The sequence below is a fragment of the Gorilla gorilla genome, chromosome 16, assembly GCF_029281585.2.
Source record: "Gorilla gorilla gorilla isolate KB3781 chromosome 16, NHGRI_mGorGor1-v2.1_pri, whole genome shotgun sequence".
Taxonomy (NCBI): Eukaryota; Metazoa; Chordata; class Mammalia; order Primates; family Hominidae; genus Gorilla; species Gorilla gorilla.
The window spans coordinates 50,953,507-51,163,318 of record NC_073240.2 but is presented as its reverse complement, the minus strand read 5'-3'; the positions used below and the strand labels follow the sequence as shown (position 1 = coordinate 51,163,318).

General features: G+C 41.6%; 3 protein-coding genes, 1 long non-coding RNA gene and 1 other non-coding gene across 15 annotated transcripts; 3 read left to right on the top strand and 2 right to left on the bottom strand.

Moving 5' to 3' along the window:
- Positions 1-6,552: 6,552 nt before the first annotated feature.
- LOC129526963 (uncharacterized) lies at positions 6,553-22,450 on the bottom strand. 3 transcript variants are annotated; one of them, XR_010130985.1, is made up of 2 exons: positions 22,316-22,450; positions 6,553-21,762 (listed from the first exon to the last, which is right to left on the bottom strand). It is a non-coding gene; the product is annotated as an uncharacterized lncRNA (long non-coding RNA). The 3 variants fall into 3 exon arrangements; XR_010130984.1 differs by having other exon boundaries at positions 22,025-22,366; XR_010130986.1 differs by having other exon boundaries at positions 22,097-22,366.
- A 212-nt stretch (positions 22,451-22,662) lies between these two features.
- Positions 22,663-102,495, top strand: GABPB1 (GA binding protein transcription factor subunit beta 1). Of its 7 annotated transcripts, none has more exons than XM_031002203.3 (10): positions 22,705-22,876; positions 31,492-31,515; positions 67,801-67,908; positions 73,471-73,638; positions 76,609-76,803; positions 78,355-78,502; positions 78,821-78,934; positions 90,068-90,253; positions 93,553-93,668; positions 100,970-102,495. In XM_031002203.3, exons 3-10 carry the CDS (start codon positions 67,801-67,803, stop codon positions 101,120-101,122), a joined length of 1,188 nt encoding a protein of 395 aa, XP_030858063.1. In that variant the 5' UTR covers positions 22,705-22,876; positions 31,492-31,515; the 3' UTR covers positions 101,123-102,495. The 7 variants fall into 7 exon arrangements, with proteins under 7 accessions (XP_030858066.1, XP_018866513.1, XP_030858063.1 ...); XM_055362990.2 differs by having other exon boundaries at positions 22,744-22,876; positions 78,355-78,466; XM_055362991.1 differs by lacking the exon at positions 22,705-22,876 and adding an exon at positions 29,855-30,093 and having other exon boundaries at positions 78,355-78,466.
- On the top strand, positions 30,357-30,463 carry LOC115930992 (U6 spliceosomal RNA). Its single transcript, XR_004067567.1, has one exon. It is a non-coding gene; the product is annotated as a U6 spliceosomal RNA (small nuclear RNA).
- An 11,534-nt stretch (positions 102,496-114,029) lies between the features above and the next one.
- HDC (histidine decarboxylase) lies at positions 114,030-137,834 on the top strand. Of its 2 annotated transcripts, XM_019010494.4 has the most exons (12): positions 114,030-114,163; positions 116,371-116,543; positions 121,271-121,384; positions 122,242-122,364; positions 125,115-125,249; positions 125,507-125,650; positions 126,113-126,179; positions 127,005-127,167; positions 127,259-127,349; positions 131,441-131,539; positions 136,536-136,637; positions 136,775-137,834. In XM_019010494.4, exons 1-12 carry the CDS (start codon positions 114,133-114,135, stop codon positions 137,519-137,521), a joined length of 1,989 nt encoding a protein of 662 aa, XP_018866039.1. In that variant the 5' UTR covers positions 114,030-114,132; the 3' UTR covers positions 137,522-137,834. The 2 variants fall into 2 exon arrangements, with proteins under 2 accessions (XP_018866039.1, XP_018866040.1); XM_019010495.4 differs by lacking the exon at positions 131,441-131,539.
- Positions 137,835-143,353: 5,519 nt separating this feature from the next.
- On the bottom strand, positions 143,354-197,437 carry SLC27A2 (solute carrier family 27 member 2). 2 transcript variants are annotated; one of them, XM_004056173.5, is made up of 10 exons: positions 196,706-197,437; positions 181,960-182,169; positions 177,041-177,199; positions 174,321-174,445; positions 156,549-156,743; positions 153,636-153,726; positions 152,536-152,734; positions 150,682-150,779; positions 145,737-145,867; positions 143,354-143,826 (listed from the first exon to the last, which is right to left on the bottom strand). In XM_004056173.5, exons 1-10 carry the CDS (start codon positions 197,181-197,183, stop codon positions 143,650-143,652), a joined length of 1,863 nt encoding a protein of 620 aa, XP_004056221.4. In that variant the 5' UTR covers positions 197,184-197,437; the 3' UTR covers positions 143,354-143,649. The 2 variants fall into 2 exon arrangements, with proteins under 2 accessions (XP_004056221.4, XP_055218962.2); XM_055362987.2 differs by lacking the exon at positions 177,041-177,199 and having other exon boundaries at positions 196,706-197,414.
- Between the last annotated feature and the right edge of the window lie 12,375 nt (positions 197,438-209,812).

Sequence of the window (209,812 nt, the reverse complement as noted above, 5' to 3'; positions counted from 1 at the left end):
TGGCCCTTCCCTTCCATTCCTCCTGCCATATTCTGTATCATCTCATTACCTCTTACTTAGTAGCTATTTTAATGATCTCTTAATTGCCCTTCTTGTTCCTGGTGTGTCCTAATCCAATCTATCGTGAACAAGACTACAAACTTAATCTTCTAAATTCAAAGTTCTAATCTTATCATGTCCTATTATGAACATCTTTAATTTTTTTTTTCCCATTGTCTTTAGTCCCAACACAAACTGGACCCAATTCATGAATTCTTTTTACTTACACATACTGGAGTAAGAACCACTTCACTTCATGCTTTATCATAATTTCCCCACCTTTATTATGCAGTTCCCTCTTCATAGATACCCCCGCCACTTGCGAATATCTAAATCCTTCCGAATTTTCAAGATAAAAGGCTGACTACAAAGGCTGACTACTTAATACCTTTTCCTGTCTTCTCTATCTGGTAGACTCCTCTTTATCCTGCAAGACTCAAACATAATTTCTTCTCTACAATGTTTGTAAACTTAATCACTCTTGATTTCTGCTTCCAAAGCACATTGAACATACTATTATAAAAACAATTCCTACCATGTTATACTGTAATTATTTTTTTCTGTAACTGTCTCCCTACTAATCTCTCAGCTTCTCAAAAGAGTAAAAACCGGGCATGGTGGCTCATGGCTGTAGTCCCAGTTACTCAGAAGGCTCAGGCAGGAGGATCACCTGAACCCAGGAGTTTGAATCCAGCCTAAGCAACATGTCAAGACCTCATCTTTAAAAAAAAAAAAAAAAAAAAGAGGCTGGGCGAGGTGGCTCATGCCTGTAATCCCAGCACTTTGGGAGGCCAAGGCAGGTGGATCACTTGAGGTCAGGAATTCAACACCAGCCTGACCAACACGGTGAAACCCCATCTCTACTAAAAATACTAAATTAGCTGGACATGGTGGCAGATGCCTGTAATCCCAGCTACTCAGGAGGCTGAGGCAGGGGAATCGCTTGAACCTGGAAGGCAGAGGTTGCAGTGAGCCGAGATTGCGCCATTGCACTCCAGCCTAGGTGACAGAGTGACAGTCCATCTCAATAAATAAATAAATAAATAAATAAAAATAATAATAAAAAAAAAGCAAAAGAGGCCGGACGTGGTGGCTCAGGCCTGTAATCCCAGCACTTTGGGAGGCCAAGGCGGGAGGATCAGTTGAGCCCACGAGTTCGAGACTAGCCTGGGCAATACAGTAAGACTCCATCCCTACAAAAAATTAAAAAATTAGCTGGGTGTGGTGGCACACACCTGTAGTCCCAGCTACTTAGGAGGCTGAGGCAGGAGGATCACTTGAGCCTGGGAGATTGAGGCTTCAGTGAGCTGTGATTGCACCACTGTAATCAGGCCTGAGCAACACGGTGAGACTCGTTTCAAACAACAACAACAACAAAACAAACAAAACAAGCACAAAAGTAAGTGGAAGATAGCTTTTTTTTTTTTGAGGCGGAGTTTCACTCTTGTTGGCCAGGCTGGACTGCAATGACACGATCTCAGCTCACTGCAACCTCCGCCTCCCAGATTCAAGCGATTCTCCTGCCTCAGCCTCCTGAGTAGCTGGGATTACAGGCATGCGCCACTATGCCCGGCTAATTTTGTATTTTTGGTAGAGATGGGGTTTCTCCATGTTGGTCAGGCTGGTCTCCAGCTCCTAACCTCAGGTGATCCGCCCACCTCGGCCTCCCAAAGTGTTGGATTACAGGCGTGAGCCACAGTGCCTGGCCCAGAAGATAATTTTAATCTGTGCATCCCTAATGTCCAGCATAACACCTTGCCCAGAAACATCCATGATAGACTGGGCACGGTGGCTCACGCCTTAATCCCAGCACTTTGGGAGGCCAAGGAAGGTGGATCACCTGAGGTCGGGAGTTTGAGACCAGCGTGGCCAACATGGTGAAACTCCGTCTCTACTAAAAATACAAAAAATTAGCCAGGCGTGGTGGTGGGTGCCTGTAATCCCAGCTACTCAGGAGACTGAGGCAGGAGAATCACTTGAACCTGTGAGGCAGACGTTGCAGTGAGCCGAGATTGCACCATTGCACTCCAGCCTGGAAGACAAGAGCAAGATTCCGTCTCAAGACAAAAAAAAAAAAAAGAAACATCTATGATAAATCTTTATTGACTGAAATGAGTGAATCCATTTTTGATCTTCTCTAGCTAAAAGTAAATTGTCGGCTGGGCATGGTGACTCATGCCTGTAATCCCAGCACTTTGGGAGGCTAAGGCAGGTGGATCACCTGAGGTCAGGAGTTTAAGACCAGTCTGGCCGACATGGCAAAACCCTTTCTCTACTAAAAATACAAAAATTAGCCAAGCGCGGTGGCACGTGCCTGTTATCCCAACTACTTGGGATGCTGAGGCAGGAGTTTCGCTTGAACCTGGGAGGCGGAGGTTGCAGTGAGCCGAGATCACACCATTGTACTCCAGCCTGGGCAACAGAGTGAGACTCCATCTCAAAGACAAAAAAAAAAAGTAAATTGTCTTTATTAAACTGCCATAGCGTTTTCTCTGTACATCTCATGTCATATCATTTTCTGCCATATGTAATTGTTATTTATGTACCCTGATGGATGGCTATCCCCTAAAGGCCAGAGACTTTGCCTTACCATCTGACAGCCTCAAGGAGGCTAGTAAGAGGGCCCTTACTATATAGGCTCCCTACATCATTGTCACACCTAGATTTGACTTTGATCAGGACATACGGACATACCTCAAGAACACAAAATTCAAAAACTAAAGTGATAGGGAGAGACCTATCACTTTAGTAGTATAGGCCAAGGCAAACTACTAAGAGACCTAGTTTGCCCCTGTATTCAGAAACTTTTAATACAGGTTTCTTTCTTTTTTTTTTCAGAGATGGAGTCTCACTCTGTCACCCAGGCTGGAGTGCAGTGGCGTGAATTTGGCTCACTGCAAGCTCTGCCTCCTGGGTTCACGCCATTCTCCTGCCTCAGCCGAGTAGCTGGGACTACAGGCGCCCGCCATCATGCCCAGCTAATTTTTTTGTATTTTTAGTAGAGACGGGGTTTCACCGTGTTAGCCAGGATGGTCTCGATCTCCTGACCTCGTGATCTGCCCGCCTTGGCCTCCCAAAGTTCTGGGATTACAGCTGTGGGCCACTGTGCCCAGCCAGAAACTTGTAATACAGGTTTCTACAAATAAGGTAAGCATTGTTGCCTGGGAAAGCTATTCATTTGTTTCTTCATCAATTCATAAATCACTTTGTGGAGAAGAAGGGGGATGCATTTAGAGCAGTTACTTTATGCCAGGGATTTTCACATACATTATCTCCAACTCCCCACAACAACATTATGAGATGAGCACTATTATCCTAAATTTATAGATAAGGAAAATGATGCTCAGAGTGCTTTAGTGACTTATTCAATATCATAGAGCTGACGAGTGACAGAATCAAACTTGAAAGCAATTATGTGTGAGTTTAAAACATAAGCTCTTTTCCACCTTGTCATGCAACACACTCAGAATGTTTCTGGAGAAAACACTGGAGAAACCTTGAATCATAACCTGCCAGAACAAAGGGTCAAGCTTGCACCAAATATGTATTGAGGAAATCCTTAAGGAACAAAAATCAACTTGCCAAGTTTTATCTTGAGCACCAGGGTAATGCCTGCTTCCCAAAAAAGCTAGGGTTAATGTACATTTCCAGAAGGGATGGAGAAAAGATAGCAGTTATGATTGTGGGGAAAGGGAATGGGAGCTACAGGATTTGTAGCTGGGTATCAGAAACTTTAAAACAGATTGGAAATCAACAGAAACTCACTCTAACGGAATACACATTGGAGGGGACACATTTGGATCTTAAGTATACTGGGCCCTAGATATGTTCTATTCAGTTCAGCTAAGTAACATGAAGTATTCTGGGGACTGTGGCAGGTGTGAGGAATGCAAAGAAACTAACGGCTGTTGCCTTTAAGACACTGAGTCTTGCATAGCAGTCTGTTGGTGGGAATAAGAGACACGGTGCCAGGGTCGAGTCTTTTCTAAAAGGCCCTGGAAAACCCAGAGTGATCTCATTGCAGAGGCAGGATAGAAGGGAATCCATGGGTTATTAACAGCAGGCAGACCAAAAGTTTCAGTGTACCTAACACTAGCCTTGATTATCAGTAATCTTCTTCTTTTATTCAAAGGTAGCACAATATATACACTTTCTGCACCTTCCTTTTTAAATTTAATCTATCATTAAGTTTATATTAAGCAGAAAATATTTCCCTATGAGTACTTATCAATGTTCCTTATATTTTTTCCTAGGTTGTTAATCTGTCCTTTGACTTGTCTATTTTTTTTTTGCGGGGGGGGGGGGGGTCATGCAGATTTTTTTTTTTTTGAAACCAAGTGTCACTCTGTCACCAGGCTGGAGTGCAGTAGTGTGATCTTGGCTCACTGCAACCTCTGCCTCCCAGGTTCAAGGGATTCTCCTGCCTCAGCCTCCTGAGCAGCTGGGACTACAGGCGCACACCACCACACCCCGCTAATTTTTTTTTTGTATTTTTAGTAGAGACAGGGTTTCACCGTGTTGGCCAGGATGGTCTCAATCTCTTGATCTCATGATCCGGCCCACCTCGGCCTCCCAAAGTGCTGGGATTACAGGCGTGAGCCACCGTGCCCTGCCTGTTTTTGATTTTTACTTAGTTGATTTAATCAATTTTTTCAATGACTTCTGATTTGAGTCAGAATCAATAATAGTATAGCTTCTTCAGTGATATATATTTTTCCTTTTTTTCTAGACGGAGTCTTGCTCTGTAGCCGAGGCTGGAGTGCAGTGGTGCGATCTCAGCTCACTGCAACCTTTGCCTCAAGGGTCCCAGTTCAATTCTCCTGCCTCAGCCTCCTGAGTAGCTGCGATTACAGGCACATGCCACCATGCCCAGCTAATTTTTGTATTTTTAGTAGAGACGGGGTTCCACCCCGTTGGCCAAGCTGGTCTTTAACTCCTGACCTCGTGATCCGCCTGCCTCAGCCTCCCAAAGTGCTGGGATTAAAGGCATGAGCCACCACTCCCGGCCGATCCTGTGTTTTTGTCTGGTCAAAGGGTATCTCTGTGGGTAAAACTGGAGTCTGTACTTTTGTTGTCATTAACTCTCTCTAGCCTGGAGATGCAGAAAGCTAGAGGCAGGGAAAGTGTACAATACAGCTGCAAGTCTATCTCATATAAGCAACTCTATGGGCTAGTCAGCAAAGGACTGCTTTAAGCATAGTTGGGTCTAGATTTGCCTAAGTATGGTGACTTTTTCTGAGGTGGGGGCAAGTTAGAAGGAATTAAGTGAGTATAAATACCTAGAACCCATGTTAAGACCTCAATAGGTGGATCCTTTCTTGGGTCTCTAACCACAAGTGCTTACAAAATCTGGTCTCTTCACACACTTCAGGGTGAGAATTTAGTTAACCTCTGCTATACTATACATAATTCATAAAGCTCCACTATTACAATCAGTTTGGGCATAGGGGTTGTCCCAAGCTTCCCTATATTGCAAACTTGGAATGTCCTTGAGAAGAATGAGAAAGCAATGACTGAATGGCTGGGGTGGCTGCTCAGTGTTGGGAATGTTTGTACCTTGCATTTACCCCTGAGCTGCTGAGCTGTACAGACATGCCTTCTAATTGAGAAGATGCATAACATGTAGACAGGAAGGAGGACAAAGACAAGTGTGTTGGGATTAAGCTCTTCGTTTATGTTCTCAAAGTGAGATGAGACCCAGTATATTGAACAGTAATCAACACAAATACAGGTAATAGCAGTCAAAGAAATTCTTGAAGAACCAAAATTTCATGAGTTGGGTCTAGAATTTTGCCAGTTCACTGTTCCATGGCTTCCTTATGGTGTAGTACACCTTAGGTCCTGCCTACTGACTCTAGCTGCTTTAACAGGAAAGAAGAGGACAAAGACCCCAAAAATCTTCCCTAAATTTTATTGTACATGTTGTGCCAGGCTTTCACTCCTAAAGGAAAACAGCACGGGAAGAAATAGTCAGGCATGTCTGAGAAGCAGCATGGTACAGTAGAAATAAAACATGAGTTTCCAGGTGGAAGACCAAATGGGGGAAAAGTTGTAATTTTGCTATTTTCATTTTTTTTAGATGGAGTCTCGCTCTGTCACCCAGGCTGGAGTGCAGTGACACAATCTCAGGCCAGTGCAACCTCCACCTCCCGGGTTCAAACGATTCTCCTCCCTCGACCCCCCGAGTAGTTGGTATTACAGGCACCTGCCATCATACCTGGCTAATTTTTGTATTTTTAGTAGAGATGGGGTTTCACTATATTGGCTAGGCTGGGCTTGAACTCCTGACCTCAGGTGATCCACCCACTTCGGCCTCTCAAAGTGTTGGGATTACAGGCGTGAGGTACCGCACCCGACCGATTTTGCTATTCTCGACCTGCATATTACTTATCTTGAATCTATATTTTCTCATTTGTAAAATCAGTGGTAACACCTACCTTGCAGAGATTAAATGAGAAATCTACATGAAAGCATTTAATAGTTGATGAATAAATGCATAAGTGGAGTCAAATGTGTAGTAACATCCAGTATTTTAATATTTATGCTTGATAAGTCATTTAAGTCGAAGACTCTTTATGTATTAATTTCAGCAAGTAACATAACCACACAGAATAGACAACGAAAGCATAATTAGTCATTATACACAATTACAATTTGATAAAAAATTTCAACATATACAGAAGTATAAAGAATGTGTATCTATCATGCAGTTTCTACAATTATCATTCCAACTCCTCGTTTCTTTGATATTGCCAACAATTTACACCCTGCCCCAATTCCAAATTTGGAAACAAGTCCCAGATATTAACATAATTTCCTCTTCAACATTTCAGTATGCCTGAGAGATTCTTGTTTAAAAAAACATTTTTTTGAGGGGAACAGGGTCTCTCTCTGTCACCCAGGCTGGAGTGTAACGGTGCGATCTTGGCTCATTGCAACCTCTGCCTCCCAGGCTCAAGCAATTCTCCTGGTTCAGCCTCCCAAGTAGCTAGAACTACAGGCGCACACCACTGCTGTAGGACTGTGTACTCTTTTAGAGACGGGGTTTCACCATGTTAGCCAGGCTGGACTCAAACTTCTGAGCTCAGGTGATCTGCCCACCTTGGCCTCACAAAGTGCTGGGATTACACGCATAAGCCAGGGTGCCAAGCCTTGTTTTAAAATTTAATCTTTATGCTCTGAATGGAAAGGCTATAAATGGAGTTCAACAAAAGGAAAAAACATTTAAAAAATAGAATTTCTTTCTTTCTTCTTTTTAAGATGGAGTCTTGCTCTGTTGCCCAAGCTGGAGTGCAGTGGCACGATCTCAGCTCACTGCAGCCTCCCCTGGGTTCAAGTGATCCTCCTGCCTTAGCCTCCCAAGTACCTGGGATTACAAGCGTGCACCACCAGGCCTGGCTAATTTTTTGTATTTTTAGTAGAGATGGGGTTTTGCCGTGTTGGCCAGGCTGGTCTGGAACTCCTGGCCTCAAGTGATCCATCTGCCTCGGCCTCCCAAAGCGCTGGGATTACAGGTGTGAGCCACTGTATCCAGACAAAAATAAAATTTAATCATAACATCATTATAATAATAAAACATCATAGCCAAACAAAATTAATGATTCCTTGGTATCATTAAATATCCAGTTAATCCCACATTTAATACCACTTACAGCCCATTATTACTTTTGTTATATTATCACAGCCAGTTCCAAAACCTTATAGCCCATTAAGTGTATGAGTTTACACCTGCATTTGTATTATCTCTGATTTCTTTTTTTTTTTTGAGACAGAGTCTCACTCTGTTGCCCCAGGTTGGAGTGCAGTGGCGTGATCTTGGCTCACTGCAACCTCCACCTCCCGTGTTCAAGCAATTCTCTTGTGCCTCAGCCTCTTGAGTAGCTGGGATTATAGGCACACACCATCACATCCAGCTAATCTTTTGTATCTTTAGTAGAGATAGGCTTTCGCCATGTTGCCCAGGCTGGTCTTGAACTCCTGGCCTCAAGTGATCCACCTGCCTTGGCCTCCCAAAGTGCTGGGACTATAGGCATGAGCCACTATGTCCAGCCTCTGATTTCTTTTTTCTTTTTTTTTGAGGCAGAGTCTTGCTCTGTTGCCCCGGCTGGAGTGCAGTGACACGATCTTGGCTCACTGCAACCTCCACCTCCCAGGTTCAAGCAATTCTCCTGACTCAGCACCCAAGCAGCTAGGATTACAGGCATGCACCAGCACGCCCGACTAATTTTTGTATTTTTAGTAGAGACGGGGTTTCGCCATGTTGGCCAGGCTGGTTTCTAACTCCCGACATCTGGTGATCTGTCTGCCTGGGCCTCCCAAAGTGCTGGGATTACAGGCGTGAGCCACCTTGCCCGGCAAGCAGCCTCTGATTTCAACTCAAGAGACAGAAGAGGATCCCAAATTCCAAGCAACTCCCAAGATGCAAATCAAAATATAGAAATGTTAAACAAATTGAAGGATTTCCCAATAGTTACCTGCAACACCTAAAGGTTACTGTTTCCAAATGGTGCAAGAACTATGCAAACAATATGTTGGTTGCTGTTAAATTCAAGGACAGGACACTATTAACAGTTATAACATTTTTGTATGGACCTTTATGAATCTGTGGGAAACTAGAGACACGTTGTCTTAGCTTAGGATGCCATAAAACTACCATGGGCTTAAATAATAGAAATTTATTTCTCACAGTTCTGGAGCATGGGAAGTCCAAGATCAAGGTGCCAGCCAATTTGGTTCCTGGTGGGGGCTCCCTTTCTGGTTTGCAAGTGGCCGTCTCACTGTATTCTTATATGGCTTTTCCTCTGCTCTTGAGGAGGAAGATTTCTCTCTTCTTCTTATAACACCACTAATCCCATAATGAGGGCCCTACCGTCATGACCTATCTAACCATATTACCTCCAAAGGCCCCATCTCCAGATACTATCACATTGGACTCCAAATATTTAATTTATTTATTATGGGACTCCAAATATTTATTTATTTTTTTGAGATGGAATCTCGCATTGTTGCCCAGGCTGGAGTGTACTGACGCGATCTCAGCTCACAACCTCTGCCTCCCGGGTTCAAAGCAATTCTCCTGCCTCAGCCTCCCCAGTAGCTGGGACTACAGGCGTGTGCCACCATGCCTGGCTAATTTTTGTATTTTTAGTAGAGACAGGGTTTCACTATGTTGGCCAGGCTGGTCTTGAACTCCTGACTTTGTGATCCACCCGCCTTGGCCTCCCAAAATGCTGGGATTACAGGTGTGAGCCACCGTGCCCAGCCCTCCACATTTTTTTTTTTGAGACAGAGTTTCCCTCTTGTTGCCCAGGTGAAGTACAATGGCATAATCTCGGCTCAGTGCAACCTCCACCCCCTGGGTTCAAGAGATTCTCTTGCCTCAGCCTCTCGAGTAGCAGGGATTACAGGTGCTCACCAACACATCCCGGTAATTTTTGCATTTTTAGTAGAGACGGGGTTTTGCCACGTTGGCCAGGCTGGTCTCAAAACTCCTGACCTCAGGTGATTCACCCACCTTGGCCTCCTAGTGCTGGGATTACAGGCGTGAGCCATCGCAATTGGCAATTTTTTTTTTTTTCTTGAGACAAGGTCTTGCTCTGTCACCCAGGCTGGCAAAATCATGGCTCACTGCAGTCTCAAACTTCTGGGCTCAGGCAAGCCTCCTGAGTAGCTGGGACTACAGGTGTATGACACCACACCTGGCTAATTAAAAAAATTTTTTTTTTGTAGAGACGGGGTCTCCCTATGTTGTCCAGGCTGGTCCTGAACTCCCGGACTCAAGCAATCCTCCCACCTAGGCCTCCCAAAGTGTTAGGTTTACAGGTGTGAGTTACCATGTCTGGCTTCCAAAATATGAAGTTTGGGAGGACATAAACATTTAGTCTATAACATATATTAAGTTGGTACACTACAAAGTGAGCAAAAGTATATACATACAAATAGCTGGGAAAAGGTGAGAGCATTAAGGACAAGCAAACATGTGACTGTTTCTAGCCATTTGCCAGATTTACCTATGAGCTTAACAATGAAGCTAGAGCTGAACCAAGCTACTGTTTTCTGACTAAAGAGATGTCTTCGTAAGCAGTAATGTGGGGTAACCCATAATGAGGAAAACTTAGTCATAAAGGAGAAAAGCAAGAGAAACAGAGAATTAGCAGGAGTTTTTTTTTTTTTAAAGAATGAATTCGTGAAACATGAAAAATGAATGAATTTGTGAAAATGGCAAAACATATTTTTACCATTTCTGATATGTACAGTGACAAGTTCTTTTGATACCATGCCCTAGACTGTGTATTACCCATCTATTCAGCAGTCATCTCAACAGGTATCATGACATTTTCAAAACCAAAAACTGAGTTTTTTTTTTTTTTTTTAGATGGAGTCTCGCTCTGTTGTCCAGGCTGGAGTGCGATGGCACTATCTTGGCTCACTGCAAACTCCGCCTCCCGGGTTCAAGCAATTCTCCTGCCTCAGCCTCCTGAGTAGCTGGGATTACAGGCGCCTGCCACCATGCTCGGCTAATTTTTGTATTTTTAGTAGAGACAGGGTTTCACCATGTTGGCCAGGCTGGTCTTGAACTCCTGACCTCAGGTGATCTGCCTGCCTTTGGCTTCCCAAAGTGCTGGGATCCAAAATAGTTTTAATTAACTTTGACTGAGGAATAGCTATCACCTAGTTGGTTTTTTTTTTTTTTTTGGAAGGAAAAAAGTGATACCAAAATATCTTAACGCTTATAAGGAGTCAAAAGTCCAAAACCATTTAGAAATTAATTGATTTTTTAAAAGCCTTAAGTGGCTGAGTGCGGTGGCTCATGCCTTTAATCCCAGCCCTTTGGGAGACTGAGGTGGGCAGATCACTGGAGGTCAGGTGTTCCAGACCAGCCTGTCTAACATGGCAAAACCCTGTCTCTACTAAAAAATACAAAAATTAGCCCGGTGTGGTAGAGCACAACTGTAGTCCCAGCTACTCAGGAGGTGCACACCAACATGTCCGGTGGAAGGATGGCTTGAGCCTAGGAATTTGATGCTGCAGCGAGCTGTGATACTGTACCACTGTACTCCAGCTGGGGTACAGAGAGACACTACCTCTAAATAAATAACCTTAAGTGTTTTTTCCAAAGATATTGCTTATGACTTTCAAAAGAGATATACAGAGTGGTGGCTGCAGTGGCTCAAGCCTATAATCCTAGCACTTTAGAAGGCTGAGGCAGGTGATCACTTGAAGTCCGGAGTTTGAGGCCAGCCTGGCCAACATGGTAAAACCCCGTCTCTACTAAAAATACAAAAATTAGCCAGGTGTGGTGGTAGGCGCCTGTAATCCCAGCTACTTGGGAGGCTGAGGCTGGAGAATCTCTTGAACCCAGGAGGCAGAGGCTGCACTGAGCAGAGATCGTACCACTGTACTCCAGCCTGGGTAACGTAGTGAGACTCTGACTCAAAAAAGGGGTATAGTCACTTAAATTTGTGTAGATGAGGCACTATTAGCACAGTTTTCCAGATAGTACTGATTACTTAAACATGTCAAAATAATTATTACTAGTATTTGAGTCCTTACTTTTCTAAGCACTTTATATTTATTTAGTCCTCTCAAATACAAGGTAGATTCTATCATATTCCCCACTTTATAGGGGGGAACTGAAGTATAGAGATTATGCAACTTCCAAGCAGCTGGGCCTCAAAGATTAAGATGCTCTAGAAATCATGATTTGTAAAATGAATAAAAAGTTGGGCAAGTCAGAGACCCACATGCCGTATCTCTTTTCCTCCTCCTGTTACTTTTACTCCAAGTAACTCAGATAATTATTCCTGAAAATCTTTCTTCACACCCTGATAAAAATCCCCAGTTTAGATGGAATTCATAGCCCAATATCCCTTTCTCCCTCCCCGTACCACCTCAGCACTGAAGCAAGATTAATTAAACATCTTTTTTTTTTTCTTGAGTCTTACTCCGTAGCCCAGGCTGGTGCAGTGGTGTGATCCTGGCTCACTGCAGCCTCAACCTCCTGGCCTCAAGCAATCCTCCCACCTCAGGATGAGTAGCCGTCACTACAGGCAGCACCACCATGCCCGACTAATTTTTGTATTTTTTTGTAGAGATGGGATTTTGCTCTATTGCCCAGGTTGGTCAAAAATCATTTTCAGTTCCTGTATCAAGGAACTTTTTAAAAAAATTAGTGATTTTTTCCTTCTTACCATGTTAATTTTCTGCAACTCAAACAAAGGCTGAAGGATCCTTTTAGATTCTACTAAGCTTGCACATTTGCCAAACAAAGTGTGGGTGGAGCTGTTTATAGTCATTCCAGGTTCCTCTCCAGGTTTGCTGGTCATTTGACAACCTAAGCAACCATGTTTTTACTAGTTGTAGGTGTGTAGCTGCAGGAGCAGCAGCAGAAAAATTCTATATCCTGAACAAATTCTGTCAACTGAACCCCATTTCTCTCAATTTAACCAAATGATATTGTTACTGTTCCTGAAAATATTAATTAAGACTTGAAATAATCTGCCCTTCAAAAGCTGGTAGGTAAAAATCCAAAAACTTGGCAGCACTCTAATCCATCAGCAATGCTGGGGTGAAAACACTTGGTACATAGAGGGCAAATTAAAAATACATATATGCCTTTTTGCAGAGCAATTCCACCTGTGGAAACTGAGATGAGACATATTTAAATATACAAGGAAAGATGTACATCCAAGGATAATCATTCAAGCACTAGAGTACAAAAGAAACTCAATGTCCCTAAACTGGGTCATAACTAAATAATGTGCAGTGGTTAAGAAAAAATGTCGCCTTTTTGCACTGAGATGGAAAAGCCATCTCAAGTCCAATGTGCAGAAGGGTTTGTACGGTATTTTCTCTTATATAAAAATGGGGGAGGGGGAATAAGAACATTTATTCTCACATATATATGTATGAAAAAATGTGTATGTGGAAAAATATACAAGAGGCTGGGCACTGTGATTCATGCCTGTAACTCCACTTTGGGAGGCCGAGGCAAGCGATCACCTGAGGTCAGGAGTTCAAGACCAGCCTGGCCAACATGGTGAAACCCTGTCTCTACTAAAAATATAAAAATTAGCCGGGCGTGGTAGCATGCGCCTGTAGTCCCAGCTACATGGGAGGCTGAGGCAGGAGAATTGCTTGAACTCGGGAGGCGGAGGTTGCAGTGACCCAGTATCATGCCACTGCACCTCAGCCTGGGCGACAGATCGAGACTATGTCTCAAAAAAAAAAAAAGAAAGAATATGCAAGAAACAAAAAGTAGAGGTTACTTCAGTAGTGATAACTGGATGGGTGGAAGTGATGATTAAAAAATTTTCTTTGAACCAATGAATGGCTTATCTATTCAAATAATTTTTAAAAATTGGCTAGAAGCTCTAATCAACCAACCAATAACTATTAAATGCCTGCTTGTCTTAAAATAGAGTCTACAGGCTAGGTAGCCCAAATGCAACCTTAACTCTGAGATACAAAATATAAGGTTGAATGAGTGGCTGTGCCTAAACAATTTCTGGAAATCAAAGTTCTTGGTGCCTCTGGGGAATTCTGATATCAGTGACTTGGCCAAAGAATTTCACTTGCTTATTGGTGGTCTTCTCTAGAACTCAGAGCAGGGAGACAAATGAAGATAGGGTGAGATGCTCACCCAACCAAGTGAAAAATTTTCAGCAGTGTGTCTGCCAAAAATCCACACATTATTCATCTGCAAACCTAAAAACAGGTAGGAAGGAACCAGTAATTGCTTTATGGTACAGAATTTTTAAAAAATTTTCTTTAATGTTATAATGCTATTTGTATGGTAAATGAGTTTAATAAATCTGATAGGAAAAAGTCTTCCTCCTTGATTACAGTAGTTTATACATTTTAAGGAGATACTGATGCTTTTCAAAAGGCATGTGTTCATCACCAGGAGAAGTTATCTTTCATTCCAAGTATTAATGACCTTTGATTGGCAAAACCATATTGATCTTTTCTCTTAGAATTTCAGGTGACTAAAACTGCACTGTAAACACAGTGAACAAAATAAAATAACACTGCAGTGTTTCCCAATGTGCAGGATCCATACCACTGGTGATAATCAACATAGGCAGTACATGAACAAAGCAGTAAATAACATTGAATCACACAGCAATAAAGTTATTCCTGTTTACAGGCCAGGCGTGGTGGCTAATGTCTGTAATCCCAACACTTTGGGAGGTCAAGGTGGGTGTCTCGCCTGAGCTCAGGAGTTCAAGACTAGCCTGGGCAACATGGCAAAACCCCAACTCTACCAGAAATACACAGAATTAGCCAGGCATGGTGGCTGCGCTTGTAGTTCTAGCTGCTAAGGAGGCTGAGGTGGGAGAATCACCTGAGCATGGGAAATCGAGGCTGCAGTGAGCTGAGATCTTGCCACTGCACGCCAGCTTGGGCAACAGAGTTAAGACTGTGTCTCAGAGAAAAAAAAACCTATTCTTCATTCAAGCCTTGAGATTCGAAGTGCTTGGTTGGCAAGAGTATCTAGATATAATTTAATAACTGGTTTGTTTTCATTATACTAATTTTTACATTTACTATCTTGACTTTTTTCCCCGTTATTGACAGGCGTTTACATTTGTCTGGATTACCCACATTCACAGAAGCATTAAGACAGGAGTGCAGGTGCTGCTATGTTATGGGAACCCCTTAGTCAAAAAACACAAAAATCCAATGGTCTTTTCCCAGGGCTTATCTTTACTTGAGCTAAATTCTCCCCATGGTCTTCTGTAACACACACTTAGCCTCTCCAGGAATGGTGTAGTACACAGAATAAACTGGAGTCAAGCTGGTTTTGAATGCTGGTTCTTTTTACTGCTTTTTGAGTCTACAAAGCCAGTCTATCAAATGAGGCTAAAATTGGCTACCTTGGAAATGGAAAGGAATAAATGAGATAGTAAATGTAGAGCAGCTGGCATACAGTTTAACAGATGCTCAATAAATGCTGATTTGCTTTCCTCCTTCGCTTCTCCTTCTCTGTCCTTCAGTACTTTTCTCAATATTCTCTCTCACTGGTTTCCTTCACTCTCATGGCTTTATCACCCTTCTATGGATGGGTAACTTCTAATTTTCTATCACCAATTCTGACCTTTTTTCAGAGTACCAAACCTTAGCTTTTGTGTGTTTAATAATTCTACCTTGATATTCTGGCATCATCTTAAACTCAATCCATACAAAATTTCTCTTTCTACAAAAAACTTGAAGGCAGTGGGGGTAAGGTGAGAGAGTCACAGGGGTTGGAGTGAGGAGCCACAAGTTCTTTTTTTTTTTTTGTCCACATCATGGGATTTTTTTTTATAAGTTCACTGGTTTTTAGTCTATGTTCTGTCTACTCTAATCACCTGAACATATTTCCTAGCTTAATTTCATGTTTTTCGTCTGTGATGGAGTGATAAAATGAACATTTTCTGTTTATAACTTTTTGCAAGCTTAAAAAATGCCATATAAAATTGCTATTGACATCTGATTCAACATGGTGGGATGAGGGAAGGAGTTAAGGATGAGATTTTGAGCCTGAGTTCTGCAGTGTCTTTTGCACCTGTCTTGCCTTTCCTTCACCATTGTCATTCCCTAGAATTCAGGCCTACCTTATCTTTCACATTTGTGATGCATTTACAGAAAAATTGGCTCAGTCAGGGAAGTAATAGTTGGTAGTGTGTATCCAGCATTGCTCACGAGTTTTAAAAATAACCATGAAATATATAATATACATACTGAAAGTACATTTTTCTCCAAAAAACCTACTTCTCATTAAGTCATAGAGTGAACACTCATGTAATCCCAGTGTCTTAGAATGTTAGGCTTATTTGGCTCACGGTTTTGCAGGCTGTACAAGAAGCATGGTAGCAGTATCTGCTTCCAGTGAGGGCTTCAGGCTGCTCATGGTGGAAGGCAGACAGGAGATGACATATGCAGAGATCACATGGCGAGAGAAAGGAGAGAGGAGGTGCCAGTCTCTTAATGAACTCATTCCTTACAGAATACGAAGCCACTCATGAGAAATCCACTCCCACAACCCTTCCCACCAGGCCTCACCTCCAACACTGGGGATCAAATTTTAACATGAGACTTGGTAGGGTCAGGCAAACCAAACTCAAGCCATAGCACCCTACTTAGGAACAGAACATCAACAGCACTCCAGAAGCACCTGTTACCTCCCAAGCACTACTCCCTGCAAAGCTAACTATTTCTTTTCTTTATACTTTTACTACCTAAACATATATCCCTAAATCTAGATTGGTTTGCCTGTTTGTTGAACTTCCCATTTTCCAAAGTGGTTATACCAATACCAATATACATTTCCAGCAGCCGTGTAGTTTCAGTTACTCCAACTCTTGACCAACATCTGGCATTTTCTGGGTTTTCCATTTTAGCCATTCTGTTGGGTGTGAGATTAAAATCTCATTTAGGTTTTAATTTACATTTCTCTAATGATTAAATTAGTTGAGTATCTTTTACATGTTTATCGGCCATCTACACGCCCCTTTTTTATTTTTTAAGAAACTAATATTTAGATACCTTTTTTTGTGAGGTGACTGTTTAAGTTTCTACCTTTTTTTTTTTTTTTGAGATGGAGCCTTGCTCTGTCGCCCAAGCTGGAGTGCAGTGGCACGATCTTGGCTCACTGCAACTTCTGCCTCCTGGTTTCAAGCAATTCTCCTGTCTCAGCCTCCTGAGTAGTTGGGATTACAGGTACTTGCCACTACGTCTGGCTAATTTTTATATTTTTAGTAGAGACAGGGTTTTGTCATGTTGGCCAGGCTGGTCTCGAACTTCTGACCTCAAGTGATCTGCCTGCCTGGGACTCCCAAAGTGCTTGGATTACAGGTGTTAGCCACTGCCTGGCCTCTACCCATTTTTTCATTGGATGTCTTCTTTTTTATTGATTTGTGGGAGTCTACAAATTCAAGATAGCAGCAAAGAGATGTATTTCTATTGTAGACATGAATGCATTTGGCTGGGTGTGGTGGATTACACCTGTAATCCCAGCACTTTGGGAGGCTGAAGTGGGAGGATCACTTGAGCTCAGGAGTTTGAGAATAGCCTGGGCAACGTGGCAAAACACAGTCTCTACAAAACATACAAAAATGAGCTGGGCGTGGTGGTGTGCACCTGTAGTCCCAGCTACTCAGGAGGCTGAGGCGGGAGGATCGCTTGAGCCCAGGTTGAGGCTGCAGTGAGCTGAGATCACATCACGGCCTTCCAGCCTGCATGGGCGACAAGGTGAGACCTTATTCCCTCCACCTCCCCAAAAGATGAAATGAACTCATTTGTTTGATGCTATTAGAATACCAGTAACTCCCCTTACTTTGGCCCCAAATTCACAAATGAACCCTCCAAAAGGTAATGCAGTTAACTTCATGCATTCTCTTTAAACAATGTACTGAGTCTTTATGCCAGGGAATTTGGAATTAACAGATACAGTACAGGTCTCTCATTTCAAAGTAGTATTCCTAATCATGAAGCAAATGAGAGACCTGTACTGGAATCCTGTCTTTAACACCTTTGAGGATGGTGAATTTAGGTAAGTTATTCAACCTATTTTAGCCTCAGTTTCTTCATTGGAAAAATGGGGCAAACAATACTTGTTTTACAGAGTTGTGAGGATTAAATGAGACAATATATATAATATGCTTTGCACAGTGGCTGGCATACAGGAAACATTTAATATATGGTAGCTACCATAAACTCAGTTATTTCCATGTAGCTTTCCATGTCTACATGGAGGGAGAAAATGAGCAGATGTCCATTATAACTTAGCTATTACAGTTTTCACTCTAAAGTAAAAAAGGCATTTAGATTTATATGTCTTCTGGGAGTTTGGTTCTTCTGACTCCCTTCATCTGTGAGACCATAGGTACTTTTATGTAATATGATAAAAATTATTAGAAAAAGAAAAAAACGGCCGGGTGCAGTGGCTCACACCTGTAATCCCAGCACTTTGGGAGGTCAAGGCAGGTAGATCACCTGAGGTTGGGAGTTCGAGACCAGCCTGACCAACATGGAGAAACCCGTCTCTACTAAAAATACAAAATTAGCAGGGTATGGTGGTGCATGCTTGTAATCCCAGCTACTTGGGAGGCTGGGGTAGGAGTATCGCTTCAACTTGGGAGACAGAGGTTGCGGTGAGCCAAGATCGCACCATTGCACTCCAGCCTGGGCAATAAAAGTGAAACTCTGTCTCAAAAAAGAAAAAAAATAAACTAAAAAGGAAAAAAGGGCCGGGCACGGTGGCTTACGCCTGTAATCCCAGCACTTTGGGAGGCTGAGGCAGGTGGATCACAAGGTCAGGCGATCAAGACCATCCTGGCCAACATGGTGAAACCCCGTCTCTACTGAAAATACAAAAATTAGCTGGATGTGGTGGCGCACACCTGTAATCCCAGCTATTCAGGAGGCTGAGGCAGGAGAATCGCTTGAACCCAGGAGGCAGAGGTTGCAGTGAGCCGAGACTGCACCACTGCACTCCAGCCTGGCGACAGAGCAAGACTCCCATCTCGAACACAAAAAACAAACAAAAAAAGGGAAATAAAGAATATGCAAAGTACAATCCCTCAAATTTTTATTAGACCCACAGAAATAAAATTAGTCTGTTAAATTGCTATAAGTTTCTAAATTCTTACTTTCTGTAAATGCCTTGACATGGATGTGTAACAAAGGGCTTACAGACTGGCACTGCCTTGTGGACCACACTTTTGGTGAGACTGCTCTAGAGCGCTGACAAAAATCAGACTTTGAATCCACAGGGCTGAAGTCAAAGCAACTGAAGGGTGTCCTGACTCACCAGCTGGCCACCTAGTGGCCTCTTTCTAGTCATAAGCACAACCTTGTGTCACTCCTTAGTTCAAAAACCATCCATTATTCTGCCTGACTCAAGGGTAAAATCTCAGTCCTTTAATCTGACATCCAAGGCCTTCCAGAGCTGGTTCTAAACAACTTTTTAAGTCTGACTTTCCACTATCCTCTATTTGACTAGACTGCATTGTCCAATATGGTAATAACTTGTCCCACTTGAAATGCAGAAGTGAAATGAGGCTAATTTAGGAACTGAATTCATAATCCTAACTTTAATTTAAAATAAAATTTAAAAATATACACGATTCGATTACCGTAAAACTTTTAAGTATGCTTGGAACGACTTGGGTATGTGAATCTATTTTTTCAGCTGGGAATTTTACGAAATCAAGTACTGAGATATGCTATAAGTATAAAATACACACCAGATTTCAAATGCTTAGTTATGAGAAAGATAATGTAAAATATTTTTAATATTTAGTAATTTTTTATGTTGATCACATGTGAAATAATATTTGGATATGCTAGGTTAAATAAAAGGCGTAATTAAAATTAATTCCACCTAGACAACATGCCCCAAACCTAGGCATCACTATTGATTCCTCCCTTTCCTCATTTAATTGGTAAGCAAGATAGGTCAGCTTTTTGGATTCATCCACTTTCCTCATCTCTACTGCTACTATCCTAGTCCATAATACTCCATTTCTTTTTTTTTTTTTGAGACGGAGTCTCGCTCTGTCGCCCAGGCTGGAGTACAGTGGCACGATCTCGGCTCACTGCAAGCCCTGCCTCCCGGGTTCACGCCATTATCCTGCCTCAGCCTCCCGAGTAGCTGGGACTACAGGCGCCAGCCACCACGCCTGGCTAATTTTCAAAAAAATTTTTTATTTTGAATAGAGACGAGGTTTCACCGTGTTAGCCAGGATGGTCTCCATCTCCTGACCTCTTGATCCTCCCACCTCGGCCTCCCAAAGTGCTGCGATTACAGGCGTGAGCCACTGCGCCCGGCCAGATACTCCATTTCTTAAATCCTTCAATGGCTTCCAGTGCACTTCACCTTCTTATTGAGGCTGAAGACTTCACCTCCTATCATTCCTTCTTTTGGTCACTAGATTTCGGATACACTGACCTTGCTATTCCCTAAACACAACAAACTTTTCACCTTAGGGCCTTTGCCCAGCTATTCCCTTTGGTCTCACACTGTTCTTGTCCTAATACCTTCTCAGTGAGGCCATCTCTGATCAACCAACCACCAAAAGTTTGCTCTCTTTTCCCCAGAGTAACACTTTATCCAATCAGCTTTTAACTTTCCTCACAAACTCTTTTTTTTTGAGACGGAGTCTCGTTCAGTCGCCCAGGCTGGAGTGCAGGGGCGCAATCTCGGCTCACTGCAGCCTCCGTGTCCTGGGTTCAAGCTATTCTCCTGCCTCAGCCTCCGGAGTAGCTGGAATTACAGGAGCGTGCCACCGTGCCCGGCTAATTTGTTTCAGTAGAGACGGGGTTTTGCCATGTTGGCCAGGCTGCTCTTTAACTCCTGAACTCAGGAGATCCACCCACCTCGGCCTCCCAAACTGCTGGGATTACTGGCATGAGCCACTGCACCCAGCCTTCTTCACGAATTTATGGGATATTCTCCTCTTTTTTTAAAAACTTGTTTATATGCTGTTTCCCTCTAAAAACAGGAATAGGAACCATTTGTTTTGCTGCTGCTTTACCTATTTCAGTGTGTAGAACAGTACCAGGCACAGAGTAGGTGCTCTTCCAACAGTGTTGAATGAATATCTAATTGCAGACTACACATATCTGACTGGTTGGCTCACATGCACTTCAAATTTTACATGGTCAAAACAGAGACTTCTTCCTTCCCTAACATATATTCTTATTTTGTTTCTAATCTCAGTGAAGACATTACTATCCTCCTAGCTGCTCCACCAACTCACTTGGGAGTCACCTCTGACATCTATCTCCCTCAGTCATTTTCAGTTAACCAAATCTCCCAATAACTACTTTATTTTCTTCACACCTACCTGCCACCAACTCTGTCCAAGTCATTACTGACTCACAGCCTACTGTTTACTCCAAACTCTTCTGTTTGCCTCAAATTTTTGTGTAACAGTGATCTGTCTAAAATGAATTCAATCCTATGATTCTTCTACTTAAAATCTTTCAATATCTTCCTCCTGGTTCTCAGAAGCTGACTTCTGCACATAGCATTCAAGGCCTTCACAAGTAGACCTCCAGCATTGTCTTCTTTACCCAACAATCTCTCTAGTGTTTGCCTCCAAACATCTGTACTTACTGCTTCTTATCTAGAAAGTCTTCCATAATACCCTTATTAAAGCTAATTGCTTCTCTAGTCCCATTCCATTTTATTCCTCCCTCTTGGTTTAGTAAGGGGTTCCTCCTTTATTTGATTCCACAGTATCAAGTAGCTTCACTCTCATCATACTGATGATGCCTATTTACTCGCCTACATTCTACAGCCTAAGATTAATGGGGGCAACGATTCTGTAACAATTAGCTGAATGTTCACTCAAATAAACAATGCTCATTCAAATAATGCTACAGAAAAACATCAGAATTTTGACAAATTTCTATTAACTGAAGAAATGAAAATATTAAATCAAAAGAAAACACAGCCTATGGTTCCTATGCTTTTTTTCTATTTTAAGCACAATGCTTTAATAAATTACGCAAAGACTACAAATCTTTATTACATCAATTGTTACAAAAGGCTAAGTGGAGAAAGATTACTTATCTGAAGCTGCACAAAATCAGTGGGCAATATGGATTTCATTTAAGCTTGTCAATTCTCCTGGATTAAATTCTTGGCGCTGTCTCACATATTCCCAAGTCCTACATGTAGGATGCTAGAAGTTGCAGTTACTAGGTTGGGAAAGCCATGCCCAGACGCCCCTGTGAAAAACATATCAATATATTAAGTTCCTTAGCAAATCACATCTAGATTAAGTTCATAAGGCTTTTTTTTTTTTTAACTTCGCAAATCTCCAAACTTTTGCTACTTTCTTAATAAAATACAACAAAATTTTTGACATTCCAGCCACGGAAAAACAGCTCTCTACCTCTGAGGTGGCAGTAATCCAAGCAGTTACTAGGATCTACGAAACATGAGGCATAATTAGAATGTTCGGGAAAAAATCTACAGAAATATGTATACCTTCGTCATGAACCTGACTGTTGAGTTTACGAAAAAGTGGAAAAGGAACTTCACTCGTTCCTTCCCTGGTACCTTCACAGCGTCTCCCGTCCCAGTCTGCCTAGTTTAATCTAGGGACACTTAAAGGTAAATCCTAGCCTCTTGGCTGTCCTTCCGTCTCCCAGGATTCTGCTAGGCCGCTCAGTTGGCAAGCTTAAACTCCAAAGATTCCGCACTCTCCGTCTTTCAACAGTCATGTCACAGAGACACGAAGCTTAGCACAAGAACATTAGTTTCCAAACTCCTACCCACCGCAGAACAGGCGGGAAGGTTCGGCGGCCACCCGGCCTCTCCGCCGCGCACATGGCCGTCGGCAGCTCCCACCCCCGCTGCCGCGCAGGCGCCGGGCGAGCCGGGACTTGCGGTCGCCGAGAGCGGATCATTCCGCCGCTTTCTTTGTGTGGTTGAAGCACTAGAAAGGGCATATTTTCTTTCCCTTCGTTAAAAAATCAGACCCTCTTTCCCCTCTCTCCCCGCGGGAACACAGCTAGGGAGTGGGTAGGAGCAGGATCTGCCGACGAGCGCAGAGGCGGAAAATCCTCGGGCGATGAGCTCAAGAGGGCCGGATCCGGGAGGGATGCTGGGAGCTTGACTCACTCGCACACCATGTGTCCCTCCGCGCGCAGCACGGGGGACTTTTCGGTGGGGATTTTGGGCGCCGACCAGACGCGGCATTTTCGGAAAATAGCGCCCTGTGCAGCTGAAGCGCTTTGTGTGTAGCGGGGCCGCGTCAGCCCGGCCGGGTACGAGGCGCCTCGGGTCCCCGCACCACCTCCTGCTGCCTTCCCGTCGCCGCTCCCGAAGCTTTTCCAGGTCAGTGCGGGTCTGTGTAGGGCCCTGTTACCACCGGATGTGGAAGTTGATCTCTTCGCTGGTAAAAAATAATTCCACTTCCCCCGGAACCCAGATCATCCCCGCGATTTCCTGTTTATTGCATTAAGGCGCCGGGTTTCCGGGGCTCCTGGCCCCGCTTATTCCGCGGGGGTCGGCGGGGTCGGCCTGGGCGCTCGCGCCGCCGCTGCGCTTTGTCCGCTGGGCACCCCGCTTCTGGGAGGGGCGGGCAGACATGGTGGCGGCCGCCGCCCCCTCCTCGGCCCTAGCGTGCCGCGGCCTCGCGGCTACCCGGCGGGCCGGTCCCGAGCGGCAGCCCCGGGGTGGCGATGGGGTCGCGCCGAGGCAGCGGAGGTTCTGCGGGCGACTGGAGGTTGGCAGTGGGCGGGAGAAGGAGGAAGGCGGGCGCGGCTGGGCCTCGGCCTCTGGCGCCGTGGTACCCTTTGTCTCGGCAGCCTGACGGCCCCGCCGGGCTCTCCGGAGAGGGGAACGGGCGGCGAGGGTGGCGGGTCCTGGGCGCCCTGTGCTGCGGGGCCGAGAGGCGCTCGGGTCGCGGCGGGATTGGCCGGACCAGACAGGGTTAATGGAAGAGCCTGGCCAGTCCCGCGCGGGGCCCTCGCAGCGACAGCCTTGGCCGCGGGGACTGGAGTCCTGTGGGGGAGAAGCCTGCCGTTCTGAAGGCTCGGGACTTCTGCCCCAAAGACTTCGCCGCCGAGAACTGCGGGTGCACTGCCTCAGGGAAGAAGTTGAGAATTTTGCCAGGTCATCTCTGCCAGTGCACAGTTCATCACTGTGTGTTTAGTGTGTTTCGGTGAAGCTCTCCAAGTGTGTTGAATCAGCGTGCCTAGCCTCAAGGGTGCATCGTGAAAACTGAAACCAAAGGAATGATACAGGCCTGCTTTGTGTGTGTCTTCCCACTTTAAACTTGTTTTCAGTACAAATACTCTTGCTTTAAACCTGATTGGACTGTGGCGAGCGGACATCTGTTCAAAGGAGGGGCCGAGACCACAGTACTTCTGAAGGGGGCTTGATAATGTGGAAACATTTTAAGTTTTCTCTCCGGACTGTTTTGCTCTCTCAATTCAGGCAAGTTACTGAAGTACGTTTTTTATCTAGAAAAAGGTTTGATGTAGTCTGTAAATGGTCCTTGTAAAGTACATTGCCATCTCAGAATTAAAAGATCCACTCATTTATTATGCAGAAGTTAGTGGTCATTCTTTCATGTAGATAGTTTATCTCATGTAAAGACCCACCCAGCTTGGTTTAAATTTTTTTCTCACGGACGTATAACCATCAGCTTTGATACTTCCATTTTCAGGCTCAGACTTTGAATTTAAGGAAACTAAAGATGACTTTATTTTCTTTTCTCTCGGTTTTTTTTTTTCCAAAAACAAAAAATAAATCCATTACATGTTAACATAGATGATAAGAGTGACATCTTGCATTTTTGCAAATCTTTTTAATGCCTGGTTTAATAGAAGATTCTCAGATCTACGTCAGACTGTTGTGGTTAGCACACCATGTAACCTCTGGAACACTCCACTGTACACTCATACTTTTTAAAAAAAAAACCCAAAAAACAGAAATGTGTCATTCTTACCGTGCTTTCACCATACAAGTCAAATCAAGATGTTATGCAAGACACATTTTAACAAGACTGAATAAGATTGATTCCCATACTTTTTTTACTGGGCTCTAACTTTTTTAAAAGTTGGAATTTAGGTGCCTAAACAAAATCACAGATGAAGACTGCATAATCTGCCTATGATCTCGGAGACTCAGGAACATTCGAAGATATTCTTAAGTGATTAAAACATTTAATTCTATTACATATTTATAATGATTTACACAAGTAACACGTGAATTCCACATATGCTATCAACACTTGTGTGTAAATGTTATCTTTAAAGATAGAACATGTTGAAAATTATAGGAGGTACAGATTTTACAGAAAATTAATTCTGCAGTGAATCCTTTGGTAAAACGAACAGTTTGCAGAGACATATCCTTAGAGTTCTTTGTCTCTCTGAATCATTCTGGGTTTTCTAGGTTGGGAGACAATTATACTTATTGGGAGACAATTATACTTAATTGATTAATGCATAAAAATTTAAGGCCATATTTTAATGGCTTTGAAAGGAAGGTAAGTTTGTTTCCAGTTGTTTCTGTGAACCGTAGTCTGAATCTGTCAGTCTATAGTTCTCTACTGTTCCATCAACAGGAAGCATCTGGTCATTCTTCGTGTAATTGTTAGAAAATACCAGGTGTACTTTTAATGTTTGCTGTTCAAACGAAAATAGATTGGATCTTGGTTAAGTTCACTTGGTTTGGCCAGGCACAGTGGCTCACGCCTGCAGTCCCAGCACTCGGGGAGGCGGAGGCGGGCCGATCACCTGAGGTCAAGAGTTTGAGACCAGCCTGGCTAACGCGGTGAAACCCCATTTCTACTAAAAATACAAAAAATTAGCTGGGCGTGGTGGTGCGCGCCTGTAATCCCAGCTACTCGGGAGGCTGAGGCAGGAGAATCGCTTGAGCCAGAGAGGCAAAGGTTGCAATAAGCCGAGATAGCACCATTGCATTCCAGCTTGGGCAACAGGAGCGAAACTGTCTCAAAAAAAAAAAAAGTATGCTTGGTTTTAGTGTGTTTTTTCCCCTAACGTTGTGTCATTGTAATGGACCACATCTCCTGTACCATGGATTTTTTTTTTCTTTTTTCTTTTGCCCCTCAGTACCAGAAATAGGTAACAGGTAAAGTGCACGTCATGAGGAATTCAGAAATTCAGAAATTACATGAAGTTTTGCATCATGAATTTATTTTTGAGGGTGCACGAGGCAGTTACCCAGTCTCTGTTTGCAAGTAGCCTGAGTTCAGATGAACTCACTGATGGCCTCCATCTCTTCTGACTTTGCAAACGTTGAAAAACAAACCCACACAAAATCTTGAAGTTGAGAGCAACTTAGTTTCCTTAGTGTCATCCCTCTGCTCCCCTCTCCTCCCCAGCAACTAGTATGGTTTCCAGCTAGTAATCACAATGTTTCTATAGCTCTGATGTGCCTACATTGGGATAGCTACAATTAGTATTATAGTTTTCTGGAGATGTTTGTCGCATCATGCTTTCTAGAAGGTAAATCTAGCACTAGATGAGATCAGTATTAGGGCCTGTGTTTTTTCTCAGTGTTGACATGACAGTGCTCTATACAGAGAAGATGCTTTGGTGCAATCAGCTGTAAGTTCAGTTGTTGGTGGGCTAGTGCACCTTTCTGTCTGTCTCTCTCTCTCCCTCCCTCCCTCCCTCCCTCCCTCTCTCTCTCTCTCCTCTCTCCTTCTCCCTCTGTCCCTCTCCCTCTCCTTCCCTCCCTGTTTTCCCCTTTGCACCTCTTCTTTCTTTGACAGGGTCTTGCTTTCTCTGTTACCCAGGCTTAGTGCAGTGGTGCGATTATACTTCACTGTAAGCTCCACCTTTCAGGCTCGAGCGATCCTGCCTCTGCCTCAGCCTCCTGAGTAGTTGGGACTACAGGTACCTGCCAACATGTCTGGCTAATTTTTTAATTTTTTGTAGAGACGAGATCTCACTATGTTGCCCAGGCTGGTCTCAAACTTCTGGACTCAAGTGATCCTCCCACCTTGGCCTCCCAAGTGTTGGGATTACAGGCGTCAGCCAACACACCCATCTGTGAATAATTCTGAAGTTGGTAGAACAGCTTATTGACAGAGCAAGGTGTTAGCCCCACTTTACTGTGTACTAGTTATATTATATTTGGGGTATTGTGTTGGCTTTTTGGGTAGCGTACTATCATAAGTGAGACCTTGTATTCATTCTCAGACTTTATCAGAATCATCTGGAGAGCTAATAAAAAACCACACGGAGGCCCAAACTTAAGTAGGGTAGGAACGGACCTTAATTTTTCTCATTTCCAAGGTGGTAGACACCTAAGTGTCAAAATCACTTATCTGTAGAGCATAAACGAGGACCTTGATCATGAGAGAAATGGAAATGAGAAAAAGTTGAAAAAATGGGATGTTTGACCTAAAGAAGAGGAGCTTCTTTTAAGAAGTAACAGCCACTTTTAAGGATTTGGAGTTCTGTCATGCAGAAGGATCGGATTTGACTTGACCAGAAGGAACTAGGGTCAGTGGGTGGAAGTTTAAAAGAAGCAGATTTCAATTCTCTTTCAAGATAAATTTCCTCAAAATTGTGAAAATAGAATGAGTTGTTTTGGGTGGTAGGCTGTTCCTGTTCACTGACAAGTTGGGGATTCTAGAGTAGAGGAATCGTACTGAAGGAGAATTTGAGCTAGGTGTCTTCAAGTTACCTATAAACTTTGAGGTTTTATTAAATATGCCGAGGTTTACAGGTGGAAGAACAAAAAGCTAATTGAGTGAAACAAGCTGGTTAACTTGATAATAGTTTTTGCCCTCCTGGATAAAGAGAAATGAGTATTAAGTGAGAAGGCTATTTAATGAAGGGCTTTAAACCACACTGTAATTTGGTAGATTCAGCAGCTTTAAAAATTGGCATACCTTCTGACATGGAAATTCCCTTTAAATAATTTTTTTTTTTGATGTAGTAAAGATGTGTGTGAATATTTAATTGTGAGCATACTAGTTGCAGTATCGTTGATTATAAAAGCTGTGTATAAATGCCTTTAAGCCCCACGGTAATCATATGAAGTGGGTAGTACTATTTCTGCTTTTCAGAAGAAAAAACAGGCATAGAGAAATGAGGTTGCTTGCTCAAGGTACCTGAGTTAGTTAAGTGTTAGGGCCAGGACTTGAATCCAACCAGTGTGACTCTAGAGCCAGTACTATATTGATCATTATATGGTAAAATTGTAAACAACCTAAATGTTTCACAGTGATTGTTAGGGTCCATCCCTACAGTGGGGTACTGCCTTCTCAGCCATGAAAATGATGATAGAATAATATAAAGACATGAAAGGATGTCTTGGTATATGTAAGTGAGAAAAAATAAATTTAAAAACATGATTCCATTTTGGTAAAAAAACCCAAAAATATATTGATGTCTGGAAGGATATGTGCCAAATTGTTAAATGGTTATTTCTGAGTGTAGTTTTACAGGTGATTATTTTCTTTTTGCTTATCCAAATTTTCTAACTTCTACAGTGAATATAAATTATCATGTGTTGTAATTAAGATATTAAGATGTAACTTTTCAATAAAAAATTAAATGTGTTAGCATAAGCTGAGAAATTTTGGTTTTATACTCTGCATTTTAAGCAAGTTTGTAGAAATTGTACATGAGAATTTGTAAATGCATGTAGTGTTTTGTAATTTTTTGTTTGATTCCTTATTCTAGAAGTAATATCAATTGAGTAGAGAAACATATCACTCCTACCACCCTACCATAATCAGTTATTTTGTTGTGTGTTGTTAATTTTATGTGTAATATTTTAAATATTCATCCCAGTGTCATCCCAGTTAGTCATACTCTAGCTGTGTGATTTTAGGCAGTTTACTTAATCTCTCCGTGGCTCAGTTTCCTTCTTTGTAAAATGCGGATTATTATGATACTTAGCTCATGATGATTGGAAAGATTAAATGTTATTTCATATAAAGTGAACAGAACAGTACCTGAAACATAACAGTTAATAGCTCAATAAATGTTAGCAATTATAGGATCACAGTCCACCATTCAAACTCTTACGGTCTAATAGGTTATGGAATTAGGAATTTTTTTTAATATGGGCAGGGTAGTAATGTGTAGCCTTCCAATAGAGTCCAGTGCAATATCCCCCTTCAAAAGTGTTACTGTTTCTGCAACAAAATGTATGAATGTTCACACTAAACAGGATAAAGACTGTAAATAGCTTCATATCAGTTTGGGTAAGGTTTACCACAAGATGAGTTATTTTGGGTTTCAGAAGTTTTTTGGATTTTTGGAATTGAAGATAAGGAACCTATAAAATATTAATTTTGAGTCCTATTTTATAATATTAAAACATCTTTTCATGGTATTGTATAGTTTTATAGTGCATGGTAAATTAAAGTCAATTAAAATGAAATAATGGAAAACGTCCACCTCTATCTCCTTTGATTAAAAAAATACTCAGCATACTGATACTATGATTAAAAAAAATTTTTTTTTTTGAGATGGAGTCTCACTCTGTCGCCAAACTGGAATGCAGTGGCACGATCTTAGCTCAGTGCAATCTGCGCCTTCTGGGTTCGAGCAATTCTCCTGCCTCAGCCTCCCGAGTAGCTGGGACTACAGGTGTGCGCCACGATGCCCAGCTAATTTTTGCATTTTTAGTAGAAACGTGGTTTCACCATGTTGGTCAGGATGGTCTTGATCTCTTGACCTTGTGATCTGCCTGCCTCGGCCTCCCAAAGTGCAGCAATTACAGGTGTGAGCCACTGTGCCCAGCCAAAAAGTTTCAAAGTTTAAAAAAAAAAATAAAGTGGCTGGGCTCAGTGTCTCATGCCTGTAATCCCAGCACTTTGGGAGGCCAAGGCGGGCGGATCACTTGAGGTCAAGAATTCGAGACCAGCCTGGCCAACATGGTGAAACGCTGTCCCTACTAAAAATACAAAAATTAGCCAGATGTGGTGTGTGCTTGTCTCGGCTACTCGGGAGGCCGAGGTGGGAGTATTCCTTTAGTCTGGGAGGCGGAGGTTGTAGTGAGCGGAGATTGTGCCACTGTACTGCAGCCTGGCTGACAGAGCAAGATTCTGTCTCCAAAAAAAAAAAAAAAAATTGAAACTTTAAAAAACTACTCCTGTTGGTCCTGACTGTGATTCTATTTTTAAGAATATCTTAAACCCACTAATGCTGTGATTATATTACATAATGTAGAATCTTCTTTTTCTGAAAGAGGCTTGAGCATTCCTATAACCCAATTAGCTTGTTTATGTCTCATTACACTTGAGGGATAAGATACTTTTACTATGGTGGTTTACTATAGTAGTGATTCTTTTTTTTTTTTTTTTTTTCAGATGGAGTTTCACTCTGTCACCCAGGCTGGAGTGCAGTGGTGTGATCTAGGCTCACTGTAACCTCTGCCTCCCGGGTTCAAGTGATTCTCCCAAGTAGCTGCAGTTACAGGTGCCCGCCACCATGCCCAGCTAATTTTTGTATATTTAGTAGAGACGGGGTTTAGCCATGTTGGCTAGGCTGGTCTCCAACTTCTGACTTCAAGTGATCTGCCTGCCTTGGCCTCCCAAAGTGCTGAGATTACAGGTATAAGCCACTGCGCCCAGCCTATAGTAGTGATTCTTTAAAGGAGATGGGTAGATGCCACTGTGATACCTGTCTTTAATGCACCCATTCTGTGCATGTAGAGACTGAGGTGGTTGTAAAATTACAGTACTGAACTTTGGAATTAGGTCAATTCTCATTATGATAACGGTTTTGGATGTATAGCCCCTTCTGACTCCTGGAATCCTTTATTTCCACTGCACTTCCCATGTATCCAAACAGAGGAAAAAATAATTAGTAGTATAGTGCTTGCTTCAGCAGCACATATACTAAAATTGGAACGATGCAGAGAAGATTAGCATGGTCCCTGCACAAGGATGACACATAAATTTATGATGTGTTCCATATTTATTATTCTTTTTAATAATAAAAAAAATTTGTATGGTGTATAAGTGAATGATCTAAAAAATTTCCTTTGTGCCCTAAATGACTTGTGTGAACTCTGTGATCTTTGCCCATGTGATTATTCTTCCTGTGTTCCTTTACTTGTTCCATTCATAGTGACCCTCAGTTTCTCGCCCTAAGTGCTATGGTCTAAAAGCTTGTGTCTCCCCATAATTCATGTTGAAATCTTAACCTCCAAGATGATGGCATTAGGAGATGGGGCCTTTGGGAGGTGATTAGCTCAGGTGGTAGAGCCCTCAGGAGTGGGATTAGTGCTCTTAAAAAAGAGACTCCAGACTGGGTGCAGTGGGTCATGCTTGTAATCCCAGCACTTTGGGAGGCTGAGGTGGGTGGATCAGGAGGTCAGGAGTACAAGACCAGTTTGGCCAAGATGGTGAAACCCCATCTCTACTAAAAATAAAAAAATTAGCCGGGCACAGTGGCAGGTGCCTGTAATCCCAGCTACTCAGGAGGTGGAGGCAGGAGAATCGCTTGAACCTGGGGGGGCGGAGGTTGCAGTGAGCTGAGATGGCGCCACTGCACTCCAGCCTGGGCGACAGAGTGAGACTCTGTCTCAAAAAAGAAAAAAAAAGACTCCAGACAGCTTGTTAGCTCTTTCTTCCACATGAGGTTACAGCAAAAAGACAGATGTCTAGAAGCTGGCCCTTACCAGATACTGAATCTGCCAGTGCCTTATCTTGGACTTCTCAGCCTCCTGGGCTGGGTGAGGTGGTTCACTACCAGCCTTGGCACCATAGTGAGACTCCCATCTCTACAAAAAAAAAAAAAAAAAAAAAAAAATCACTTTCTGTTGTTTGTAAGCTACCCAGTTCATGGTATTTTGTTACAGCAACCCAAACAGTCTGAGACGTTTAGCTTAACTCCTGTATGCACTAGATACAGTCTGCACTTTGACATCAATCACTTATTTTATATTTTACTGGACTCCTGTTGTCAGATTTTTCCACCATCGATTTCTTCTGTTTTCCCTCACAGGTCACAGCATATTTGTGGAGGAAGGTGAGTAATTATGAAGATTTCTTGGCCACTATAAATTTACGCTGAACAATTCCAAATAGGCCCCTCCTACTTCTTGGCAATCATCTTATTAATTGCGTTTTTCTGTTGTCTCATAGTCCTTCTTCCTCTTTAACTCTTAATAGATGCCATTTACTTCTATCTAAGTGAAAAAGGAAAACGGTACAAGCTTGCACATTTTTTTTCATTGTAACCCTGACAAATCACTGTTCTTTCATCTTATTTTGTAAATTGAACGGAAGAAGAATCCTGCTGCCACAGTTAACTTTACCTCTCTGGTCACTTTGATTGTTATTTGCAATGTTTTTTCTTCCCTACCTTAAAATATGTACAGACTTCTCACCGGGCGTGGTGGCTCATGCCTGTAAACCCAGCACTTTGGGAGGCCTAGGCGGGTGGATCACGAGGTCAGGAGATCGAGACGATCCTGGCTAACACAGTGAAACCCCGTCTCTACTAAAAATAAAAAAAATTAGCTGGGCGTGGTGGCGAGCGCCTGTAGTCCCAGCTACTCGGGAGGCTGAGGCAGGAGAATGGCGTGAACCCGGGAGGCGGAGCTTGCAGTGAGCCGAGATCGCACCACTGCACTCCAGACTACGCGACAGAGCGAGACTCCATCTCAAAAAAACAAAAAAAATGTACAGACATTTGTACTTTGGGAGGAAAAAAAATCAATTTTGATGAACTGCTGCTACTGTTCTTTCTAGCTATCTGCTGCATTTCTCTTCTTTATTTCAAAAATTTTAAGAATTGAATTACAATTGCTGCCGTGAGTTTTTACTTTTTTTTCGAAGACAGGGTCTCACTGTGTTGCCCAGGCTGGAGTACAATTGCAGCTCACTGCAGCCTTGACCTCCCCAGGCTCAGGTGATCCTCCTACCTCAGTTTCCCGAGTAGCTGGGACTACATGCGTGTGTCACCATGCCTGGCTAATTTTTATATTTTCCTGGTAGAGACAAGGTCTCACTGTGTTGTCCAGGCTAGTCAACTCCTGAGTTCTTTTACTACTACTTTCCTAACTTACGCAGTTTTGGAATAGCATAATTCAGATTGTCGCTTCAGAGGACATCTTTTTTGTCAATAATATTGGCTTCATCCTGACTCTTTTCAGCTAGTATATATGTGTTACTATTTCCACTGAGGCTTTTTAATGTTCTCTCCTTGCCGTTTGTGTTAGTTTGCCATCCTGGTTTTCCCTCTGACTATTCTGTTTTCTTTGTTGTTTCATGAGCCTCTTAGCACTGTTAGTCTCATCAGTACTTGATTATTCCCCTCTTAGATGTTTTATATGCTGATGACTCCCAAATGTGTGTCCCATCCATGTTTGTTGCTCCAGTAGTTTACTGGATATTTCTGTTGGAACGCTCAAGGAATTTCCATCACTTTTAGATTTATTATTATTCAGCCTCCCACCTGCTTTCACCATTTCTTTTAATTTTATCATACTTAAATCTTGAAGTAGTCTGCGATGCATACTTTTGCTTTATTTATTATTTTTTGTTTTTTTGAGACGGAGTTTCATTCTTGTTGTCCCAGCTGGAGTGCAATGGCGCAATCTCGGCTCACTGCAACCTCTGCCTCCTAGGTTCAAGCGATTGTCCTGCCTCAGCCTCCTGAGTAGCTGGGTTTTCAGGCGTGCACCACCACGCCTGGCTAATTTTGTATTTTTAGTAGAGATGGGTTTTCTCCATGTTGGTCAGGCGGGTCTCAAACTCCTAACCTCAGGTGCCGCCCTCCTCGGCCTCCCAAAGTGCAGGCGTTACAGGCGTGAGCACAGTTTTTTACCCTTTATTGGCTCTCAGTTTGTCTTGGAATTCTGCATTGCCTATTATTTGCTTCCTTTAAACTTTAGATTTTCCTTCCTTGCATCCTTTTTGCATATGGCTGCCAGAATGATTTTCCTGAAAATATTTTGAACCCATTGCTAAACATATAAGCCTGAGGAGAGAACATGTGCTGTTGACCTTTGCACTGTCTATTCTGTCAAACAAAGTGAATTGAACCTTGCTGAATAAATGTTTGAAAGGGTCACCATTTGCTCAAAAATTTGAATGACTCCCAGTTGTTTACAAGATAAAGTCCAAATTCTACTTTCTGACTTTCAAACCTTTTTATATTCTTCTTCAGCCTTATTCCTTACTGTTTAACATTATCAAGCTGGTGTTTACTCTGTAATATACCTTGCTTAAGCACAACTCCATGCATTCTTCCTTTCCTTGCCTGTCAGAGCCTACTCAGGGATGTTTGCCCTGCGGCCGGCACTGTTCTAATCTCTGATGTTATAGTAATGAACAAAAGAGAAGACAAAGTCCCGTTTTCTTGGAGCTGACGTTTGTGGGGAGGGACACATAGTAAACAAATATGTGATGTTAGGTGGTAATGAGTAAAATGAAAAGGAATAAAAGGTAATAAAAGATGATTGTTTATTCTGACTTCCAATAAAAAATATATCTTACATGGTAATTATATATGTTACTATGTGCATGTGTGATAACTACATTTGATTGGCCAGGTGTGGTGGCTCACGCCTGTAATCCCAGCACTTTGGGAGGCCGAGGCAGGCAGATCATGAGGTCAGGAGATCAAGACCATCCTGGCCAACATGGTGAAACCCCATCTCTACTAAAAATACAAAAACTAGCTAGGCGTGGTGGTGTGTGCCTGTAGTCCCAGCCACTCGGGAGGCTGAGGCAGGAGAATTGCTTGAACCTGGGAGGCGGAGGCTGCAGTGAGCCGAGATGGCGCCACTGCACCTCCAGCCTGGTGACAGAGCGAGACTCCATCTAAAAAAAAAAAAAAAAAGAGGTGAGGGGATAGATTAGTGGGATGTGGTAGCTATCTTAGGTGGTCTGGGAAAGCTGCTCCCTGGGTGTCCTAGAGTGCAGGAGCAAGCCATGCAGTATCTAAGTGAAGAGTTCTAGACAGCAGAACCAACTTGTGCTAGACCCTAAAGTGTGAACACATTTGCCTTGTTCAAAGAATTGCTGACTTTTGTGGCTAGAGCACAGTAACTAAGGGGGAGAATGATAGATGAGCTGAGAAGAGATGATGGGGAGATTGATAGATGAGCTGAGAAGAGATGATGGGGAGACAGATTATGCTTCACATGTTAAGTCCTGCGGGGCACGGTGGCTCACGCCTGTAATCCCAGCACTTTGGGAGGCCGAGGCGGGTGGATCACGAGGTCAGGAGATCGAGACCATCCTGGCTAACATGGTGAAACCCCGTCTCTACTAAAAATACAAAAAATTAGCCGGGTGTGGTGGTGGGCGCCTGTAGTCCCAGCTACTCGGGAGGCTGAGGCAGGAGAATGGCGTGTACCCAGGAGGCGGAGTTTGCAGTGAGCCAAGATCGTGCCACTGCACTCCAGCCTGGGCGACAGAGCGAGACTCCATCTCAAAACAAACAAACAAACAAACAAAAACAAATGTTAAGTCCTTCATTGAAGAGGCCTTCTTTGACTACTACAGCTTGTTAATATAAACCTTGAAACCTATCTAACAACTATGGAAGTAGCTCTCAGATGATTGTTTATTCTGACTCCCAATAAAAAATATATCTTACATGGTAATTATCTATATATGTTACTGTGTGCATGTGTGATAACTACATTTGATATATGCTGATATTTTCAAAAACATTGGCTTTAACCTACTAAAGTGATTTCACTGTCTGTTAATAGGTCATGACCAACAGTTTGAAGAGCACTGATCTATGGTGTCTATACCCACTTAAACAAAACACTGAACTGCAAACTACTTTTGTTATAATCTACACATTTTTTCAGTTTGTGAAATATTTTTGGTTAAAGATCCTGCCTTTAATTTTTGTGTGTAGGTTTACAGTGTTTATAATAATGCTGAATAGAAAGGACTTGTTTAATTTAGCAAACATCTGTTGAGTGGTATATTAGAAGCTGCTAGATACTAAAATACACATAAGAATAAGATAAACCATTAGCGTTTACTCCTATAAGGGTTTAAAAAAAAAAAAAGATCAATCCTTGTCTGAATTCCTAAGGCTTATGGGAGAGGAAAGCTTATAAATAAATCATTTGTAATGTGATGGAATCTATCTAATAATGGAAGTGTGTTAAGGCCACAATGAGAGAATAAAGAAGTGATTAATTCATTTTGCTGAGGTCAAGGGAAACTTATCGGAGGAGGTAATGTCTGAACTGCGTTTGGAGGGAGAATAGGACTACTTAGGTAAGTTCGGGAGGGGAAGACATCTTAGGCAGGATAACATATAAAGGAGTAGAATCATGAGACAGAATAGCACATGAGGGTATTGTAGATAACCCTGTATTAAAATATAAATCCAAGGGGGAAGTGGTGAGTGATGAGGCTGCAGTGAGGCACAGGTCATATCCTTAAAGGTCTGAGACGCGTTGGAGTTACCACTTATTTAATGGTTATGCATATTAGGGGAAAATACTGTATAGTCAGAATTAACTTGTAGGAAGTTGCCATATGGGAAGTAAGGTACCATCTCTCAATAATTCCAAAACAGTCAGTTTTTCCTCTAGTGATGAAATATATCACTGTTTCCTCAATTGTGCCCTAGAGGAAGACGGCTTACATTTGTGGGCTATGTTGTACAAAATAAAATCTTATAAAACGTTAACTTATCCATTGCAATGAGAAGTTCATTCCATAAGATGCATTTGAGAACTGAGACCTACTGAGGAAATAGATTCATATTTCAGGCTCATGCTGGGACTTATGTTTATTAAGTAGAATGGTGAATAGCCAACTGTTTAAATCATTTTCTTTTTTTTTTTTGAGACGGGGTTTCACTCTTGTTGCCCAGGCTGGAGTGCAATGGCGCAATCTCGGCTCACTGCAACCTTCACCTCCCAGGTTCAAGTGATTCTCCTGCCTCAGCCTTCCGGGGTAGCTGGAATTACAGGCATGCACCACCATGCCTGGCTAATTCTGTATTTTTAGTAGAGACGGGGTTTCTCCATGTTGGTCAGGCTGGTCTCGAACTCCGACCTCAGGTGATCCACCTGCCTCGGCCTCCCAAAGTGCTGGGATTACACGTGTGAGCCACCGTGCCTGGCCTAAATCATTTTCAAGTTAAATATACATATGGTCAGTGCCACTGTATTCTGTAGGTGATTGGAATGCATAATTATATCTATATTCATTTTGGAAAGATATTTTGATAAATTTGGCCAAACCACAATTTAAGACTTTATGACAACATTAACATTTAAAATATACAAATTTTAAAGAAAAAAATATATACAAATTTAAAACAGACTGAGAGGAGTATGCAACATATGTAATAAACCAGAAATATACATATTGCACTCCTACAAAGAGAATGAAATGGTAAAATAGGTAAAGAATATGAATAGGCAGTTTTGGAAGAGAAAACATAGTGGCCAACAAACATTTGATAAAGATGCATCGTCTCATTAGGAGTTTGAGAAATGCGTATTAAAACACAATAATAGCATACTATGTGGCTGTATAAAAAAACGAGGAAGTTCTTTCTGTGAACTAATAGGAAAAGATCTCATGTGTTAAGCAAGAAAAGCAAGTGGGGAACAGTGTTATGTGGTAATGTTATTTTTTTTTTTGGTGATTATAGAAATACTGGAAGGATACTCATGAAACTAGTAAAGGTAATAACTTGTTGGGGTTGTGGGTCCGGGGTGGGCCGAGGAGGAGCAGTGAGTAGTGTAAATACTTCCATTGAGGATTTTCAATGTATGCATTTCTGTGTTTGGGCTTTTGAGCTATATGAAAGTATTGCCTATTGAAAAAGGAAAAATATGTGAAGAAGACTTCATAGAACTTGACCAACTGTCTTAGTCCATTTGGGGTACTATAACAAAATATAAACTAGTGACTTAGAAACAATAGAAATTTATTTCTCAGAGTTCTGGAGGCTGGGAAGTTCAAGATCAAGGTGGTGGCAGATTCCATGGCTGGTGAGGGCCCATTTCCTGCTTTATAGATGGAGCCACCTTGCTGTGCCCTCATATGGTGAAGGGACAAAGCAGTTATCTGGCAATAATTCCATCCATGAAATTATGAATGGAATGATAAGGTTTGCCCTCATGACCTAATCATCACTCAAAGTCCCCATCTACTAATACCATCACCTTGGGGTTAGGATTTCAACATGTTACTTTTGTGGGGACACAAACATTGAGACCAGCTGTGTATAGAAGATGAGGGAGAGGGAAGAGTGGAAGATAACTCCCAGATTTCTAAATTGGGAAGTAAAGAGGGTGATAATATTATCAGGTAATGCAGAAGGAAGATTAGGTTTTGTCATGTGCCTGGGAAGTTCTGGACATGCTAACTGACAAATCCTTACTACTTCTTAGTTTAGTGTGTATGGGTATAATTTATGTACTTTAGATATGGAACTTTTGAGCTTATCTTAAACATGAATATTAAGTAGTCATCAATAAATATTTTTTATCTGTAGACATTTATATTCTGAGTTAATTTTTAGAAAATTATGACTAATTTTATAGTCATAATAGGGACACTGATAAGCACAGGTAGAATGTAGATAGAGAAATAGAGAATGTATATCTGATAAATATATAGCTTAGGTGGAAAGTAAGAATTTAATTTATTAACATGTTTCAAGAAGTTTTTTTTTTTTTCCAAGGTGGAGTCTTACTCTGTTGCCCAGGCTGGAGTGCAGTGGCACAGTCTTGACTCACTGCAACCTCTGCCTCCCAGGTTCAAGTGATTCTCCCGCCTCAGCCTACCAGATAGCTGGGATTACAGGTGCCTGCCACCATACCTGGTTAATTACTGGTTATTTATTTATTTATTTTTTGTTTTTTGAGATGGAGTCTCACTTTGTTGCCCAGACTGGAGTGCAGCAGTACGATCTTGGCTCACTGCAACCTCTGCCTACCAGGCTCAAGCAGTGCTCCCACCTCAGCCTCCTGAGTAACTGGGACTACAGGCATGCACCACCATGCCTGGCTAGTTTTGTATTTTTAGTACAGACAGGGTTTCACCATGTTGACCAGACTGGTTTCGAATTCCTGACCCTGAGGTCAGGGTCACCTGAGTGATCTGCCTGTCTTGGCCTCCCAAAGTGCTGGGATTACAGGTGGGAACCACCACACCCAGCTGCTGGTTAATTTTTGTGTTTTTAGTAGAGATGGGGTTTCACTATGTTGGCTAGGCTGGTCTTGAACTCCAGACCTCAGGTGATCTGCCCGCCTTGGCCTCCCAAAGTGAGAGGTGAGCCACTGTGTTTGGCCTGTGGTTCTAATTTAATGACATCTTTTGATGTCTGAAATTCAAAGAAACAAAAATAGATTTGAATAAGGAAGTGATCATGGTAGATAGCTTATACTGTAATATTTAAAACCGAGGTTTAGGCCGGGTGTGGTGGCTCACGCCTGTAATCCCGGCACTTTTCAAGGCCCGGGTGGATCACTTAAGCCCAGGAGTTCAAGACCAGCCTGTGTAACATGGTGAAGCCCTGTCTCTACAAAAAATAAAAAAATTAGTTGGGCATGGTGGTGTTTGCCTGTAGTCCCAGCTACTCGGGAGGCTGAGGTGGGAGGATCTCTTGAGCCCAGGAGGTGTAGGTTGCAGTGAGCTGACATTGCACCACTACACTCCAGCCTGGGAGACAGAGCTCTGAAACAAAAACAAATCTCTTTGAAGTTTAGGGAAGTTTATAACAGCACAGAAATATTTTTTTATGTAGTATGTTTGGGAGTAACTGTATATAAGACAAAGCAGTTTAACCTAATGGAGACAAGGAGTCATAACATGTTGGGTGCTACTTAAAACAAGCTCTTGGCCGGGTGTGGTGGCTCATGCCTGTAATCCCAGCACTTTGGGAGGTCGAGGCGGGCAGATCGCCTGAGGTCAGGAGTTCGAGACCAGCCTGACCAACATGGTGAAACCCCGTCTGTACTAAAAATACAAAAATTAGCTGGGTGTGGTGGCGCGTGCCTGTAATCCCAGCTACTCGGGAGGCTGAGGCAGGAGAATCACTTGAACCTGGGAGGCAGAGGTTGCAGTGAGCCAAGATCTCACCACTACATTACATCCTGGGCCACAGAGTGAGACTCTGTCTCAAAACACAAAAAACAAAAAAACCAAGCTTTTGCTATATAATTTAGAGATTAAATTTTTTTTTGAATGAATTATATTTCAGAATCTGATTTTTGAGGTTCTCATTTATCCATACTACTTTTACCTGAGTTTTATTTGGCCAGAGTCTAAAATTAAGTAAAAGAGGAGCACAGATATAGCACATACTTGCAAATAAACGTAGTAGTTTTTTTCTGGATTTAAGTTAGTAAGGATTTGGGTATGGAACAGTAATGAAAAAGAACTAAGTAATTCTTTTTTTTTCTTTTTTAGTTGAGACGGGGTCTGTCTCTGACACCCAGGCTGGAGTGCAGTGGGGCAATCTCAGCTCACTGCAGGCCTCTACTTCTTGGGCTCTGGTGATCCTCTCACTTCACCCTCCCAAGTAGCTGGGACCACATGATCGCACCACCACACCTGGCTAATTTTTTGTATTTTCTGGTGGAGTTGAAGTTTCTTCATGTTGTCTAGGCTGGTCTTGAACTCCTGAGCTCAAGTGATCTGCTTGCCTCAGCCTCCCAAAGTGCTGGGATTACTACAGGCGTGAACCACTGCACTCAGCCAGTACTTTTTGCTTGAGATTCAAAACTTTTAACCATTTATGTCTGAAGAGAAGAGAGTTTACTAGTAAAAGTTTACTTTTTAAGATTCTTTTATTGCTAGCTTAGTCTTTCAAAAAATGCTTTAAAAATTACAAATAATATTACAGAATCTCATAACAGTTGGAGGTGGTCTTGTTTATGTGAGAGTGAAAAGGGTCTGAAACTTGCTGTTCTGTCACCTCCAACGTGTGCTTACCTCTTTAGCCACTGTCCTTCTTGCTACTGAAGTCTGGAGCTTTGGGAAACACAAATTGAGAAATGCTGGATTGGGCTGGGCTAGAGTTTTGGGTGGGCTCTGACCTTTTCATATATATATATATGTAATTTTTTCTTTTTGAGGCAAGGTCTCACTCTTTTGTCCAGGCTGGAGTGCAGTGGTGCGATCATGGCCCACTGCAGCCTCAATCTCTTGGGCTCAAGTGATCCTCCCACTTCAGCTTCCTGAGTAGCTGGGACTACAGGCACACACCACCATGCGTGGCTGGCCTGAAGCTCCTGAGCTTAAGAGATCCGCCTGCCTCATCCTCTCAGTCATGTACCACCGTGCCTGGCTACATTTAACTTCTTATAATAGATTTGTGTATATTTAATGGTAGTAAACCATAAAATAGACCAATATCGATATATATTTTATGCATTCTTGACATACCTAACATTTTCTTAAGTTTTTAAATATGCAGTTTGTGAGTTTTGCTTTTGAGACAGTGTCTTGTTCTGTTGCCCAGGATGGAGTGCAGTGGCATGAACATGGCTCACTGCAACTTTGACCTCCTGGGCTCAAGTGATCCTCCTTCAGCCTCCTGAGTAGCTGGGACCACAGCTGTGTGCCACCATGCCTGGCTAATTAAAAAAATTGTTTTTAAATTTTTTGTAGAGATGGAGTCTTAAGCTCCTGGGCTTAAGCAATCCGCCTGCCTCAGCTTCCTGAAGTGCTGGGATTACAGGTGTGAGACACTGTACCTAGGCTTGTGAGTTTTTTTTTAATTGTCAAACATCTCAAAATAATTTTTTTTTTTTTTTTTTTTTTTGAGACAGAGTCTCGCTCTGTTGCCCACGCTGGAGTGCAGTGGTGTGATCTTGGCTTACTGCAACCTCCGCCTCCTGGGTTCAAGCAGTTCTCCCTGCCTCAGCCTCCCGAGTAGCTAGGATTACAGGCACCTGCCCCCATGCCTGGCTAATTTTGTATTATTTTAATAGAGATGGGTTTTCGCCATATTGGCCAGACTTGTTTTGAGCTCCTGACCTCAGGTGATCCACCTGCCTTGGCCTCCCAAAGTGCTGGGATTACAGGCGTGAGCCACCGTGCCCAGCCTCAAAATCATTTTCTAATATATTAAAAAAAGTCTGTGTGAGTGGACTGTGCAATTCAAATCTGGGTTGTTAAAGGGTCAGCTGTACATCAGGAAGGTCACTTCCAAATATATCTTGTTTCTGGATAATAGTGGCCTAGGTTAGACCAGTCTTCTTTTTTTTTTTGAGTCGGAGTCTTGCTCTATCACCCAGGCTGGAGTGCAGCAGCATGATCTCGGCTCACTGCAACCTCTGCTTCTTGGGTTCAAGTGATTCTCCTGCCTCAGCCTCCTGAGTAGCTGGGATTACAGGTGCACGCCACCACGCCTGGCTAATTTTGTATTTTTAATAGAGATGGGGTTTCACCATGTTGGCTAGGCTGATCTTGAACTCCTGACCTCATGATCCACCCGCCTTGGCCTCCCAAAGTGCTGGGATTACAGGTGTGAGCCACTGCGCCCGGCCGACCAGTCTTCTTTTTGAAGACAATTGAAAATGTTGGATAAAATATATAGAACATTACCTTAGTAGCTTTGAAGAACTGGGAAGAAAAGGGAATCTGTTAAGCCAAATTCTGGAAGAAAGCCTAAAGCAGGAAGTTAACAGACTATCTGGCGAACTGAAGCCACTTTTGCTTTCAGTATGTTTGCCAATATCAAGAAATTTAGGTTTCTGTTCATCAGTCTTATGGGGTGAGGTGGACAGAAATTAAGATGCAGAGCCCACCCAACATGTGGACGTGTAAAGTCTTATGAGATATTCTTACCTAATTAGGCTTGGGCTCCATATATCTACAGCTGAGAGGTAAGGATGAACCAGAACTAACCGCTTTTCATCACCTACCTCCCAATCAAATATCAAGGAATTTCAAGACAACTTGTGTTGGTACTGAGCAGAGCAGGAGGAAAAAAGAGAAAGGAAACAAGCAAACAAAAGTCTTTACAAAGCTGTGGCCGTAGCATAGGTGGGAAAGGGAACCGTAAGCCGTACTTAATTTAGGTCGGTTCCTGACTCCAGGTGCTTGTCAGAAGCAAATGCAAATGTTCTTCAAAGGAAGGCTCCTTCATCTTAGGCCTCCCCACCATTTTTTAAGGACAGTAATCAGCACATAGTCAAAGATAACTAGACGTACGAGGAGACAAGGAACCATAGGCATGAACCAGTAGAAACAACAGACAGCAGAAAAAGATTTTCATAGGCATCGTATAATAGAATTAAAAGATACATAATAAAACAACCAAGCTTACTGTGTTTACAGAAATAAGTGACAAATTTGAGAACAGGGAACAGGAAATGATTGTTTTTAAGTGGCATTATAGTTTTGAAAAAACCAAATCAAATTTTTGGAATAAAAACTGACTCAGGAGTTTGAGGCCAGCCTGGGCAACATGGTGAAACCTTGTCTGTACAGAAAATAGAAAAAAATTAGCTGGGTGTAGTGGCATGCACCTGTAGTCCCAGCTACTCGGGAGGCTGATGTGGGAGGATCACTTGAGTCCAGGAAGTCAAGGTTATAGTGAGCCAAGGTTGTACCACCATGCTGCAGCCTGGGTGACAGAATGAGACTCTGTCTCAAAAAAAAAAAGAAAGAAAAAGAAAAAGATAACTGAATTAAAAACTTAATGATGCAATTTGCAGCAGATTGGACACATCAGAAAAATTATCAAACTGGAATATAGATCAGATAAAATTATCCAGAATGTAGCATAGATGATGGCTAGAGGCAAAAAGTTGGGAAATATAGAAGACAGTGTAAGAGATATGGGGATAGAGTGAGAGAGTCTTAATTGGAATTCCAGAAGGAAAGGAAGAGAGAATGGGACATTTGAAGAGATGATGGCTGATATTTTCCAGAACCAAGGAAAGATACCAAACCAGAATTCAAGAATTTCACTGAATCCTAATTAGGATAATAGTAAGTCCACACCTAAACACATTGTAATAAAGTCACAGAAAACCAAAAGTAGCTGGAGAAAAAGAAAACCATCAAAGGAGCAAGAATTAGAGTAATAGATGACTTTTCTTTTCTTTTTTTCTTTTTCTTTCTTTTTTTTTTTTTTTGAGGTGGAGTTTCACTCTTGTTGCCCAGGCTGGAGTGCAATGGCGCAATCTGGACTCACTGCAACCTCCGCCTTCTGGGTTCAAGCAATTCTCCTGCCTCAGCCTCCCTAATAGCTGAGATTACAGGCGCACACTACCAAATGCAGCTAATTTTTTGTATTTTTAGTAGAGACGGGGTTTTACTATGTTGGCCAGGCTGGTCTCGAACTCCTGACCTCAGGTGATCCACATGCCTCAGCCTCCCAAAGTGTTGGGATTACAGGTGTGAGCCACCGCGCCTGGCTAGATGACTTTTCAGCAGCAACAGTGGAAATCAGCAGACAGTGAAATGTCTGCTATATGGAATGAAAACTACCTGTCAATCTAGAATTTTATGCCCAGTGAAAATATATTTAAAGAATGATGGTAAAATAAGGATATTTTCAGATAAAAACAACTTGTCACGAACATCTCACCTATGAAAGATCATTTAAAGCAGCAGTGTTCAATAGAAGTTTCTGTGGAATTGGGAATGTTATTTATTTTTTTCTTGAGACAGGTCTCACTCTGTCACCCAGGCTGGAGTGTGGTGCAATCATGGCTCACTGAGCTAAAAATAATATATTTATGGATTAAGTAATGTGATAATGTAATGATAATGTGATCACTCAGGCAATCCTCCCACCTCAGCCTCCTGAGTACCTGGGACCACAGATGCACACAACCTCGACCTGTCTAATTTTTAAAATTATTTGTAGAGACGAGGTCTCGCTGTGTTGCTCAGGCTCAAACTCCTGGGCTCAAGTGATTCTCCCACCTCAGTCCTACAGAGTGCTGGGATTGTAGGTGTGAGCCACCATGTTTGGCCTGGAAATGTTCTTTTTCTGTGCTGTCCAATATTGTAGTCATAAGCTACATAGGGCTATTGAGTACTTGAAAATTCAATAAGCTGAATTTTTAAGTTTATTGGCTTAATAAGTTATTAAGTTATTAAGCCAATAAACTTAATTTTTATTAAATAGCCACATGCACCATATTGGACAGTATGTTTTTAAAGGATATACTTAGGACAGAATGAAATTGATCTCAAATCACAAAATGAAATGTATGAAGAGTAAATTAAAGGTAAAGAAAATGATACATGTTTAGAGAATGAAAATGAATATGGATTGCATTAAACATAGTAAAAATGTCTAATGGATTAAAAACAAGGGTATAACAAGTAGGATAGGTAGAGTCTAGGATTTAAGGTCCTTGTCTTACCTAGAAGGATAGTAATTTAAAAAAACCCCTTTGTTATGGAAAATTTTAAATATGTAAAAGAGTATAATGAATCCTTATGTATTTATTACCCACCTTCAACAGTTATGAATTCATGACTAAAGTGTTTTTATATATATCCCAATATTTTAAAGTAAGTCCTAACAATCACATTATTTAACCCATAAATATATTGTTCTTATAAAATATATGGGCTTAAAGTATAATACCAGTATTATATACAGAAAAAAATCAATAATTTCTTAGCATTACATAGTTAGTATTCACACTTTCCCAATTATCTAAAAAAAGATTTAAAAAATTATATTTGGTTTCTTCAAACTGGAATCCAAACAGGGTCTACATATTGCATTTTGTTGATGTGTTGCTTATGTCTTTTAAAATCTATAGATTTTTTGGGAAAAGAGAGAATAAAGATTTTGATTAGACTTTACTGCATGGTATAATTTCTAGAAAACCAACAAAAGAACAGAAACAGAGGGTATAACTTCCAAATCAGTAGAGGAAATAAATAGAATGCTAAAAAGAATTGAGGTAAAAGAAGGCAGCAACAACAAAGGAGAGAAAAGAAACTGGACAGGGGGCTGGGCACGGTGGCTCACACTTATAATCCCAGCACTTTGGGAGGCCGAGGCAGGTGGATTGCTTGAGGTCAGGAGTTCGAGACCAGCATGATCAACATGGTGAAACCCCGTCTCTACTAAAAATACAAAAATTAGCAGAGTGTGATGGTGCATGCCTGTAATCCCAGCTGCTTGGGAGACTGAGACGGGAGAATTGCTTGAACCCAGGAGGTGGAGGTTGCAGTGAGCCGAGATCATGCGACTGCACTCCAGCCTGGGCGACAGAGCGAGACTCTATTTCAAAAAAAACAAAAAAAAAACTGAATGGGACAAATGGAAAGCATAAAATATGGTGTTAGATTTAACTTAAATATATAGCAATTAAAGGTAAATTGTCTAATAACCACACAGGTATCATCCAGGCCTGAGCTGCCAGCAGCTCTTGCCTGGAATAATTTTCTAACTAGTACGCTTGCTTCAGTTCTTGCTTTCCACTATGTATTAACCAAATGATAACAGGAGTAGCCTCTTAACAATGTAAATCACATCACAACACTCTCCTGTTTAAAACCTTCTGACAACTTGCTAGTAATCTCAATAAAATTCACTCTTTGCTAGTGCCTATAAGGCTCTATGTGATCCAGCCCATTTGTATTTCTATGATTGCATTTCCTGTTATACTTCTTCACTGTAGCTCAGGGCCCTTAACATATGCTGTTCCATTTCCCTGGATCACCAGGGTCAGCCAGAATTCTTAGTTCTAAGTAGTCAAATAATCTCTGGTTAATTTAACAGAAAAGGAATTTATCACAGGAGGAAGCTGCTACCACTACTGTTATTGGAATCTGCTGCAACGTTTGCCACTAAGGGTTCTACACACTTCGGCTTTTTAAATGCACTATCTTCTATATTAAGGTCCAGCACAGATGCTTCTCTTGTGGAGTGGAGGTCATATCACTGTACCCTTGCCTTATGGGAAGCAAGGAAAGCAAATATTCAGTAGTAGGCAGAGGTTTCTGCCTTCTTTCAAGGTGCATATGGAAGGGAATTCCCCAAGGACAAGAAGGTGTTTTGATGCTAAGCAACCAAGAGAATGACTTGTGCATCATGATGCTTCCTTTGGATCCTCCCTAGGTTTGCTTTCCCTTTCATTCCTGTTTCTACTCAGTTGTCACCTCCTCAGAGAGGCCTTTTGTAATCACTTTCTCCAAAATGGCAATTCCCTATCCCTAATCTAGTACTCTGTTTCTTACTCTGCCTTACTTTTTCTTCATACCATTTATCACTGCCACAACCACCACTACTACTACTACTACTTATTTACTTCTTTATTGTGAAGTTCTTATCCCAGAACATAAGCTCTTTGCTCTTCATTTACTCAGTAAACATTTGTTTGTTGAATGAAGAGAAACATAGAGATTATGCTATATATCGCTGAGGAAATTTAAGAGCTCATCTTAGAAAGTTTTGTTGGAGAAAAGATCTTTTAAAAATGGGCCTTGATTGAAGGTATAGCATTTGGAGAGAAAGGATGTAACCATTCTAAACTGGGAAAATAGCATGAGGGGAGACATTGGGTCTGGAATAAGGTAAGCGTGTATGGGATGAGGAAGGAGAATTGGGTCTGGAATAAGGTAAGTGTGTATGAGATGAGGAAGGAGAATTGTTTAAAATCGGATGACTGTCAGGGCCCTATATTCAGAGAAAAATGGATGAAGTAAATGTGTGAGGCAGTTGACAGAGGGACTCAAATTGCAAGGTGAGATCTTGTGATTGCTAGAGTAAGAGATAACTAGTTTTTTTTTAATTAAAAGTATACAATGGTATTTTCACATAGCCGAGTACTATGCAGCTGTAAAACAGAATGAGAAAAATCTCTATGCAGTATTTTCCAGGATATATATTAAATGGGAAAAAAAGCAAAGTACAGAACAATGTGTGTTTAGTATGTTCCTTTGGTGTGAGAAGTAGGGAATGGTGGCTGGGCATGGTGACTCATGCCTGTAATCCCTGCACTTTGGGAGGCTGAGGTGGGAGGATTGCTTGAGCCCCGGAGTTTGAGACCAGCCTGGGCAACATGTCAAAACCTCGTCTCTCCAAAAATTAGAATTAGTCGGGTGTGATGATGCGTGCCTGTAGTCCCAGCTACTTGGGAGGCTGAGGTGGGAGGATCACCTGAATCTGAGAGGTGGAGGCTGCAGTGAGCCATGATCACACCACTGCATTCCAGCCTGGGTGACAGAATGAGACCCTGCCTTCAGGGAAAAAAAAAAAAAGTAAGAGTGGAAGGGTGGAGAATAAGAATATGAATATATGCAAATTTGTTTATGTTGCAAAGAGAAACACTTAAAAGACAAATTAGAAACTAATAAAATTGTTACCCTATGGTAGAAGGTATGGGAAATACATGAAGTAGGGATGGAAATGTGATTTCTGAGTGTGTCTTTTTATTATTTAGCTCTGACTTTTGAATTATGTAAATACACATTCAAAAATTATAGTAAATTTTTTTAAATCCTTAAAATTGAAGACAAACTTGAACAGTTGTATCCATGTTTATATCAAAATAGTTATTTAAATACATGGAGAAAAACTATTTCAGGTGACTTTGGAGCTTAATACTAAATGGCATATACGCTAAGGATAAAAGAACTGCAAAAAAACCCCCACCTTTATTCATTTTATTGCTAGTTATAATATTGGTATTTTAATTTTGACACCATATGATATGTATTGTAGGATAAAGGCAGTAAGTCTTTATGTGAATGTATTACAAATCAATAGAGATACAAGTATAAAATCAAAGAAGCTAAGCACAAAACCTATAATTTTGAACCTGAATTATAAATGTCAATATGAATTCATCATTTATAATATACATTTCTTAATTCAATCCATATAAATTTGTTCCTTAGCTCTGTCCACTGAGAGGACCTAGAAACACTTTGTCATCTTGGTAGATGTGAGCTCTTCTAAAACCCTAATTTTGGTCTTTAAATACTTGTACTTGAAAGAATCCAGGACTCCTTGAAGAAATGGCTGATTCTGGGTCTGGAGCAGGGGACATGCGTAACCTGGAACATTCTTGTGCCAAAACCAAGAAAGCTTTCAAAGATGGAAAAGCCAAATCGAAAAGGCTCTCCTTGGCCAAAATTGGGACAATTTGAACATCAGAAGAAATAAGGAGAATAATTTCTTGAGAAAATGATTATATAACAATAAATAGAACAAATGGAGGTGGCTAGGTGGCTATTATTCTTTACTCTGAAAATTGGTAATGAAAAACAATAATATTTTTGAACTGCCTTTTGAGTGGGCACCATTTTATATTTAGTGAGGGATGCCAAGTAATGTAGAAGGAAATAAAGAATTTGAAAGTGACAGTTTGTTACAACCTGTTATGAATAATTGATTTGGGCCAGGATCATTAATGGGTGCTAAAACTGTCAGACAAAAATGTTTGGGAATTGGATATTCCCATGGAGCCAAAGTATGATTCCATAGATTACTAGTTGGCCTCAAGCTAAAAGAATATAACTTTACATTGGAAGGATTAGACTATCACTAACCTAGCTATTATTCTTAGTATCATTAAAAGTGATCCAAAAAAGATGTGCTTCCTTATGTGCTTCAATATCAAGCATGTTGCTATTGACATTTTTTGTCTAAAATATTAAATCTGAATTTTAATTAACTTCAGAGACTTAGTTTGTAAGACATATGGAAGATCAAGAAATTACATGCTATCTTGAGGAAGCAATAAAAAAAACTCAGTATGAGGTACAGATGAACCGACCATTCTTTTCAACAAATCAATGTCATGAGGGAGAAAAACAGGGGAGAGGTAGATGAGAGAAAGGGAAAGTGTCCTAGAATAAACTTGATTTAGAGATAGAGTAACCAAATACAACATGTGTAAGCTGTATTTTAGAAAGGAATAGGATGAAGCAAGATGACCAGCTTTTAATTTAGAATGTCAATGATGGGTATATAGGTATGTGTATAATCAAACACACAAACACACATATACAGTATATATTATATATATGTATGTATATTTTCTATATTTGAAAATTTGTATAATGAAAATTTAATTTTTTCGTTTATAGACACTTAGGTTATTTGGAATTTCTTTTTTTTTCCTGTTACAATAATGTTTTTATAAACATATTTCTTTCCTTGTTTATGTGTTTAAGAGTATACCAAGATAGGGTAGCTAGCAGTGGAATCCCTAGGTCAAAGAGTAGGCGCATCTTTTTTTTTTCTTTTGAGATGGAGTCTCGCTCTGTTGCCAGACTGGAGTATAATGCCACGATCTCGGCTCACTGCAACCTCCACCTCCCGGGTTCAAGCGATTCTCCTGCCTCAGCCTCCCGAGTAGCTGGGATTACAGGCATGCACCACCACGCCCAGATAATTTTGTATTTTTAGTAGAGATGGGGTTTCTCCATGTTGGTCAGGCTAGTCTCGAACTCCTGACCTCAGTCTGCCCACCTAGGCCTCCCAAAGTGCTGGGATTACAGGCATGAGCCACCACGCCCGGTCATCCCATCTTAAACTCTACTAGAAGTTGATAAATTGTTCTTCAGAATGATTGTATTGGTGGGGATTTTGGACAAGGGAATCATGAGACGTAGGTCTTCCCTACCAGATGGTGAATTCTTTAAGGGCAGGTACTGTGTAGAGGTTCAAATATAGAAATGTTTGATTGAATACAATTGTATTTTAGGGGGATTGCCTGGCAGCAGGATGGAGAAACTAGAGTTAAATCAGCTGAGAGACCATTGTGATGTGTAAGGTATGAGGCAATGAGTGTGTAAGACCAGAGGTAGTAGAGAGGAGGGGATGAGTATGAGAACTTCTGAGAAGAAAGGATCAGAATGTATGCATTCTTTTTTTGAGCAGAATATTGATGGTTCATTTTTGTGACTTACAAGAACCAGCAGTTTATTGGCTTCATTTTGTAGGAAGCAGGTAAGTTATACTTCCCTGATTAAATCAAAGGCATCTACTGGCTAATTCCAGTAGAGTTCTAAAAAGCCTTTTCTTTATCTTCTACTTGCACTCTTTTCAAGCCTCCGTTTTTTTCCTGGGATACATTCATGTGATTTAAAAACTACTGGTAGTTGAATTGGGCAAAGGCACAGTCAGTGGCAAAGATGAGGAGGATTTAGTAAAATCCATGGGCCCCCTTCATTGTCAAATGAATTTGTGAAATCTTACAAGGATAAAGGCTGTCTCCTCGTATGGTTTTTAGAAGGAAAGCATATTCAGCACCATAACAGGGGCAATTCATCATGTGCAGTTTTTCTTTCTTTTTTCTTTTTTTTTTTTTTAAAGACGGGGGTCTTGCTCTGTTGCCTAGGCTGGCGTGTAGGAGTGTGATCATGGCTCAGTGCAGCCTTGACCTCCCAGGCTCAAGCAGTCCTCCCACCTCAGCGTCCTGAGTAGCTGGACCGCAGGAGCATGCCACCAACCCTGGCTAATTTTTGTTTTTCATTTTTTTTTATTTTGAGATGGAGTCTCACTCTGTTGGCCAGGCTGGAGGGCAATGGCACCATCTCAGCTCACTGCAACCTCTGCCTTCCGGGTTCTAGCGATTCTCCTGCCTCAGCCTCCCCAGCAGCTGGGACTATAGGCGCATGCCACCATGCCCAGCTAATTGTTTTTTTATTGTTTAGTAGAGACGGGGTTTCACCATGTTGGCCAGGCTGGTCTCGAACTCCTGACCTCAGGTGATCCACCTACCTCAGCCTCCCAAAGTGCTGGGATTACAGGCGTGAACCACCATGCCTGGCTCTTGGCTAATTTTAAAAAATTTTTGGAGAGATTAGGGTTTCACCATGTTGTTCAGTCTGGTCTCAAACTCCTGGGCCTGAACGATCTTCCCACCTTGGCTTACCAGAATGCTGGGATTATGGGCATGAACCACCATGTCTGGCCTAGATGAAGTTTTTCTAAAAGAATCCACTTGGCTAGGCATGGTGGCTCATGCCTTTTGGCACTTTGGGAGGCCGAGGTGGGTGGATCACCTGATGTCAGGGGTTCGAGACTAGCCTGGCCAACATGGTGAAACCCTGTCTCTACTAAAAATACAAAAATTAGCTGGGTGTGGTGGTGGGCGCCTATATTCCCAGCTACTTGAGAGGCTGAGGCAGGAGAATCGCTTGAACCTGGGAGGCAGAGGTTGCAGTGAGCTGAGATCGTGCCGTTGTACTCCAGCCTGGGCGACAGAGCCAGACTCTGTCTTAAAAAAAAAAAAAAAAAAAACACAAAAAAAACCCTTATATCTTATTTTAAAATGTTATGACTTCTTGCATATTCTGAAGTTAGTGGCTTCAAGAAGTTTGACCAGACCGGGCGCGGTGGCTCACGCCTGTAATCCCAGCACTTTGGGAGGCCGAGGCAGGCAGATCATGAGGTTAGGATATCGAGACCATCCTGGCTAACAGGGTGATACCCCATCTCTACTAAAAATACAAAAAATTAGCTGGGCGTGCTGGTGTGCACCTGTAATCCCAGCTACTCAGGAGGCTGAGGCAGGAGAATGGTGTGAACCCCAGAGGAGGAGCTTGCAGTGAGCCAAGATCATGCCACTGCACTCCAGCTTGGGCGACAGAGCGAGACTCCATCTCAAGAAAAAAAAAAAAAAGTTTGACCAATGATTCTAGAACAGCTCTGTCCAGTAGAAATATAGTGAACCACAGATGATGATGATTTTTTTTTTTTTTTTTTTTTTGTCGTTGATTGCTCCATTCTACATCCGCAGAAACAGAACCAGACAGGGGGTGACGAGATTTGCACCTGGGTCACACAGCTGATCTGTGGCAGAGGTGGGGTCTCAACTTCTGGCTTTTAGCTGTACCTTTCTTTTTTTTTTTTTTTTTTTGGCATAACATCATATTGCCTTAGTGCCCTCAAAATATTATTTGTCCAGTTTGTAGTTACTGACTATTGGAGGCCAAGTCTTGATCGAGGCCCACTTACCATGGGGTACACTTGTCCCTCTTCCTCATGGAAACAATTTCATCCTGACACTCTCAAAGCACATTTCATCCTTTACTGACTTCACCTTTTTTAAATCACAAAATTTACTTAGAAAGGACCTGACATTTAGAGTCAGAAAGGAACACACATTACTGAACACCTTCCTTGGGCATGGTATTTTCAGGGAGCTACGCATGTCTGGTGGGGCCAGCCCTCTAAAAAGTGGAGACAAGAAACAACCTACTCAAAATCCCACAGTCTCCCCAAGGAGCCAGAGATTCTTGGGTCTAGCTAACCTCCTTTATTTTCTTAACAGCAAGTACTATAACCTTAACTTGTGCCCATAAAAAGAACCACAGAGGCCAGGCGGGGTGGCTCACACCTGTAATCCTAGCACTTTGGGAGGCCAAGGCGGGCGAATTGCCTGAGGTCAGGAGTTTGAGACCAGTCTAGCCAACATGGTGAAACCCCGTCTCTACTAAAAATACAAAAAAATTAGCTGGGCGTGGTGGCATGCGCCTGTAATCCGAGCTACTTGGGAGGCTGAGGCAGGGGAATTGCTTGAACTCGGGAGGCAGAGGTTGCAGTGAGCTGAGATTGCCCCACTGCACTCCAGTCTGGGCGACAGAGTGAGACTCTGTCTCAAAAAAAAAAAAAAAAAAAAAAGCCACGGAGACATTGGGAGCATTCAGGGCGGTGGATCACTGGAGGGGCTTCAAAGCCAGGGGAGCCCACCTTTGAGGCTGAATTTCTCACCTACTAGCTTTGGGACCTTGGTCAGGTAACTTTTCCAAACCTTGGTTTTCCCATCTGTAAAGTGAGTATAGGCAGTACAGCCCCTCTCTAGGACTGTGTGTAGGGAGATGGTGCTTGGGCACACAGCACTCAATGAATGCAGGTCGTTAACAGTGGGAGACAATAGTAACTCCGATTTATTGAGCACTTACTGTTGGCCTGGCGCTTGCCATCAATGAACTCATTAAAAAAATTTTTTTTTTTTTTGAGAAGAGGTCTCATTCGGTAGTCTAGACTGGAATGCAGTGGTGCAATCACAGCTCACTGCAGCCTTGACCTCCCTGGGCTCAGGTGATCCTCCCATCTCAGCCTTCTGAGTAGCTGGGACCACAGGTGTGTGCCACCTGCCCAGCTAATTTTTATGTATTTTTTGTAGAGATAGAGTTTGCCGTGTTGCCTAGGCAGGTCTCCAACTCCAGGGTTCGAGCAATCCACCCATCTTGGCTTCCCAAAGTGCTAGGATTACAGGCATGAGCACCACACCCAGCCATTTTTTTAAATTTAAATTTTATTTATTTATTTATGAATTAATTAATTAATGACAGGATCTGACTCTGTTGCCCAGGGTGGAGTGCAGTGGCACAGTCATGGCTCACTGAAGCCTCAAACTTCTGGGCTTAAGCGATCCTCCCACCCCAGCCTCCTGAGTAGCTGTAGCTGGGACTACAGGAAGACAGGACCATATACAGCTAATTTTTTATTTTATTTTAGGGAAAGGTGCTGTCTCTCTGTGTGTTGCCCAGGCTGGTCTTGAGCTCCTGGGCTCAAGGGATGCTCCTGCCTCAGCCTCCCCAAATACTGGGAGCAGCTGTGCCTGGCTAATTGCCTCTAATCCTCAGAACAACCCTGTGAGAGAGGTTGTGCTATTACTCTCATTTTACAGATGTGTAAACTGAGGCGTAGAAAGGCTGAGTGACCTCTCCCGGCCTCACTCTGGGTCCTCAGCCATTTCTTGCCTCTGCACGTGTTCTTTTTCTTTCCCTTAGGCAGGGATAAATAAAGGGCATCTATGTTGTCTTCTGGGGCCTGTAGTGAGAGTAGTGCATTCTATTAATTATGATTGGTTTTATTGTCATGGCTCCTAAAAATGATGGGCTAGCAGGAACTACTGCAGTACCAAGGTTTCCCATTTCCCCCATGGGCCTGATCCTAGGGTAGCAGCTTCCCATTCCTCTGCAGTGGTGCCTGCAGCCACAGATTTAATTTAAAAATTTCTAGTAGCCACTGTGCAGTACAGTCTCGAACTCCTAGGTTCAAGTGACCTCCCTGCCTTAGCCTCCCAAGTAGCTGGTACTGCAGGTGCACACCACTGTGCCCAGCAAAATTAATTTTCGTAATAGAGTTTAATCCCTTATATCCAAAATATTATGATTATTTTTGGAGACAGGGTCTCACTCCTGTTGCCCAGACAGGAGTGCAGTGGTGCGATCACGGCTCACTGTAGCCTTGACTTCCTAGGCTCAGGTTATTCTGTCATCTTAGCCTCCGAAGTAGTTGGGACTACAGGCATGTGCCACCATGCTTGGTTGATTTTTTTGTATTTTTTGTAGAGACCAGGTTTTGCCATGTTGCCCAGGCTGGTCTTGAACTCCTGGTCTCAAGCAATCCACCCGCCTCAGCCTCCCAAAGTGTTGGAATTACAGGCATGAGCCACCGTGCCTGGCCCTTCCAAAATATTGTTTCAACAGGTAATCAGTATAAAAGTTATTAATGAAATATTTTACATTCCTTCTTGATAGCAAGTCTTCAAAATCTGGTATATTTATAGCACATCTCAATTTGGACTAGCCACATTTCAATGCCCAGTATCCTTGTATAACTAGTGGTTACTGTATTGGACACCTCAGTTCTTTTTTTTTGAGATGGAGTCTTGCTCTGTCACCCAAGCTGGAGTGCAGTGGCGCAATCTTGGGTCACTGCAACCTCCATCTCATTGATTCAAGTGATTCTCCTGCCTCAGCCTCCTGAGTAGCTGGGACTACAGGCGTGCACCACCACGCCCGGCTAATTTTTTTTTTCTTTGTATTTTTCACCATGTTGGCCAGGGTGGTCTTAAACTCCTGACCTCAAGTTATCCTCTGGCATTGGCTTCCCAAAGGGCTGGGATTACAGGTATGAGTCACTGTGCCCAGCCTGGACAACTCAGTTTTAGAATATACCCATTTGAAACCTTTGAACTCAGTTTGGTGTACTGATTTGATCTACTGTCATTGAGGGTGGTCCTGAGCTGATTTTGCTTTGTAATATTATTGCTAGTTATTAGACAAGTTCTGGCTTCCTGCCTAGATTTTTCTATGCTAACTGGGCAGGTCCAAGAGTAATTCTGAGGGTCTCAGATGAAGCCAATATCTACATTTATTATGTTCACAATTTTTTCTTTTGACTAGAAAACCGAATTGACCTCAGATTTTTTTTTTTTTTTGGTCACATCTGTTAATTTGAGTTGCTGCCAATAAAAAGATAATATCCAGGCAAGTTCCAGCCTTGTTTAGTTATAAGAAATTTTGTTACAACAAGGCTGACTTAGGAATTCAGTAAGCATTCTATTATGATATTTCCTAGGGTTTGTGAAATTTAGATTACATTTAAAAAAGGCAAACATTATGACGATTTTGGTTCCAAGTATTTCTGGAGTTTCTACTGTGTGCCAAATATTGTTCATTCAATGGATTAATATTTATTGAGCTTTTTTTTTTTTTTTTTTTTTCCTGAGACGGAGTCTTGCTCTATTGCCCAGGCTGGAGTGCAGTGGCGGGATCTCGGCTCGCTGCAACCTCTGCCTCCTGAGTTCAAGTGATTCTCCTGCCTCAGCCTCCTGAGTAGCTGGGACTACAGGTGCCTGCCACCATGCCTGGCTAACAGAATGCCCTTTTAATGCAGACTTTAAAAGCGATAAAAGGGTTGCCGCATCTTTTACTTCCTAAGTCTTTCTCTCCTTATGTGGTGGGATGTCCTCAGGTTATGGTTACTGAAAGAAAGTTATCCTAGAAGGAAGTTTTTCATCAGCTTTGTGAGTATGATTTCACTGGAAGTGGTCTTGACTTTTGGAAGATCTAGCTCTGAGATCAAGGTTCTCTCTGTGGGGAGTGGAGACCTTGTGGAGAAGCAGTTATTCTTGTACACTGATAGTGGGAGTATAAGTTGCTACAGTCTTTTGGTAGATAATTTGGCAGTGTCTAATCACAACTAAAATGTGATTTTAAACAAGTCTAGCAATCCTGCTTCTCACCATAATTTGTAGAACAATGCTAACTCGTGTGTATTGCAGCACTATTTGTAAAGGTGAGAAAACAGGATCATATAATTAGTATACTGTGTGTATTTGTTTCCTATTCCTATCGTGTAATAATTTCCTATTTGCTATAACAAATTACTACAACCTTAGTGCCTTAAAACAACATAAATTTATTATTTTATAGTTCTGGAAGTCCGAAGACCTAAAATTAGGATTTCGGCAGGACTGTTTCTTCTGGAAGCTTTAGGAGATAATCTGTTTTCTTTCCTTTTCTAGCTTCTAAAGAAGGCATGCATTTCTTGACCTGTGACCCCTTCCTCCATCTTTAAGGCCAACAGCATAGTATCTTCAAATCTCTCTCATTCTCTCTCTGATCTCTGCTTCCTTCTCCCTGACTGTGACCTTCTGCTCCCAATGTCACATCTCCTATTCTGATCCTCCTGTCTCCCTCTTATAAGAAGTCTTGTGATTACATCATACTTGGATAATCCAGGATAACCACCCTAGTCAGGATGCTTAATTTGATCATTTCTGCAGAGTTCCTTTTGCCATGTAAGGTAGCATATTCACAGGATCTGAGAATTAGTATCTAGACATCTTTGGGGGAGCATTATTCAGCCTGTCACACTCCATAGTACTGTGCAGCCACTAAAAAGACTGTGTGTACAGACAAAGGAAGATTTCACTGAAAAAACAAGAGGATTGCCTGGGAGTGGTGGCTCACGCCTGTAATCCCAGCACTTTGGGAGGCCAAGGCAGGTGGATCACCTGAGGTCAGGAGTTTGAGACCAGCCTGACCAAAATGTTGAAACCCCATCTCTACTAAAAATGCAAAAATTAGCCGGGCCTGGTGGTGCATGCCTGTAATCCCAGCTACTTGGGAGGCTGAGGCAGAAGAATTGCTTGAACCAGGGAGGCGGAGGTTGCAGTGAGCCAAGGTTGCGCTATTGCACTCTAGCCTGGGCAACAAGAGCGAAACTCCATCTCAAAAAAGTAAAATGAAAAAAAGAGGATTGCTTGTGAATGGGGAAAAAGGCAAGTTGCCAAACAATTTAGTATGATCCCCTTTTTGTGTGTTTTTTAATTTTAATTTTTTATTTTTGCCCACCCACCTGACCCCTTTGTGTGTTTTTGTTTAAAAAGAAGTAAGCATTGTGTGTATGTGTTTCTAATATGCATAGAAAAGATCTGGAAGGATGCACACTAAACATTTAGATAGTGATTACTTCTGAGAACACAAGGATGTGTTGAGATGACTTTAAACTGTATAATTCTTATGTACAGTAAACGTGTTTGTTTATTGTGATTTTATTTATTTATTTATTTATTTTTGAGACGGAGTCTCACTCTGTTGCCTGGGCTGGAGTGCAGTGGTGTGATCTCGGCTCACTGCAACCTCTGCCTCCCGGGTTCAAAACAATTCTCCTGCCTCAGCTTCCCGAGTAGCTGGGATTACAGGCGCTTGCCACTATGCCTAGATAATTTTTTGTATTTTTAGTAGAGACGGGGTTTCATCATGTTGGCCAAGCTGGTCTCGAACTCCTGACCTCGTGATTTGCCCGCCTCAGCCTCCCAAAGTGCTGGGATTATAGGCGTGAGCCACTGTGCCCAGCCCTGTAATTTTTATGAAAGTATACATGCACAGTTCTGACATAAACGTGGGAGCTAAACAGTGGTTATACATGGACATACGGAGGGGGATAATAGACACTAGGGAGTCCAAAAGCGGGGAGGGTGGCAGAGGGGCAAGGGTTGAAAAATTCCCTGTTGGGTACAGTGTTCACTATTCAGGTGATGGACACATTGAAAGCCCAGACTTCACCACTATGCAATATATACGTGTAACAAACTGCACCTGTACCTGCTGAATCTATAAAAATAAAAACTTTTTTTAAGGAAGAAAAAAATTATATGTGCACATAGTTGAAAAAGTAAAAAATATAAGCCTTCTTATGAAAATCCTACACTCAGTTGTGTTATTTCTTCCCACCCCAGAACCCTCTTTCCCAGAGGTCTCCATTTTATGATTAGCTCTTCATATTTCTAAATAACAAATGTGTGCTATTTCTTGATTTTTTTCCACATTAGATACCTTTTGACTTTCTACTTAGGAAGATGAGGCTTCAGCTGTTTTAAGCTATTCCTATGCATATTTTCCCTCACCATTTATCTTTTCAATAGGATTACACTGAAAATTTTGCTTTACATTACAGCCCAGGAACTATTATTCTTAGCTAATCCATGCCTATACCACAAAGGAAATGCATGTGCATGTCTGTGTGTGTGTGTGTGTGTGTAAAGGAAAAACTGTACAAGAGACATGTATACCTTTATGGTATAGTTTTTTTCTCCCTTCTGAAAAATAGTCTAGTTTTTTCTTTTCTTAGTTTTCTTGTATCCGTCATTAACCCATCCCAAACTCTCCGCTGACATTCATTCTCTTCTTAGGAGACTTACCAGCCTGTCTTTTCCTTGGAGACCTCCTTCCTGGAACTCTGTTCTCTGGCTCCCATCTGGGTTTGCCTTCTAGGTCTGTGTCACAGCTGTTGTCTTGGGGTCTCCCTTCACCATCATTTTGGGTACTCTCTCCTATTCTATGTTGGATCTTTATTTCCTGAAGCACTTGATTATTCTTTCTAGTTTACTTCTGGTTTTGGTGGAACATGTCATCTAGTGGTTTTCTGAAAAAGGGGTATATGGGAGATACATATATGGATATAATATTTGAAAATATCATTTATTTTAAAAATAAAGGGGAAAAAAAACTCCATTAGGTAAAATGGGCATGGAGGAAAAATCCAAATATACCAGAGTTCATGTGATGATTTTTCTTTTCAAAAGAATTACACTGGGAGACACTAAACTTAAATCCTTGGAGGACATGCCCTGTATATCCCAGCAGATTCCTAGTGTTCTTCAACTTAGAACACAGGAAGAATTGAGAATAAGGGTCTGATTTTAAGATCAAAACTAGTGTTCTTTGGTAAATCTTTTTACTTTTTACTTGCTTCCTCTGCAAAGTGGAGACAATAATGATCTTATTAAGGCCCTTTAGATAAAACGAGACAACGTAGATAAAGAGCAAGATGCTAGGGACTGTTTTTATTATTGAAATTGTTTTCTTATGAGACTGTAGGCAACTAAATTTGGAATATTTTCATACACGTACACATGATTATAGTATGCTAAATTTTACTTGGAGTCATAGTTTACATACTTTTACTATGAAAAATGCTTTCAATAACTAACTTTTTTTTTTTGATACGGAGTCTTGCTCTGTCGCCCAGGCTGGAGTGCGGTGGCGCGATCTCGGCTCACTGCAAGCTCCGCCTCCCGGGTTCGCGCCATTCTCCTGCCTCAGCCTCCCGAGTAGCTGGGACCGCAGGCACCCACCACCACGCCCGGCTAATTTTTTGTATTTTCAGTAGAGATGGGGTTTCACCATGTTAGCCAGGATGGTCTCAATCTCCTGACCTCGTGATCCACCCGCCTCGGTCTCCCAAAGTGCTGGGATTACAGGCGTGAGCCACTGTGCCCAGCCTCAATATCTAATGTGGTGCATTAAAGGCTTTATTAAGCTTATCTGTAACCTAATTTTGAAAAACTTTTAAATAAAAGTTTTAATATTATATTAGTAATATATGCTTGCTATAAAAAAATTAAAACTTAGAAAAAAGTAGAAAAAAGGGAAAATTCATAGTTTTCATTACAATGGTGTATTGTTTCCAAGTGGTTTTTTTTTTTCTTTCTTTTTTTTTTTTCGAGACGGAGTTTTGCTCTTGTTGCCCAGGCTGGAGTGCAATGGCACAATCTCGGTTCACTGCAACCTCTGCCTCCCGGGTTCAAGCGATTCTCTGCCTCAGCCTCCGGAGTAGCTGGGATTACAGGCGTCAGCCACCACACCCAGCTAATTCTTTTATTTTTTTTATTTTTAGTAAAGGTGGGATTTCACTGTGTTGGCGAGGCTGGTCTTGAACTCCTGACCTCAGGTAATCCACCTGCCTCGGCCTCCCAAAGTGCTGGGATTACAGGCATGAGCCACCACACTCGGCTCCAAGTGTTTTTCTATTAAGATCATGGTATATATACAACTTAGAGTCCTTATTCTTAAACTGTTACATACTGTTTGTAAATATTTTCAAATGAATATATATAGTATTATTTTAAAAATATTTTTATCTTTTAGAGATCTGTACTGAATTATTAGTGATAATATTATATAATGTCTAACACTTGATTGAAAACAATGGGTGGAGTTGGGAAATGAGTCAGCCATTAATTGATAATATTAAACTAAATGGCTATGTGGGAGTTTATTATATGACTGTCTATATATACTACAAATTTTTCATAATGTAAAAGAAATAAATCACTACAGTATTCCATTATGAAATGTCTTAATTTCTTTAATCATTGTGGTTGTTTTTTTCCTTATTTTAAATAACATTAGTATTGATATATTTAGATTTTTCAATAGTTTCCTTATGATGGGTTTATATGAGTAGAATTTCTAGGTCAAAGAGTATGAACATTTTAAAGACTTTGGGTGTGTGTAGGGATGTGTGTGTAATACAAAATTGGAGTGGAGAAAATCTTTAGGAGATTTATATTGGATTTATAATTGTACTCATTGAGCATAAGAATTATATAGCAAATTTATTTTAAATTTTTAATGTGAGTAAAGGCTTTTTAAATATAATAGGTGTAAACATTTTTAAAATTCATATTCTTATTTAAGAGTGCTAGTAACCATTCACGTGGAACTAGTACTTTATGATTTTATAGAGTTTTTCTGTCCAGTACATGCCATAATCCTCACAACAACTCTATAAGCTTTAAATTATGGAAATTCAAAACAAAATAGACTAAGCTTTAACATGTAATTATTGGTAGTAATTCCTGTTACCACTAGATGGCCATCTTGGCATGTACTTTTGAGCAAAAGTAGCTAGTTTGTATAATAGATTTATTATTAACATACATTTTAATTGGAGTAAATAACTTATTTGCTGCAGCAGAAAAGCAATATATTTTTGTTGTTAAACTAAATGATTTTTAAAAAATCTAGCACTTTATGTCTGAGGATTTTTGTTTGTTTGTTTTTGAGACAGTCTTGCTCTGTTGCCCAGGCTGGAGTGCAGTGGCGCAATCTCGGCTCACTACAGCCTCTGCCTCCTGGGTTCAGGGATTCTCCTGCTTCAGCCACCTGAGTAGCTGGGACCACACCCAGCTAATTTTTGTATTTTTTAGCAGAGATGGGCGGGGTTTCACCATGTTGGCTAGGCTGGTCTCAAACTCCTGGCCTCAAGTGATCTTCCCTTCTCGGCCTCCCAAAGTGCTAGGATTACAGGCTTGAGTCACTGCACCCGTCCAGAATTTTAATATAAAGATATTGAACTGAGTAAATTAGTGACTTGACCTGGAGCTATGCTCCCCTTGGTCAATGTAGTTGTCTTATTACAAGTGAGTTCTTCTAAGGGTAAAAAACTACGATGAGTGTGTGTGGTCCCTGTCAGGTGAGAATCAGAAGTGAAAATGCTACGATTTTGTTTTCATTATTTAAAACTTTACTAATTATCTTGACAAGAAAATCAGAGGACCTTTGATTTTTGTCTTGCATGATCTCATGTGTATTTTCTTCCATTGATTTCAATCTTATTAGCCCCATTGCCACCTTTTTATGATAAATATTTTGCATTGCCCCTTCTGCTAACTTTAAATGAAAATCGTAGTTGCTGGGTGCAGTGGCTCATGCCTATAGTCCCAGCACTTTGGGAGGCTGCAGTAGACAGATTGCTTGAGCCCTGGAGTTCAAGACCAGCCTGGGCAGCATGGCAAAAACCCATTTCTACAAAAAATACAAAAATCAGCCAGGTTTAGTGGTGTACTCTTGTAGTTGCAGCTACTCGGGAGACTGAGGCAGGAGGATCGGTTGAGCCTGGGAGGTCGAGGCTATGGTGAACTATGATCTCACCGCTATACTCCAGCCTGGGCTACAGAGAGAGACTCTATCTCAAAAGAAAAGAAAGAAAATCATAGTTAATGTTACTGATCTGCATAATTTCAAAAAAATCATGTTTTGATTATAATATAAAGGATAATTTGAAAATAAGCAATTTATAATAAAATGTGTATTAAAATATGTAAATACTTGAGCACACTGCATTAGATGTCACAGTGAGGTAGTAAAATACTTATACCAGCACATAAAATCACTGTGAATGTGATAGCTGGACAGGCTGATTGATACGTGATATTGGTGATGCAGATGCCAAAGTGGCATTGACATGATTTCCAAAATGGTAAACAACTCTTAGTAAATTTCTGAACAAAACAAAATAGATTTATAGTATGGCTGCATTCTAGAATATTTGGAATACATTAACACTGTGAAAAAATACGTTTTGTTTACATGTTATATTCCAGCCGTAGATATATTTTCAATGGAATCTTTGAAAATTATCTAGAACATGTGACAATTCTTTGTCCTACAGGATTATTCCCTCCTTTGCTGGACCTCTAGTATCCATGGCACTTGCCCATTAAATGCTAGCAGAGCATCCTCACCTTCAGTCCCCAAAATGCCTCTATAAACATACAAAGGGCCCTCAAGGGGGCAGTGCTGCTACCAATGAGAACCACTGATTTCCAAGAATCCATCTACATTAATCTACCATGTGGCGGCCGGGCGCGGTGGCTCACGCCTGTAATCCCAGCACTATGGGAGGCCGAGGCGGGCAGATCACGAGGTGAGGAGATCGAGACCATCCTGGCTAACACGGTGAAACCCCGTCTCTACTAAAAATGCAAAAAATTAGCCAGGCGTGGTAGCTGGCGCCTGTACTCCCAGCTACTCGGGAGGCTGAGGCAGGAGAATGGTGTGAACCTGGGAGGTGGAGCTTGCAGTGAGCCGAGATCACGCCACTGCACTCCAGCCTGGGCAACAGAGCGAGACTCCATCTCAAAAAAAAAAAAAAAAAAAAAAAAAAAAAATCTACCATATGGCTGTATTGCTCATGGAATTTTAAAACCAGAGTAACTTAAGTATATTAGGTCCTAAACTGTGATATGTTTTGAATAATTAAGACAATTGAATAATTATGGTAAAAGTTGATTTGTTCAAATGCTTCATGATTTTATTATAATTCATGTAAGCAGATCTATGATTGATATTTTAAGTTCCCAACATTATACATTTTCTCTGGTTTTTCCGCTCATCCTCTCTAGTAAGTCAGGAACATAAAACTTTCCTTAATGTTATCATTGGCTTAGTTGACAGTCATACAATGTAATTTGTCCCTTTGAAAAAAAATTTTTAAAATTAGGTAATATAGTAACATTATAGAAACTTTGTAAAATGACAAAATTTCCCATAATCATACCATCCTAAACAATTGTTAATATTTTTCAGTATTTTATACTTTATATGCATATTTTGACGTTAAAAAGATTTATATCTTTTCATAATGTGGCATAAATTTTTTGTTGTTTATATAGCTTCAAAACTATTAGGTTAAATTACTGCATTTTGTTCCTTTAGATTCTACAATTCAATCATTTTCTTACCTTTAGATTGGTCACATTAGAAGAGTTATATGTAATATATATGTGTATGCATATATAATCTTTACTGATAAATCTGTTTCAATATATTTTTCCTTTAGAATAGATTCTTAGAAGTGGGATCACTTATTGGGTCAATGGACTTGGATATTTTTGTAACTTGTTAAATTTGCCCAGTTGACTAAAAAATAAAGCTGATCCACTTATATTACTATCAGCATGTCTGAGTTGTCAATATATCAAAGCATCAGTTTCACTTAATTCTTGGCTGCATCAGGAATTACTTTAAAATTATTTACTTTATGTTAACCTGATTAACAGTGACACTGAGCATTTTTTGCCCTTGTGAATTATTTCTATTTTCTTTTCTGTAAAACATATGGTCCTGTCTTTTAACTATTGATGTGTTGGGTCCTTGCTGTTTATTTTTCCCCACCGTTTCATTTTGAGTCAGACCTTTTAAATAAGTAAAACATGAATGTTTCTTCTAGTCATTTTTGTGGTAAATATATTTCTTTGCCATTTCTTATTTTGATTATTTTAATATGTAGAAGTTGCACATTTTTATGAGACTCAACAGTTATCTACCCACAGAAAATACTATGTGTTATCAAAGAAAGAACATAAGACAATCAAAAATCAGGGTTCTGGACAGAGATATTTATAATACTTGTTATATTTGACAAAGGACTCATATCCAGAACATATGTGAGAATGCTTACAAATCAATAAGAAAAAGACAGACAACCCAGTTTCAAAAGATGGGGAAAAGCCCTAAACTGGCACTTCACAAAAGATACTCAGATATCTAAACCATTTGGCAGTATGTATGCTGAATGAATGCAAACTGATTTTATATTACCTGTGTAAAACCTATTTAAAAATGTAGATTTTTGGAAAGATAAATTTCATCATAAAGCCAAATTTATATCATTCAGAGTATAAATGCTATATTTGTTAGTGTGACCAGTTTAGATTTTACCGTACTTCTGCAGGAGAGAGGTCAGTTTCTTTTTGCTTTATCCTGCCTTTAATAGGAAATTATTTTTGCAGGTTTCTTGCCTGTTGAATATGATGTTAATTTTTACTGTCCAGCAGTTACATATTATCTAGGAAAAAATGCCTCATTGGAGATCAGTAATCTCTATAGATCTTAGCGTCTTTAAGCAGGATTGAGGAGTATCTTGGCTTTCAGTGACTCCATCAAGGTATGAGAGAATAGGAGAAAAAAAGGAAAGGAAATCAGAAATTCAAGGATGAAAATGTTGCGAGTGTCACAGAGAAGTGTATTAAAAAAACCCATATAAACCCCACAAGTATGACATGTGGTTGTTTTTCCTATTGTTTACTACAGGATATAATATAGATTTTTTGTTTTTGAGATGGAGTCTCACTCTTGCCCAGGCTGGATTGAATTTTTAGTAGAGACAGGGTTTCACCCTGTTGGCCAGGCTGGTCTCGACCTCCTGACCTCAAGTGATTTGCCCACCTCGGCCTCCCAGAGTGGTGGGATTACAGGTGTAAGCTGCTGCGCCTGGCCATAATATAGATTATTTTTATCCTTACAAATGAAACAATTCTAAGAAATTCTTTCCTGCCTTGTGACGAAGGCCTGTTTGGGATATGTATATCTCACCTAATTATTGTGCAAGCCTCCAAGTGTTAGTATCTGTCCCTGGTTACCTCTTCTGTGCTTGGTTATTCCCATCTTAGCTAATCTACTAAAAATTATAGGCATAACTCTGTTTGTTTTCATGGACAGCTTTTCTTATAATTACCCCTTTTAGATTTCTTATCCCTTTTAATGATGTAGAACATTTTATTTCTTTCTGGCAGAAATAACTTTTTCAAGCCCCATTTGCCAACTTCCTTCTCACACATATGATCCTTTCTCTTCCTTATTGAGTGCAGGTTGAGTATCCGTTATCTGAAATACTTAGGTCCATAAGTGTTTCAGATTTTGATTTTTTTCAGATTTTGGAATATTTGCATTAATACTTACTGGTTCAGCATCCCTAATGCAAAAATGCAAAATCTGAAATGCTCTAATGAGTATTTCCTTTGATGCTTAAAAAGTTTCAGATTTCAGATTTTTGGATTAGGGATACTCAACCTGTAATAGTTGTTCATACCAGGTAGAGATACACTAATCAACCTGCCATTACTCTCTTTATAATTTATTTTCTCTTGACTACTTACCTAACCCTCAGGGTGTATACTTTTTTTGAGATAAATTTATACGCCAGGCACATTTTTTCATTGTAAATCTCAGGGATTCCATATATTCCCTTCCCCTTGGGCCTAAAATTCTGCTTTTCCTTACTTAGGATACTGTATGACATAATTGAGTAATCTTCCAGCTGGATAGTCTTTCTGGGTTTGGAAACTTTCTTCTCAGAACTGTCATCCCTTGAATTTGAATGTTTGTGATACATTCAAAGCTTAATTTACCTATATTCTACTGTCATAATCTTTTTTCTGACATGTATATCAATATTTCTTATTCAAGAAGACACAAATACATACACACTCATGCACACCTCACATCCCAGGCTGGGACATTAGCCTTTTCAGATATATTAAATTCAAGGCACAAGATATTCTTTCCTGGTTTTTTTTTTTTTTTTTTTTTTTTTTGAGACAGAGTTTACTTTGTTGCCCAGGCTAGAGTGCAGTGGCATGATCTCGGCTCACTGCAACCTCCGCCTCCTGGGTTCAAGTGATTCTTGTGCCTCAGCCTCCTGAGTAGCTGGGACCCTAGGTGTGAGCCCCCATGCCCAGCCAATTTTTTATTTTTAGTAGAGATAGGGTTTCACCATGTTGTTCAGGCTGGTCTCGAACTCCTGGCCTCAAGTGATCCACCTGCCTCAGCCTCCCAGACTGCTGGGATTACAGGGATGTGCCATCGCACCCGGCCTCTAGCCTCTAATGAGACAGTCTATTCGTAATACTATTACTGTTTTTAGTATTTTCATAGAATGTGAATTGTTTACTTTCTGCAAGAACTTAAATATACATTGCATGTAGGAGGGCAGAAAATTTGTATTTTAAAATTTTGAACACATTTACTATTGCAAAAAAATTTATGCTAAGTTTAGTTTAATTTGCACCAACAACAGATGACAATATCTTGCACTTTATTTACTTTTATGAAAAATTTTATTGCTGCAAACCCTCCAGTGAAAACAATTAGTTGCCAGTTTTAAATTTTAGACTAGCTTGGCTGGGTGGGGTGTCTCATGCCTGTAATCCCACCACTTTGGGAGGCCAAGGCGGGCAGATCATTTGAGGTCAGGAGTTTGAGACCAGCCTGGCTAACATGGTGAAACCCTGTCTCTACTGAAAATAGAAAAATTAGCTGGGTGTGGTGGTGCATGCCTGTAGTCCAAGCTACTTGGGAGGCTGAGGCAGGAGAATCACACGAACCCAGGAGGCAGAGGTTGCAGTGAGCCAACATCGTGCCACCGCACTCCAGCCTGGGTGACAGGCTGAGACTCTGTCTCAAGAAATAAATAAATAAATAAAAATTTAGGCCAGCTTTTCTCTGCTACTTACCTCTTCTATCTTTTACCAGATGTATTTGGAGAATTTAAACTACTTTTATTCCAAGTAAAAACTAAATGAGAAAGGAAAATGGATGCTAAAATCCAAATATAAATTGCTTTTGTATGATCTGTAATTTTAAATTAACCATAGCACACTCTTTTGAAGGGATAATTGAGAACTGACTTATTAATAAAGACAGGAAGGGAAAATGTCATGTCATAGTGTATAAATGGAGATTTTGATGTTCAGTTCATCTATGTTTTGTTTAGATGTCCCTGGTAGATTTGGGAAAGAAGCTTTTAGAAGCGGCACGAGCAGGTCAAGATGATGAAGTTCGTATTTTGATGGCAAATGGAGCTCCCTTTACTACAGACTGGGTAAAGAATGATTTTAATATTGTGTGTTCTTTTTCCTTCTCATTTTTGAGTTTTTGCAGAGAAAAATGTAGTCAGTATGGTGTTTATAAGTGGTAAAAAATTATTATTTTTCAAATGTGTTTATTATTTTAGAATTATAACTGTCCTAAAAGAAGTGGTTTATATTATTTTCTTTGATATTGGACAACCTTATCCAAATATTTCATCCACAAAGAGTTTTTCTTTCAAACTGTGGAGTGCATTAATGTGGCACGAATATAAAAATGTATCTGCTTGGGATTTAATTTAAAGGCCTTATAAATAGCACAGGTAGAATTTATAATTCAGAAAGATACTGATAAAGATTGGAGTTAGTGTTAATAGTCACTCCTAAAAGAAAAACAAGTTTATGTTTCAATTATTACTTGTAAAACTGTTGCAAACATGACCAAAGAGGAAGAAAGGAATGGGAATGAGATCTTGACAACTATAGAAAGAAGGTAGTTGTGGGGAAGGCAAAAAAAAACATAACTCTTTAATTCTGGGGGCAAATAAAAAAGTATTGTCTTGTGGATATGGAATGCTAGGAATCTGAATTAACCCACCCATTGGTAACAACTAAAAATTCCAGAGTTTTGATTTTGCTGTTTTTGCCTTTCTTTCTCTTATTTTTACATTTTTCATGAAAAAACAAAATTTTTTATTATAGAAAATTTCAAATATATATCAACGATATCCCTGTAATACCCTTTACCCACTTCAAAAATTATCAAATCATGATGAATATTGTTTCCTCTATAACTCTGTCTACTGTATTATTTTTTGTTCTGTATTATTTTAAAGCAAATTCCAGGGACCATATCATTTTATCCATAAATGTTTCTTTAAAGAATAAATAAATCTTTAAAGAATAAAGACTTTTTGATGAAATATTTTAAAGAAAGTCTTCTTAAGTATGCTGCTGAATTAGAAAGAAAGAGATTATCAACCTGAAAAACTAAGTGAAGGCTAGAACCCAGAGAAATTTTACCCGAAAGAACATTAGGTGAACTCACACTTGTCTGGTGGTTTTTCCACCTCACTGGCTTGGGGTACTAAAGCTAAAGACCTGAGAGTGTTCATGGAGAGAAGTCTGATAGGAGATCTTTTCTCATAATTCTGGAATCCCAAAGAGCTGCACCTTCAGTGTAGGAATAAAGCAGGAATACCCTGTCCCTCCTCCTGTCTGCTCCTGCCCTTGCCCCTGTTGCCGTGATGCTGCAAAGATAATAAGCTGATGTGAACCAAGACATCAAATGGAGAGAGGAAAACAATCTGATGGTGAAAATTTGGAATCACAAGGCATCCTTTGTACACACTTGCAGCCTGAACTCATAAATACCTGTGTAGTCTAAAAAACTGTAAACTGAGAAATGAATTTGAAGTGATCTTTGGACTAGGGATTACCCCAGGCTCTTGACAGAAGCAAATGAATATCCGCTCTGGAGGAACCTGCCTTCATCCCAGGCTTCATATCCACAAATGAAATTCAAAGGAAAGTGAGCAGTCAGAAATAACTAAACACATGAACACATGCCAATTTGGACAGTAACCTGCTAAAACAACTGTCAACAGAAGCAGACCTATAAGGACTTGAGATAAAATTTTAGTAACAGATTAGAAACAGCTAAAGAGAAAATTAGTAAACTGAAACGTATGAAAGAAAATGATCCAGACTATGTCACAGATAAAAATAGATAGAAAATGTAAAAGAGATGTTAGGAATCATGAAGCATCATGTGAGAAAGTCTAACATCTGATCATAGATCCACAAAAAGAGCAAAAATAGGGATGAAATAATTCAAAGAGGTAATTGCTGAGAATTTTCCAGAACTGATGAAAGATGGCAGCCCACAGATTTGAGTAGCCTAACAAATCTCCAGCAGGATCAATTTAAAAACTAATCTGTATCTAGATATATCATAGTGATGCTGTAGTACCTCAAGACAAAAAGATCTTTTTTTTTTTTTTTTTGAGATGGAGTCTCGCACTGTTGCCTGGGCTGGAGTGCAATGGTGCAGTCTCGGCTCACTGCAACCTCCACCTCCCGGGTTCAAGTGATTCTCCTGCCTCAGCCTCCCAAGTAGCTGAGATTACAGGCACCCACCACCAAGCCCAGCTAATGTTTTGTATTTTTAGTACAGATGGGGTTTCAATATGTTGGCCAGCTGGTCTTGAACTCCTGACCCCGTAATCAGCCTGCCTCGGCCTCCCAAAGACAGAAAGATCTTAAGAAGGATTAGTATCCATAATACATAAGGAATTCCCATGGGTTAGCAATAAAAAGACAAGGCAATAGAAGACTGACTGGATATGGTGCTTTACCAAGGAGAAAGTTTGATCAATAAACATGAAAAGATACTCAACTACATTAAAATTGGGGCAAATGCAAAGTAAAATCATGAAATACCATTGTATATCCACCAGATTAGCAAAAACAGTTGAGCAGTACCAAGGCTTGGTGAGGAGATGGTGGGAACTCTCAAATATTTTTGGTGGAAGTATGGAATTGGTATAATCATTATGGAAGACAGTTTGGCAGCACATAGTAAATTTGGAGATGTGCATAGTATATGATGTAGCAGTTGGGCTTCTAAGACTATTCCCGAGAGAAGACTTGTTCATGTGCCTGAAACATATACAAGACTACTGTATTTAGCAGCAACATTATTCATAATAACACAAAAACTGGAAACAATCTAAATGTTCATCAGTAGATTGGTTAAATTAATTGTGGTTTACTCATTCAATGGAATATTATAGAACACAGAAAATTAGTAAGCTATACTTACAGTTATTAACATGGTGAATCTCATGAATACAGTGTCAAGCAAAAGAAGGCAAGTCACAGAGCAATACATGCAGTATAATTCTGTTTAAATAAAACTCAAAACAGGCAAAACCAAAGTATATTTTTTAGGGATAAGTGATACAAAGAAAACTAAGTAATGCTTGTCACAAAATTCAAAATATTAGTTACCTCTGGGGCTGGGGGAGGGGCTTGTGATTAGGGAGTGGCATGTGGGAAGATTTTTTTTTTTTTTTGAGACAGAGTTTCGCTCTGTTGCCCAGGCTGGAGTGCAGTGGCATGATCTTGGCTCACTGAAGCCTCTGCCTCCCGGGTTCAAGTGATTCTCCTGCCTCAGGCACCGAAGTAGCTGGGATAACAGGCGCCCACCCTCACACCCAGCTAATTTTTTATTTTTAGTAGATGAGGCTTCACCATGTTGGCCAGGCTGGTCTCGAACTCCTGACCTCAGGCAATCCACCTGCCTTGGCCTCCCGAAGTGTTGGGATTACAGGTGTGAGCCACTGCGCCTGGCCAGATTTTAAATTACTGGCAGTGTTTTATTTCTACACTATGGTGTTGATTCACAGGTGTTTGCCTTAAACTACGTATATTGGCTGAGCACAGTGGCTTACGCTTGTAATCCCAGCACTTTGGGAGACTGAGGTGGCAGATTACTTGAGGCCAGAAGTTCAAGACCAGCATGGGCAACATAGACCCCATCTCAAACAAAAAGAAAAAAATTAGTCAGGCATGGTGGCTCAGCCTGTAGTCCTAGCTACTCTGGAGGCTGAGATGGGAGGATTGCTTGAGCCTAGGAGTTAGAGGTTACAGTGAGCTACGATAGCTCCACTGCATTCTAGCCTGGGCGACAGAGCAAGAAGCTGACTCTAAAAAAATGAATTTAAAAAAAAAACCCAAAAAGCTACAAAAACTACATGGCCAGGTGTGGTGGCTCATATCCATAATCCCAGCACTTTGGGAGGCTGAGGGAGGAGGATCACTTGAGCTCAGAAGTTTGAAGGTACAGTGAGCTGTGATCACCCCATTGTACTCCAGCCTGAGTGACAGAGTGAGACCCTGTCTCAGAAAAAACCAAAAAACCCTGCATATATGTATATATATTTTGTATCAATAACCAAGAAGGGAAAGTCTCAGAAGACAAAAATGAAAAAGTAGATCCTAATGTCAAACTGAGCAAAGCTCCTGGTTGCTAAATGGGCTGTTGAGATATTTTCATTAAATACTGAAATTTAAGAGTATAGAAAAGGCTAGTTAAAGAAAAATTGACAAAGCATGGAGAAAGAAAGGATTGTTTAAGGATCTTCTTTGATCTGCCGGGATGACCTTCTCTTAAAAATGTAAGGTTTAGCTGGGTTTGTTGGTGTGTGCCTGTAGTCCCAGCTACTCTGGAGGCTGAGGTGGACAGATTGCTTGAGCCCAGCAGTTCAAAGCTGTAGTGTGTGATAATTGTACCTATGAATATGCATTGCACCCCAGCCTGGGCAACACAGTGAGGCCCTGTCTCTAATTAAACAAACAACGGTCAAACAAACAAACAAAAAATATATATATCTATCTCTCTATATATAGAGAGATAGATAGAGAGATATGACTAAGGACCTTTATACATATATCTCACTTAATCTCTTCATAACATAGTGAACTGTTTATATGTGTAAATTTCCTTAGTCCAAATATCTTAGTTCTTTGGAATATCAAGTGATGTGGTAATCAGAGGATTGTAGGGATTTTCTGTGCCTTTAAATGCATGTGATAGAACTTAATCTTCCTTCCCTCACATTTTAGTACTCCCTCTGTGTATTGTGGATGTCAATTTAATGACTAGACCACATGGAACCAATTTCAGGAGAATTGGGCTCTGTTTTGGTTTTGTCCTGATTCAACTTTGGCAAGTGCACCTAAGATTTTTCCTTTGAAAAAAATCCCTTTAAAAAGATCACTGAGATGTTTCAATACATGAATTTTTTAAGACCTACAAAACAATTTTGATCCACTTAAAGTAAAAATGTACACTGTTGCATTTATTTGAGATGAATTTTACAGATGAAGTTAACTTAGCAAGTTTTGTGTGATTGGTATGAGGAATACATTCTAATATACAGAAAAATTTCTCAAACTCTATCTCTGATTTCTTTTTTTTTTTTTTTCTTTAGACCAAAATCTTGCTGTGTCGCCCAGGCTGGAGTGCAGTGGCGCGATCTCGGCTCACTGCAACCTCTGCCTCCTGGGTTCAAGCGATTCTCCTGCCTTAGCTTCCCAAGTAGCTGGGATTACAGGCACATGCCACCACGCCTGGCTAATTTCTGTATTTTTAGTAGAGACGGGGTTTCACCATGTTGGCCAGGGTGGTCTTGAATTCCTGACCTCAAGTGATCCACCCGCCTTGGCTTCCCAAAGTGCTGGGATTACAGGCGTGAGCCACCACGTCCGGCCTCTATATCTTAATTTCTAATAAAATTAATTGTGTTCAGGCAGTTTATCTGATAAAAAATAATGAAGAAAGAAAGTTTGAATTAAAGGAAATACTGGATTTTCTTCTTCATTGAGAGTGTTTGGGAATTCTTCAAGATGTCTATGAAGAGGATGTGATAAGCATGAATCTAGGCATTTCTTTTGAGTTTTGAGTTGCTGTGTAAACAGATAATGTAAAGAAAATCTGTTTACTATATAAACAGAAGTGTAGTAACAATAATGTAAATGTGGGTTTTTTTTTTTTTTTTTCTGTGGTACAGCTGGGAACTTCTCCACTTCATCTAGCAGCACAGTATGGTCATTATTCCACCACAGAGGTACTGCTGCGAGCTGGTGTGAGCAGAGATGCCAGAACCAAAGTGGACCGAACACCATTACATATGGCAGCTTCTGAGGGCCATGCCAGCATAGTAGAGGTTTTACTTAAGGTATGTGTTCTCTTTTTGCACTTTGCTTTTAAAAGACTTTACGGTTTTATAAGAAGGAGAGGGAACTAGTTTTTGTTAAATGCCTACTTAGTATTTTATCTATAGCATTTCATTTTTTGTGTGTATAAGCCCATTAGATGAAAATTGTCTTATAGCTTTCATTTCATGAGGGACAAAACTTCATTTAGGTATATTCTTAGTTAAGTCAGCTGATTGATTTCTTGGACCTTGGTCTATCTTATGATGAGGGACTACAGCGTTTTTTCTTTTTCTTTTTTCTTTTTTTTTTTTTTGAGACAGAATCTCTGTCACCCAGGCTGCAGTGCAGTGGCACGATCTCAGCTCACTGCAACCTCCACCTCCTGGGTTCAAGTGATTCTCCTGCCTCAGCCTCCCGAGTAGCTGGGACTACAGGCGCCCACCACCATGCCCAGCTAATTTTTGTATTTTTAGTAGAGACGGGGTTTCACCATATTGGCTTGATTGGTCTTGAACTCCTGACCTTGTGATCTGCCTGCCTTGGCCTCCCAAAGTGCTGGGATTACAGGCCCGAGCCACCACGCCCGGCTTACAGCTTTGTCTTATAGTCAGAATGGTCATGGAAGGGAACATTAGACTTGAATGATTAACAAACATATTAGCAAATAATATAAATGAGGATTTTTCTATAATCATCTAAATGCCAAAGAGTGATGTGGAAAATTCTGAACTGTAGAGTGATAGATGTTCTACTTGATCCTTCTTATCATGGCCTCTAGATCAGCCTATCAAAAAGAAATACAATGGAAGCCATAAATGCAAATCACATATACTGTAATTCTAAATATTCCAGTAGCTACATTTAAAAAGTAATTCTAATTTTATATTTTATTTAACCCAATATATACAAAGATTATCATTTCAACATGAAATCAGTATAAAAATTATTATTATTATTATTATTTTTCTGAGATGGAGTCTAGCTTTGTTGCCCAGGCTGGAGTGCAGTGGTACGATCTTGGCTCATACCAACCTCCGCCTCCCATGTTCAAGCAATTCTCCTGCTTCAGCCTCCTAAGTAGCTGGGATTACAGGTGCCCGCCAACCCGCCTGGCTAATTTTTGTATTTTTCTTAGAGATGGAGTTTCACCATGTTGGTCAGGCTGACCGTGTTGGTCAGTTTCACCATGTTGGTCTCTAACTCCTGACCTCAAGTGATGTGCCAGCCTCGGCCTCACAAAGTGCTAGGATTATAGGGGTGAGCCACCATGCTTGATCCAGTACAAAAATTATTAATGAGATGTATTACATTCTATTTTTTTGGTATAAATCTTTCAATTTCAATGTGTATTTTATTTATTTTTTTTTTTGAGACAGAGTTTCGCTCTTGTTGCCCAGGCTGGAGTGCAATGGTGTGATTTCAGCTCACCACAACCTCCGCCTCCCAGGTTCAAGTGATTCCCCTGCCTCAGCCTCCCGAGTAGCTGGGATTACAGGCGTGCACCACCAGGCCCGGCTAATTTTTTATATTGTTAGTAGAGACGGAGTTGCTCCATGTTGGTCAGGCTGGTCTTGAGCTCCTGACCTCAGGTGATCTTCCTGCCTTGGCCTCCCAAAGTGCTGAGATTATAGGCGTGAGCCATTGCACCTGGCCTCAGTGTGTATTTATATATACAGCACATCTCTATTCTGGCTAGCAGCATTTCAAATGCTCAAAAGCTACATGTGTCTATTGGCTATCATATTGGACAATATATCTCTAGACAGCTTACTTTTAGTTCTTTATGTTGCACTGGTTTTCTTTTTATAATTTTTTTATTTTTATTTTTAATTTTTCTGGGTTGTAGTGATTTTGAAAGCAAAAGATTTTATTTTGTAGAAATGAGGAACCAAGGGACCAGCTGCCATACAAACTTTAAAGGAGCATTTAGAGGAATGCTCATAGTTTCCTTCATTTCTTATGCCATTCTAGCTCTTTGTGCCCATAGCTGGGTGACTCAAAAAATAATTGCCTAATTTCTAAGAAATTAGAAGGAAAACCAGCATGAGAGAAAAATGATTAAGTGACAGATTAAGTGGTGATTGCTGGGATGTGTGTGTGTGTGTGTGTGTGTGTGTGTGTGTGTGGGTATATATATATAAAATATATATTATAATTTTATATATAATATATGTGTATATAATATATAATAATATATATAATTTATAAAATATATATATATAAATATATATATATATTTTTCTTTTTCTTTTTCTTTTTTCTGAGATGGACTCTCACTCTGTCACCCAGGTTGCGTGTAGTGGTGCAATCTTGGCTCATTGCAACCTTCACCTTCCAGGCTCGAGCTATCCCCCCAACTCAGCCTCCTGAGTAGCTGGGACCACAGGTGTGTGCCACCACACCCAGCTTATTTATTTATTTATTTTTTTTGAGATAGAGTCTTGCTCTGTTGCCCAGGCTGGAGTGCAGTGGCGTGATCTTGGCTCATTGCAACCTCTGCTTCCCGGGTTCCAGTGATTCTCCTGCCTCAGTCTCCCATGTAGCTGGGATTACAGGTGTGTGCCACCATGCCTGGCTAATTTTTGTATTTTTAGTAGAGATGGCGTTTCACCATGTTGGCCAGGCTGGTCTCAAACTCCTAACCTCAAGTGATCCGCCTGCCTTGGCCTCCCAAAGTGCTGGGATTACAGGTGTGAGCCACCATGTCCGGCCCTTAATTTTTTGTATTGTAGAGATGGGGTTTTGCCATATTGCCCAGGCTAGTTTCAAACCCCTGAGCTCAGCTGATCCAACCGCCTCGGCCTCCCAAAGTGCTGGGATTACAGGCGTGAGCCACTGCACCTGGCCTGGAACATCTATTTAACATATACAAATAAATAATTGACTACATTATTTGTTCTTGCTTTAAAGCACAGAACTAATAATTTCATATCAGGAATTTTTTATGTGATATTTCATATTTTAGTAATCTCTTTGAAATATTTTTGTAGCATGGTGCTGATGTCAATGCAAAGGACATGTTAAAGATGACAGCTCTCCATTGGGCCACAGAACACAATCATCAAGAGGTGGTGGAACTTTTAATCAAATATGGTGCTGATGTACACACGCAAAGTAAATTTTGTAAAACTGCATTTGATATTTCAATAGACAATGGAAATGAAGATTTAGCAGAGATATTACAGGTAACTTTTGGCTTTTAATTTAAGAAAATAAAGAAAAAGAAGCCTTATCAGTAGAGGGATCTCTTATATTGTGCATGATTTAAACTATTGTTTGTAGCCTTTCATTTTGGACTTAAGTTATTTTGGATAGGCCTTTTTCTCTTTCACTTCCTCTTTGTTTATTACTATTCATTTTCTTGATTATAAGGCCAGTCTCTTCATTAACGTTAGATAAGGTGATTACTTTCTGTTTTTTAAGTTTCTGAATTTCCCTTTAGACCTTTTTTTTTTTTTTTTGAGCCGGAGTCTTGATCTGTCCCGCAGGCTGGAGTGTAGTGGCACGATCTTGGCTCATGGCAACTTCTGCCTCCTGGGTTCAAGCAATTCTCCTGCCCCAGCCTCTCAAATAGCTGGGATTACAGGTGCATGCTGCCATGGCTGGCTAATTTTTTGTGTTTTTAGTAGAGATGGTGTTTCATCATGTTGCCCGGGCTGGTGTTGAACTCCTGAGCTCAGGCGATCTGCCTGCCTCGGCCTCCCAAAGTGCTGGGATTACAGGCGTGAGCCACTGCGCCTGGCCCTAGACATTTTATTCTATTATTTTTGTTGCATTTTGATACTATATGGTTTTTCCAAGTCTACTATAAATGACTTTATAAAAATTAAAAAACATATATATTAGCAACCATAATATCATTCCTTGAGTGAGTGATGCAGTTTGATTTGTTTCTTTTATCTTTCAGCATCCTCAAAAATATCTGTTGTTTTTGGCTTTTGGGAAGGTTTTTCTAGTAACCAATATTACTTCTCTTATTTTCAGCCAGATGACATAATGTAAATTATCTTCTTTAATTACTGCCTCTTCTTGCCTGTTTGTTCCCGATCCCAGCAGTAGAACTCTTCTTTTCTAAGACTATCTGACTCCTTTGAGCTTCCACTAGTTACTTAAAAGATGTTTTATGTTCAGGAAAATGAATTCTACCATGCCTCTTTTCATTCCTTTTACTCCTAAGAGTGCAGTTTGGGGGTTGGAGTTGAAGATGGGGAACAATTAATTGAGAAGGACATGCTTTATATATGTGGTATTATGTATTGCCAAACGTAGAAGAAATAATTAAATTCCTATAGCTACAGGGCAGAAATATTTTTTGTTTGTTTTGTTTTTGTTTTTGTTTTTTGAGATGGGGGTCTCACTATGTTGCCCATGCTGGTCTTGAACTCCTGGGCTTAAGCACTCCTTCTGCCTCAGCCCCCTGAATAGCTGGGATTACAGGCACCTGCCACCTCAGCCGGCTTAATGTCCAGTTGTTCTGTGTTCTATTAAAAACCTTTTAGATACTCATTTCTCCTCTCCCAGGATTTTGCTGCTTTACCTAAGAGGGGGACTTGGGATATAAATATATACCCATGATGTGCCCCTACACTGTCGGTGGACCTTAGACAAATATTTCCACTTGTACTATGTGGTTCTTCTTAGAGAATATTCCTTTATATGTGTTTGTATTATATGGAGAATTTGTGCTATATGTTCTGGTCATAATTCTGAAAACACTGTGGTCATTTTTTCCCTAGATTGCTATGCAGAACCAAATCAACACAAACCCAGAGAGTCCTGACACTGTGACAATACATGCTGCAACACCACAGTTTATCATTGGACCTGGAGGGGTGGTGAACCTAACAGGTCTGGTATCTTCAGAAAATTCATCCAAGGCAACAGGTATTGAGATGCATATAGGATAGGCTTTGGGATTTTATGCTTTAGTAGGTATTCATCCTTGTAAGAAAGGACGGTTGGAGAATGAGGGTAAGATTCTATCAGCCACCTTGGTTTTCTTTGGTATAACTGGCAAAAAGATTTTTATGAGACAAAACAATCTGAAGAAAGGTGATATTACAAAATTTACTTCAGTATTACCTTTCAAAAGCTAATGCTATCCAAGCTTTGTTTAAGAGTCAGTAAGATAAATAGAATATCAGAAATATGCATTGGATTAAGCTCCTTAGAAATTCAAATCTATTTTCTTTTTTCTTACAGATGAAACGGGTGTATCTGCTGTTCAGTTTGGAAACTCTTCTACATCAGTATTAGCTACATTAGCTGCCTTAGCTGAAGCATCTGCTCCATTGTCCAATTCTTCAGAAACTCCAGGTTAGAAAAACAAGTCTAATGTGTACATTAAAATTGCAGATTCAGGCTGGGTGCCGTGGCTCACACCTGTAATCCTAGCACTTTGGGAGGGCGAGGCGGGTGGATTGCCTGAGCTCAGGAGTTTGAGACCAGCCTGGGCAACATAGTGAAACCCTGTTTCTACTAAAAATACAGAAAATTAGCCAGGCGTGGTGGCACATGGCCTGTAATCCCAGCTACTCAGGAGGCTGAGGCAGGAGGATTGCTTGAACCCGGGAGGTGAAGGCTGCAGTGAGCTGAGTTTGCGCCACTGCACTCCAGCCTGGGTGACAGAGCAAGACTCTGTCTCAAAAAACAAACAAACAAACAAACAAACAAAAAAAAAACGGTTGCAGATTCAAATATTTACAAAGGCCAGGAAGACAATAAAAGGCTAAAGTGGGCAGGATTGAGATTACGCCCGGCTGAAGAATGGGGCAAGGGCAGGGAGGCATCTGTGACTCAACTCTAGCTGATTATAGTCATCAGTCCAGTATTCCCAAATTCTGTTTTTTAATAGGAAGCTGTGAATCTGGATTTTAAAAGAACATTAAATCTTGGTAACTAATTGAAAAACAAAACTTGTGTGGCTCACAGAAAAAAATGTCCCTGTCTCTAATTTGGCTCTTGATTTACTAGTTTGTGACTTTTTGTTTAAACAACTCACTTTGGCTGGGCATGGTAGCTCACACCTGTAATCCTAACACTTTGAGAGGCCAAGATAGGTGGATTGCTTGAGCCCAGAACCCTGGGCAACATGGTGAAACCCTATCTCTACCAAAAAATATAAAAATTAGTCAGGTGTGGTGGTCCACTCCTGTGGTCCCAGCTGCTCAGGAGGCTGAGGTCAGAGGATCGCTTGAACCTGGGAGGCAGAGGTTGCCGTGAGCCAAGATCATGCCACTGCATTCCAGCCTAGGCGACTGAATGAGACCTTGCCTCAAAAAAAAACCCAAAACCAAAAAACGCTTTTTTCATAAATTTTAATTTTTAGCAGCTCTACTAGAGTGTTATAAAATCTTAATGACTGATAGAACTAGGAAATAGTATACAGAAACCATTGTTAAAGGGTTACCTGGCTGGGCGCGGTGGCTTGCTCCTGTAAGCCCAGCACTTTGGGAGGCTGAGGCGAATGGATCACCTGAGGTCAGGAGTTCGAGACCAGCCTGACCAATATGGAGAAATCCTGTCTCTACTAAAAATACAAAATTAGCCGGGCGTAGTGGCCCATGCTTGTAATCCCAGCTACTCGGGAGGCTGAGGCAGGAGAATGGCTTGAACCGGGGAGGTGGAGGTTGCGGTGAGCCGAGATCACGCCATTGCACTCCAGCCTGGGCAACAAGAGCAAAACTCTATCTCAAAAAGAAATGAAAGGGTTACCTGTTGTTAAATGATGACAAGCAGTATTCATGAACATTTGGTTTATACAAGATTTACCTTTATACTTAACCAAAATACTTCTTGATGTAATTATTATGTCGGTAAAATTTAATTAGGAAATTTTTTAAATTCCAAGAAAATATTTTTCTGTAGCTTAAGCCGTTATATTTGGTTCAGTGCTTATAAAAGCAAAGAATAATTTGTCATTCATTTTTTAAATTAGTGTTTTTTCAAAATTTGATCAATAATAACAACATTTCATCAAATGCTTACTCTCTCTGCTAGGCACTGTGATAAATATTTTACTTATAATCTCATTTATTCCTCACCAGAAAGCTTTAAGGTGGATATTACTGTAATATTCTTGACTTGGAGGAGTTGGGGGAATGCTACCTTTTTCTTTTCTCTTTCTTTTTTTTCTTTTTTTTTTTTTTTTGACATGGAGTCTCATTTTGTCACCCAGGCTGGAGTACAGTGGTACAGTTTTGGCTCACTGCAGCCTCCATCTCCCAGGTTCAAGCAGGTCTCCTGCCTCAGCCTCCCCAGTAGCTGGGATTACAGGCATACACCACCACACCCAGCTATTTTTTGTATTTTTAGTAGGGACGGGGTTTCACCATGTTGGCCAGGCTGGTCTCGAACTCCTCACCTCAGTGATCTGCCTTCCTTGGCCTCCCAAGGTGCTAGGATTACAGGCATGCGCCACTGTGCCCAGCCTCTTTTTGAAAATAACATTTATCCATTCTTTAGCTTCTGTAGCATTATAATCTAAGTTTGAATCCAAGCCTTTATATTTGGGAGTCTTAAGATTTGTATGAATCACTTTTGGCCATTAGCAGTTATATGCATCATCATACTAACATGCTGCTTTTATAACCTATGGCTGGATCTATTTAATACTTATGTAATTGCAGAAGCATAGCAAAGAAAACTGATTTCATTGGTGGTTTCTATTTGGTTAAACTTGTAAATTTCTTTTCTTTAATTAAATAACTTACCTCTGGCCAGATGTGGTGGCTCATGCCTATAATTCTAGTACTTTGGGAGGCCAAGGGTGGCAGATCACTTGAGTTCGGAAGTTCAAAACCAGCCTGGACAACGTGGCAAAATCCTGTCTCTACAAAAAAAATTAGCTGGGCATGGTGGCAGGTGCCTGTGTTCACAGCTACTTGGGAGGCTGAGGTGGGAGGATCACTTGAGCCTTGGAAGCAGAGGTAGCAGTGAGCTGTGATCGCGCCACTATACTCCAGCGTGGGTGACAGACCAAGACCTTGTCTCAAAAACAAAAAAACAAAAACGAAAACAAAAACACATATATCTGAAAGTAAAATGGCTTTTCTTCTAAGTCAGCTGGAAATTTTGACATTTAAATGTGTGACTCCATGAAATGGCCACACCAATTTCTCTAACTTCTCTTAACCTTTGAAAATGTTTTGGTCTAGTCTGAGAGAATTAGTAATTTCAGTTAGTTTTTATTGCATGTGACTTAAAATCTTCTATGAGCACAATAATTTTTCATTTCGATATGACATCACAGTGGAATCTTTTTTTGGAGACAGGGTCTCACTCTGTCACCCCAGGCTGGAGTGCAGTGACGTGATCTTGGCTCACTGAAGCCTCCGCCTCCCGGGTTCAAGCAATTCTCCTGCCTCAGCCTCCTGAGTAGCTGGGATTACAGGCACACGCCACCACTCTCAGCCAATTTTTGTATTTTTAGTAGAGATGGGGTTTCGCCATGTTGGCCAGGTTGGCCTCGAACTTCTGATCTGTCCACCTCGGCCTCTCAGAGTGCTGAGGTTATAGGTGTGAGCCACTGCACCCGGCCCATAGTGGAATCTTTTTGAAGATATTTTAAAAGCTTACTTAAAAAGAAGTGCCGGGAGCGCAGGCTCACTCCTGTAATACCAGCACTTTGGGAGGCTGAGGTGGGCAGGTTACGAGGTCAGGAGTTCAAGACCAGCCTGGCCAACATGTTTCTGAAACCCCGTCTCTACTAAAAACACAAAAATTAGCTGGGTGTGGTGGTGTGCCCCCGTAATCCCAGCTACTGGGGAGGCTGAGGCAGGAGAATGGCTTGAACCTGGGAGGCAGAGGTTGCAGTGAGCCGAGATTGTGCCACTGCACCCCAGCCTGGGTGACAGAGCAAGACTGCATCTCAAAAAAAAAAAGAAGTAATGGGTGGGCTCAGTGGCTCACACCTGTAATCCCAGCACTTTGGGAGGCCGAGGTGGGTGGATCACTTGGGGTCAGGAGTTCAAGACAAGCCTGGCCAACATGGTGAAACTCCATCTCTACTAAAAATACAAACATTAGCCGGATGTGGTGCCGTGTGCCTGTAATCCCAGCTACTCGGGAGGCTGAGACAGGAGAATCGCTTGAACCTCGGAGGTGGAGGTTGCAGTGAGCCAAGATTGTGCCACTGTGCTCCAGCCTGGGCAACACAGGGAGACTCTGTCTCAAAAAAAAAAAAAAAAAAAAAGAATTAAGTTTAAGTATGTTACCACCAGAGTAAACAACTTAAAGCTCAATTTGCACATACTCAAGCAAAGCTAAATCTACCACAGATTATTTCTCTGATTTCTGGCTGTCCTTTCTTTAAAATCAATCGTCAGACTCATCCTGATTCTCGAAATGTTTATATATATCTTTTCAAGGGCCTGTTAGAATCTGGAAAATACATTAGTGGGACCTCCATTTTATATATAATGAAACAGGTTGAATTGGAGGTTGTGAGGTTGAATAATTTTATCAAAGGGCATATGGCTATTAAGTAGAGAAAGGAGGATTTGGTCAGTCTGACTGATTCCCAAGGTATGTGTCTGTGACCTCTATAATGTACCATCTCTCCTATGCAGTTTATTCACATGATCTGTGGGCTCTTTTAGAACGTTTATAATTTGGTTTGAGATATTTGAATTACACAATATTGAATTATTTGTGTAATTTTCATTTTATCTTATTTTAAGCAAGAGCGTCGCTATTACTTTTGGGATGTATCTGTTTCTATAGCTTTTTCTAGTAATAGGTAGTCTGTTGAAATAAGTGTTCTGCTGCTTTCTTGCCCTTTTTAAATGATGTTGACCAAAATATAGTGTAAGCTCCATCAGTACACTCATTGTTCCTGCTCATATTCTTTTCTTTTACTAGCTAAGTGGTACAATAAACATTTTTCCTGGTTACAAAACAGCCAGAATGTAGCAGCAGATGGACTATATTTTAAATGGAAACTAGCTGGTTGGCATGGTCCTATATATAAAGAGAAGGCAATTGTGATAGTCCAGGGTACCATGCCATTTCACTCAGGAATTATGGCTTTAAATAGCACCTTCATGTCTAATGGAATTGACTTTCCATTAGAAAATGGAAATGACGTTAGTACCATTTTAGACATATACCACACATTTTAATGGTAGTCCTATGAGAACCTTACAATGTCTATTATAATATTTTCATTGAGAAATCAAATGATACCTCTGTCTTTTCTTGATGTTATAAGCAAATATAACAGCAGGTTGTCAGTGCTTGATGATTAAAATAGCTCATTGAATTACTATTATTGTTCACTGGAAAGAGATTACTTTTAGCTGGAGTTGGGGGTGGGTGTGGTGGAGGGGAATGTGTTGAGTTGTGCCCTAAAGAATGGATAAGATTTAGATTTTTTGGAACTCATTCCAACTCATACCATTTTGTGTGATTTTCATTTTGAAAGTCATTCCAAAATGAATAGACAAAAAAGTGAAAGCTTTTTTTTTTTTGGGAATTGCAGATATGTATTTTCTTGTGAGGAAAACTACCACCATGTAGTACATTATTTATTAGTATACAGAAGCAATCACATTTTCCTGTCTTTCTTCTAAGGCTTACAGGCCACTCTAGTGGCATGGAATCTTCCTAGAGGAAGAAACATTTAAACTGAAAATTAAAGTAGGTATTAGTCAGGGAAAAGTTTGGGGAAGAACATTTTAGCAAGAGGGACATGTGAAGCTTTTGAGGCAGGAAAGAGCTTGACTTTTTAGGGGACCCAGAGGCCAGTGCATCTAAACCCAGTAAGTGGAAGAGTCACTCAAGGTGGTTGAAGGTGAGATTATATAGGACTTTAAAAATGATCACTTTGGCAGGTTTAGAAGAATGCTTTGGAAGGGAGTTTTGTTTGGAATTTAATGCAGTCAACCAGGGAAGAGTTATCATAATGATAGCATGAATGAAGATTTGACAGAGACAATAATTGAATAGATTCGAGGGTTATTTGGGATATAGAATTAGAAGCTGTGATTGGTTAAGATGTAGGCCTTACATCTGTAGTGTAGTTATCTGGCCCTTTAAAAATATTTTTTCATACGTCTCTTGTTTTGTAGCTCTAGCCTGTAGTCCTATAGCAACTTTCCTTTGCTTAGCTTTATTCTTCCTTGTGGTACAACTGTATAATACCTTGATTAAATACACATCAGTGATCACCCTTCTTTTTTGTCTTTAGAGCAACTTCTGGTAATTACTAATAAAGTGGTTTTTCCAAAGGTGTAATGCATCTGGTGGCTTTAAAAGTTCCCTCTTTTCTTATGTGTCAGAACAGGGGTTAAAAAAAGAAAAACAATAAAAATAAAAAAGTTCCTTCTTTTTCTCCCTAAAAGTGAAATTTGAACCAGGTCTGTTTTGCACATTGTTTTTTGGTCTATATCAAAAATAGGGTGATACAACTCAATTGGCTTTAAGGGGTATGTATGGGGCCTCATGAGGTTGTTTTGTTTTGTTTTTGCTTTTTTGTTTTTAATTTCAGGTTAAACTGCCACCATAATACCTTCGAAAAGTTTATTTTTTCTTCAATGAATATAGTTTCTATTTTATTTTATTTATTTATTTTTGAGGCGGAGTCTTGCTCTGTTGCCCAGGTTGGAGTGCAGTGGCGTGATCTCGGCTCACTGCAAGCTCCGCCTCCTCCCAGGTTCATACCATTCTCCTGCCTCAGCCTCCTGAGTAGCTGGGACTACAGGCACATGCCACCACGCCCAGCTAATTTTTGTATTTTTAGTAGAGACGGGGTTTCACCATCTTGGCCAGGATGGTCTCGATCTCTTGACCTTGTGATCCACCTGCCTTGGCCTCCTGAAGTGCTGAGATTACAGGCATGAGCACTGCGCCCGGCCCATAGTTTCTGTTTTATTATTTAAATGTTTCTATGTAGAATTTTCAATCTTTTAGGACATTTCAAAGACAGTTTTCTTCCCTTATTTCATTTGTATGGCATCTGAATTCAGAATTCTTATTGAACAAGAGATCTCAGATGTCGTCAAAGGTGCTGCAGATTATCTAGGTTTTCTTAAATATTACAACTTGACTTTTGAATCAGATCAATGAATATTTATGTTATAGTTATTTTTTATCCAGGGAGCTTTATGTTTTGGAATATAAATCTATTTTTTAAAATCAATAATCTTTTAAGAGTTTTTTAGGCTTTCTCTTTTATTCTTACGTGTTTCAACATTTTACTGTTAGATTGTTCTTAAGGCTTCTGGGGGGCACTTTGTCTTACGTAATTGGTTTCCTTTTAATTTTTTCTTAAATATCTTACCATAGCACAACTTAAAAAGAAAGCTTTTTAGATGAAAGGCAAGAACTCTATTATTTTAATAACAGTCATTGCAAATAGTGCAAAGATGAAAGTTCTTGAATTGTGCCTTGTGTGTGATCTTAGAAATTTCTTACATATGATTATGCTTTAAAATATTTACTATCTGTAGTTAGCATTCAAGTGAATATTTCTTTTTCATATGGATAGTTTTTTGAAAAAATCAAAGCAATACTTAATGTGTTTGAAAATCCTAGTAGTAGTTCTGTTGAATATATTACTATTTTATGTCCTACATTTCATTTTGTAATTATCTTCCTGAAATTTTCTTAAGTGCTTGGTGATAAAACCTAATTATAGTTTAAGGTAAACAAAAATTACAAGAGAGCTCAAAACAAAGGTTGTTTGCATTTTGAGTGTTCTGTGGTTTGTATTGTGATCCTTGATTACTAAGTAACACAGTAACAGAGTTGAAGCCAGGCCTGTTGAGTACATCTTGAAAACTAGTTTCCTAGTATTTTTCCTGCCTTAAAAAAAAAGCAGTTCCTATATTTATGGCCTTTCTGTCTTAGTAAATCCTGTGATCACTGATATCCATGATGCCGTACTGTGAGTTGATAGAAACTCAGCATGTTTCAGAGCAACTGTGTATATGGATGGTAGCTTGATTTTAGTAGAGAGTGGTTTTATTTAATTACACTTTTTGTAAAATTACACTTTTTGTAATTACACTTTTGTAATGTGTAAATAACACATTAAAAACCATGCCATTTAGAAATAATTTTTAATGTCACTCCTCTTTTTGAACTAGTTATAATTATTTTTTTTTTATGTAGACAGTTTTCAAACCCACAGAAAAATTGGAGGATGAACCTGTATAACTTTCACCTGTATTCACCAACTGTTAACATCTTGGCATGCCCATATGTTCTCTGACACATGTGTGCATGTACACACACACACACATATACACACTTTTATTTTGCTAAGTTATATGAAAGTAGGCTGGAGACATCATGATACTTCACCTTTACTTTGGCATGTATCTCTCAAGAATAAGGATGGCCTTCTACATATCCACAGCTCCATTTTATTTTCTAAAAACATCAACATTAATTAAAAAAAATTATCTGACATATGGTCCGTTTTCAAGTTGTCCTCCAAATGTCGTGTATAGTCAGATTTAGTTCAGACATTTCCAGGAAGAACACCAGTGAATTTTTGTAACCTCCCAGTGTATCACGTAAGGAGGCTCATAATATCAGCCCATCCTGATAATGACCACTTGGTAGAATGATGACTGCCGGGTCTTTTCAGGTAGATTTTCCCCTTTGCAACTAATAGTAATCTTTGGTGGGATACTTTGAGAACATTTGAATATCCTGTTTCCCCAAAAGATTTTACCAATGCTTTTAGCACCCACTACCGATCCTTGCTTGAATGAATTATTACATTAGGAGTTACAATGATTTATATATATATGTATATTTTTTTTTTGAGATGGAGTCTTACTCTGTTGCCCAGGCTGGAGTGCAATGGCGTGATCTCAGCTCACTGCAAGCTCTGCCTCCTGGGTTCACGCCGTTCTCCTGCCTCAGCCTCCCGAGTAGCTGGGACTACAGGCGCCCACCACCGCGCCCGGCTAATTTTTTGTATTTTCAGTAGAGACGGGGTTTCACTGTGGTCTCGATCTCCTGACCTCGTGATCCGCCCGCCTCGGCCTCCCAAAGTGCTGGGATTACAGGCATGAGCCACCACGCCCGGCCACAATGATTTATCTTAACTTGTCATTTTTTAAATGTTAACTAGATGTCTATCAGGAATATCTTTCCCATTTCCTCCTTTCTCTCCTTTTTATGAGGTATTATTATAGATAGAATTTTTTTTTTTTTTTTTTTTTTTTGAGACAGAGTCTCACTCTGTCACCCAGGCTGGAGTGCAGTGGTGTGATCACTGCTCACTGCAGCCTCAACCTCCCAGGCTCAAGGGATCTTCCCACCCCAGCCTCCCAAGTAGCTGAGACTACAGGTGTAAATCACCAAACCTGGCTAATTTTTAAATTTTTTGTAGACAGTTTTTCACTGTGTTACCCAGGCTGCTCTTGAACTCCTGGGCTCAAGTGATCATCCTGCCTCGGCCTCCTGGAGTGCTGGTATTATAGGCATGAGCCAGATAGAAAGATTTTTTAAAATTCAGGCTGGGCGTGGTGGCTCACGCCTGTAATCCTAGCACTTTGGGAGGCCAAGGCAGGTGGATCACAAGGTCAGGAGTTCAAGACCAGCCTGGCCAATATGGTGAAACCCCGTCTCTACTAAAAATACAAAAAAAAAAAAAAAAAATTACCAGGCGTGGTGGCACACACCTGTAGTCCCAGTTACTTGGGAGGCTGAGGCAGATGAATCGCTTGAACTCGGGAGGCGGATGTTCCAGTGAGCTGAGATCACGCCACTGCTCTCCAACCTGGGTGACAGAGCAAGATTTCATCTCAAAAAAAAAAAAAAAATTCAATGGATAGTAATCCATTACTATCATTCCTTTTGATGCTTTTTTATTGAAGTGAGGTTTAATGTACAGAAATGTTTATAGATTATAAGTGTACAGTTTGAGGAATTATCACAAAGGGTTTACATAGGATAATTGTAAACATTGTGTAAACATCGCTCAGTTCATAAATGGAAGGTAGACAGTACATATTCTTTTGTGTCTGGTTTACATCACTCAGTTTTGTTTTTTGTCAGGTTCATCCATGTTTTGCATATAGTCAAATTGCTGTTTGACTCTACCATTGTTAATTTATTATCAAAGAATATCTGCGTTGTTTGTAGTTTTTTACTAGTATGAATAAAGCTACCATGTATGTTCTTCTACATGTCTTTTGGGATCAGTAGTTGGGTGTAGGATTGCCTGTGAGAAAGGATTTTGGCAGTATTAACTTGCGATTTCTCTACCCAGACAAGGCCACAGGTGCTGCTTGAGCTGCCAGAATCCTCTCTAAGGCTTTCATAAATTATTAAGAGCATATTTGGGGATTTTATTTGTGGAAATGTTAACATACACTATTTACTATCACGTAGTACCACATCTGTATGCCACTTATTATCAAGGCAAATCCTTGCTCACTTAATCCAAAAAGAGAATACTCTTTATTCTGTATGTCAACTCACACATAAATGTAAATGGAGTATAATCATATTCAAATTCATCTTATGAATTGTGGATTTTTTTTTTTTTTTTTGAGACAGTGTCTTGTTTTGTTGCCCAGTCTAGAGGGCAGTGGCATGATCTCTTCTCATTGCAACCTCTGCCTCCTGGGTTCAAATAATTCTCCTGCCTCAGCCTCCTAAGTAGCTGGGATTATAGGCATGCACCACCAGTCCCAGCTAATTTTTGTATTTTTAGTAGAGACGGGGTTTTGCCATGTTGGCCAGGCTAGTCCCGAACTCCTGACCTCAAGCGATCCTCCCGCCTCAGCCTCTCAAAGTGCTGGGATTACAGGCCTGAGCCACCAGCACCCGACTGAATTGTGAGGTTTTACGAAACAGATATAACCTTTGTCATGATATTAGATCTTCTAAATTTTGTACCTCATACAACCAAATGAAGAGAAATTGTTTAACCACGCACATGTAAAGATAGTTGGAACTGATGTATTGTAAATTACGAGAGACTTGTAATCAACTGGTTACATAGATGTCTCCAACACCTCTGGCGACTGAGTTTTAAAACCATGTACAAGTTTTCCTGGGTAAGAAAGAAGCAGGGGACCAGGTGTGGTGGCTCATGTTTGTAATTCTCAGCACTTTGGGAGGTCAAGGCAGGAGGCTTGCTTGAGGCCAGGAGTTTGAGACCAGCCTGGCCAACATAGCAAGACCCCATCCCTAAAAAAAATAAAACTAGTCAGGTATGGTGGTACATACCTGTGGTCTCAGCTACTTGGGAGGCTGATTCAAGAGGATTACGTGAGTGCAGGAGTTAAGGATGCAGTGAGCCATGATTGTGCCACTACCCTCCAGCCTGGGCATCAGAGTAAGACCCTATCTCTATTAAAAAAAAAAAAAAAGAAAAAAGAAAAGAAAGAAGCATAGAAAGCAAAAGTAGGAGACAAAGCAAAAATAGGTTTCTATTCATACCGTTACATATGTTTGCTGAGTTTTCTTTTTTTTTTTTTTCAGTAGTGGCCACGGAGGAAGTAGTTACTGCAGAGTCTGTGGATGGTGCCATTCAGCAAGTAGTTAGTTCAGGGGGTCAGCAAGTCATCACAATAGTTACAGATGGAATTCAGCTTGGAAATTTGCACTCTATTCCAACCAGTGGAATTGGTCAGCCCATCATTGTGACCATGCCAGATGGACAACAAGGTTAGTAGTAGACATTTATATAAAGTTTGTGTGTTTTTTTTAATTTTTATTTTCTTTAAGTCTTCCCTGCAGTCCAAAAAGATTGTGTTTATTTTTAATTCTCAGGAAATTGTGATATGTGTTCCAAAGAATGTATTTTTGCCTTGAGTTATATTTGTATAACCCTTTGCAATAGACTTAATTACCTAATTTTATTTGCTTAGGCTAATTAAAATTCAAATTAGCTTGCTTTCTCTGAGTATATACTGGTGGAAAGAGAAATTGGCCCCAAAGTATTCTGGTTGAAAAATGAGCTTAAATGTCAACACAAATAATATCCAAAATAAATAATTCAAATCAGCATTGGACAGTAGTTTCCTAGATCATTTAATGCAATTCAAATACCATGTGAGCTTTTAAAAATACCATATAAGAAAAAGCTACTTAAAAAGAAGTTGGAGCCTGGGCAACATAGTGAGACCCCATGTCTAAAAAAATATTAAAAATTAGCTAGGCATGGTGACATTTGCTGATAGTCCCAGCTACTTGGGAGCCTGGAGTGGGAGAATTGCTAGAGCCCAGGAGGTTGAAGCTGCAGTGAGCCATTATCATGCCACTGCATTCCAGCCTGGGCAACAGAGAGAAACTCTTTCTCAGAAAAAGAAAAAGAAAAACAAAAAGGTGGACTTAGGACTTGTAGTAGGAATATGGTAGCACATTTTAGCAGCTTTATTGTGAATTCTAAAATTTTTTTCCTTTTGGAAACCACAAAGGCTAACAAGATGAAACAAAAGCCTCAGCTACATTTTCAGTGAAACTAAAAGGCTGAGAAAAACCTCAGAATTCCACATTTTTAAGTGCTGCCAAAAGCATCTGAAGCCATTACAGCCAGGGCAAGAGGACTCTCACGGAAATCCACACTGGTGCATCAAGGAAAGAAAAGGGGTTAAGCTCAGCAATAAACATGCTCTCTCAGAAGGATAGGGCCCCAGACTCAGTAGGAAGTGCTGCATGCAGGACTGAGATAGAATAGGGCATGAATACTGAGGCAGAGAGAAGCTGTAGAAAGTGCCTAAGTAAGCATTGCCCTGTACCTTGTCTCCCCCTAAAAGCAGTGTCCACACATAATCTTTGAGAAAATGACTAGGGCTAGTAGTATGGTGGCTCATGCCCATAATCCCAGCACTTTGGAATGCTAAGGTGGGATAATTGCTTGAGGCCAGAAGTTCAAGACCAGTCTTAGCAACACAATGATACTCGTCTCTACAAAAATAAAAATGACGAAATTAGCCAGGTATGATAGTGTGAGCCTGTAGTCCCAGCTACTTGGAAGGCTGAGGCAGGAAGATCGCTTGGACCCAGGAGTTTGAGGCTGCAGTGAACTATGATTGCACCATTGCACTCCAGTGTGGATGACAGAGCGAGACCCTGTCTCCATAAAAATAAAGAAAGAAAGAAAATGAGTAGGATTGTAGAGCGTGTGCCTTTCATGGCCAGTGAAGGGCAGGGCTTGAGGTAGAACTTCGCCTAAACCAGGTTTGGTTTTGAGTGACAGAGGAGGCATGGCATTGAACAGAGACCAGATTTCAAGAAAGGAGTTTGTTGCTGTAGCAGTAGGAGAGGAAACCCTTGACCTGTGAAGCCTGGAGGCCATTCTGTCCCACTCTGCTGAAATCTTCTGCTGATAGCTAGTCTAAAATTTGGATTAGGGTCAGATGCTTTCACAAAGCGTTAAAGAACTAATTCTAATTTTTAGAAAAGAAGAAAACTTTAAAAATATTTGTATCAAGCAGACATAACATTGTTTCCAAAACCCATATCATTATACAGACTAATGATTTCTCACAGCTCTGAAGGCTGAAAGTGTGAGATCAAGGTGTTGGGCAGGTTTGGTTTCTTCTGAGGCTGCTCTCCTTGGTTTGCAGATGGCCGTCTTGTGGCCTGTCCTCACATGGTCTGCCTCAGTATTTGTGTTATCTGTGTCCTAATCTCCTCTTCCTGTAAGGACACCAGTAGTACTGGATTAGGGCCTATCTCATTTTACCTTAATTATCTGTTTAAGGACCCTATCTCCAAATGGAGTCACACTTTGAGGTACTGGGGGTTAGGACTTCAACATGTGAATTTGGGGAGTGGGAGTGCCATTCAGCCCATAACAAATATCAAGTTTTTTTCTGTAATTAGCCAAATGGATTCTAAAGTTTATGTTGATGGGGCAGAGGGAAGAAGAATAAGGAAAACTCTGGAAAAGAATAGCAATGAGAAAGTTCTACTGAATATTAAAAAAAACTTCTAAAGCCTTCCTGAATTAAAAATATATAGTTTACATGTGAATTATATAGACTTTACAGACAGTCTAATAAACAGATATAAATTCTCATTTTTTCCTGAGTTAATTTATGTCATGAATAAAAAAGAAGTAAAACCCAAATTCTCAATATTTCTAATGTTTTAAATTACATTGTACTAAATAAATATTAGTTTTACTATTTTTAAATTTTTATTTACATTTATAACTGTCACTAAGAGAGTTTTTCATGTTTTGGCAAAAAATTTTAAAGACCATGGAACAATTATAATTTTCCCCATTGTGATTATTAAAATGGCTTCGCATGGTTTCAGCTTGCACAGTCATTTTTATGTTCCTGTAGTGCTGTGCAAAGCAAGGACAGCCTCTCTATATAATTGCATTTATAGAAAGAGCTACTAAAAATTGAGAAAAAGCCCAACAGTACAATACAACAACAAGCAATGTTTATGAACTATCAGTGCTCATAATGGAATATCCACTTAGTGGATATTATGCAGCTAAATAAACAGAAGCTCTCTATGCAGTGATGTAAGATATTATAAGTATTTGGAGTGAAAAAAGCAGATGCAGAACAATATATCTATCGTATATATGCTACCTTTTATGTAAGAAAGGAAAATGAGAATGTATACTAATTTTTAAACAAATTAATATAAGGATAATTCATAATAAATTAATAAAATGATCATCTGTTAGCAGGGGTGGGCATGAGGCCTCTCAAAATATGCTTGTTAAATATTTTGATGTTTTGAGTCATGAATGAATATATTATCTATATAATTTAAAAAATATTTGTAGGTACTTTAATAAGTAGATTTCAGTAAAAAAGCAACAAGGTAATAAAAAAGACAAATACGGATAGTCTCATAAAAAGCAAATCAATGATTTGGAATTATTGTTTTGGAATGTAGTTATTTTAGATGAGTAGCATCAACAATGTCAAGACTAGTTTTATTTCTAATAAATCTCTCTGAAAATGAAGTAATACATAATTTTTTTTTCATTTTAGTATTAACAGTACCAGCAACAGACATTGCTGAAGAAACTGTTATAAGTGAAGAACCACCAGCTAAGAGACAATGTATCGAAATAATTGAAAACCGGGTGGAATCTGCAGAAATAGAAGTAAGGAGTCTTTTACCCGGTGTGCTTTGCCGCAGTCATCCAAAATAAATTCAATTTTTTTTGTCTTTTATATTTATTACTGACAGTATTGTTTTGATACAGAATGAAAGTGCATAGTATTTTCATTTTGTTTATTTTTGCCTTATACATATAGCAAGCCCTCAATAAATAAATATTGAATGAATGAATGAGTGAGTGAAGAATTTGTTTATAACAGTCTGTCATCTTGATAACACTGGAATGTCTTTGGTTCTTCCACTTCATCCTTTATATTTTAAACTTACACACACCATTCTTACACGTCACTAAAGGAAAATACCAGTATATATTGGCTAAAATTTTTTTTTTTGTTCAAAACTGAAACTCAAATGCCTAATTGGGCTAGGGGTCCTCTTAAAGAAGGTTGATGTTTGTCAAATGGGTTATTTTTTAAAAGCAGTAGATAATTGCTTATTTCAAGGCAAGTAAATGAATTTAGACTAGCTGTTCATAGGATTCATCATTTTTTCCCCTCTCCCAAAGTAATTTGTAAGCGTAAACCAGTTTGTAGGTGTAACAAAACCATAGTTGCTTCACAGATTTTTTTCTTGACTGACTGTAAATAAATTTTGTTCCATGAACTTGATAATAAGTTATATCAAATGAAAACAAAGTTACACTTGAATAACTTTGAAAGAACAACTGCAGCCACTGAACTTGAAATCAAATGAACTGAGTTGGAATCCCACCTCTTGCTCTGTTAGCATTGAGGCAAGGAATCTTATCTTTCTGAGTTTCAGTTTTGTTGTGTCCCAAACTGGAATTTAGAATAATAATAATGTCTCCATTTTCGGCTTTTATGAGGATTGAAAAAGTCAGCATAGTCATACAATATTTATATCTGATATGTGTTTGTAGTAAACTTGGTGAATATTTAGTAATTTTTTGTAAAGGTTCTTGTTATAGAAAGGAGATTTTTAAAATAAGTCACTAAAAGGCAACATAAGTCAAACTAAAGACAATGAGAAAATACCCTTCCTAAATTCATGTAAATATAAGACTGGTACATCTTTCGCCACACCACAAATATATTATTGAGTTTAAAAGAATCTGGTTATTGGTTTAACCGGAATATTTGGTAAAATTATGACTTTAAATATTGATGTTGGGTTGCTTTATTTCTTCAAGATTTAAAGTGATGTGTAGGATGTTGAAGTTCTTATTCACAAACTAACAATTTTTCCATTGAATAGTATCAGTATACTTATTAATAATTTTTGTTGTTTTTCTGATATGTCAGATGATCTTTTTCAGACACATAAGGTAAAAAAATAGTTATGTACTTTGCTTTAACTATCTAATAAAGTATTATTTTAAAATTACTTGAATTTTTATTAAATGTAAGCTTATTTAATTCAACAGATTATATTTTTAAACAATGAATGTGCAGCCTATACCTTTATTTACCTAATGACCAGTGAGCATTGCTGTTTCCCTCAAAGTTCAGCCTGATTTCTTTCTTACAGTCTTTTGAGAGACCAGGGAAAATAATTGCAAATAACAGGGAAGTATGAACTGAGAGGTATATAAAGTAACTAGGGCCAAGGAGATGGAGCTTTAGGGAGATTCAGTTTTAGCTTGGTATGAAGAACAGTGATTTTTGTTTGCTTGCTTTGTTTTGATTTTAGTAATTAGAGCTTTCTGGTAATGGAAATCTTATTCTCCATCACTAGAAATGTTCAAGCCAAGGTTGCATGACCTCTTAGGGCTATTTCAGAGAAACCTGGAAGCATACAGTGAGTATACAGGTAGTGGTAGGCTGGAGATATAGAATGAAGAGATGACCTCCAATGTTTTCACCAAACCAGGTAATAATTTCCTTATAATATATGAAGTCGTTATTTTGCATTTATTTTCTTAGGTGGCCAATGGGGTTATCTTGGGGGGAGACTTTTATACTCCTAAGGGACAGCTTGGCCATTAACTTTCAAAGTTTCTCTAAAGCAGCGTCAGGAGATATATTTGGTTGTCATGACTAGTGGCATTCCACTGACATGTAATGGGTAGAGGCTGGGTAGACATCCTACAATGCACAAGACAGCCTCCCACAATAAAGAATTGTGTGGCCCAAAAATATCAGTGATGCTGAGATTGAGAAACTTAAAGAAATTTAAAAATTAACTCTATACAAAATCTAATGTTTGAGTTTTCTCCATGTATCTGTGACTGCAATGACCAGAGTGACTGTCCATAAAGAAAGTGCTAAGAGTTGGCTGGGTGTGGTGGCCTACACCTGTAATCCCAGCAGTTTGGGAGGCCAAGGTGGGTGGATCACCTGAGGTCAGGAGTTCGAGACCAGCCTGGCCAACATGGCAAAACCCCATCTCTACTAAAAAATACAAAAATTAGCCGGGTGTGGTGGCATGCACCTGTAGTCACAGCTACTCAGGAGGTTGAGGCAGGAGAGTTGCTTGAACCCGGGAGATGGAGGTTGCAGTGAGCCGAGATTATGCCATTGCACTCCAGCCTGGGTGACAGAGTGAGACAAAAGAAAAAAAAAAACAATAAGGTGCTAAAAATTTATGTTTACAGTTTCCCAACTAACAATGGAGAGATTTGCCAGGAGTCTCTGGAAAAATTACTTTAAATTGTAGAAAATGTATTGTAAATTTTGTGGGGCTTTACATCTGCATATGGCAATATAGGAAATAAAATAGGTTTTTTTTTTTTGGAGGGAAAGGTATGAATAAAATACCAAATTGCGATAATGTATATAATTTTATCTTCCATTTATTACCGCATTGAAGATATTTTTGGAGGAAGAGTGTTATTTACAGATTTCCAAAAATAAACGTTAGACTATTCTGAATTGAAATTAATCTTTGTACATGTGTAAGAAATGTATTTAGTGTATTAGGAGTAACAGATTTCTATTACTTACTTTATTGTGTGACTTCAGGAAATATCTTTATGTTTTCTTTGCCATGGAGGTTAGAGATAAATGTTTGTTAGTAAATTTTATTTTATTTTTTTAGATAGAGTCCCTGTTGCTCAGGCTGGAATGCAGTGCTGCGATCTCAGCTCACTGCAACCTCCGCCTCCTAGGTTCAAGTGATTCTTCTGCCTCAGTCTCCTAAGTAGCTGGGATTACAGGCATGCATCACCATGCCTGGGTAATTTTTGTATTTTTGGTAGAGATGGGGTTTTACCGGGTTGGCCAGGCTGATCTCGAACTCCTGACCTCAGGTGATCCATCCGCTTCAGCCCCCCAGAGTGCTGGGATTATAGGCATGAGCCACTGCTCACGGCTGTAAATTTTATTTTTATGAAATATTTGTGTCCTTAACTGGTGGTAGATTTGAGATCCTTAGTGCTCTCTTAAAAACTGATTTCTGTAAACTTTATAAAATGTTTTATTTGATGCAAAGTTTTTCAATCTGTTTTTTTTTATGGCTATCTTTCCTGATCTGCCACAATTTAAAAATGTTTATAGTCACATCCGTCTCTGTTTTTGTTTTTGTTTTTTTCTTTTTTAAGGCAGGGTCTCGCTTTGTCACCCAGGCAGAAGTGCAGTGGTGCAATCATGGCTCACTGCAACCTCAAACTCCTGGGCTCAAGCAAGCTTCCCACCTCAGCCTCCCAAGCAGCTGGGACCGCTATACCTGGCTAAGTTTATTTTTATTTTTATTTTCATAGAGAGGGTGTCTTGCTATGTTGCCCAGGCTGGTCTTGGACTCCTGGCCTCAAGTGATCCTCCCACCTCAGCCTCCTGAAGAGTTGAGATTACTGGCATAAGTCACCATATCCAGGTCATATCTCTTCTCTCTCTTTTTTTAAATTAGTGTTTTTATGAATGTATGTATGTTTGTATTTATTTATTTATTTATTTATTTTTTGAGACAGGGTCTCACTGTGTTGCCTAGGCTGAAGTGCAGTGGTGCAATCACAGTTCACTGCAGCCTTGACCTCCCTGGGCTCAAGCAATCCTCCCACCTCACAGCCTCTTGAGTAGCTGGGACTACAGGCTACACCACCATGCCCAGACAATTTTTGTATTTTTTTGTAGAGATAAGGTTTTGTGGCTGGGCATGGTAGTTCATGCCTGTAATCCCAGCACTTTGGGAGACTGAAGTGGGAGGATCACTTGAGGTCAGGATTTTGAGATGAGGTTTTGCCCTGTTGCCCAGGCTAGTCTCTCACTCCTAGGCTCAAGCAATCCACCCGCCTTGGCCTTCCAAAATACTAGGATTACAGTCATGAGCCACTGCATGCCCATTCCCAGCACCCAGTCTATATCTCTTTTTTCTAAGGCTGGAGAAGGCAAAGTTTTTTTTTATAAATGGCCAGGTACCAAATATTTTCGGCTTTGTGGGCCCTACAGCCTCTTTGTCAACTACTCAATTCTGCCATTGTAGTGAAAGCAGCCATAGACAATTTGAAAATGGGTGGGTATGGCTGTATTTCAATAAAACTTTATTTATAAAAACAAAATCATACTTGTCATATTTGGCCCAGGGCAGTTAGAAAATTGATGTTTACACACAAGCAAATAGCTCACATATCCTGCCCAATTTCTCTCTTTTAAAAAACATTTAGGCCGGGCACAGTGGCTCATGCCTGTAATCCCAGCACTTTGGGAGGCCAAGGCGGGCAGATCACGAAGTCAGGAGATCGAGACCATCCTGGCTAACATGGTGAAACCCGGTCTCTACTAAAAATGCAAAAAATTAGCTGAGCATGGTGGCATGCGCCTGTAGTCCCAGCTGCTCGGGAGGCTGATGCAGGAGAATTGCTTGAATCCAGGAGGTGGAGGTTGCAGTGAGCTGAGATAATGCCACTGCACTCCAGCCTGGGCAACAGAGCAAGACTCCGTCTCAAAAAGAAAAAAAAAATTATAGTGTTAATTATACTTTCAATCTTAAAGATTAAATGTATTCAGCACGCAGTGCTAATGATCTTTGTCTTCTAGGTTTTATAGAATTAGCCAAAAAATGCTGTGAAAATGAGTTTTTTATTTGACCTGGTAGGCAGAAGGAAACTATCTTTTCATTTTTATCAAGATAAATTGTACTTCTTGAAGTTAAAATATGCAATATGGAAAATAGGATTAGGTTATTTTCACTGTTAGACTACCTCACTCGGTTTGCTTTCATCTTCTGCAATAATTGTGAATCCTTTCCTGACTCTAAATGTTAATAAATAGGTAATACTAGAAGATGCTTTAGAGTTAACCTCTTCCAATATTTCCTGCTAAATCAAGGTAAATTTTTACCCGTATTCAAAACTTTGGCTACCAAAGGATTGGTCTTATTTTTCACATACATGTAAGTTTTTGTTTGTTTTCTCTTTTTTCTTTTTTTTTTTCTTTTGAGACAAGTTCTTGCTCTGTCACCCAGGCTGGAGTGCAGTGGAGTTGCTCACTGCAGCCTCAACCTCCTAGGCTCAAGTGATCCTCCTGCCTCAGCTTCCCAAGTAGCTGGGACTACAGGCACATACCACCATGCCCGTCTAAGTTTTGTATTTTTTGTAGGGGTTTTGCCATGTTGCCCAGGCTTGTCTCGAATTCCTGGGCTTAAGTGATCCGCCTGCCTTGGCCTCTCAAAGTGCTGGCATTAAGGTGTGAGTCACTGTGCCCAGCCACACGTAAAGTTTTAAAACACGTGCATGGCTGTGGACACTCCTGCCAGAGCTGTGGTCTAGCTCCTGGGAAGTAACATCCAACCTTCCACCCCTCACCCCTTCCATTGGTGTCCTTAAAGTCCTGCACAGTTTGTAGCCAGGGTACCGGCATTGATTGCTTACCTTGGACTCATCCTAGGTTGTCTTTTCTGACTTGTTCCTGTCTTGGCTGGATTTAGGATAAGAGGAGGGGAGAAGAAGTGTTGGGAGGCAGCAGGATAGGGCCTGGGCATTGCTTAAACTGGGAGTAAGGGGCATTCCTTTCTTCTACTTGTACATTTTGTGTAATTGGAAGATTTGGAGATCTTTTGTCTCCAAATGAATCACTCCCACATCTGGTGGGCCCATGAGAAAAAGAAATGTTGGATCTAGCTTCATTCCCATTGTGGGGAAGGAAGTGGAATCACAGAAAGGCAGGAGGATTATACATGCTCCTGCTTGTGGACCAACCATATGAATAGAGAAGGTGAGGAATCCTTTGGTGTTCGCAATGGGCAAGAGTCAAGGAGGCAGAGGATATACAGAATAGGATATATAGAAAGAGAACCTCATACTGTGCCTCCCCAGTGGTCGGCCAACCACTTACCTTTAGTTCTCTCTGGCCAAGTGTCTTGTCCACTGTGGACCTATCATTCTTGTGATAGTCCGACCCCTGGCCTTCACCCCACTCAGAGGTCCTGGGCATCTGTGATGAGGTTGCCTCATTCCTAAGACCTGGAAACTACCCTTGAGCTTTGGTCTGTGGAGGTTAAGCTTTTGTCCTTGTGCTCGCTTAGAGGTGTGGGAATGGGTTCGTTGAAATGTTTCTCCTTGTTTTTCCTGCAATAACTGAATAGGGGCAGAGTGAGGAGGAAGAGGAGAAACAATACCGTTTTCATTGGATTGGATTTGTGTTTCAGCTCTCAATTTGTTGAGGAATTTAATGCATATATTTTGTACCTATATAATTTAATCATTGATAATTTAGTATTTTATTGGTTTATGAAATAGTATAATTTAGGAAATGCTGATCTTGATCAGCACTCTTCATTTTAAAGGTGAATTATCTTGCTTGCTATTGTAAATGAAAATAGTTTTAAAAGCAGTAATGTTAGAACCCTATAAATCCAACTTCTTACTATGTGACCTTGGGAGAGCTACATCATCCCTGAGCATCATTTTTCTCATCTTTAACTTGTGCATAATATCTGTCTTAGATGCTTATTGTTGGAAATCACCCTGTTTACTCATATAGTGGGTGCTCAGTAAAATTGTTTCATAATTATTACCTTTAGGTAAGAGCACCACAAATGGAAATATAAAGAGGTGTGGTTGTATATTTCCCTCTTAAAAACTCTTCACTAGTTTTTGTAGTACATATAAAAGTACAGGTGCCCAGTTTGGAGTCTTTCTGTTAGTCTTATTTCTAAATAGGAAAATAATTTCCTTGCGGTCAGAAATTAATCCATATCTCATAATGTGGAGTACAAAATTAGGGACTTAAATGTTAGTGAATTGATTGAAAAGGCAAGATGTCTAGGAAATTTCAATAGGTGGCTGCTTTTAGCTACTACGGTTTTTTTTTTTAATTTGAAGGATGCATGCTTATATGTATTAATCATGTATTTTTGCAAAAATTAAAAAAAACCTCTTCTTTTAATTAGGAGAGAGAAGCTCTTCAGAAACAGCTGGATGAAGCAAATCGAGAAGCACAAAAATATCGACAGCAGCTCCTAAAGAAAGAACAGGAAGCAGAGGCCTACAGACAGAAGTTGGAAGCTATGACTCGTCTTCAGACTAATAAAGAAGCTGTTTAATTGAAATGAACATGTAGTTTGATTTTACTTTTGGTCAAGAAAGAATACAATCTTGAACTGTACACAACGAAGGTACAGCCATGGGAATACAGAATGATAGAAGAGACTACAGATGGATAATTGGACTTAAGCCATGAGCTCTGAGTTCTTGTAACATAAAACTTTACTTTAGAAGTTGTGAAATGTATTTAAAACTGAATTCTGTAAATAGTTTTTTTTTTTACAGTTCCAAATGAGTTGATAAAGATTGTTGAAGAGATCCAAAACCAGAATAAGCCACTGTTTTTGTGAATTCTTTTTGATTTTAGTACAAACCTTAATTTCTCAGAAACAGAACAGTTTTAAGGGTGATCGTTGTTGGTTAGACCAAATGTTGTGTAATAATTATGGTGGACTGATGCTGGAATTACTCCTGTAGGTATAAACCTCTATATGAAGAGAAGATTTCTCCCAGGAAATCTTTGTACAGCTTTAAGTTGTGTCAGATTCTCTGAAAACATTTTTTAGGAAGCAAAATTTTTATATTTGTTCAGTTTCAGCTATACCCAAGTAGATTTACATGTATATGAAGCAAATATTTTTTAAAATTTCTGTTTGTACATATTCTGCATGTTTTATAATTTCAAAATGCATCACTTACATAGGTATTTCTCCCACAGAAATGATGAAAGTGACCAGAAAAAAACAAAAACAAAACCCCTTTACTCTGTAGGTCATTGAAACGAAGTAAGCTGGCAGCTGGTTTTATTGGAATGACAGTGTTCTTGGAAGGAGCAGCCTACAAGATAACTTGAATTTGCCAATTCTGCAAAATCTGTGCTTTTTCGAAAATTTAAGAGTGGGGACGTGAAACTGTATTCTGTGCCTTCCATCATGATTTCCACATGAAAGCACTTTAAGGCACTGATTTTAAGATAATGTTTTTGGAAAACCCAACGCATATGGGTTTCTGAAATATTTTATGGACTTATTTCTCCCCAGGAAATTATTCTTACGGAAAAAAATTGCTTTTGTATGTAGAACAGGAACTTTTTGTAATACAGTGATGCAATAGACATGTCTAATGTAACTTCTACTTTTCCCTTTGAAAGCTCAGTGTCTGTGCTGTGACTTGCTCTCATCACAATATTGTTGAATTCCACAATGTATGGACATTAAACACTGGCAGACTGTTCACTTTTTCTTTTTTTTTTTTGGTAAAATATTACTTCAAACCCCTTTTTCTTGCTTTATTTTTCAGTGTTTTATTGCTTTATGAACTGTTTAACCCTGAAATCCCTCTAGGTTATCTATACTGTATAAAAAAGCAATTACCCTTAAAACTGTACTCTGGCCTACTTTTCTATTTTGCAATTAAATATCTTTTTCACATATGTTCATTGTAGACTTATGTTTTTATCACATCTTATTAACACATTAAAAATGTTATCCTACTGCATATTTGAGCCACCATATGAAAATATCTTATACTCTCCACAACATGACTTTAAAATTCCTGAGGTAACTCTTGAGATTTGTTAACTCTTTCACTGGAATTACCAGTATATTTGTTAATGTAATAAAGGGGTCTATGGTCTGTCAGCCTGATGGTTACTATTGGAAGCACTTAAAAAGGGTTTAGGGCAAATTGAAGAACTCTGTAAGGAAGAGGAAAAAGATCTTTTTCAATTTTCCGCTAAATTTGACATATTTTAAGTGATCCAAAAACTAGTTTTTAAAAATGCCAGGCCATATTTTCAATAGCATGAAGTGACTTTTTCTGCAGTCCTGAAAAGTCAATAGAGAATGTCGTTTCTGGTTACTTCGGTACATTAATTTGTCATGTTAGGCAGGGTGCTGGTACCACAGCCAGGTACCCTGACGTGTGGTGCTGGAGCAGAGAAGGGCCAGTGTCTTCACCCCAGAGTGCAGCCACTGTAGAGTTTTGCTTTCAGACCAGGCTGGCCCTGAAAAGACTCAAGACAGTGTTGGGAACAAGTCTGTGAAAGCTAACTTAATGTCGTCTTTGACTTCCAGTCTCCTCTCCTGCTGGAGACTTCACCTGGTGCAAGAAATAATTTTGATTCCTAATAACAACAGCTGGCATAGATGGGAGAAAATAATTGGTGCTTAAAAGGAGTAAGTCTATGATGGCATCAGGTACTCAGGTATCTGTGGAGGAAGCTCACCTTTTTCAGAGTCATTGTTACATAACATAATTTCTCAATCATTTACATCTGATTTACTGTTCTGTAAAATCACTACTTAGACAAGAATTTGTAATTAAAACTTAAAATGGGTTTCTTCTTCCCTTCACTTATTTCATGCTGTTTTCAGGTGGGCTGTAAAAGCTTTGCATTCTAGTCATTCTCAATAGTGCTCTGAACAGAGGATTTAAAGAACTGACAAAAATAAAAGTATATGAAGTAAAAGTTTTCAGAAATCCATATAATTGTTTCCACTACATAGTGATGGATTTGTAGTTAGCAGTCATCTGGTTGCCACATCACTGGTTAATTGTTTCCACATATGTGTGAACAAACACCTGGAGCAACCTTTCTCAACCAGGGTTCTGCAAGACAAGCCATTTAGTGTTATGGTGTAATGAATTATTTTCTTTCCTATGCACCTAGAATCGTTCTTGTTACGTACTATCCAGACACTGAGTTCGTTAGGCATCTTGACTGCCCAATTACTTGATTCAGATTTAACACTTCCCTCTGTATAGTCCCTGGACCTCTAGAATTATAAATTCTAGATTGAATCTGTGATGCTTTCAGAAAGCCTCATCTAAGAAGTAGTATCTGCAGGGACTGTGCTTCTCAACTAATTTTCATTTATTGTTATTTATTTTATTTATATCTTAATTACTTCACAAAAGGACTTGTGATGTCATTTGTTTTCGTTGGCTTTTAGGAATTATTTTCTTAACATCAATCTTTTGTGATATGAATGGCAGAATAGTTCTTTTACTCCGTCACTGGATTGCTCTATTTCTTTATGGTGGTGGAGGGTTGGGAAGACAATTAGAGAGAAAAGAGGATAAATGGGAAATCTTAAGTAATGAAAACTATACAGATGGTCCCCAATTTATGATGCTTTGATTTATGATTGTTTGACTTTACAATGGGTTTATCAGGGTATTAATTGCATTTTACATTTATGATATTCTTGACTTAGGATGGGTTTATCAGGACGTAACCCCATTGCAAGCCAGAGAGCATCTGTACTTGTTTGTAATAAAAAGATCTGCTTACAAATATCTTTGTCCAAAACGTGACTGATGAATATCTACACCAGTATATATGTCTTCAACGTGATCATTTATGATGTTATTGAAAATTAGAAGAAACCCTTGCTCATAACAGGAATTGATGAGTTGATAGAAATGTTTATGAGTACCTTATTCTGGTGTTACTGATTTTTTCCACATTACTCTATAACAAAGTTTTTCCTGATAAAGTCTATAAAGTTTATTTGTGCTTTAATACCTGAAAGACCTTGAGAACTGACTCAGAATAAAATAGAGCAAGAAGAAAAGCCTTTTCAGATAAAATCACAAAGGAACCTTAATGTCCATATGGATGGGTTCCCAAGGCATTAGCATTCAGGCTTATATAGCAAATAGAAAAAAATATTTTCCATTCACCTGGTTTCTATTGAATAAATAACTCCTCCATTATGTCAGATCAACTTAGGAATGGACTAACTAATAGATTTGTTATTTCATCAAATAATATTTACCGTGCTTGGATTTCATTATAGATAACTAGTCTGTTGTAGTTTTGAATGATGTCTGCTATTTGCTTCCTCTGTTAGTTGAGAAAACCTGATGCACATGGACTCAGTTTGACGTAAGCTCTCCATATTCATTCTCAGATTATTCTGTGTAACCTACAATGGAAAACATACTATCATCATTGGAAATACGCTTCTGGTTCCAAATCAAAATTTTGATGTCAATATTTTTGTGACTTATTAAAACTGTTTTCCAAATATATAGATACACAGATACATAGTCTTGATCCTCTTGATACACTGAGCTCTTTTAAATTTTTTCACTTCAATGACAGTCAAATTTTGAACATAATTTGGATACAATTTCTAGGGGCTCTTTATTTTCAGATAAATATTGTAACTACCCCACAAATGCCACCAGTTGCTTTTTGGAAAAATTTTGACCTGGTTTCTGAGATTCTGTTCATTATGCTTTATTAAGTGCTTCCTCAGTTTTGTGTGTGTGTGTGTGTGTGTGTGTTTTTGAGATGAAGCCTTGCTCTGTCGCCCAGGCTGGAGTGCAGTGGGGCAATCTCAGCTCACTGCAACCTCCACCTCCCGAGTTCAAGTGATTCTCGTGCCTCAGCCTCCTGAATAGCTGGGACTACAGGCACGCACCACCACACTCAGCTAATTTTTGTATTTTTATTAGAGCTGGGGTTCACCATGTTGGCAGGCTGGTCTCAAACTCCTGACCTCAAGTGATCTGCCCACTTCAGCCTCACAAAGTGCTGGGATTCCAGGCATGAGCCACCAGGCCTGGCCCTAGCTTCCTCAGTTTTTAATTTGGATAGTTTTGATCTCATGTGCACGGTTGACATGTAATGTTTTTTACATCTGTAAATATGTAATATTATCAAATACAGTTCCAATCTTACTACTGATTGATTACATGGTTTATAATTTTGAATTGTATGGATTATTTAAATGTCTTCCTGCTTTTTCTATAAGCAAACAATTTTCCTACATATTTTTGTGTGCCAGTTAACAGTCAGTAGAGCATTTGTTTTTGCGTTACTATTTTTCATTATTCTAGACTTACCGTCTTCATCATGACTCTTAAGAATTGTTTAAATTGCATTCATTTACTATGTTTTGAAGTTTTCGTGAAAGATCACAGGGAATAATATAACATCCATGTACCTACCACCCAAATTTAATACATCCTAAGTGGCCTTCTTTGCTTTAATTCTTTTAAGAAACAGAATGTTACAGATGTAGTTTAAGTTCTTTTGTTTTCTTCCCATAACCCATTCCCTTCCTCTCTCCTAAAAGGTAACCAATATCAACCACTATCCTAGGTGCGAGATGTTTCTGTCTACATTTTTACATTATGCTTTTATTATAGACTAGATTTCAGAAATATATGGTAGAGTTTTGTATGGTTCTTAAACTTTATTAAGGCTATTGTACTATTTAAGTAGCATTCTACATATTGATTTTTTCAGTTAAATAGCATATTAGATATTCATGTTTATACTTGAATAAGTCATTCATTTTGATTGTTATATAAAATTAAATAAGAATGTATTCTAATTTGTCATTTTTCTCTTATAGAAATATCACTTCCAATTTCTTGCTATTGTGAATAGTGCTATAATGAACATCCTTGTATATTATCTCCATATAGCATATGCTAAGTTTCCCAGAGGCATGTACCTAGTAATGAAATTGTTAGGTCTACAGTAGTCAACCTTTCTAGATATTGTCAAATTGCTTTCTAAAGTACAATGAGTGAATAATGATAATTTTCATCTCACCACATCTCACCAACACCTAATGTCACATTTTTAACATTTTTGTCGTTGGCCTGGCCCGGTGGTTCACGCCTGTAATCCTAGCACTTTGGGAGGCTGAGGCAGGTGGATCACCTGAGGTCAGGAGTTCGAGACCACCCTGACCAACATGGAGAAACCCCGTCTCTACTAAAAATACAAAATTAGTTGGGCATGGTCGTGCATGCCTGTAATCCCAGCTACTTGGGAGGCTGAGGCAGGAGTATCACTTGAACCCAGGAGATGGAGGTTGCGGTGAGCCAAGAACGCGCCATTGCACTCCAGCCTTGGCAACAAGAGCAAAACTCCGTCTCAAAGAAAAAAAAAAATTTTTTTTGTCAACCCATGTTGGTATGAAATTGTTTCTCATTATTTGCATTTCACTTATTACTAGTGAGGTCAAACATTTTTTCCCTTATTTCTTATCCATTAAAGTTTATTCTGTGAATTGCCAGTTCATGGCCATTTTGGGGGTGTAGTTTTTCTTACTGATTTATTGAAGTTTAATGTTTTTCTGGAAACTAATATTTTGCTAGTAGTGTGAATTGTAAATATCTTCTCCCACTGTATGTTTTTTTAAAACTTTGTATTGTCTAACTTAGCACATATTTAGTGAATGCCTCTATGTGCAATTCTTTTTTTTTTTTTTTTTTTTTTGAGATGGAGTTTCGCTCTTGTTTCCCAGACTGGAGTGCAGTGGCACGATCTAAGCTCACTGCAACCTTTGCCTCCCGGGTTCAAGTGATTCTCCTGCCTCAGGCCTCCTGAGTAGCTGGGATTACAGGTGCCCGCTACCATGACCAGCTAATTTTTTGTATTTTTAGTAGAGACGGGGTTTCATCATGTTGGCCAGGTTGGTCTCGAACTCCTGACCTCAGGTGATCCACCCGCCTCGGCCTCCCAAAGTGTAGGGATTACAGGCGTGAGCCAGTGAGCTCAGCCTCTATGTGCAATTCTTAATGTCAAGCTGAGGGAGAAGTCTAAGAAGTTTTATATAAGTCTGACACCCAGGGTGCCTGTAATTAAAGGTGGAATGAAATTTTAATTTGTGAGTTGATCCTTCTGTTTTTTAGTTCAGTACTTCCTCCTTTTTATAATATATGCTTTCCAGATAATTAGTGAGATAAAGATTTGATTTTCACTTTTAGCATTTCTAAAAGCTGTAATATGCTACCTAACTTGTTTTTAATTCTTGCTCTAACTTCTGATATTTTATAGTTGTGTATTTTGAATTATATTTTAAAGGATTAAGTGGATTATTGCACATGATATTTAGTAAAGTGTTCGGGAGCATTTAGCACAGCCTCCAAAAATTAGAATTCCACTAGCCCCCTGATCCTACATATCTGGCATCTTAAGAGTCAATAATAGCAAAGTTGAGAGAGGCAGCTTGGTGTGGTGGAAAGAACATGGGTATTGGATCCGATAGCCTTAGGTTCAAATCTTGGCTTCTTCAGTAATTATCTTCTGTAATTTTAGCCAAGTGTTTAATTTCCTTGAGACTCAGTTTCTCGAAGATGAAGTAGAAAATGGCTTTCACCAGGTTGTTGTAAAGACTGGATCAAATAGTGTGCATGAAAATTGCAAGGCATAGTGCTCAGGACATAGTTAACGTTCTTAAATATATGTTGAGGAATGGTGTGCACCTGAAAATTCCTATAAAAGCTGCAAATACACATGCCTTTTGATCCAGCTGTTCCACTTCAGGATATCCTTACTCATGTGTGCAAAGCAATTTTTTGTAGAAATGTTTGTAATAGCGAAAGACTGGAAACAACTGAAATGTACACTGCTAGGGAACTGATTACTCTCTGGTATGTCCATGCAATGCAGCTCTATGAAAAAAAGTACATGTCAAGGTATATTAACAAATAAAGTACAGAATATTGTACTGTACTTACCCCTTTTGTGTTTAACAAAAGAAAGAAAAGAAAGGAGAAAAATTAGAGTATAGTATATATTTGCTTTCATGTGCAAAAAAAAGAAATCACTTTTTTTTTTTTTTTTTTTTTTTTTTGAGACAGGGTCTCATTCTGTCACCCAGGCTGGGGTGCAGTGGCGCTATCACGGCTCACTGCAACCTCAACCTCCCGGGCTCAAGCAATCCTCCCGCCACAGCCTCCCAAGTAGCTGGGACTACAGGCACACGCCGCCATGCCCAGCTGATTTATTTATTTATTTTTGGTAGAGATGGGGTTTCGCGATGTTACCCAGGCTGGTCTCAAACTCCTGAGTTCAGGTGATCCACCTGTCTTGGCCTCCCAAAGTGCTCTGGGATTACAGGCATGAGCCACTGTGCCTGGCCTCTTTTCTTCTTGATGTGAAATTCTTCATAGATTAGACAAATTTGCCCATTGTGCAAATATGTTGCAAATATATTTTCTCAGTTTGTCGTTTATCTTGATTTTTCTTATGGTTTTAAAAAAATGTGATTGGATTTATGGTTTCTGGCATTGAACCATAGTTATAAATGTATTCTTTACTCTGAGGTTGTCCGGGGAATCTTCTAATTTTCTTAATTTTCATCTTTTAAAAACAGCTCTATTGATGCATAATTGATATACAAAAATAGCATATATTTACTACTATTTGATAAGTTTGGACGTGTGTACACACCCATGAAGCCATCAGTTAACCTGATGGTGGTGATGGTTTCGTGTAATTTTATGCTTCCATTTTTCACATTTAGATCTGACTTTTCTGGAATTTATCTAAGTGCACGGTGTGAAAGATAGATACAACTTATTTTTCTTTCCAGATGGCTACACCTTGTTCTAGGACAATTTATTAAATAGTCCGTCTTTTTCTTTCTGATCTGAGATGCTATCTTTATTATATGCTAAATTTCTGTACATGTTTAAATTTATTTGCTCCTTTTGTTTGTCTCTTTGTACACCAGTATCTACCTCATTGTTCTAATTATTCGAGCTTCAGGATACATTTTAATACTTCTGGGTAGGAACAGAACCTTCTCGTTACTCTTACAAAATTTTCTTCTTTATTCTGGTTTATTTTTCCTAAGAACTTTAAAAGTTGGCACTGAATTCCAAAATAGAACACCCAAAAACCTGTTGATTTTTCCACTGGGATTATGTTAAATTTTCGGGTTAACTTAGGGGAAAAGCATTATCTTCATGAGGTTAAATCTTACTCCATGAGAGCATGGTACGTCTTTTCATCTGTACAGGTCTTTTTTTATATTGTTCAGTAGCAATTTAAAGAAATCATCCACTATGTTCAATGAAATAAAAGGCCAGATTAAAAATTTGGCAAGGAGTTGAAAACTATAAAAAAGAACCAAATAAAAAATTCTTTTTTTGCCCCCATAAGGCAGAAGAAATAAAAATTCTACAACTGAAAAAATATAATATCTGATATTAAGAAATCAATAAATGGTTTATTATATTAGCTACATTTGAAGAGACAACTAAAAAATAAGAAAAATATTTTCAAACCAACTCAAACAAGAAGATGGAAAATAAAGAATGCAATATTTATATTTATATATAATAGTATATATAATACACAAGTTTAACATAGGACTGCATTTGCAGAATAGAAGAGAGATAATGGGGAGAGAGCAACACTTGGAGAAAAAATAACGAATACTTTTTTGTTTAAAGTGCCTAACTTGGCTGGGTGTGCTGGCTGACACCTGTAATCCCAACACTTTGGGAGGCTGAGATGGGTGGATCATTTGAGCCCAGGAGTTCAAGACCAACTTGGGTAACATGGCGAAACTCCGTCTCTACAGAAAAACTCCAAGAAATAAAAAACAATAATCATCTGAGTGTGGTAGCACATGCCTGTAGTCCTTGCTACTCAGGAGGTGGGGGTGGGAGAATTACCAGGGCCTGGAAGTCAAGGCTGCAATGAGCTGTGATCGCATCACTATACTTCAGCCTGGTTGACAGAGTGAGACCCTGTCTCAACAAAAAAAATAAAAATAAAAATGCCTAACTTGGTGCTTGGCACTTTCTAAAATTGACACATAATATTTGTACCTGTTTATGGAGTATATGTGATATTTTGATACATGCATACAATGTGTGTAATGATCAAATCAGGGTATTTAAGATATCCATCATCTCAAACATTTTTCTTTGTGTTCAGAACATTCCAAATCTAGCTATTTTGAAATATACAATAAATTATTAACTATAGTCTTCCTAATGTGCTATTGAATATTATTGAATTCCATCTAATTATATGTTTGTACCAATTAACCAATCTCTACTTATTCCTCACCCCCAGCTCCCACCAACCCTTTCCAGTCTCTGGTAACTATCATTTTATTCTCTACCTCCATGAGATCAAATTTTTTACCTCCCATATCGTTGTCCATATTATTATTTTTCCCACCCCGGCTCCTAATGAAGGATTTATTGACAATATCACTGGAATCTAAATCCTCTAGGCCATTTTTTCACCAAAGCCCTTATTTTCTTAGGGCTTTTTTTTTTCTTAAATCAACAGTTTTGTTGAGATATAATTCCCATTCTATAAAATTTCCTCGTTTGAAGTGTACAGTTTAATAGCTTTTAGTATATTCACAGAAGTGTGCAACCATCACCATAATAAATTTTAAAACATTTTCAGCAGGGTGCAGTGGCTCACGCCTGTAATCCCAGCTACTCAGGAGGCTGAGGCAGGAGAATTGCTTGAACCCGGGAGGCAGAGGTTTCAGTGAGCCGAGATTGCACCACTGCAATCCAGCCTGGGCCACAGAGTGAGACTCCATCTCAAAACAAAACAAAACAAAGCAAAATAAAACAAAGCAAAATAAAACAAAACCAAAACCCAACAATTTTGAACATTTTCATCTCACCACCCTGCCAAAAATCCCTGTTCTCCTTAGCCATCAATCTTCAGCTCCCTACCCACCTCTAACCATGAATCTATTTTGTAGATTTGTCTATTCTCGATATTTCATATGAATGAAATAATATAATATATGGTTCCATGTGACTAGTTTCTTTCACTTAGTATGTTTCCAAGTTCATCCATGTTTTGGTATGTATCAGTACTTCATTCCTTTTTATCATGGAATAATATTCTGTTGTATTGATATACTACGTTTCATTCATTCATCTGAACATTTGGATTATTTCCATTTTTGTCTATTATAATAATTCTGCTATGAACACCCATGTATAAGTTTTTGTGTGGACATGATTACATTTTCCTTGGATATACACCTAGCAGTAGAATTGTTGAGTCATAAAGATCTCTAGGTTTAGCTTTTTGAGGAGCTTCCAGATTATTTTCCAAAATGGCTGTGCCATTTTACATTCCCACCAGTAAAGTATGAGGGTTCTAATTTTTCCCTGTCTTCACCAATACTTGTTGTTATCTATCTTTTTTATTATAGTCATCATAGTCTGTATGAAGTGATTTCTCACTGTAGTTTTTTCAGTAGTAATTTAAAAAGTTCCTACCTATTTTAGCCTAAAATTACTTTCCTGACTCTCTTCAAGAAGCCTGCCAGAGAATTCTCTCTCTCTTGTGCTGTCTCCCTTATGCCTGGGCATAAGCTCTGATGAAGCCCTGTCTGGGAAAACTCTTTTGGCCTTCTCAATTTCTATTACATTGAGAGCCCAAGAACCCATGAGAAGCCTCCTGCATTAGTCTAGGTGAAGGATAATGGTGGCTTGGACCAGAATAGGGTGGTAGTCATGGAAATGGGGAGAATTTGACAGACTAGATTTATTGTGGAAATAGAACTGAATCTGAACAGATTGAATTGGGCAGGGAGCAGGGAAAGTGAAGGGGAAGAAAGACTCCAGGTTTATGCCTTCAGCATTTGGGTGGATGAATGGATGGATGAAAGGATAGATGGATGGATGGATGGTGGTTGGATGGATGAGTGGTTGGATGAATGGACGGTCAAGGGGTGAATAGATGGGTGGATGGAAAATGGAGAGATGATGAACTGAGATGGGGAAGACTAGAAGTGGGGCATATTTTTGGGGAAAGACAGTTTTGCAATACATTAAGTTTGAGGTGCCTCAGAGTCATAAGAGGATTTGTCAGAAAGGCAGTTGGATATAAGATTTTGAAGCCCAAAAGACAGGGAGGGCCTGATGGTATGTTTAAACCTATACGGATATCACATAGGTAACATTTCAAGCCTAAGAAATGGGCCGGGCGCAGTGGCTCACACCTGTAATCCCAGCACTTTGGGAGGCTGAGGCGGGTGGATCACTTGAGGTCAGGAGTTCGAGACCAACCCAGCCAACATGGTGAAACCCCATCTCTACTAAAAACACAAAAATTAGTGGGGCATGGTGGCACATACCTGTAGGCCCAGCTACTCAGGAGGTTGAGGTGGGAGAATTGCTTGAACCCGGGAGGCAGAGGTGCAGTGAGCCAAGATTGCGCCACTGCACTCCAGCCTGGGCGACAGAGCAAGACTCTGTCTAAACAAAACAAAACAAAACAAAACAAAACAAAACAAAACAAAAAAAGCCTTAGAAATGGGCAATGCCACCAAAGCAGAAAGATGAAAGGAGGGCAATGCCCTGAGGTGTGCCAGCATTGGAGGAAACAAACAGCCAGAGATGTAGGAGGAAAGCCCAGAGAAACTGTGAGCTGCAAGGATGAAGTAGTAACAAATAAAATGCCACCAAGAGAACAAGAAGGACGACTGGAAACAAATAAACAAGAAAGACTATTGCATTTAGCAACTTGAAAACACTGGATTACTTTTTACTCAGAAATCAAACCCCAAGGATAGTGTTTCCCCTCCCTACAGGGGTTTCTGCAGGTCCCTTTACACGCCCCCTTCCACTTCTTTAAGTGCTAAAAGTGATTAATTTGGGGTGATGTTTTAATTTCTATTCTTTTTGGCTTATAACTGTGTTTTCTCATTCTTTACAACAACAGGTAGTATGTTGTAATAGAAAAATCCATTGTGGTCAATGATAACTTCTGCCTGTTCCTGGGCACAGGGGGCATCACTATTAGTGCCTGTTCCTCCCTCCCTACTGCTGATAAGGAAACAGGGGCAGGAATAATACTAATAATTTGTGCTACTTTTTCTGCATACCCTTGGCCTTATTCTGGGCTACTGAGCTGGGAGCTTGTCTGAGGCTGGAGCTCTATTGTCTGAATCCAGGGGCAGAAAGAACTGAGGGCTCTTTTACGGCATCCACCTGGAGGCTGCCTGCAGGCTTGGGTTGCTAAGTGCGCTGCTTAATTTAGAAGCGCCTTTTATCCTGGCTCTCTTGACCAGTCAAAGTTGTGGTCGCTGTTTTCAACAAGGACTGGGGAAAGAAAGGGTGGAATTAATTAAACCTAGAGGAAGGGACTTTGAAGGGCGGAGCTAAGGTCAAAGAAAGAACCCTTTAAATAAAGGGCCCACACTGGCTGCCAGGGAGTGCGCACGACTGGCAAGAGGGAAGCCGGGCTGCTCCACGCCTTTCACACCCTCCACCTCCTGCGTGTCCATCTGTGAGAAGGGGCCAGAGCCCAAGGGAGATGATGGAGCCTGAGGAGTACAGAGAGAGAGGTGAGCAACGGGCATCCCTGGCCCTCTTCCCTGCTGCTACTCCTGCAGGAACGGCTGCTGGTGGGTGGCCCTTAGATTCTGGGGTGACATTTGATGGGAGCATTAGAATTGCCTTCTGAGAGTTGGCACCAGCAACATTTTTTTTTTCTGCGAAAGGAATGTGGGATCAGAGTGTAAAACTTTTCTCAACCACTCTTTCATTCTCCCTCTCATATACCCACTCTCACATATGTCCACACTACCGTGCCTTGCTTTTCCTCCCCACTTTCCCACAAAATTGAGGATTTGGATCCCTGAGCCACTAAATGGGAAAAGGGGATTGTTCATATTCTGAAACAGAAAAAAATTTTCTCAATATTCTGTAATCACTGCAAATCTTTTCTTTCTTAACATTCATTCCTTCATGTGTGAATCTATCAGTAACGTTCTTTCATTTAGTCATTCATTTCATAAATATTTAGTAGGTGCCTACTCTGTATCAGGCAAAACCAAGTGGTTATCCAGTTTTCAGGCATGGATCTCCCTTAGCAGGAAAGTAGGTAGTTGCTTAAAAAAGAATCTTGAATGTCTATTTCTATAATGTTTTATATCCTCCTACTCACTAATTAGTGTGCATTAGCTTATTCCATTGCTTTCCTAAGGCACTGTCAGCTGAGAGCAAGTTCCTGTGGATATTCATCTTCTGAGTGGAACACAAATACATTTAGCACTGTTCCTGGACCAGTGGAGGGTTAGGTCTAGAGCTCTCAGATCTCTGGTGGGGCCCTGCTGGAGAAGAACCAGGATGTGAGAGGGTTGAAGGGGAGCAGAAGGAAGATAGAATGGTGTGGAAATCTACCTTTGTCTCATAAGTTTTGTCTGGGGTTGGTTCTGTTCTTAAGAACTTTGCATAAGCTGATGCAGAGGGGAGAAACTGAGTCCCCTCTCCTAGGTAAAAGCAGCCCAGGGAGTACTAAGGAATGGATGTTGAGACAGACAAAGAGATATGTACACACACACACACACACACACACACACACACACGCACACACACAGCAACAGAGGCACTGAAGACTGCAACCTGAAAGAATAAATAATTTGCAATAGTTTCAGAGTGTTCGACTTGACTTTTTTTTCCTTCCTTACTGATATGTTCATTCACTTGATACATTTTTTTTAGCATCTAAAAAATATCCTAAGCACTGAGGTGTTGATGGAGGCAGTAGGAGGGAGAGAAAGTCATTAAGATTTGGTGCCACGTTTCCCAGGCCAGGGCAGGGGGCTTGGTCTGGATCCATGGTTGTGCTTTAGGGATTCTGTGAGCCTCAGAAATTATACACAAAGTTCTGCGTATATGTAAGCCTACAGTTTTAATCAGATTCTTGAATTAAGTCCTCATATGAGTCCAAAAAAGATGAATAATAACTGATTCAATGGGGATGGTGAAAAAATAGATTTTTTTGTCCTTTATCGGAACTGGGCATGGAATCTTTCTATCTGTGCTAACAGATATAACTGGTGGGTGTGTGTGTAACAATTTTTGGATACAAAGAGCTATAGAGTTTCTATTGAACCTATAAAATAGTTAATAGATGTTCTGTTTCTGAGAAGGAAAGAAAGGTAGGAGAGACAATCAAAACTGAAGTGGATAAAGGAAGGGGAAAGAAAATGAAACGTTTCACTTTGGCGCTAGAGTTTTGTGCTTTGGAGATTTTCCTTTTTGTTCATTTGCTCACTTAGAAACTCCCTCCATCATTCATTCACTCCCTCACTCTTTTTTTAAATTCTGAAGATAAGGTCGTGCAGGGGATCAGATCCTACCCTCGGCCCATGAATCCGTCTCTCTTCTTTTTTTGAGTCCAGGCTGGAGTGCAGTGGCGCGATCTCGGCTCACTGCAACCTCTGTCTCCCAGGTTCAAGCGATTCTCCTGCCTCAGCCTCCCAAGTAGCTGGGATTACATGTGCCTGCCACCACGCCCGGCTAATTTTTTGTATTTTTAGTAGAGAGGGGTTTGACCATGTTAGTCAGGATGGTCTTGATCTCCTGACCTCGTGATCCGCCTGCCTCAGCCTCCCAAAGTGCTGGGATTACAGGCATGAGCCACTGTGCCCGGCCAAATCCGTCTCCTTCTTTACCACGTCTCTTGGCCCGGACCTGAGAGGGATGGGCACAAATCAGTCAGGCCCAGTCAGGGGATTTCAGCCTGATTTCTCTATGTCACTTCTAGGGAGAGAGATGGTGGATTACATCTGCCAGTACCTGAGCACTGTGCGGGAGAGACGTGTGACGCCAGACGTGCAGCCTGGCTACCTGCGAGCCCAGCTGCCTGAGAGTGCTCCTGAGGACCCCGACAGCTGGGACAGCATCTTTGGGGACATTGAACGAATCATCATGCCTGGGGTGAGACACAGTGACCACAAGGGCAGTTCTGGATTTCAGGGCACAGAAGGGTGGGTGGTGGCCTGAAGAAAGACCTGCTTTGGGTCAGCTTGGGATGAGAATGCATCCTTCAGCCACTTGGCCACCAACACCCCAGCCCATCTGCTAGGCATGTGGAGGGTAGGACTTTGACTGGTATTAGGTTTCTTTTTCTTTTTTTTTTGCGCAGTTGTGCCATGGCATGAGGTTTCTGATGCCAGGGCAGGGCTGGCCAGAACACCTGCATTCCAGAGCACAGCCTGGCAGAAGTGTGGAAGTCTAATGGGATGGGTGGAGAAGTGAACATTTTGTCTGAGGGGAAAGGACAACTGTGGATAGTAAGACAGGGGAGAGGAAGCTGGAGGTAGTGCCTGGCCCTGACGACGGAGCCAGAGACTCTTCTATACAGTGTCTGAGACCACACCAAAGAGAAGGAAGGAAGTGGGGAACACATCCTGGCAAGGACACGCTGGTGACCAGGTTGCGTTGGCCCAGGAAACTGAGTGGGCCCTGGCAACCCCTCCTGTCCCCTCTGAGGTCTGGTGATTGAGCTGCTTTTCAAGAGCAAGAAGGGACTTTCCCTGAATCATTGATACTTTCCATGACGGAGGGTGCAGCCTGGGATAGTGCTGGTGGGGCCAGGAAGCTGATGGAAGCTGGCTGATGCATGGGCTTGAGCTGGAGCCTGCCTTGATGGGTGGTGGACACCCCTGACCACTGGCGGTGAGGAGCTCTGCCATGGTGCTCATGCTAAAGTGGCATCGACTCCCTTCCTGTGGCGGGGCTCCCTGCCATGTGCCAGCTCTGTGCTGGCCACATGACATGCTATCTAATTTAATCTTCCCAGTGGCCCTGTTTTACAGATGAGGAAACTGCTAATGCTCAGAGAAGTTAACTGTCTTGCCCAAAGTCACAGAATTAGTACCTGGTAGATCCAGGATTTTAACCTAGACCAGTCTTACTTCACAGGCTGTGCCGTTTCTCCTACCCTCTGTCACCTCTACTGGTGAGTGCCTGAATGTGCTTGGCTAAGCCTGGGCCCCTAGCATTGCCTCTCTGGCTGCACACCCCCACACAAGCTGTGTCTTCCCTCTCCCTGCTTGGGGCATTTGTGTTCTGAACCACACATGTTTAGAGGCTCTTCCTGAGGCCAGCTTGAGGTTTGCCTTCATCATTCCCAAAGAACTTTCGACTTCAATGTGACAAAAAGGCCAGGCGCGGGGGCTCACACCTGTAATCCCAACACTTTGGGAGGCCGAGGCAGGTGGATCACCTGAGGTCGGGAGTTCAAGACCAGCCTGACCAACATGGAGAAATCCCGTCTCTACTAAAAATACAAAATTAGCTGGGCATGGTGGCACATGCCTGTAATCCCAGCTACTTGGGAGGCTGAGGTAGGAGAATCGCTTGAACCCAGGAGGCGGAGGTTGCGGTGAGCTGAGATAGCGCCGTTGCACTCCAGCCTGGGCAACAAGAGTGAAACTCCATCTCAAAAAAAAAAAAAAAAAAGTGACAAAAATATGCCTAGAGGCAGGGGTGGGAAAATATTCAAACTCAGAAAGTGATGGCAATTTTGACTTTTTTTTTTTTTTTTTTGAAGCAATAGAGACAAGGTCTTGCTATGTTGCCCAAGCTGGTCTCCAACTCCTGGGCTCAAGTGATCCTCCTGCCTCAGCCTTCCAAAGTGTTGGGATGAGAGGCCTAAGCCACTGCGCCTGGCCATGAGGGCAATTTCATACAAAGCCACTCATCTCTTTGACCATTCAGCCTATTTCACAAGCATCTTTTGAAAATGTCATTATCAGTAAGGCTTTACGGAGGCTAGATCCTGATAAGATTATCTCCTGGATTTTATTCTGTAAAATGCAATCTGCTGAGGGGCTAACTGTAATCTGGGAGTGAGACTGAAAGCAACTGTCAGAAGAGGTGGAAATGAGCTGATTCATTTGATCAAAAGGAATTCCAGCAGTTGCTGTGGGTATGGTCGGTGAGGCTCATTTCTGGAAAGAGGTCTGTTTGTTTTTGATAAGGGCTCTTCTGGTTATTTTATCTTATTTATCTTACAAGAACAGACTATTGTCTCTTGACAGAGCTAGGAGGTAGAAGCCCTTCTCTGGGGTTTCCAAAATACTATCACTAAGCACAGTGATAATGACGGTCAAATCTCTCAACTCATCTCTCAGGCCACACCAGCCTCCGAGAGCTGGCCTGAAAGCAGTTGGCCCTTTGCTTACTCATTTTGCTCAGTGCCTCATTGAAAACTGAATTAGTTTTTCTCTTCCTGCCACCACCTAGAAAATAAGAGAAGAAAAACTCTCTTTCCCCTTTAATTCCAACCCTGGTTAGACAATCCTCATTTACTTTTCATGAGAGAGAGAGAGCATACCCATGGGAAAAGTCAGGACACCACCCTGCTCGGGTGTCTGGGCTTCTGCCTCATTGTGGTCACCTGTCCCTATGGGGTATGTGTGACCACAGGGATGTGTCCTCTCTCTGTCAGCCCCAGTTCTCGCCTGCAAAACAGAGATAATGTGTAGGCCCTACCCCATAGGGTCCTGTGAGAAGTAAGTAAGAGAAGGCTTGGAGAGCAGGAGATGTGGTTATTACCGATCATGACTCTTGCATGGTGAAAATTGGAGGAAGAGGTTTGATTCTCTGAGTCAAGTCAGGATATGTGATGTGTCTGTCACCCACATGATTAGTTTACCGTTAATGTTAGAGCTTAACATTTCACACATTTCTTGCCCATGCCTCCACCCACACAACAACCCTAGGAGACAGGATTTATTTTACGATGAGAAACTGAGGTTGAGGGAGGTGCAGGAGAGGCTCCTGGTCTTATGGGGTCTGTACTGTAAACACTTTTTGAGACCTCCTTTTGAAAAACAAAAAAGAAGGAGGCTGGACACGGTGGTGCATGCCTGTAATCCCAGCACTTTGGGAGGCTGAGGTGGGTGGATCACGAGGTCAGGAGTTCGAGACTAGCCTGGCCAACATAGTGAAACACTGTCTCTATTAAAAATACAAAAAACTAGCCAGGCTTGGTGGCGGGCACCTGTAATCCCAGCTACTTGGGAGGCTGAGGCAGGAGAATCTCTTGAACCTGGGAGGCAGGGGTTGCACTGAGCCAAGATGGCACTGCTGCACTCCAGCCCTGGTGACAGTGTGAGAATCTGTCTCAAAAAAAAAAAAAAAAAAAAAAGAATGAATCTCAAAAGAGACCCACACAAATGGTATGTTGGAGCTTAAGTTCATTAGCTTCATGGTAAATCTACACGGTCACACAGCTGGTTAGGGACTGAAGTGGGATGGGAACTTGTGTCCTTGGACTTAATTCTTAGGCTCCTTATACTATACACGCTGTCCAGGACAAGGTCCTTGCTCTTGAAGGACTCTAAGTATGTGTGGACAGTAAAGAACAGGATGATGCCCTAAGAGGTTATCAAATGAGTCCTCAGTAGAGTGAAACATCTAGAATTCTAGAGTTCCATCGCTCAGGGAAGGGATTGAAGGGAGCTGTGGGAGCTGGGGGGAGAGTTCGAGGAGGAAATGAATATTTAGTAGCTTTCTAAGAACTGGCAGGTTTTGGAAGGTCATATCTTTATAGAGAGTGCCTTTCTATCAGGGGACACAGCATTGCTCAAAGACATAAATGCAGAAAGGAACAGGGCATGCTTGCAGAGCAGTGAGATGAGGAGAGATGAGATAATCCATGAGGCCGATGAACCACCAGGGCTGCTTCCGAGTTCTGATGGGGGGCCCTTCCTGCCCACTCAGCTCCTCCTTACATCCGGTTTTGATTGTGGGCTCAGGGCTTAGCCTGGAGGTTGGCCTCCCATACGCTTGGTCTGGGCTCTCCTCTCTACCGTCTCCTTTCCTCACTACATTCCCAATGTGATGCTTAAGGACAGCTTTGAACCCATTCACCCAGACCCTCTGAGTTGCATGCTCAGGGAGCTCAGTGCTCCATAAAACAAAAACAAAAGATGCCTTTTGCAAGAAACTGGATGAAACAAGTAGTCTGCTTTTCTGGAGCTCACAGTCTGCCCCTCCTTTTTTTTTTTCGAGACGGAGTCTCGCTCTGTCGCCCAGGCTGGAGTGCAGTGGAGCGATCTCGGCTCACTGCAAGCTCAGCCTCCCGGGTTCACGCCATTCTCCTCCCTCAGCCTCCTGAGTAGCTGGGACTACAGGCTTCTGCCACCCCACCTGGCTAATTTTTTTGGTATTTTTAGTAGAGATGGGGTTTCACCATGTTAGCCAGGATGGTCTCAATCTCTTGATCTCGTGATCCACCTGCCTCGGCCTCCCAAAGTGCTGGGATTATAGGCATGAGCCACCGTGCCCGGCCTGCCCTTCCTTTTATTGCTGGGCAGGGGCTACATGAGGGGTAAGTACTGGGGACTAATGTGAATACCACCCAGAATCCCACAACTGGGTTACTGTAGTGATTTTCCTTTTGCATATTTCCTTCTGGACTTTGCATATATGAAAAGGCTCCACTGATGATCTAGCATAAGACATGGGCCACATGAGTGACAAGAACACCAGTGAACAAGTCTGATTTTCATGGAGTTATGTCACTTATTTCTGCTTAAAAGTGTCAGCCCATCTCTAGAGTGACACTTCACCTTGCCAGAGATGGTCTCTGGAGAAAGAAAGCCTGCTGGAAATGCCTCCTGGTGCCAACTCTGTGCATGCTCTGCCTCCAGGTGGTACATTGGCAGAGCCCCCATATGCACGCCTACTACCCAGCCCTCACCTCTTGGCCCTCCCTGCTAGGAGACATGCTGGCTGATGCCATCAACTGCTTGGGATTCACCTGGGTGAGTAGCAACGGCTGTAACTACTGGCAATGGGGAACATAGCAGGGAGTGGTATCCTAGGGCAGACATATTTTGTCTTGGTTTCTGAATATGGCTCCACAATAAATATTAATGAGGGCTATATTCTTTAAGCTTACGCTTTATTTTAATTTTCTCATCACATCCTTTAACCCTATGGAATTACGAGTATTGATCACATTTTGTAGGTGAAGAAATCGAGGCTTAAGCAACTTATCTCCCCCAGATCACACAGCTCATAGAGACACAGATAAGACTTGGATACAGATCTGGTTATTGCCACAGTTTGTGACCTTACCTAAGCAATTTGATGCCTATTGAGTCACCACTTCCTCTGTGCTCTTGTATTTGAGTAGCTGGAGATATGTCCTAAGACTTCCCTTAATAACCCCTTAAGCACCACTCAGCTTTAAATGGTGCCAAAAGCCTTCCAGAACATCTTTTTATTTTAAGCCTGAACTCCTATGGGTGTGTGGGTGGGTGGGCGGGGGTATTCATATCTTTTCTAGGAAAACTTCCCCCTGGGCATTTGAGGACTTCTCAGCTATGTATTTTAGCGACTTGGAGAACCAAATCCAAGCCAACCATTTCTAGGGCTGTTTCTCCATAGAGCCTTGGAGAATTCGCCTCATTGAGGGCAGCATGAATCCAAAACCCAACGTTATTTTCTCTTTTTGGTTGACAGAGAGTGGACCAGGAGAGAGGCACATGGCCTAACATGACCCCTTCTCCAGAAAGGTTCCCATTGACACCATCAGGGGCAGACATGTTTCTGGAGCTCGTGGGGGCACCTCAGTGCCCTGGGGCTGTGCAGTTTGAAGTTCCTTTTCCTTTCTCAGGCATCCAGCCCTGCGTGTACAGAGCTGGAGATGAACGTCATGGACTGGTTGGCAAAAATGCTGGGACTTCCAGAGCACTTCTTGCACCACCACCCCAGCAGCCAGGGCGGAGGCGTCCTGCAGGTACCTCCCTTGGCAAAGCTTCACCTAGCATGGGGGCTAAGTAGCGAAAGACAAGCCAAACCCTAACCTGGCAATTCTCCCGTTCTCCATGGAGTTTCCCCCACATTACCCACACTGTCATCACCAACACCACCATCATCACAGCTTCCACCTCTACTCCCACCTCAGCTTCTGCTTCATTCACATGTACTGCTACTTCCTTTGAAAGAAATTAAAGAGCCAACACATGATCACATTTCCATTATGACTTGATTCAGGTTTCTTAGTCTATAATCTGACAATTCCTTTTTGGTGTCCCATTTTGTATCTCACGGTAAAAGCGGAAAGGAGAAGGCAAGGAGAGGACTTCTCTTTCTCTCCCTGCTAGGTTCAGGAGATCCCTTGCAGTGAGAGCAATTAACAGCATAAACTGATTAATGGTATCCTCTGACCCTGTCTTCTGGATACTTGTCAAATTATGGTTCTTCAAATATTTCTTTTTTTCAAGAGTAGTGCCATGGAGTGGAGCTTTCTGGGTGCCTCCCATGGACCACACACATTGTTAGGTGCTTTTGCATCTATAAATCCTTGACGTTCATGAGGGCTTGGTTCTAAGACATTTGAGATTCCTCAGATTCTTGAATTCTACTTTAATGTATGTTTCCTGGTTTTATAATCTATGAGACAGAGATAATAATACTATTTCCCTCAAAGAGTATATGCAAGGATTCAATGAATTCTTTTTTGAAATAAAAATCGTGGCTGGACATGGTGACTCACCCCTGTAATCTCAGCACATTGAGAGGCTGAGACAGATGGATCACTTGAGCCCAGGAGTTCAAACCAGCCTGGGCAACATGGTGAAACCTGATCTCTCCAAACAAACAAAATTAGCTGGGTGTGGTGGCATGTGCCTGTAGACCCAGCTACTTGGGATGCTGAGGTAGGAGGATTGCTTGAGCCCAGAAGATTGAGGCTGCAGTGAGCTATGATTGTGCCACTGCCCTCCAGCCTGGGCGACAGTGTAAGACCTTGTCTCAAAAAATAAAAAAATTGCCATGTTGCTCTGAGATGAGAACCAGGAAGTTCACTGGGTCCTCTTGCTAGCTAAGTGACTCCCTCTCTCACTGCAGCCTTACAGCAAGATTAAAATCTGAACCTCGGAAGAAAGACAAATTGCTGCATGTTGTGGACATTTTGGATTGTCAGCAAATAGTTACAACTTCAGATATCATATTTGGGAGAACATGCTAAATGTCTACGGTACTTGATCTTGCTTTTCATCTAATTATGTCAGGAACCCTGCAGGTGAATAGTACCATTCCCCAATGTTTTGAGATAAGAGCACTGAAGTTCAGAGAGATGAAATAATTTGCCGTAGCTTACACAGCTGATAAGCGGAAGAACGAGGATTCAAACTGATGCCTGTCTAAATCCAAACCATGCTTTCTCCTGTATCGTCAGCCATGTGAACTTGAGTTAGTCCCATCACCTCTCTGAGCATCACTCTCCTCATCTGAGTGTGACAAGAATCATAATTATCTCAAAGAGGTGTTGTGAGGAGCAAGTAGAATGCCAGAAAGTGTTTTGTAAACTATGAATTGCAATACAGATGGAAGGTGTTGTTACCATTATTATTATTTTTAAAAACAGGGCCTGGTTCTGTCTCCCAGGCTGGAGTGCAGTGGAGCCATCATGGCTCACTGCAGCCTCCACTTCCTGGGCCCAAGCAATCCTCCAACCTCAGCCTCCCACGTAGCTGGGACTACAGGTGTGCACCACTACACCTGGCTTTTTGTTTTTTGTTTTTTTCGTAGAGACAGGGTCTCACTATGTTGTCCAGGCTGGTCTCAAACTCCTGGACTCAAGGGATCCTCCCAAAGTGCTGGGATTACAGGCGCGAGCCACTGCACCCAGCTGATTATTATTATTATTATGCTACATACTTCTTTACATAAATAGTTTTCTTTTTATGGAGTAACTCCCAGGCACTTAATATCTGTGGGATCTGGTCCACACCACTCTCCATGACAGTGTCTGCCAGGCATTTTTAGCAGGATTCTATCAGCTGTATGTCACTTGAAGATTTCAAGAAGCAAAGACATCAAAGACTGGGTGAATGAATGATAAGGAACCATAAAGACTCCTGTGAAGTTTCTGAGGTGGCCCCAAAGATTTCCACAATCATGGCCAGAGCAAAATCCTACCCAACCCTTGTTTGGATAATCTATACTCCCATCCTGGGTAGCAGTTAAAGGGATGCTCTCCATTTCATAGACAGAAAAGAGTCTTCTGGAGGGGAAATGTTAGCCCAAGGTCACAAGAGCCATTGACAACTAAATGGGCCCAAGTCACCAGCCTCTCACACAGGCCAGGATCCTCTCTCCCTGGGGAATCAAACTCCATATCCATTTGTGTAATAAGCTGAGAGTTCTTCTTTTAAATATGTTTTATATGGGGAGCAAACACATCTAGGAGGGACAGAACATTCTCTTTTTGGTTTCTGTGGCCTCTGTAATAGAGAGGGTGGTATTAGGTGCAAGCTTATTTTAGAAGGCAGAATAGGAATGAAAGTTGGGGAGGGACATGGGCACCTTGGGCAGGAGGAGCTGTGTATTTCCTTCTGTGAATAGCTATGACACACACACACACAAACACATACACACACACACACACACAGAGAGAGAGAGAGAAAAAAAAAACTAGAAAACCTGGGGAAATTTGGCAAGAGAATACAGAAAGGCTGCCATGATAATCCTTTTCCCCTGCAGAGCACAGTCAGTGAATCCACTTTGATTGCCCTGCTGGCAGCAAGGAAGAACAAAATCCTGGAAATGAAAACGTCTGAGCCCGATGCTGATGAGTCCTGCCTAAATGCCCGACTTGTGGCCTATGCCTCTGACCAGGTGAGTTGCCTGACGCAGGACAGCCCTTCGGGTTGGTGCTTGGCTTCTGGAATCTTGGTCCTTGAGCAATTTTTTTCTAGATGTGAGCACGCTGGGGTTCTGAGCAGCTCAGACATGGGAGCTTGTCTCCAGCAACTGTAGGGAAGACAAGCTTCCAATGATCATATTTGGTTCCCGAGTCTTAGGCTTCAGCAGTTTCTGGGGGGGTGATCATTCCAGGATGACTCTTTGCTGACAGGTTTCTGTGGCCCTTCTAGGCTCACTCCTCTGTGGAAAAGGCTGGTTTGATTTCCCTTGTGAAGATGAAATTTCTGCCTGTGGATGACAACTTCTCACTCCGAGGGGAAGCTCTTCAGAAGGCCATCGAGGAAGACAAGCAGCGGGGCTTGGTGCCTGTCTTTGTAAGTCAGGATATATGCCTAAGCTTAGAATGATAGAACTTGGATGTGAGGAAGGAATTTTGGCAGAATTCAGGTAAGTAACATGCTGCACACAAAAGCAGAAAGGTCCTCCCATACAGTATTTTACACATCATGAGGTGCTATCCATAGGTGTGTTATGGAATAAATTTTGTGGGTCATAACCAGCATTAAAAAGAAATATAGTATAAAATATTAGAGTGCACACATATAGCCAGAGTATGTATTGTTTTATGAAACTTTTTTTCAAATACACATGTATACATGTACTAGATTGTTATATAAAATGTGTTTCTTACGAGCCATGGTAAAACACAGTCTGAAATATACACTGTTCTGGTGGGATGGATGGGAGTAGATCACGTCTGTGGTGAAATCTTTCTCAGGCCAAATGTGTCACGTGAGCCCACCCTCCTGTGTTAACTTGCTTTAATTTTCCCCTAGGTCTGTGCAACACTAGGGACCACTGGGGTCTGTGCATTTGACTGCCTGTCAGAGCTGGGCCCCATCTGTAAGTATCTTCCCTCTCTGGCTAGGAAGACAAGGAATACATTTTTAAATGTCTCCTAAAGCAAGGACCTGAAACCAGCTCTATGGGATTATTCTTGTTCCTCTTTGGTCAATGCAGAGACATGGGAAGAACCACCAAAGGTCATGAGGGTCTCTTCCAGGGATCCCTGGACATTGCCTTTCCCAGTGGTGTGACAAGAGTTAGAGGTGGCCTACCTTGCCTCCTGTCCTAGGAGGCGACAGTAGGACAGCCTTCGGTTTTCTCATCCTCTTACTTGTATGTTGAACTTTACTTAATGCAGGCTATATCCAAAATACAGTGTGAATTAGGCTAGAATAGAAATGCTTTCTATTCTACCTTCAGAAAAGGAAAAGGGTAGGGTAGGGGAAATCATGGGAGAGATTAAAGGCAGAGAGGAAACCCAGATGGGGCTGTTTAATCCCCAAGCAAGAAACCACTAGGAAAGAGAGATACCTTCCCTCTAACTTTTGTATTCGGTGCACTGACATTGCTCTCTGTGCTGGTGGGAAATTGATTTCTGTGCCAGGATGTTCTAGGCTGAGGCCAAGAGGGTGCTGGCCCTTTACCCAGTGGAAGAAAAAGGCAAGGGTGAGGCTTTGTAGACTTTCCCGTTAGGAGGTAATGATGCCTCCTTCAGCCCCACTTCTTCGAACTGACTCCACCTGCTCCCATCTCCACACCCCTCCATTTCTCATTTAGCCAAAGCACATCATCCTTGCAGCCCACCACTCAGCTTGGCCAGGTGCAAGACATCTTTCCCCACTTCATACCTCCCCTCCGGCCAGGTGATGTTTGCCTCCTCAGGTGCCCGTGAGGGGCTGTGGCTCCACATCGATGCTGCTTATGCAGGCACTGCCTTCCTGTGCCCCGAGTTCCGGGGGTTTCTGAAGGGGATTGAGTATGCCGACTCCTTCACCTTTAATCCTTCCAAGTGGATGATGGTGCATTTTGACTGTACTGGGTTCTGGTGAGTGTAGCAGCCTAGCTCCGAGCACGCAGGAACGCCTTGCCTCCTCTGGAGAGACCTCAGCCACTAATGGCCATTTGCAAACCCACAGGGTCAAGGACAAGTACAAGCTGCAGCAGACCTTCAGTGTGAATCCCATCTACCTCAGGCATGCCAACTCAGGCGTGGCCACCGACTTCATGGTGAGTGGCCAGGGATGGGCAGCCTAGTGGTCTCGGGTGGCCAGTGGGAACTGTAGGCGTCTGACCCCCCCAAAATCTGTACGGTGGCTCCCTTCAGAAGGCAGCACACTATGAGCTCATCTCATAATACTGCCAATGCATACCTTGGTTTCTAATTGTGCCTAAGTATATAGAATGAAACCCAGAAAATGGTTAAAAACCCTAGAAAATGAGACCAGCCTTTGAGGCAGTGTGCACATTTCCTGAATATTTGTGGCATTTTTTAATTCCCAGAAATGCTCTTCCTACCACAGGCGGACCAGTTCCTTCCGCCTCCATCTCGGGTCATCTTTTTTGTTTCTTACCCAGAAGCAGGGCAGGGTGGAGAATTTCCCTGGTGGGGAAAGGGCCTTCTTGCTGAAATCGCTTTTGTTTTTTTGTCCCTGACAGAGGCGCTGTGGGGCAGCTCTGTGGTAGTGATGGGCTGCAGGACTTGTGTGAGGTTCTGGAAGCCTCCAAGCATTCCTGACTTTCCCAACTGACTGCGCCTCAACTCTCTAACTCACTCTCTCTCTCTTTCCTTTTGTTTTCTTTCTTTCTTTCTTTCTTTCTTTCTTTTTTTTTTTTGAGACGGAGTCTCGCTCTGTCAACCAGGCTGGAGAGCAGTGGCGCCATCTTGGCTCACTGCAACCTCCGCCTTCCAGGTTCAAGCGATTCTCCTGCCTCAGCTTTCCAAGTATCTGGGACTACAGGCGTGAGCCACCGCGCCCAGCAAACCTCAACTCTCTTGATCCCACATCCTCAGCCAGTATTTTGCCTGAGGGAAACGAGTTCTTAACAAATTGACTCCGCAGTTTGAGGATGAGCCCTTCCTTCACTAGTAGGGGGGACAGGGATGTAAACGAATGTATTACACATAACCTGGCCAACGGAGGCAGCAGAGCAGAGTGGGGGCAAGCTTGGTTTGGAATTCCATTCCAGCAGTGGCCCTTTGGGAAACTAACTGGACCTCTCTGAGCCTTGCTTTCCTTATCTGTAAAATGAGAATAGTGGCATTGATTCATAGGGTATTGTGAAGCTTAAATGGGAACACGTGTGGATCACCTAGCAAAATAGCCGTGTGGCTAGTGCTCAATATATGGTAGGCATAGTATTTCTGAAAGCTCTTCTTTGAAGCTTCAGAGATTTGTTATGACAGTGGTTAGGCATGTAGGTGCTAAAGCCAGATGGCATGTGTTGGAGTCCTGGCTTTCTGTTTACTAACTTGTGTGACCTCGGGCAAGTGACTTAAACTCTGTCCAGATTTCCTCTTGTGTCAAATGAGGCTGATGACCACGGTTCTGGCTTCTTAGGCTTGCTGTGAGGATTATACAAATTAATACGCTGAAGCGCTGAGAGCAGTGTCTGACCCCTGTAAGCGTCCTTACTTGTGAAGAGATGGTTTTATCTTATCTTCTTGGACAACTGAAGTGTCTTGCCCTTTTAGTCTTAAAATAATAGCTTCATCATCACTTGATTATACTGGCTATTCTCCCTTGGACCAGTCCACACCCTCTTTAGATTTTTGAAGCTTTTGGATTAGAATTGCAGCGGTAAGCCTCACGGCTTACTGGTGGTGACAGAAGACCCTCTAGAGGTAAAGAAAGAAAGAAAAATAATGGTTCTTTATCTCCACTGCTCCTTCTGGTAGGTTTTCAGAGATTTTTAATGAAAAATTAAAAAAATTCCAGAACAGCCCAAGGGTCAGATATATTTAGGGATAACTGTACGTTTGCTTCCTGAGTGTGAATTGATGCCCATTCTCCTATGAGTGTATTTGGGTCATCATAACTGAGGAGCATTATATTCACCCTTGCCCTTTTGAATTTCATGTTACCATTTAAATTCATTTACCACAGTGCCTCAGGATCTTCCTGGGGTTCATTCCTAGGAGTTTGGAGATTTTACAGTGCTCTCTGTCTTCCAGATAACTCATAAAAATGTTAGAGTAAACTCTTCCCAGCCCTGCTCTGGGGAACCTTATTATTTTTACCTCTCCACCCAGAAGGCACTGCCTTACACTTACCCTTCCCCCACCTTTAATCCTATGGATTTGATTTTCAAGTCCATGAAGAAACTCCTAGAAAAGTGAAGTTGCTATCTTTTTCATGATCCTGAGGGTCCTCACAGCTACTCTCACCTGGGCCCAATGTCTTTCCCACCCAGGTGGCTGCAGCTTTGAACAGAAGCTCAGTCCTGCTCTGAGATGAGCCAGAAACAGGGCAGCATCCCAGGAGAGAAGACTTAGGGGCTTAACCCCTGGGGTCCTGGAATCACCTAAAATCAGGGCTAGATTCTCTGACAGCAGAGAAGCTCCCTGTTTTCTGCCTCTCACTGGACAGAGAGCACCAGTGGAGGGAGCGTTACCTTAGCCTTGGCAAGGGAGCCCTGCAAGGACCTTACAAGGACACAGAGGAGGCTGGAGATGCCTCAAGGTAAAGAAGAGCCCTGTCAGGCTTTATACGTCCAGATTTTTTGATCCAACAGAAAATGTTGGCTAGAACCACTCTGCTGAGTCAGCATGGATCAGTTTTGGAATAGCGACAAGAAAAGGAGCAACTGGGAATAAGGAAGATTGTGAAGAAATCAAAATAAAATCACCTCTGCCTATCCTGGTTTATTTGCTGGTAAAATAAAGTAGCTCTCTCTATATATGAAATAAATTGGCTATAACTATCTGGAAACCAGAACCTTTTGAGAGATGATCCCTATCATCCGTTTATTATTCTCTTGGAGTGTCCATTGGACAAGAGGTGGAGTTGACACTTTCCTTGTTACAAAAATTTTGTTCCATTTTCAGGTTTTGATGCCTTCTGCTGGCACAAAACCCCCAAGCTGCTCCCCAGCACAACAGGGTTTTGCTTGGAAATCAAAGGCTTAGTAGTTTTCTGCTGGGGAAACATTGTCCATCAACAAAGGGGTAACATCCCAACTGTGCCTGGCTTAGGAAACTGGGGTGAAGGGTGAAGGTGAGGACATTTGTGAGGATTTGATAATCTTGTGTATGGGCAGATAAATACGCAGTGGGACAGACATTTATTTTTAGTCAACAGAAATTGTGGTAGAAACTTTCTGACGTTTGAGGGAGATGTCATTAGGAAACCACGTGACTCATTAGAATAACTGCAAATGTTTTCCAAATCCTCTGCTCTATTTTCAGATCTGAGAAATCAGTCTGAAATTGATTTGGAAATTTTCAGATGTATGGTGACTGCAACCTTGAACTTTAAGCTCTGTTGAATTTGGCCACCAGGAGCAAAGGGTCAATTTTCATCTAACAGCGGCAGAAATTTGGGTGCTCATTTGAAATCTGACAGCTGGAGTGATGGCTCTCAGATCACAGGAATCTCACAGGAAAATGAACAAGGCAGTGTAAGGTTAAATAGGGGTCATCTTGGCTCTAGACAGAAATGCTACTGTGATTTGTAGCTCACATTTTAAAATAATCTAAATAGCCAACACCTACTGACAACTTCTTCTGAGGCTGTTGGCGTTCTTTGTCCTCACACCACTTGCCCAGGAGGTGCAATTGGTTCTTTATGTCCTGGACTGATGAGCCAGTGAGGTGGCACTACCCAAGGTCACACAGCTAGTAAGTGGCACAGCTGGAGGCGAAACCTAGGTCTGCAGGGCTCTAGTGTCTGCGCTCTAACTACTATACTTTACATTTTGGGAGGAATAAAAATAGAACTTTATTTTCTGCTATTCAAGGAATATAGATTCATTTAGAGTAAAAATGTATTTCCCTTATGTTGAATTTCTGGGCCGGGATGAAATGTTTAAAGCAGCACTTTAAAGCAAAGTGCCCTTCTCATTGGTTCAGGGTAATGGACTTGACTTCCACTTGTCTGGCTCTCAGACAAGTGACTATTGGCCACCTTCATCAGTGATTTGGTCACACGATGGGGCAACCCTTGGGGAGCTTGGCTTACTCCTTAGCAACAGCTCCCAGAGTCATGATGACATCGTCCATCCCTGGAGGGCTGGGCAGGCAACAGATAATGCCCAGAAATGCCCGAGGGAGTGGGGCATCCTTGTCTCTAACCTTGGGCACTGTGTTCCTTTGTTTCTAGCACTGGCAGATCCCCCTGAGCCGACGGTTTCGCTCTATTAAACTCTGGTTCGTGATTCGGTCCTTCGGGGTGAAGAATCTTCAAGCACATGTCAGACATGTATGTAGCATGCCGCTGAGGGGGCTGAGCCTGTGTTCCTCTGTTTTCTCATGGCGAGGAAGGCTGGTTTCTACTTTGCAGATCTGCCTAGGAGACTTGCGGTGTGTGGTTCAGGTGTCTGGGCCTGTTCCTCAGCTCCTGGGACTTGATTCTCTTTGTTAACCAGAGGAGCGCTGAGCACAACATGCCCTGAGGGCTGCCTGATGCCTGTCCTCTGCTGAGTGTCTCACCGTTCCCCTTGCTGTCACTGAGCACTGGGGAGGGTTGGCCCCAGAGTCTGGTTTGCAGGAGAGAAAGAGAAAGTAAATCAAGGGGAAGTGTGTGTGGCCAGGGTAGGATCCTATCTGCTTTGGAATTACCTCAATGGTCACAGCTGGCTGAATATTTTAGCACTATTATGATTATGCCTGAAATAAAGCTCTCCTGGCTTGGACAGGTAGACCTACCAAGTCTGGAACAAACCTCCCTGCATCAACAGGCATTTATTGAAGGCCTATTTTGCTTAATTTATTTCTATTCAATTCAACAATTACAAGGTATTGTGCTAAGAAAGGGACACAGAGGTAAATGAGACAGGTGCAGCCTCTCTCCCATGTTCTTCATGGAAGAGGCGGGACTTAACTAAGAACTCTGGCCACTGGCGTTGTTCTCCCACTTCTACAAGAGTCCACATGCAAGACAAAGCCATTGATAAAAGCAGTGGGGGAAGCTGAAGACACTGTCCTTTCTGCCTATGTGTGTCTTTGTCCTTCCACCTTTCCTCTAGGGAATTCCTTCTTGGTTAAACAAACACAAACCAAAACGAAGTGGTGGAAGCGGTAACTATGACTTTTTTTTAACATTTAAAAAAAATAATTATTATGCTTACGTAATAATTACGTATATATTTATGGGGTATGTGTGAGGTTTTGATACAGGCATACAATGTGCAATGATCAAATTAGGGTAACTGGGTATCCACCACTCAACCATTTATCATTTCTTTGTGTTAGAAACATTCTAGTTCCATTCTTTTAGTTAGTTAGAAATGTACAGCAAATTATAGTTAACTATAGTTGCCTTATTGTGCCGCCTAACATTAGATCTATTTAATTGTATTTTTGCGCCCGTTAACTATCACCTCTTTATCCCCCATTCCCTGCTACCCTTCCCAGCCTCTGCCAACCATCATTCTACTGTGCATCTCCACGAGCTCAGTTTGCTTACTTTTTAACTCCCACGTTTGAGTGAGAACATGTGAAATTTGTCCTTCTGTGCCTGGCTTATTTTGCTTAACGTAGTGTTCTCCAGTTTCCTATGACTGGTTTTAATGTTGGTAATTTTACCTTTGTAATCACCACTGGTTGTTTACCAATGAGCAGCTGCCACCAACAATATTGAGGAACTTTAGGCACTTTGTGCTGTTTCTAGAAATGCAGACTCAAGACTGGAGGGTTGTGGGTGGGGAATGGTTGGTGGAGGTTACAAGTAATTAGGAACATTTTTTTGCTTACAGTTTGGGACTGGATATTCAATGTGCAGATCCTGACTAACCTCCCTTAGCACTTCTGTTCGCAAGTCAAACCCCTGAATTCCTATTAGCAACCCCATTGCCTACCATATGAGGCCCACACTCCTGGGCCTGGCTTTCAAGGACTTGACGATTAGCTCCTACCTTAGCTTGGGCATTTCATCGACCCATCCAGACCTCATGCTCAGTCCATCTCTGCACCTTCACCAGTGTCCTTCACCTGAACTACCCTCTCCTCTCCAAATGTTGTGAATGGATTAAATTCTGCTTCCACTAGAAGCTTTTCTGCCTATTCCATCTGTTCTGGTTTCTGCTTCATTAGCATTCCTGTGATCACCTACTCAAACACCTTTACAAAACTGTGCTCAAAGTTCTTCCAATGTCCCACAATAGAAGAAATGGAATTAAAATAAAGTTGTTTGATATGATTTGATTTTATCTCTTCAACTTGACTGTGATGATAATTATTGACACTTGCGTAATGCCTTCAATACAAAAATAAATTCTAGTTCTCCATTAGATCCTTAGCACAGTGCCTGGGGTGGTCACTCTAACCTGGCAAGGCTCAGAGGGAGTAATTGCCCTGCTTGAGGGAAGAAGGCCCGGGACTTTCCCTGAAGCCTCCCAATTCCAAATCCTTTCTTCATAGTTCTGGGCTGCTTTCTACTACACTGAGCTCTTGGAAAGTTATATAAAATTAAATTTCATATTTCTGTGTTACAGAGAAGTGCTTTAAAGAATGGATTTTTAGTTCTACCCTTTACTGTTTGATGACCTTAGACAAATTACTTAACCTTTCTATATTTGTCTGCCTTATTTATTTATTTATTGTTATTTATTTTTGAGATGAGGTCTCTGTTGCTCAGGCTGAAGTGCGGTAGTGCCATCAGAGCTCACTGCAGCCTTGGCCTCCCCAGGCTCAGGTGATCCTCCCACCTCAGCCTCCTGAGTAGCTGGGACTACAGGTGCATACCATCATGCCTGGCTAATTTTTTGTATTTTTTGTAGAGATGGGGTTTTGTCATGTTGCCCAGGTTGTTCTCAAGCTCCTGGGCTCAAGCAATCTGCCTACCTTGGCCTCCCAAAGTGCTAGGATTACAGGCATGAGCCACCACCCCTGGCCATGCCTTCCTAATTTATAAAAATGAGAAAAGGATACTACCTCTCTCAAATTAAATGAGATAATATATATGCAGCCCTTAGCACAGGGTCTACCTACTACTCAGTTAAGTACTCAATGAGTACCTCTTCCTCTTCTCTTCTTCCCCTCCTTCATCATCTCCTTCTTCATCTAATTATAATAAATTGTCATCATCATCACCATCATCATCATCATCATCCTCATCTCCTATCACCTACAATAGGGATTGGTAAACATTTCCTATAAAAAGCCAGATACTAAATATTTTTGGCTTTGTGGGCCATACTCTATTGTAATTACCTCTGTACTACAAAAGCTACCGTAGACAATATGTAAACAAATGGGAATGCTGTGTTCCAAAAAACTTTACAAACACAGGTGGGGGCTATATTTGGCCATGGCTGCACTGTGCCTGCCCTTGACCTAGAGCGGTGCAGGGCACTGGCAGCAGCTCTGCTTTCATGACCCGTAAAGTGGGGCTTTGGAGGTGGCAGTGCTGCCTGTGCTCTGTATTCTCCTCTCTCCTGACCTCTGCTTCTGTTGTTGCAAACAGCATGTGTTGTAGGAGAGATAAAAGCACAGTGGGAGGAGATCTACCTACTGTCACTTGTACCTTGGGAAAGTCACTTTCCCTTGGTTCCTTCTAAAAAATGGAAAGATTGAGCTGGGCACAGGGGCACGTGTCTGTAGTCCCAGCTACTTGGGAGGCTGAGGTGGGAAGCTCAATTGCTCCCACCATAGCCCAGGTGGGAGTTCTGGGCTATGGTGTGCTGTGCCAATTGAGTGTCCGCACTAAGTTCGGCATCAATATGGTGACCTCCCAGGAGCAAGGGATCACCGGGTTGCCTAAGGAGGGGTGAAGGGGCCCAGGTTAGAAATGGAGCAGGTCAAAACTCCTGTGCTGTTTGAAACTGACCACGCAGGGGAGAAAGGGGCTCTGAGAAAGATTTGGAGAAACTCATTTCATTATGGTCAAAAGACAGGCTCAGGGCCAGACATGGTGGCTCATACCAGTAATCCCAGTACTTTGGGAGGCCTAGGAAGGAGGATCGCTTAAGCCCAGGAGTTTGATACCAGGGTGAACAACCTAGTGAGACCACTGTCTTTACAAAAAAATTAAAAAATGTAGCTGGGCATGGTGGTGCATGTCTGTAGTCCTAGCTACTCAGGAGGTGAAGGTGGGAGGATTACTTGAGCACAGGAGTTCAAGGCTGCAGTGAGCTTTGATTGTGCAACATGCCTCTGTACTCTAGCCTGTGTGACAAAGCAAGACCCTATCTCTCAAAAAAAAAAACAAAAAAAAGAGGTTCAGCTAACTCCGTTGCCCTCTCTTGAAATAGAGCAGTAAGTGTGAGAACTAACTGATAGAATTACTTAGCGAATATTTTATTGAGATCTTCTGGATGCTTGGAGAAATTTTTAAAAAGAAAAGAAAAGGCAAGTCCTGTCCTTGTTTAGTTAGTAATCCTGGGTTAAAAACAAAAAGCAAAAAACCCCAGAACATTTAAAAAGATGGTATGAACTTCAGTGGAAGATTAATATAATACAAAGCCTTTAACATTTTAAAATTGTAACAAAATATTCATACCATAGAATGTACCATTTTACTCATTTTTAAGTGTACAATTCAGTGGTATTAAGAATACTCACAATGTGGTGTGACCATCACCATTATTTCCAGAATTTTTTCATCATCCCGAGCAGAAACTCTGTATCCATTAACCAGGTCCAAAACCTTTCCATGATGGGTGGAGACAAGATGTGAAAAATACGTTCTCTATGGAATGTCAGAAACAGGGGATGAAAAGGGCATTTGGGGTACATGGTGAGAAGAGGTTTGAGAGGCAAGTGAAGTATGTAGGCTTAGGATGGGGCAGGGCCGCCACTAGCCCATATGGCAACTTGATGTGCACTACAAACAGGCATCTCTTCCTTTAGGCACATGCAGCTTGCATGAGGCACCTGGCTGGGAACGCAGAGCATGGACTGGGCTTTGGCCCTCACTTGCCCACTTGGCCAGTCAAGGAGCTGTGAAATCAGGAGTTGAGGCCGGGTTGCCTGGACTGCAAAGCACATGCCTTCTGGGTTCTGGGGCTGAGTTGAAAGAGGGCACTGAGATGAGTTCTCGAGGTGGATCCGATGTGACAGGAAACAGGGCGCCATTGGAAATTTTCCAGCTTGGAATGTGAGCAAAATCAAATGGAGATGACAATGAGGCAGAAGCCGCTTACAACGGCTGTGACGGGAAGATGGCCCTGGTTTAAAACCATTTAGCAGTCTGAAAGTTTAAGCATAGTCTCTTGTCTGATGATTAATCTCAGTTCTCTTTATACTTGCAATTCCAGGGTACTGAAATGGCTAAATATTTTGAATCTCTGGTCAGAAACGACCCTTCCTTTGAAATTCCTGCCAAGAGGCACCTTGGCCTGGTGGTTTTTCGTCTAAAGGTAATACTGTCTTCCAAGCCCCTCTGTGAATGATGTCATGTGGTGCTCCAGAGCCTCTCGGAAACACAAATGCTGGGCTCTGGGGATGCTGACAAGGGGGTGCGATGGAGACTTCACTTCCTTTATTTTTCAAACAGGGTCCTAATTGTCTCACAGAAAATGTGTTAAAGGAAATAGCTAAAGCTGGCCGTCTCTTCCTCATCCCGGCCACTATCCAGGACAAGTTAATCATCCGTTTCACTGTGACATCCCAGTTTACCACTAGGGATGACATCCTGAGAGACTGGAATCTCATTCGAGATGCTGCCACTCTCATCCTGAGTCAGCACTGTACTTCCCAACCCAGCCCTCGGGTTGGGAACCTCATCTCCCAAATCAGGGGCGCCAGAGCCTGGGCCGGTGGAACGTCCCTTCAGTCTGTCAGTGGGGCAGGAGATGATCCAGTCCAGGCCAGGAAGATCATCAAGCAGCCTCAGCGTGTGGGAGCCGGTCCCATGAAAAGGGAAAACGGCCTCCATCTTGAAACCCTGCTGGACCCAGTTGATGACTGCTTTTCAGAAGAGGCCCCGGATGCCACCAAGCACAAGCTGTCCTCCTTCCTGTTCAGTTACTTGTCTGTGCAGACTAAGAAGAAGACGGTGCGCTCCCTCAGTTGCAACAGTGTGCCAGTGAGTGCTCAGAAGCCACTGCCCACAGAGGCCTCTGTGAAGAATGGGGGCTCCTCCAGGGTCAGAATCTTTTCCAGGTTTCCAGAAGAGATGATGATGCTGAAGAAAAGTGCCTTCAAAAAACTCATCAAATTCTACAGCGTCCCCAGCTTTCCTGAATGCAGCTCTCAATGTGGGCTCCAGCTGCCCTGTTGCCCTCTGCAGGCCATGGTTTAGACCCAGGGCCTTCAGCCAGAGTCTGAGTATATACTTCAGGGACTCTGTGAACCCCTCACAATTGTATGCCAACTTTGTGTGCTTATGTGTACATGCATTTTTCTTGGGGTGAGTTCATAATTTTAATCAAATTCTCATAGGGGTTCATGACCCACAATAGGATACAAACCAAGAGTTTAAGCCAGCATGATCCAGATGGGTTCAGCAGGCTGGTCAGCGAGAAAGGGCCGAGGGTAGACAGGCAGCTTCTGTGGTTCAGCTTGTGACATGATATATAACACAGAAATAAATTATGCTTGTCCCTGAAACAAAACATATCCTGTGTCACTTAATTGGCTGCTGAAACATTGATTAATTAACCAGTCTGGGAGCTTAAATGCATGTACTTTTTTTGAAGCATCAGTTATGAGTCAGGCACTGTGGCTCATGGTTCATAAATGAGGAAACCAACGTTTAGGTCACACAGCTTTAAACAGGCAAACCCAGGTCTCCTGGCTTCCAGTGAAGCCCAGGCTGTTTCCACCATGCAGTACTGCTCAAAGTTGGACCTGAACAGGAGCTCACAGCCCAGCAGGCCTCTCTGGTCCTCCAGTACATTTAAATGTTTCCTTTCTAGGTTTGGAACTTGTGCATTTTCCCCTTTTTTTCCTGAACCCGGTAGTCAAATAAAAGCTATGCTCACAAGTGGCTTGCCCATAATTAGTTCAGAGGCCAAACACATAATTTTATTTCCATTTCAGATGGTACTTTGATAGGTTGTGACTCTGAAATGGGTTATGTAAAGAGTATTAAAGACAAACAAAGCTGGACATTAGTTGGAACTTTAAGGATAGATGTTAAACAGTAATATACTATCACAATAGGGAAAAGGGTCCCATGTGAACTGAACTCAACTTGGATTTGTGCAGAGGTGACTAGGCATTTCACAGGGTGAATGGGAGAATAGGGAGAAGGCCAGCCTAGACTTAGAAGAGTCAGGAATGTGAAAAATTACAAAAAGCGGAAAGTGGTTGATGTGAAACCCCTCTGGGTTTGCTAACTGGTGCTTTTTGAAGTAAGACTCTTACCCTCCCACAGAGACTGGGAGTCAGGGCCCTGTGTTCAGGGGTTCGCTGGAACAAACAGTTAATTCTTTCGGCAGCTTTGAGTTTTCTTAAGCAGGCACTTTAAGGTGAGCTAGGATCATCTTAGGGATGTGGCCTTGAGCTGTGAGAAACTGTGTTAGTGTTTGTTCAAGTCTTTATAGGCAAAGGTTGAGGCCTAGTCGAGAAGGGGGCTCAGAGGAGCTTAGCTAGAGTTTGGTCAAGAAAAGAATCTTTGTTAAGAGTTTAAAGCTTTTTTTTTTTTTTTTTTTTTTTTTTGAGACTAGTGCTTTCTCTCTTACCCAGGCTGGAGTGCAGAGGCACAGTCATGGCTTACTGCAGCCTCGACTTCCTGGGCTTGAGCAATCCTCCTGCTTTAGCCTCCCAAGTAGCTATTTATTTTTGAGATGGGGTCTCATTCTGTGAGTGCAGTGGTGTGAACACAGCTCAGCTGTCTTTCCACCTCAGTCCCCCGAGTAGCTGGGACTACGGGTGCACACCACTATGCCTGGCTAATTTTTATAACTTTTTATAGAGACAGGGTCTCCCTGTGTTGCCCAGGCTGGTCTGGAACTCCTGGGCTCAGGTGATCCTCCTGCCTTGGCCTCCCAAAGTGTTGGGATTACAGGCGTGAGCCACCATGCCTGGCCTGGCTAATTTTTAAAATTTTTTTGTAGAGACAGGGTCTCCCTATGTTGCCTAGGCTGATTGTGAACTCCTGTGCTCAAGAGAGCCTCCTGTCTTGGCTTCCCAAAATGCTGTGATTATAGGTGTGAGCCACTGCACCTGGCCAAAAGCTGAAAACTAGCCGCTTGTTCTCTACTAGTGATCCCTGAGCTTTGCTGCATACTGGAATCACTTGGAGGTCCTGAAAAAAATACTGATGCTTGGTTCTCACTCCCAGAATCCTTGATCTAATTGGTATGGCATGGGCCTGGGCTTTGGGATTTTTGACAGCTCCCCAGATGATTCTAATGTGCAGGGATATCTGGGAACCACTGCTTTAGATTGACATGCTACTCAAAGCAGTGTGTGTGCCCCAAGCACTCACGGCACTCCAAGCACTCAAAGCACTGGTGTCCCCAAGTGATTCTCATGCACAGTAAAGCTTGTGCACTGCTCTAAGCCAGTGATTGTCAAACTGAGTCCACATCAGTAACACCAGGAGGGCTTTGGCTTGTCAAAACACAGATGTCTGGGCCTACCCTCTGTGTTTCTGATTCAGTAGGTCTAGAATTTTTCAGGGTCCAAGAATTTGTTGGTCCAGCAAGTTCCCAGGTGCTGCTGATGCTGCTGGCTCAGGGACCACACTCAGAACTACTGGTCTATGACGGTACTCTCTTCCTGCAAGTACTAGGTGGGAGCTTAGTGATGCCAATTAGCTGTGTGACTTTAGTCATGTCACTTAACCTCAGGCCTCAGTTTTTTCATTTATCAAGTAAAGAGGTTTGACTAGCTACTCTCTAGGATTGCTTTTCGTTTGCTATAGCAAATCACAATATATGTGTATGTATCTAGCAAGCAGATATAAGCTCTAATTGATGTAAATTTCCAAGAGCAATTGCAGGCTTGTGTGATGACAAGGTGCTTCTTGATGCTGGGCCTTTCCTGGGGACTGCACTTTGAGCCACTTGAGCTAAGAGCTGAGCCTCAGTTAGTAAGGGATGATCTGGCTCTGAGGAACTGAGTTACCCACTAAGTAAGTGCACATGTTGTATAACTCAGGATGTCAGTGATTCCCCAAATGTGGCCCCCATTCCACAGCATTAGCCTCACCTGGGCATTTGTTAGAAATGCAAACTCCAATTCTAGTTTGGGGGAATGGGACTCAGCACTCTTGTGCTGAGAACATTTCTTGGTGCGTAGCAGGCACCCACTAAGTGCTTGTAGGGTGGATGTATGAATGAACGACACATTTAGCAAATTATCTCTTAGGTTGAGTCGCTGCAGTTAGTTAAACCTATCTTTTTTTTTTTTTTTTGAGATGCGATCTCACTATGTTGCCCAGGCTGGACTCAAACTCCTGGGCTCAAGTGATCCTCCTGCCTCAGTCTCCCGAGTAGCTGGGATTATAGGCACACCCCACCATGCCTGGCTAACTTTACCCATTTTAATACTGATTCTCATTAGCATCCATTTCAGAGGCTGACATTTCCTACTTTTATCCCCAAATTATTTTGGTGCCTATAGCATCCCATCTATGCACTGATTACAGGTTTCCAAACAATACATTTGAAATCAAAGCCCTGTTGGATAATTTACATGGATATCAGCTTATTTTTTTAAATTCACTTATATTTTCAAATGAGAATGACTTGTGCAGATATTTCTTGGGCACGATTTCTTACCCTTTTCAAAGAGAAAAATCAGTCTTTAAGGTATTATCTCTCACAGGTGATGGCTTAAAATTGTTTACATACATGCAAACCTAGGGGCTGAGGACATTGTGGGGGTGTCTCTATTTATCTCAATGGAGCTGTGTTACCTGGCCAGATTCAGGGAGGTGTGGGGAAGTGGGAGACTGAGGAAACCATCAGGCTGGGAGGCAGAGCTGGGCAGGGTGTGGATGCGAGGACCTGGGTCTCTGAGTTTCTGACTGGAAGGTCTAAAACATGGGTCAAATGAGATCAGGGCAAGCAGGCTCTGGTTAATATAACACGAATATTCTGGCCAACAGTGTAAATGCTGACCTCTTACCCAAAAAGATACCCCTTGTGACACAGAATGAAGCCACTGCTCTAACATGACTGCTGCTGACAACCTGCTTCTCCTTTGACAAGATTCCAGGTAACACAATTGCACAATGTGATACTCAAAGGCTGTCCTATCTCCCACTACTTAGGTTCACATTCTCCTGTGACTCAAAGGCAGAGAATTTTGCAAAAATTCCCAAGTGCTGACCCACAAACAATAATCATTCTAATTACTGGCAAAATTCACAAAGGTGCAGCCTATCTAGAGTTTTCTTTAGGCCCTCCTCAAGTCCTCAGTGTATATTAAGCACTCAGGAAATGTTTACTGTTAGGTATAATGAGTGGGGGCGAGGATTTTGGTCATGATTCTTCTTAAAGTCACCCAAAAGAGTGGAGAGAGTTAAAAAAAATATTTCTAGTACTCTGTTGGGGCTGGGGGTGGCAACACCTCTCATCATATATCATTGAGAAGTCCTAGAAATGTTTGCCTGGGGCTTTATGGGGACTAAATGGGGGGAGAATTAGCACGCATTACCAGCTCCTGGTCATCTGAAGATGTCCTCTAGGGAAGGAAACTCCATGATAGAAACTTCTAGAGAGGCTGTGGTAAACTTGGGCCATGCTTTCTGGACGTGAACTCAATGACCATGATGCTCCCATGCCTAGGACAAGCTCTAGGTAAGGTACATGTCATCTTGAATGCTTTCACCCATGACCTGCTCCTGGAATTCTGTTGCAGCTCATACAGGCAGAGGTAAAGCAATTAAACCCAGGAAGGGAGGCAGCTGGGTCTAAGGAGAAAGGGCTTATGTGAAAGAGCTCCTCAGAATTTCCCAAAGCCTCCCGTGCCACCCTAAAGCTCCTCCGGTCTTTGAAAAGGGTCCATGGGCAGGAGACTGGCTTTGGAGTGAAACCAGTTGCCATCTGAGGAGTAGGGGCACATGTAAGTGGGACTCAGGTGCTAACTGGACAGCTGGCACTTATCTGGCCCAGACACACATTTTGTTTGGGATGCATAGAAGTTTTAAAAATTTTGAGACTTCAGATTTCAAAAATTGGGAGAGTCACATACATATCTGGATTTGTTTTCTTTTTAAAAAGCCAGTCAAACTTAGTAATTGTGAGAGTGTGTGTGTGTGTGTGTGGGGGGGGGTTGTAGATCAACTTTAGTGACACTAATGTTAATAAATTCTGATGGATTTCTGTTTTCTGAATAATTAAAAAATTCCAGCAATACTTGACCTGTATTTAGCTGACTGAAGCTTAGTGGCCGTCCCCAAGTTTACCACATTCATTTGTGACCTGCTTTTCTCATCCACATTACCTATGTGAATTCTGAAGACACTTGAGTTTGCAACCCCTAAGTAGCTAAAATGTATTGAACACCTTTTTTTTGTTTGTTTGTTTTTTAAGACGGCATCTCACTCTGTCACCCAGGCTAGAGTGCAGTGATGTGATCTTGGCTCACTGCAACCTCTGCCGCCCGGGTTCAAGCGATTGTCCTGCCTTGGCCTCCCGAGTAGCTGGGATTACAGGCGCCTGCCACTGCGCCTGGCTAATTTTGTATTTTTTTAGTAGAGATGGGGTTTCACCATCTTGGCTAGGCTGGTCTTGAACTCCTGACCTCGTGACCCACCTGCCTCGGCCTCCCAAAGTGCTAGAATTATAGGCGTGAGCCACCGCGCCCGGCCTGAACACCTTTTGTGTACAGAACTCTGATGCCATAGAATTAGGCTCCTGTAAGGACTATAGATGGCATTATTACCTGTTGGATAATGCTACCTATACACAGTGGACAGGATGCCTCCGGGTAGGGAAAGTTGGCCTCCTCACATTGGAGTAGATTTCCATTGTGTTGGCCACTGCTGATCTAGCCTCCTCACCCTACCATCCCTCACCCCACCCTCCGTTCCCAGCCATTTTTACCTAGAACGTCTTTACTCTTATGAATGGGACACCTATGAAAAGTTACCAGTGAGGACTTCAGGCTTTGGAGTAATTGACACAGGCTTTGTATTTAGAGTACAGTGAGGAAAGAACACAGAGACAGTACCATCTCACATGTTGGTGTTCATTTAATTTACTATGTATTTTAAAAAATAATGCCTTCCCTCCAACAAGCTCAGTTTGCAAATACAAACAGTAGGTGCACACTGAAAAATAATAATCTCTAAATCTTTTAACTTGCAAAGACTCAACTGCTATTTAAAAAAGTCTCCCTTTACTGGTATGCTTAATTTCCTACAAAACTGCACCTCACAATCTATCTTCAATCAAATTAAAGTTGGATTATATCAAGTGGCTGTCCATTCAGTTTCTTTCTGGAAATGTTGAGTTATCCTCCTGGGAATATTCAGAGTTTCAGGGTTTTAGCACTTATGGCATTATAGATGTCCTCAGTCATAGGCACATACATTTTTGCTGTGTCGTCCAAGAAATACAAGGCATCTTTGATGACAGCAGGGTTAAAGCCCTCCTCCACCAGGGTCATTTTGCGGTGTTTAAAAGTTCCAGTGATCTCAATGGTGTCCTGAAAAACATCAAATAATCCACATTTTGGTTGCATTTTGCAATAGATTAGGATGCAGAGCTAGGGGTAGGGGTGGGGCATGGGGATCTAGCAAATCATTAGCATCCCTGGCTCATGTGAGAGCTGGGAAGTGAAAGTTAAAAGTTTTCCATTTTAATTTATTTTTAAATGGACAGATAACATTGTGTGTTTTTCTCATGTACAATATGATGTGCTGAAGTACATCTACATCGTGGAATAGTTTAGCTAGTTAGCAAATGGATTACTTCATATAGATATCATTTTTGTGGTAGGGGCAAGTAACATCCACTCTCTTTACATTTTCTAGCGAAGTGAAAGCTTTATATGATACCCATACATTCTGTTTGCAGGATCTCCGTTAGGGAGCCCTTTGTGAGGTGTTTTTTATTCCCTTAAAGCTTTAGGATCACCTGTGGGGAGGGAGGACCTGCCAAGGATGAGATACCTGTGCATAGATTTCTGAGCAGAGGGGTGGTGCCTATTTCTTGGTAAGGCTTCAGGTACCACTAGGATATCCTGACTCATGGTGGGAGTAGAAGGAGGGATCATTTACAGACAACTCTGTTTTCTCAGTCTGCTTGTCTATTAGATTGAAGACTGATTTTTCCTTCAATTATGTGTTAATCAAAATATCTGAGGATATTTCATTTTCATGCCTCTTTACCATCTGGTTGCAAAGCAAATGTTGGTGCCCTATGAACATCAACAGGAATAATCCTATACACACAATATCTGGAATCTTAAGACCTCCTTTGTCAAGTCTTCAGCTACAGAATGACAGAGCTCAAATTCTAAAAGTGAGAGTATTAAACCAACCAAAGGGTTAATGTTGGAGGAAGAAAAAAAATCCTCCTAGCGGTGATAGTTAAATCTTAGGCAATTCCAGCTGGCTAATGTCCAATTAAATTTCACACCATAGAAAGGTGTAGAACTTCTGTGGATTTCTGTATTGTTTAAAACTGGAAACAACAAACAGGGTCAGAGCATTTCTATTTGCGCTATCTGTCAGGACTCACCAAACAGACTTTGTGAGTTATGTGCTAAGACTCTTGCTGAATGAACTGGCCTGTCATTGTAAGGAGAAAGGAATTAGGATTGGATTTCTTCTAGCTGTTTTCTGATATATTTTTTTTTAGACTGGGCCTTGCTCTGATGCCCAGGCTGGAGTACAGTGGTGCAATCATACCTCACTGCAGCCTTGATTTGCCAGGCTCAACTAATCCTCCTGCCTCAGCCTCCCACGTAGATGAGACTACAAGTGCACATCACCATGCCTGGCTAATTTTTTTTTTTTTTTTTTGGAGATGGAGTCTCACTCCATTGCTCAGGCTGGAGTGCAGTGGCGTGATCCCAGCTCACTGCAACCTCCTCCTCCTAGGTTCAAGCGATTCTCCTGCCCCAGCCTCCCGAGTAGCTGGGGCTACAGGCATGCACCACCACGCCCAGCTAATTTTGTCTATTTAGTAGAGACCGGGTTTCACCATGTTAGCCAGGCTGATCTCGAACCCCCGACCTCAGGTGATCCACCCGCCTCCGTCTCCCAAAGTGTTAGGATTATAGGCGTGAGCCACCGCGTTCGGCCTTTTTAAAAAATTTTCATTTTTAATAGACATGAAGTCTCACTATGTTGCCTAGGCTGGTCTCGAACTCCTAAGCTCAAGCAGTCTTCCCACCTCTGCCTCCCAAAGTGCTGGGATTACAGGCATGAGCCACTGCACCCAGCCTGATATTACCACTTCCTTATTGGTCTATGATACTTTTCTGAGCTTCCTGGAAAGTGCGGTGAAAATTTGGCAAATGTAGTCATCCTGGGAGAAGGCGAGTTGTTCCCTAAGAGGTAGGAATCTTCAAGAGGGCAGATCATTGAACTGGATAATAAGAGATCTCACCTGTATTCTTAGAAACCGGGGCCTTGCATAACTAGGTAGGTAATCAGCAATGTGCTGAAAGAGTTTCTTTCCATCAAATTCATGGTTTTCTTTCATTTTGATGGAGGCCATGCCAATGCGACCCTCATGATCTAGAAATAAAGTGAGAAAAAAATTAGATGTGTTATGGCTATTTATGATGCTTTATTAGTTCAAAGAACTGTGGGCTCAGACAACATTTATAGCATGGGTTTCATTTGGATAGCTGGAATTTTTATTAAAAATACATGTCGAAGATACTGTAAAGTGATTGTACTAATACTAATAGCAATAATAACAGTTGGTTGAATCTTTATTATATTCCAGGCCCTATACTAAGTGTGTTGTATTGATGATCTCAATCCTCACAACAACCTTCTGAAGAGATATAGATATTATTTCCATTTTACAGATGAAGAAACTGAGGCTTACAGACATTAAGAGACTTATTCAAGGTCAGACAGCAAATACTAGGCAGGGTACGGAATTGAATTCAGGCAGCCTGGCTCCAGATCCTGTGCTTATAACCATCATCCTTCTTTCTAGCAGCCTGTACAAACACATCTTAGTAGGGAGTAGGTTGGACTGGTGGCTACAGGAAGTTACTTTAGACTCCAGTTAAAGTCCTTGCTCCACCTCCATGCATGACTTACTGAGCTTGGGTTGTTCTTCAGGTTGCAACGTCAGGTTTGTTGCACTTCTGGGCACAAATACCACCTTGGAGACCTACTTATCTAATCAAGGTTCTAATGGCTTTTCTTGTCTGCATTTTGGAGAGGATGTGGGACAGGAGGTGAAGGCAGGCACAGGGAGGAGCTGTTTTGTGCCCTCCCATTAAGGCCCATTAGTCCCAAGAGGATGTGCTCTCCACAGAGAGAACAGATCCTACATCAGGGAATTTAGCCCAGAGAAGTTTCCAACAATTACCACTGCCTTCTTGTGAGGACAGTGGTAATTAGGTATTAATGTATCTTCTACCTGATCCAGCAGACCCAGCGGGAGTCCAGTTCCACTTCCCTAAACTACTCAGCTGTAATCAGAGAGGAGACAGGAGCCTCCCTTGGTTACCTGGGCCCCAGCTTTCGAAATCTCTCCTATGGTGATTGTGTGTTTACCTATAGCTCTAAAGAAGGCAAACAGCAAAAGGAAAAAAAGATGCCCCCTCATTTGGTTTGCTTCTTGTCTGAGGGAGAGAGGCAGTGGCACCAGATCCTCTTAGTTTAGGGTCCCTAGCACCTGTCTTAGAAATCTCAAGTGTCTCCAATAAGCTCCTTTTAGAATTAAGTCTCATGCAACAGAAATCCTCCGCATTCACCATCTCCTTGCTTCTTGCTCTGGTAGTAGCGACGCTGGACCTACGGGCAAATGGGCCTGTCAGGTCTCAGGCCTCTGCCCCAACTCTCGGAGGGTGGTTTGGGACTAGTTCAGCTTCGGGGGGAATGGTTCCAGCCTATAGGAGCTCTGGGCTAATTGTAAAGGTCAATTTTGGCCAAGGGTTCTCTAGAGCTGCACTGTCTAATATGACACCCACTGGTTATTTGTGGCTATTAAAACTAAAATCAATTATAATTAAATATTATGAAAAATTCAGTTCCTTAGTTGCACTAGCCACATTTCAAGTGTTCCATAGTGACACGGTGGCTATTGGCTATCATACTGGACAGTGCAGATATGGACCATTTCCATCATTGCAGAAAGTTCTACAGAGTAGTTGGGCAGTTCAGGTGTGACACCTAGAAAAAGTGAACTCCACTCCAGGCCCAAACCCGGTAATTCTCTCCTGGTCCAAAGCCGAGATGTGTGACTGCCTTGTGCAGAATCACACATAGTGGAATGATGCCTTACTTCAGACAGTACTGCTGCATTTCTAGTCTGGAATGGGACTGGCCTCTGTGGATGGGGGGCCAGACAGCAGCAGTTGTGGCACTGGGAATCACAGAATCTGAAAGTTGGGAGGGACTTTAGAATTTATCTCTAATCTTTCACTGCTGCAAGAGTTCTCCCAGGATCCCAGGTGGACATCCAGCCTCTCTTTACATGCCCTGTTTGGTGGGGGCATTTCCTATCCTGGGAGACAAGCCCATTCTATTGATGGTTCCTTTGGTTACAGGGGAGTTCTCAGGCTAAAACTGGCTCCCTGGTCATTTTAATCCATTGGTTTTAGTTCTGATCACTGGAGCAGCACAGAACACACCTGCTCCTCATCCTATCTGACTGTCTGCCAACACTGTAAGACTGTCAATCTCCTTCCCTTTGTTCTGTTTCAGTGGCTACCAGAACTCACTGATCATTAGATTCACTTGGGAATTAAAAAAAAGACATGCAGATTCTGAGTCCCACACTCCAGAGCTTCTGGTCCATTAGATCCAGGCTTTAAAAAGTTTCCCAGATGGTTCTGATGATTGGCCAAATTTTTGGAACCACTGGGCTTTAGTGCTTCTCAGACTTTAGTGTGTGTGTGTTTTTTTAAATTGTGATAAACACATAACATAAAATTTATCACTCCAACTCATTTTAAAGTGTACAATTTGCTAGGCGTGGTGGCTCACGCCTGTAATCCCAGCACTTTGGGAGGCCAAGGTCGGGGTGTGGATCACCCGAGGTTAGGAGTTCGAGAGCAGCCTGACCAACATGGTGAAACCCCATCTTTACTAAAAATACAAAATTAGCCGGGCGTGGTCGTGCATGCCTGTAATCCCAGCTACTCAGGAGGCTGAGGCAGGAGAATTGCCGCTTGAACATGGGAGGCAGAGGTTACAGTGAGCCGAGATCGCGCCATTGCACTCCAGCCTGGGCAACGAGAGCGAAACTCCGTCTCAAAAAAAAAAAAAAAAAGTGTACAATTCAGTGGTATTTTACACACTTACAATGTTGTACTATCATTACCAGGATCTAGTTCTAGTGCATTTTCATCACCCCCTAAATCAGACTTCCAGTGTTTTTAAGAATCTCTGGGGTGTTTGTGCCAGCACAGTTTCCTGGCCCCACCCCAGAGATTTTGACTTGGTAGTTCGGGGTGGGCCTGAGAAATTACACTTGTAACAGACTCCTGGGTGATGCTGACACTGCTGATCTGGGGACCCACTTTGAGGAACACTAGGCTAGATCCTTCTGTTTCATCTTCTAGATTCTCTCACCTCACACATACTCTTTTGTATGATTCTTCTTTTTAAAATCAAGCATTTAGATGTTTACACATTTGAGGAAGGGTCTGCAAGAGCGTAGGGTGGCACAATGGCTGACAACCACAACTTAGACCCTTGTGTTAACTCAGCATAAGGCCTGGGGAGTTCTCCAATGGGAGTATTCACACCCCCTTCCATTCTGTCCCCTCTCACACCAAGATGTGGCCGTATTTCCCCTCGTGTCATTGTCCCAGAGTTGGGGAGGAACAAGCAAGAGATATTCTTGAATATTCTTTTTGTTTTTTTGAGATGGAGCCTCACTCTGTCACCCAGGCTGGAGTGCAGTGGTGAGATCTTGGCTCACTGCAGCCTCCATCTCCTGGGTTCAAGTGATTCTCCTGCCTCAGCCTCCCAAGTAGCTGGGATTACAGATGGGAGCCACCACCCCTGGCTAATGTTTGTATTTTTAGTAGAGACTAAGTTTTGCCATGTTGGCCAGGCTGGTCTCAAGCTCCTGACCTCAAGTGATCCATCCGCCTTGGCCTCCCAAAGTGCTGGGATTACAGGTGTGAGCCACCGTGTCCGGACTTAAATTTTTTTTTTTTTGTGAGACAGAGTCTTGCTCTGTTGCCCAGGCTGGAGTGCAATGGCACGATCTCGGCTCACTGCAACCTCCGACTCCCTGGTTCAAGCGATTCTCCTGCCTCAGCCTCCCGAGTAGCTGGGACTACAGGCACGTGCCACCACACCCAGCTAATTTTTGTATTTTTAGTAGAGATGGGGTTTCACCATGTTGGCCAGTATACTCTCAATCTCCTGACCTCATGATCTGCCCGTCTCGGCCTCCCAAAGTGCTGGGATTACAGGAGTGAGCCACCACACTCAGTCTTGAATATTCTTTAAAAAATAACAAGCACAAGGCCATGTAGAAGTGTCAGAGCTTGGGAAAAAGGGACTTTTAGATTTCTACTTTGAATATGGGTGGGAATCCCAAATATGAGTTGTGGGGGAATAATAATACCCCTAATGCCTTATATTTGGACAGTAATTTGGAGGCTGGAATCCTCTCTGATGTCTATTGTTAATGTGATTTATTGTCACAACAACCCTTATATATATATATTTGATAAATATATGCTTAGCGTTGATGTAATTAAAATGAATTTGTTCTCTTGACAACCTTAACTGCAGGGCTGGCATTATCCTTAATTTTAGTGATTTGCCTGCAGTCAAACAGCCAGCAGATGTTGAAGCCAGGATTCAAGGTCAGACACTGGCCCTCCTGACTCTGCTGGCAGAAGTGGATCTGCAGATGAAGCTGCAGTGACAACATTCTTGTGTGATGATTCTGAAACTTAGTGTGGTGAACTGGGCTTAGAAATCTTATAAAGAAGAGGCTGTACAAAATCCGCTTTCCCCCAGCTTTTTCTTCTAGCGACTGCACTGGCTCTTCTTTTTGCTTCCTAGTTCAGAGGCTAGGACATCATTTCCCAGCTCTTAAGCATGACACGACTTTTCTCGAGGTATGCCAAATGTGGCATGGAGCTCCCATATTTGAGACTTTGTTTGCCTGAGAGCCCAAGAATGGCTGGGAGCTGAACTGAAGAGAAGGCCATGTTCAGATGCACTGAGTTGGCTTTTATAGTGGAACATAAGCCAGACATAAGCTCCTTACTCCCTGGCAGCTGAAAGAACTGTTTAACTCTGGATGGCAGGAGAAAGCAATGACAAACTTCGCCTTGAGGCCAAAATTATGTTCAGTTACTCTATGGGTTTAGGTACAGATCATATCTTGTATATACCTGGCACATGCACTCCATAAACATTTACTTCTTGGACAAAATCAACCAGTCCAACTGTATCAGCAACTTCAGTGGTGGCCACATTTTCCCCTTTCCACCTGGAAGAAAGGACAAAGTTAGCAGAGGTCACTGGTGGTTTCTGGCCCAGGCTGCAATGTCGGAGAGCTGGTGTTTCCTTTAGATTTCTGCATGATCCTGATCTCGTGTTCCTCATCTTGGCCCCTCAAACTCCCCAACTTAGTCCTGGCCGGGGTATCTTGTTTGAGGCATAAAAGGGAAAAGTATAGACCTAGATAACAAAATATGGAATTTCAATGTTGCCACATGAAACACAATACACAGAATAATGTTCTAATGTTAAAATACAGCCCTAGCTAAGAAAGGCAGTGGAAATTAGAAAGAAATCTCAACGATTTTCTGCTGTTTAGGTCTCTCAATTTCTCATTTACTAACTCAGTTGCTATTTAATTCAGTTTCTGAAGTTCTTTTTAATAGAACTTCATATTTTATTTCAGGGTCTCATGGAAACAAGAAAGGAAAAAAAAATCATACTTTAGTTACAGGGAGATTCTAATGTTAAGGCCCAACCAGGTGCTATTTTTCACTTAATAAAGAGTTAAATTTTGTTTTCATTAAAAATTCTTTTTTTTTTTTTTGAGGCAGAGTCTCATTCTATCACTTAGGCTGGAGTGCAGTGGCACAATCTCAGCTCACTGCAACCTCCGTCTCCCAGGTTCAAGTGATTCTCTTGCCTCAGCCTCCCAAGTAGCTGGGACTACAGGCACGTGCCACTATGTCCAGCAATTTTTGTACTTTTAGTAGAGACAGGATTTTACCTTGTTGGCCAGGCTGGTCTGGAACTCCTGACCTCAGGTGATCCACCCGCCTCGGCCTCCCAAACTGCTGGGATTACAGGCGTTAGCCACCACGCCTGGCCCATTAAAAATTCTTTAGCCCTCCCAGAAGTATCATCTTAATAACATGAAGATGGCATAAAGTGATATGGATCTTAAGACATGGAATAGTAGAGATGGAAGGACCCTGAGAATCATCGTGACCCTCATCTCAAGGGCAAAAGGACTGAGGTCCAGAATGGTTATCTGTCTTGATACCACTGCTGCTCAGTGGGAGAGGTGAGCCTGGTTCTCCTCATTCCACCTGCTGTCTTTCTACTGCAGTTAGACAACTTCCATCCCTTCCTCATTCATTCATGCAAAAAATGACACCAGGCACCATGGTAGGTGCTGGGGGTGAACAGGCAGACACAGGGCCTGCCCTCAGGGAGTTTACACAGGAAGGAAGCTGTGTCATGAGGCTGGAGGACTGTGCTACAGTTGGAAGTTAATTCCATGGTCTGTTAGAAGGACTTCCAAACTTCCTTGTGCTGACCTGGGGGTTCTGTGGGAAACCATCTGGTTGGGGATGAAAGGGGTTGGGGGAAGGGGCTCCGAACCCCTCACCTCCTCTTCAACTAGATCAGCTCCACATTAATTTGCATCTGATTTTATCTAAACACCTCCATGATTGGAAAGGTGAAAATCCTTGGCTGTCCTAAGAGTGACCAGTAATAATGCAGGAGAAACAAGAGGAGTTAAATGTACTTTTGTCTCCAGAAATCAGATACACGTTTCCTGCCTTATTCTCATCTGGTGTTGCTCAGCCAAGTTAACCGTGCACTGCAGAGTGACACTTCATGCACTTCATTCCTCATTCTCTGGGAACACAGGAGTTTGACCTGATGTGCCAAAGATAGAGAAGGAAATGCACCATAACCAAAGTGGAATGCGATTCCACTAGGAGTAAGCCAAACTGTGCGTGTGTTTGTTTTTGGCTCAATGATTCAGAAAAACCAACCGGAATGTATCTCCAACTCTGTCGTGGAAATAGATGAAATTTTCATGGTCAACCATTAAGAGATCTCCACTGTTGAAATAGAGGTCTCCTTTCTTAAACACATCTCTCAGTTTTTTCTTCTCTGTCTGAGCCTTTGCTCCAGCATAGCCATTAAATGGTGTAAGTTGTGTGATTTTGCAAACCAGAAGTCCAACTTCACCTAAGAAAGAAGAAAGTAAACTTATTTTATGTGCTAGAGGTCAAATTTATACATCAACCTTCACTTAAAACTAATGCCATACAACCTGCTGGCAACAAGCTGGCTGTAGGAAGTATCATTTTCCATGCATGTATACCTGTGAATTATATGTACATATATATTACAGACACACATACATACACCACACAGACATATACTGTACATTATTGCATATGGCCTAATTATTTTACTTTTATTTTTATTTTTTTGAGATGGAATCTTGCCCTGTTGCCCAGGCTGGAGTACAGTGGTGCAGTCTCGGCTCACTGCAACCTCTGCCTCCCATGGTCAAGGGATTCTCCTGCCTCAGCCTCCCAAGTAGCTGGGGTTACAGGTGTGTGCCATCATGCCCAGCTAATTTTTGTATTTTCAGTAGGGACAGGATTTTGCCATGTTGGTCAGGCTGGTCTCGAACTCCTGATCTCAAATGATCAGCCTTCCTCAACCTCCCAAAGTGTTGGGATTACAGGCATGAGCCACCATGCCTGGCCTGTAATTCTTTTACTGCTAATCTTTTACTGAATAATGATTTATGCACACTTACACAAATGCACAGTTGTTAAAGCTTAAAGGTAAAGACCACCTAAAACTATAGTTTTGCAACCACAATTACATATCCCTTCCCACAAAACATTACCTCATAAGCAAGAAGTTGTTAAGCTGGGTTTAAAACTAGAATTATGTTACATGCAGCGGTAAATTAGCACCTTTGGAATTCCTGTATATTGGAGGGTACTTAAATAAACCCCCCTTTTCCCCACTCTGATAAATTTTACCATGTGGCAATAATATGTTAGTCCTTAAAAGTCACTTGATCAAGATAAGAAGGGGCACAGGTTGATTGAACAAAAGTCCACTGTACCTTTGGGAACTCTGATGCAATATCCATTTTCATCACGGACAGGTTCATCTTTCTCCACATCATATTTAATCAGGTCATAAGTTATGATTTTCTGGCAAGATTAAAACAATGTTGAGTATAAATCTTTTACAATTTTTCCCTTTTTAATTGTGGTATAACACAAAGTATATCTTAGGCGTACAGGTTGATGAAATTTTGCATTTGCATATACCCTTAAAACTGCCACCCAGAGAGAGACAGAGAAAACTTTCATTTCACCTAGAAAGTTTCCTCCTGCCCTTTTCTGTGAAGTTAACTACTATTCTGACTTATATTCCTGTCAATTAATCTTAAATCTCAAATAAATGAAATAAATGTATGCTTCTGTGTCTGCTTCTTTCACTTAATATGTCTATAATATTCATCCATCCATGTTGGTGTTTTTTATTGCCATGCAATTTTCCCTTGTATAAACATACCACGATTTATTTATCTATTTTCCTGTTAATGGGTATTTGGATTATTTCTAGTTTTGGCCTATTATAAATAAAGCTGTTATGAACATTCTTGTGTCTTTTGGTTGATGTATCACAAATGGGTTTTTAAAATCTTGTATAACCTTATACTAATATGACACTATTAGATTTTTCATGTTTCTATGGAAATGTTATCTAATATATTTTAGAATCAAAGCCATAATTATTTCATGCCCATGACTATAAAATTATTAAAACTCTATCATATTTAACATATAATTCAAAGCATAAGAATTTAATTATCAGCAATTCAGTAAGAGCAATAATAAATATATTATTTTCCTTGTTGGAAGAAAAATGCAAACATGACAGTATTTGGATATAATTATTAGCCATGATTACTGTGTCTATTTCAAATTTATATTCAAGTCTATGTAATGAAGCAAACAATCATATGCTTTAGTATTAGCAGACAGCTAATACTTGTTAAAAAAACAAGTGGTGTATATGGTCAACAAATGTAGATCTTATTTGCAGGAATGTAAAAAATTTATAGGTGGTAATAAATGTTCTTTTCTACATCAATTGCATGGGATCATCCGGTTTTTAAAGTTTTTTTTTAATGTTTTGCTTAAAGTAGAAAAACTGACAATAAAATATGGCAATCAATGGATGAGAAAGTAAAGAATGGGTAATATACAGCATTAGCTGACCCTCTGCAGCAGTTCCAGTGGGGTATAGGAGATCGATTCTCAGTCTGCAGCAGCACTGCCCAGGAATCTGCTGTGATGATGGAAATATTCTCTGTCTGCATTGCTCAATACGGTAGTTACTAACCACACGTGGCTATTCAGCACTGGAAATGTGGCTAGTGTGACTGAAGAACTGGATTTAAACTTTTATTAATATAACTTAAATTTAAGTAGCCACATGTAGCTAGTGGCTACTGTTTGGACAGCGCAGGTCTAGAGGACTGTGGAGGGACCTGTGTAGCGTAGGTGGAGCTGTCATTGTCAGAGAGGGTCCTTGAACTTGGGAACACCTTGAGATTAGGCCAGAATATAAGAAATAGAGTGATTATCATCATTACCGCTAACAATTATTCAAGGCTATTAAATGACAGGCATTGGGCTATAGCCTCTAAGGGCCTTTTCGTAAGTTATTTAATCCTTTCTTTTTTTTGAGATGGAGTTTCGCTCTGTTGCCCAGGCTGGAGTGCAGTGGCGCGATCTCGAGTCACTGCAAGCTCCGCCTCCCGGGTTCACGCCATTCTCCTGCCTCAGCCTCCCGAGTAGCTGGGATTACAGGCTCCCGCCACCATGCCCGGCTAATTTTTTTTATTTTTAGTAGAGACGGGGTTTCACCATGTTAGCCAGGATGGTCTCGATCTCCCGATCTCATGATCCACCCGCCTCGGCCTCCCAAAGTGCTGGGATTACAGGCGTGAGCCGCCGTGCCTGGCTATTTAATCCTTTCAACAATCCTTCCCTTATCGAGTGTGGGCTAGGCACTGGGTTCAATATTTTCTCTTGTTATCTCTGTTTTATAGATGATGAAATTGAGGCCTGAGGAACATATGTGACCTGCCCAAGGTCACTCAGCTAGCATATGGTGGCACTGAGATTTGCTCTCCACAGCCAGGGCTCTTACGCATATGAACTACTGTCCTCTGTATTCTGCTGGCCTGTCCCTGGGGACACAGGTTGCGTGGGAGTTCCAGTGCGGCTGTTTCATGGCCAGAAAGGATGAGCTGCCCAGAGGCACAATGACCGCAGTGACTTCTCAAGCCAAAGGAGGCTCAGCATTTGCTGAACATTTCTGGATATTTGTAGAATAGTTGGTTATCTGGAAGACTGACTGCTTGAGTACAAAAAAGACAACAGAGACCCACGAGCAATAAAATGACTAACAGGGAAGAGACGGCTATGTGAGCTGGCTTACAAATATCTTTCTGGTGGAATTATTAGGTGGACATAAATGTTCACCAGATCCTAGCACTGAGATGCCTGGGCTCCATCTCAGAACAACTGAATCCAAAGCCTAGCGGGTGGGGCCTTGCATCTGTGCATATAAAAAAAACTCCCCAGGTGATGGTGCTGCACGACACAATTAAAGGGAAATACTATGTTTCACAGTGTACGATTAGCTTACGGAACTTGTAACCTTCAGGTGTTTTATCACATACAAGTATAAATGGCATCAGGAAGACTTCACCTAAGTTGCAGATGGCAAGGGCACAATGGATTGTTCTTAATAGAAGTTGAGATGCTTTTAATTGGAGGATCTGATTTTTTGAAGTCATCATCACAGAGAATGAGCAAAACTTCTCTTGGTGATAGGAATGGGCCATGGCTCTGATGCTGCCTGACTTCTGATAACATCATCATTACTTGGCTTTTAAGAAGTCTCTGTATTCTGAAAACTGGCTACGTATGCTCTCATTTTTCAATGTACTTACTTTCTGTAGGTAGTTTACTCTTCCAACAGCACCAACTTTTCTCGCATAATTCATAAATCCAATATTGCCTTCAGTGGCAGCATAGAACTCATAGATGCATATGTCCCCAAATCTCTTGACAAATTGTCTCCACACATCTCCTCGTAAGCCATTTCCCAGTGCCAGTCTCACTTTATGATCACGGTCATTTGGTTTCTGTGGTAGGGGGAGAAGAAGCAGACCAAACTGAAACATCTCTGGAGCCTATGCTTACATATTAATAATTGCCTTTATTTTGTATGTATTTAATTTATACTGACATTGCCTTTATTACATATTTATGTTGGTTATAAATGCCCCTTAGTGTCTGCCTTTTTCCTGCCACCCACACACATTGTTTCCTATTCCTCTAGCACAAGCAGTATGATCTGACAGCTGGAACTATGATTTAACAACCAAAACATGTGAATTCTCCCCTTTTGGTTTCTAAGGAGCCAGATGAGGCAATCAGACAGAACCAGGTGATGCCAATATTTAATCCATATCCAATTTAAAGTTAGAATAATGTGTACAATATGTTCATAGTTTTCTTGATGGGGCTGGTGAACACTGGTGAATTTCCAGAAAGGAAGAGCCACATGGGAAAGATCTGTCAGAGATGGGAACAATCTACTACCAGTGGGACCCTGAGCAGTGTTTAGGATTTTTATGACAATAAAGAAGGAAACGGGAAACACAGTCCAGTGAGCGACAGAGAGAGAGAGAAAGCCATTTTCCACAAAGCCATTAAAGAGCAACAGTTGGAGCCTGTGGGAACTGCAGGGAAGAGTCTTGACCACGCCCTGCCCCATTTAACAGGTAGACCCCAGTGTTCATAAGATCAGGCAGAGCTGAACCGAGACAACAAAACTGTCCCAGTGGGATGGGGAGGGGAAGAGAAGGAGGAGGCCACCTCCCAGTTGCCTCAGGTGGCCTGGGAAGAATATGATTTGCTGTAAGTAAAGATCACAAAGGAAAGTCTGTTTTGGGTGGTAAGGACCGAAAGGAGTCTCTCTGGTGTCAGCAAGAGAGGTGGGGCTATGACCAGGCTGCCTTCCATTCAACCACAGTCATTTAGGAGACCCCACAAATATGTCCATGCCAGTGATGGTTTTATTTATTTTATTATTTTTAATTGTTAACAAAGACTAGTCAAGTACAGTAGTGAGAAGAGGGGAAAGAGTAGAACAAGAAGTTTGATCTATAACTGTGAACAATCAATTGAGGTAACTCACTACCTTCAGACCAGCCCGGTGATGGTTTTAATGATATCTTATGTTAATAATGTAATTTATGTCCTCCAGGAAATCACAGGTTGGTGGAAGAGAGAAATAAAATAAATAGGTATAACTTTACCTTGTAAATTCTGTTACTCTATGACCTTTATTCTATCAGGATACAGAATGAAATGGGGTAACAGTGCTAGGTCATTAGGGCTGTCCTCTCACATCAACTATTAATTTCTTTGATAAAACAGCAATTGGTTAGAGCCTTTTCTACATTATTTCTTTCACTGTGAAATCACTGTGAAGTGGTTTTGGCATAAGAATTACTCTTTGAAAAGCACTATAAGGGTACGGGACTTTGGCATGGCAATTAAAAACCACACCAAAGCAAACTCTGAATTGGTTTCCATGCAGGAGGAGCTAAGGCGCCAGGGAAGCACAAAATAAACATTTAATCTTTAAGTAGCTTGGCCAGAACATATGCGGCTTTTTGAGGAGTCCCACCCAGAGAGGTGGACTGATGCTGGTCACTGGTGAAAATGGGCCCCTTGAGCAGTCATTCTGAGGAGGAAATGTGTCAAGAGAGACCAGCCCACCCCCACCCCACCGCCAGTGGCTCTTACCCAGGGTGTCTGGGGGAACTGCCTGAGAAGCCTTTTGAACCTGCATGAGACCTAGACATTCAGACTGAGTAGGAATCTATTTTCTCTCTCTCTCTTTTTTTTTTTTTTTTGAGACAGGGTCTTGCTCCGTTGCCTAGGCTGGTGCAATTATGGCTTACTGCAGCCTTAACTCCCAAGCTCAAGCGATCCTCCTGCCTCAGCCTCACGAGTGGCTGGGACTACAGGTGCGTGCTACCATACCTGGCTAATTTATTTATTAATTTTGTAGAGATGAAGTTCTCACTATGTTGCCCAGGCTCATTTTGAACTCCTGGCCTCAAGCTATCCTCCTGCCTTGGCCCCCCAAAGTGCTGGAATTATAGGCATGAGCCACTGTGCCCAGCCAGAATCTATTCTCTTCTGGTCCCTAGGTCACTGACTCTACTCCGCTTTAAATTACCAAGCTCCCGTTAAGTCCGGAGATCATATGTCTGGTTTGCCAGGGCAAGCCCTGGCTATACGTGTCCTGGAATGCTGGTTATCTTTCATTACCTTCACTCTCAAGTGTCCCTGTTTGGATAATGAATTGTAGGGTCACCCTGCCCACAAAGCACTATCCTCTTCCATAAGGACTGTCAGTATTCAGAGGCCACCCCCTCCCACTGCGGCCCCAAGGATAAAACATCACACATATTTGAAGACTTGCTTTTGCTTAAAGAAAATCACCTGAGCCGGGTGCTCACCTGCTCCCAGGCTTGCATGGAAGCTCCAAAGCAGCATTCCCACATGTAGACCCAAGGTCTTACTTATCCCACATGCAGCCCACCAGCAGCCCTTCTCCTATCCACTTCGTTTATTTCCTTGTCTATTGGATAGTGATTATCTATCTCCCTCATTAAATGGTAAACTCCTTTGAGGCCAAATGTACATGTATCTCTATGTCATCCCCAGTGCCTGGACCTGTGCTTTGCATAGAGCATAATCCTGGCAGTAAAATAGATAATCTCTACCAGGAAACCTCACTCCCTGTTCAATAACTAGTGGCCGGGTCAGGGCAGGGATTAGGGTGCAGGAGGCCACAGGCACCCTGGGTGTGTGGGAAGCTGACCAGCCTCACAGGTGCAGCTGTCACCTGCCAGTAGCAGGTAGCTGAGCTCATAATCACAACACCATGGGCTCAGTTTTCATCATCCAGCTGAAGAATCTTATTACATCAGCAAAAGGGATTAAGGCTGGAAATGTTTGTGGGCACAAATGGTAGATCCTGGAGGCTTCTAAGATATCTGGTTCTCACCTAAGCTTTTGCTCACCAGTGGCTGAAAGAGTATGACTCAAGTTTTCCTTTCCCATAGGGCGAACACTATTTCTCCATCACCAAATCAGTTCCTCAGAGGAACTGATTTCTAGATCAAGGGTCGCCAGCTTATTTTTTTTAAACAAGAAAAAAACCTTCTTCTTCACATTAGAGCTAAGGTGAAACATGCAAACACACCTGGGGGACTGATGAAGAGCAAGAGGTCAAGATGTCCAGAGAGGAATGAAGGGTGCCAGGTAATTAACACAGGCAGAAAGCTTCTATTGAGGGCTTTTCTGTGGGTCAGGCAGTTGACCTGTTTCTAAAGAACCCTATGAAAGGTGATAGCTAATAAAAGTATTTGCCTCATATTACAATTGAGGAAATGGAGACTCAGGAAGCTTAAAATTATTTTCCCAGGATCACAAAGGTAGCAAAACAGTTGCTCCAAGATTCAAATCTGAATCAATGTGGCTTCAGAGAGCTCTTTTCCTTATTTTTTTTTAAAGCCCTTCACTTGAGAGGGCGTCCACTGTGCTGCCCCTCCTTACTCATGCCCACCAATAAATTCCACCCCCCACAAAAAAAAGAAAAAAGGAAAAAAAGCAACAAAGAGAGAGTGCCACACACATAGTGTAAGATAAGAATCAAATAGTCCTGAAAGACCCTTAAGTGAACAATGCTGTATTCACGCCATCTACCTGTTTCCACCCTTCACCCCCAGTTTACCACCCAGAGGCAGACAGTTAACTCTTGTAGCTGCTTCTTGCTATCTGCATATTTCTAAATTAAATGCTTATACTTCTTTCTCTTGTTTCGTCAATTTCAGATTTCCTATTGTGGTAGATGAGGATTCAGTTCTTTCCTATTCTCTCTCCCATTTTTCCAGTATCACAATTTTTGGTTAAACCAATATTCAGTGTTCACATTATTCTGCCCATAATACAACACTGAGGAGCCAAGTAATACACTATGAACAAATTTTTATTTTTCCTGGAATTAATTGCCTTTCTTCCCATTTGCTTCATTTCCTTAGTTTCTATTGGTAAGTTTCCCCTTATCCTCCAACAGCCTCTAAAATTTTCCTCATGGTGAAATCTATCTGCTCATGGAATTTCCTATCTTCCATTATACTTCTTTGTCTCCTCTGCTCCAGTCTGGACTAGTTATTTTCTAAGCCTGGGGGGTCCCTTTGTCTCTCTTTCCTGGATCCTGTGTTTTCCTCTGCTTTTTTTTCATTCTATTTGGATGGAATATTTTCTTTAGTAACTTCCCGAAGGGGAGTATGTACATGGTAAGTTTTTTTAATTTTATTTTTATTATTTTTTTGTGGAGACTTGGAATATCTGAATATTGTATATCTGAGTGATGATTTGGCTGGATATAGAATTCTAGATGGGCAATAATTTGTATCTAGAATTTTGAAAGCACCAGTCCTTTGTTTTTCAGCTTGCAGTGTTGCTACTGACAGTCAAACTTTCACTATCTTTTTTTGGTAGTCTTAAATTTCATTATGGCAAAATTTCTTTTTCCTGCACTAATTTTATTGGCTACTCCATTAGCCCTTTCAGTCTGTCCAGCCCTCGGATGTTTTCCTGTATATTTCTTTGATCATTTCCTCCTCTCCACTTTCTCTATTCTCTTTTCCTGATTTCCAATTAAATATATATGGGACCTCTTTGATTAGTCTCTAATTTTCCTATCTCCTCTCCCTTTATGCACATCAATTTATCTTTTTAACTTTCTGTAAGATTTCTCAGCTTTATCTTCCAACCTTTCTATGAATTAAAGATTTTTAAACATCATTTTAATTTTCAAGTCTGATTCTTTTTTTCTTTTAAAACAGTACACTATTCTTGTTTTATGGATACAATATCTTCTCCAGTCTCTCCGAGGATATTAATGATACATTAAAAACATTTCTCCCGGTTTTTTTTTTTTTTTTTTTTTTTTTGAGACAGAGTCTCGCCTTGTCACCCAGGCTGGAGTGCAATGGTGCAATCTCGGCTCGATGCAACCTCTGCCTCCCGGGTTCAAATGATTCTCCTGCCTCAGCCTCCCCAGTAGCTGGGATTACTGGCGCCCACCACCGTGCCCAGCTAATTTTTGTATTTTTAGTAGAGATGGGGTTTCACCATGTTGGCCAGGCTGGTCTTGAACTCCTGACCTTGTGATCCACCCACCTCAGCCTCCCAAAGTGCTGGGATTACAGGCATGAGCCACCGTGCCTGACCTCTTCTGTTTTTTGAGTTGATGCTTCTTTTCTTTTGATGATCCTTCCTGTAGGAGGCTTTCCTCAGGTGCTTGGTGATGCTTCATGTTTGTTCAGATTTAAGAGTAATGCAACAGAAAGATGATTAGGCAGTTCTGCGGGGGCAGGGCGAGGGGGCTACTGCTAGGTGGGCTGCACTGCTGGTTGACGAGGCAGTGAGCCCATGTCCAATGTCTTTTCCGGGAAAGTTTAGTTCTTCCTAAGAATTACACTCCTTCAATATCCTGCCTGCAAGCATAACCTGGCTACTGGAGTTCCAGTATCTGTGCAGGGGAAAGGAGCTGGTGGGGGCGTCTCCCCGGTTAGTAAGTAGATACTTTCTTAATCTCTGTTTTCAGTGCCTCGTCCCTGCTCTCCTCTGTTCTTGGGGTCCTTCAGTCAAAGCTTCTTTAGCTCTCCAGAGAAAAATCCTCCTGTCTCCCACACAGTGGAAGAGGTGAATAGCAGGTCCAGCTACTTCCTACACAGATTTTATTTATTTTTATTTTTCCATAAGTTCTTGGGGGTACAGATGGTATTTGGTTACATGAGTAAGGTCTTCAGTGGTGATTTGTGAGATTTTGGGGCACCCATCACCTGAGCAGTATACACTGCACCATATTTGTAGTCTTTTATCCCTCGTCCCCCTCCCACTCTTCCCCCCAAGTCCCCAAAGTCTACTGTATCATTCTCATGCCTTTGTTTCCTTATAGTTTAGCTCCCACATATCAGTAAGAACATACGATGTCTGGTTTTCCATTCCTGAGTTACTTCACTTAGAATAATAGTCTCCAGTCTCATCCAGGTCACTGCAAATGCTGTTAATTTATTCCTTTTTATGGAATATATATATATATTTTGGAATATATATATTTTTATGGATATATATTTTTATGGAATATATATTTATGGATATATGTATTATATATATTTATATTTTATATATCCATAAAATATATATATTTTGTGGATATATATATTTATGGAATATATATATTTTTATGGTATATATATATTCCATAAAAATTCATATGGAACCAAAAAAAGAGCCCGCATAGCCAAAGCAAGACTAAGCAAAAAGAACAAATCTGGAGGCATTACATTACCTCACTTCAAACTATACTATATATATATATATACCACAGTTTCTTTATCCACTTGTTGATTGATGGGCATTTGGGTTGGTTCCACGATTTTGCAATTGTGAATTGTGCTGCTATAAAAATGCGTGTAGAAGTATCTTTTTTGAATAATGACTTCTTTTCCTCTGGGTAGATACCCAGTAAGTGGGATTGCTGGATCAATGGTAGTTCTACTTTTAGTTATTTAAGGAATCTCCATGCTGTTTTCCATAGTGGCTGTACTAGTTTACATTCCCACCAGTAGTGTAGAAGTGTTCCCTGTTCCTGCATCCACGCCAACATCTGCTGTTTTTGATTTTTTTGATTATGGCCATTCTTGAAGGAGTAAGGTGGTATCGCATTGTAGTTTTGATTTGCATTTCCCTGATCATTAGTGATGTTGAACATTTTTTCATATGTTTATTGGCCATTTGTATATCTTCTTTTGAGAATTGTCTATTCATGTCCTTAGCCCACTTTTTGATGAGATTGTTTGTTTTTCTCTTACTGAGTTTGTTGTAGATTCTGGATATTATTCCTTTGTCAGATGTATAGATTGTGAAGATTTTCTCCCACTCCGTGGGTTGTCTGTTTACTCTGCTGACTGTTCCTTTTGCTGTGCAAACGTTCTTTAGTTTAATTAGGTCCTAGCTATTTATCTTTGTTTTTATTGCATTTGCTTTCGGGTTCTTGGTCATGAAATCCTTGCCTAAGTCAATGTCTAGAAGGGTTCTTCCAATGTTATATTCTAGAATTTTTATAGTTTCAGGTGTCAGGTTTAAGTTCTTAATCCATCTTGAGTTGAGTTTTGTATAAGGTGAGAGATGAGAATCCAGTTTTATTCTTCTACACATGGGTTGGCAAGTATCTGAGCACCGTTTGTTGAATAGGGTGTACTTTGCCCCCTTTATGATTTTGTTTACTTGGTCGAAGATTAGTTGACTGTAAGTATTTAGCTTTATTTCTGGTTTCTCTATTCTGTGGCAATGGTCTACAAGCCTGTTTTTATACCAGTACCAGGCTGTTTTGGTGACTATGGCCTTATAGTATAGTTTGAAGTGGGGTAATGTAATGCCTCCAGATTTGTTCTTTTTGCTTAGCCTTGCTTTGGCTATGCGGGCTCTTTTTTTGGTTCCATATGAATTTTAGAATTTTTTTTTCTAATTCTGTGAAGGATGATGGTGGTATTTTGATGGGATTGCATTGAATTTGTAGATTGCTTTTGGCAGTATGGTCATTTTCACAATATTGATTCTACCCAGCCATAAGCATGGGATATGTTTCCATTTGTTTGTTTAGTTTATGATTACTTTCAGCAGCGTTTTGTAGTTTTATGTAGAGGCCTTTTGACTCCTTGGTTAGATATATTCTTAGGTATTTTATTTTTTTTGCAGCTATTGTAAAAGGGGTTGAGTTCTTGATTTGAGTCTTTGCTTGGTCGCTGTTGGTGTATAGAAGAGCTACTGATTTGTGTACATTAATCTTGTATCTGGAAACTATGCTGAATTCTTTTATCAGTCCTAGGAGCTTTCTAGAGGAGTCCTTAAGAGTTTTCAAGGTAAATGATCATATCATCAGCAAGCAGTGACAGTTTGACTTCCTCTTTACTGATTTGGATGCCCTATATTTCTTTCTCTTGTCTGATTGGTCTGGCTAGGACTTCCAGTACTATGTTAAAGAGGAGTGGTGAGAGTGGGCATCCTTGTCTTGTTCCAGTTCTCAGGGGGGATGCTTTCAACTTTTCCCCATTCAGTATTATGTTGGCAGTGGGTTTATTATAGACGGGTTTTATTACTTTAAGGTATGTCCCTTGTATGCTGATTTTGCTGAGAGTTTTAATCATAAAGAGATGCTGGATTTTCTTGAATGCTTTTTCTGCATCTATTGAGATTATCATGTGATTTTTTACATTTTGTTTATGTGGTGTATCACATTTATTGACTTGCATATGTGAAACCATCCCTGCATCCCTGGCATGAAACCCACTTGATCATGGTGGATTATCTTTTTGATATGTTGTTGGATTTGGCTAGCTAGTATTTTGTTAAGGATTTTAGCATCTGTGTTCATGAAGGATATTGGTCTGCAGTTTTCTTTTTTGGTTATGTCCTTTCTGGTTTTGGTATTAGGGTGATTCTGGCTCTATGGAATGAATTAGGGAGGGTTCCTTCTTTCTATCTTGTGGAATAGTGTCAAAAGAATTGGTACCAATTCCTCTTTGAACATCTGGTAGAATACTGCTGTGAATCCATCTGGTCCTGGACTTTTTTTTGTTGGTAATTTTTAAATTACCATTTCAATCTTGCTGCTTGTTATTGGTCTGTTCCAGGGTATCTAATTCTTCCTGATTTAAGCCAGGAGGGTTGTATTTTTTCCAGGAATGTATCCAGCTCTTCTAGGTTTTCTAGTTTATGTGCGTAAGGGTGTTCATAGTAGCCTTGAATGATCTTTTGTATTTCAGTGGTGTTAGTTGTAATATCTACTGTTTTGTTTCTTAGTGAGGTTATTTGGATTTTTTCTCTTCTTTTCTTGGTTAATCTTACTAATGGTCTATCAATTTTATCTTTCCAAAGAACCAGCTTTTTGTTTCATTTATCTTTTTTTTTTTTTTTGATTTGTTTCAATTTCATTTAGTTCTGCTCTGATCTTGGTTATTTCCCTTCTTCTGCTGGGTTTGGGTTTGGTTTGTTCTTGTTTCTCTAGTTTCTTGAGGTGTGACCTTAGATTGTCTGTTTGTGTTCTTCCAGTGTTTTTGTTACAGGCGTTTAGGGCTATGAACATTCCTCTTAGCACCGCCTTTGTTGTATCCCAGAGGTTTTGATGGGTTGTGTCATTGTTGTCATTCAGTTTGAAGAATTTTTTCATTTCTGTCTTGATTTTGTTTTTGACCCAATGCTCATTCAGGAGCAGGTTATTTAATTTCCCTGTATTTGCACGGTTTTGAAGGTTCCTTTGGAGTTAATTTCCAGTTTTATTCCACTGTGGTCTGAGAGAGTGCTGGATATAATTTCAATTTTCTTAAATTTATTGAAGTTCATTTTATGGGCTACCATGTGGTCTATCTTGGTGAAAGTTAGAAAGTTATGTGCTGTTGAATAGAATGTGTATTCTGCTGCTGTTGGATGAAATGTTCTGTATATATCTGTTAAGTCCACTTGTTCCAAAGTATAGTTTAAATCCATTGTTTCTTTGTTGACTTTCTGTCTTGATGACCTGTCTAGTGCTGTCAGTGGAGTATTGAAGTCCCCCACTGTTATTGTGTTGCTGTCTATCTTATTTCTTAGGTCTAGTAGCAATTGCTTTATAAATTTGGGAGCTCCAGTGTTAGGTGCATATATATTTAGGATTGTGATATTTTCCTGCTGGACAAGGCCTTTTACAATTCTATACTGTCTCTCTTTGTCTCTTTTAACCACTGTTGCTTTAAAGTTTGTTTTGTCTGATATAGGAATAGCTACCTCTGCTCACTTTTCATGTCCTTTCACATGAAATGCCTTTTTCTACCTGTTTACTTTAAGTTTATGTGAGTCCTTATGTGCTAGGTGAGTCTCCTGAAGGCAGCAGTTGGTTGTTGAGTTCTTATCCATTCTGCAGTTCTGCATCTTTTAAGTGGAGCATTTAGGCCATTTACATTCAATGTTAGTATTGAAATGTGAGGTACTGTTGCTTTCATCATGCTCTTCGTTGCCTGTGAACTTTTGTTTTTTTGTTGTTTGCTTTTTAACTTGTATTCTTGTTTTATAGGTCTTGTGTGATTTATGCTGTAAAGAGGTTGTGTTATGATGTGTTTGCAGGATTTGTTTCAAGATTTAGAGCTTCTTTTAGCAGGTCTTGTAGTGGTAACGTGGTAATGGCGAATTCTCTCAGCATTTGTTTGTCTGAAAACGACTATATCTTTTCTTCATATATGATGCTTAGTTTTGCTGGATACAAAATTCTTGGCTTACACTTGTTTTGTTTGAGGTGGTTGAAGATAGGGCCCCAATCCCTTCTAGCTTGTAGGGTTTCTGCTGAGAAATCTTCTGTTAATCTAATAGGTTTTCCTTTATAGCTTACCAGGTGTTTCTGTCTCACAGCTCTTAAGATTCTTTCCTTGGTCTTAACTTTGGATAACCTGATGACAATGTGCCTAGGCAAAGATCTTTTTGTGAATTTCCCAGGTGTTCTTTGTGCTTCATGTATTTGCATGTCTAGGTCTAGCAAGGCTGGGAAGTTTTCCTCAATTATTCACCCAAATATGTTTTACAAGTGTTTAGAATTGTCTTCTTCATCAGGAACATCAAGTATTCTTAGGTTTGGTCTTTTAATCCTAGACTTCTTGGAGGCTTTGTTCACATTTCCTTATTATTTTTTCTTTGTCTTTATTTATTGGGTTAATTCAAAGACCTTGACTTCGAGCTCTGAATTTCTTTCTTCTACTTGTTCAATTCTATTGCTGAGACTTTCCAGAGCATTTAGCATTTCTAAAAGTGTGTCCAAAGTTTCCTGAATTTTTGCTTGTTTTCTTCATTTCCTTTTTTTTTTTTTTTTTTTTGAGACAGAGTCTCACTCTGTCTCCCAGGCTGGAGTGCAGTGGCGCGATCTTGGCTCACTGCAAGCTCTGCCTCCCGGGTTCATGCCATTCTCCTGCCTCAGCCTCCTGAGTAGCTGGGACTACAGGCGCCTGCCACCACTCCAGCTAATTTTTTTGTATTTTTAGTAGAGAAGGGGTTTCACTGTGTTAGCCAGGATGGTCTCGATCTCCCGACCTTGTGATCTGCCCGCCTCAGCCTCCCAAAGTGCTGGGATTACAGGCTTGAGCCACCATGCCCAGCCCTGTTTTTTTTCTTTAAGCTATCTATTTCCTTGAATATTTCTCCTTTCACTCTTGAAACATTTTTTGGATTTCCTTGCATTGGGCTTCATATTTCTCTGGTTCCTCCCTGATTAGCTTAATAACTAACCTCCTGAATTATTTTTCAGGCAAATCAGCGATTTCTTCTTGGTTTGGATTCATTGCTGGTGAACTAGTGTGATCTTTTGGGGATGTTGATGAGCCTTGGCTTGTCATATTAGCAGGGTTGGTTTTCTGATTCCTTCTCATTTGGGTCGGCTCTGTCAGATGGAAGGTCTAGGGCTGAAGGGTGTTGTTCAGAATTTTGTCCCATGGGGTGTTCCTTTGATGTAATACTCTCCCCCTTTTCCTATGGATGTGGCTCCTGTGAGCCAAACTGCAGTGATTGTTGTCTCTCTTCTGGGTCTAGCCACCCAGCAAGTCTACCTGGCTCTGGGCTGGTACTGGGGGTTGTCTGAACAGAGTCCTGTGATGTGAACCATTTATGGGTCTCTCAGCCATGGATACCAGCACCTGTTCCAGTGGAAGTGGCAGAGGATGCAATGACTCCATGGGATCCTTAACTTTGGTGGTTTAATGCCCTGTTTTGTGCTGTTGGCCTCCTGCCACGAGGTGGTACTTTCCAGAAAGCATCAGCTGTAATAGTGTGGACAGGCACCAGCAGTGGGCAGGGCCCTAGAATTCCTAAGATTATATGTTCTTTGTCCTCTGATACCAAGGTGGATAGGGAAGGACCATCGGGTGGGGCCAGGGCTAGGCCTGCCTGAGCTCAGACTCTCCTTGGTCAGGTCTTGCTGTGGCCGCTGTGGGGGATGGGGGCGAGATTCCCAGGTCACTGGAGTTGTGTACCTAAGAGGATTATGGCTGTCTCTGCTGAGTCATGCAGATTGTCAGGGAAGTGGGGGAAAGTTGGCAGTCACAGGCCTCACCCAGCTTCCAGGCAACCTGAATGGCTGGTCTCACTCCCACCGTGCCCCCTCAATGGCCCCGAGTCTGTTTCCAGGTGGAGGACGAGTCAGGCTTGAAAACTTGCCCAAGGCTTTCTGCCTCCCAGCTGTTAAAGAAAGGGGTTTAGTTCTTCTCCGCCTGTGGAGTCTGCAAGCCAGATTCACACCCTCCCTGGAGTTCTGGCCAGGAGTCTTCTTGCCCCGTTCAAATTGTCCCAAAGTTTAGCTAGAGAATTCCTTCTCCCTGTGGAGTTTTGCCCCCTGCTCCTCTGGCCACCCTCCTGATGGATCCCTGTGGTGCCAGGCGGGAATGGGCTGCTAGGGGACCCAGTGAGCTCCCAGGGCCTTTCTGCAGCTTCCTCTACCTTTGTATTTTGCTCGGTTTGGCTCTCTAACTTGACTCGGCTCCAGGTAAAGTTGGGAACTTCTACAAACAGACCTTCAGCTTCTCCAGTATGTGTTCGGGAGATGAGGGTCTCCCTTTCCCACTTCTGCAGTTGGGGCGATCACAGTATTTGGGGTGTCTCCCAGGTCCTCTAGGAGCAGTCCACTTCTTTCAGAGGGTCTGTGGGTCCTCATGGGGTTGCTGGTTAGTTCTTGCAGTCAAGCTGGAGCTAAAATTCACAATGTGAGCCTCTCATGCTGCTCTGTCTGGAGCCACAATCTAGTCCTGCCTCCCGCTCGCCATGATCCCCTGTCCTCCGTATTTTACTTCTTACACAGATTTTCAAATAACTCCCCTGTTTTAAGCCTGACACTTCATCCCACCTTCAGCTGTATTCAAAGCCTGCAATTTCTCAGCCTTCAGGAAGGCAACTGGCTTCCTTCCTGTTGGGACTTGCCTCTTAAGTTAAGTTTCACCCTTCTCAGCCTACTATGTCAGTCACTGTTATCTTTTAGCTTCCTATACTATGTAGTTCATGGTTGCAATGTCTCTTAGTTTCTGAGATGATGGTGCTTGTGTGTGTTTTTCTCATTGCCTTGTTTTGGGGTGACTTCCAAGAGGTGAAAGGGAAGAAGGTCTTTATCACCTTAGAAAAACTCCAGAGTCCCTGTTCTTAATAATTAATATGTTACACTTCTGCCTGGACAAGTCTCCACCTGTTTGCTTTACAGAAGAGGCCCTTCATCCTTCTGTGTATTCTCACATCGTAGCCAAAAGGACTGTCTAAAAATGCCATCTCCCACATTGCTCTTCCATGTAAGGCCCTTTAGTCATGGCTTGTCATGTTCACATTTGAGCCTCAGCAGAGTAAAGCCCTTGCCACCTGACCCAGCCCCTCAGCTTCACCTCCTGCCAGAATGCTTGCAGTTCCCAGTGTGCTGGGTCCTTCATCTCACTGCTCACGTGATTTTCCTGCTAGCCAGAAGCCCTTCTTTTCTTGCCTGGCTGCAGAACTTCTCCGTACTCTTCAAAGCCCACCTTCCCTGGTGAACCTTCCTGATTCTGCTCCCCTTCCCTCTTTCTTTTGGCCTCCCTCTGTCTTGGGCCCCAGTCATATTGGCCACCCTCCACTCTGTGCTGCAACAGATCCATCCATTCTCTTTTTTGAACAGAATGAAGCTGATGCAGAGACAGAAATTTTAGGCTAGAAGGGACCACAGAGGTTATCTAATTCTGGGGGGATGCAGTCAACACTAGAGGTAAGTTGAATCTATTCAGCTTTTTCAGGGTTCTGGCCAATATTATTTCTCCTTCCAAATATCATGGTTCTATGTGTGGCCCCTGGAACTCTTTTTTGGTTCCCTTTCTGTCTTCCTCCTCCCACACTCCAGCAGGTGTCATAAAGCCTCATTGAGACCCCTGTACTGGAGCCTTGTCCAGTACAGACTGTAGCTTCAGTCTGTAACTGGAGGAAAGAAACACTGAGCTTTAGCAATATCATGCTCCAATAAATAACTTTCCCTAGATGACATTGTTTTTAGGCAACTACAAAAACCAAATGGGAGCTGACAACCATACACTGCAAGAAATGAATCAGAATGGCCTTTCATTACAAACAGTCGCTCTGAAAGCAAAGGCCCAAATACAATGCGGGAAGATGGCAAAATAGAAAATATTCACTATAATATTTTAAAAATCACTTAAGTCAGTAGCTTTGCTATCCTATCCCCTCCTCAACCTCAGATGAGAGTGATTAACTAAGTAGAATGTTTTCCCTTATTTCTTCCTTTGTGTAAGTGGGCAGAATTTTCATTGATTCATTCAACAAATATGTATGGGGTACTTATTATGAGCTACACACTGTTAGGCATGGAAAGTGATAATGATAATAATGGCAACATGTGTTGAGCATTTACTAAGTTCCAGCTACTATGTGGTTTACATATATCAACTCAGGTTGTCTTCATAGACCCCATGTGAGGTAGGTACTATTATCTCCTTGTTGGCTGATGGGAAGCTGAGATTTAGAGAGGTTAACTATCCTGCTCCAATGCCAGAGTCAGAATGCAGGCCGACTAACTCCAGAGTACTTGCTCTCAGCACTACTTTAAGTACCTGGAGCCAAATCTCAACCACTGACCTGAGCATGGTTGGAAGCATTCTCCATAGCCCCTGCTCTACTAGAGAAGCTACTGAATATGGTTAAGAAGAGGGCAGAGAAGCACAGTGGCTTCTACCTCCCAACACTGGCCCCAGATTCTCCTGATGAGCTGGGCCATGTATGTCTGTGGATGGGTGTCACTTGGTTTAGCTGTTCTGCTAAGGCAGAGGTTGCCTCCCTGGCATCCAGTGCTTGGGGGTCGCTGGTGGGGTTAGTCCCTCCAGCAACAGCGTATTCTAGGCAGCTCTAAGGGTGAAGAAGTTCCTGATTACATTGATCCAGGCCCTTCCCCCATTCATTCTAGTTTTTATCCAATTCTTTTTTTTTTTTTTGCAAAGTCTTTTTGATATAATCTTTCCCTACATCCCACACAATCTGTACTTCCTACTTCCTATGATGACCTATGATTAAATTAAAAAAAATTTGCATAGATCTCCTGCTTGTCTAATGACATATGATTGTTTTCTTTCTTTCTTTCTTTTTCTTTCTTTTTTTTTTTTTTTTTTTGAGACAGGGTCTTGTTCTGTCGCCAAGGCTTGAGTGCAGTGGTGCAATCTTGGCTCACAGCAACATCTGCCTCCTGCTTTCAAGCAACTCTCCTGCTTCAGCCTCCCGAGTAGTCGGGATTACAGGCACGTGCCAACAAGCCCCGCTAATTTTTGTATTTTTAGTAGAGACTAGGTTTCTCCATGTTGGCCAGGCTGGTCTTGAACTCCTGACCTTCAATGATCTGCCCGCCTCTACCTCCCAAAGTGTTGGGATTACAGGCATGAGCCACCGTGCCTGGACTGATGACCTATAATTTAAAAAAATCTTTAACTGAAGGTTTTTTTTTGAGATAACTTTGATCTTTTATTATACTTTTTATAAATATTTTCCAAACAGAACTCAGGGGTGGGGAAGCACTGGCAAATAGGAAGTCCAGGGGTCATTCAAGATTATGCATTAAATCATAGTATATTTTGAAGTTGTAAAACCCCAATGAAATTGTCTTTGTTTTCCAGTATTTGAGACAACAGTAAGAGAAAAACTGGGAGAGTGCATGCATGTGTGTATGTGTGCATGTGTATATGTGGATATGTGTGGGCCTGAAGACAGCTACACACAAACATATTTATTTTCATCCAGTCCAAAGGAAGCTCCCATTAGAACATACAGAAACAACACACACTCCCCAGGAGATTTTCTACCTGACAAAGGGGTGCCTTTAAGGTAGAGAAGAAAAGCCCAGCAGAAGGGTCCCATATGGATTTCTGGATTTTAATAGAGAGACATGCTATCTTGGGGGCCACGTGGAATATTAATGTGAAAAAAATTCAATAATGACATGAACAGAACTGCTGTGGAAAATACCCTAACCCAACTCACTGCTAATGATGATCCTCGAGAATCTATTGAATATGCCAAAAAATCAGAATAATATGTGCTAAGCCCAAACATTTTGGGGAAACATTTTAGCTCCCTCAACTCAACTACACATTTTTCAGGGGCAAGGATTTAGAGGTTCAGTCCACAAAATCTGTTGATGCCTATGATGTGTCATTTACAGATCTTGGTGCCATAGATCTGGTAGTGGACAGAGCCCCTGCTCATATGCGGCTTTCATTTAATTGGGGCGAGGGGGGGCAGACAATAATCACATAAACCTTTACTATGTCAGGAGTGACAGGTGCCATGAAATGCAGTGACAAGCTGGACAGTGAGGGGCAGATGATATGTTTGATTATTAGCAGAAGAGGCCTGTCTTCTAATGAGGCAACATCTGGGCAGAGACTGAGTAAAGTGAGGTGAGAGAGACCTGGGGGAAGAGCATCTGACACTTCTTTCCGCGTCACACGGCAGCTGGTATGTTAGGTGAGTACAACAGGTGCTTATCAATAGCAATTTATCAACTTAGTGATCCTTTGAGTTTAAACTGACTGAATAAAGGAACTAGAATCTGGTGAAAGGGATTAGAATCTGGTGAGTTTACTGCATTGTCCAGTACAGTGGTTCTCAACTAGGGTAGCATTTGCCTGCCAAGGGACATTTGGCAGTTTCTGGAGACATTTTGATGATCATGACCTGGGGAGGTGGGGAGGTTACTACTGGCATCTCGTGGGCAAAGTCCAAAGGGTGCTAAACACTCTACAATGCACAGAATAAGTCCGCGCGGCAAAGAATTAAAAGCCCAAAATGTCAGCAGTGCCACCATTGATAAATCCTATCTGATACCAGATCTCTGATGAGAGTTGAGGGACTGGGCAGGAGGAGCTCTTGAGAACAACCCCATCGAGAGCTGAACATCTGCAAACAGGGCAGATCCAAGGCCATTGGAGATGCCCTGGGGCATCTGTTCCCAGCTTGGTGACAGACTTGGCTGGCTGGTTTCAAAGTCACACAGAGATTTATTTATTAAACAGCATTAAGTAAAAGTTTCCTGTATGCCTTCGGTATAACAGAAAACAAGGAGACAAGATGTGGTTCCAGCCATCAAAGATATTACAGCCAAGGAAGGATGGGAGACATGAACACAAACTCCTGCAACATGACAAGGGCCACAGAGGGTAGAAATAAAATGACATAGGGGAGAAGAGTAATGACTTTTGTTGGAGTGACCCAAATAGGTTTAATGCATGAGGTATCATTTGAACTGGGCTTTGACAATGGCTTTTAGTAAGCAGAGGGGGAAATGCAGGATATGCTAGGTGGGGAGTAAGATGTGAAAACAAGTAAAAAGGCAGGAAATAATCATCATCATAATAATAATATTAACTCCCACCTACTAAGTCCCCTCTATATGGTAGGTATAGTGCCAAGTACTTTATCATGAGAATTGTATCCTAAACTCAAAACTGATATATGCAAATCAGTTGAAGCCTAGCACAACCCAAAGTGACTTGAATTTCCATCTTACCCATTTCAAAATGATAGTAAAACGGAGGGAGTGTTACCTGTGGTGAGTTGCATAAATACCGAAGCAGTTCACCGATATACTGAATGACAGTGACGTTGTATTTTCTGCAGTCATCCCAAAACTGGCTGGCTGAAAATTTAGTCCGCAAGGCAAGAGTAGCACCTACAGAGAAAGCACAGAAAGTGTCAAGAAAGAAATGGTGGAAAAAATTCTCCCAGTTATGTTTGTCAACTTTGAAAGGTAGAAATTTAAAAATAAATTATATTTGCAAACAAGTATTGAGTACCTTATATTCAAATGCAAAAAATTAGTAAGACACGGTTTTGTTCGATAGGGGCTTCCAATCTATGGAGGAGAAGACTCATACAAAGGTCATTTTAATAAAAGTTAGCTTGCAGTAAGAGATTCAAATGAGGTCCTAAGAGGGAGGGAGGGGAGAGGGAAAGAGATTTCATGCAATATATATATATATATTATATTATATATATACTAAATATATGTATAAATAGAGTGAGACTCTGTCTCAAGTATATATATATACACACATACATATATATATACACACACATACATATATATTATATATATATACACACACACATACATATATATGTATTTTATATATATATATTTGAGACAGAGTCTTGCTCTATTTTTTTTTCTTTTTTTGAGACAGAGTCTCGCTCTGTCACCCAGGCTGGAGTGCAGTGGTGCCATCTCGACTCACTGCAACACCCGCCCCCCAGGTTCAAGTGATTCTCCTGCCTCAGCCTCCTGAGTAGCTGGGATTACAGGCGCGTGCCACCACACCTGGCAAATTTTTTGTATTTTTAGTAGAGAAGGGGTTTCACTGTGTTAGCCAGGATGGTCTCAATCTCCTGACCTCGTGATCTGTCCCCCTCGGCCTCCCAAAGTGCTGAGATTACAGGCATGAGCCACCGTACCTGGCCCGGGTCTCACTCTATTGCCCAGGCTGGAGTGCAGTGGTGAAATCTTGGCTCACTGCAACCTCTGCCTTGTGGGTTCTCGTGCCTCAGCCTCTAAGTAGCTGGGATTACAGGTGGACACCATCATGCCTAGCTAATTTTTGTATTTTTTAAGAAGAGATGGGGTTTTGCCACATTGACCAGGCTGGTCTCAAACTCCTGACCTCAAGTGATTCACCCACCTCAACCTCCCAAAGTGCTGGGATTACAGGCATAAGCCACTGTGCCTGGCCCATTCATGCAATATTTTAAATAACTTTGTGCATAAAACAAAGTTTGTGTTAAGTACTTATGCGTAGTATTTTCCACTTGTGGTGTCCTGGTGCTTAAAAAGTTACAGATTTTGGAGCATTTTGGATTTCAAATTTTTGGATTGTGTGTGTGTGTGTGTGTGTGTTTGAGCTGCTATAACAAAATAGTACAGATGGGTGGCTTAAACAACATTTATCTCTTGCAGTTCTGGAGGCTGGGAAGTCCCGATCAAGGTGTCTGGTGTCTGGTGAGGGCATTTTTCCTGGTTTGGGGATGGTCATCATCTCCCTGTGTCCTTACATGGAACAGAATAGAGTCAGGAAAGAAGCTGGCTGTCTCCTGTTCTGATAAGGGCACTACCTTTCATGAAGGCACTACTCTCATGACCCAATTACTTCCCAAAGGCCCTACCTGCTAATACCATCATATTGGTGGTTAGGATGTCAACATATACATTTTTGGGGGACACAAATATCCATCCATAACATGCATGCATATACACACACGCATATATGTGTGTGTATATACATATGTGTATATATTTTTATATATACATATATGATTATTTAAAATGAAATGCCATATGAGAGAAAAAGTTGTTTATTTAGCTCAGTCAGAAAGTTACATATAGCTTCCTGGAAGAGTTGGCTATTGAACTTTGCGGTAATGTATACAAGTGACATGAATCCTCCTGGAAGGAGAGAGGATGGCAACTCCAATTTGAATAGTAAAGTCTGAGAAGGAAAGAGAAGAGATGGCAAGCCAAGCCAAGCCAAGTATTCTGATGGAGTTGCCATCTTCTCTCCTTCTAGTAGAGCTGAAAAGCTGTGGAAATGGGAGATTACAGAAGAGTGCACACAACTGCAGAAGTTTAAAGCTGATGGAGATTAACATGCAAGTTTCTAACGATGGAAATGACATGACAGAATCTAAGACTCAAGTGTCATAACCTAAATTTTTTTTTTTTACAGTCAAGGTCTCACTCTGTCACCCAGGCTGGAGTGCAGTGGTGCAATCACAGCTCACTGCAATCTTGAACTCTCGGACTCAAGCAATTCTTCTACTTCAGCCTCCTGGGTAGCTGGGACTACAGACTTGAGCCACCATGCCTGGCTATATATATATATATATATATATATTTTTTTTTTTTTAGAGATGAGGTTTGCTATGTTGCCCAGGCTGGTCTTGAACTCCTGGCCTCAAGCAATCCTCCTGCCTTGGCCTCCCAAAGTGCTGGGAATACAGGTGTGAGCCATTGCACCCAGCCCTAAAATATTTTAAAGGAGTTTGTCTCTTGATATACTGAACAATTATAGCATTACATTATTAGATAGGCAGGCATGAAAAACAGATTATTTTAGATGCTTGCTTGTAATATGTGATTCAAATTGCCTTATTGTTAATGCAAAATTGAAAACTGTTCCTAGCAGACAGCAACGTAGCCAAATTTTGTATTACTGTTCCTTGTGAGAAAATGTAAATGTGCACTCGCCTCCAACATTTTGTAGAAAAAGCTTACCAGCCACAATACATCCGTGAATGCCAATCAGTAGTGCAGCACTGTGGTAAAAGGGCAGAGTTATATAGATGACATCATCTGCCTTCAATCCGCTTACAAAAGTGAGGCCAGTTCCATACCATATGCGCTGATGAGTGATCATGGCTGCTTTTGGAAGACCTTCGTAAATATACAAGAGAAGGCATGAGTTAACCAAGATTGGGCATTTACGGTGTAGGAGAGAGATCTGGCTTAGGAAGATTCATCATCCTGTATTTTGAGAATTGCACTGGGAAGGGCCATGACCAGTTAGTCCAGGAGTTGACAAATTTTTTCTATAAAGGACCAGAGAGTAAATGTTTTGGGCTTTGTGGGTCATACAATCTCTGTTGCAACAACTGAACTCTGCTATTGTAGTCAAAAGCAGCCATACACATACATAAATGGAGTGTGGCTGTGTTCCAATAAAACTTTATTTACAAAAACAGGTGGGAGGCTGTATTTGGCCCACAAGCCATAGATTGCTAACTCCTGAGTTAGATGGTTATGACAGTAGTAATCTGAAGAGAAACAGAAACAGAGGAATGACTGTCCATTGAATTTCTGCTCTGTGGCTACCACTTTGCAAGACATTTTAAAAATCCATAACAAGTTTATGTATGACATAAACAGAATTATATTCTCCAATCCACAGATGTGAAGGCTGAGAGTCAGAGAGATTTCTTATGTACTAGAGTTATTTTATACAAACAAAGCAAATATGAACATTTGCTTATATGTTCTTGCCTTTTCCATGAAAAAATATGCACACTTGGCCGGGTGCGGTGGCTCACGCCTGTAATCCTAGCACTTTGGGAGGCTGAGGCGGGTGGATCACAAGATCAGGAGATCGAGACCATCCGGGCTAACATGGTGAAACCCCGTCTCTACTAAAAACACAAAAAATTAGCCGGGCGTGGTGGTGGGTGCCTGTAGTCCTAGCTACTCAGGAGGCTGAGGCAGGAGAATGGCATGAACCTGGGAGGCAAAGGTTGCAGTGAGCCGAGATAGCGCCACTGCACTCCAGCCTGGGTGACAGAGCAAGACTCCATCTCAAAAAAAGAGAAATATGCACACTCTTTTGCATGTTTTTTGTCTCTGCTGCTTAACAATGTTTATTGGAGATTTGTTCATGTTTGTACACAGAGATTTCCCTTATTTATTCATTTATTTATTCTCTTTCTCAGCTCCTTCAAGTCCTTTTATAAGTGTATTATAATTTATTTATACTATTTGCTGTTACAAATGATGCTGCAGTGAAGAAGCTCGTCCACATGGCAATTCACACTATGAATGGCACCATATCTTTTGGATAAATTCACTGAAGTGAGATTGTTGTGTCAAAAGATAAAAGTTGGCCAGTCCTGTAATCCCAGCACTTTGGGAGGCTGAGGCAGGAGGATCGCTTGAGCCCAGGAGTTCAGCACCAGTCTGGGCAACATAGTGAGACCCCTCCTCTACAAAAAGTAAAACAAATTAGCTGGGTGTGGCGGTATGCACCTGTAGTCCTAGCTACTTGGGTGGGAGGATCGCCTGAGCCCAGGAGGTTGAGGCTACAGTGAGCCCTGATCCTGCCACTGTACTCCAGCCTGGGCAACAGAATGAGTTTCTGTCTCAAAAAAAGAGTCTTTGTAATTTTGATAGATAACTTCCACATTGCCAGTTATAAGGGCTGTCCCCATTCATTCTCCTATCAGCAATACATGAGTGTGCCTGTTTCCTCCTAGCCTTGTCAATGTGTGCTCTTAAATGTTGGGGCCTTTGCCAGTCTGAAAGGTGAAAAACCGTATCTCAGTGTAGTTTTAGTACATTAGAGTAAATGCGCTTGCACTTTCTTAACCATAATTTATATATGTTTTTTGTAAGATTGTCTTCTGTAAGTGTATGCTTATATTGTTTCCCATGGAAGAACAGTTCAATTGGGGAGGGCATGAAGTCACTGGGAAGGGGACTAAGAGTTTAAGATCTGAGTGGGTAAGCAGACTTCGTGAAGAGGAAGACAGATCTCTGTTGACTCAGATTCTTCAATAGTTGGTGGTACCTTCACCAGATATTGCCCAAATAGCAGCAACTTGTTGTTACAAGGCAGACAAATATGGCTAGCAACTTACCATTATTGTAAACACAATTCAAAATTCATTTTCTTTGACAATGGGCCAGTTTTTTGTTTTATGTATTATTATTATTATTATTTTTGAGATGGGCTTTCACTCTGTTGCCAGGCTGGAGTGTAGTGGTGTTCAAGGCTCACCACAGCCTCAGGTCAAGTGATCCTCCTGTCTCAGCCCCCCAGGTATCTGGGACCACAGGTGTGCACCACCATGCCTGGCTGTTTATTTATATTTTTTGTAGAGACAAGGTCTTGCTTTATTGCCCAGATTGATGTTGAACTCTTGGCTTCAAGTGAGCCTCCATCTTGGCCCCAAAGTGTTGAGATTATAGATATGAGCCATCATGCCTGGCCTCTGAATTTTTTAAAAAGAAATGCTCATCTTTGTTGCCTTGAAGTACTTTCAGAACTTTCCTAAATTAAGATTTTGTATTAATGAATAAATGAGAATATCTGGTAACTATTATATAATTTTGTGCTAATGACTTCCTTCGAGGAACAGGAACATTTATTCTCCAACTGTTTAAACTAATTCTTTTAATTAATGTTTACAAGAGTAACTTAGCAATTTTTTTTTTCTACAGACAGTGTCTTGCTCTGTCACCCAGCATGGGGTGGAGTGGCACGTCACTGTAGCCTCAGACTCCTGGGCTCAAGTGATCCTCCCACCTTAGTCTCCCAAGGAGCTAGGACTACAAGGTGTACCACTATGCCAGCTAATTTTTTAATGTTTTTGTAAAGATGTGGTCTCGCTATGTTGCCCAGCGTGGTCTCAAACTCCTGGGCTCAAGTGATCCTCCTGCCTTGGCCTCCCAAAGTTCTGAGATTGTAGATGTGAGCCACTGTGCTTGGCCTAGCAAATATTTGATTCAGAGAAAATGAAAAAAGTAAAATAAACACCCATCTAATTGTCTTCCAATTAAATATAAATTCTGACTTATGAGATTAAATCAGAGGATGCTCATTCTCTTTTTTCTCCCTAAAAGGGGTTTTCTTTTTTTTTCTTTCTTTCTTTTTTTTTTTTTTAAAGACAGAGTCTCGCTCTGTCGCCCAGGCTGGAGTGCAGTGGCGCAATCTCAGCTCACTGCAAGCTCCGCCTCCCTGGTTCATGCCATTCTCCTGCCTCAGCCTCCTGAGTAGCTGGGACTACAGGTGCCCGCTACCACACCTGGCTAATTTTTTGTACTTTTAGTAGAGATGGGGTTTCACCATGTTAGCCAGCATGGTCTTGATCTCCCGACCTCATGATCTGCCTGCCTCGGCCTCCCAATAAAAGGGGTTTTCTATTTGACTGTGAAAACATGCATTATAACAAAGTTATAAACATTTACAATTTAATTTTACCATTCTATTAAGAAATGATGATAAAAGTCCCATATGTTAAGGGAGTGTCTGCATGCAGCAGAAGCAATTGGTTAATTGTGCCATCTCACCTTTCTGTTGGCCTGGCAATAAAAATTAAAAAAAAAAGATAGACATTATGTTTTGGGCACCAGCTTTAATATGTCATTCCTGGCTTCCTCTCCTTTACTTAAATACTTAGCAAAAGTGACTGTATGAAGTGAAGTCAACAATCAGGTTAAACTCAGGTCCAGGAACTGTGAGCTCAGGTGGGTGCTGAGGGCCTGTCGAGGTGAAGGAGACAGTTCCTGTCAGCTGCAGCTGAGATAAAAGGCTCAAGGAAATTTTATCCTGGTCTATTGATTATTTAATAAGGAGAAGACCTGTATTACCTGCTTAAATTAAATTAAAATTTTAATCAACAGAGGTAAAAGACTCATAGATTCAATTTTCCAATATTAATAATAATAATCGGCATGCTGGGGCTGGCTTCCTGTCCTTCTTTTAAATATATCCCTCAGGCTTCATATTATTACATTTTGGTCTTCCTGGCCTGTAGTAGGCAGACACTAAATATCTATCACACGAATAAACAAGAAGGTACTGGGGTAGAGCTGTCAATTGTATGAGCTGTGGAATCAGCCTGCAAGGTGAATCCTGACAGTTCTAATGCTTACCTTGGGAAGTTCTTAACCTCTCTAAGCATCATTTTCTGAATCTCTAAAATGGAAGTAAAAAGAGTACCGATGTCAAGAATGGGGGCAGAATCTTATCAACAAATGTTGTAAAGCTCCTTGAAGAATGCCTAGTACACATGCTACCCTTAATATTGCTTCTTCCATATAGCATTGTTCCCATAACATTGTTAATTGGCAGTGTTTCTTCTTAGTGGCTCATAATGGTGCAGCTTACAGTTGAAGGCATCCTAGATTTGATGAAATACAGTATTTTAGGTCGTATGCTACAGCCACCCCACATCCACAGCACCAAACAGCTCCAAATCAGTGTTGCATGGGAAGATAACGGTTAAAACATTTATATAAATAGAACCCCCTCATTGTTCACTGGTCTTCTCCTGTGTTCCATTTATAATCAATTTTACAGTCTATATGGACCTGGATGTAATATAATCAAAATACAACAAGCATGAAAAAAAAATTCCAACTACCCATTCAGTGCCAAATCTCATTCATCATCATAACTACTTCTGTAGTTCTTGGTTAACCTCTTTATCTGTTCTATACCAACTGGGGGAAAATATGCATAGCTTGGAGAAACCCAAATGGGATCACATGCTATGAAATAAGATCAGTTCCCACAGGCAAATAACTAAATCTCCTGAAGTATTAGTTACCCAATATGTTTTGCCAAAGAAAGAGATTTGAAAACCTGTGTCAACATTTAACTCCTTCAGATTCATTTTTTTGGAGAATCCCCCCTTTATTTTTACCTGTGGTTCCAGAAGTATAAATGTATAAGGCAGTAGTGGAAAAAGTGACTTCAGACCTCCATGACTCTGGGATAGGTTCAGTTGATACTTCATCCACTTTGTCCAGGAAAGAGTCAATCCCATCTGTGTTAGAAGTTCTGCTCACATAATAGATGGACACATCATCTTTTTTAAGGCTTGGCAGTATCTCTTCGACAGCTGCTTGTAGTTCTTAATTTAATAAGAAAAAATCAAAACAAACGAAATCAGTCTATTAAAGTTATATTAGTGCTTCAACAAGCATCATAATTTTATTTTCAGCACAATTTTTTGCTTAAATGTGTGGGCATGACAAATGATGCTTATTGTTATGCATTTTATATTATTATTATTATTTTAATGGAGATGGGGTCTATGTTGACCAGGCTGGTCTTGAACTCCTGGCCTCAAGCAATTCTCCCATTTTGGCCTCCCAAAGTGTGGGGATTACAGGCGTGAGCCACTGCACCCAGCCCTATTATGCATTTTAAACATAAAATTTACTACATTTGAAAAAAAAGTCACAGGATTCCAATATTTGAGGGAAGGTTGGGTTTTGATGGTTTCACAAGCATAGCAGATGGTTGGCTGAAATCTGTACTTCTTGTGGCAAGTGCAAACCAATAGACATATGGGCAAAACCCAAGAAATATCCGTGTGTAACTGATATATATCTAAATATACTCCAGAAATAAATTTGGCTATTCCTAATATGTGCCACACAGGACTAAAGATGAAAAAAAGAGAAAATTTTAAGGAAGGAGAAGAGAAATGAAAAGAAGGGAGCCATGCTAATTAACAAAGATGATAGAAGCTAACTTTATGTAACAATTTTTTCTTATGCATCAGTAACAAGTAATTTCCTAGGAAGGTTAAACTGATCTGAGAAATAAGCTCTAAATTTCAAAAGCCCATTTTCTAATCTGAGGGAGAAAAAAGGAGTGATTAATTTAGAGCAGTGTTTCCCAACCTGTGGGTCATAATTACAGTAGTGGATTGTTAAAATCATTTAAACTGAGCGATATTTAAAAAAATGAAAAATACTTAAGGAAATAGAAATTTTGAAGCACATCTTAACATAGTAAAAGGTAACAGTTCTACTGACAGTTCTACTGCTTATCTTGAGAAGTTCTTAACCTCTCTAAGCATCATTTTCTGAATCTCTAAAATGGAATAAAAATAGTACTCATCTCAAGAGTGGTAGCAGAATCTTATCAATAAATGTTATAGAGCTCCTTGAAAAACGCCTAGTACACACTACCCTTAATATTGCTTCTTCCAGATAGCAGTATTCCTATAACACTGTTTTAGGAACTATTCCTAATAGATGAACAGGGCTGTTCATTTTTAAAAGTTTTGTTTCAGTTATGCGGGTGTGTGGGTACTGGGTCACGCACAAAAGTATTTCTTACTGGGTTAAGGTCAAAAATGTTAAAGGCACCGATTTAATATGCAAACCACATTTCATGCTTGCTACTTGGATTTTGTGCCTTTAAGCCGTAAAGTGAGACTGCTTTTAAGCCTACTTGTCTTGAATTGTGATAACGGAAGTGAATGTACATATATATATATATATATATATTTTTTTTTTTTTTTTTTTTTTTTTGAGATGGAGTCTTGCTCTGTTGCCCAGGCTGGAGTGCAGTGGCGCGATCTTGGCTCACTGCAACCTCCGCCTCCCGGGTTCATGCCATTCTCCTGCCTCAGCCTCCCGGTAGCTGGGACTACAGGCGCCCGCCACCACGCCCAGTTAATTTTTGTATTTTTAGTAGAGATGGGGGTTTCACAGTGTTAGCCAGGATGGTCTCAATCTCCTGACCTCGGGATCCGCCCGCCTCGGCCTCCCAAAGTGTTGGGTAGGAAGGTGACTAAATGTCCCAGGGTATTACCTTGGGGAGGCTACACCTAATTCATCTGATATGCTTTGTTTTTCAGATGTTTGTGTATGATATCTCCGTGAAGACAAGAAATATCACCGGGATAGATGCATTTACAATTTAAAAAAATATTTTAATCAAAAGACTCATGCACCTGGTAACAATAAATCAAATAGTACAAAAGGGTTTATAATGAAAATAAACAAGTCCTTCCCCAGGCCTTCCTCACAACTAAAGCTAATGCCTAGGGGAAATCACTGTCAATTTTTTATTTATTTTATTTATTTATTTTGAGACAGAGTCTCACTTTGTCACCCAGGCTGGAGTGCAGTGGCGCGATCTCGGCTCACTGCAAGCTCCGCCTCCCTGGTTCACACCATTCTCCTGCCTCAGCCTCCCGAGTAGCTGGGACTACAGGCACCTGCCATCACACCTGGCTAATTTTTTTTTTTTTCGTATTTTTAGTAGAGACGGGGTGTCACTGTGTTAGCCAGGATGGTCTCGATCTCCTGACCTCGTGATCCTCCCGCCTCTGCCTCCCAAAGTGCTGGGATTACAGGCATCAGCCACAGCGCCTGGCCCACCACTGTCAATTTTTTAAAAGCTGTTTCTTCTGGCAATTACCTTTCCATCACCAAAAAATACGCATTTCCTGCTAGTTCTTGGCCTATCAATTTTGATCCCTACTTCCATTTCACCCTGTTCATTTCTGACAGTTATTATCTTCCCTTTACATTGTCTAGGGTAATAGCATTTATATTTATTCTGATACCATTATTCTGTCTTCCCAGCTTTATGGATTTGCTCTAGAAGCTGAAAACCAATAATCAGAATCAACATAATTGTGACTATGAAAATATTCACCATGGAGCCAAGTAAAGTGCTATAATTGTACTTTCTTTCTTGAACAGTTCTCTTTTTTTCTTTTGCCCCAAGAATCTTTATTCCCCTCCTTTACATTTTTTAAAAAAATTTGTCTGGTTGCTCTCTAATCCTTCAGCACTCCAGAAAGGTTACCATAAATATGACTGTTGTAGAAATGGGAGTGGTAGCATCCACTCCTGTGCCACTGCCTTGGCTCATGTCCTCATTATTTCCTACCTAGATTATTGCTATAGCCTCCTGACCAGTGTCCCGCCCTTGAGTCTCTTCCTGCTTCTAATTTATCAGCTTCACTCTCATCCAACTTCTTGTTGCCACCCTGTTTAAGATCCTTCAGGGCTGTTCATTCCTTGTGATAGAATCCACTCTCCTTATTCGGGAGGACCGGAGGTCCCTCCTGGTCCCACTCCTGCTTGCTTTCTGTGTCATCTCCTACTCTCTACCTCTTGCCCTCTTTCCTCTAACCACATTGATCTACGGAAAATCCCTGAAGGTACCTGTATGCTCACGTCTCATTACTTTTGCCCAGGTTGTTTCATGGTCTCTCACCCCCTGGTCACCTGGAAAACTCCTGCTTATCCTTCAAGACTCAGTGTAGGTAGCACTTCTTTTCTGTTATCTTCCCTCCCTCTGCAAAGTTAGCTGCTCCCTTCTACAGCTCCCATAGGAGCCCGTATTTACAATTATCAGGGCACTTATACACAGTATGATAGGGTTCAATTTTTTAATTTTTCTTTAGAGACAGGGTCCTGCTCTGTCTCCCAGGCTGGAGTGCAGTGGCGTGATCATGGCTTACTGCAGCGTCAACCTCCTGGGCTCAAGTGATTTTCCCATTTCAGCCTCTCAAGTAACTGGGACTACAGGAGTACCATGCCCAGCTAACTTTTTGTAGAGATGATGTCCCGCTACGTTGCCCAGGCTGATCTGAAACTTCTGAGCTCAAGTGATCCTCCCACCTCAGCCTTTCAAAGTGCTGGGATTACAGGTGTGAGCCATGCCTGGCGGATGTGGTTTAATTCATTTTCTCCTCTATTAGACAGGGAGATCTTTGAAATTAAGATAATAATCAAACCATCTTTGTACCCCCAGAACTACTAGATAAGTGCTCAATAAATGTTTATAATTGAAAAAAATTTGCACAAAATATATTAGTGTGGAAGAGACAGAGGAATAAGCTAAAGCTGCTTAAAGGATTCAGATCTGGCAGTTGATAAACCTTTAATGAAACATAATGTAAGATGAAATAATTTCTGAGATACAAGTATGCCTTGCTTACAAGTAAGGGCCCACAGAGGCAAATTTTAAAACAACAACTCCTACTGCTAAAGAATTGTGAAATCTCCTTTCTTTCCTCCTGTCATGAGACTCAGGGTCCATAGTCAAACAATCCGTTCATAAGTTACCTGGATCCATTCTCATTCCCTCCATCCCAACATTTATTCAACATCTATTTAAAGAGTGTTCCCTGTGTGCCAGGCAGGTCTCTACATGCTGGATGTGACAGTGAGCAAAACACTCTCCCTGTTTTCATAGAGCCCAGGTCTAATAGAGGAGAAACAAACAAACAAAAATCAAAATAAATTGCCACAGGTGTCACAACAGGGGAAGGAGAAGGTATTTGGGGAGCAGGTGGTGGTGGGGGGCAGAAAGACGACCTAGAAGAAGTGCCCTGTAAACTGAGACCTGAAAGATGAACAGATGGTGGAGATGAAGATCAGCTGGGACTGACTAAGCCTGAGTCTGGGCAGTGGAACGGCTTATGCAAAGGCCCAGAGCCATCGCAGCCTGGGGCCTGAGTAACTAAAAGAGGTTAAAGCTGACTGGAATGTAGAGTGGGAGGGGAATAAGGTTGGGAGAAGAGGTAGGGAGACCAGCTGTTAGATGATGCTTGTCTACACTGTGTAGGCAGCAGTGTGGGTAGAGAGAAGTGAATGTACTTAAGAGATATCTGGTAGGTAGAGTAGACAGGACTTAGCAACAGTCTTTTTTTTCTTATTTTTCACCTCCAAGTAATCATCTTAATGAGGGGAAAATGGTAGGTCAAAAGGGACTTTAAGTTTTTCTGTACTTCTTTTTTTTTTTTTTTTTTTAAAGAAAAATGTACTTACAGCTAGCCTGGGCAACATGGCAAAACACCTCTACAAAAAAAAACACACACAAAAAAATATTAGCTGGATGTGGTGGCGCACACCTGTAGTCCCAGCTACTCTGGAGGATGAGGTGGGAGGATCACCTGAGCCTGGGAGGTCAATGCTGCAATGAGCCATGATTATGCCACTGCACTCCAGCCTGGGCAACAGAGTGAGACCCTGTCTCAAAAAAAAATTAAAAAAAAAAGAAAAATGTACTCAGATATTAGTATGAAAAATTAATAATAAAAGGAAATGTAATTAAGCTGGTGTCATGCTTGATCACAGTCCAAGCAACTTCACCTCATGTGTACTTCATTCATGTTCCCAGCTGGCCCTCTGCAGGCATGTAGTTTGTGATTCCTGACCTTTTATGCAAGTCATCTAATCTGAAGGGAGGGCCATTGCCCCTGCCCTACACCATCTCCTTCCATCTCCTCTAGGCTGTTGGTGTAGATTTGTTATTTGGGCAGACTTGAGTTTCCAGTGGCTTGCCAACCATATCTGGACACACTATGGAAGCCTTTCTTCCCTTAAAGATGTAGAAAGAAAAAAGAAATTTGAAAGGAAATTCTGGATGTGAATCTACCTGTCAACTATCTAGTTGATATTTAATGTCTTTTATTTTCTTGAGTCTTTTGTAGATATGTTTGGGCCTACATATTTTCTTTTTTCTTTCTTTTTTTTTTTTTTGAGATGGAGTCTCACTCTGTCACCCAGGCTGGAGTGCAACGGTGTGATCTCAACTCACTGCAATCTCTGCCTCCTGGGTTCAAGCGGCTCTCCTGCCTCAGCCTCCCGAGTAGCTGGGATTACAGGCGGCTGTCACCATGCCCAGCTAATGTTTGTATTTTTAGTAGAGATGGGGTTTCACCAATTTGGCCAGGCTGGTCTTGAACTCCCAACCTCAAGTGATCCACCCACCTTGGCCTCCCAAAGTGTTGGGATTACAGGCATGAGCCACTGCCTGGTTGGCCTACATATTTTCTAATGTAAGCATAAAATATCTATCTACCTATCTTTTATAATTTTTATTGTAAAGTCTGCTCATCTATCAACCAGAACATATAAGCTCCTATAATTCTATTTGTCAAGGTTGGGTTCTCTGAGACTCCGAGATGTGCATGCAGGAGTGCTCTTGGGAATGGGACCTGTGAGGCTGCAAGGGAAGCAGACTGGATAGAGGGAGACATTGAACTGTAATGCAGTCACAACAGAAGCCTCCCTCAGCAGATCCTCTAATCCTAAGGGGACTCTGGACCTGGGATGCCCTTCAGAGTTACCTCCCAAATTAAGGGAGGTAGGCTGTGCCTTCACACCTGCCCATTGACCAGTCCAATGGACTCAGGCTGGGGTGGTGGTGCTTAACCTTGGGCAAAGTGTCTCTCTTCAACCAAGGAGAAGTCCTGGGAGAGGTCTCAGCTGAGAGCTCCCAGCAGCTGAAGAGTGAGTCCGTCAGTCCTAAAGCGGGGATCTGGGTGGCACATCACAGCATGCACCCACCTCTCTCTTTACTAATAACAAACATTTAAAATTTTCATTTGCATGGAACTGTTGGTATAGTTTTACATACATCACTTCACATAATTTTCATAACAACCCTGTGATATAGATACCAGTAATCTTATTTCTACAAATGAGAAGAGGCTCACCAAGTCAGTGTATGGAGGGTCACATGCAAAATGAAAAGAATCATTCTGGGCTTCTGAGGTTCCCACCTCCTTGTATGAGCCATTCAGATTAAGTTCTAGCAAAGTGCCTTATTTCTTGGAAGAGGCTGGCTGCTTGGCCTTCTGCTCAGTGCTTGTTCAATCATGTGGATCTGCATTTAATGAGTAACATGGATGATCTTTTCTTGAAGAGCAAAACCTCAAGCTTTATTAAAAGTTTGAGTATGAGAAAGAGTAGTCACAGAAAGTTGCCTGAAGGGTGTAGAGCAGCTCCATCAGTCAGTTCTTCATCAGTCTAGTTTTAAGTTGTAGACTGAAATAAACCCACAGAGAAAGAGCACACACTTGGGTGTTGAAAAATCAAGTGATTACAATACTATTCCCCCATCCCCTCAAAGTCTGTTCAAAGAAAATTTTAAAAAATTAAGGTAGCATGTTAAGTCTGCCCCTGCCTTTTTTTTTTTTTAAGGAAAAAGGAAGAATTTTCTGAATAAACAAGTCCATTGCTAGAAGGTAGAGAGATTGGGTAGGTGGTGAGCTGAATCAATCTTCATTACTAAGGTGTGAGGTGCTCAGGCTAAACCTGCAGGTTTCCAATAGGAAAACATTCAGTCTAGTAGCTTGTTCTGCTACTAGACTGCCTCAGTGAATGAGTAACTGACTGGATTAAACAAAACACCCCAGAAATATTTACCAAGAAGGTAAGGTCCAAAAGGAAGGTAGTGAAAGGAAATGTACTCTGATCATGAAATGGTTGGTTGATGAGCAAGTCAAGCTTGAAGATTTATCTCTTTTCTTCATTCAGAAAAGCAACTGAAATGCAAACTGGTGCTATTAATAACATAGTCCTTGAAGACAACCTAAAAATAGTTCCTAAAATGCCATTTGTAACTGTAATTTTGCATCTCAATCATTGGCAGTTTGGAATGACAGTATTTTGTACAGCAAGATGATGCACATTATAATACTATATATAGAGAGAGACAGACATGCATGTGCTCCTCCTTCTCTCCCACACAAATCACCCGGAGGTCATAAAAATTGTTAAGTTCCACCAGGAGTAAGCAAAAATTTAACAAGGAAATACATACTCATTTTACATTTAGGTAATTAAGTAGTAATCTCCTTGATGTTAATTTTTATTTCTCCAAGTTAAAGTTCTTGCTTATATGAACTCTTGCTTTCTAAATAGCCCTGGAATCAAAGGTAATTCCTTATCATGAGTTACCAGGTCACACAAGGCCTTACATAATTGTTAGCATTTGATATCTGTAAGCAACCATGTCATCTTTCTACCAATGATCTACTTCCCTTTTCTCAGAGGCTGTGGGAAGGTCCTTTTCAAATACTAGCACCTATTATATAGAATAATCTGAACTCTATCCTTCTCTTTCAGATTCAATAACAACACCTGATTCAGAGTTTGTTTTCACCTCTTCAGTCCCTGTTTCTGAAGAAAATAAAGTGCATTCCCATATATGCCGGCAAAGTGCTAGTTTTGTTCTTGGATGGAGATGTACAATCACCTACTTTGCAAGCTTTAGTTAAGAGCAGGGAGAGAAGAAAAATTTTAGAGAATATCTTTAAGCTCTCTTTCCTTGGGCTACTAGGCTGGGAATCCCAGCCCTTGGATATATTAATCATTTGGTGTCTGGGTTTCTGTCCTTGTACAGGGTCCTCCACCACCCTACTCACAGGTCCTTTCCAGCCCATCCTGTGCTCACCACCTGCTTACTTGCTGCACTGAGACCCAAGGAGAGCACGCTGTCCTACCGTGTACTGCCAGAGAGCTAGACAGAGTCATTGATTAGGAGGACCTTTGAGAGGTAAGTAAGCCTGTGGTAGGGTAAGGCCGGGCCTGGGGTAGATTGAGTTTAAATGGATTTTTTCACATCTGATTTTGTTACATCATTTTTCAGGCCCTCATGCCCAACCCAGTGGTCCTTAAGCTTCAGGAGAGAAAGCCTGTCACAATCAACCAGAATAATGGAACCCATTAATTCAACAGACATTATCTATCCATTATGTACGTATGTATGTATGTATGTTTGTATGCATCTATCTATCTATCTATCTATCTATCTATCTATCTATCTATCTATCTATCTATCTACCTATCTAGACAGTCTCACTCTGTCACCCCGGCTGGAATGCAGTAGTGTGATCTTGGCTCACTGCAACCTCCACCTCCCAGGTTCAAGTGATTCTTGTGCCTCAGCCTCCGGAGTAGCTGGGATTACAGGTGCCCGCCACCATGCCCGACTAATTTTTGTATTTTTAATAGAGACAGGGTTTCACCATGTTGGCCAGGCTGGTCTCCAACTCCTGACCTCAGGTGATCTGCCCATCTTGGCCTCCCAAAGTGTTGGGATTACAGGCATGAGCCACCGTGCCCTGCCCAACAGACATTTATTGACTGCCTGCCTACTACGTGCTAGACATTACTAGGGAATTATTCAAAGATATATGAGAGAATTCTAAGCCTTTGAGACAAAGTGCATTGAAACAACTCATTTAAGTTACTCCTTGGGCAGTCCAAAGAGTTGGGAAGAGTGTAGATTAGATTATTTCTGTGCCTTGATTCTGGACTAAAGTTGGCATTAGAAAATTAAATATTTCCTTCTGTGGAAGTGAGGCCACTGCTGTTGGCCATTCTTTGGACTCTCTGAGTCCCTATTTTTTCCATTTCCTGTCCCTTCAGGAAACAGCTTAAAAAAATGACTATTATTAAGTCCAGACTGCCATTGTTCTTACATCGCAATATCCTTTAATGAAGCATCTCACTGTTTTAAGCACCTGATCAGAACTGCCTCTGGTGCTCCTTTTGCCTGGAATGCCCCCTCCCCCACTGCATTTGTTCAGCTCAATAGTCAGTGCCCCAAAAAGCCTTCTCTTGACCTCTGCTTGTTTTCCTGCAGCACTTGTAGCTCTCCCAGCACACTGAGCACATTCTACTGGGTGTCACAATCATTTGTGCATGCGGTTTAGTTCTTTTACTGGACTGTAAGATCCTTGAACTAACTCATCTTATTTCTCCATCCCATCATGGCACAGAGAAAACTAGCTTGTACCTTGTTGGGACTCTCTCTCCTTTTTTTTTTTTTTGGTGGCCTCTCCTCCCTCTAAATGTTTATTGCTTTGAAAACCAAATTGTTGTACCATCAGTTTTTCTCAATCTAATCTCAAAAGTTTGGATGACAAGGATTATCCTTGGTCCCAACACTTGTTTTGTAATGAAGTTCTTCAGTCTTACAGCTTTTAATGATGCAATATTTTTGAAAGCTATTGTAAGCATTTTTCCTTTATCACATTGTTTAAAGGTGGTCAAATTTTGTTTTCTGCAACCTTGCAAAACCAGGTCAAAGGTAATCTGGAACGTTTTATAACTTACCTAGGACTCAGTTTTCCAACAGAGAGTATCTTTAACTGTTACTAAAGCCTTGCATAAGAGTAGTGCCTACACTGTGGGAGCCTCGCATGGCTGTGTTGAATTAGGCAGTGTATACCCTGCCAGTGAGCTGATGAAGGGACCTTCAGGAGACCTGGGTTATCTACCCAGTGGAAGAGCTAGTTTATTGATGGTCTTGATGCTAGGATAAATGGAAATGGAACAAATGTACTATTTCAGGCCTCTTTTGTAGATTTTTATAAAATATCCCATATTGTGTGAAATAAAATATGTTTTACTGTTTTACCCATATTCTGTATTTGGAAAGTTGGGTGAAAAACTACTGGCCCAGCCATGTGGCTTTTATTAGTTACAACATTGATACAGGTTCTTATCCTTGGAGACAATTTTCCCATGTGATTACCTAGATCATACCCTGCCCTGGAGAATGATCCTGAAATGTACAACAGAGAGAAAGTCATATTCTCTGGGAAACAGTGCTGCTGCTTGATTCAGGGAAGTGTTTATGAGTCTTGACTTTCTGTAACTATAGTAAAATTGAAAAGAGTAATTGAGTACTGAAATTCCTGATAGGGTTGAGTCCTGTTAAGTGTTATAAAGAAACCCCCAAATTCGTAACAACTGGATCAATCCTCATGATAAATGCCTCTGTGCTGGTCCTTTACATATACTGCAGAATTTGACTGACAGATGGAGCTCAAGAGCTCTTACTAGTCCACAAGCCCTGGGCTGAAACTCAAAGTATGGAATCAAACTGACATTTATGTATCATGTTCAAGATGGTGTGATAGAATAAACAGTGCCTCGTAAGTGAGAAAAAAATATTTGGGTTCTATCTCTACCTTTCTGTTCCTAACTATCCACTTGATCATGGGCAATTCATATCATCCCTCTAGGCCTTTGTTTATACAGCTATAAGACAATGAGAAGGCCAGTAGCAGTGGCTCACACCTCTAATCCCAGCACTTTGGGAGGACGAGGCAGGTGGATCACGAGGTCAAGAGATGGAGACCATCCTGGCCAACATGGTGAAACCCCATCTCTACTGATAATAACAAAAATTAGCTGCGCATGGTGGTGGGCATCTGTAGTCCCAGCTACTTGAGGGGCTGAGGTAGGAGAATGGCTTGAACCTGGGAGGCGGAGGTTGCCGTGAGTCGAGATCGCGCCACGGCACCTCCAGCCTGGGCAACAGAGCGAGACTCTGTCTCAAAAACAAACAAACAAACAAACAACAATGAAAAACAATGGGAAACTCAACTGTTTCTCAAAGCCTAGTCCTCAGACAATTTGTTTCAAAATCACCTGGGGTTTGTGGTGGGGTTTCTTATAAAAATACACATTCCTGGGCCCCAACATAGTCTTACTGAATCAGCATTTTTGGGGATGATCTCAGAAATTTTGTTTTTTTGTTTTGAGACAGGGTCTCACTCTATCACCCAGGCCGGAGTGTAGAGGCACAGTCAGAGCTCAGTGCAGCCTCAATCTCCCGGGCTCAAGCAATCCTTTCACCTCAGCCTCCCCAGTAACTGGGACCACAGGTGCTCACCATCATGCCCAGTTAATTTTTGTATTTTTTTTTTTTGTAGAGACGGGGTTTCATCATGTTGCCCAGGCTAGTCTCGAACTTCTGGGCTCAAGTGATCCTCCCTCCTCCACTTCCCAAAGTGCTAGGATTACAGGAGTGAGCCATAGTGTCCAGCCTCAGAATGTTTTTAAAAGTAAGCTTCCGGCCAGGCGCGGTGGCTCACGCCTGTAATCCCAGCACTTTGGGAGGCCAAGGCCGGCAGATCACAAGGTCAGGAGATCAAGACCATCCTGGCTAACACGGTGAAACCCCATCTCTACTAAAAATACAAAAAATTATCTGGGCATGGTGGCGGGTGCCTGTAGTCCCAGCTATTCAGGAGGCTGAGGAAGGAGAATGGCGTGAACCAGGGAGGTGGAGTTTGCAGTGAGCCGAGATCGCGCCACAGCAGCCTGGCCTGGGTGAAACAGCGAGATTCCGTCTCAAAAAAAAAAAAAAAAAAGTAAGCTTCCTAGGTGATTCTTAGGCTTATTAAACTTTCTTCTGTAAACTTTTTTTTTAAAAGTATAACACATTCATTAAACTTACAGGATTATAGGGTTAGAATATCTCTAAGGTCCCTTCCAACACCAAAGAATTCTAAGAATCAGTCCATTCAACATATTTTCCCATGGGCATGTTTAGTAAACATGCAACTCTGTGACAGACTGTAATTTTGCTTCATGTGCAAAGGTATCTCAGTGATTTGGAAAAACTGATTTTTTTTCAAATATGTGGCCTCCCTCAGAGGTCAGTTGACTGTCCAGAGAGTGCCTTAGGTCCACTGTAAAGTCTGGTTCACGTTTGAGTTTAATATAGAAATTCCCATATATTCTCTATGTAAACACATAGCTCTATGGCAGACAACTGTTAGCTGGGTGGGAAGAGGGTATCTGGTTGTAATTCTGACTTTATTGCAGAACCAAACTGTATTAGGGTCATTTAATCCTGAACTTCTTTGTCAACAAAACTCCAAACCCTGTGACCTCCCTCTCAGGGGGCCTGGGATACTAAAGTGATAAACAGAATTTAAATGCTTCCTGAAGTGGTACAAAGATCACTGTGTTAATAATTTCCCTCCAAGCAAGCTGGTAAAGTAATAGGCTTAGGAGAGTCTTCTAGTTACAAAGTAGTGAAGTTATCGCTTTTCTCAGGCAGCAAGAAATTAATGGGAATTTTCTTGAAAGGACCATCTCTTCCAAATAATGTTGCCACCTTTAAACTTGTCTTTCTTTTTTTCATTCTGTTTTTTGAGATGGAGTCTCACTCTGTCCCCCAGGCTGGAGTGCAGTGGCATGATCTCGGCTCACTGAAACCTCTGCCTCCTGGGTTCAGGTGATTCTCCTGCCTCAGCCTCCCAGGTAGTTGGGATTACAGGCACGCGCCACCATGCCCAGCTAATTTTTTTTTTTTTTAGTCGAGACGGGGTTTTTGCTATGTTGGCCAGGCTAGTCTTGAACTCCTAACCTCAAGTGATCCACCTGCCTCGGCCTCCCAAAGTGCTGGGATTACAGGCTTGAGCCACTGCGCCCAGCCTAAAATTTGGCTTTCTGCTTTTAAACTTTTATACAAAGCCTGTATTTTTTGGATTATTTATTTCATGCCACATGAAGCAGGTGTGTAAGATTCCTGGTTTCTCACAAGTGAATTAACCTTTCATCTTTCTGTAACCCGCTTAGCTTGCCTCAGTTTCCCCAGCTATGAAATGAAGGGGTAGAGCAAGTGGACACTTCATCCCTTCCAGCACACTTAACATTTTACATCCATGCAGAGGAAAACAATAAGATGTAGGAAAGAGGCTGGGTGTGGTGGCTCACACCTGTAACCCCAGCACTTTGCGAGGCCAAGGTGGGTGGATCGCTTGATCTCAGGAGTTTGAGACCAGCCTGGGCAACATGGTGAAACCCTGTTTCTACCAAAAATAACAAAAAATTAGCTGGGCATGGTGGTGCATGCCTGTGGTCCCAACTACTTGAGAGGCTGAGCTGGGAGGATTGCTTGAGCCTGGGAGGCAGAGGTTACAGTGAACTGAAATAGCGCCACTGCACTCCAGCCTGGGCAACAGAACAAGACTGTCAAAAAAAAAAAAAAAAAAAAAAAAAGAGATGTAGGAAAGAGCATGGCTTCGAAGTTGGATAGAGCTAGGTTGGAATTTTAAGCCTCAGTTTTCTCAACTGTATAATGGTGGTGGTGATGATGGGGATAGTGATATGTTATCTCCCAGGGTAATAAAAGCATCTACTATAGGGCTTAGCACAGAAATGCATTCTAGAAAGCTGAGGCTCCTCGGCTCCCTAGACCCCTACCCTGTCACCTAGGTCTTTCAGCCCACTCCTGGGTAGGCCTCTTTTTACTGACTGAGAGAAGGAACCCTTGGTCCTTATTCAATTGCAGAGACAAGCTCTCTGGGAGGGGAAAGCCATCAGCCCTGTGAGTAACAGGTTCTCTGTCACTTCCTGACCTTGTCATCACTTAAGTTACTATTTCAAGTCTGGCTGAAATGTGGCAGGAGCTAACCACAGAACTGAAAGGGTCACTATTGTGATAGATGCAGTGGGGGCTCACAAGGGTCCTGTAGCAGATCCCCAATATCTTCTCTCTGGGGATCAGGTGGGGTCACCTTTGTTCTGCAGGGAGGGGACAGGGATGCTAACAGCAGTTGAGAGCTGGAAGCAACATTGAAGCCTGCCTCATTAGAGAGGAGCAAACCAAGGGACAGAGAGGAGAAGTGACTTTCCCATGATCACACAGCCAGTCAAGCAGCAGAGGTGAGAAGAGCCCCTCTGGATCCACTAGAGTTCGCACTCGAGATCCTCTGCATTTTAATGCAGATGTTATAAGTATTGATTAAGAGCTTGGAATTTGGAGATAGATGGCTGGGCATGAGGCTTCACCTCTCAGGACCTCAGTGGTCTCATCTATAAAAGTCCTATAACAAATCCTACCCATTGTGAGGATTAAAAACCACACTGCCTGCAGAGTGCTTAACACAGAACTTGGCGCATAATCAGCTTCCACAACAGGTGGTCCTAAAAGATCATTATTTGCGATTCAAGGAAACACTGCCAACCTTTTTCTATACCTACAGTTCCGATCTGAACCTCCCTCTGCGAACCCCTTATGCCACGCTGTGGCTCGTCAGTCAAGGCGCCGAGAAGCCCTGGTGCCAGGGCAGGGCGATCCTCGGGGCTCACCTGGCGACGCCAGCAGCACCTTCGCCCCGCAGCACTGGAAGCAGTGCAGCAGGGACTTCGCACGGATGTTGTAATTGAGGCACGCCATGGCACAGCCCAGCTTCACCAGCCCCAGCCACAGCCACACGTAGGCTGGCTCGTTACCCATAAAGAGCGCCACGCAGTCTCCCTGGCGCAGGCCGAGGTGGTCGTGCAGCGCCCGGGCCACTTGATTGCTGCGCCGGTCCACCTGCGCGTAGGTGAGAGTCTCGTCGCGGAAGAGCAGAAAAGGCTTGTGTGGAGTCTGGCGCGCTTTCTCCAGGAACGCCCGCAGGATGGTGCGCGCCGGCCGCCGCTTCCCGTAGCTGCGCACCCTCCGGCCCACGGCGACCACCTTCAAGAAGTAGCCTATGTCCTGGAAGAAGTAGGGGCAGCAGAGGTTCACCAGGAGCGGCAGGAACAGCAGCCCCGCCAGGACTGTGTAGATGGCGGAAAGCATGACGGCTGCGGGGCCCTCTGTCCCAGCGAGGGCAGAGGGTCACCCCGGGCGTGCAGCGCGGCGACTGGGCAGGCTCCGGGCGGACTGACGGGCTGCGCCGGGGCGCACGCGGCGGGACGCCGGACTCGCGTGAGATGAAGGGGAAGACAGAGCTCCTCCGCTGCAGGTACCGCCGCGGGCTCCGGAGCAGGTGTAGTCGTATGCGCGTTGCCGGGGGTTCCGGGCGGGACCGGCCGGCTGAGCCCGCCCCCTTGTGGGGGGCAGCCACCTGCTCTCCCGGCCCTCCCACGCGGTCCTCCCGGGGCTGGGCAGGCTGCCCTGCGGCTCACCGGGAGCCTCGGCCACTTCCCAGCTCGAGTCTGGAGGTCTGGGGTCAAGTCTGGACCTCCTTGCGTTGTGACCGAAGTACTTTACCTCTAGGAGCCACGGTTTCTTTAAATGGTGATGAGACGCGCTTAGCGGACGTTGGGAATATTGAAGGAGATAATGCAGGCGTGGGGCTATTATTTGTTACCACTAATAGAATGGCTTATGGAGATGACACTGTTATTACCGATAAAGTGCCTTATAAATGTCAGACAGTCCTATTATTTATTAATAGCGGGTACCAGGTGCCACTGCCAAAGCAGAATCTCATCTCTCCTTCCTGGTCCCAAGGGCTTTCCGCCTGGTCTCTCTTTGTTTCTCAGATTTGCTTCCCAGCCCGACTGCCAGGCGGTCTCCTGTAGCGAAGGCTTCAAGGTTGAACAGAAATGCCCGTGGCAGTCACGTCCAGCTCATCCCAAGCCCTGCCAGGTGAGTGAGGGCAGGACACTCTAACCTAGTCGGCCCTGCCTGGTCGGGGGAGTCCTGATTTCATGAAGAGCAGTGCGACACCGCACCACCTGAAATCAAGCTTTGACATTATTTTACGATTTTGTTCTGTTAAGTGATCCTGCTGTTCCCTCATGCTGAAAGTTGGCAAGTGTTGTCAGCACAGTTCACACATTTAGTAAGTGGCTCTGTCAGAGAATGGTATAGTACAGAGGACATTGAGTAAGTGGTATTGGCATGTCTCAAAAACCATTTCTTTTAGAGGAAATGTGAACCTTTCTTTTAATTTGCCTTAGTGCTACTTCTGTACGAAGTGAATGCTCACTACTTGCCACTGAGGAGGGTCAGGATCTAAGTAGTGTTTTATTTTCATCCTCTACTGTCCTCCTGTGTTCCTCTATCTTAATTTGATACGATAAATACAGATAATGCTTATTCCTCCTAGACACGCTGCTAGGAGCTTCCCTATGTTACATTTTGGGAGCCTCAGTTATTTTATGCAGGTGGCACTTTCATGCTCATTTACAGACAAGAAAGGGAAGCTTAGGTGAATTGAGACAGCTGGTAAGTAATTCGTGGGTTTTGGAAATGGTATCTGTTTGGTCCCGGGGAACCAACTCTTAGCTTATTCTTAGTAACTATATTATGCTGTCCTCCTATTCTCTAGGTTTCTGTCCATGTCCTCTTTTTTTTTCGGTGTGTGTAAAACACACAAAAATGTTTCACATTCCCTCCAGGCCACCCCCTGCCGTTTTTTAGCCTCCTTTTCTTATCCCTAGTAACTGCTCAAGCAACCTTTCCCTTTTCCTGACCTTTTCATTTCTGATCCAGCTACCTGGTTGCATCATTTCCCTGGGGATGAGCTGGGGGCCTTCATCATCCCTGAGGAGAAAGCAGTAGAATTAACCAAAGTGACGGCCCGACAGAAACCATTCTCATGTGCACTTCTTTCATGTTGAAGCTCAGAGCCAGCCCTTCCTTTTTCATCCCAATGCCATCCTCGTCCCTTGATGGCTAGTCACTTCTGTGTAGCCACCTGCACCCCTCTTTTCTCTTCCTTGAACAGCTACTGTCTACCCAGAGTGCTAGATTACCACAAGGGTCCACTTTTTCCCCTCTTATTCTGAGGATCACTTTAACCTCAGTTACAAGTAAAAGAAAACAAGACCCAAGCTAGCTGAAGCAGAAACAGGAATTTAAGCAGTAACTGGAGAGTCCGGGGCTAAGACATCAAGGATTTTAAATGCTGACACCTGGATCTAGTTTTGCTTTCACTATTTCTCCTCTGCACCTCCTCTGTTCTCATTCAGGCTCTCTGGTTTTTGTCCAAAGATGGCTGCCAACAGCCCTTAGGAGTACATGCTTCCTGGCTCAACTTCAGAGAGAAGTACAGGAATCTTTTTCTTAGGAGTTCTCATAAAAAAAAAAAATCCCTGACTGGATTATGCACCCATTTCTGAACCAATGTCTGTGGGTCCTGGGGAAAAAGGTGCTAGTTGTTTTAAGCCAATCAGCGCTCACCCATGGGGGTGAGAGTATAATCAATTTCACCTAGGCCATTTTGTGGAACGTTTTAGGGTATTATTAAAAAGTGGGGTTAGGGAGAGTAAACTTGGGGAAGTAATTTGCAAATGTCTATAATATATACCTTGGGAGTCCCAGTGATTCCAGCTTTGAGCCTGGGATCCAGCTCTTGCTTTATCACGAGGTTAATAGATGTCTTAGTCTGTTTGGGCTGCTATAACAAAATACTGTAAGCTGGGTAGTTTATAAACAACAGAAATTTATTTCTCAGACTTCTGGAGGCAAGTCTAAGATCAAGGTACCAGCAGATGTGGTGTTTGGTGAAGGGCTACTTTCTCATAGATGGTGCCTTCTCACTGTGTACTGTTTGGTAGAAGGGACAAATTACCTCTCTGGGGCCTGTTTTATGAGGGCACTAATCCCATTCATGAGGGCTCTGCCCTATGATCAAATTACTCCCCAAAGGCTCTACCTCCTAATACCATCACATTGGGGGTTAGGATTTCAATATATGAATTTTGTAGGGGACATGAACATTAAAATCACAGCAATAGTCTTCCTGGAAATATTGCTGCCGTCTTATATCTCCACTGCTCAATTATCTTTAGTGGTTCCCCATCGCTTCCTATTGTCTTCCACCAATGACACCTGTAGACAGTTTGTACTTGTACAGCATACTAGAACATACCTGGCCTAGAGTTGACCAGATGCCCTGGCTTCTGCCTGACTCCTTTGAAAGGTGATCGATAGCTTAGCACATTGGCTGCCCATTCTTGGTACATCTCTTGGGAACTTCTGGTCTATAAAATGAAATTTTAACTTTATTTTCTGGCTCTTCTGAATCTCACTCAAGCTTTCACTACACTCAATTGACAAATATTTATTGAGTTGCTGCTATGAACCAAACATTATTAGGTATGAAATATTTTAAAATGGACCAAAACTTAATTCTAACTGTTCCTTTTCAAGTGCACTTTGTTTTTAGCAAGTCTGGTCTGCACACTCCTAAAAATGCCCTGCACCTTCCTCTTTCTACTGGCTTGTTATTACCACTTTCCACCCCTGACCATCCTAACCCTGTAAATCTCAACTCTCCTTTAGGGCAGTAGTTGTTTGATTCCTGAATTTCTTAGTCCCGTGTTATATTTCGAAACCAAGTTAGGGACTCAAAAAAAGTAATGACTTCTTAATTTTTCTAGTAAGAACAACCCCCTCCCCCATCACAGTATATTTGTTATTTTATAGAAGAATGACATTTTTGGCACTAAAAAAGTATACCTGAACTGTACACTTAAAAATGGTTAAAATAGTTAATTTTTATGTTATGCATATTTTACCACAATTTTAAAGACAGTAACAATAAACATATAGCCCTTTCCAAGAAAAGATGAAGACAATGTTACACCAACACATAAAAAGTACAGAAATTATCCAAGTGTGGGGGCATGCACCTGTAATTCCAGCTACTCGGGAGACTGAGGGAGGAGGATCACTTGAGGCCAGGAGTTCAAGACTGGACTGGGCAACACAGTGAGACCCCATCTCATATGAAAAACAAAACAAAATAATCTTGCAAATTCTCACAAACATAAAAATAAAAACATTAAAAATATTTTTGAATGTAGAAAACTGCAACTTTTGTCTGGGTTTTTATACCATATAGAAATTGTTTTTATACAAGTTTGTCTATTCAGTAACATAAATTCCACAGGGAAATATGAAATAGAGCCAGATCTTGGACTTTGATGTAATTTAGGATTTTGTCAGCACTGAGATCTCAGACATGGAGATTCTCCGTCCCCATAGGCTTAGTTAAGCCTCCTCATTCCACTTCTCCCTTTCTCTGACATTACTGAGCCTACTCATTTCCTCTATCAAGATTTTGGTCCCTTCCTGGCCAGTCACTTCAATGTGGCCTCCTAGACCCCTCTTTTCCTTAAACTTTCTATCCAGGTATAGATGACCTCAAATGCCCACTGTCTTCTGTCCTATTCTAGCTAGGTATTGCAGGAGAAGTTTAGGGGCAAGACAGGATTACTGGGTGTGCATACTGACACCTTCTAGCCTTGGTCAGGACGTTCATCCCTATCATCTATCTCTGCTATTTGAGAGAAGGCTTCCTAATGGCAGTCCCAGACCTTCCCTACCCCCTTCAAAGTTTCCAATCCCAATCTCAAATGTTCTTTTAAAGCAGGTGGCTTCCCTTCCTACTTTATGGAGATGAAGTAGTTCACTATTTCTCAAACTTTACAAGTCTGAGAATCACCTGGGGAACATGCTAAAATATAGTTCATTCAGCCCCATCTCCAGAATTTCTGATTCAAAGAATTCACATCTCTAAGAAGTTACCAGGTATTGCTGACACTGCTAGTCCAGGGACTATACTTTGAGAACTACTGATTTAGTCCATTGGCTTCCAAACTACCCGGTAGAGCCCTAGTGGCTGAGAAGCCCTGAGGAGAGTTCATTGCATAGAGTGGGAAAGGGGCTCTGGGAGGATCCTACCCTAGCTCCAATCAAAACAGCTCATATACTTGTTTTACACTTCCATGTAGAGTTCATGTGAAAAAAAGTATTCCCAAACATTTTCCTTTAAATCTTCCAGCCCATGCTGATCCAGCCCTTGTACTGAACTTATAAACCCATCGCATAGGTTGGCTTTTGATTGTTTCTTACCTGTTAGTTTTGCCTTCGTAACTAGAATTCAATTTCCTGGAATGAAGTAATAGAAAAGACTGTGAGACTTGAAGCCAGAAGACCTGATTTTGAGTCTTTACCTGTCATGCATTGGCTGAGTAGCTTTGAGAAGTGTACTGAGCTCTCACAGTGACTTGTGTTAATTTTGTAGAATTTGAGGCACCTAATGCGCAGGGCCATTCTTGACAAAAAATTATAGATTATGAAGCTTGTGATTTTTGTGACATTACATACTTGGTACAAATAGAAATTTTGTGTGACTGACTCATTCAGTGGTTTGTGGGAAGAATAATCTCTGACTGTTGTTGCCATAAGTTAATCACATTTCTTGAAATGTGGGTGCCTGTCATCCTATTGACTGTCTAGCATGGTACCATTTGAGTATAGACATACAGGATGTGCAGGTATTCAGCAAACAAAATGGCAAGGGTTTGATGGAGGTGGTATGTGATAAGATTGACCCTCTTTTTGGAGAATGAAAAAAAGGTGAGACTGAGAACAACTGATTATTGATATTAGACATGACAGAGCAGGGAACCCTTGCATTGGCATCCCAGTTGTGCTTGCTACACAGTCAGGACAATTTATAATTTGAGAAAAAGATGTTTGCCCTCTTTAGTTCTGACCAGAATGTCTTTGATTAGGTGTTGAATTCTAACTCAGGGAAAACTTGTAATGAAATCATCATTGTTTCTAGTGCTAATATGTGTGCTAATTCTCCAGATTTGGTTTGTATTTTTTCAACAGCTTTCTCTCTCTTCTTCAATATCCCACTGCAACGCACATACTCTCCATCCCAGTCACAATGTACTCTTTTTTGGATTTTATTATTTATTTTGTTTTTTATTTTTTAATTTAATTTAAAAAATATTTTATTTTTCCATAAGTTATTGGGGTACAGGTGGTATCTGGTTACATGAGCAAGTTCTTTAATGGTGATTTGTGAGATTTTGGTGCACCCATGACCTGAGCAGTATACACTGCACCAGATTTGTAGTCTTTTATCCCTTGCCCTCCTTCTACTCTTCCCAAGTCCCCAAAGTCCGTTGTATTATTCTTATGCCTTTGCATCCTCACAGCTTAGCTCCCACATGTCAGTGAGAACATACGATGTTTGGCTTTCCAATTCTGAGTTGTATCACTTAGAATAATAGTTTCTAATCTCATTCAGGTCACTGCAAATGCTGTTAATTCATTCCTTTTTATGGTTGTGTAGTATTCCATTGTGTGTGTGTATATACACAATGTTTATATATAGTGTATATGTATATGCTGTGCAGTATATATATACACACACTATATACTGTGGTATATATATATATATATATATACTCTGTGGTATATATATATACATATATATACTCTGCAGTATATATATATATATATATATACTCTGTGGTATATATATATACATATATATACTCTGCAGTATATATATATATATATACTCTGTGGTATATATATATACATATATATACTCTGCGGTATATATATACACTCTCTTTATACTATGATATATATATATACTGTGATACATATGTACACACATATATATATCACAGTATCTTTAACCACTCATTGATTGATGGGCATTTGGCTTGGTTCCACAATTTTGCAATTGTAAATTGTGCTGCTATAAACATGCGTGTGCAAGTATCTTTTTTGTGTAATGACTTCTTTTCCTTTGGTTAGATACCAGCAGTGGGATTGCTGGATCAAATCGTAGTTCTACTTTTAGTTCTTTAAGGGATCGCCACACTGTTTTCCATAGTGGCTGTACTAGTTTACATTCCCACTAGCAGTGTAGAAGAGTTTCTTGTTTACCACATCCATGTCAACATCTACGGTTTTTTGATTTTTTAATTATGGCCATTCTTGCAGGAGTGAGGTGGTATCACATTGTAGTTTTGATTTGCATTTCCTTGATCATTAGTGATGTTGAGCATTTTTTAATATGCTTGTTGATCATTTGTATGTCTTCCTTTGAGAATTGTCTATTCATGTCCTTAGCCCCCTTGTCGATAGGATTGTTTGTTGTTTTCTTACTGATTAGATTCGTTGGTTAGTTTCTTCGTTTCTTACTGATTAGATTTGTTAGTTTCTTACTGGTTAGAGTTCGTTGTAGATTCTGGATATTAGTCCTTTGTCAGATGTATAGGTTGTAAAGATTTTCTCCCACTCTATGGATTGTCTATTTACTCTGCTGTTCCTTTTGCTGTGCAAAAGCTCTTTAGTTTCATCAGATCCCAGCTATTTATCTTTGTTTTTATTGCATTTGGTTTTGGGTTTTTGGTTATGAAATCCTTGCATAAGCCAATGTCTAGAGGGTTTTTCCAATGTTATGTTCTAGAATTTTTATAGTTTCGGGTCTTAGGTTTAAGTCCTTAATCCATCTAGAGTTGGTTTTTGCATAAGGTGGGAGATGAGGATCCAGTTTCATTCTCCTACATGTGGCTAGCCAATTGTCACAGACACCATTTGTTGAAAAGGGTATCCTTTCCCCACTTTATGTTTTTGTTTGCTTTGTGGAAGATGAGTTGGCTGTAAATATTTGGGTTTATTTCTGGGTTATCTATTCTGTTCCATTAGTCTATGTGCCTATTTTTATACCAGTACCACGCTGTTTTGGTGACTATAGCCTTATAGTGTTGTTTGAAATCAGGTAGTGTGATGCTTCCAGATTTGTTCTTTTTGTTTAATCTTGCTTTGGCTATGTGGGCTCTTTTTTGGTTCCATATACATTTTAGAATTTTTTTTTCTAATTCTGTGAAGATTGGTGGTATTCTGATGGGGATTGTGTTGAATTTGTAGATTGCTTTTGGCAGTATGGTCATTTTCACAATATTGATTCTACCTATCCATGAACATGGGATGTGTTTCCATTTGTTTGTGTCATCTATGATTTCTTTCAGCAGTGTGTTGTAGTTTCCTTGTAGAGGTCTTTTGACTCCTTTGTTATGTATATTCCTAAGTATTTTTTTTTTTGCAGCGATTGTAAAAGGGATCGAGTGCTTGATTTGATTCTCTGCTTGGTCGTTGTTGGTATGTAGAAGAGCTACTGATTTGTGTATGTTAATCTTGTATCTGGAAACTGTGCTGAATTCTTTTATCAGTTCTAGGAGCTTTCTAGGGAGTGCTTAGTGTTTTCAAGGTAAATGATCATATTGTCAGCAAACAGTGACAGTTTGACTTCCTCTTTACCAATTTGGATGCTCTATATTTGTTTCTCTCATCTGATTACTGTGGCTAGGACTTCCAGTACTATGCTGAAGAGGAGTGGTGACAGTGCGCATCCTTGTCTTGTTGCAGTTCTCAGAGGGTATGCTTTCAACTTTTCCCCATTCAGTATTATGCTGGCTGTGGGTTTGTCATAGATGGCTTTTATTACATTGAGGTATGTCCCTTGTATGCCGATTTTGCTGAAAGTTTTAATCATAAAGGAATGCTGGATTTTGTTGAATGCTTTTTCTGCATCTATTGAGATGATCATGTGATTTTTGTTTTTAATTCTGTTTATGTCATGTGTGACATTTATTGGCTTGAGTATGTGAAACCATCCCTGCATCCCCGGTATGAAACCCACTTGATCATGGTGGATAATCTGTTTGGTATGTTGTTGGATTTAGTTAGCTAGTATTTTGTTAAGGATTTTAGCATCTATGTTCATCCAGGATATCGGCCTATAGTTTTCTTCTTTTGGTTACGTCCTTTCCTGGCTTTGGTATTAGGGTGATGCTGGCTTCATAGAATGAATTAGGGAGGGTTCTTTCTTTATCTTGTGGAATAGTGTTAAAATGATTGGTACCAATTCGGTTTTTTTTTAAATTTTTTTTAGTATTTATTGATCATTCTTGGGTGTTTCTCAGAGAGGGGGATTTGGCAGGGTCATAGGACAATAGTGGAGGGAAGGTCAGCAGATAAACATGTAAACAAGGGTCTCTGGTTTTCCTAGACAGAGGACCCTGCGGCCTTCCGCAGTGTTTGTGTCCCTGGGTACTTGAGATTAGGGAGTGGTGATGACTCTTAACGAGCATGCTGCCTTCAAGCATCTGTTTAACAAAGCACATCTTGCACCGCCCTTAATCCATTTAACCCTGAGTGGACACAGCACATGTTTCAGAGAGCATGGGGTTGGGGGTAAGGTCATAGATCAACAGCATCCCAAGGCAGAAGAATTTTTCCTAGTACAGAACAAAATGGAGTTTCCCATGTCTACTTCTTTCCACACAGACACAGTAACAATCCGATCTCTCTTTCCTTTCCCCACATTTCCCCCTCTTCTATTTGACAAAACCACCATCGTCATCATGGCCCGTTCTCAATGAGCTGTTGGGCACACCTCCCAGACGGGGTGGCAGCCAGGTAGAGGGGCTCCTCACTTCCCAGATGGGGCGGCTGGGCAGAGGCGCCCCCCACCTCCCAGACGGGGTGGCGGCCGGGTGGGGGCTGCCCCCCACCTCCCAGATGGGGAGGCTGGCCGGGCGGGGGCTGCCCCCCACCTCCCAGACGGGGTGGCTGGCCGGGCGGGGGCGGCCCCCCACCTCCCGGACAGGGCGGCTGCCGGGTGGAGATGCTCCTCACTTCCCAGACGGGGCGGCTGCCGGGTGGAGATGCTCCTCACTTCTCAGACGGGGCGGCCGGGCAGAGACGCTCCTCACCTCCCAGATGGGGTGGTGGCGGGGCAGGGACACTCCTCAGTTCCCAGACGGGGTCGCGGCCGGGCAGAGGCGCTCTTCACATCTCAGATGGGGCGGCGGGGCAGAGGCGATCCCCACATCCCAGACGATGGGCGGCCGGGCAGAGACACTCCTCACTTCCTAGACGGGATGACGGCTGGGAAGAGGCGCTCCTCACTTCCCAGACTGGGTGGCGGGGCAGATGGGCTCCTCACATCCCAGACGATGGGCGGCCAGGCAGAGACGTTCCTCACTTCCTAGACGGGGTGGCGGCTGGGCAGAGGCTGCAATCTCGGCACTTTGGGAGGCCAAGGCAGGCGGCTGGGAGGTGGAGGTTGTAGCGAGCCGAGATCACGCCACTGCACTCCAACCTGGGCAACATTGAGCACTGAGTGAGCGAGACTCCGTCTGCAATCCCGGCACCTCGGGAGGCCGAGGCTGGCAGATCACTCGCGGTCAGGAGCTGGAGACCAGCCCGGCCAACATGGCGAAACCCCGTCTCCACCAAAAAATACGAAAACCAGTCAGGCGTGGGGGCGCGCGCCTGCAATCCCAGGCACTCTGCAGGCTGAGGCAGGAGAATCAGGCAGGGAGGTTGCAGTGATCCGAGATGGCGGCAGTACCGTCCAGCCTCGGCTAGGCATCAGAGGGAGACTGTGCAAAGGGGGGGGGGGGGGAGGGGGAGGGGGAGGAGGAGGGAGAGGGAGACCAATTCTTTGTTGAATGTCTGGTAGAATACTGCTGTGAATCTGTCTGGTCCTGGACTTTTTTTTCTTGGTAATTTTTAAATTACCATTTCAATCTCACTGTTTGTTCAGCGTATCTAATTCTTCCTGATTTAAGCTAGGAGGGTTGTATTTTTCCAGGAATGTATCCATCTCTTCTAGGTTTTCTAGTTTATGTGCATAAGGTGTTCATAGTAGCCTTGAATGATCTTTTGCATTTCAGTGGTGTCAGTTGTAATATCTCCTGTTTTGCTTCTTAGTGAGGTTATTTGGATTTTTTTTTCTTTTCTTTTTTTGGTTAATCTTTCTAGTGGTCTGTCAGTTTTATTTATCTTTTCAAAGAACCAGATTTTTGTTTCATGTATTCTTTGTATTTTTGTTTGTTGGTTTGTTTCAATTTCATTTAGTTCTGCTCTGATCTTGGTTATTTCATTTTTTCTGCTGGGGTTTGGATTTGGTTTGTTCTTATTTCTCTAGTTCCTTGAGGTGTGATCTTAGATTGTCTGTTTATGCTCTTTCAGTCTTTTTGATGTAGGTGTTTAGGGGTATGAACTTTCCTCTTAGCACCGCCTTTGCTGAATCTCAGAGGTTTTGATAGTTTGTGTCATTATTATCATTCAGAAGAATTTTTGAATTTCCATCTTGATTTCGTTTTTACCCAAAGCTCATTCAGGATCAGGTTATTTAATTTCCATGTATTTGCATGGTTTTGAAGGTTCCTTTTGGAGTTGATTTCCGGTTTTATTCCACTGTGGTCTGAGAGAGTGCTTGATATAATTTCAATTTTTTAAAATTTATTGAGGCTTGTTTTATGGCATATCACATGGTCTATCTTGGAGGAAGTTCCTTGTGCTGTTGAATAGAGTGTATATTCTGTGGTTGTTGGATGAAATGTTCTGTATACATCTGTTAAGTCTGTTTGTTCCAAGGTATAGTTTAAATTCATTGTTTCTTTATTGACTTTCTGTCTTGATGATCTGTCTAGTGCTGTCAGTGGAGTATTGAAGTCCCCCAGTATTATTGTGTTGCTATCTCATTTCTTAGGTCTGTTAGTAATTGTTTTATAAATTAGGGAGCTCTAGTCTTAGGTGCATATATATTTAGGATTGTGATATTTTCCTGTTGAACAAGGCCTTTTACCATTCTATGCTGTCTCTATTCATCTCTCTTAACCACTGTTGCTTTAAAGTTTGTTTTGTCTGATATAGGAATAGCTACACCTGCTCATTTTTTGTGTCCATTTGCATGAAACACCGTTTCCCTCCCCGTTACTGTAAGTTTATGTGAGTCCTTATGTGTTAGGTGAGTCTCCTGAAAGCAGCAGATAGTTGATTGGTGGGTTCTTATCCATTCTGTGGTTCTGTATCTTTTAAGTGGAGCATTTAGGCCATTCACCTTCAATGTTAATATTGAAATGTGAGGTACCATTGCATTTATTGTGCTCTTTGTTGCCTGTGTACTTTGTTTTTTTTGTTTTGTTTTGTTTTTGCTTTTTAACTTGTAGTTTTGTTTTATAAGTCCTGTGTGATTTATGCTTTAAAGAGGTTCTGTTTTGATGTGTTTCCAGGATTTGTTTCAAGATTTAGGGCTCCCTTTAGCAGTTCTTGTGGTGGGGGGAGGGGTTTGGTAATGGTGAATTCTCTCAGCATTTGTTTGTCTGAAAACAACTCTATCTTTCCTTCATATATGATGCTTAGTTTTGCTGGATACAAAATTCTTGGCTGATAATTGTTTTGTTTGAGGAGTCTGAAGATAGGTCCCCAATCCTTTCTAGCTTGTAGGGTTTCTGCTGAGAAATCTGCTGTTAATCTGATAGGTTTTCCTTTATAGGCTACCTGGTGCTTCTGTCTCACAGCTCTTAAGATTCTTTTCTTCATCTTAACTTTGTATAACCTGATCACTGTGCCTAGGTGAAGATCTTTTTGTGATGAATTTCCCAGGTGTTCTTTGTGCTTCTCATATTTACATGTCTAGGTCTCTAACAAGGCTGGGGAAGTTTTCCTCAATTATTCCCCCAAATATATTTTCCAGGCTTTTAGAATTCTCTTCTTCCTCAGGTACACCAATGATTTTTAGGTTTGGTCGTTTAGCATAATCCCAGACTCTTGGAGGCTTTGTTTATATTGTCTTAATCTTTTTCTTTGTCTTTGTTGTATTGGGTTAATTCGAAGACCTTGTCTTTGAGCTCTGAATT

Bases quoted from the DNA above. Each gene is read 5' to 3' on its own strand.
- HDC (XM_019010494.4), top strand. From the start codon at position 114,133: ATGATGGAGCCTGAGGAGTACAGAGAGAGAG. The intron at 122,365-125,114 runs GTACCTCCCTTG...TTTCCCCTGCAG, and splicing joins AGGGCGGAGGCGTCCTGCAG to AGCACAGTCAGTGAATCCAC. The intron at 136,638-136,774 runs GTAATACTGTCT...TTTTTCAAACAG, and splicing joins TGGTGGTTTTTCGTCTAAAG to GGTCCTAATTGTCTCACAGA.
- SLC27A2 (XM_004056173.5), bottom strand. From the start codon at position 197,183: ATGCTTTCCGCCATCTACACAGTCCTGGCGGGGCTGCTGTTCCTGCCG. The intron at 174,446-177,040 runs GTAAGCTTTTTC...CTTTCTCTGTAG, and splicing joins TCACGGATGTATTGTGGCTG to GTGCTACTCTTGCCTTGCGG. The intron at 153,727-156,548 runs GTAAGTACATTG...TAATCTTGCCAG, and splicing joins GAGTAAACTACCTACAGAAA to AAAATCATAACTTATGACCT.
- GABPB1 (XM_019010968.4), top strand. From the start codon at position 67,801: ATGTCCCTGGTAGATTTGGGAAAGAAGCTTTTAGAAGCGGCACGAGCA. The intron at 78,935-90,067 runs GTTAGAAAAACA...TTTTTTTTTCAG, and splicing joins CAATTCTTCAGAAACTCCAG to TAGTGGCCACGGAGGAAGTA. The intron at 90,254-93,552 runs GTTAGTAGTAGA...TTTTCATTTTAG, and splicing joins CATGCCAGATGGACAACAAG to TATTAACAGTACCAGCAACA.